At 43.2% G+C, this 265,000-nt stretch overlaps 7 protein-coding genes and 1 pseudogene across 17 annotated transcripts in view; 4 read left to right on the top strand and 4 right to left on the bottom strand.

Moving 5' to 3' along the window:
- The window catches only part of LOC109883810 (nuclear factor of activated T-cells, cytoplasmic 3-like), an 88,068-nt gene extending 72,548 nt beyond the window's left edge, over positions 1-15,520 (top strand). Inside the window, 2 exon segments of the mRNA XM_031815018.1 lie at positions 1-780; positions 14,275-15,520. The exon segment at positions 1-780 is cut by the window's left edge and continues 13 nt beyond it. Of these exon segments, the coding sequence (XP_031670878.1) occupies positions 1-780; positions 14,275-14,333 (839 nt within the window). The 3' untranslated portion in view covers positions 14,334-15,520.
- Positions 15,521-23,151: 7,631 nt separating this feature from the next.
- LOC109878800 (epithelial splicing regulatory protein 2-like) lies at positions 23,152-46,798 on the bottom strand. 7 transcript variants are annotated; one of them, XR_004206954.1, is made up of 18 exons: positions 46,584-46,736; positions 46,259-46,411; positions 45,666-45,794; positions 39,345-39,458; positions 35,960-36,074; positions 35,775-35,876; positions 35,366-35,420; positions 34,711-34,821; positions 34,418-34,550; positions 33,885-33,927; positions 33,024-33,325; positions 31,733-31,963; positions 31,348-31,546; positions 29,950-30,160; positions 29,260-29,455; positions 27,461-27,482; positions 25,182-25,281; positions 23,152-24,690 (listed from the first exon to the last, which is right to left on the bottom strand). XR_004206954.1 is itself a non-coding variant. In XM_031815001.1 (17 exons), the coding sequence occupies exons 1-16, from the start codon at positions 46,689-46,691 to the stop codon at positions 25,192-25,194; spliced, it is 2,292 nt and encodes a 763-aa protein (XP_031670861.1). In that variant the 5' UTR covers positions 46,692-46,798; the 3' UTR covers positions 23,152-24,690; positions 25,182-25,191. The 7 variants fall into 7 exon arrangements, 6 of the variants coding, with proteins under 6 accessions (XP_031670861.1, XP_031670866.1, XP_031670827.1 ...); XM_031815001.1 differs by lacking the exon at positions 27,461-27,482 and having other exon boundaries at positions 46,584-46,798; XM_031815006.1 differs by lacking the exons at positions 27,461-27,482; positions 46,259-46,411 and having other exon boundaries at positions 46,584-46,798.
- Positions 46,799-58,394: 11,596 nt separating this feature from the next.
- Positions 58,395-60,252, bottom strand: LOC109878797 (leukotriene B4 receptor 1). The gene has a single exon (XM_031814956.1). The coding sequence runs from the start codon at positions 60,125-60,127 to the stop codon at positions 59,069-59,071; it is 1,059 nt and encodes a 352-aa protein (XP_031670816.1). The 5' UTR covers positions 60,128-60,252; the 3' UTR covers positions 58,395-59,068.
- A 236-nt stretch (positions 60,253-60,488) lies between these two features.
- LOC109878795 (leukotriene B4 receptor 1-like) lies at positions 60,489-62,007 on the bottom strand (annotated as a pseudogene).
- A 5,899-nt stretch (positions 62,008-67,906) lies between these two features.
- LOC109878792 (E3 ubiquitin-protein ligase AMFR) lies at positions 67,907-80,111 on the top strand. Of its 2 annotated transcripts, none has more exons than XM_020470993.2 (14): positions 67,907-68,246; positions 68,844-69,225; positions 69,334-69,426; positions 69,715-69,879; positions 70,990-71,142; positions 71,847-71,887; positions 74,169-74,301; positions 75,511-75,644; positions 75,891-76,001; positions 76,179-76,381; positions 76,575-76,681; positions 76,926-77,060; positions 77,285-77,475; positions 78,024-80,111. In XM_020470993.2, the coding sequence occupies exons 2-14, from the start codon at positions 68,944-68,946 to the stop codon at positions 78,172-78,174; spliced, it is 1,899 nt and encodes a 632-aa protein (XP_020326582.2). In that variant the 5' UTR covers positions 67,907-68,246; positions 68,844-68,943; the 3' UTR covers positions 78,175-80,111. The 2 variants fall into 2 exon arrangements, with proteins under 2 accessions (XP_020326582.2, XP_031670802.1); XM_031814942.1 differs by having other exon boundaries at positions 68,114-68,385.
- Positions 80,112-81,265: 1,154 nt separating this feature from the next.
- LOC109878804 (dipeptidase 2-like) lies at positions 81,266-103,592 on the top strand. 2 transcript variants are annotated; one of them, XM_031814918.1, is made up of 11 exons: positions 81,266-81,391; positions 87,816-87,961; positions 89,363-89,489; positions 89,690-89,819; positions 91,573-91,714; positions 96,329-96,398; positions 97,589-97,765; positions 100,845-100,929; positions 101,108-101,183; positions 101,378-101,513; positions 101,843-103,587. In XM_031814918.1, the coding sequence occupies exons 2-11, from the start codon at positions 87,819-87,821 to the stop codon at positions 102,065-102,067; spliced, it is 1,311 nt and encodes a 436-aa protein (XP_031670778.1). In that variant the 5' UTR covers positions 81,266-81,391; positions 87,816-87,818; the 3' UTR covers positions 102,068-103,587. The 2 variants fall into 2 exon arrangements, with proteins under 2 accessions (XP_031670778.1, XP_031670785.1); XM_031814925.1 differs by having other exon boundaries at positions 81,296-81,391; positions 87,904-87,961; positions 101,843-103,592.
- On the bottom strand, positions 103,070-194,149 carry LOC109878803 (solute carrier family 12 member 4). 3 transcript variants are annotated; one of them, XM_031814892.1, is made up of 24 exons: positions 193,656-194,145; positions 134,305-134,399; positions 133,659-133,790; positions 133,027-133,173; positions 131,064-131,118; positions 130,733-130,863; positions 126,476-126,717; positions 125,905-126,119; positions 120,108-120,272; positions 119,842-119,940; positions 119,564-119,621; positions 119,183-119,357; positions 117,523-117,641; positions 115,728-115,826; positions 111,741-111,860; positions 111,515-111,619; positions 111,178-111,346; positions 110,726-110,921; positions 109,632-109,801; positions 108,764-108,895; positions 107,752-107,859; positions 106,026-106,213; positions 104,856-104,989; positions 103,070-104,496 (listed from the first exon to the last, which is right to left on the bottom strand). In XM_031814892.1, exons 1-24 carry the CDS (start codon positions 193,792-193,794, stop codon positions 104,405-104,407), a joined length of 3,285 nt encoding a protein of 1,094 aa, XP_031670752.1. In that variant the 5' UTR covers positions 193,795-194,145; the 3' UTR covers positions 103,070-104,404. The 3 variants fall into 3 exon arrangements, with proteins under 3 accessions (XP_031670752.1, XP_031670759.1, XP_031670765.1); XM_031814899.1 differs by lacking the exon at positions 193,656-194,145 and adding an exon at positions 135,541-135,691; XM_031814905.1 differs by having other exon boundaries at positions 104,382-104,496; positions 104,803-104,989; positions 193,656-194,149.
- Positions 194,150-210,457: 16,308 nt separating this feature from the next.
- On the top strand, positions 210,458-260,449 carry LOC109880633 (sodium-dependent noradrenaline transporter). The gene is made up of 15 exons (XM_031814880.1): positions 210,458-210,565; positions 211,055-211,549; positions 213,701-213,832; positions 216,087-216,324; positions 239,901-240,039; positions 241,977-242,111; positions 242,859-242,962; positions 248,184-248,308; positions 249,754-249,866; positions 251,236-251,364; positions 251,670-251,769; positions 253,591-253,691; positions 256,270-256,437; positions 257,547-257,621; positions 258,048-260,449. The coding sequence occupies exons 2-15, from the start codon at positions 211,252-211,254 to the stop codon at positions 258,069-258,071; spliced, it is 1,881 nt and encodes a 626-aa protein (XP_031670740.1). The 5' UTR covers positions 210,458-210,565; positions 211,055-211,251; the 3' UTR covers positions 258,072-260,449.
- Positions 260,450-265,000: the final 4,551 nt, after the last annotated feature.

The following is a 265,000-nucleotide window of genomic DNA, read 5'->3' as shown; positions in this document are numbered from 1 at the left end:
GCAACCTACATCCCAACCTGCCCTACAATGGACAGCCCAGCCTTTCCATGAACATGAACACTGGGGCTCCGCAGAGCTATGAGAGGATGCCTTACCACCAGCAGCAGTCTGACCCCGGGGTCTCCCACCCCCACCCCATGGGGCTGGGTATGGTGTACCACTCCTCCCCATCCACCTCCTCCCAGCAGGCCTCCAGCCCCCACAGCCCCATCTCCACGGCCCCCCACAACCAGCCCATGACCCACTCCTCTCACTCTGCCCCTCACCTGCTCTCCATGGGCTACCACTGCCCCCCCAACCCCAGCCAGGTGCCCTCGCCCACCCGCCCCAACCACCCCATGGGCCAGCCCTCACCCACCCTCACCAACCATCCGATGAATCCCTCCCCCCAGCTGCAGAGAGCTATGGGGGGCTACCACCCCACCAGCCAGAGGTCTGCCTCCTGTCCCACTACCTCCAGTGCACCTCCAGCCCACATGGTTCCCTCGCCCCATTCCGGGCCACCCTCCCCCCAGCTCCACTCCCTACCCTACCAGTTGCCCACCTCCCCCACCGGCAGCCCTCTGGGCCCCCCAGCACACAGTCCCCAGGCCAGCAGCCCTGTCATGTCCAACCTGTCCCCAGGCTCGTGCAGCAGCAACCCCGTGCAGCAGCACCCCCTTGCCCCCCAGCAGAGCCCCTTCCCTACGGAGGGGGAGAGTGTGAACATCAAGCAGGAGCCGGAGGAGAGAGAGCCCACCTTCAGAACCATCGGCCTGCAGGACATCACACTGGACGACGGTAAGACACAGCTCTGTCTGTCAGCCTCTCCATCTCTCTGTGTCTGTACTCACCACACTCTCTCTGTGTCTGTACTCACCACACTCTCTCTGTGTCTGTACTCACTACACTCTCTCTGTGTCTGTACTCACCACACTCTCTCTGTGTCTGTACTCACTACACTCTCTCTGTGTCTGTACTCACCACACTCTCTCTGTGTCTGTACTCACCACACTCTCTCTGTGTCTGTACTCACCACACTCTCTCTGTGTCTGTACTCACCACACTCTCTGTGTCTGTACTCACTACACTCTCTCTGTGTCTGTACTCACTACACTCTCTCTGTGTCTGTACTCACCACACTCTCTCTGTGTCTGTACTCACTACACTCTCTCTGTGTCTGTACTCACTACACTCTCTCTGTGTCTGTACTCACTACACTCTCTCTGTGTCTGTACTCACTACACTCTCTCTGTGTCTGTACTCACTACACTCTCTCTGTGTCTGTACTCACTACACTCTCTCTATGTCTGTACTCATTGCACTCTCTCTGTGTCTGTACTCACTACACTCTCTCTGTGTCTGTACTCACCACACTCTCTCTGTGTCTGTACTCACTGCACTCTCTGTGTGTCTGTACTCACTACACTCTCTCTGTGTCTGTACTCACTACACTCTCTGTGTGTCTGTACTCACTACACTCTCTCTGTGTCTGTACTCACTACACTCTCTCTGTGTCTGTACTCACTACACTCTCTCTGTGTCTGTACTCACTACACTCTCTCTGTGTCTGTACTCACCACACTCTCTGTGTGTCTATACTCACTACACGCTCTGTGTCTGTACTCACTACACTCTCTCTCTGTGTCTGTACTCACTACACTCTCTCTGTGTCTGTACTCACTACACTCTCTGTGTGTCTGTACTCACTACACTCTCTGTGTGTCTGTACTCACTACACTCTCTGTGTGTCTGTACTCACTACACTCTCTCTGTGTCTGTACTCACTACACTCTCTCTGTGTCTGTTTTCACTACACTCTCTCTGTGTCTGTACTCACTACACTCTCTCTGTGTCTGTACTCACCACACTCTCTGTGTGTCTATACTCACTACACGCTCTGTGTCTGTACTCACTACACTCTCTCTCTGTGTCTGTACTCACTACACTCTCTCTGTGTCTGTACTCACCACACTCTCTGTGTGTCTGTACTCACTACACTCTCTGTGTGTCTGTACTCACTACACTCTCTATGTGTCTGTACTCACTGCACTCTCTGTGTGTCTGTACTCACTGCACTCTCTGTGTGTCTGTACTCACTACACTCTCTGTGTGTCTGTACTCACTACACTCTCTCTCTGTGTGTCTGTACTCACTACACTCTCTCTCTGTGTGTCTGTACTCACTACACTCTCTCTCTGTGTGTCTGTACTCACTACACTCTCTCTGTGTCTGTACTCACTACACTCTCTCTGTGTCTGTACTCACTACACTCTCTCTCTGTGTGTCTGTACTCACTACACTCTCTCTCTGTGTGTCTGTACTCACTACACTCTCTCTCTGTGTGTCTGTACTCACTACACTCTCTGTGTGTCTGTACTCACTACACTCTCTCTGTGTCTGTACTCACTACACTCTGTGTCTGTACTCACTACACTCTCTGTGTCTGTACTCACTACACTCTCTCTCTGTGTGTCTGTACTCACTACACTCTCTCTCTGTGTGTCTGTACTCACTACACTCTCTCTGTGTCTGTACTCACTACACTCTCTGTGTCTGTACTCACTACACTCTCTCTCTGTGTGTCTGTACTCTCTACACTCTCTCTGTGTCTGTACTCACTACACTCTCTCTGTGTCTGTACTCACTACACTCTCTCTGTGTCTGTACTCACTACACTCTCTCTGTGTCTCATTCTCTCTTGATTAGAGGGAATTTAAAAGCCCTTCCATTTTCATTATTTTATTATCCTTTTAGAATTTTTAAAAGTTGCATTACATTACATTGTTGCATAGCATCCAGCTAACACGTGTTTTACAAAAATGCTTCTGTTTTACAACACTGTGTAAAAAGATACCTTCCACCAGTTACTGAATTCTCCTGGGTGAAATTATGTCTCGTTGTAGTGATTTGTATTTCATAAATACAGCACTTAAACCGTCAGTTGGGTTTTGTACACAGTAGGGTTGTTATTGAGTGGTCCTGACAGGAGGATTGGACATCATAGCAGCACAATAGACTGATGACTCTCGCACTATTGACCTCGTCACAAATAGCTCATCCCCATCTGACACACACACACAGTAAGGAGATTCATTCTTTGAGTTCAGCTCGTTTGTAATGACTGGATGTTACAAAAGTGGGAATACTAGGAAAATGTTTTATACCACAGAGACCACAGCCGCTGTAATTACTGTGTGTGGAAGGCCCTTTCCATTCTGGAGAGGACTAATGTACCTCTATTTACGGTGGTATAACAAACTGACTGGAGAATGATGAGACTAACTCATTAACATTGCCTCTTCACTTCAAGAACACTACAAATCCTAACTCTGCACTAGTTTGAGAAATCACCATTCCCCATTTAGTTTCTAATCTGCCATGCACAGCCACTTCTGCTTCTCTGCATACTGGTCCCGCTCAGTCACGTATTCAAATAAACAGCAGTCAAATGGCCCATAGTTAATAAACAGCCTGGAGTGGCTGCGATAGAAAGTGTGTGTGCATCAGGAAGTGCTGTATTGTGTGCTAGCAAGGGCCAGGCTAATTACACGGCCCATTATCAATAAGTCATGTATGAAAGGCCATCAGACACAAGTTCACCAGCTGCATAATACACTGCATGTGTATGCCTACACACACTCATACACTCAGATTTAGTCGCACAGTTGTGTGTACGCACGCATAATCATAATCACTATATCCTTAATTACTCACTCTCTATTTCTCTCTCTCTCACACATTGTGCAAGTAAAAGTCTGGCTGCCTCAGTCAATTTCCCTCAGACGGTGTAGCTACAGGTAACTGCCAAAATAAAGGAAACACCACGAGACAGAACAGCTTCAATGCACCTTGGCATAGATTCTACAAGTGTCTGGAACTCTATTGGAGGGATGCAACACCATTTTTCCATGAGACATTTGTTGATGGTGGGGGAAAAACGTTCCAGAATCTCTCAGAAGTGTTCAATTGGGTTGAGATCTGGTGACTGACACGGCCATGGCATATTGTGAAACATCAGCAAGTTGAGCAGTCTTGGTCACCGAAGCTCCTGCCAAATGGGCCTGCCCAGCATTTTTATATATGACCCTAAGCATGATGATGGGATGTTAATTCCACACCAGGGTGGAAGCACTTGCTTTCAATATGCTTTGTATCCCTCATTTACTCAAGTGTTTCCTTTATTTTGGCAGTTACCTGTACATACCAAGAAGAAAAGTGTGAGAAAAGTTGTTGACTGAAAAGACTGACAGGTTCACCCTGGGATTAGTTAGTCCCTGTCTGAGCGAGGCCTAGAAATAGCTTCTGTGCCATGCAGGCTCTGTAGGACGCACAAACAAACAGACACACAAAACACACACGCGCACACACTGGCTCTGTAGGACATCATGAAGCAGTGAATGACTGAGCAGCGCAGTGCAGCAATGGAACGACTGAGTTTTTAGGAGGTCAGAGCAGCACATGAAATATACCACAGAGCAGACCAGGGTTCATGTGTATTTAAGTATTTGTTATTTAAATACATTGTTTTCTGTATTTGACTATTTTCAAATAATGTGGACCGAATTAACTACTTCTATTGGAAGTATTTTAAAGTATTTTCGGTAACACTTTATTTGGATAGTCCATATGTAGATGCTCTACAGACTATCAGTAGCATTTCAACTAACGATCTACTAACCCTAGCTCTAACTTTAACCCTAAACTTAACCTTTACCCTAACCTTATTCTTAACCTAACCCTAACCCTAACCCTGACCTTAGCAAGCAGTTGTTTATCAACAGATAGTTTGTTGATAGTATGACCATCTATAGAGCATCTACAGAGCGAAAATCCGGACTATCCAAATCAAGTCTGACCGTATTTTCAAATACTTATTTCAAATACTATATTAAAATAACTTGGTTAAATACATGGGAGTGTATTTGAGTCAGTGTATTTGAGTGTTTTCAAATACTTTTCAAGTGTATTTCTAAATACATTCCAATATTCAACTACTTTTCTTTTCAAATAAAAAATATCTAAATACTTACATCTAAATGTCTTTGAAAGTGATTGAACTCTGGTCTACTAGACTATCTGTGTGTCTTTCTGTTAATGTCTGTCTATCTGTCTGAGTTCTAGTAGTCTAACTAAGAACAGATTCAGTTAGTTACATGTCAGTCAGTGCTGATATGTACATTTTGATATGATAGTCATTCCCTGGTAGGATTTCAGTATACAGTAGTATCACCAGGGGTGCAACTTTCACTTGTGGAATTGCATTTTTGTCTCCCCCAGTTTTATCATTGGAATTTGATACAAAACGAGGCAACTGTGTGCTTTAGGACCATGCGGACGCCTCCAAGAGGTCGGGTAGGCTGTTTGGAGTGTTTATCCTACTATTTAAAAATATATATAATATTAGTTCAAACCCCCCCCCCCCCCCCCCCCCCACACACACTTCTAAAACCAAAGTTGCACCCCTGAGTATCACTGTAGTATTGCCTGCATAGACTTGTGTCAGCACAAGTCTGTGTGTGTGTACCACCATGTCACAGTGTAAAACTGCTGTGGTGAGCTAACAGATGGCCTTGGTGACTGGTGACGTACACCACGCAGGGGCCATGTAGTAGGGTGTGCGCGTGCGTGCGTGCGTACGTGTGTGTGTGTGTGCGTGCGTGCGTATGTACGTGTGTGTGTTTGCAGGAGTGGCACAGACTTACTGACAGATGGACAGACGAGTTGAGGATCCCACCCAACTGGCAGTATGCACCCAAAAATGCATCCCCACTTCTCATACTCCTAGATGAATTCTCATCTCCAATAAACAGGTTTATAACAAAGAGTATGTATTTATCAGTAAGAGGCAGGAGGAGGCAGTTCTTCTGCTAGAACTAGCAGCTGAAAGGAAACTGCTGTGTACAGGACCTCTGCTTCTTTATTGGTAGGTACAGTAGTCTATATTTAGTGTCCATATTTAGTGTCAATATATTTCCAATCTTCCTGAACAGTGTTAATGAGAGTGCACTATTAACAGGGACAGTAATTGTACAGTAGTGTGTATAGCGTGCTGTAGGTGTGTGCAACCTTGCTCTCCCCCTTCCTCTCGTGTGAATGTGAGTGAACCCTCCTGTGAGGGTGATTACGGCCGTCATGGTGACAGACTGAACCACTTGTGGTGCCGACCCGTGTGTTCATCTAATTAATCAGCTGGCCCTGTGTTTGCACAGACAACACACATACACAGTGCAGACAGGCGGGAGGGTAGCGGAGGCTGTGTGTGTGTGTGACACGGCGTGCCTGCATCTTTTGTTTGCTCTCCTGCCCGGGCCACAGCTGCCTCTCGCCATGAACACGGCATTCTGGGTTAATAATAGGCCGGGCCTGCTGCTCCCGCTCTTCTTGTGAGAGACAACGACATAGAGCAGGCACACACACTTATTTCTAGCGCTGTCATAGTGTACACACACACACACACACACAGAGAGACACAGGCACATAGTACACACAGTAAATGAACCCACCAAAAACAGCCATATTCACGTCAGTACTATGAGTATGGCGCCACACATTGTAAACACTGTGCACACAGTAGTTAATCACATACTTTAGGCAGTTTTCTCAGGCACAACTCTATATACAAATACACGAGCAATGCCGCTCCCAGAGCATGTGCACGGTCCCTGTTGACACAGCATAGCCAACAACACACAGACATAAACACACACACGTCTACATTTAAAACATGGGCTAATCTGGGTCTGTTACTAAGGCTCCTGAAACATAGCTTTCACCAGACTCCAATCCCCTCCATGAGGTAGGCCCTGTCCGTCTCTACTACTACAGACCCAGGGAACCAACCTCTAGTCTACAGGTTGCACTACCACTAGACGGAAGTCACAGAACCCTGGCACCATGCTGCTGGTCAGTTTGGGTCAAGCAGGCCTCAGTCTCCAGAGTCCTGAGTTGTCCCCAACAGTGGAAACTCTCCTCTGGTGCTCTGTGGTTTGGTGGCTTTGTGGCTTGTTCCAAGTCCCAGCCCAGCCAGTGGCTGCTTCTAACTTCTAACTGAGTATGGCAGATAAATAACACAACTCTCTATTCATGTGAGAAAAAAACAACAGTGGTAGGAAAATGCATCAGGCCTGGACCTAACCAAACTCAGCTAGTTAAACACAATCCCAAACACACACCGCCGGCCCTGGAACAAGTGGAAACCCACTTTGTTTGTCATCTTTCCATACAATTAAAGACTTAGGAATGTAATGAAGGCAGAGTTATTGGCAGTGTAGCACCAGCACCGGGTTCTGGGTTCTGGGGTTCAGGTCCTGCCAGTGTGCCTTTCTCTCTCTCTCTGTGTGCGTGTCTGTGTGTGCGTGCTTTTCAGTGTGTTTCTCCGTCAAGATGTTGGCCAGCGGCAGGCAGACGGAGTGCCCAGGCCGGAGATCCTTGGTAATGTTGGAACTTAACATTGATCTTCAGCCAGGAAAACAGAAAGAGAAACCTTTTATTTGTTTACAGAGTCCCATATCAATGTTTTGAATATAATATTGTCTTGTTTGTATGCAAATGGCCTCTTGTACCAGCTCGTGGGTTGTGTTATCAGTTAACTTGTCTATCTTAGATGTCATTGTTGATTTGTGTTTCCTAACAGAGAGCCACTGTTATAGTTGATATCCCTATTAAACCCTGTCGTGTGCTTTGTGTGACTGTAAGGGGAGTGTATATGTCAAGTGTCTCAGAGAACTGTTGAGTCACTCTGCCCTGCTCTAATAAACAGTAAATTGATGTGCATTGCCCCTCCACACACACACACACACACACACACACACACACACACACACACACACACACACACACACACACACACACACACACACACACACACACACACACACACACACCATATCACATCTCCACATGGCAGTCAGGTTACTGCAGTTATCCGCCATTCTAGTTATATGGATGCAGGAATTCTTTTAACTCACTAAACTAGCCTCCAGTCCGGAAAAATCTCTTAAAATGCCATTAAGTGCCATTTGGTGTTTAGTCACTGTGAAATGCAGCAGACACATAGAATGTGTCATTATCTGATCCCTACTGCACATCCTAAGGCCATGGTCTATTGTGGTAGAAGTTTAGATGAATCTTCTGGTTGGCCATTCCGGATCCTATTGTCTTCCATTCCAACATATTAGAATGGCCATTCTGGCTCCTGTTGGCTTCCATTCCCACATATTAGGATGGCCATTCTGGCTCCTGTTGGCTTCCATTCCAACATATTAGGATGGCCATTCTGGCTCCAATCCTATTGGCTTCCATTCCAACATATTAGGATGGCCATTCTGGCTCCAATCCTGTTGGCTTCCATTCCAACATATTAGGATGGCCATTCTGGCTCCAATCCTGTTGGCTTCCATTCCAACATTTTAGGATGGCCATTCTGGCTCCAATCCTGTTGGCTTCCATTCCAACATATTAGGGTGGCCATTCTGGCTCCAATCCTATTGGCTTCCATTCCAACATTTTAGGATGGCCATTCTGGCTCCAATCCCGTTGGCTTCCATTCCAACATATTAGGATGGCCATTCTGGCTCCAATCCTGTTGGCGTCCATTCCAACATATTAGGATGGCCATTCTGGCTCCAATCCTGTTGGCTTCCACCTTGTAACTCACTCTTGTGGTCATCTGATGGCTTCCTGTGAGCAGACATTATAGGGGCCGGATCAAAAGACATGTGTGTTGTGAATCACTTACAAATGGGAAATCCACAGATGATTCACAGAGATGAGTGACTTTGTTAAAACTGCAGCAGTGTTCTAATGAGGATATAGTGTTCTGACTGGAGCTCTACTGTTACTGTGATCTGTCTCTCTGGCAGCGTGTCAGACTAGAGTAACAGACTACAGAGCTACAGTTAAACAGGCAAAAAAGAGATGTTAGCCTAGCAACCCTGGAACGTTTTTAGTAGTCTAGTTTCTGTTACTGAAACTGACCATATATTTCCAATGAAATATGATCATTAAGTGGACTTGTCCATTTGACTTGAACGTCTTATCCCGAGGCTCTCTGAAGATGTGTTCATGTCATTGCAAGTCTTCCTTTTGACCAACTGAATCTTGGCTTGCCTGTCCCGTGCCTTGCACAAGTGTTATCCATCGTCACATGCTTTCTTCATTTGGTAGAGTGGAGAGAACAATCACTCAGTCTTCTTGTTATTTTCTGAAGCTGGTTCTCTGTTGGAGCACCCTACATGCCCTTTTCTGCTTCACACTTCAGTGTTTGTCTGTCAGGGAACATTTCTTTCAATCTGTCAGACGGGAACCAGGGTGATTACCTGTTTTCCATCCTAACTGACGACTTGTTTATCATAGAAAATCCACATCTGTTTGACTGTTTCACTTCTGTTTCTCATTGCAGAGATTATTTTAGCAGATCCCTTTTAGACATGAAATGTATACATCTAGACATGACGTTAAAGATCACTGTGTGATTCGAAACAAAGAAAAGCAAAGAAAAAGAATTGGGGTCAGAAAGGACACACTATGTAGATTTAATAAGGGCAGTCTGTTTCTCCCCTATGTCTGGGTTAGGTAAAGTGATTCATGTGAGTTTCCCCTTTGAGATAATGACATGACACACACTGAAAACCTAGTTTTACCACCAATCAGTACACTGATGGACTTTGATCGAGGAGGGACTCTCTGTCTTTGACTGTAATTAGCCTAAGTCACAGTGATTGAAGGGTTCGTTCCCCACTACAGTACTGTCTGGGAGGTGAATCCGGTCTGATGGGGAGGGAAGTCATGTTCATGGGCTGGTTTAGTCACACATCCAGTAAAGTAGATTAGTCCTAGGACCAGAGAGCTATGCCTTAGAAGCGAAATGACAGTTCACTGTATGAGGAGCAGTTCCCTGGCTTAATAGGGACCCCCCCTCCTAGTCATATAAAGAGGATCTCCTTTCCAGAGGGTTAAAGAGACCTAGGGTTCTCTGTAGTAAGCTGGGCTAAATCATCACATTTCTGATGCAGTCATAAAAACAAGTCAATCTGAGACATTGGTTCAGGTATGAAACTACTGAAGTCAAGCACAATTTTTAAGATTTTTCCCATATCTACATTACTTCAGATTATAGGCCTAATTGATAATATTTTATATAACTGACCATCTTGTTAGAGCCCATTTTGAAACCTTACCAGTAGTTTATTAATAGGATATCTAATGCTCGTGTGAAATGTTGCATCGTTTTGTGTGTTTTGTGTGTGTTCTGTGTGTGTTTTGTGTGTGTTCTGTGTGTGTTTTGTGTGTGTTCTGTGTGTGTTTTGTGTGTGTTCTGTGTGTGTTTTGTGTGTGTTTTGTGTGTGTTCTGTGTGTGTTTTGTGTGTGTTCTGTGTGTGTTCTGTGTGTGTTTTGTGTGTGTTTTGTGTGTGTTTTGTGTGTGTTTTGTGTGTGTTCTGTGTGTGTTTTGTGTGTGTTCTGTGTGTGTTTTATGTGTGTTCTGTGTGTGTTCTGTGTGTGTTTTGTGTGTGTTCTGTGTGTGTTTTGTGTGTGTTCTGTGTGTGTTTTGTGTGTGTTCTGTGTGTGTTTTGTGTGTGTTCTGTGTGTGTTCTGTGGAAAGTTTTCTAAACAGACTGCAGATAGACATTGTGCTTGAGACCTACATTAAACACATAAAATCATTTAGTAGTTGAACATTTCCGCTCGTGTGCTGTGTTTAGAACGTGGATACATTGTTGTAGACTGATGTTTTATGTAAAGCTGTCTGTCGCAGAAATACAGTCTATGTGTGAAGATAGATAGCTGTGTGTGATGGGAGAGGAAGAACCATCCGCCCACGCCAACAGGATAGAGACAGTGGCTAGCCAGCCAAGCACAAAGGCCTGCTCCTCCCTCTGTCACATCAGCAGTAGTAGCAGCTCACAGATCACACAAACAAATACAAATAAACACCTCTATTTCTGTCATGGAACCACCAATAGGTTTTCACTGCTTTTTTTAAAGGTAGTCAACTAGCAAGTACAGTTGACGCTACAGTATTCATTGTCGATACTGTAAAATTGTTTGAAATAGTTGTAATGACTTTTTCTGAGAAATGTATTTTGTACCAGTTTTACAGGAGTGCAATGACTTTGAGACGTTGTAATTGTATTCAGATATATAGCTGATGATTCTTAGGGATGGGGGTAACAGTTGATATATAGCTGATGATTCTTAGGGATGGGGGTAACAGTTGATATATAGCTGATGATTCTTAGGGATGGGGGTAACAGTTGATATATAGCTGATGATTCTTAGGGATGGGGTAACAGTTGATATATAGCTGATGATTCTTAGGGATGGGGGTAACAGTTGATATATAGCTGATGATTCTTAGGGATGGGGTAACAGTTGATATATAGCTGATGATTCTTAGGGATGGGGGTAACAGTTGATATATAGCTGATGATTCTTAGGAATGGGGGTAACAGTTGATATATAGCTGATGATTCTTAGGGATGGGGGTAACAGTTGATATATAGCTGATGATTCTTAGGGATGGGGTAACAGTTGATATATAGCTGATGATTCTTAGGGATGGGGGTAACAGTTGATATATAGCTGATGATTCTTAGGAATGGGGGTAACAGTTGATATATAGCTGATGATTCTTAGGGATGGGGTAACAGTTGATATATAGCTGATGATTCTTAGGGATGGAGGTAACAGTTGATATATAGCTGATGAATCTTAGGGATGGGGGTAACTGTTGATATATAGCTGATGATTCTTAGGGATGGGGGTAACAGTTGATATATAGCTGATGATTCTTAGGGATGGGGGTAACAGTTGATATATAGCTGATGATTCTTAGGGATGGGGTAACAGTTGATATATAGCTGATGATTCTTAGGGATGGGGGTAACAGTTGATATATAGCTGATGATTCTTAGGGATGGAGGTAACAGTTGATATATAGCTGATGAATCTTAGGGATGGGGGTAACTGTTGATATATAGCTGATGATTCTTAGGGATGGGTTAACAGTTGATATATAGCTGATGATTCTTAGGGATGGGGGTAACAGTTTATATATAGCTGATGATTCTTAGGGATGGGGTAACAGTTGATATATAGCTGATGATTCTTAGGGATGGGGTAACAGTTGATATATAGCTGATGATTCTTAGGAATGGGGGTAACAGTTGATATATAGCTGATGATTCTTAGGGATGGGGGTAACAGTTGATATATAGCTGATGATTCTTAGGGATGGAGGTAACAGTTGATATATAGCTGATGATTCTTAGGGATGGGGTAACAGTTGATATATAGCTGATGATTCTTAGGGATGGGGTAACAGTTGATATATAGCTGATGATTCTTAGGGATGGGGTAACAGTTGATATATAGCTGATGATTCTTAGGGATGGGGGTAACAGTTGATATATAGCTGATGATTCTTATTGATGGGGTAACAGTTGATATATAGCTGATGATTCTTATTGATGGGGTAACAACTGGAATACAGAATATCAAGGCTTTTAATTAAATTGATGAAAAAGTATCATTCTTGATTTGTGTTAATGAATACATTATTATTTAACCCCATACACAGCAAAATGTGGTTAAGAAATATAAAGGGAAGATGAATTCATTTGAACGGACTCCCTAATGTCTCGATAATACTCTGAATTTAATCTACACATGATTTGACTGTCAATGTTCCTCTCACTCCTTCTACCAATAATATACCACAAATATAAATACCCATATATAATATGACCCATATAAAGCAGATGCTGACTTGTCCATCAGACACAGTGGGCCATTAAATATATGATTTCACAACAGACAGTTGCACAACAAGTGGCCAGTTGTAGCTAAGAGAAGAGGAATCCCCGAGCAGCAGGGCTGGTACTGATACTGTGGTGTATGGACAGGTCTGGCTGAATACCTGTGTGTCTGTCTTTCTTAATGTGTGTCAAACTGTCAGAGCTCAGAGGACTCACTCGCCATCTCCTCGCTCTAAACCAGATAGTCAAACCCTCTCCTCTCTTTGCCCTCTGTCTCTTTGACCTGCCTTGACTTTTGACACCTATGTGCCACATCAGGAAATGAACGGTGTATGAATGCCGCCACTGCTGCACCAATGCAAAGCTACCAGTCGCTGCTGTGTGGAAAATATCTTCACTTTTTCCACAAATACCAAACCAGGCTACGTATCCTCTCCTTTCACTCTCTCTCTCCTCTTTCTCTCTTTTCTCTCTCCCCTCTCTCTTCTCTCCTTCTCTTTTCTATTTCTTCTCTTTCTCCCTCTCTCTCTTTCTCACCCTCCTTTTCGTTCCACAGGTACTGTAGTTAACCAGATGCAGCTTCAGTTAGCGTGATATCGGGGTTAGAAGTTGATTTACTTTACGGCTGTGGTTTTTACAGGCTCCCCGCTGGTCCTCCCGCTGAGCCACGCTGGACCCGGTGTGAGCTGAAAACAGCTTTGGCACCACTGTAACAGTCAGGTCTCTGTTGGAGGCATCTCCAACATGCCCCACCGCCAGAGACCGAGAGAGAAAATAACGTATTTATTTAATATCAGGCCTAGCTAGCTCTGCCTGGCAGAGTAATTACCTACAGCACTGTGCTTGAGTGCCTCTCTGGGGTCGACAACATGTGTTGTAACAATGGATTAGTTTTATACAGGCCCATTTACTACGCTCGCAAACCCACAATAATAGGCCAGAGGAAATGTACTCAAGCTCCATTAAGAGGTGGAAGAAATTAAGAAACGCGATAGAGAAATGGTGCTCGCTAGGCCATTCAATAAATGGAGGATGATATTTATAGGAGTCCACATGTTGTGGTGGTAAAGACTAAATATCTTGGACGCTGTCAAAGGTCATGTCTGACGGTAATGACACACGGCAGTGAATGGAATAGTTTCTCCTCGCTTTCTGGTTGTTGACGGTGGTTTTGTCATTCCAAAGCTGTGAGTTGAACCTCTGGGTCTTGCCAGTGTATGTATGAGTTTTTCCCTCTATCTCTCCACTGTGATATGCTGAAGCTGAACTTTTCTGTGTTCAGAGTAGTCAGTAAGTGAGCTGGGCAACATCGCCCTCTGCTGGTAAACATTTGTATTTTCTCACAGTCCAAATGCATTCAGGAACACAATTTAGATTTGCTTTCTTGATAATATATGACAATTAATGTGTCCTCAAAAACTTTTGGTCAATTGAAGTTGAAGAAAGCCTTGCTAAGGTTTAGTAGCCTATAATAATAAACCCTCTGGACTGTGTTGTTCAGCTGTAGTGAACCTGTATCCTCTCTTTGTGTTTCCAGTGAATGAGATCATCGGCAGAGACATGTCCCAGTCCCCTGGTGGCGGTGCCCAGTCGTAGCGCTTTCCGTGGCCAGGCCTCCACACACCCAGCTGGGCATAGCAGTGTCCTCACCAGCCCCAACACCACCACCTCCACCACAGGACTTTACCTGCCTCTAGGCAGGACAGACTGGGCTGAGATTCCCCTTTACACTTCATGGCCCTACCAGTCCACAAAAAGACCCTCCAGACACACATGAACAAACCTTTCATATACCCACATGGCAGCAAAAAAGCTCAGATTCACCCACCTACACATGTATACATCAGATTATAAACAGGAGAACACCACAGGGTGGTGACAAACTAGGATTATTGGGGTCAGTGAGTGGCAGAAAGACGAGGAACATGTTCTCTATTCAGTTGACTTTGGGTTCATTTTTAGCATTAGTTCTCAGTCCTGGGCTCAGATACCCAGAGGTGATCACTGGTTTAGATAGTGATCACCTCCTAAACGGTTTCTATGCAGCTAAACTCTCTGTTCAGGGTGTTTGGTTGGAGTATGTAATATACCCTCTCAAGTCACAATGTTGCCCCTAACAGTGTAGTGCTCAGTGAGGAAAATTAGGACCCCTCAGTAGGAATAAAGAAGGGTTGAATACTGTACTCATGATTTTCTCACCAGCATAGACCTCGACAGTACAAACACCCCGGTTGGTTGAGTGATGTCACAACAGCACCCCCTGGGAGTGTAGAGGTAGTACTGCAGCCCCACTGCGACACCCCCATCAACCTTGTCCTTCTTTGTCTCTGGTCTCTGGGTGCCTGGGAGCCCCTTCTCTTCTTCTCTGGTGCTGGACTGGGATCTGTAATATGCAACATTCCACACTTCTAGTGACCTTCCAGCCATTTAGATATAGTGCCTTCAGAAAGTGTTCACACCCCTTGACTTTTTCCACATTTTGTTGTGGTACAGCCTGAATTTCAAATATATTAAATGTAGACGTTTTTGTCGCTGGCCTACACGTAATACCCAATAATGTCTAAGTGGACTTATGTTTTCAGAATTGTTTATAAATTCATAAAAAATAAAAAGCTGAAATGTCTTGAGTGAATAAGTATTCAACCCCTTTGGTATGGAAAGCCTAAATAAGTTCAGGAGTAAAAATGAGCTGAACAAGTCACATAAGTGTGCAGTTGCATGGACTCTCTGTGTGCAATAATAGTGTTCAACATGATTTTTGAATGACTATCTCATCTCTGTACCCCACCCATAAAATGATCTGTCAAGCAGTGAATTTCAAACACAGATTCAACCACAAAGACCAGGGAGTTTTTCCAATGCCTCGCAAAGGGCACCTATTGGTAGATAGGTTTTTAAAAAAGCAGATATTGAGCATATCCCTTTGAGCATGGAGAAGTTATTAATTATATTTTAGATGGTGTATCAATACACCCAGTCACTACAAAGATACAGGCATCCTTCCTAACTCAGTTGCCAGAGAGGAAGGAAACGGCTTAGGGATTTCACCATGAGGCCAATGGTCACTTTAAAACAGTTACAGAATTTAATGGCTGTGATAGGAGAAAACAGGATGAATCAACAACAATGTATTTATTCCACAATACTAACCTAATTGACAGAGTGATAAGAAGGAAGCCTGTACAGAATACAAATATTCCAAAACATGCATCCTGTTTGCAACAAGGCACTAAAGTAATACACAAAAACATTTGGCAAAGCGATTAACTTTTTGTTCTGAGTACAAAGTGTTATGTACTCTCCATATGTTCAAGCATAGTGATGGCTGCATCATGTTATGTGTATGCTTGTAATCGATAAGGACTGGAGATACAGTGCCTTGCGAAAGTATTCGGCCCCCTTGAACTTTGTGACCTTTTGCCACATTTCAGGCTTCAAACATAAAGATATAAAACTGTATTTTTTTGTGAAGAATCAACAACAAGTGGGACACAATCATGAAGTGGAACGACATTTATTGGATATTTCAAACTTTTTTAACAAATCAAAAACTGAAAAATTGGGCGTGCAAAATTATTCAGCCCCTCTACTTTCAGTGCAGCAAACTCTCTCCAGAAGTTCAGTGAGGATCTCTGAATGATCCAATGTTGACCTAAATGACTAATGATGATAAATACAATCCACCTGTGTGTAATCAAGTCTCCGTATAAATGCACCTGCACTGTGATAGTCTCAGAGGTCCGTTAAAAGCGCAGAGAGCATCATGAAGAACAAGGAACACACCAGGCAGGTCCGAGATACTGTTGTGAAGAAGTTTAAAGCCGGATTTGGATACAAAAGGATTTCCCAAGCTTTAAACATCCTAAGGAGCACTGTGCAAGCGATAATATTGAAATGGAAGGAGTATCAGACCACTGCAAATCTACCAAGACCTGGCCGTCCCTCTAAACTTTCAGCTCATACAAGGAGAACACTGATCAGAGATGCAGCCAAGAGGCCCATGATCACTCTGGATGAACTGCAGAGATCTACAGCTGAGGTGGGAGACCTCAGCTGTCGTATATTGCACAAATCTGGCCTTTATGGAAGAGTGGCAAGAAGAAAGCCATTTCTTAAAGATATCCATGAAAAGTGTCATTTAAAGTTTGCCACAAGCCACCTGGGAGACACACCAAACATGTGGAAGAAGGTGCTCTGGTCAGATGAAACCAAAATTGAACTTTTGGCAACAATGCAAAACGTTATGTTTGGCGTAAAAGCAACACAGCCCATCACCCTGAACACACCATCCCCACTGTCATACATGGAGGTGGCAGCATCATGGTTTGGGCCTGCTTTTCTTCAGCAGGGACAGGGAAAATGGTTCAAATTGATGGGAAGATGGATGGAGCCAAATACAGGAACATTCTGGAAGAAAACCTGATGGAGTCTGCAAAAGACCTGAGACTGGGACGGAGATTTGTCTTCCAACAAGACAATGATCCAAAACATAAAGCAAAATCTACAATGGAATGTATGTTCAAAAATAAACATATCCAGGTGTTAGAATGGCCAAGTCAAAGTCCAGACCTGAATCCAATCGAGAATCTGTGGAAAGAACTGAAAACTGCTGTTCACAAATGCTCTCCATCCAACCTCACTGAGCTCGAGCTGTTTTGCAAGGAGGAATGGGAAGAAATTTCAGTCTCTCGATGTGCAAAACTGATAGAGACATACCCCAAGCGACTTACAGCTGTAATCGCAGCAAAAGGTGGCGCTACAAAGTATTAACTTAAGGGGGCTGAATAATTTTGCACGCCCAATTTTTCAGTTTTTGATTTGTTAAAAAAGTTTGAAATATCCAATAAATGTCGTTCCACTTCATGATTGTGTCCCACTTGTTGTTGATTCTTCACAAAAAAATACAGTTATATATCTTTATGTTTGAAGCCTGAAATGTGGAAAAAGGTCGCAAAGTTTAAGGGGGCCGAATACTTTCGCAAGGCACTGTATTTTTAAATGAAATAATAAGCAGAATGGAGCACAGGCAAAATTCTAGAGGGAAATTTGGTTCATTCTGCTTTCCACCAGACACTGGGAGGTGAATTCACTTTTCAGCAGGACAATAACTTAAAACACAAGGCCTAATCTACACTGAAGTTGCTTACCAAGAAGACAGTGGATGTTCCTGAGTGGCCAAATTACAATTTTGACTTAAATCTGCTTGAAAATCTATGGCAAGACCTGAAAATGGTTGTCTACCTATGATCAACATCCAATTTGACAGAGCTTGAAAAATGTAATGGGCAAATGTTGCACAATCCAGGTGTGCAAAGCTCTTAGAGACTTACCCAGAAAGACTCACAGCTCTAATCACTGCTTAAGGTGCTTCTATAAAGTATTGACTCAGGGGTGTGAATACTTATGTAAATGAGATTTCTGTATTTCATTTTCAATAAATTAGCAAACATTTATAAAAACATGTTTTTACTGTCATTATGGGTTATTGTGTGTAGATGGTTGAGATGTAAAAAAATATATATTTCATAAATTTTATATTCAGGCTGTACCACAACAAAAGGTGGAATAAGTCAAAGGGTATGAATACCTTCTGAAGACACTGTATCTGTGTATTATTACTACTCTCCTCCTGACTCCCCAAACCTCCTCTTTAGGTTGAACAAATGCCTTATAAACCTTGTTAAATAGAAGTTTTGAATGATAGGATGGTAAACACTTTTGTTGTTTGTTTGCACAGCTGACTCTTCATGCAGAGTATGACTTAGATTTTTATAGAAATTAGATGGATTTCTGAGTTTGTGATATGGAGAGCTTGATATTCGATGAATATAATGTTTTATGCAATGGATAGATGAACACTGGTTTTCTCCAGACCGAGGTAGCCCGTTAAGACAAGTAAATATATATATATATTTGTAACTGTAAGTAGACTCGTTGGAGTTTAATTAAAGGTGGTGTTTGAATTATCCACAAAGCAAGACGGACCTGTGTTCCTCTGAGCTCTGTCATGCAATAACTAAATTGCGTCTGAAATGGCACCTTATTCCCTGTATAATGCACTACTTTTGGCCAGCATACTGGATGTAAGTGTGGATGCACACTAACTGTCTTGATGCACTGGGCCCAGTTTTTCAAAACCTTTAATCTGGATAAGAATGATCCGGATTCTGTAATCCTTTTTTGCAATCAAGATCAGATTGATCTGGCTGTTTTTGGGCCGGTTTTTCAGAAAATAATCGGACAGGATCATTCTGATCCACGACATGAAAATGACAGAATCCAGATTGTCAGTGCTTTCAACAGGCCTACACCATTCCATCTAGTGGACAGGTTATGGTACTACTACACTGTCATAGGGAAACAGAGATGAGTCAACTGCATGAATAAAGGTAATTATATAACACCTTTCTAAATCCACCCTGAATCCACCCTTCCAGTGGGATCAAGATCATCTGGATTTTAGGCATCAAAACTATCATCATCACTACCTTTTAGGAGTAAAAAAAAAAATGCAAAAACTACATTTAATCCCGATTTAATGGTCAGATTAGATTACCAAATCTGGAGGATCAGAATCATTTTGTTTTCTTTTGAAAAAACCAATTCTATCATGTCATTTTATGCGATTGCAGAAATCCGATCAGGCCCAGAGACTCTTGTGTGCCTTCCACTTTGTAACAACCATACCTTCTGAGGGTAAAGCAGCTTCAATCCACATACTATTGGAAATAATATAACACATTGAAAACTGCAGATGTAAACTGTTGATAAAAGTATTTTATATATAGTCATTTATATATATTGTATTTATGTATAGCCCCCCCCCCTCCATCACCCCTGATGAACAAGGTTAAGTTTGTTTTAAAAAACTATTTCCATTTTTGTATGTTGTTGGTTCTTCCAGGCACTGGAACATCACGACAATCACGACAAATTATAATTTTGTCTTCAGGATGGTACCTTAACAAAAATATGTATTTGTCAATCTTCCTCCTTGGGGAGACATACAGACTGCGAATGTATGGAATATTGATAGCAATAATTTAAAAAAAATCAGTTTGCCTGAGAATTACAACAACAAAAAGTCCAAAGAAAATGACAAAGTTGAGTGTTAAAAAGCAACATATTCCAGTCCAACATCATAAGGATGTTTACAGAATGTGATTCTGAATGCTGGATAGATGTATGTATGTATATGTGTGTGTGTGTGTGTGTGTGTGTGTGTGTGTGTGTGTGTGTGTGTGTGTGTGTGTGTGTGTGTGTGTGTGTGTGTGTGTGTGTGTGTGTGTGTGTGTGTGTGTGTGTGTGTGTATGTATGCCATACATTACTTAGCCATTCTGTAATATAACATGTTGATTGGTCTGGGTAGGAACAACTCCTATTGCCTTAACATGTTCTCTGTGATTGGACAATGATATATGTATATTCTTGCATGTAAAAAAAATTTCTCTGAGAGGATGTTGCTAATGACAACTGTCCAAGTCCAGTGAGAAATAGAAAATAATTCTGCTATACACAAAAAACCTGCCTGATGCCTTTAAAAAAATGTTTAAAAAATGTTTAAAAAAAGAACCTTGATGCCTATAGTTGTAGATGCAGCAGAGATGCTTGGTTCTGTTACTTCAAGGCTCCGTTTACACAGGTAGTCCAATTCTGATATTTTTCTCACTAATCAGATCAGCTCTGATAAAGTTCTGTGATTGGTCTAAGAACCAATTAGTGGACAAATATCAGAATTGGGCTGCCTGTATAAACACAGCCTTCTAGAGTATCAGCACAATACTTATTAGTCCTGCATACCAGAGGGCCAGTCAGTGAATCTGCCTTGTAAAGGACACAGTACAAGCGTCTTAGTAGATTATATTAAGTGTGTGTGTGTGTGTGTGTGTGTGTGTGGATGTGTGCGTTTGTACCCAATAAACTGTAGATAAATGTTTTTTTTTTACAATGAATTTCAGTTCTGTACAATACAAGCACACATATGTATTAGGCTACTATGCAAACCATGACGAAAGCATCATGACAACGTGATATTTGGCATCAAGTACAAAATAACTGGTTTGTTTATAATAATCTCTCGTGGCTTTTGTTTATGTGTAAAACCTTTTCAAATAGTGAGGAGAGAATGTCACTATTTGTTTATTTAAACTATAAGAAGGCCTTAACTCATGTGTTGAATATGAATTACTGTTGTCTATATGCTCTTCTGGGTTAATAATTTACTTGAGAATATACATTTTGGACAGCAGGACGTTAGTTACAAGAGGAAGGGCTGGCTCTGGTGCTGCTTGTGAGACTGTTACCTGATTCACAGTATAGAGCTGATCTGAACCGTACTGTGCTGGCTTGGATGTTTCATTTTCACATGGTCCTTTCCAGCACAGTTCCAGCACTATGTAGATGCGTAAACAGGGCAGCCCAGTACAGCTCGGCTTGGCGCAGCTTGGCTCTATAGTGTGAATGAGGCTTATGAGTCCAGAAACAAGAGCAGCATTAAATTCAGTAACCGTTCGCTCTCTGCCATCCTCTTCTGTAAAACCAAAGATAAACAATATGTTCCCATTTTACATACTGGTAAAAAGCAACACAGACTGACATTAGAACTCTATTTTTGATACTTTGAAATGGATGTCATTCCTAACGGTTGGGTGCATATATCTATAAATATATGTTTTGTAAAAGAAAAGGGAAATACAGGTTTTAGCTGATGTTTACAGGAACCTTGTATTGTCATTTCATGTATATTTTGTATTTTAAAACCATTTTGTAATTTAAGACTGCAGTGCTTTTTGAATGTATTCAAAGGGAATACCTTGCATTTAGGCTCTTACAGTAGTGTATCAATAAAAATACAAATGTCAAACTGTGGCTTTGTGTTTTTCTCTTTCTATACTGAACAAATATATAAACGCAACATGGAACAATTTCTAAAATTTTACTGAGTTACAGTTCATATAAGCAAATCAGTCAATTGAAATGAATTAGGCCCTAATCTATGGATTTCCCATGACTGGGAATACAGATATGTCATCCAGAACTGGGACATTTTCAGCTTCCAGGAATTGTGTACAGATCCTTGCGACATGGGTCCGTGCATTATCATGCTGAAACATGAGGTAATGGGGTGGATGAATGGCACGACAATGAGCCTCAGGATCTCGTCACGGTATCTCTGCATTCAAATTGCCATCAATAAAGTGTTCGTTGTCCGTAGCTTATGCCCATACCATAACCCTTCTGCCACCCATGGGACACTCTGTTCACAACGTTGACATCAGCATACAACATACCATCTGCCCGGTACAGTTGGAACCGGGATTAATCTGTGAAGAGCACACTTCTCCAGCATGCCAGTGGCCATCGATGGTGAGCATTTGCACACTAAAGTTGGTTATGACGGCGAACTGCAGTCAGGTCAAGACCCTGGTGAGGACGAAAAGCACGCAGATGAGTTTCACTGAGACGGTTTCTGATAGTTTATGCAGAAATTCTTCATTTGTGCAAATCCAGTTTATCAGCGGTCTGGGTGGCTGGTCTAAGATGATCCCGTAGGTGAAGAAGCTGGGGGTGGAGGTCCTGGGCTGGCTTGTTACACGTGATCTGCGGTTGTGAGGCCTGTTGGACGTACTACCAAATTCTCTAAAATGACGTTGGTGGCTTATGGTAAAGAAATTAACATTCCTGCAGTCAGCATGTCACTTGCACGCTCCCTCAAAACTTGAGACATCAACGCCATTGTGTCGTGGACATTTTAGTTGCCTTTTGTCCCCAGTACAAGGTGCAACTGTGTAAGGATCATGCTTCTTGATATGCTACACACCAGTCAGGTGGCTGTATTATCTTGGCAAAGGAGAAATGCTCACTAACGAGGATGTAAACATATGTGCACATGGAAAATGTCTGACCTTTTATTTCAGCTCATGAAACATGGGACCAACACTTTACATGTTTATATTTTTGTTCAGTGTAAATAAATTGGTTGTGTGGGAAGAATGATGGTGATGATCCCGAAGAGATCACCTTATCACTGATAGACAAATCACTTTATGCAGGGCGTCATTTCATTGGAGTCATCCAAACCTACACTGGAATGTACATGTGGAATGAACTGGATCAGCCTACTAATAGGGATTACTAGAATACCTTTATGAACGTGTATGTGCCATTAACGAGCAGAGTCATCTTTTGCACCACTAGTTGTCCAATTCAATCCAGTGTAAATATGTTTCATTGGCGCATTATGCCATACACTCGAAAAAGGTTTTCACAGCAAAACAAGGTTACTAGTTGTCAATAAGCACACCATCCACAATGTCACAGACTGTTTATTGGCCTCATCTAAAATGTCGGACTTCTTCAATAGAATTTAATTGATACAGTTCAGAACTAATTAAGGCAATTTAAACACTGGGGCAATAAAGTTGCATGTATTTATTCAAACAGTTATATACACATACAGTAGTTAAATTCATACAAGTCAAGTCTCAAACTTGCTTAAAAAGGAACAAAAAAATATTTTCCATCTGCCACCAGAGGTCAGCCAAGCCACAGAGGGGCCTGCTATTGCACTCTGGGTAATATAGGCACAGCGAAGATGAGAAACCAGACACTAGTGTTCTCAGCAGCCCAGTCACAGGAACAACTCATTTGCCATTTTTTTTAGTAATATGTTTTTTTATATATATATATTTATTTCTACCGTTCGTCGGTCCAAAAACAAGGGTTTTCTATAAAATATAGTCTGGAAGAAAACAGATGGCACAGAGATCTACTCTCTTTAAGGATATCGCTTAAAGATCATGCAGACCAACCGCCAACTCTTTTCACATTTAAATAAATCTAAATTTTAGGAAGAGTTTTTTTGGATTAAACAAAGAATCAATATTGGTCATGCTCGTACACTACAGAACTAAATTAGACTTCAGCTACTTGAGCTTTAGCCTACTCGGATTGTAACAAAGACAACAAAAGAGTGCTTGGACATATTATTCTAAATTGAATTGCATGCCACACAAATGCTTCCACAGCAGAAACAAACACTGTTACACAAGTAGCTGTCATTAAGCTCAGCATCCAGCATGTTACTGTGGCTCTCACTACTGTACATAGTGGCCTGGTCTTTTCTAATTTTAGAAAAGGGAGTAGTGGAATGAGCGTCTGATTTCCCTTCTATCCAGTACAGTAGTAGTTTCAGTCAGTCTATATGGCTCTTATCTAATATTACACTGTACAGCCCAGCATTGGAAGGCACATCATTTACAACTAACATGCATACAGTACATACATAGTTTTTGCAGACATGCACACATACAGTAGTGTTTTCAGACTGACAAACCAGACACAGGGGAATAGGGATTTTGTTTGAAGGTATGAACATCTTATATAGTGGGGCTGTAGTGGTCATTTAGCTAAAACAAGGGGCGAAGTGGTTTCATGCTTTAGGTGAGTGGTACATTTCATTGGCATCGTCGGTGGATGTTATGGAAGTATTCACACAAGGCACTTCGTGCCAGACACACAGGAAGGAGGATGTGCATCAAATATAAATATGTGACCAACCTAGTGCTGTGGGGAGAGGTGTCTGTCGGTCTGTGTATGAATGTTGAGAGGGAGCTTGAGAAGGAGGCTAAGAGGGAGGAGAGTCGGCAGATTGTTTGTGGGGAGGTGTGTGTGTGTGTGTGTGTGTGTTTGTATCAGTAGTGGAGGGAGAGGAAGTGACAAGGGAGAAGGAATCAGCGGTTGCGGTCCTCGACTCCTCCCTCCATGGTAGCGGTCAGCTGGTCAAGGTCAGTCACAGCACACCAGCAGACGGACGGGGAGACCAGACAGGGGGTGGTTGGCGCGCTCGGCGACGGCCCGCCTGGCTGACTCCTCGCTGGGGAAGGTGACCAGGGCCTCGCCGCTACGCTGGCCACTGAAGTTGTACAACAGGAGGACGGCGTCCGGCTGGAGCTGCAGGCAACAAACCACAGGAGATGGAGAGATGAAGAGTCGTGGAGAGAGAGAGAGAGAGAGACAGAAAGAGGGGATAGAAGCCACACCGCTAAGTCATTAGCACCATCCCAACACCAGGGGGCCACAACCCAGAAGAGTTGGAGAGTAGATCCTGCACTGATCAACCCAGGAGAGTTGGATGAGTCAGACGAGAAACCACCGGTCAATGCAATTCCTTCTAATGCATGCTTCCCTTTAGAAGAGCTACAGTCCAAAAGCAATCCCCTGATCAGTCTGTGGGATCATGATAGCAATGTGTTAATCAACTCAGAAAGAACACCACTAGGTTAGCACACTCAGGTCAAGGGCTAGATGAGAGAGATAGAGAGGAAAAGAGGAGAAACAGAAAGAGTCACTCTGGAGCACACTGTTGATTTGACATTAGGCAGGTGGACTGGCAGGCAGGCAGACGGGGGCCATGTGAGGTACAGGGTAGGCTGGTAACTTACCTTAGTCTCCCTACAGACAGAGCCACTCTTTGGGCTGAATCAGACTCCTGGTCTGTCCCTGACTCATCTGAACCATGCTGCTGTAGTCTTCAGGAGAGTACTACAGTGTAATGAGGTTCACAGTCAGACAGGGGGATGCAGTAGAGCATTATACACGCACACCACATAAATACAATCACACTTAAATGTAGATACACCACAAGTCCAACAACCCACCTAAAAACTATTACTGGAACATACATACATACAGTTGAAGTGGGAAGTTTACATACACCTTAGCCAAATACATTTAAACTCAGTTTCACAACTCCTGACATTTAATCCTAGTAATAATTCCGTCTTAGGTCAGTTAGGATCACCACTTTATTTTAAGAATGTGAAATGTCAGAATAAGAGAGAATCATTTATTTCAGCTTTTATTTCTTTCATCACATTCCCAGTGGGTCAGAAGTTCACATACTAATTGAATGTATTTGGTAGCATTGCCTTTAAATTGTTTAACTTGGGTGAAACGCTTCAGGTAGCCTTCCACAAGCTTCCCACAATAAGTTGGGTAAATGTTGGCCCATTCCTCCTGACAGAGCTGGTGTAACTGAGTCTGGTTTGTAGGCCTCCTTGCTCACACACCCTTTTTCAGTTCTGCCCTCAAATGTTCTTGAGGTCAGGGCTTTGTGATTGCCACTCCAATACCTTGACTTTGTTGTCCTTAAGCCATTTTCCACAACTTTGGAAGTATGCTTGGGGTCACTGTCCATTTTGATGACACATTTGCAACCAAGCTTTAACTTCCTGACAGATGTCTTGAGATGTTTCTTCAAAATATCCACCTAATTTTCCTCGCTCATGATGCCATGTATTTTGTGAAACAAACAAAACTATCTTTGTCCCCATGCTCAGTTGCAAACCGTAGTCTGGCTTTTTTATGGCGGTTTTGGAGCAGTGGCTTCTTCCTTGCGGAGTAGCCTTTCAGGTTATGTCGATATAGGACTCATTTGACTGTGGATATAGATATTTTGTACCCGTTTCCTCCAGCATCTTCACAAGGTCCTTTGCTGTTGTTCTGCTATTGATTTGCACTTTACGCACCAAAGTAGGTTCATCTCTAGGAGACAGAAAGCGTCTTCTTACTGAGCGGTATGACGGCTGCGTGGTCCCACAGTGTTTATACTTGCGTACTATTGTTTGTACAGATGAACGTGGTACCTTCAGGCGTTTGGAAATTGCTCCCAAGGATGAACCAGACTTAGAGGTCAACAACTTGTTTTGAGGTCTTGGCTGATTTATTTTGATTTTCCCATGATGTCAAGCAAAGAGGCACTGAGTTTGAAGGTAGGCCTTGAAATACATCCACAGGTACACCTCCAATTGACTAAAATGTCAATTAGCCTATCAGGAGCTTCTAAAGCCATGACATCATAAACTTCCGACTTCAACTGCATGTACAGTGGGGCAAAAAAGTATTGAGTCAGCCACCAATTGTGCAAGTTCTCCCACTTAAAAAGATGAGGCCTGTAATTTTCATCATAGGTACACTTCAACTATGACAGAAGTTTCTAATGCCATGACATTTTCTGGAATTTTCCAAGCGGTTTAAAGGCACAGTCAACTTGGTGTATGTGAACTTCTGACCCACTGGATTTGTGATAGTGAATTATAAGTTAAATAATCTGTCTGTAAACAATGGTAGGAAAAATTACTTGTGTCATGTAAAGTAGATGTCCTAACAGACTTGCCAAAACTACAGTTTGTTAACAAGAAACTTGTGGAGTGGTTGAAAACAAGATTTAATGACTCCAACCTAAGTGTTTGCAAACTTCCGACTTAAACTGTACATGCATACATTACACTTGTAGTGTAAGACACCAATCCACCACTCAGAACAGTTCCTCACCCAAACTGAGTGCTCAGTCAGAAAGCACAACAAGTTTCTAATTGATCCAGATAGCAGAAACCAGGGGATAACCGGTCAGGATGAGATTGAGTGGTTTAGTCAAGAGTCAGGACTGAACTCAGCAACTCTCTCTGTAGCATATACACACAGTGTATAGGACTGTAAAGCCCTACAGTAACTGGTCAGGTGTTCTCACATGCTGGGAGCTTAGAGTTAGCCCCGAGGAAAACACACACACCACATTAAAAACCAGCAGAAACTTTTCTAAACAAACCTTCAAGAGCACAAAGAGACCCAAAACACCTCAGTCCCATCCCTGCATCCTCAGGCTAGAATACCTAATACACCTGCCCAACCAGTCACAGTACTGTGAGAGTTCAGTTCATACCTCCTCTGTAGACTCACTCCGCCTACTCAGCCAGTCAGCCAATGAGGGAGAAGCAAGAAAAGGGGAGAGCACAAGTCCCTTATTGAATATGCTGCAGTGCTGAACCATGGTTTGTGTTGCAGGAAAGCATTCTGGTTGCTAATATATGAGCACACAGACTGTTCAATTCTGAATGATGGGTTTGCCTACAGGCTTGTAGTTAAACATAAAGCTGGTTTTGTCATGAGGTGGGGGAATTATACAAATATGCTATTAATGAATAAGAAGGGTTTGTCCAGGTATTTCTTAATTTGTGTGTATTGTTTTATATTACTGCACTGTTGTAGCTAGAAACATAAGTATTTCACTGTACCCGTGATAACATCTGCAAATTGTGTCCGCGACCAGTAACATTTCATGTACCGACAGTAGAGTCCTACACGGGTCAGTTCTGGAGCCGCACCCGCCCTAAACCAATTCAGAGCCCCATCTGACGAAAGATTGTTCTCCTCAACCTGATCCACCTGCATAGAATTGCCTACAGCTGACAAAACCTTTACGTTCAATATTGTTTAGATAATCAAATAGTTGAATTGAAACTTAAACAATTCCAAGAATTGAATATAGGCTGCAATAATACATGTATAGGCTATAGCCTACTCAAACTTTAAACAGCGCACCGGTTTAAACTTCATATGGCCTGCGTATGGTCCAAATGAACAAAAGCCTGAATTAACTGATATTAAACTGAATTGGCCCACCTTAAACAAATACCTGCTTGCAAGTTTTGCTTTCTGCATAGCCACTCCATCTACCGGGTTAGGCCTACGTTAGCCTTTTTCACGTGAGCTAGGCTAGCCAGGGAAAGTACACTTGGCAACGTATTCACGTGGGGGGATAAAACAAGTTTCAGCACCACACAATGGACAGTTCCCTGATCCACTGCGTGCATGGCTGGTAGCCTACATGTCTGCCTCACCGCTCACAGAATGGAATTCGCAACACATTTTTTTTGTAAAAAAAAAATATTATCTTGATTTAAAATGCTTCCGACCCGCAATATAATTGTTCTGAACCGCGAGCCGACCCGTGGGTTGAAATAACTTTCATTGCACCCACTAGCTGATTTGTTTTGCAGGTCAACCGCAGGGAGCTGACCAGATGCAGGACTCTAACCAACAGCTCCTAAACGCTGTAAAACTAGCAGAACATCCTGCTTTGCTACAGTCTGTCACACAGGCACAAACATATACCCACATCAGACAGAAGATGTATTTTTACAGGTAACATACCACAAGGCAATGTTCATATGAGCCCCATTCAAACAGCCCCTTATTTCCAACTCATTTGCAGGTATACCTTTTATACATGTCAGTGAGTAACTGGCAGGGATGGTGTTAAACCATGGGGGCTGTTTGCATTTCAAATTAGGGAGATGTTAAAACAATGGACGTGATCATGAATTTACCTGAAAAAGCAGAGAACCAATCACACAGACCCAATACCTGTATTTTGGTTACAGCATCTGAACATGCAGGAATCATGACTAGGTCTTAGGTGGCTTTTAATTTGCCATGTTTTTTTTACCCCCACAAAAAAGCTGGCATGGTCAAATTGTGGGATCTTTGTATATGAAAAGGGACAATACACAAAAAAAAAAAAGAGTGGCAAAGAAATCAACCAAGACACATTAAACTGCAATGGAGTTTGAGACGGGGGCTGGGGAGACTGGAACTAAGGAGACTGGGGTAGAGGGAGGGAGGGGATTGTTTTAGGGGACTATGGAGGGAGAAGGAGAGGTTAGTATTGGAGGTTCTGACCTGGTATCCCTGGAAGAAGCTGAGGATGTCTTTGACCCCGGCGTTGTAGGGCAGACCCTGCATCCTAACTAGAGCGCCGTGCTGGGGCATCATGGGAGAGGCAACGTGGCCTTGGGCATGGGGCTGCTGGGCCGCTAACGCTACTGACCCTGGAGGAGACGCAAAGTAGCTCATCGTGGAGGGAGAGACTGGGGGGCTAGAGCGAGAGAGAAACACATTTATTTTTCAGAAGATGTTCCAGTGTCAAAATCAATACCAAACATGGCACTTTGAACTGCATACATACATACAACACACATGACAAAAGAGGATGTACAGTTCATATTGACAAAACCCTAGAGGGAAATGGTTGTGTGGTTTGTACACTAACCTGGGGTAGTGCGCAGTGTAGTTCACACTAACCTGGGGTAGTGCGCAGTGTAGTTCACACTAACCTGGGGTAGTGCGCAGTGTAGTTCACACTAACCTGGGGTAGTGCGCAGTGTAGTTCACACTAACCTGGGGTAGTGCGCAGTGTAGTTCACACTAACCTGGGGTAGTGCGCAGTGTAGTTCACACTAACCTGGGGTAGTGCGCAGTGTAGTTCACACTAACCTGGGGTAGTGCGCAGTGTAGTTCACACTAACCTGGGGTAGTGCGCAGTGTAGTTCACACTAACCTGGGGTAGTGCGCAGTGTAGTTCACACTAACCTGGGGTAGTACGCAGTGTAGTTCATGTTCATGTTCATGTAGAGCTGTGCAGGGTGATGCTGTGGGGGGTAGTAGGCCAGGGTGGGGGTGGGGTGGGGGCTGTGTGGGGGCTGGGGTGTTCTGGGGGTGGCCAGTAGGGGGGGCTGGTACAGAGCAGCCTCAGAGAGCATGGCAGGAGAAGGGAACGCAGCATAGGCCGGAGGAGCCAGACCTGGGGAGAGGACAGAGAGCGAAGTTCAGAATCTCAGATACAACCACACAGGAACATTGGATCCTTATCATAACCTCAATATTACTACACCATCATGCCTAAGCCTGCACATCAAACATCACGCTGAACCATCACACAGCTCCCAGCGGCATACAACATCAATCAAATGTATTTATAAAGCCCTTTTTACATAAGCAGTTGTCACCAAGTGCTTATACAGGAACCCAGCCTAAAACCCCAAAGTGCAAGCAATGCAGAAGCATGGTCACTAGGAAAAACTATAGTTTTTCATATGATTGATAAGACTAGGTTAGTCACATAAAAGCCTCAAGGTAGTATTCTACTCAGTTGCTCCAGTTCTGTCCTTGATGTTACCCTAACCCTACAACATAAACACAGTGATGGATGAAGGGAGGTAGTGTATTTACACACAAACAGGCTGTATGGGTCTGTTGCCACATTGACACAAAACACAGTCAGATGACCTTGTGGGCTGAGGGTGGGTTTGCAGGTACACTCCCCAAACCAATCTGGCAAACCAATCTGGCAACTCAAGTGACCCTGTTGGGCTGAAGGCACCGAGTGACCTTGTGGGGATGACCGTTCCCAGGTACACTCTGCTACCAACCTGGCAACCCGAGTGAGTGACTGTCATAACTCCAGGTCAAGCCAGAGAGATTACAGTTGTCAAACATGAGGTTGAATAAATGGGAAACAAAGTCAACAGCAAACAGAAACAGTCATTTGAGCAACTGCTCTCAAAGTGTGGGCATCAGAATTCACAACAGCCACACCAAGAGTGTGCACTGCCCTTAGTGATATGATAAGCAGGAATCTAATCTCTATAGCAACAGGGCACTAATAGAACAAAGTACACTGGGATAGATAGACACACCCACTTTAACCATGTGTATGCAAACAAACCCTTCAGTGTTTTAATGGGTGTGTTACAACTAATATGGAGGGCATAATTACTACAGCTAACCCTGCCTGTGTAATATCTTCCCTGAACAAACCATTAAAAAAAGGCAGAACCCCGACTGAAACATGTCCGTTTTAATAATAAACAACCATTTCTGAAAGCTACTTGTCCTGTTGTCCTTGCTAGATATTCTCCTGTTTACAAGATATGTTCTGAAACATTAATGGGACATGCAGTAATTCAGCTAGGTGTATTATGGACTTACAGGGTAGTTTGCAGGGTGGAGGGGACAGGCCGCTGCGGTTCAGTGTTCCTCCCATCAGGACGAAGCTCATCTCCTCAGTAGAACACTGGAACACCTCCACATAGCGGTCCTTCATCATCTTCTTGTGGCACTTCTGGGCCACCATGAACGCCCTGTCAGCTGACCTCATCTGAATGAAGGCGTCACCTGAGGGACGACCCTGGAGAGGAGAGGGAGGTTACAGATAAGAATGATGCTCTGATGGAAGGGTTAGGGTGGGAACTTCGGTCACATCTCAATAGTGTAGAGATGCTTCCGAATCCTGGGCTTGTACCCATCACTTCATCTACACTAAGTATTTAATATAAGACGGTGAAAGTACCATGGCGTGTGTGTGTACCAGTACCTGTTGGTTGAGCACCATATGAACTCCATGTGGTTTAATATCAATAGTGTGTTCTCCCATGAACTCCAGTATATCCTCTATAGCAGCGGTGTAGGGTAGACCTCGCAAACGGACACAGTCCCGCGTGCTGCCAGTCGCCAGGTAGGGGGGCGTGGCCAAGACCGGCATGGGGACCATGGAAGAGGAGGGCAGTGTGGAGATCAGAGGGGTGGACATGTAACGGTTCAGGACCTAAGAGGGCAGAGGTCAAAAGGTGGGCACTGACTTCATTATATTGCTGTGTTTCTCTGTGGTGTTGAGTCATTTTGACTGTAATTTACAAGAGGCTTTGATCTAATAGTCAAACAAACAACTCTGGTGTCACGACACAAGCACCCTCCCTCCATCCAACTGACTCATGGGGAACACATTCTATGCTGTGTCACGTATAGTTCAACTTTAGTCATGTCTTACGCTATAAAGACAATAGCCATTGCACAACAAATTAAAATAAGAGAACTGGTTAAATATGGAGAAAGAGGTTCATTGCCGGTTGGACCTTAACTGTCTTTAAAACGCTCTATGCATCTCTACCTCACAGTGACTGTCTACTATAATGTAACTGTTGCACCTTGGCTCCAGTACAAGGGAATAGCTTGATGCATCTCTGATAGTAGGTTAAGTAGTAAATAAACCCCATTGAGTCCCTAGATGCCATACCTGTTGGACCTCCGCTGCAGTGCTTCTGAACAGCTCTACATTCTACTACACCTATAAACAGTGACTGATGTGTTTTACCTGTTGGACCTCTGCTGCAGTGCTTCTGAACAGCTCTACATTCTACTACACTGAACCTGTGTGAACAGCTCTACCTCATAGTGACTGTCTACTACACCTATAAACAGTGACTGATGTGTTTTACCTGTTGGACCTCTGCTGCAGTGCTTCTGAACAGCTCTATATTCTACTACACCTATAAACAGTGACTGATGTGTTTTACCTGTTGGACCTCTGCTGCAGTGCTTCTGAACAGCTCTACATTCTACTACACCTATAAACAGTGACTGATGTGTTTTACCTGTTGGACCTCTGCTGCAGTGCTTCTGAACAGCTCTATATTCTACTACACCTATAAACAGTGACTGATGTGTTTTACCTGTTGGACCTCTGCTGCAGTGCTTCTGAACAGCTCTATATTCTACTACACCTATAAACAGTGACTGATGTGTTTTACCTGTTGGACCTCTGCTGCAGTGCTTCTGAACAGCTCTATATTCTACTACACCTATAAACAGTGACTGATGTGTTTTACCTGTTGGACCTCTGCTGCAGTGCTTCTGAACAGCTCAATGTATCTCTTGCCCAGGATCTGCTTGTGTTTCTTCAGGGCATTCAGAGCGTACTCTTCACAGGAGAACAGGACGAAGGCGTCGCCTGTGGGCCGCCCATCAGGGTACTTTACGAAGAGTAGTCCGTCGCTAGCGTCCGTCACGGGGCTGTCGGCCCCCAGGAAGGTCAACACGTCCTGGGGAGAGGCGGTGAAGGGAAGACCCCTCATCCTGATGATCACCTGGTTCTCCTTGGACAGGAACTGGGCCACCTCGTTGGATGTGCCTACAGTCACAGAGGGAGAGGAAACAGAGTTAGCTATAAGTGAGAAGTAAGACCTTTAGCTAATTACTTGGTCCCTTTAACATGCAAATTATTGTTGCTTATTGTCACTAATAAATAATAAAACGCATTACATCACTTTAAAATACAAGAGTAGTGAGTCAGAGTCTAGGGCAAACAGTATCTGCTGAAAGTCCAATGTCTTGACAGATATTATAGATCTCCAGTCGACTGGCTAGAGTCCACAGACAGACACTAGTCTCTCCCCCTGCTCTCTCTCCTGTATCAGCTCTGCTCTTTGTCTATTCACGCCCCCTTTGTATGGCCCTGAGCTGGGCCTTTCACTGGCCGCCGGGAGGATGAGGTGAGACACTGTCGGCCAGGGGTAAAGTTACCTTCCTCCAACTAGCCTCTGAGGGGAGAGGGTGAGGCTCACAAAGCACCTTTCATTCCCCCAGGATAAGCCAGAGAACCAGAGTGGTACAGGGCGGAGGTACAGGGCGGAGGAACAGGGAGAGTCCCACTAGTAAATGGAAGGGGGGAAAAAAGTCTGAAATCTGACCTCCAGCGATCTTGAGGAATTCCTCTCCTGTGGCTTTGTATACCTGTGAGGATGAGAGGAGACTCTTAGCAACTCCAAATGGCCTTTCATCTGACCAATGCAACTTGCATTGTGCTACAGTTGGAAAGCATGACACTTTTTTCCTCTAACAGTATTGGCTGCATAGCTGATGCTGTAACGGTATTGGATCCATTAGTGAAGCAACAGCATTAGTATGGCTGTGTTCGATGTAGGGGCTGCTGTGTTCGATGTAGGGGCTGCTGTGTTCGATGTAGGGGCTGCTGTGTTCGATGTAGGGGCTGCTGTGTTCGATGTAGGGGCTGCTGTGTTCGATGTAGGGGCTGCTGTGTTCGATGTAGGGGCTGCTGTGTTCGATGTAGGGGCTGCTGTGTTCGATGTAGGGGCTGCTGTGTTCGATGTAGGGGCTGCTGTGTTCGATGTAGGGGCTGCTGTGTTCGATGTAGGGGCTGCTGTGTTCGATGTAGGGGCTGCTGTGTTCGATGTAGGGGCTGCTGTGTTATACGGATGCTGACCTCAATGTATCTGCTGCCCATGTGGTGTTTGTGTCTCTCCAGGGCCAGGTCTCTGTGCTCCTGGTTGATGAACCGAACCAGGGCTTCACCATTCCTCCTGCCCTGGGCATTCAGACAGAGGGCCACACCACCCCTAGAAATACACAGGGAGAGGTTGGAGGAAAGTTCAGAACAATTTGACCCTCTATGGAGACGAAGCAGCATGTACAACATCCTGTGGGTATTAGTCGCCCAATTCTCAGTGGAACCGTGGCTTAAATCACATGACACACAGTCATGGTTTGGTAACATACTTGGCGATGTTGAGGCCCTTGAAGAAGCGGGAGATGTCCTGGTCAGAGGATTGCCATGGCAACCCCCTGGCTCTGATCACGGTCTCACTGTCCACTGGCTCAGTCTTACTGCTGCAGGGGACAAACCAGGGGGGCAAAGTCAACATGGGGAACGGTGTTTAACGGTTACACACTAAACTCAATGCTGCATGAGACAGAGAAAGTAATGTTCAGAAACTCTTGAAGACAATGTAAATGGACTTGAATAGTACTTCTATATTGTTAAAAACCAAAGTGTTTCAGTAAGTTGTCTTCGTCAGAGACATGGTAAAAATTGGGACTTATGCAGTTTAACAGTCTACTTCACAGTACTCTAACACAGAAACACACATGCCAGGGGTTGTCAGGGCAATGGGTATCGGACACCGTAGTGGGATTTGTGTGGTGCTATTGGATAGCCAGTTAAATACTTAATGGCAAAGTTGGAGTGGTTTAATGACACGCTTGTGGTTTCCCTTGTTGCTGTAATCAATGCTACGAGCCTGGCTCTGAACATGGGAGGGACGGTTGGTTAGGCTTCAACTACAGTAAACACTAAACAGGTTTAGTATAGATGTGGCCACACAACCTGGTTGAGTGAGGTTACATAAAGTCGATGCACTGAGAATATACATACCATGCTCCCGATTCAAGCTTGTACTTCACAGCTTCAAAGCATGAGAATTTGTGGTCTGCAAGAGATTCAAACACTAATTTACAATGTGGATCAAACATCTATCCACATTTACCTTCAAAAGGACCATACTGATAAAAAATAACTTCACATTAGGCTTGACATTGGATCCGCCAACAGAAGCCAATCAACTTCACTTATATTCAACAACAAATGTTGTTTTTAAGTGTTGCTCCACGCTGCCAGGTTGTTTCATGCTCAACAGGTCTGGCCTGCCAGCCTGCAACTTCAGCAGCATTCCTGTTAGCCACCTAACGTAGAGAGATTGACAGGGCTGTGGGGTGGCCAGGTGGGACTGGCACAGACAGAGAGCGATATGCGATAGCAAAAGAGGAGAGATGTATAGACTTACTGTATGGCTCAGCCAGGATGTGCAGGGAGAGCTGGACCATACACCTCACCTCCTTCAGACCCATCACCTGCTCTGACAGGGGAAGTTCTGGGATGCACACATCTACGCACATGTAAGGATGTTTGATCAGTCATTTATATAAGTACTAGGAACAGATGATTACATTTCATCCGACTCTGACTTACATTCTAGCATAGAGTGCAGTGTTAGGTCCTGGACCTGTCCAGCATTGGGACAACATTTGTGAAACTCTTTCCTCACATCCACAAAGGAGTAGAAACACTCCGGCAGGACCAGGTTCTGAAACAGACACACAACAGGTAGGTCAGTCATTAGTCCATTCAACATTCGCTGAATAGTAGTGTACTCTGTAGACAGACCTCATGAAAAGTAGGGATAATAGGAGTGATGCAATGAAGGGAGCCAGGAATAGGTGGCATAAAGAGGGGATGAGATAAAGCGGGGAAAACAGATGACATGAAGCCATCTACGGATGATTATGTGGATAGCTAGCCTTCCTGTGCAGATGATGACGTTACTGCTCAACACAAGCACAGGAGACAACTGCTAACTGTGACCCAGGAATTACAACTTACGCACGTGGCTAAAAGGTCAAATGTAAAGAATATATACAAAAAAATACCAAAGACTCATTATCTTGACTGAATTATTGCATTGTGCCTTCCTCACCTGAACAAAGTCCAAGAGACTGATATATGGTATTATGATGTTTCGGGAGATGTTTCGTATTGCGTCAGATAACAACATTGACGAATACGCTGATTCGGTGTGCGAGTTCATTAGAACGTGCGTTGAAGATGTCGTTCCCATAGCAACGATTAAAACATTCCCTAACCAGAAACCGTGGATTGATGGCAGCATTCGTGTGAAACTGAAAGCGCGAACCACTGCTTTTAATCAGGGCAAGGTGTCTGGTAACATGACCGAATACAAACAGTGCAGCTATTCCCTCCGCAAGGCTATCAAACAAGCTAAGCGCCAGTACAGAGACAAAGTAGAATCTCAATTCAACGGCTCAGACACAAGAGGCATGTGGCAGGGTCTACAGTCAATCACGGACTACAGGAAGAAATCCAGCCCAGTCACGGACCAGGATGTCTTGCTCCCAGGCAGACTAAATAACTTTTTTGCCCGCTTTGAGGACAATACAGTGCCACTGACACGGCCTGCAACGAAAACATGCAGTCTCTCCTTCACTGCAGCCGAGGTGAGTAAGACATTTAAACCTTTATTTTATTTTTTATTTTACTAGGCAAGTCAGTTAAGAACAAATTCTTATTTCCAATGACGGCCTAGGAACAGTGGGTTAACTGCCTGTTCAGGGGCAGAACGACAGATTTGTACCTTGTCAGCTCGGGGATTTGAACTTGCAACCATTCGGTTACTAGTCCAACGCTCTAACCACTAGGCTACCCTGCCGCCCCGGCAGTGTTAACCCTCGCAAGGCTGCAGGCCCAGACGGCATCCCCAGCCGCGCCCTCAGAGCATGCGCAGACCAGCTGGCCGGTGTGTTTACGGACATATTCAATCAATCCCTATACCAGTCTGCTGTTCCCACATGCTTCAAGAGGGCCACCATTGTTCCTGTTCCCAAGAAAGCTAAGGTAACTGAGCTAAACGACTACCGCCCCGTAGCACTCACATCAGTCATCATGAAGTGCTTTGAGAGACTAGTCAAGGACCATATCACCTCCACCCTAGACCCACTCCAATTTGCTTACCGCCCAAATAGGTCCACAGACGATGCAATCTCAACCACACTGCACACTGCCCTAACCCATCTGGACAAGAGGAATACCTATGTGAGAATGCTGTTCATCGACTACAGCTCGGCATTCAACACCATAGTACCCTGCAAGCTCGTCATCAAGCTCGAGACCCTGGGTCTCGACCCCGCCCTGTGCAACTGGGTACTGGACTTCCTGACGGGCCGCCCCCAGGTGGTGAGGGTAGGCAACAACATCTCCACCCCTCTGATCCTCAACACTGGGGCCCCACAAGGGTGCGTTCTGAGCCCTCTCCTGTACTCCCTGTTTACCCACGACTGCGTGGCCACGCACGCCTCCAACTCAATCATCAAGTTTGCGGACGACACAACAGTGGTAGGCGTGATTACCAACAACGACGAGACGGCCTACAGGGAGGAGGTGAGGGCCCTCGGAGTGTGGTGTCAGGAAAATAACCTCACACTCAACGTCAACAAAACTAAGGAGATGATTGTGGACTTCAGGAAACAGCAGGGGACAACAGGGAACACCCCCCTATCCACATCGATGGAACAGTAGTGGAGAGGGTAGCAAGTTTTAAGTTCCTCGGCATACACATCACAGACAAACTGAATTGGTCCACTCACACAGACAGCATCGTGAAGTAGGCGCAGCAGCGCCTCTTCAACCTCAGGAGGCTGAAGAAATTTGGCTTGTCACCAAAAGCACTCACAAACTTCTACAGATGCACAATCGAGAGCATCCTGGCGGGCTGTATCACCGATTACTTGTTCGTTATTACTGCATTGTCGGAACTAGAAGCACAAGCATTTCGCTACACTCGCATTAACATCTGCTAACCATGTGTATGTGACAAATAAAATTTGATTTGATTTTATATTGATAGATATAAAAATATACACACACTACCGTTCAAAAGTTTGGGGTCACTTAGAAATGTTCTTGTTTTTGAAAGCACATTTTTTGTCCATTAAAATAACAAATTGATCAGAAATACAGTGTAGACATTGTTAATGTTATAAATGACTATTGTAGCTGGAAATGGCTGTTTTTCAAACTAGACACTAATGTACTTGTCCTCTCACTCAGTTGTGCACCAGGGACTCTCACTCTTTCTATTCTGGTTAGAGCCAATTTGGGCTATTCTGTGAAGGGAGTAGTACACAGTGTTGTACGAGATCTTCAGTATATTCTTGTTCTGAGAAAGGAAGGCTATTCCATGCGAGAAATTGCCAAGAAACTGATGAGTTTCAGAAGAAAGTTATTTGTTTCTGGCCATTTGAGCCTTTCATCGAACCCACAAATGCTGATGCTCCAGATACTCTACTAGTCTAAAGGCCCGTTTTATTGCTTCTTTAAAATCAGAACAGTTTTCAGCTGTGCTAACATAATCTAATGATCAATTATCCTTTTAAAATGATAAACTTGGATTAGCAAACACAACATGCCATTGGAACACAGGAGTGATGGTTACTGATAATGGGCCTCTGTACACCTAAGAAGATATTCCATATATTTTTTACAAAAAAAAAATTAATCTGCCATTTCCAGCTCCAAGTCAAATGACTTGTAAAACTGTATTTCTGATCAATTTGATGTTATTTTAATTAGACCAAAAAAATGTGCTTTTCTTTAAAAAACAATGAAATTTAAGTGACCCCAAACTTTTGAACGGTAGTGTGCATGCAGATATATATCATTTGTTTTTTTATTAGTGGAAATTCCCCTAACTAGGTCAGTAAATATGGGCAATTATATTTTCTATCAAAATGACTAAATTTCCCCTAAATGGTAGGTTAGAAAATCAAGGGCCACTCAATACCTTCTTGGAGGCCTCAGGGTGAAGGGCCTGTCGTATGATGAGGGGCCCGTCGACACACAGTGTGTAGGAGCTTCTGCCCAGAGCCTTCAACTCCGCTGAGACGGACTGCTGGAACTGTAGGGAGAGAATGAAGAAATATACAAGAGGAGAGTTATTGTGAGAACATACAATGAATCACACACACAAAACCAACAAAGTAAAGTCATACTTTAGTTATCAGCCAAGTAGCTCCCTATGGTCTTTTAGAGATTCAGTGTAAACCACTTGTGACCAGCAAACAAACATGGGAGTGCCAATGTCACGTCTGAAAAACAACAGTAACACAGTACTGATTAATTATGCTCTGCTACAGCAAACTGCTAACTACAAAGGTTTTTATGCTTGGTTTGTTTTAGAATAATAGTGCTCAGGGAGTTCTCTCCCATAAGAATTAGCAGAGTGTTTCTAACCATTAACACTTTAAATAGGCCAAGTCTTTAGGCCTACTGGTACGAACAAGTTCCCTGAACAGGTAGGTTTGTGTTTTCTGGGGGAAGAACAGGTAGGGATGCGTCCTGAGATTGACAGATGTGAATATGTTTTTTCAAGTGTTTGCATAGCAAGGAAGCAGACAACAGGGATTGTGGTGCCAATCAGCACCTGGAACAAGGAGGATTTCACTTAGCAGTTAGACCAACAGTCACAACCAGACATTAAAGCTGACAACAACCAACCCCAGCCTGAGAAACCAGCCGGTGCTTCGCTTCCTATAAAACAATGTTCACAAATCCCTAGCCCCTATAAACACTTACCCAAGCCCCACAGCAGGGACTCTCAAATAGGTCTGTGTTTAGTAATAATCATCACATTTAATGTGGCCCATTACCAGTGTTGTGTAAACTTTACTGGTGTCTTTTAAACAGTCAGACATAACATCTCACCATCACCTCAACCAACAAACTGACCTTTCCAATTTGCCAGTTAGTGCTGCCAATTGTATTTCTAGCTAGGCTGGCTTCCTTTGAGGATTTAGTTTTAATATCCTGTCTATTAGGGGAGAGTGGGGTAAGTTGAGCCACCCTTGTTTCTAGGAAACCACACGTGTCATTAAACCACTCCATTTTATGGAGTCTGAAGGAAGAAACCACATGGAAAAAGTGGTAAGCAAGTTATGTCCCAAAAAATATATATATTCAAATTAATGTATTGTGTTAAGAGGTTTCATTATGCATGTGTCTAAACCACAGTAGGTCATTCTACGATTGTTCTATACATCAGTTGGGGTCTCTATAAGATCAATATGAGGTCCTAAACCTAGCACGGAAGCCTCTAACAAATTTGGTTGAGTGTGGTGTACCGCAAGGCAGCTGGCTTAGGCCATTATTGTTTTCACAAATGATATTCCAGTGACCTTTAATAAAGCATGTGTGTCTATGTACACTGACGACGCAACAGTATATACGTCAGCTGCGACAGTAAAATAAATAACTGACACCCTTAACAGAGAGCTCCAGTCTATGGGCTCAAGTGTTTGTTAGGTGTTAAGCCTGTGTTAAAAGACAAAAAAGCTATTTTGATTGAGTTGAATTGTGTTTTGTTTTGGAAAGAAAGATGGGCATGGTTTTTAAAAGGTAGCGGTAATAATTCATTCAGTACAAAAATGTGTAGGTGGCTTAATTAACATACCCTGTTCCATGGCTCAATTTAAGTTGTGCCAAGGAACCACTTTTTAGACAAGTTGTGTTCTCAAAACTAATGTTTTTATGAATTCTGATAAACATTCTGAAATATATGTAGATATCTTTGTTGGAAAGAAAACTAGAGTTCCCTCGACGGACTGATACTGAAAGTAAGAAATGGCTCAATTGAACCCACATCAAATAGGCAACACCTCTCTCGAATATTCTTTCCGTTTCTAATAAACTATTCACCAATTTATGGTTTGTTTAGCTACTACTTATCATGTTATCTGTCCAGAAGATCTAATGGTCGTTAGTGACTAATTGTCAGTCAGTGAGGCTAATTTCACATGGCCACATACGACATCCAGCCTCCAGACAGTAAGAGTGTGTTGCTGCTGGTGCGTGTTAGAGCATTCTTCACACAGAGAGCCAGGAGATATATACATGATCTCTCAACAGCTGGCAACTCAACTGCCCGAGAGAGGAGCCATAGGTGCTGTTCAGTAGGGCACACCGTAGAAAAATGATTTGCAACAGAAAGCTTAAATCTGTGTCCCTATTGGTCTAGTTCAAGTGGTACCTCCCAGTTTCAAAATGTCTTTGCCCTACTAAACATGACCGACCCCCCCCCCCCCCCTCCCCGCCTGGCTTTCAGTAATCTACACGAGGAGATTTATTATAGAACAATTATTATAATATTTTTTACAATGGCGGCCTACCCCGGCCAAACACGGACGACGCTGGGCCAATTATGCGCCGCCGTATGGGACTGCCAATCATGGCCGAATGTGATACAGCCTGGATTCGAACCAGGGACTGTAGTGACACCTCTTGCACTGAGATGGAGTGACTTAGACTGCTGCGCCACTCAGGAGTTCAACTTGAGGGAAATAATTATGTTAATGGGGGGCTCTTATTTCAACACACTTGCCGTTACCCACAAGCACCATCACACTGCACAAAACAACACTAGGCCCCCTATACCATCTTATGCATTGTATTGAGACTACAAAAAAAAGAGAATTTTATTGAACCCTTCATTGCATCTATTGTCTACAGCTATCCTGAACCTATCACACCCTAAAAGGGATGAGATGTTTGAGTCCTCGTGGTGACCGGGACCAGGATGCTGGGTTGTTGGACAGGTCTGTCTTGCCACATGGAGCTGTGGGATCCCATGCCACTTCAGGGCCTGGTACGCTACATTTCACCATAGTGTGATAACATCTGGGTTAGGGAAGGACTGGAACACACAGGAAGCTCATTAGCTGAGGTGGACCGGTCAGATAGGCCCCTAAGACAACTGACTGGCTTTCTCTGAAAAGACTGGCTGCCAAGGATCCAGAGATCAATGAGTCATCATCTGGGAGCCATGACAGATGACACACACTGTATGTCATAGAGGTATCAACAGATACTGTAATGTATCTGGTAACATCTATGGTATAGAACCCAGTCATTTTAGTAGTCCCATAGATAATAGGACAAATATTAGTCAAGGAAAGTCTAGACTGACACAGTTGAGTATGTGACAAAGAGAGGAACAAAACAGCCCAAACAGGTTGAGGCGCTGTGGAATTCAAAATTATTCCTCTGTTTCGGGGGGGGGGGGTAGAGCATCATTCTCAGAAGCCATCGGATATTAAACATTCTTCTGTCACCTCAGACAGTGACATGCAAATATCTATCACATTTGTTTAGTTACCAAGAACCCTCTCCACACACACGTACAAGCAGGAACAGACCAGGATGTGAAGGTAGTTGTGTTCAACCTAATGCATGGTGAGTGAGGTGTGGTGTTTGTTAGCTCACGGCTGTTTTCACATCTATGTAGCCTCACCTTGCACAACCAGCAGCAGGATTAGGAATAGAAACAAATGGTTTCAAGGAACTAAGTGACACACCCTTTACTCTATCCTCTCTGCCAAACCAGCATACTATTAGAGCAAACATGTCCAACAGGACAGGCCTAACAAAGGAAACAGGCATTGATAAATATGCCAACACTAGCAGCAAGGCTGTCAGAATAGGTAATGTCAACATGCAACAAATGAGAACGTGCATAGACGGTCACTGTAATATACCTGACCTGGCCAGCCAAACCATTCATTGATTACCATTGGTTTCATTTTCCCCCAATGGGAGGTTCTCTGCTGCACTGTGCCATGGGTGAGTAGGAGTTTACCCTTGTACCTGGCCCCATCTGTGTTTGCTCTGTGGTATAAGCTATAGCTGGTGTGTTTGCATGGTGTTGAGGCTGCAACCAAGGAGAGAAGTAGATCAGGGGTGGTGATGAGGCTCACGATAAGGGAGTAGAGAGTACCAGGCAGTACTCATGGCTAGGCCTGTTACAGTCACACCACTGTCCCAAACTTTAGTCATTTTATGACTGGACTGTGGAGATTAGATGTTTACAATCCTGGCTCTGTATAGGATCCTCTGGCTTGTTCTCTACAAGGTACAATGCTGTTGGAAAGCAGGAAGGGAGAAGACCGAGGGAGTGTTTTATTGCTGCTGGCACTATCTTTCATTATCTGCTTCTGCTGTGCACCTGCCCCAGTGCCTTCACAACCTGGAACAGGGTGACGCTGCCCCACCTATGAGAGAGACTTAGCAGCACAGAGAGCTGAACACGCTTTGCTCCGGGGTCCCTGGCACAGAGCAAGTCAGAGCCTGTGTACTATCACTGCACTGATCTGACTCAATACTGGCCCTAATAAGCGAGGGCCTAAGACTGACTGGGGTTCAATGAGTCAAAATCCCAAATGTCTTCCAGACAAACCCATTGATCTGAGAACAGTTAGAGAAACTACAACAGGATTCTGACTTTTTATTTTTATAAATTCAATCTTAGGGAAAAAAACTTGTTGATATGTTGAATGGAAGGCAGGCTACAAGCCCACAAGGAACAGTAGGCATTTTAAGTCGTCGTCCCCCAATGGAAAGTGTGCAGCCCAGTTCTAATCTCTATCGCCATTTTTCTCAGACTGAATAAATATTTCACCAAAGAAAACAAATCTGCGTCCTTGGCTTGGCTACTCTGGCCTTATGACATTGACAAGTCCACTGAGATATGGTCTCTGCTAGGTTAGTTAGCTATTCCTACCTACAACCCCAAAGGCAGTCTCTCGTATGACTCACATTAGCTGAATGTAGCTTTATCTCCATTCCGCCACTGACTGCCTGGCTTAAATCAATAGACAAATAAATAAACTAAACCTGACCAATGGCAAGAGAAAGTGACCTAGCAGACAGAGGTAAGCCAGTAAAAATGGATTGTTCTGGTTAATCTTTAAATGGTCCACAGACTCACAAAACGAATGAATTGGGACGGCTTGCTGGTATAGAAACTCAAACTACAGATGACTTCATCAACCAGAAATCAGCAGTGAGAGAGCATCTTGCGGTACGGATCTACTCTAAATCTATATTGTGTCAACAGCAAGAGCACTGTCAAACTCAGGGGCATTATTGCAAAACATTGTTGTTGAGGAAGGACTGGTCACTTCAACAAACCTGCTTGTTGCATGGGAGAGGACCACAGCATTGAGTCAGACAGCGTCTCTAATCGTAACCCTAAATCACAAGGAGAGCCTGGTAATATGGGGTTTTCAATTATTGAAATACTGCTGGGGGCGGGGATGGGATTCGGTGTAACTACCTACCTACAGAGTGGATGGGATTCGGTGTAACTACCTACCTACAGAGTGGATGGGATTCAGTGTAACTACCTACCTACAGAGTGCATACAAATACTCTCAACACTGCAGGCAGACAGAGCGGTTGAGAAACACGTTTGGCAACATAAGCCCTTTTGTCAAAACATACCAGGGGAGGTGGAACCTGAAAACACTTTTACATCCTGGTCATCATAAACAGGAACAGACTGCCTTATCTCACAACTACCTGGCCTGAGAAAACAGGTGCTGGGCTATGGCAAGGGGTCTCTGTCACTCCCACACTTTCTCTCTCTCCGTCCTCTACCCAGCAGGGGTATTTCTTTGCATTCCCAGGTAAACATTCAGTCTTCCAGATGTCAGCAGCTCGCATCAGTCTGGGACAAGACTAGACCTGCTTGCCTCCCCGTCCCTACCTCAACCCCACGGCAGTCACTGCTTAGCCAAGCAAACCTACTCAAACCAGCAACTACACTGAGCCGGTCCCAAATGACACCCTATTCTCATAGAGCTCTGGTCAAAAGTAGTGCACTTTAGGGAATAGGATACCATTTTGGATGCACCTTCTCACGGCCTGTCAAAGAGTTTAATAGGCCAAACAGCAGCCAAACCAAGTGGAATAATTTGTAAAGGTCAGATACCTTTCAGGGGTTTCCATTTGTTGAGAAAAATCGACACACCTTGACATTTACCTAAAGCTTCATCATCAAGCTTGACCGGTTACCTCCCTCCAGGTGGTTGGTGACACAGACCATTTGAATGCTGTCAGTCTTATCATGCATGGTTGTTTTTGCCAGTTAAAGTTCAGCCATTATCATATTATAGATTAAATGCTTTGTTCAACATCTTAAGCTTTTCTTTGGAGTCAGGTTTAAAATATTTAAGTCTGAGAATGCAGGAAAGCAAAGGACAAGATGACAAGATGTCCCAAAATGTTTTAGGGCCTGAACAGGAATCTTCACCAGTAGCCTAATCAGTCTCACCTGTTGCAGAACTTTGTCCAGAGGTTCAGCCTTGTAGAGTTCCTCCACAGACAGCCCAGTCTCCTCTTTACTCTGGTCTGTCAACTCCAAAGAGTCGGGCTTCACAAGACGTCTCTGAAGTTTCCCAACCTGTGAACGGAATCGGTGTTTCACCACGGCATGTGCCACCCATATTAGTTATGAACTACATAGTCCACTTTGGTGAAAACGCAACTAATTTCCCAAGTCAACACTAAACATGACAGGCCAATTTTATGAACTCAGACCATCAAACAAGCAGTTAATTAACAAAGCACAGTTGCCAATGTCAAGGCGTTGACATAACCAAAAGGTATGCCATCTTTCATCCTATATTTAAAACATTTCACTGAAGTTAAATCTGACAGGTGTAGGCTACACACCCATGAGCCTATCGGTTGGATAAATTGAGGCCCATGCGCACTTTTAAAACTGTGACCCACAAATAATTACAGAACGCATACCTTTGTTGATTAATATGTCAGCTGTCAAGTTAAAACATGAATCCACTACTTAGACACAAAAACACTAAAAAGTCAAGAAGAAACCTTTACAACGGGTGAGAAAGTCCGTACCTTTTTCTCATGTAGATCCACAATTTGCCACACCAAGAGAATTATTTCCCTCTCATCCGAACCCAGTTTACCCCCATTTGCACCAGCTGTTGCCCCAAAGAACACCACCAGAGTATCACTGTGCGAAGCCATCAGGGACCACAAGGGTAAAAACTACAATTAAAAGCAAAGATGAAATAAAAATAACACGAGGATCCACCTTTTTCCAGTGATAAGAGAAGCAAACAAAAGGTCTGGAAATTCAATTGAAGTCAAGTAAACGAATAGGGGAAAAGAAAGATTACTTTCAAGAGGACACGAAAGAGATTTCGACCAAAGACTCTACCTGATCAAGTACTTGAGCGTGTTCTATCCAGAGATACTGGTTTAACTGGTAAAGAAAATTGGAAAAAAATCCCTGTTTTCTTTTACGCAAACTCCATGACAAGCCCATAAAAAAAATTCTGCCTCGCTATTTTCTGAGTTACCTGTGTCTGATTCAGCCGCTAACTTTCAGTCAAGCTCCCAGGGGAGTTGGCCTATTGGCCGCTTGGCAAAGGTGAGGGCGGGACATAGCGCACCAATACCTATGTAACATAACCTGATTGGTTTAGCATGTTTGGCGGAAGTAATAGCAAATAAGAATCCGGCTGTTCACACATTTTTGAAGTAGCACAGCGCCTAAAGCCTCGATCACACCAACAGTGATCTTGCGATTTGGCACACCAGAAGAAAGGCTACATTTAAATCAAAATCAAATCAAACGTTATTTGTCACATGCTTGGCAAACAACAGCTAGACTAACATTGAAATGCTTACTTACGCGCCCTTCCCAACAATGTAAAGAAAAACAGAAAAATAATAACAGGAGGAATACATAAACAATGAGTAATGCTATATACATGTTGTACCAGTTCCAAGTCGATGTGCAGGAGCACGAGGTAATTGAGATAGATATGTGCTTATAGGTAGGGATAAAGTGACTAGAAAAATACAATAAACAATAGCAGCAGCATGTGTGATGAGTCAAATGCAGTCTCTCAAAGGGGGTCAAATGCAGATAGTCTGGGTAGTTAACTATTTAGCAGTCTTATGGAATTGGGGTAGAAGCTGTTCAGGGTCCTGTTGGTTCCAGACTTGGTGCTTCAGTACCGCTTGCAGTAGGGTAGATGAGAGAACATTGTTTGCCTTGCAGCATTGCTTTGCACAGGCAGTTGCAATGCATTCTGTGTTCTGTGTGGTGCATAGGTTGGATATATCTACGGTATGCATCAAATTGTATGTGTAGACTTAACAGAAATAGTAGCAAAATGGCAATGTTTAACTTTTGTTGAACACATATCCAGTAAAAATGCTGGATTTACATAATGATCAAGTTTGACTGCAGAATTTATTACCCAGCATTGAAGCAATGCGATGCAATGCGTCTGTCCATGTTTTTCAAAGAATATAGGAATGTTAGCTTCTCTTGTGCCAAGTTTGAAAGTGAAACTCTGTTGCACCACCTAATACAGAAAATACATGTATGTCCCTGGCTGGTAATGACTAACCATCACCAGGTTTGTCAAGCTCCTATCTATTTTTTGCTGGCAGCATAGCACCCTGCATACCACTGCTGGCTTTCTTTTGAAGCTAAGCAGGGATGGTACTGGTCAGTCCCTGGATGGGAGACCAAATGCTGCTGGAAGTGGTGTTGGAGGGCCATTAGGAGGCACTCTTTCCTCTGGTCTAAAAAATATCCCAATTCCCCTGCCAGTGATTTGGGACACTACCCTGTGTAGGGTGCTGTCTTTTGGATGGGACGTTAAACGGTGTCCTGACTCTTTGAGGTCATTAAAGATCCCATGGCACTTATTGTAAGAGTAGGGGTGTTAACCCCGGTGTCCTGGCTAAATTCCCAATCTGACCCTCAAACCTTCACGGTCACCTAATAATCCCCAGTTTACAATTGGCTCATTCATCCGCCTCCTCTCCCCTGTAACTATTCCCCAGGTCATTGCTGTAAATGAGAACGTGTTCTCAGTCAACTTACCTGGTAAAATAATGAATAAATAAAAAAAATTGAATCAAATAACGTATTTGTCACATGCACCAAATACAACGGGTGTAGACTTTACTTTACTTTAGTATTTGGTAGCATTACTTTTAAATTGTTTAACTTGGGTCAAACATTTCGGGTAGCCTTCCACAAGCTTTCCACAATAAGTTGGGTGAATTTTTTACGATTCCTCCTGACAAAGTTGGTGTAACGGAGTCAGGTTTATAGGCATCCTTGCTCGTACACACTTTCAATTCTGCCCACAAATTTTCTATGGGATTGAGGTCAGGACTTTGTGATGGCCACTCCAATACCTTGACTTTGTTGTCCTTAAGCCATTTTGCCACAACTTTGGAAGTATGCTTGGGGTCATTGTCCATTTGGAAGACCCATTTGTGACCAAGCTTTAACTTCCTGACTGACGTCTTGAGATGTTGCTTCAATATATCCACCTAATTTTCCTTCCACATGAAGCCATCTATTTTGTGAAGTGCACCAGTCCCTCCTGCAGCAAAGCACCCCGATAACAGGAGGCTGCCACCCCTGTGCTTCACGGTTGGGATGGTGTTCTTCGGCTTGCAAGCCTCCCCCTTTTTCCTCCAAACATAACCATGGTCATTATGGCCAAACAGTTGTGTTTTTGTTTCATCAGACCAGAGGACATTTCTCCAAAAGTGCGATCTTTCTCCCCATGTGCAGTGGCAAACCGTAGTCTGGCTTTTTTATGGTGGTTTTGGTGCAGTGGCTTTTTCCTTGCTGAGTAGCCTTTCAGGTTATGTCGATATAGGACTCATTTTACTGTGGATATAGATACTTTTGTACCCGTTTCCTCCAGCATCTTCACAAGGTCCTTTGCTGTTGTTCTGGGTTTGATTTGCACTTTTCGCACCAAAGTATGTTCATCTCTAGGAGACAGAACGCGTCTGTTTCCTGAGCGGTATGATGGCTGCGTGGTCCCATGTTGTTTATACTTGCGTACTATTGTTTGTACAGATGAACGTGGTACCTTCAGGCGTTTGGAAATTGCTCCCAAGGATGAACCAAACTTGTGGAGGTCAACAATTTTTTTCTGAGGTCTTAGCTGATTTCTTTTGATTTCCCCTTGATGTCAAGCAAAGAAGCACTGAGTTTGAAAGTAGGTCTTGAAATACATCCACAGGTACACCTCCAATTGCCTCAAATTATGTCAATTAGCCTATCAGAAGCTTCTAAAGCCATTAATTTTCCAAGCTGTTTAAAGGCACAGTCAACTTAGTGCATGTAAAAAATAAAAAATAAAAATAAAAAACGACTCCGAAAGAGAGGGAAACGAGGCGGTCTTCTGGTCAGACTCCGGAGACGGGCACACCGTGCACCACTCCCTAGCATTCTTCTTGCCAATGTCCAGTCTCTTGACAACAAGGTTGATGAAATCCGAGCAAGGGTAGCATTCCAGAGGGACATCAGAGACTGTAACTTTCTTTGCTTCACAGAAACATGGCTCACCGGAGAGACGCTATCCGAAGCGGTGCAGCCAACGGGTTTCTCCACGCATCGCGCCGACAGAAACAAACATCTTTCTGGTAAGAAGATGGGCGGGGGCGTATGCCTTATGGCCAACGTGACATGGTGTGATGAAAGAAACATACAGGAACTCAAATCCTTCTGTTCACCTGATTTAGAATTCCTCAAAATCAAATGAGGACCGCATTATCTACCAAGAGAATTCTCTTCGATTATAATCACAGCCGTATATATCCCCCCCAAGCAGACACATCGATGGCTCTGAACGAACTTTATTTAACTCTCTGCAAACTGGAAACGATTTATCCGGAGGCTGCATTCATTGTAGCTGGGGATTTTAACAAGGCTAATCTGAAAACAAGACTCCCTACATTTTATCAGCATATCAATTGCGCAACCAGGGGTGGAAAGACCTTGGATCATTGTTACTCTAACTTCCGCGACGCATATAAGGCCCTGCCCCGCCCCCCTTTCGGAAAAGCTGACCACGACTCCATTTTGTTGATCCCTGCCTATAGACAGAAACTAAAACAAGAGGCTCCCACGCTGAGGTCTGTCCAACGCTGGTCCGACCAAGCTGACTCCACACTCCAAGACTGCTTCCATCACGTGGACTGGGAGATGTTTCGTATTGCGTCAGATAACAACATTGACGAATACGCTGATTCGGTGTGCGAGTTCATTAGAGCGTGCGTTGAAGATGTCGTTCCCATAGCAACGATTAAAACATTCCCTAACCAGAAACCGTGGATTGATGGCAGCATTCGTGTGAAACTGAAAGCGCGAACCACTGCTTTTAATCAAGGCAAGGTGTCTGGTAACATGACCGAATACAAACAGTGCAGCTATTCCCTCCGCAAGGCTATCAAACAAGCTAAGCGCCAGTACAGAGACAAAGTAGAATCTCAATTCAACGGCTCAGACACAAGAGGCATGTGGCAGGGTCTACAGTCAATCACGGACTACAGGAAGAAATCCAGCCCAGTCACAGACCAGGATGTCTTGCTCCCAGGCAGACTAAATAACTTTTTTGCCCGCTTTGAGGACAATACAGTGCCACTGACACGGCCTGCAACGAAAACATGCGGTCTCTCCTTCACTGCAGCCGAGGTGAGTAAGACATTTAAACGTGTTAACCCTCGCAAGGCTGCAGGCCCAGACGGCATCCCCAGCCGCGCCCTCAGAGCATGCGCAGACCAGCTGGCCGGTGTGTTTACGGACATATTCAATCAATCCCTATACCAGTCTGCTGTTCCCACATGCTTCAAGAGGGCCACCATTGTTCCTGTTCCCAAGAAAGCTAGGTAACTGAGCTAAACGACTACCGCCCCGTAGCACTCACATCCGTCATCATGAAGTGCTTTGAGAGACTAGTCAAGGACCATATCACCACCTATCATTTGCTTACCGCCCAAATAGACGATGCAATCTCAACCACACTGCACACTGCCCTAACCCATCTGGACAAGAGGAATACCTATGTGAGAATGCTGTTCATCGACTACAGCTCGGCATTCAGCACCATAGTACCCTCCAAGCTCGTCATCAAGCTCGAGACCCTGGGTCTCGACCCCGCCCTGTGCAACTGGGTACTGGACTTCCTGACGGGCCGCCCCCAGGTGGTGAGGGTAGGCAACAACATCTCCTCCCCGCTGATCCTCAACACTGGGGCCCCACAAGGGTGCGTTCTGAGCCCTCTCCTGTACTCCCTGTTCACCCACGACTGCATGGCCATGCACGCCTCCAACTCAATCATCAAGTTTGCGGACGACACAACAGTGGTAGGCTTGATTACCAACAACGACGAGAAGGCCTACAGGGAGGAGGTGAGGGTCCTCGGAGTGTGGTGTCAGGAAAATAACCTCACACTCAACGTCAACAAAACTAAGGAGATGATTGTGGACTTCAGGAAACAGCAGAGGGAACACCCCCCTATCCACATCGATGGAACAGTAGTGGAGAGGGTAGCAAGTTTTAAGTTCCTCGGCATACACATCACAGACAAACTGAATTGGTCCACTCACACAGACAGCATCGTGAAGTAGGCGCAGCAGCGCCTCTTCAACCTCAGGAGGCTGAAGAAATTTGGCTTGTCACCAAAAGCACTCACAAACTTCTACAGATGCACAATCGAGAGCATCCTGGCGGGCTGTATCACCGCCTGGTATGGCAACTGCACCGCCCTCAACCGTAAGGCTCTCCAGAGGGTAGTGAGGTCTGCACAACGCATCACCGGGGGCAAACTACCTGCCCTCCAGGACACCTACACCACCCGATGCTACAGGAAGGCCATAAAGATCATCAAGGACATCAACCACCCGAGCCACTGTCTGTTCACCCCGCTGTCATGCAGAAGGCGAGGTCAGTACAGGTGCATCAAAGCTGGGGCCGAGAGACTGAAAAACAGCTTCTATCTCAAGGCCATCAGACTGTTAAACAGCCACCACTAACATTGAGTGGCTGCTGCCAACACACTGTCAATGACACTGACTCAACTCCAGCCACTTTAATAATGGGAATTGATGGGAAATTATGTAAATATATCACTAGCCACTGTAAACAATGCTACCTTATATAATGTTACTTACCCTACATTATTCATCTCATATGCATACGTATATACTGTACTCTATATCATCGACTGCATCCTTATGTAATACATGTATCGCTAGCCACTTTAACTATGCCACTTTGTTTACATACTCATCTCATATGTTATACTGTACTCGATATCATCTACTGTATCTTGCCTATGCTGCTCTGTACCATCACTCATTCATATATCCTTATGTACATATTCTTTATCCCCTTACACTGTGTATAAGACAGTAGTTTTTTGGAATTGTTAGTTAGATTACTTGTTCGTTATTACTGCATTGTCGGAACTAGAAGCACAAGCATTTCGCTACACTCGCATTAACATCTGCTAACCATGTGTATGTGACAAATAAAATTTGATTTGATTTGATGTAAACTTCTGACCCACTGGAATTGTGATACAGTGAATTCTAAGTTAAATAATCGGTCTGTAAACAATTGTTGGGAAAAATACTTAGTAGATGTTCTAACCGACTTGCCAAAACTTTAGTTTGTTAACAAGAATTTTGTGGAGTGGTTGAAAAACGAGTTTTAATGATTCCAACCTAAGTATATGTAAACTTCCGACTTCAACTGTACATGTAGGTAGGGGTAAAAGTGACTAGGTAATCAGGATAGATAATAAACAGAGTAACAGCAGCTTGTGTGAATGTGTGTTTATGTGTGTGTGTGTGTGTGTGTGTGTGTGTGGTGTGTGTGTGTGTGTGTGTGTGTGTGTGTGTGTGTGTGTGTGTGTGTGTGTGTGTGTGTGTGTGTGTGTGTGTGTGTGTGTGTGTGTGTGTGTGTGTGTGTGCGTGTGTGTGTGAGTGCATGTCGTCGTATGTAGTCTATGTGTGTTGGTGTGTCAGTGTAGTATATGTAAGTGTGGGGGTAGAGTCCAGTGAGTGTGTGGGTAGAGTCCAGTGAGTGTGTGGGTAGAGTCCAGTGAGTGTGTGGGTAGAGTCCAGTGAGTGTGTGGGTAGAGTCCAGTGAGTGTGTGGGTAGAGTCCAGTGAGTGTGTGGGTAGAGTCCAGTGAGTGTGTGGGTAGAGTCCAGTGAGTGTGTGGGTAGAGTCCAGTGAGTGTGTGGGTAGAGTCCAGCGAGTGTGTGGGTAGAGTCCAGTGAGTGTGTGGGTAGAGTCCAGTGAGTGTGTGGGTAGAGTCCAGCGAGTGTGTGGGTAGAGTCCAGTGAGTGTGTGGGTAGAGTCCAGTGAGTGTGTGGGTAGAGTCCAGCGAGTGTGTGGGTAGAGTCCAGTGAGTGTGTGGGTAGAGTCCAGCGAGTGTGTGGGTAGAGTCCAGTGAGTGTGTGGGTAGAGTCCAGCGAGTGTGTGGGTAGAGTCCAGTGAGTGTGTGGGTAGAGTCCAGCGAGTGTGTGGGTAGAGTCCAGTGAGTGTGTGGGTAGAGTCCAGCGAGTGTGTGGGTAGAGTCCAGTGAGTGTGTGGGTAGAGTCCAGTGAGTGTGTGGGTAGAGTCCAGTGAGTGTATGGGTAGAGTCCAGTGCAGCAGAGTCCGTGCAAATAAAAAGGGCGTCAATGCAAATAGTCAGGGTAGCCATTTGATTAACTGTTCAACAGTCTTATGGCTTGGTGGTCGGATCTGTTCAGAGAAACTGGTTGTGAGTGACAGCACACCTGTGTGGAAGGACATAAAATAACTCAACAGTAAGTCTTGGGAAAATGTCTCATAAAATGCATTATTTTTCCTAAGGCCTATACATACAACATACCGTATGAGGTGTTGCATGCATTATATTTCCTAAGGCTTATACATACAACATACCAGTGGTGGAAAAAGTACCCAATTGTCATACTTTAGTAAAAGTAACATACCTTAATAGAAAATTACTCAAGTAAAAGAGAAAGTGACCCAGTAAAATACTACTTGAGTAAAAGTCTAAAAGTATTTGGTTTTAAATATACTAAGTATCAAAAGTAAATGTAATTGCTAAAATATACTTAATTATTGAAAGTAAAAGTAAAGTTATAAATATATATTTTTAAATCCTTATATTAAGCAAACCAGATGGCACCATTTACTTGTTTTTTTATTGATGGATAGCCAGGGACACACTCCAACACTCAGACATCATTTACAAACAAAGCATTTGTGTTTAGTGAGTCCACCAGATCAGAGGCAATAACTGTGGATGTTCTCTTGATAAGTGCATGAATTAAGTGTATGAATTTGACAATTTTCCCATCCTGCTAAGCATTCAAAATGTAACGAGTACTTTTGCGTTTCATAGAAAATGTAGGGAGCAAAAATAACATTATTTTCTTTAGGAATGTAGTGAAGTAAAATTAAAAGTTGTCAGAAATAGTAAAGTAATGTACAGTTACCCCCAAAAACGACTTAAGTAGTACTTTCAAGTATTTTTACTTAAGTACTTTACACCACTGCAACATACAGTATGATGTGTTGCATGCAATATTTTTCCTAAGGCCTATACATACCTCATAGCTAGGCTACAAGAAAAAAAACTCCTGTACATTCCTACAGGTACTTGTCCAGGCACATGGCACACGTCTGCTGCCTCTTGGGAGCCCTGTGAATTGTTAATCCATGGCCTGGTTCCCAGGATGGTGTGTTTTGTTGCTCTCTAGGCCTATTCCTTCTGTACTTTAGGTAACTATGGGCTGTACACAATACAAAGGAAAGGACTTTTGTCTCATCACCTCTTTTCACCCGATTGTTTCCCCAAGCCTCAGGAGTGGTGGATCCATTCACATTGAAATTCTTCTGGTGAAGGTCTCTCTCTCTCGGTCTCTCTCTCTCGCTCTCTTTCTCCCTCTCTCTCTCTCTCTCTCTCTCTCTCTCTCTCTGTCTCTCTCTCAGCCTCCCTCGCACTGAGTGTATGAAACTCAGATGAAAGCTTTTAGGCCCTGCTGTGTCAGAGAAAGTGTGTTTAAGACATTTATGTGGTTGGTGGTTTCCTATATTACAGTGACTGTAATGTATGATGGGACTGTGATGTATGATGTGACTGTGATGTATGATGGGACTGGCATGTATAATGGGACTGTGATGTATGATGGGACTGTCGTGTATGATGGGACTGTCGTGTATGATGGGACCGTCATGTATGATGGCACTGTCGTGTATGATGGGACTGTCATGTATGATGGGACTGTGATGTATGATGGGACTGTCGTGTATGATGGGACCGTCATGTATGATGGGACCGTCATGTATGATGGGACTGTGATGTATGATGTCTCATAAAATGCATTATATTTCCTAAGGCCTATACATACAAAATCCCGTATGAGGGTGTTGCATGCATTATTTTTCCTAAGGCCTATGCATACAACATACCAGTGGTGGATGATGGGACTGGGATGTATGATGGTACTGTGATGTATGATGGGACTGTGATGTATGATGTGACTGTGATGTATGATGGGACTGTCATGTATGATGGGACTGTGATGTATGATGGGACTGTGATGTATGATGGGACTGTCGTGTATGATGGTACTGTGATGTATGATGGTACTGTGATGTATGATGGGACTGTGATGTATGATGGGACTGGGATGTATGATGGGACTGGCATGTATGATGGTACTGTGATGTATGATGCGACTGTGATGCATGATGGGACTGGCATGTATTTCCCACTACACATAACGGGAATTGCCAAAAGGTAGTCGGTCTCTATGTTTTGTGTTTCCTTCAGTGAGTGTTAATGGTGAGAAACTTCAATTCTGAATGAACTTGTCCTTTCTCTCAAGACTAGAGAGACAATCCTACTCTGGCAAGCTGTGACTTATGGTTTACATGTGTTTGACACCCTGCTAACTTTTTCTCACACACTGACGGTTGTTTTCTCATTTTGCACCACACGTTCAGAGCTTGGCAGAGTCCTCTTGCTGATATGCTCTGCACATATAACTCACGTCACACCATTTACCCACTGTAATTGTCCATAATTACATTGTCACACCGATAAATGTGACTCACAGAAAGTCAAAGAGGAGATGATAATCAGTGTCAAACCTGTTTACACCTCATTTTCAGTGTGCAGTTGAGTGTAGCCTATTACACTCTATGCAAGAAACATCAGTGAAGCAAGACATGAGCCAAGGGCATTGGTTAGTTGACAGTCATATGATGTAGGTAAGCCTCAGGCTGTTTCGGCCTCTGTCAGTGTGACACCAGTGGATTTTAGTCAGCAGCCCCAGGCCCCAGAGCAGTGATGAAGACCAGAAGTGAAACTGTGAACTCCACAGGAGCCACAGGCTCATCCTCACATAGACTGACCAGGCTGACTGAAACATTCACATTGATTGGTTAGGCTTAGGTTCAGACAAGACAGGAGCACCTGCTGGGGCAGCAGCCAGCACCACCACACCCACAGCTGTGATTACTGGAGACAGTGTCACAGTATAATTTTTCACAAATATACAGAGGGTAAAGGAGATCACCGCACCCCTTACATTAATATTGTACATACTACAGGAGCAGGCGAAAAACAATTTAGGCAGTGTTGTCCTGTAATTGGGTTGTGTTGACACAAGCTGCCCTGCTCAGCCCTGGTGTAGTCTCCTGCAGTAATTCTTCCATTCCGTGTGTGTGCGTGTGTGTGTGCGTGTGTCTGAGTGACAGCGTGACACACTGAATAGAGCCAAGCTTACTTGAGCAGGATGAGACAGAGTCCCGTCTGACTCCCAGCCAAACGCTGCGTGACTCACTCCTTCAGAAGAATACATGCGGAGACACTGTGGAGTCTCTTGACGGTCAACACAGATATAAAGCTAATCACATTTTACCTAATATATAGTGAAATTACACCTTAGCGTACATCTTTTAGGCGGGTTCATTTCCAGTTGATTTAAAAGTTATGTAGAAACTGTGCTATTAAATGGAGAGAGAGGACAATGACTTGTGAATGTGTCAGAATTCCACAGTCATTGGAAAATAGGTACACTGCCACCTATTGGACTATAAGGACTGATGGATCATCATTTACAATCAATAGTATGGTATTGATGAAAATAAAATGTATCCTATTTGAATAAAATGTTTAACTGGATTTAGCTGACATAGGAAACCCCCTAGCCCAACAAAAACAATGTAGTTTTCTCTCCAATATGACTGTGCCAAAGAGTAGTACACAATTCCTCATTTCGTCAATGGTCAAAGGGGACACAAGGCAGGTTTTCATGTTGCAATCTCCGTAGATGAGAGGGAAGTTGAAAGCATGACTCGTGCTGTCGCAGAACAGATGTTTCGTGTAGACCGGAACAACAGAACTAGAGAATTTATACTTTCTGACTGAAAAAACATTTTGTAACACTTATAATTAAGCAATAAGGCACAAGGAGGTGTGGTATATGGTGAATATACCACGGCTAAGCGCTGTTCTTAAGCACGGCGCTTTGTGGAGTGCCTGGACACAGCCCTAAACCGTGGTATATTGGCCATATATCACAAACCCCCGAGGTGCCGTATTGCTATTATAAACTGGTTACCAACGTAATTAGAGCAGTAAAAATAGATGTTTTGTCATACATGTGGTATACGATCTGATATACCATGGCTGTCAGCCAATCAGCAATCAGGGCTTGAATCATCCCAGTTAAAAATGGTCTTTGAAACACTTTCAACACATTTTTTAAAGTGATATTTTTAAAAATAAGTATTATTTAATTTAATAAATGCATAAAGGACTCCCGAGTGGTGCAGCGGTCTAAGGCACTGCATCTCAGTGCAAGAGGTGTCACTACAGTCCCTGGTTTGAATCCAGGCTGTATCACATCCGGCCATGATTGGGAGTCCCATAGGGCGGCGCACAATTGGCCAAGCGTCGTCCGGGGTAGGCCGTCATTATAAATAAGAATTTGTTCTTAACTGACTTACCTAGTCAAATAAAGGTTAAATAAAATATATACACATGTTCATTGACTTCAACTATAACAATGAAATGATCAGTATGAAGACAGTTGGAAAGCTCAGTATGACAGGAAGAGGCTGATATCTGTGGTTGCCATTATCATGAAGGCTAAAGCTGTGGGTGAAATATATTCTATCCAGATCAGGAGGGTCTAAAATAAATGTATTGAAGCAAGGCCTCAAGATAAGCAGCTGAATACATACAGTACACTCAGTCATTATACTCATATCATATAGCTTCAGACAAACATATACAGTGACACTATGTTTTTTTTTTCTATGAAGCTCTTTCTTCTGTGGCACATGGAATATAAAAACATTTGAGCATGAAATGAGCATTATACCACAACTGAAAAATGTGTCTAACACAGTGGGGCCTACATAGAAAAATGTGTCTAACACAGTGTGGCCTACATAGAAAAATGTGTCTAACACAGTGGGACCTACATTGAAAAATGTGTCTAACACAGTGGGACCTACATAGAAAAATGTGTCTAACACAGTGGGACCTACATTGAAAAATGTGTCTAACACAGTGGGACCTACATAGAAAAATGTGTCTAACACAGTGGGGCCTACATAGAAAAATGTGTATATGTTAAAAAGTATTTCAAATGTTAATTCAAATTCACTACAGGTAAAATGATATACAAAACCTATTTTAATGTTTTTATATGCATTATGTTTGACACAGACATTACTAACAATTGCTATTCTACATTTTAAGTTAATTAACATATAGAAACAATGTGACAAATCAAACTTTGTAATTTACACACAAAAATCTTTATCAAAGATGTGATAAACATCATTTTCAATCTCAGGAAGAAACATTTTCACATATATTTACAAGTACATCCATTTGTTCCTTAGGCTCTGTGACACACTGGGAGCTGTGGCTCTGTGTCTGAGAGATGCTTGGTCTCTTGGTCACAAAGAACAGTTCTTTAGTCCCCTCTCCGGGAGCTGTGCTTGAGATGTGCCAGAACAATTTCTGAATGCCTGTCTCCCTCAGGGAACTCCGGAACGTACGCGCCACAAACACATAGAGCAAAGGGTTGACCGAACTACTGATGAACACGAGCGCTCCAGCAATGAAAGTCATGGTGGTTCTGACGCTCTCTATACTCGCTGCGGCCTCTCGGTGGGACCCCTTGATGGTGAGGATGACGAGGGAGAGCACGTTGCCGACGTGGTGAGGGGTCCAGCATAATGCGAACACCACTACCATGCTTGCAATCAACCCCATGGACTTGCGCTTGGACTTAAAGGTAATCTGTGCGATGCGGCTGTAGAGACAGCTGTAGCAGACCACAAGAATGCAAAAGGGGACAGCAAAGCCCACCAGCGTCTCCAGTAGAACACACACAGCCTCCTGGCCGTCTGAGGTGTAGTCCCTGTACAGGCAATGCTCCTCCCCAGGGTCCCCCTCCACCACCTGGGTGGGAAAGACTGGGGTGCTGAATAGGAACGCAGCAACCCACAGAACAAGAAGAACTTTATTCAAGGCCTTCTTCCTTCTCCAGCCGGCTGAGGCAAAGGGGTGTCGCACAGCTACAAAGCGCTCAACGCTCATGAGGGTGATGAGGAAGACGCTGCTGTACATGCAGGTGTTGATGACGTACACCATGGCCTTACAGGATGCCTCCCCGAACACCCAGGAGCGGGCCAGGGAGTAGATCCACAGGGGCAGGGTGATGAGCACCAGCAGGTCTGCAGCAGCCAGGTGGAGGATGAGCACCACGGTGTGGGAGCGCTGCTGGACGTGCCTCAGGATGGTCCAGATCACCAGCAGGTTCCCCGGGACCCCCACCAGGAACGACAGGCCCAGGATCACACAGGCCACCACTGTCCCGCCAGGAAACTCATCAGGAGCCATGGTGGACTCTGAAGCTGAAGACAGCTGATGATCGAACGGTTCTGGTTGATGCTGCCGATCGCCTTGCCTCACCTCGCATTACGTGCCTTCTATCTGGTGTACATACTCAGACAGAAAAAAAGATCTGCACCAGCAAGCTTTCACTTCCCTTTAACTTTGCTGAGGAGAACAGGAAAGAGGTTGGTTTTTCACAGAGCCATCATTCTGTGAGAGACATAGCACTGAGTCATCCAGTGGGTCCTTATTGTGGCACTGTCTGGAAAAATATATCTTCTGAGCTATTTTAAGAGTTCAAACAATTGTATAGACCACAAATTACTTTTATTGAAGTCATATGAACTTGAGATCAGATGATATGTCTTTATTGTGATCAAATAGAGTAAGGCAGTGTGTTATTTTATGTAACATGAATTTCAAGACAAAATAAAGGTTAAATCAAATAAATCAAATAATATTCAAGGAATTGTAACATGACCATGAATAAATGTTATTTAGATTATACCACTTTATGAGCAAATGCAATCTCTTTATTGTGTTGAAATAGTCACAATTGAATTACTTGTGTGAGCTTTTCTCACCGTATTTCACAAGGACCACAACAATATCTACATTTTGTACCATTATCATGAAAATACAACTGTTAATCAAACTTCTAGATTCTAGACATATTTATTTCTCATCAATGCTGACATCTGAATCAATGATCAGGTCACAGTTTTCATTTGACATTTTAGTCATTTAGCAGGCGCTCTTATCCAGAACGACTTATCCAGAATGCTCTTATCCAGTGCGACCATCTCTTTAGTCATACACGGTAGTTATGTCTGTGGTATTGTTGCAGTCTGGCCTTACTGAGGAGATTGGGTTTTCCAATCCTATTGTGTTGCCAGATCCTATTGTGTTGCCAGATCCCCTTAGCTTGGAGGAGGTGTGTGAGGAGAGTTCCTGGAACAGCCTGACCATGCGGGACTCCTGGAGACTACCCTGGAAGTTCCTTGCAGCGAAGGAATAGAACACAGGGTTCACAGAGCTACTAATGAAGGCCAGCGCTCCAGAGATAAACACTATTGCAGTCTGGGCCACTGAAACAGGCACAACATCATCTGGATCCTCTGTCAGGATGCTGACTAGGTCTACAGTGGTGAGGACATGGTGAGGAAGCCAGCAGAGAACGAAGGCTACCACCACACACACTACTGATCAGAACTGTCGACTTCTGTTTGCTGCTGCCGAAATGCATTGTCCTCATGTGTGTTGCTACTAGACAGGAACAGACAGCAAGAGTGGAGAAGGGGACCACAAAGCCCACCAAGGTCTCCAGGCATAAGAACACCACCTCTTGGGCCACTGAGCTGTACTCCCTGAAAAGACACTGCTCAGTCCCATCGATCTCATCGATGGAGCGGGTAAGAATGGATGGGATCCCTAAAAGGAAAGCCAGAACCCAGAGTCCATAATGGCCTTGATCTTCCAACGCAACATCTTGAACGGGTACCGGATGACAAGGAAGCGCTCGACGCTCATGAGGGTGATGAGGAAGAAGCTGCTGTACATGCAGGTGTTGATGATGTACACCATGGCCTTACAGGATGCCTCCCCAAACACCCAGGAGCGGGCCAGGGAGTAGATCCACAGGGGCAGGGTGATGAGCACCAGCAGGTCTGCAGCAGCCAGGTGGAGGATGAGCACCACGGTGTGGGAGCGCTGCTGGACGTGCCTCAGGATGGTCCAGATCACCAGCAAGTTCCCCGGGACCCCCACCAGGAACGACAGGCCCAGGATCACACAGACTACTGATCGCCCTACGGTTGACATTTCATTAAACAATGCATCATCATCGTCTGAGATGGAGGAGCCCGAGCTCTTCATTTTGCACTGCAGTCAACTGCTGTTTCCTAAGAAATAATGATTTTGTATGGGGAGTACTTCCTTATATCACCCTTGGCCTCAAAAGCAGTAACGGTCACTTTACTTCTGTAATAAAACAAACAAGGGTTTCTGTCTGAGTGTGACAGTAATGTGGTTAGCTAGATGTGACAAAGAAAAATGAACAGGTTGTTAAATATTTGATGTATTTTTTATTGTATTTATTTTTTACAGTAGATGATATATGCCTTCCCCATTACAGTTTATACAATCATCATTTTTTGTGCGTGAGTGCATTGTGTTGAGCGCATTTTACATTGATCCCCCCTCCACCCCCCCCTTTTTTTGCACGCATGCATGCATGCACACACACACACACACACATGCATATTGACACCACACACACACACTACATACGCTCACACAAAACACACACATGCATATCGACACCACACACTCACACATAGACACACTTTCACACTTTTTCACTCTTCACATGCACTGTTGCTACTCTGTTTATTATCTTTCCTGATTGCCTAGTCATTTTTACCCCTACCTACATGTACATATTACCTCAACAACCTTGTACCCCTGTACATTGACTCGGTACCGGTACTCCTTGTATATACTGTAGCCTCGTTATTGTTAATTTATTGTGTTACTATTTTTCTTGCAGCAAAAAAAATTCTTACTTTTTAACTCTGCATTGTTGCAAGTGAGCATTTCAAGGTAAAGTCTACACCTGTTGTATTTGGCGCATGTGAAAAATAACATTTTATTTGACATAGGGTTGACTCTTTTCGTTGTTATTATTGATTACTCTACTGCATTGTTGAGGAAGCTAGTGCATAAGCATTTGACTGCACCTTTTATACCTGCTGTAAACAGGGTTTGTCATGAATTAATTCAACAAATGTATTAGATTTTATGGATGGGTAGGTTACGTTCTGAATGCAATCTATTACAAACTAGTCATCAGTAATGTAACTAGGATAACACAAACTCAGTAACATAATCGGATTACTTCCACAGTTACCAGTTACCTGTCCAAAACTGTAATCCTAGTTACATTACTTTTGGATGACTGTTTCCTTAAGAGTCATTAGAAAAAAGATCAAAAGGATCCATCAAACTAATTTGGTGTGTCGTCATACTAGTCTCTGACTTGAACAAACTTAAACTTGCACCTTTTTTTAATGTTGAATTGAAAGCCATTGAGAAAACAGAGACATCAGAATGTATTTTTTGCAAACATCCTTTCTGAATAAAAAATTAACCATATAGTTTTTCAAAAGCATCTGTAATCAGATTGCAATATTTTTAGCTGGTAAAGTAAGTGATTACAGGTAGTTGTTTTTCCTAATTAGACATGTAGTTGATTACGTGTAGTGTACCCCAACCCTGATTTTACTGGTCAACATTGCACTTGATAGACTTTTATTTTGAAGTTGTGATGACGCTCAGAATTTCATGTCCTGGGGCCTGTTGCACAAAACTAGGATAAGGGATTAAGCCAGGATATCTTGGTGATCCTGGCTCAATTGATCCGTAATCCGGTTGCACTAAAGATGGATAGGGGGCAGGAGGATATGTTATGGTATAAATTACCATGGAGATTTATTCTGTGGAGCTAGCCTGCTCCAGACCAGGCTAAATTCCAGGATCTATTTAATCTCATCCCTAATGTCAGTCAGCAGTCACCACAAATGGAAACCAATAATTATTTCACTGCTCACTATACATTGTTATCACATATAACTAGACCCACTGTTATTATTTAAACGTTTGTGATCATTAATTTCAATGATTTTGGATAAAAAATGATTTTTAGATGATGTTGCTATCATTAGATAATTTACAGTTTCCCATAGACTAAGGCTATATATAAAATGATAGAATATTAGGGCCACAGAGGGGAAAAAAAACACAAGTCATAATATTGTAACCAGTTGTTTTAAAGGAGGACAGTTGTTAAAATGACAGATGTGGGGCATTTCGTGAAATTGTACTTCAGTATGGTTTCATAAACAAAGACATGCTGATGTGCCAGAATATTATGTATCACATTGTCATAAGTATCAAAACTGTAAAAACAATATGTAGCTTTTCTGCAGAAAGAACCAGCCTCATAAATTTATGACTTTATCCTTTTTCTTCAGTGTGGCCCTAGTACTCTGTCATATAAACAAATACACATTCCATATGAATATAAAAACACAATGTGTAACATTATGTTCCTTTATTGAATAAGGACAAAACAAAGCAGGTAAACCATCAGCTCCTTTCGAAACTGAAGTCACAGTGACTCTACAAGATGGAAAGCACAGAATCCAAGCATATTATACAAAATGATACATACACATTCAAAGGTCTGTATATAACATACCCTGCATGTCTGCACACTAAAATAAATGCAGGACAAATCCATACACATCAACTGAACAGACAAATGAATGGATGCAGTAGCCTCCCTGCAGCCTTGTATTACACACAGTATACCGCACAAACATCATAAGAGGCCAAATTCGTCAAAAAACAAACCCCAAAAAACCCAAATTCCTCTGCCACCGCAGGACATATTTAACCAAAATTGAAAGCACACATACTAACTAAAATAATTCAACACATATTGGTCCCTCAGCAGCCGACCACTGTCGTCATCAGGGAAGATTGCCGGATTGTCCCAGTCCATGGCTGGTGGCACTCTGGGGGCCCTCTCCTTCCTCAGGCAGGCCACATTGTGGAGGACAGCACAAGCCACAGTAATATCACATGCCCTAACAGGGCTGACCCTTAATTTGTGAAGGCAGTGAAAGCGTGCCTTCAGGAGGCCAAAGGTAATTTCAACTCTGGCCCTGGTCCTGGCATGGGCATGGTTGTAGGCCTGCTGTGCTTCCTGGGGGTCTGTGAAAGGTGTCAGGAGAAAAGGCTGGCAGCCATACCCCCTGTCTCCCAGCAACACACCAGAGAATTCACCTGTCAACACAAAATCTCATCATTACTACCTCATAAACACAGTGATATTCTTGACACAGCCATGATGGTTATAAATAGGGGTTGTGTGGCTTACCTTGTGATAGGCACTGATAGATTTCAGAGGCCCGAAAGATTCTGGAGTCATGGACTGAGCCAGGCCATTTTGCCACAACATTGCCGATCACACAGTCAGCATTGCAGACCATCTGAAATCATAAGATGAGGAATATTACACCAATCAATGCACATCACTGGCAATGCAGAGTGTTCGTCAATGGACAATATCAAAAAGTTATGTTCACCTGAACATTAATGCTGTGAAAGGATTTCCTATTCACAAAATCGGCCTCATGGGCACCTGAGGGGGCTTTTATCCTTATGTGTGTGCAGTCCACTGCACCAATGACATTGGGGAAACCTGTCACACAAAGTAATGAGTATCCTACTATGTGTTAACAGTTGTCCTGTAATTTGTAGATCCTCTTACCTGCAATCCTATTGAACTCCTCTTTGATGTCACAGAGTCTTCTGTGGCCAGGGAAGGAGATGAAGACATCTGCTAATGCTTTGATAGCCAGACACACACTCCTTATTGTGCGGCAAATTGTGGCCTTGTTCAGCATCCCCCACTGAGTACAGGAAGGCTCCACTAGCAAAAAAGCGCAAGGCCACACAAACCATTTGCTCCACACTCAGTGCATGGCTCCGTGCAGTGCGGTGCTTAATCCTGGGACCGAGTAGTCTGCATAGATACCTGATGCCATCTGCAGAAAACCTGTATCTTTCATATAGATGGTCATCAGGGAAGGCCAGTGGGTCCAACCGGTCCCTGAAGACCCTTTCTCGCCTGAAGGCTCTCCTCAGCACAAGTGCTTCTTCATCCACCACATCTCGCACGAATGGGCATGCCATTGTCAGAGCAGAAAGGAACACACAATTTTGGGCCTTCATATAGGCTAGTGGCCACACCTGGTGCTGGGGGGGTGGGCAAAAGAGGGCGATGCCTTATAACGATGACTTGGTTGTACTGATTGCTGGGAAAATAAAAAAAAAAACTTAGAAAGATGCCACCGTCCTGTGTGCTCACAATAAGAGCTCATATGTCATGGCTCACTTGACTTTACGAGAATATACCTCATTTTTATTTTGAGCTGTGTCATCTTCTTGGAGCTGGGGGAGGAAAGAAAAATAATGATTAATACATTTGTGTTACAGTTAGCATACAGTGTACATTGAAGGCATATCTCACCTCCCTCTCAAGTTTTTTTATTTCAAGGTCCAGTTTCCTAATTGTCCTCTTTTTTATTTCGAACTCCAGTGCAAGATTTTCCATCTTTTTCTTCTTGTACTGAATGTCTATGTCTGCCAGTTCTATTTGGCGCCGGAGGTGGTTGCCATACAACTTTCTGATAGCTTGTGAGCTCTGTGAACACAATACAATTAGCGCAGCTGGAATTTGGCAGGATGTGGTGTCCTTTTATTAATACGCACTATGTTGCCAGGCTGGTTTTCCCACTGTATAGCATCTGGGTCCTGTAAAATAAATTAGATTTTTTGATTTTGATGAGGACTCCTCACCATTGTAGAGTAAATAGTACTTTCACAGTCTTAACATGATACCTCATGCCTTCTGGAATCCAGAGAGATGGTCTCCTCCTCATCATCGTCTCCATCATGTGCTGTTGCTGCTGCACTGGGGCCTTCACCCTATCACATTTAAATCGGATTCATATTGAAGCTAGTAGACAAGACATGCCAGGCCTACAGTATGCCTTTGATGGAGTACTCACTGGATCAGCATCGTCTGGTGCTTGTGCTGGTGGCTCTAACAGGAACACAGTGCTGCCAGACACTGCAAGGCAATAGGTAAACCAAAGTCAGACAGTCCAAATTGATTCAATATGAATGTGGTTGTATCCCATGTAGAGATGGAAGGACATACCTTGAATGAAGCGGGTGGCATCTTGGGAGGAACCTATGCCCGTCTCTTTCCCCCCAGGGATCCCCTCTAAGACGGGCCTGCCTTTATTTAGCTCCAAGGCCATGTCCTCTGCTGGGGTAAGGTCAGCCTTTGGTGACCCACCACCCGTGCCTTGTCTGTGGGTATTCTTTTTCACTGCTAAAACAGTACAGACAATGTGTGAGCAGGCACCTTCTGGGTACAATATATGCTTGTGCTTTGTTAAATATTAGTCAGGGACCATACCATTCTGCAGAATGTTCTTGTATTTGATTTTGACCTGCTGCCATGTCCGTTTTGGCCCGTTCATGTTTAATCTACACACACACACACACACACACACACACACACACACACACACATTTAATGGAGTCACACTGCAAAAAATTACTTGGTATTTTTGTCTTGTTTTCAGTAAAAATATCAAAAAATGTATCATAGCTTTATACAGTGTGATGGAGTTACTTTACACAATTTCACTCATATCTGCGGTGCATTTCAATAAAAAATTTAACCGTTTCATAATTACAGTACAACTGCATTTTTGGAGATGTGAATTAAATATTTGAATTGTAATTGTGATGTTTCAGCGGAGCGGTGAGTGTGTAATTGTGCACTACTTACGCATTCAGGCGGTCTGCAATACTTTGCCACGCTTTTTCTCTTTGCTTTATCACTGTGGCGGTGTTGCCTTTCTTCTTAATTATATATTTTACCTCCTCGTATGCCTCCACGAGGATTTGTGCTTCCGACGGGGAAAAGTACGCGGCTCTAGTTGCCATGGTAAATCAGTTAATCTGTGATCTGTGGCGGGGTCTATTTGAGTGAGCCGTGAGCGCGCACCTATCCAGGATTGGTTTCACCTGGCTTAATGAATCCGTGTCTGCTCATCCTGGCTTGGTCTTTGTGCAACCAATTAAGCCTGGACGCACATGCTTTGGCTTCATTGAGCTCAGCTGAGTCATTTATCCCGGATGTCTTAATTCTACTTTTGTGCAACAGGCCCCTGGGATTTCAGCATAGATTGTTTTTCAACAGCCAGTGAGAAATAAACAAGATGTCGTCAACATATGCCGCGTTCATACACTAGACGGAACTAGGAAACTCGGAAATGTCCGACTTGCTAACTGGTATACACGTGCCGCGGTCAACGACTTAGCAAAATGGAAATGACCGAGTTTCCTAGTTCCGCCTAGTGTGTAAACGCAGCAATAACAACGGATCGGGGAATTTTAACGTAGTCTACTGTCAACCTCAACAAGAGGAAATTGGATGTTGGACATGAAGTTAGCTAGTTAACGTCAAATTGATTAATTTGTAAGTTGAGTGAAATGTCTTTTCTCAAATTTGAACCAGACTGTTTCGGTATATTTCATAATCACCAGCTAGCTAACCAGCTAGCACTAGCTAGTTAGCAACCTCTACCGAGTACGGAAACTGATAGACTCTGGGACAGGTAACGTTAGCTACCTAGAGAGTTTGGACTTTTTAACTAGACAGCCAGCAAGCTAAAGTGCTAATTTATAAGCAATATCAGGTCCTCTATATGAGTTTATTGTTTTATTTGAACTATACAACATTGGGTAGCTAACTAGCAGTCTAAACTTGTAGCTAACAGCTAGCTAGCTTCCATGCTAACATTAGTCTAGCACTCACTAGCTAGCTGGACCAAAATGGGCGTTGTTTTGATAGCGGTAGATAGTTAGCTAGCTAATAACAATATGAACTTAACTAGCACGTTTAGCTTCTCAGCTAGCCCTCTACAACTGTCTCTGGCCAGTGAAAAAACACTAGAAACTAGTACTAGACAGAGAGGGCTTGTTGCTCAGGCTTACTACCGTTACACTAACTAGCTTGTTCCATGCATTACCATTACCTACAGTAGCATTACTGATTTGTTTTCCTTCCCTGCAGGTTGTTGACAGAGCTACGGTGTGGTGGAAATCAGTGTCAAGCCTATTAGGCCTAACTTCACAAGTCTTGTGTGTGAGACACCTCCAACATTAACATTCCAATGCCTCTGCTATTCCTGGAGAGGTTTCCCTGGCCCAGTCTGCAGACCTACACAGCGCTGAGTGTGGCTCTGCTGGCTGGAAGCATCTTCAGCGCCTACACTACTGTGACAGAACAGGGGTTCGGGGTTCCAGATATGGACGAGCCTCTACCATCTGCACCCTTAGTAGGGGATAATAGAGGCGGCCTAGAACATGTGACTAGCGATGATGTTGTGGGTGCAGATACAGAATTGGCGACCACTGTTATGTGGTACCTGGTCACTGACAGTCTCTTTGTATGGGTAAGTCTTATTTAAGATAGGCTCAACTCAGCCAAGCAGCCAATATTGTTGTTACGTTACTTAGTTGTTACATGGTTGCTAAGTGGTCTGCTCTTCTCTACTCCTCAGGTGTTGGTGAATACAGCTTTCTGTTCCCTGATGTTAATTGCTAAGATGATCCAGTGCATGGTTTTTGGGCCCCTTCGAGTCAGTGAGAAGCAGGTGAGGCTTGGAGTTGTGGTGGTAACCTAATAACTGATATTTGGGATAATTTGATGTCACCTTATTGAAGGTTAGGCATCTAACTGTGTTTATGTAAACAATAGTACAAATGTCCTTCACAAGTAGTCTGCAAAACAAGATTTTATCATTGAAACCCACACTGGTGTTTTGAGTCTATTAGTGTACTCTGACCACTCCATCCATATTCTAATGTCTTGATCTCTCCTCTCTCCACCCCTCTCTCTTCCCATCTCCTCTCTACTCCACTCCCCTCCTCTCTCTCCTCAGCACCTTAAGGACAAGTTCTGGAACTTCATCTTCTATAAGTTCATCTTTATCTTCGGGGTGCTGAACGTTCAGATGGTGGAGGAGGTGGTCATGTGGTGTCTGTGGTTCTCTGCCCTGGTCTTCCTCCACCTCATGGTCCAGCTGTGCAAGGACCGCTTTGAATACGTATGTCTTATCAACCTCTAACAGTACATTTTAGTCATTTATCCAGAGTGACTTACATTGGTGCATTCATCTTAAGATAGCTTAACACTTTACTGTTGGTGTCTTTATGAATGCATTCATAAACCTTTATAACAGATATATAACAACATTTGTCATAAGTAGTTTTAAATATGAGTAACGGCATGATATAAAGGAAAAAAAGAAAAAAAAAAGATTGTTATATTGGGTAACAAGTGCTATTACACAGTATGCATGACAACTTATTAGAGTACTGAATAAAAAATAAAAAACCGAAATGACAAAATGTAGATGGGCCCACCCACTGTACTGTAGGGAGAGTGACCTTGTTGACTTGTTTACCCTGTAAACATATATACCTATGTTAGATGCCAGTGATATGACACTGTTGGCTATTCAGTCACAGTGAATGCCATAGACCGGGTCTCTTTCCGGTCCAGGCCAGACCTATTAATAAGCCTTGTTCTTGCTGTATCTATGTAGGCCAGGGTCTTAGGTTTAGCTAATGTTTCAGTCACTTCATAGACTCAAACTACAGAGTGGGGGACTACAAAAAAACTAAGATGAACATTTAGGTAGTGTGCTGTAGCTATAGGAAAACAGAACCCCACACCATATTGTGAAGAATGACATCTCTCTGTCTGCAATCAATGGGTGTTAGGTTTGACCCTTATCATATCCGCTGACATGGTACCTGTTGTAATGCTGTACTTTGTTGCTGCTGTCTGCAGTAAAAGTTAGATGAAAGGCTGAATAACAAGCCTGTATGTGTGTCGCTGTACCTGTGTCAATATTGTTGTGTGTCACTAGACATGTTATTTGAGCATGTGTTATTAGTACAGTATGGGGCTGCAGTGACACTGCCCAGATAAAGCTTACCTCTTGACCAAAAACATGCTCAACGGGAAAGTCTAGTACCCATGAAGTCTGCAACCACCCCTAAATTGTTATTCTGTGTGTCGGTCGCTCTTTGTATGAGTACAAGTTATATGTAGGTGTGCGTGTCTGTCTACATCTGTGTGTGTGTTTAGTAATTTCTCTTTCTGAATGAGTGTATACAGTAGGTTAATGTGTACCTGTTCCCCCTTGCAGCTGTCCTTCTCCCCCACTACTTCTATGAACAGCCATGTGCGTGTCCTTACCCTACTGGTGTCCCTGCTGCTGGGCTGCTGTGGTCTGGCTGTGGTCTGTGGTCTGCTGGGCGCTGCCCATGGCATGCACACCCTCTCCTTCATGGCTGCCGAGGTGAGGACCTAACCCTAAAGAGCTCACCAGCATGTAGTCCTAATAAACGGAAATTAGTTACCTCTGGTTCATTCAGAAATTCCTATGGGGAAAGAATAGGGTTTTGGAATAGACACCGAAAATAAGGTCTGAGGTTAACACAGACTTAGGATATGTTATACATTTTGTTCTTGGAGAGAATATCAGTCAGTTAACATGACCTTTATGAATTATGAAGCCTTTGTGCTTTTTCTGATTACATAAATGTTTCAAAATGCACAAAAAGTGACATTAGCTGATGAAGATTCTTATAGAACAAAACGTATCAGATCTCCTAAGCCTGTGTTTACCACAGACCTTATTTTCGGCGTTTATCTAAAAACCCTACGAAAACTATGTTAATTTCCCCATAGACTTTGTCCAACGAACCATGGCAGAGTTAGAGCCTACAAAAAGACCCCCTTGGTATTGCTCTCTATTGAGCGGAGAGTATTTCTATAGGCACACCCATTGGTGTAGACGAGAGCAGGGCTGGCTGAACCTCCTGGGCAGTTGGGACTACCATCCTGCAGGAGTTTGTTCCAGCTGTTGTTTTATTGTAAGTTACAGTAACAAGGAGGTTTACTCAGTCACAAATTAGTATTACGTCATTGTCATCAGTTACATTTGTTTCCCACAAAAAAAGGATGTATAAAATACTTATGTATAATTCCTATGTCTTTCAGTGCCTGCTGGTTACTGTGCGGACTGGACATGTCATCATGAGGTAAGACCCTTCCTTGCAGAATGCAGACCCTCTTGCACTGCAACACAGATGACGTAGCGGATCTAGAATGAACCAGTTCTAATATTAGCGTACTATTAAATGTGTTACCATGAGCACCCGTTGAAAGACTGCTTTGTGCTACAGAAGGTGATCATGATGTATTTATTGGAGCGGGTCATTAATTAGTTATGCTAAATCATACAAAAACCCTGTAAACAGGAGCCAAGTGTATGAGTTGTTGCTTTGTGTTGTCTGGACACCCATAGCATTAAGCGCATATCAGAGTCCAAAACGTGTATGCACAGTGTTCTAGAATGTTGGACTGTTGGCTTTTGTACTTTTTGAATTCTCAACGTGGCTCAATCAATTTCTCCAACTGTCAACACATTAAAATGAATAGAGGAGCGCGTGCGCAGAGCTGCGTTGGTTGGGAATTTTGGGGAGGTTCACGTTCTGCCTGGCCCTGTGAGAGTTACGCTAAGTGATGATCTACAACTACTGATTAGCACAAGCAAAAATAAGTTGATGCTGGTCTGGCCTTAATGACTATGTACTCTTATCTCCATCTGGCACAGTTGAGGACTGGTCACCCTATAGAGGCTGGTTCCTCTCGACAGTGGCAAGAAAGTATGTGTACCCTTTCGAATTACCTGGATTTCTGCATATATTCATCATCAAATTTGATCTGATCTTCATGTAAGTCACAACAATAGACAAACAGTGCGCTTCAACTAATAGCACACAAATGTTTGTATTTTTCTTGTCTATATTGAATACATCATTTAAACATTCACAGTGTAGGTTGGAAATAGTATGTGAATCACAAGGCTAATGACTTCTCCAAAAGCCGATTGGAGTCAGGAGTCAGCTAACCTGTAGTCCAATCAATGAGATGAGATTGGAGATGTTGGTTAGAACTGCCTTGCCCTATTAAAAACACTCACAAAATTTGAGTTTGCTATTTACAAGAAGCATTGCCTGATGTGAACTGTGCCTCAAACAAAAGAGATCTCAGAAGACCTAAGATGAAGAATTGTTGACTTGCATAAAGCTGGGAATGGTTACAAAAGTATCTCTAAAAGCCAGCTCTAAGACGTACAGAAATCTCTGGATAATGCTAACACCTCTGTTGACGAGTCTACGATATGTAAAACAATTAACAAGAATGGTGTTCATGGGAGGACACCACGGAAGAAACCACTGCTGTCCAAAAAAAAACATTGCTGCATATCTGAAGTTTGCAAAAGTGCACCTGGATGTTCCACAGCGCTACTGGCAGAATATTCTGTGGACAGATGAAACTACAGTTCAGTTGTTTGGAAGGAACACTATGTGTGGAGAAAAAAAAGGCACAGCCCACCAACATCAACCTCATCCAAACTGTAAAGTATGTTGGGGGGAGCATCATGGTTTGGGGCTGCTTTGCTGCCTCAGGGCCTGGACAGCTTGCTATCATCGACGGAAAAATGAATTCCCAAGTTTATCAAGACATTTTGGAGGAGAATGTTAGGCTATCTGTCTGCCAATTGAAATGCAACAGAAGTTGGGTGATGCAACAGGACAACGTCCCAAAACACAGAAGTAAATCAACAACGGAATGGCTTCAACAGACGAAAATGCGCCTTCTGGAGTGGCCCAGTCAGAGTCCTGTCCTCAACCAGATTGAGATGCTGTGGCATGACCTCGAGAGCAGTTCACACCAGACATCCCAACAATATTGCTGAACTGAAACAGTTTTGTAGAGAGGAATGGTCCAACATTCCTCCTGACCATTGTGCAGGTCTGATCCGCAACTACAGAAAACATTTGGTTGAGGTTATTGCTGCCAAAGGAGGGTCAAGCAGTTATTAAATCCAAGGGTTCACATACTTGTTCAACCCTGTACTGTGAATGTTTACATGGTGTGTTCAATAAAGACATGAAAACGTGTAATTGTTTGTGTGCTATTACTTTAAGCGGACTGTGTTTGTCTATTGTTGTGACCCATTTCCAAAGGGTTCACATACTTTTCCTTGCCACCAGTAGGTTTCTTCCTAGGTTCCTGCCTTTCTAGGGAGTCTTTCCTAGCCACTGTGCTTCTACACCTGCATTGCTTGCTCTTTGGGGTTTTAGGCTGGGTTTCTGTATAAGCACTTAGTGACAGCTACTTATGTAAAAAGGGCTTTATAAATACATTTGATTTGTGTTGTGTACAATTCAAAAGCATAAGTGCTAAAATGTTCAAATAAAAAAGCATTATTGTGACCAGGGCAGGGTTCTGACTAAGGCTGTTTCTCTGCAGGTACACCATTCACCTGTGGGATCTGAACCACCCAGGCACCTGGGAGAGTAAGGGTTCCTACGTCTACTACACTGACTTCATCATGGAGCTGTCTATGCTGTCCCTGGACCTTATGCACCACATTCACATGCTGGTGAGTGACAGAGCTGGGACCACTACGGGCTGGTATTAGTAAGGGAACTAACTGAATGGGTAAGAGCACTACTGAGAGGCACACAAGATGGCTGACTGAACTAGCCTGAATTTAAAACAAGGGCTTTATCTCAATTTGTCTTTCTTCGATTCTCAATTAGTCTTTCTTCGATTCCTTGCATTCTATCTCCTCGCCTCCTCAACTGAATTGGAGAAGAAGGTCCATAGTGTCTCCTCTCAGATGAGAGTAATCGAGGAAAGATGAATTGAGAGAGAACCACAGTATTCAGTTAGATGAGAGTTGAGTTTGATTGTAGACCTGTTTTAACATTTGACTCCCCTCAGCTCTTTAGTAATATATTAGAGCTGTGTTTAATATTTGACTCCCCTCAGCTCTTTAGTAATATATTAGAGCTGTGTTTAATATTTGACTCCCGTCTCCCCTCAGCTCTTTAGTAATATATTAGAGCTGTGTTTAATATTTGACTCCCCTCAGCTCTTTAGTAATATATTAGAGCTGTGTTTAATATTTGACTCCCGTCTCCCCTCAGCTCTTTAGTAATATATTAGAGCTGTGTTTAATATTTGACTCCCGTCTCCCCTCAGCTCTTTAGTAATATATTAGAGCTGTGTTTAACATTTGACTCCCCTCAGCTCTTTAGTAATATATTAGAGCTGTGTTTAATATTTGACTCCCCTCAGCTCTTTAGTAATATATTAGAGCTGTGTTTAACATTTGACTCCCCTCAGCTCTTTAGTAATATATTAGAGCTGTGTTTAATATTTGACTCCCCTCAGCTCTTTAGTAATATATTAGAGCTGTGTTTAACATTTGACTCCCCTCAGCTCTTTAGTAATATATTAGAGCTGTGTTTAACATTTGACTCCCCTCAGCTCTTTAGTAATATATTAGAGCTGTGTTTAATATTTGACTCCCCTCAGCTCTTTGGTAATATCTTAGAGCTGTGTTTAATATTTGACTCCCCTCAGCTCTTTGGTAATATCTTAGAGCTGTGTTTAATATTTGACTCCCGTCTCCCCTCAGCTCTTTAGTAATATCTTAGAGCTGTGTTTAACATTTGACTCCCGTCTCCCCTCAGCTCTTTGGTAATATCTTAGAGCTGTGTTTAATATTTGACTCCCGTCTCCCTTCAGCTCTTTGGTAATATCTTAGAGTTGTGTTTAATATTTGACTCCCGTCTCCCCTCAGCTCTTTGGTAATATCTGGCTGTCCATGGCCAGTCTGGTGATCTTCATGCAGCTGAGGTATCTGTTCCATGAGGTGCAGCGCCGCATCCGACGCCACAAGAACTACCTCCGTGTCATCAACAACATGGAGGCCAGGTCTGTCTACTGACCAGCCTACTGATGGCTCTCACTGTCTTGTATATAATACATCCCTACTGTTACTTATTAGGTGATGGGTGGTGTTCTTTCACTCTTAGCTGAGACTCAGTGCATGAGGCTGTAGCAGTGTGTGTTGTGTGAATCTAGTCTCTCTGCTTTCTTATGATGGGCTATCTAGCTATTATCTATTCATTAGACTAGTGCAGTTGTTGATCTAGATTTGTTATCCTCTGTACCGCTCAGGTTTGCAGTGGCCACAGCTGAGGAACTGGTAGCCAACAATGATGACTGTGCCATCTGCTGGGACACCATGCAGACAGCACGTAAACTGCCCTGCGGACACCTCTTCCACAAGTAAGAGACTGACCCAGCCACCTTGGCACCTCTAAAATCCCAGGAGTCATTATTTACTCACATTTGATTGAATGTGGCATTATGTTGGTGATGTTTTGATTGACACTAAGAGTGTTGTCTGTACCTGTGTTTGATGCGTATCTGTGTACATTAACGTTCCTGTTTGCTATTCCTCAGTTCCTGCCTGCGGTCGTGGCTGGAGCAGGACACGTCGTGTCCAACATGTAGGATGTCCCTGAACATCAGTGGTGATGGAGGTCCGGCCAGAGGCCAGCAGCAGGGGGCTGGCCTCCCACTGGACAACAACCTGGGCCCTGGGGGCCCCGCTGCAGACGCCAGACCACACCTCAACCAACACAATCACTTCTTCCACTTTGATGGTAAGGCCATACAGACTTGTTTTACAACACAGGTGATCTCACTGAATGGACTACTCTATTGAGTATGGTTGATGATGATGATGAGTTCTGGCATATAACATGTTGATAGTCACATAGACAGACATCACACTGTTAGAAATTTCTTATAGTGTACATTTCAGGTAGTGATTATTGTGGTGATGTCTCCTCCCAGGCTCCCGCATCGCCAGCTGGCTGCCTAGTTTCTCAGTAGAGGTGATGCACACAACTAACATCCTGGCTATCGCTCAGCAGGCCAACAACTCTCAGCTCAACACCATGGTGAGTCACAGCCTTACTCTAATCCCCTCCCGGGACACCAGGGGATTCTCCTTTCAGCATGTTTTTTAGTCCTGGACTAGCTTTAATCCTTCCAAGAGGTCTCGCAAGCATCATCTGAGCTTTGAAGATTGTTTTTACACCTGCTCTTCATCAACAGCTTTGTTTTCAATGTATTCATTGTAGCAATATGACTTGACTAGAATGGAGGTGGCTGCTGGGTAACATAGTGTTCTACTCCCCACAGGCCCATCAGATCCAGGAGATGTTTCCTCAGGTTCCCTACCACTTGGTGCTGCAGGACCTGCAGTTGACCCGCTCTGTGGAGGTCACCACCGACAACATCCTGGAGGGACTCATCGTGGTGCCCTTCCCTGCTCTGGTAGGTCCTCCAGTTCAGTTAATTGGTTATTTTGACCATGGTGGTTCACATATAGACCCCAGAAGGCCTACACTTTCCCCTTGTGTGTGATTGTACTGCCTCTTTCTGAGGGTTAGGTTGAAAAAGAGAGTGAATGATTTCAGGATCTAGTCAAATGTGTTTAAAGGTGTATACTGTGGTTTTAACTGGTGTTGATTAAAGATATCTTGCCTCTCCCCCTCCAGGTGGCTGAGCGTTCCCCCGTGCAGGTGAACCCAGGCCCAGAGGAGGGGGCAGGAGCCAGTGGGGGGGTGGATACTGCTTCCAGAGAGCTGAACAGCCTGGAGGTCAGAGGGAGCCGTTTCTCCAAGTCTGCAGAGGAGAGACAGAAGATGCTGCTACAGAGGAAGGATGAGCTGCTGCAACAGGCACGCAGGTACTGTACTGTCACCACCGGCAATACTAGACCAGTCTGTCAAACGAAACGGGTGTATTCAGTGAGGGGAAACCTTCCCAGCTTTGCACATAGAAATATAGCCTACCCTATTCAACTTCGCAGACAATCATATCTTATTACGCAATCAATTTCTGTCTGAATGTTTTGTAACTGTGACCAGGCATCCTGAACAGGCCTCAGCTGACAATCTTTTCAAAATAAGAGTCTTAGATGAGAGCAAACACCTGTTGCTGTCTTGGTGGTGGTTTCTTGTCTGTTAGGTCAGGGTTCAGTCACTGGCTCTTTTACTGAGTAACTACAGTAGCAGAATAGCTCTATTGTAACTAAATAACTGCGATCACTGTTATGTTTATAAGGACACACCATAGCAAAAGTTTAGCTAAATGAAAGTTTCTTATTGGACTGGTACAGACAGTTTCTCCCTGCCACTCTCTGTTTCTGAGCATTTCCTTCTGTTTCGTGTCTGCTGAACACAACCCACATTGACCTCAAATAAATAAAGGTAAATAAAATTCATTTCCCCACAGGAGATACTTGAGAAAGAGCCCAGAGGACGAGGAGGACCTGCCCACTCTGGAGGAAGACGCCCCTGTCTCAGACGTGACCATGCTGAGACGCAGGACCATGGCAGCAGCTGCAGAGAGACGCATGCAGAGCCAACCAGACCCTGCTCCCTGAGACTATACTGGACTCCCACATGGACAGTCTCGCCTCGAACCCACACCTAATGCCCTTGGAGTGTCCACCAAACTCCTCACGTCCCACCTAAGAGGCACCTCCAACGAAAGAGCTCTTTACATTATATGATCAATGGAATGACCTAAATAAAAACATTACATTACAAAGTGTTACAAGAAGCATGGGCTTTGGCTGCACATGGCACAGGGGCTCTGCTGTTTTAGGCTGCCCTAGTGAGAGATGAGAACTGGGCCTTGGGAATGGTACCAGCCTCCTCTGAACTTTCACCAGGCACCAGAGGCTTAATTGGACATGGATCACCAGCGTTTTAAAGGAGTGGTGGGTGTCTGTCTGAGTTTCTGAAGTGTACACCTGTCATCACATAGCTCTAGCCCCCCCACTAGATTTACCTGCCATTCTCTTTACTGGCCATGATGGGGAAGGAAAGAGCATGGTGTCACAGTCCGAGGATGCTGCTGAGGTTAGTTGGGGTTTGTTAAGGTGCTGTCGCTACATACAGCTCATAGTGTAATGGAGTGGGACATAGTTTGTATTAGTTTTATTCAACAACAAAAATATTTGTGTTGTATTGGGCTGAGTTTGATATATGAGATTGATTCATTTGTTGGGTTGATAACAAACTGATATTTTATAAAAATGGAGTGAACTGTGAAATTAAGAGTAGGTTTAATAGATTAAAACATTGTGAAGCTTTTTTTCTTTTAATTAAGAGAATGTCACTTTAGTATTACAGCCTCTTTGAAATATGAATGTACTTTATCCACGTAATTTTATCTTTATTTAACTAGGCAAGTCAGTTAAGAACGAATTCTTATTTTCAATGACGGCCTAGGAACAGTGGGCCTGTTCAGGGTCAGAACAACAGATTTTGTACCTTGTCAGCTCTGGGGTTTGAACTTGCAACCTTCCGGTTACTAGTCCAACACTAACCACTAGGCTACCCTGCCGCCCCATAATGCTGCAGAGAGAGTAGAAGAGTTTAAATTCTGGCCGTTGTGGAGACCTGGCTGTTAATGTGTTAAATGTCACATATCCACCCAAGAAAGAACACTAACTAAATAGGAAGACGGAATAGTTTTGTCTCCTGACAGACAGTAAAACTCTCACCAGTACAGAGTTATAGAAGAGTGGCTCCCTGACCTCTAGGTCAACCAGAGGTTTCTATCTGCAGTCTGTATACCTCTAAAACTTCCCAAAGCATACCTACACTGTATTAAACATCCATTGATAGAGGTACAGAAGACTGTATGGGCTCAGGAGTTGGGTTGAGGTTGGAATACTGATGAACCTATCTGATTCACTCACTCACACTCCATTCCTATACTCCATGTACTGGTAGGTTCATTCTTGCAGACGATATATAGGCCTATGTGTTGGATGTCTTTGATAACTCTAAAGGCTTTTTAAAGTTGAGTGGGTGTTGTGTGTGAATCATAATGGAATGCTTTAGTTTACTTTTACCCCAAAGAACATTGATCCCATGAACTTCCACATGATGCAGATGTCTTTCTTTGAGATGAGCATATTTTTGTGTGTTTGGTTGATGCAAAATATTTCTCTTTCAGCTTGTTTCATCTGGGATTGTAAGAAGTTTCTACTAACTGTGTTTCAGTGATGCACCTTTTGTCAAAAACAAAATATACTAGTCCGTTGTTCATTGTTTCAAGCTATTTATTGATCAACTCATATTTTCATATCCATGTCACATTTTTATATTCACAAGGGGTTATTTTTGTAACCATTGTATATTTGATCTAACCAAAAACATGAATTAATCTTTTGGACTGAGCTTTCCTCATATTTTGTGCCTAAATCAAGAATAGTTATATGGTTTGATTGTGTAAATAATGTAGTTTTTGTAAGAACTGCTCAAGTAACATGAACAAATTATCAATAATAAACAGAGCTTCTCTACAGCCTTTTAACAAAATAGTTTTTCTTTGCCTCCTGTGGATAGGCCAAGTACCCCTGGGGGTCCTAATACCCCAGGTTGGGAACCACTGCTATAGACATTGAGTAATCTCTTTCTAGACAGATGGGTTGCCTCCCACAATGTTACCACTGAGGGAGCTTGATTCAGCTGAACCGCAGTGCACCGGGCTATGCACTGAGGGAGGAGCACCCTTCTCAAATGGAACAGTAATATGCTCCGCTCGGTGATGTTGTCAACAAGGCAGCATGATCCATCGTTCAGAAACCTACATCCTCTTTAACCATTTTTTCCCCTAACTCTTTCATTGGGAATGCAGATAGCGTTTTTATCAAAAGCAATTTTTGCATGTGAAAACAGAGTCAAACAATTTATTCAACATGCTTAACCTATGGCCACTTTTGTTTTGAGCCGACTCTACTGTCGGCCAAAATGGAGCACCTGATTTACGCCCGGGAGGCAGCCAGTTCCAAAACGAATGCAATCTACGCTAACCCAGTTTAACCAGGGCATTGATCAAATACCCTCAGTGTTCCAGCATACACACCTAGGTCTGGGATTTCTGAGATTAGGCTATGAGTACAATACTTAAAGGGGCAATCCTTAGTTGAAACAATAACAAAGCGGTCGCCCCCCTCTGTTCCGGTAAAAAGCTCAAGGATGGGCCTAGATAAATGTAACCACTCTCAAATGCATAGACATAGCTGTGGATGCAATATATGAACATTATAGTTTTAAGCATGTTTTGAGGCTATACAGTGTTTGTTTACATTTACAATGTTTACAAACATTGGAGTAATGCAAGCTTATATTTTGGCTTCTGATGGGGTATGACAGTTGAATTAAGCTCATGAAGCATAAATGATATATTATTTAAAAAATCTATGGGTACATATTAATTTATATATCCAAAAATGTATGTGGCAACTGCAGACTGTCCCTTTAAAGGGCTGGCTTCCTGGACACAGCTGGACAAAAAAACATGACCAATGGGGATTTCCATTGAAATCATTTTTATTTCTAGGTTTAGGTTTAGGCTAATCTATCTCTGGGAAACTGGCCCATAGTGTTCTTAGTTAGATTGGACAGTAGATGGCAGTAATCCCATCTCTATGACCACACTGTGTAATGTACACGATCTATTCTATGCGTTACAGTACGATGTATTTCAGTTACTCACGTAGCCTACATCTGGGCGGAGGGAGCTAGAAAGTTCGCATTATTGAATTGTGATGTTCGGATTTAGCTGATCGAACAACTTGCACTGTGAGTTTTGTTTTGCTAAAAATACTTTACTGTTTAAATAATTATGTTGCCTAGATTTACTGAATTATTATGTTTTTTTATATATAATTTCCGTAATTTATAGGCCTATTTGCATCATATCTTTAGTTGCGTAATGTTTTTGTTCACTCGTTAAAACTGTTGACCCATTAACTGTAAGTTACTTTAAATGTTATGTTCAACTTTAAACGAACTACAATTTTTAAGGATTAATGAAGCCTTCATAAACCCTTTATAAAGCCAATAGGCCTATAGATGCTTATGAAACCATTCCTAAAGCGAAAGTCAGCAGAATAAATAATAACTAAGCCGTCATCCCGCCTATGTTGCAGTAAAAAACTAAGGGATACAGCTGGAGAAATGTAACCACTCTCTTATTCATAGACAGAGCTATGTATGCAAGGACTGATCATCCATGATATCAACATTATACTTAAACAATAAGGCACGAGGGGTGTGCGGCTAAGGGCTGTTTTTAAGCACAAGGCAATGCAGAGTGCCGTGGTGTATTGGCCATATACCACAAACCCTATTGGCCATATACCACAAACCCTGAGGTGCCTTATTGCTATTATAAACTGGTTATCAACGTAATTAGAGCAGTAAAAATAAGTGTTTTGTCATAGCCGTTTTATCATACCCATATGACAAAAATAAGTTTTTTGTCATAGCCGTTTTATCATACCCATATGACAAAAATAAGTGTTTTGTCATACCCGTGTATGGGCTTGAACCACCCAGTTCATCATGTAGTTTTAATCATGTTTTGAGTGTTTGTTCACATTTACTTTATTTACAAACATTTGGAGTACAAGAGGCTTATATTTTAGATTCTGATGGGGTACGACAGTTGAACTAAACTCATTAGGCATTCTATAAATGATATTCTTCAAGAATCAATCTGTACATATTGTAAAATCTATTGGTCGCTAAATCCGGAGAAAATACAGACCATGTAAAAAACTGTTGGTCACTAAATCCATAATGGGCTCCCGAGTGGCGCAGCGGTCGAAGGCACTGCCTCTCAGTGCTAGAGGCGTCACTACAGACCCTGGTTTGATTCCAGGCCGTATCACAACCGGCCGTGATTGGGAATCCCATAGGGAGCGGCACACAATTGGCCAAGCGTCGGTCGGGTCTGGCCGGGGGAGGCCATCATTGTAAATAAGAATTTGTTCTTAACTGATTTGCCTAGTTGAATAAAGGTTACATAACATTTTAAAATTTGTCTAGACCAAGTAAAAATGGTTGGCTGGTATGCCCTCACCCGTCTGAGCTGTCGGCTGTGAATGCCCTCACCCGTCTGAGCGGTCGGCTGTGAATGCCCTATCTCAACAGATTGTTTTGGTTCTGTCCTCTATAGTGCTGTCCAGTTAGAACCTGATGTTGAGGCCCATCACAGTACTCTTGACAGTCACCCCCATACACACACACGCAGCCACATCTGTTTCTATTTGAAGAGGTGTATATGGATTTGGTAATCTGATTGACGTGGAATCTTATTGTTGTGGTTCTATAAGACAAAGATTTGCACACATGTAAACAGTATTAGTTAAGGATTATAACTATACACTATACCTATATGTACATAAATAAATGGAAATGGCATTACACTTACAACATGTCTATAAAGGGCTATAAACACAGCATCACTATAAACATAAACTTAAACATTCTCCTCTTGGAGAGAGAGAAACCAATTACTTGGCACAACATTCAGACATTCCTGTTGCCGTCGACAATACAAAGCTCTCCAAAACATGCGTCTTCTCCCTTCGGATGATGATAACATTCTGATCTGAGTGGGTGGGTGGGTACGGTGTTCAGAGTCCAGATGTACATTTCCAAGAGCTCTGATTGGTTGGGAAGGGCAGGGCTATGATGGGTGAGGGATAACCAAGGTAGGCTGAGCAGCCAAACTAACGGGACTGAAGGGAAACTGAAGGGACTGTGCAGTGAAGTTAGGTAGAGAGGAGAGGAGCAGGACGGCCTTTTTACACATATCCTTAATTTGTAAAAAGAAAATATATGTAGCCTCTGCTGATTGCCCCTTTAAGCAAATTTCATACTTCATAATTAGTGGCAAAGGATCACATTTGCCAAAGACCTGGATTTATATATAAGCTGTGACCTTTCATATCACACGTTATACAGTATTACTTTGTTTATAAATCATGTCATGCTTATTAAGGCTTATTAAGGCTTTATGAATGCCATATAAGCAGAATTGCGCCGGAGGAAATGGTCGCCATTTTACGGGCTCCGAACCAATTGCGCTATTGTCTGTGTTTTTTTGCGTTATTTGTAACTTATTTTTTACATAATGTTTCTGCCACTGTCTCTTATGACCCCCGAAAAGAGCTTCTGGATATCAGGACAGCGATTACTCACCTCGTACTGGACGAAGATTTTTTCTTTAAGGAGTTGGACACCAGTGATTTACTTCAGACACTGGCCAAGGCCCAAAATCCCCATCATTTGCATGAAGAAGAGACAGAGATATCGGTGACATAAGTCGTGGTGCCTTGTAAGGATTCGACTGCAAGTGGGTAATCCGCCTCTACCATCAGTCCTATTAGCCAACGTGCAATCATAGGATAATAAAATGGATGAGCTCCGATCAAGGCTAACCTACCAATGGGACGTTAAAAACTGTAATATCTTATGTTTCATCGAGTTGTGGCTGAATGATGACATGTATAACATACAGGTGGCTGGGTTTTCCGTGCATCGGCATGATAGAACAGCTGCCTCCAGTAAGACAAGTAGTGACGGTCTGTGTCAATATGTAAATAACAGCTGGTGCACGAAATCTAATATTAAGGAAGTCTTGAGGTTTTGCTCGCCTGAGGTAGAGTATCTCACACTATTTACCAAGAGAGTTTTCATCTATATTTTTCATAGCTGGCTATTTACCACCACAAACTGAAGCTGACACTAAGACCACACTCAACGAGCTGTATAAAGCCATAATAAAACAAGACAATTCTCATCCAGAGGCGGCGCTCCTAGTGGCTGGGGACTTTAATGCAGGGAAACTTAAATCTGTTTTACCTCATTTCTACCAGCATGTTACATGTGCAACCAGAGGGAAAAAAACTCTAGACCACCTTTAGTCCACACACAAGGATGCGTACAAAGCTCTCCCTCGCCCTCCATTTGGCAAATCTGACCATAACTCTATCCTCTAGATTCCTGCTAACAAGCAAAAACTAAAGCAGGAACTACCTGTGACTCGCTCAATACGGGAGTTTTCAGATGACGTAGATGCTAAGCTACAGGACTGTTTTGCTAGGACAGAATGAAATATGTTCTGGGATTCTTCCGATGGCATTGAGGAGTACACAACATCAGTCACTGGATTCATAAATAAGTGCATCGATGATGTCGTCCTAACAGTGACCGTTTGTACATACCCCAACCAGAAGCCATGGATTACAGACAACATCCGCACTGAGTTGCCGCTTTCAAGGAGTGGGACTCTAACCCGGACGCTTATAAGAAATCCCGCTATGCCCTCTGACAAACCATCAAACAGGCAAAGCGTCAATACAGGACTAAGATTGAATTGTCCTACACCGTCTCCGTCACTCGTCGGATGTGGCAGGGCTTGCAAACTATTACAGACTACAAAGGGAAGCACAGACACAAGCTTACCAGATGAGCTAAATGACTTCTATGCTTGCTTCGAGGCAAGCAACACTGAATCATGCATGAGAGCACCAGCTGTTCTGGATGACTGTGGGATCATGGTCTCAGGAGCCGATGTGAGTAAGACCTTTAAACAGGTCAACATTCACAAGGCTGCAGGGCCAGACAGATTACCCGGACGTGTACTCAGAGCATGCACTGACAAACTGGCAAGTGTCTTCACTGATATTTTCAACCTTTCCATGACCAAGTCTGTAATACCATTATGTTTCAAGGAGACCACCATAGTCCCTGTGCCCAAGAACACAAAGGTAACCTTCCTAAATGACTACCGACCCCACTCACGTCTGTAGCCATGAAGTGCTTTGAAAGAATGGTCATGGATCACATCAACACCACTATCCCAGAAACCCTAGACCCACTCCAATTTGCATACCACCCAACAGATCCACAGATGACTCAATTTCTATTGCTATCCACACTGCCCTTTCCCACATGGACAAAAGGAACACCTACGTGAGAATGCTATTCATTGACTACAGCTCAGCATTCAACACCATAGTGCCCTCAAAGCTCATCACTAAGCTATGGACCCTGGGACTAAACACCTTCCTCTGCAACTGGATCCTGGACTTCCTGAGGGTAGGTAACAACACATCTGCCACGCTGATCCTCAACACTGAGCCCCACAAGGGTGTGTGCTCAGTCCCCTCCTGTTCTCCCTGATCATGCATGACTGCATGGCCAAGCACAACTCCAACACCATCATTAAGATTGCCAACGACACAACAGTGGTGGTCACCAACAACGATGAGACATCCTATAAGGAGGAGGTCAGAGACCTGGGAGTGTGGTGCCAGGATAACAACCTCTCCCTCAATGTGATCAAGACAAAGGAGATGGTTGTGGACTACAGGAAAAGGAGGGCTGAGCACACCCCCATTCTCATTGACGTTGCTGTAGTGGAGCAGGTTGACAGATTCAAGTTCCTTGGTGTCCACATCATGGTCCGAACACACCAAGAAAGTCGTGAAGAGGGCACGACAACGCCTTTTCCCCCTCAGGAGAATGAAAATATCCTCAAAAGATTCTACAGCTGCACCATCGAGAGCATCCTGACTGGTTACATCACTGCCTGGTATGGCAACTGTTCTGCCTCCGACCGCAAGGCACTACAGAGGGTAGTGTGTACGGCCCAGACCATCACTGGAGCCAAGCTTCCTGCCATCCATGACCCCTATACCAGGTGGAGTCAGAGTAAGGCCCTAAAAATTGCTAAAGACTCCAGCCACCCAAGTCATAGACTGTTCTCTCTGTACCACGGCAAGCAGTACAGGAGCACCAAGTCTAGGACCAAAAGACTTCTTACAGCTTCCACCCCCAAGCCATAAGACTCCTGAACAGCTAATCAAATGGCTACCCGGACTATTTGCATTTTTACGCTGCTGCTACTCTCTGTTTGTTATCTATGCATAGTTACTTTACCTCTACCTACATGTACAGTACAAGTCAAAAGTTTGGACACACCTACTCATTCCAGGGGTTTTCTTCATTTTTAATATTTTCTACTTTGCACAATAATAGTGCAGACATCAAAACTATGAAATAACACATATGGAATCATGTAGTAACCAAAAAAGTGTTGAACAATTCAAAATATATTTTATATTTGAGATTCTTCAAAGTTGCCACCCTTTGCCTTGATGACAGCTTTGCACACTCTTAGAATGTCTTTGTGAGACGCAGAGTAGGTGAACAGATTACCTTTACATATGTGGTGCCCCCCGTGAAGCATTAAGGAGGAGGTGTGATGGTGTGGGGGTGCTTTGCTGGTGACACTGTCAGTGATTTATTTAGAATTCAAGGCACATTTAACCAGCATGGCTACCAGAGCATTCTGCAGCGATACACCATCCCATCTGGTTTGCGCTTAGTCGGGCTATCATTTGTTTTTCAACAGGACAATGACCCAACACACCTCCAGGCTGTGTAAGGGCTATTTGCCCAAGAAGGAAAGGGGTGAAGTGCTGCATCAGATGACCTGGCCTCCACAATCACCCAATTGAGATGGTTTGGGATGAGTTGGAAAAGCAACAAGTGCTAAGCATATGTGGGAACTCCTTCAAGACTGTTGGAAAAGCATTCCAGGTGAAGCTGGTTGAGAGAATGCCAAGAGTGTGCAAAGCTGTCATAAAGGCAAGGGGTGGTTACTTTGAAGAATCTGAAATCTAAAATAAATTTGGATTTGTTTAACACTTTGGTTACTACATGATTCCATATGTGTTATTTCATAGTTTTCATGTCTTCACTGTTATTCTACAATGTAGAAAATAGTAAAAATAAAGAAAGACCCTTGAATACATAGGTGTGTCCAAACTTTTGACTGGTACTGTATATATTACCTCAATTACCTTGACTAACCTGTGCCCCCCACACATTGACTCTGTACCGGAACCCCTTGTATATAGCCTCACTACTGTTATTTTATTGTTGCTCTTTAATGATTTGTTATTTTTCTATTTTCTAACAACAACAAAAATATTCTTAAACTGCATTGTTGTTTTAGGGCTTGTAAGTAAGCATTTCACTGTAAGGTCTACTACACCTGTTGTATTCGGCACATGTGACTAATACAATTGGATTTGATTTGATTTGATAAAGAGTTTATACATTGTAGTTTGTTTAAAGTGGTACCAAAAGTTAAAAGTACTGGACTAATAGAAGTTACCACGTCTTAAAATAATTTTATTTATAGAATATGATATCGCGGATACTCCATGGAGGTGATTTTCTAAACCTGGGGACGAACTTGATGCTGTGTTTTCTCTGTGGGATGACATCAGGAGATCCTACAACAGGAAGTGCATTTGGCTTGATGACAAAATATCCTTTGATTGATGGGTAAGTAAACAGAGGAAAGTTGTTTTAGTTATTCTGGTTTTCCTAAAATAGAGACAGGTTTATCCTACAGTATCCCTTATTATTGGTTGATGATATATTTGTCTGTGCAGAGATACATAGACATTTTTGGCCATACCATATGCAGCCTAAAATATTAATAGCTCATGGATTTTCAACAGTAAACTTTTGGAACTTCACCACCAAGTATCCAAAACAAGTGTGGTTCCAAATACAAATAATGATCATCCCATACTGAGTAATTCAGTATGTAACTCGCCCACACACACACGGTACTGTATGGAGCTGTCGCTTTAGAAATTTGATATACAAAAATGTCTCCCTCCGCCTCTACCATCAGTCCTATTAGCCAACGTGCAATCATAGGATAATAAAATGGATGAGCTCCGATCAAGACTAACCTACCAATGGGACGTTAAAAACTGTAATATCTTATGTTTCATCGAGTTGTGGCTGAATGATGACATGTATAACATACAGGTGGCTGGGTTTTCCGTGCATCGGCAAGATAGAACAACCGCCTCCGGTAAGACAAGGAGTGACGGTCTGTGTCAATATGTAAATAACAGCTGGTGCACAAAATCTAATATTAAGGAAGTCTTGAGGTTTTGCTCGCCTGAGGTAGAGTATCTCACACTATTTACCAAGAGAGTTTTCATCTATATTTTTCGTAGCTGTCTATTTACCACCACAAACTGAAGCTGACACTAAGACCACACTCAACGAGCTGTATAAAGCCATAATAAAACAAGACAATTCTCATCCAGAGGCGGCGCTCCTAGTGGCTGGGGACTTTAATGCAGGGAAACTTAAATCTGTTTGACCTAATTTCTACCAGCATGTTACATGTGCAACCAGAGGGAGAAAAACTCTAGACCACCTTTACTCCACACACAGGGATGCGTACAAAGCTCTCCCTCGCCCTCCATTTGGCAAATCTGACCATAACTCTATCCTCTAGATTCCTGCTAACAAGCAAAAACTAAAGCAGAAACTACCTGTGACTCGCTCAATACGGGAGTTGTCAGATGACGTAGATGCTAAGCTACAGGACTGTTTTGCTAGGACAGAATGAAATATGTTCTGGGATTCTTCCGATGGCATTGAGGAGTACACAACATCAGTCACTGGATTCATAAATAAGTGCATCGATGATGTCGTCCTAACAGTGACCGTTTGTACATACCCCAACCAGAAGCCATGGATTACAGGCAACATCCGCACTGAGTTGCCGCTACAAAGGGAAGCACAGCTGCGAGCTTCCCAGTGACACAAGCCTACCAGATGAGCTAAATGACTTCTGTGCTTGCTTCGAGGCAAGCAACACTGAATCATGCATGATGCATGAAATCTAAAATAGATCATGATCTCTCTTCCTCCTAGACATAATGACCTAGCTTTGATGCTGAGGATTCTCCACGACAACAGACTGAGTCAGGTTGACCTGCACAACATCAGCAAAGTGGCCACAGACATCAACAGACTCACAACGGGACATGTCGGCGGTCAGGTAGGTTAATATATGGTTAATAGTAGCCTAAGTGTGTGTGTGTGCGTGTGTATGCGTGTGCATGTTTGTGTGAGTGTGTGAGTGTGTATGTGTGTCCGTGTATGTGCACACAGTTGTACTAAAGCCATAATACCCTTCTAACTCAAGTGTTGCTCTCTGACCCCCTGCTTTGTCTCTGCCCCATCCCATGCTCTGATCAGGTGTTTGCAGCCTACGTGTTGTGTGGTGCCCAGGCGAAGGATGCTGTGAGGCTCACACTGGAACAGATAGACGTGATCAACCGTATGTGTACAGAGAACCCAGAACTGGAGCTAGTTACATCTGCTGAAGGTATGATTCAGCTGCGGGCTAATATTTTTGGGTGAGAATGGTCGTTGGCCTGTAACATAATTATAATAATTTGTACACTGCAAATTGACCACAAATAGGCCCAATAAGAGATAGCATTTGGAAATAACAATAGATTCATACTTTGATTACATTGAGACATGATCATGTTTCTTTTTTTATTTGTGAGAATACTTGGGTTAGTTATTATATATTCTTTCTGAATTCCATGGTGATTTTAGTATTTGTTCCCCCTAAAAAAACTAAAAGTGTATGTGAATGTGTGTGGTTTCGTGTGCGAATGTCAGTGTAGTGTGTGTAAGTGAGTGTATGCTGTATATAGTGTATACAGTATATAGTCTAGCGAGTGTGTATAGAGTCAGTGCAAGATAGGGTCAATACAGATAGTCCAGGGTAACCATTTAAGGAACTATTTAGCAGCCTTATGGCTTGGGGGTAGAAGCTGTTCTGTAGCCTGTTGTGCTGAGAGTCGATGCTCCGGTACCGTTTGCAGGGCGGTGGCAGAGAAAACAGTCTATGGCTTGGGTGGCTAAAGTCTTTGGCAATTTCTGGGGCCTTCCTATGACACCGCCTGATATAGAGGTCCTGGATGGCAGGCAGCTCGGGCCAAGTGATGTACTGGGCCGTCCGCACCACCATCTGTGGCGCTTTGCCATACCAAGTGATGATGCAGCCAGTCAAGATGCTCTCAATGGTGCAGCTGTAGAACTTTTTGAGGATCCGAGGGCACATGCCAAATCTTTTCAGCCTCCTGTGTGTGTGTGGACCATGTTAAGTCCATAGTGATGTGGATGCCAAGGAACTTGAAGCTCCCAACCTGCTCCACTACAGCCCCAACGATGTGGATGGGGGAGTGCTCTCCACCTTTTTCCTGTAGTCCACGATAAGTTCCTTACTGACATTGAGGGAGAGGCTGTTGTCTCTGATCTCCTCCCAGTAGGATTTCTCATTGCCGTCGGTAATCAGGCCTACTTCCGTCGTGTTGTCAGCAAACTTGATGAAAGTTTTGGAGTCGTGCGTGGCCACGCAGTCGTGGGTGAACAGGGAGTACAGGAGTGGACTAATCACACAACCCTGAGGGGCCCCTGTGTTGAGGGTCAGCATGGCGGAGGTGTTGTTGCCTACCCTCACCACCTCGGGGGCGGCTTGTCAGGAAGTCCAGGATCCAGTTGCAGAGGGAGGTGTTCAGTCCCAGGGTCACGAGGTTTTTGATGAGCTTGGAGGGGACTATGGTGTTGAACGCTGAGCTGTAGTCTATGAACAGTATTCTCTCATAGTTATTTCCCCTCTTGTCCAGGTGGGAGAGAGCAGTGTGAAGTTTAATTGAGATTGCATCATCTGTTGGAGTGGGTCCAGGATGTCTGGGATGATGGTGTTGATGTGTGTCATGACCAGCCTTTCAATGCACTTCATAAATACAGATGCGAGTGGTACTGGACGATAGTCATTTAGGCAGGTTACCTTGTAGTTCTTAGGAACAGGAACAATGGTGGGCAGCTTCAAACATGTTGGGCTTACAGACTGGGCAAGGAGACACTTGCCAGTTGGTCTTCTGGCCCGTAATTTACGCTCTCTGAAGTAATTTCATGGGTTTTCCAAATGGATCTTTCCACCAGTATATGGAAATGCGTGGATGTGTAAGTGGGTTGATGCTTGGTAAAAACATATTTCTGCCCAATTTACAGCAGTATGATGATGATGATGTGTGTGTGTGTATCGTGTGTGTATTCAACAGGACTAAATGACACTAAGAGGATAGCATGTCTGATCAGCATTGAGGGAGGTCATTCTATAGACAGCAGCCTGCCAACCCTGCGTATGTTTTACCAGCTGGGGGTTCGCTCCATGGCCCTCACACACACCTGCAACACGCCCTGGTGAGCACACGCACACATGCACACATGCACACACACACGCACGCACGCACGCACGCACGCACGCACGCACACACACACACACACACACACACACACACACACACACACACACACACACACACACACACTCACACTCACACACACACACACACACACTTATGACCTCCTCGCAGTCATCAAACGAGCAAAAGGACAATATAGGAATAAGGTGGAATCATATTAAACAGGCTCCGACACCCGCCGCATGTGGCAGGGGCTACAGTCCATTACGGATTACAAAGGAATACCAACCATGATCTTCCAAAAGATGCCTTTCTACCAGACGAACTCAATGCATTTTATGTGCGCTTTGTCAGCAACAACATCGAGCCGGGGGGGAGGGTCGTCACTGACCCAGAGGACTAGGTGATCTCGCTCTCCTAGGCCAACTTGAGAAGAGTCTTTAATCAGGTCAACTCCCGCAAGGCGCCTCCATGCGCCTTGATGGTATTCCAGGGCGCGTTCTCAGAGCATGCGCAGAACAGCTGGCAGGCATATTCACAGTCATTTCCAATCTCTCCTTGTCCCAGTCTGTAATTCCCACGTTTTGAGATGACCACAATCCTCCCTGTTCATAAGAACTCTAAGGCTTCATGCTACAATGATTACCGCCTTGTAGCATTTGCTTTGAGAGACTGTTTATGGCACACATTATCTCTACCATCCCAGCCACCCTAGACCCACTCCGATTTGCATACCGCCCAAACAAATCCATAGACGATGCAATCTCTATTGCTCTCCACACTGCCCTCACCTACCTAGATAAGAGGAATACCTATGTGAGAATGCTGTTCATTGACTACAGCTCAGTGTTCAATCTCACCAATCTCACCACCAAGCATAAGACTCTGGGTCTGAAAACCTCCTTCTGCAACCGGATCCTGGTCTTCCTGACAGGCCGACCCCAGTTGGTGAGGATAGACAACATCACCTCCACCACGCTGACCCTCAACACAGGGGCCCCACAGGGGTGTGTGCTTAGTCCCCTCCTTTGCGTCCTGTTCACCCACAACTGTGTGACCACACACGACTCCAACACAACGGTGGTAGGCCTTCACCCTGGCGGTGATGAGTCAGCCTACAGGGAGGAGGTCAGTGACCTGGCAGTGTGGTGCCGGAGCAACAACCTCTCCCTCAACGCCAGCAAGACCAAGGAGCTGATCAAGGACTGCAGGAAACGGGGGGTGAGCACGCCGCCATCCACATCAACGCTGCGGCAGTGGAGCAGGTAGACAGCTTGAAGTTCCTTAGTGTCCAAATCACTAAAGTCTTAAAATGGTCCAAACACACACGCACAGTCGTGAAGACGGCGTGACAGGCCTTTTCCCCCCCAGGAGGTTGAAAAAGTTTGGCATGGGCCGTCAAATCCTGAAAGATTCTACAGCTCTACCATTGAGAGCATATTGACTAGTTGCATCATTGCTTGGTGTGGCAATAGCACCGCTCTCGATCGCATGGCACTACAGAGGGTTTAGGCAGAAAGCCCAGTACATCACTGGGGCCGAGCTCCCTGCCATCCAGGACCTCTATTTCAGGCAGTATGAAAAGAAGACCCAGAAAATCGTCTAAGACCCCAACCACCCAAGCCATAGACTATTTTCTCTGCTACCGCATGGTAAGAGGTACCGGTGCATCAAGTCTGACACCAACAGGCTCTTGAACAGCTTCTATCCCCAAGCGATACAACTGATAAATAGCTACATGGACTGAGTTTACCTTGTATATTTATTTACCTTTTCTTTCAATATTTGCCCTCTCACAGAGCACTACACACTCACACACACTGTCACTCCAACACACACACAAACACTCACTCCATCATTTGCTCACTAACACATACATACAGTTGAAGTCGGAAGTTTACATACACTTAGGTTGGAGTCATTAAAACTCATTTTTCAACCACTCCACAAATGTCTTGTGTCGTGGCAGAATCAGAATTATTTAGGTAACATTTATAAATAATATGTTTTATTTATTTTATTGCATGCTTATGTGAGATATGTCATCAGAATGTCTATTTTTGGATAATACTGTTGGCCGGTTGCAGTTATCTGTTCTCTGTCAGGGTTCAGTTACTTGGACCGCAGAGAGGGGAGAGGTCAAGCTTGTATTCATATGTAAACATATCTTTTAAACCATGTGAAGGGGTGATTGAGGGGGAACCAATTATCTCTTGGCTCCACAATGTCTGTGTGCCAGTCACTGTGTCTCCATGAGCTTGTCCAGAATGTGAGTGTCAAAAATGACAATTGATATATATCCTAATGTCTTGGTACTATGTTGTACCAAGAACGATAAGTAGAACCTCGTTTTAGGAGAGCAAACTGAACGATAATTTATAGCTAATGCTGTCTTGCTATGGGATACTCCTCTGTCAAGTAAAGTCTTCCTTTGTAATGTTCCTAAGATCTGTTATTCGTCATGTGAGTTGAGATGGGTGTGTCTTGGCTATAAATTATACTAAGAACTGTTTTGTAAGCACTCTCAGAGAATTCATTTATAGACACTGAATTACTCTGAGAGTCACAGGGTTGTGATGGAGCTCATATAATTAAAGATGGACTTTGTGATAACTCTGACTTGTGTGTGGTTTGCTCTCATGATTTGGTAAATACAGGAAATTTCCACTACACTTGTTAACAAACTATAGTTTTGGCAAGTCGGTTAGGACATCTACTTTGTGCATGACACAAGTCATTTTTCCAACAATTGTTTACAGACAGATTATTTCACTGTATCGCAATTCCTGTGGATCAGAAGTTTACATACACTAAGTTGACTGTGCCTTTAAACAACTTGGAAAATTCCAGAATATGATGTCATGGCTTTAGAAGCTTCTGATAGGCTAATTGACATAATTTGAGTCAATTGGAGATGTACCTGTGGATGTATTTCAAGGTCTACCTTCAAACTCAGTGCCTCTTTGCTTGACATCATGGGAAAATCAAAAGAAATCAGCTAAGACCTCAGAAAAAATATTGTAGACCACCACAAGTCTGGTTCATCCTTGGGAGCAATTTCCAAACGCCTGAAGGTACCACGTTCATCTGTACAAACAATAGTACGCAATTATAAACACCATGGGACCACAAAGACGTCATATCACTCAGGAAGGAGACGCGTTCTGTCTCCTAGAGATGAACGTACTTTGGTGAGAAAAGTGCAAATCAATCCCAGAACAACCGCAAAGGACCTTGTGAAGATGCTGGAGAAAACAGGTACAAAAGTATCTATATCCACAGTAAAACGAGTCCTATATCGACATAACCTGAAAGGCCCGCTCAGCAAGGAAGAAGCCATTGCTCTAAAACTGCCATAAAAAAGCCAGACTACGGTTTGCAACTGCACATGGGGACAAAGATCATACTTTTTGGAGAAATGTCCTCTGGTCTGATGAAACAAAAATAGAACTGTTTGGCCATAATGACCATCGTTATGTTTGGAGGAAAAAGGGGGAGGCTTGCAAGCCAAAGCATCATGTTGTGGGGGTGCTTTGCTGCAGGAGGGACTGGTGCACTTCACAAAATGCATGGCATCATGAGGGAGGAAAATTAGGTGGATATATTGAAGCAACATCTCAAGACATCAGTCAGGAAGTTAAAGCTTGGTTGCAAATGGGTCTTCCAAATGGACAATGACAAGCATACTTCCAAAGTTGTGTCAAAATGGCTTAAGGACAACAAAGTCAAGGTATTGGAGTGGCCATCACAAAGCCCTGACCACAATCCTATAGAACATTTGTGGGCAGAACTGAAAAAGTGTGTGTGAGCAAGGAGGCCTACAAACCTGACTCAGTTACACCAGCTCTGTCAGGAGGAATGGGCCAAAATTCACCCAACTTATTGTGGGAAGCGTGTGGAAGGATACCCAAAATGTTTGACCCAAGTTAAACAATTTAAAGGCAATGCTACCAAATACTAAGTGAGTGTATGTAAACTTCTGACCCACTGGGAATGTGATGAAAGAAATAAAAGCTGAAATAAATCATTCTCTCTACTATTATTCTGACATTTCACATTCTTAAAATAAAGTGGTGATCCTAACTGACCCAAGACAGGGAATTTTTACTAGGATTAAATGTCAGGAATTGTAAAAAACTGAGTTTAAATGTATTTTTCTAAGGTGTATGTAAACTTCCAACTTCAACTGTATATACTGACTCTACACACCTGCACACTCACTCACATGAAAGCTGCTGCTACTCTGTTTATCTTATATCCTGTTGCCTAGCTCCCTTATCCCTATACATATCTACCTTCATCACTCCAGTGTCCCTGCACATGGAATATGGTATTGGATATGACTTTTTAAGTGTTTCCTGTACAGTATGCTTACTTATTTACTTTATTGTGTATTTCTTGTTCTTATTTCTTGTGTTTTTGTTGTTGTTGTAATACATTGTTATTGATTATTGCATTGTTGGATTTTGAGTTTGCAAGAAAGGCATTTCACTGTACTTGTGCATGTGATATTAAAACTTACAGACACATGCACAATATTTGTTATATTTTGGTTTGACATCTTAGGTTCTTGCCTCTGGGCTATAACACAGTCGTTTTTTTATTGCTTCAGGGCTGAGTCCTCCTCAACAATTTATGATGTCTATCAAAGAGAAAATGACAGCCTAACAGACTTCGGTAAGGTAAGGTCAACCTTTAACACTAAGTCTGTGTTCAAGCCAATACTTGTAGCCTACGCTGGTCACTTCAGGTGTCATACTGGAGCGTAATGACATTTCGGCACACTTACGTCTTCAGGGACACCTGAAGTCAACAAGCTGGAGAGGTTAGAACGCCGGGGCGGTCCCTTCAGGCCTCCTACATACTGCTACACAGACAGGTTATATTTGCATGATTGACATGATTTATTATTCATCATTGGCTCCTGCATGTGATGGACCAATACCTCACGAGGCTTCCTCTCTCCAAGTTGAGACCTTGAAACTGAAATACCTGAAATAACCAAAACAGCAAGAGTAATGTTCTGGGTGTACTGCCAAGTTGCTTATCAGTGATAGAGAGGATTCCTCCATACACGTTCAGTCAGTAACCCACATGAACCCATCCAAATGGTTATTAGAAAAGCAGCATTGATTTGATACACAAACATAACATTTTCCTTCACAGTCTCTAGGAGTTGTACACAAACATTCTTGATCCTTGACGATTTTTAGGGAGCTGTGTAAGACTGATGTGATCCTCAGTCGCAACTGAGTGTTTTACTGTTTGTAGTGTTTACTGTTTGTAGTGTTTACTGTTTGTAGTGTTTACTGTTTGTAGTGTTTACTGTTTGTAGTGTTTACTGTTTGTAGTGTTTACTGTTTGTAGTGTTTACTGTTTGTAGTGTTTACTGTTTGTAGTGTTTACTGTTTGTAGTGTTTACTGTTTGTAGATAAGTGGCGCAGTGTTGTATGTTTTTCACTATCAGCAGATATGCACAATGACGTACATAGAGCACGTAATATATAATTACTGGGAAACCTCACAGCAAGTGGTAACATGCTTTTCCTGTCCTCTCTCCCCCCCCTCTCTCTCTCTCTCTCTCTCTCTCTCTCTCTCTCTCCCTCTCTCTCTGTCTTTCTCTCTCCCTTTCTCTGTCTCTCTCGCTCTCTCTCTCTCTCTCCCTCTCTCTTTCTCCCTCTCTCTCTGTCTTTCTCTCTCTCTCTCTCCCTCTCTCTCTCTCCCTCTCTCTCTCTCCCTCTCTCTCTGTCTTTCTCTCTCTCTCTCTCCCTCTCTCTCTCTCTCTCGCTCTCTCTCTCTCTCTCTCTCCCTCTCTCTTTCTCCCTCTCTCTCTGTCTTTCTCTCTCTCTCTCTCTGTCTTTCTTTCTCTCAGGATATGGTGAAGGAGATGAACAGATTGGGGATGATAGTAGACCTGTCCCATAGTTCCTGGGCCACAGCCAGGGCAGTACTGCAGATCTCTAAGGCTCCAGTTATTTTCAGCCACTCCTCAGCCCATGCTGTGTGTAACCACAGCCGCAATGTTCCTGATGACCTGCTCCGCGAACTGGTGAGACCCCTGGCAAGAACTCTCTCTCTCTGTCTGTCTCTCTCTTTCTCTCTCTCTCTAAAACTCCTCCACATCACTCCCCCCTTTCAACCACCATCGGCACAGTCACTCATTGTGGGTGGCCTGTGTTTACTCCTTTTCAGGAGAGTCTTTTGGAATTATATTTTGACGATGTCTCCTTTCTGCAATGTTTCTTTAATCCACTTGTCGTTTATGTGCATTTCCTGTTTTACAGTGCCTTCAGAAAGTATTCATACCCCTTGACTTATTCCACATTTTGTTGTGTTACAGCCTGAATTCAAATGGATTAAATATACAGGATGAGTCAAAGGTTTGCACACACCTACTCATTCCAGGGTTTTTCTTCCTTTTTAATATTTTCTACATTATAGAATAATAGTGAATACATCAAAACTATGAAATAACACATATGGAATCATGTAGTAACCAAAAAAGTGTTAAACAAATCAACATATATTTAATATTTGAGATTCTTCAAAGTTGCCAACCTTTGCCTTGATTCAAGTGCAATCGCAAAATCCACCAAGGGCTATGATGAAACTGGCTCTCTTGAGGACCGCCACAGGAAAGGAAGACTCAGAGTTACCTCTGCTGCAGAGGATAAGTTCATTAGAGTTACCAGCCTCAGAAATTGCATCCCAAATAAATGCTTCACAGAGTTCAAGTAACATACAATCTCAACAGCAACTGTTCAGAGGAGACTGCGTGAATCAGGCATTCATGGTCAAATTTCTGCAAAGAAACCACTACTAAAGGACACCAATAAGAAGAAGAGACTTGCTTGTGCCAAGAAACACGATCGATGGACATTAGACCGGTGGAAATCTGTCCTTTGGTCTGATGAGTCCAAATTTGAGATTTTTGGTTCCAACCGCCGTGTCTATGTGAGACGCACAGTAGGTGAACAGATGATCTCTACATGTGTGGTTCCCCCCGTGAAGCATGGAGGAGGAGGTGTGATGGTGTAGGGGTGCTTTTCTGGTGACACTGTCAGTGATTTATTTATAATTCAAGGCACACTTAACCAGCATGGCTATCAAAACATTCTGCAGCGACACGCTATCCCATCTGCTTTGCGCTTAGTAGGACTATCATTTGTTTTTCAACAGGACAATGACCCAACACACTTCCTGGCTGTGTAAGGAGAGTGATGGAATGCAGCATCAGATGACCTGGCCTCCACAATCATCCAACCTCAACCCAATTGAGATGGTATGGGATGAGTTGGACCGCCGAAGGAAGGAAAAGCAGCCAGCAGCCAACAAGTGTTCAGCATATGTGGGAACTCCTTCAAGACTGTTGGAAAAGCATTCCAGGTGAAGCTGTTTCAGAGAATGCCAAGAGTGTGCAAAGCTGTCATCAAGGCAAAGACTGGATTTGTTTAACACTTTTTTGGTTACTATATGATTGTTTCATAGTTTTGACATCTTAACTATTATTCCACAATGTAGAAATAGTAAAAATAAAGAAAAACCCTTGAATGAGTAGGTGTCCAAACTCTTGACTGGTACTGTATATTTTTTCCATCTACACACAATAACCCATTAAGACAAAGTGAAAAACATGTTTTTAGAAATGTTTGCTAATTTATTGAAACTGAACTCCAGAAATATCTAATTTACAAAAGTATTTACACTCCTGAATCAATACATTTTTGAATCACCTTTGGCAGCGATTACAGATGCAAGTCTTTCTCGGTAAGAGCTTTGCACACCTGGATTGTAAAATATTTGCACATTATTATTTAAAAAATTCTTCAAACTCTGTCAAGTTGGTTGTTGATCATTGTTAGACAGCCCTTTTCAAGTTTTGCCATAGATTTTCAGGCCGATTTAAGTCAACACTGTAACCAGACTACTCAGGACCACTCAATGTCGTCTTGGTAAGAAACTCCAGTGTATATTTGGCCTTGAGTTTTAGGTTATTGTCCTGCTGAAAGGTGAATTTGTCTCCCAATGTCTGTTGGAAAGCTGACTGAACCGAGGTTTCCTCTAGGATTTTGCCTGTGCTTAGCTCTATTCCATTTCTTTTTATAAAAAAAACCTCCCTAATCCTTGCCGATGACAAGCATACCTATAACATGATGAGGCTACCACCATGCTTGAAAATATGAAGAGTTGTACTAAGTGATGTGTTGTTTTAGATTTGCCCCAAACATAATGCTTTGTATTCTTTGCCACATTTTTTCTGTTTTACTTCAGTGCCTTACTGCAAACAGGATGCATGTTTTGGAATATTTTTATTCTATACATGCTTCCTTCTTTTCACTCTTTCACATAGGTTAGTATTGTGGAATAACTACAATGTTGTTGATCCATCCTCAGTTTTCTCCTTTCACAACCATTCAACTCTGTAACTGTTTTAAAGTGACAATTGGCCTCATGGTGAAATCCCTGAGTGGTTTCCTTCCTCTCCGGCAACTGAGTTAGGAAGGACGCCTGTATCTTTGTAGTGACTGGGTGTATTGATACACCATCCAACGTGTAATTAATAACTTCAGCATGCTCAAAGGGATATTTAATGTCTGCCATTAAAAATAAACTATTTACCAATAGATGTCCTTCTTTGCGAGGCTTTGTGGTTGAATCTGTGTTTGAAATTCACAGCTCGACTGAGGGACCTTACAATTATCTGTATGTGTTGTACAGAGATGAAATAGTAATTAAAAAATAATGCTAAACACAAGTTTTGCAATCCGAGTGAGTCCATGCAACTTATAATGTGACTTATTAAGCACATGTTTACTCCTGAAATTATTTAGGCTCGCCATAATAAAGGGGTTGAATACTTATTGACTCAAGACATTTCAGCTTGTCATTTTTTATTAATTTGTAAAAATGTCTAAAAACATAATTCACTTTGACATTATGGAGTATTTTATGTAGGCCAGTGAAACAAAATCTCAATTGAATCCATTTTAAATTTGGGCTGTAACACAACAAAATGTGGAAACCGTCAAGGGGTGTGAATACATTCTGAAGGCACTGTATCTACATGGCTGGAAGGTCACTGGAAGTGTGGAATGTTTTTTTAATGTTCTATTCTGGGTGTGTTTCAGAAGGAGAACGGAGGACTCATCATGGTTAATCTGCACAGTGGGTTTGTGGCTTGCCATGGCCAAGCCAATATCTCCATTGTGGCTGGTGAGCAGTTGCCTTTGATTAGTGTTTATTGGCATCAAACAATTAAGCTCAATATTGGCTGCCTTGTTATCAATCAAGACCTGTTTAGAAGACCAGTATCAAGAACATCAATAACATGTGTACACGTGATTTATCTTATGATTGTCTTATCTTCTGATATTCCTCTTACTTTTTGCAGACCATTTTACCCACATTAGGAAGGTGGTTGGATCTGAGTCAATAGGAATAGGAGGGGACTTTGATGGAGCTTCTAAGTAAGAACTTTTACCTCAGAGTAACAGCAGCACATTCAGCGTTAGTTCATTAATACAGCCATGTTATGCTCCAGCTTGAATGCTATCAGAATGACTCACTTTTTTGTAAGCAGACTGGTAACATATAGCAGCTGCATTTTAAGTGGCCTGAGGCTTTGAGTAATACATAGCCTGTTATGTTCTACTGTCTGAAGGTTTCCTCTTGGATTAGAGGATGTGTCCAAGTATCCCGCTCTGATCCAGGAGCTGATGAAGAGACACTGGACAGATTACGAGTTGTCCGGGGTCCTCAGACACAACTTCCTACGTGTGTTCAAGGAGGTCGAGAAAGTGAGTGCTAAATGAACAAAAGCGATGTGTTTTTGCTCGTTATAAAGGCTCAATGCTACAGTGTGAGTATTGTATCAAAGCCATCAAAAACACCTGCAGTAGTAACATCAAAAGAATTAATGGAATGAAAGGCATCTCTGTCTGGGACTGAATGTCCATCTGAGTACTTTGTGGTATGAAGGGAACTGAGAACTGGAAAAAGAGCCTTTTATAGTGCATGGAAAATCCCACTTGTTTTTTCTTGTTCAGTAGAGTCACTGTCACAGCATAATAACACAGTGTAAACTTCTCTCTCTCTCCCTCCCTCCTTCCCTCTATCCCTTCCCCAGGAGCGTGACAGGCAGAAAGCGAAAGGAACTCTCCCCAGTGAAGCTCAGATCGACTTGACTAGGGTTCAGAACCCCTGCAGACTGGTACTCAGGCGACCTGACCACCAGACGACAAAGATGGAACAGATGTACTCCAAGGGCCACAGTGGACTGGTGGTCCCCAGGAGTCTGGTCTGGACCATGGTTATACTAATCTCCTGCCTCTGTGTCCTGATGGACCATTAAGACTATAATATGGCCTGGATTCAATCAGATCCAGCGGTAACCCAGGTTGACCGATATCCTGATAGCGGATGTTTTGGCAGTATTGGAGGTGTAGCTGCAGTGTGAACTGACAAATAAGTGTGTGGCTGCTCTTTTGTGTCACCAACCACTCCCTTCCTTATTATCCCTACGCATTAGATGTTCAAAACGACAATAGAAAGTGCAGACTCTATCGACAATAGATATTATGAAATGCATGTTTTCATTTGAATTTGGATGGCGGGATTTATCAGTCTATGTAGACAATAGACCATTACGCATTAGAGTGTTTGAACTTGTAATGTGGCTACATGGGATTTGTCGGATATAAAGTCGTGGTGGTTTCATTTCATTCAATGACAGTGTCTGCATAATGTAACATAAGTAGTAGCTCTAACGCAGTTCCACCTTCAACACTGGCAAAACAACCGGATGTCGACTAGCACGGATCTGATAGAATTTAGTCCTTAGTGTTACTAAACTAGCAGTGCTTGACTTGCGCAGGAGCCCACTGGAGCTGAGTACCGGCACCTCAAATTCTCTACTGCTTGAGCTCGTTTTATTCTTATGGAATATTAGCTCAAAAGTATAGTGGAGCTCCTGCACCTAAATATAAACAGTCCCTGCACCCAAAATGAGTATCGGAACCTATTTAGTAGTACTACTAGTGTTGTATTACAATACACTATCTACTACAACCATGTTTCTCCGACAGTGACAAGCCTAGCTTTAACGTGTTTACTGTGTCACTTGCTTACATGTGATCTTTCCTACAAAGATCTTTACCTAATTTTTAGTTTTGGTCATTTTGACCTTGAAGGAGTTGTATATTTACACAAAGCTCTGCACACACGTTATATATACTATATTACATTGAGTTTAATGTAAAAATCACTTTTAACTCTTTTGACATATCTCATTCTAAAAATATCTCTGCGTTATGTTTGTTTAATGATACAATCAAGGCCACAAGGTCATACTGAGGCATTTACAAACTATCTTTATTTCTCTGAGGACACAGACCTTGATGTCCATCACACAAACTTGAGTTTCACAATTAAACTATTTCATAGAAAGTGACGATTTCATCTTAAAATTAACATTAATGTAACATTTCCTCACAAGGGTGTACAGTGAAACAGTATGCAACATGTTAACATACTGTAATGCCTCCTACAGTCATCTCAGGAATGTTGTATTCTGTATTCATAGGTTATATCGTATTTATTTTGCCTTTCTCTTAAGTAAATAATGCTTTGAGTTTTCTGTTTTTCTACCATCTTATTTTATGAACACATTGATATATCTGAAGTCAAGATAGTTCAATTCTAGTTGAATAGGGAAATGAATCATGATTTTATTGGTAAGTTCAGATAAATACTCTTTGCCTTTACAGCTCTTGCAGTCTACAGAAAAGGAAAGGAAATGTGTGCACATGCTCCTCTGTTCAGGTGGCCCTGTAAGTAGTCTTCATGCCTATAATAAAGACTTTTGGACAGAAATAGCAGATTAAATGTCATGTATAATTGTCAATGATTTAAAACATCTTCTCTTTCAACAATTACAAATAATAATCCAGTAAAATAATGTTTCGATACAATCTCTGGCATCCACATTTACATTTACAAGCACTCTCTGTGCCATCTGTTTAAATACCCCAACTGGCATTTCATTATCTACAATACGAAAAATCTTATCCTCATCGGGGGAAGGTTGAGAAAATAAATAAGAAAATAAATACAAAAGTTACTATTCCACCAACCATAAAAAGGTTGTGAAAAAAGAACTCAAATTGTCACTCTACACAGAGGCCTTCATAAGGACCACCCAAGACTGTGCTATCTGGCAAGCTAATCCTTGATGAGGGAAAGCCCACCATATTTTATTTTCTGCAAACAACACAAATACTGACTCAGTCGGCATAGTAAATTCATGTTCGATGGATGTATGTGTAAAAGTAGCAGTTGTTAATGGTCTCCTATTGCAGAAATAGGTTTGTGAATGACCCAAGCTTTAGTTGCCTTGGCAATAAGGGATTCATGAGGGAATTATAGCATGTCATCTTTAAAGGCTACTGTCCTCATGGAAGGCAATACATTCTGCAGAAATGCCAGGCAAATTATAATTGCTTTCTGTGGTCCTCAAATTCCACAATAAAAGTCCTCTTAATTCCATCATTAATTGGCACAGTTTGTATGTACTGTATGTTGAGGATCGGCTGGATGCTGCTGCCGGTGCTGCAGTGCCCCCGGTAATCGGGGTGGAATGTCTCCTGTCGAGGCAGTGTCGTGACCTGTGACCAGAGTGGTTTCTGATAGGTCAGGAGTAGATAGTGATGACCTCTCGTCCTCCTCCTCTCACCAGCAGCACTCTCTCCAGACCTTCCGTCAGCACCTCCAGAAACTCCATATCTGGGCCAGAGTTAAGCACTGTTATAACCAGCAACTCTGCATCACTGCACCTGTGATTACATCTGCAAATCTTGTGTACGCAACAGATTTGATGTTCAGCTTAAAAGACAGTAGTCTTTCATCTCGGGTCACATTGCCAAATCTTTCGTGTATGCTGTCTGGCCATCTACTCATACTCATTCTTTCACCTTTTACACAACTCATGCTACACTCAACCCCAAATTACACTCCCCAAATTACACTCCCTAACCCCATAATGAGCCCTAAAACATTGTCCTAAAAAATGAAATATTGTACCACACAGACCTCTAAGACCAGTGTTGTCCAGTACAATGAGAACGGCTGTTAGTGAAGGATACAGTTCTCATCTCCGTCTGTGTTGCGTGGCGGCCCTGGCATGTTGAGCAGCACCAGGCGAGCATCATGGGACTTATTGACAATCACCTCGTTCAGCTTCACTGCTGTGTGCATCCGCCGCACATTGGACTGGTCCCTGGGACACAACCACATACAGATGTTACAAATGCAATCCAGAACATTCAATTATTTAAAGGGATAGTTCACCCAAATTACACATTGGTTTCCTTACCCCGTATGCAGTCTATGGACTACGAATGACAGCAATCCAGTTTCCCTGGCTCTGTTTCCACATGCTCACGTCATGGGACCGATATTATAATTGTTCACTCATCGTGTCCAAATCATCTGAAAGTATCTACAATTGATTTTGAACCTCAAAAAAGTACTTTATAGAAGTTTTGAACATAATGCGCACAAAATGTGAATATTGGTCCCATGATTTTAATGGGATTTGTGCCACAAATGCTAAAATGTTAGTATGTGGAAAAGGTGCCAAGGAAACTATACCAAAGCATGGATTGCTGTCATACCTTGTACATAGACTGCATACAGGGTAAGAAATCCAATATGTAATTTTGTAATTTGGGTGAACTATCCCTTTAACAATGCCTTGGAATAATGTTCAGATATCCAACAGTGGACAGCATGAACCAACTCAGTCATAAAGCAGAAAGACATCAAGTGCAGTTCACATAACAAAGCACACCCCACCCCGCCATCCAATCCATTGCATGGAATTTACAGACTCTGAGTGATCAGAATAACATCTCATTAAAAGGAATTTACAGACAGAGTGATCAGATTAACATATTACTCACAGGAATCTACAGACAGAGTGAGCAGAATAACATATCATTAAAAGAAATTTACAGACAGAGTGATCAGATTAACATATTACTCACAGGAATTTACAGACAGAGTGATCAGAATAACACATCACTCAAAGGATGAACAATTCTCTGTCTGCAAGATGACAGAGGAAGAAAAAAGAGAGAGAGGAGATGAGGAGGAGAGAGTAAAGAAGGAAGACTAGCGAGAGTGGAATACCTCAGATGGGACCGGATGGAGATTTTCCTAACCACGTGAAAGGCCTGGGGGTTTTCCAAGTCAGATCACGTATCTCAAGAAAAACTCCTGGCCTTCCAATAGACCAACAACAAGTGACTCACGGTTTGAGGCTCATGAGTTCTCTGAAGTTCTCTGGTGCATTGTTCCTGTTCCTCCTCTCTGCCTCGTACTTCTCCTTGGTCCAGGTCATCTGTATCTTATCAGCTACAGGCTCCACCACCTCCTCCTCCTCGTCTGAGTACAGGCTGCCCATACGGATCAGAGAGTGTCTGTCCTTTACCAGCTGGGCCTATAGGGGGCAGAGTGCAGGGGATACAATGTCATAAAGTCCATACTAGAGTGACTTGAAATGCATGGCCATACATTGCTTCATTTAATTATAGTGTAGATACACTAAATATACAAAAGTATGTGGACACACCTTCAATGAGTGGATTTGGCTATTTCAGCCACACCCGTTGTGGACAGTTGTATACTTGAGCACACAGCCATGCAATCTCCATAGACAAACCTTTGCAGTAGAATGACCTTACTGAAGAGCTCAGTGACTTTCAACGTGGCACCGTCATAGGATGCCACCTTTCCAACAAGTCAATCCACCCTGCTAGAGCTGCCCCGGTCAACTTTAAGTGGTGTTATTGTGAAGTGGAAACATCTAGGAGAAACAATGACTCAGCTGTGAAGTGGTAGGTCACACAAGTTCACAGAATGGGATCGCCGTCCTCGGTTGCAACTCTCACTACCGAGTTCCAAACTGCTTCTGGAAGCAACGTCAGCACAATAACTGTTTGTCGGGAGCTTCATGAAATGGGTTTCCATGGCCGAGCAGCAGCACACAAGCCTAAGATCACCATGCGCAATGTCGAGCATTGGCTGGAGTGGTGTAAATCTCACCGCCATTGGACTCTGGAGCAGTGGAAATGTGTTCTCTGGAGTGATGAAAACACGCTTCACCATCTGGTAGTCCAATGGACAAATCTGGGTTTGGCGGATGCCAATGAGAATGCTACCTGCCCCAACTGTAAAGTTTGGTGGAGGAGGAATAATGGTCTGGGGTTGTTTTTCATGGTTTGGGCTGGGCCCCTTAGTTCCAGTGAAGGGAAATATTAATGCTACAGCATACAATGACATTCTAGATGATTCTGTGCTTCCAACTTTGTGGCAACAGTTTGGGGAAGGCCCTTTCCTGTTTCAGCATGACAAAGCAAGGTCCTTACAGAAATGGTTTGTTGAGATCAGTGTGGAAGAACTTGACTGGCCTGTATAGAGCCCTGACCTCAACCCCATCAAACACCTTTGGGATGAATTGGAACGCCGATTGTGAGCCAGGCCTAATCGCCCAATGTCAGTGCCCGACCTAACTAATGCTTGTGGCTGAATGGAAGCAAGTCCCTGCAGCAATGTTCCATCATCTAGTGGAAAGCCTTGCCAGAAGACTGGAGGCTGTTACAGTACCAAAGGGGGGACCAACTCCATATTAATGCCCATGATTTTGCAATGAGATGTTCGACGAGCAGGTGTCCACATTCTTTTGGTCATGTAGTGTATTGGTTCCCAGCCCCAGATTAAACCTAAACCAGCTCAGACAGAGTGGTTAGAGCGTGGACTAGTAACCGGAAGGTTGCAAGTTCAAACCCCCGAGCTGACAAGGTACAAATCTGTCGTTCTGCCCCTGAACAGGAAGTTAACCCACTAGGGTCGTCATTGAAAATAAGAATTTGCTCTTAACTGACTTGCCTGGTAAAATAAAAAAAATATCTCCTTCCACAACTATTGTTATGTATGTTTGGTCTGACAGGTGTAATTCTGTTGATGTGTAATAGGTACCTCTCTTTCTCTCTCTGCACTGGACAGCCTCATCTGTCTGAGCATCTGAGACCTCTGCTCCATCATCAGAGTCCTCTCATACGTGTAGGCCGAGATGTCGCTGTCATGCTGAAATTATTAACATGGTAGTATGTAAATACCAGACCTTTGAAAACACTAAGGGGAGAGAAGTGATTTAAAAATGGAAACTCTTAGTTGGATTGCATGTTTGACTCCTGGTATGAGGGACTTCTCTCCCCATCTCCACCATAATTACATAATTAGATTTAAGGAGGTTCATCTCTCCCCATCTCCAACATAATGACATAATTAGATTTAAGGAGGTTCATCTCTCCCCATCTCCACCATAATGACATAATTAGATTTAAGGAGGTTCATCTCTCACCATCTCCACCATAATGACATAATTAGATTTAAGGAGGTTCATCTCTCACCATCTCCACCATAATGACATAATTAGATTTAAGGAGGTTCATCTCTCACCGTCTCCACCATAATGACATAATTAGATTTAAGGAGGTTCATCTCTCCCCATCTCCACCATAATGACATAATTAGATTTAAGGAGGTTCATCTCTCAGCGTCTCCACCATAATGACATAATTAGATTTAAGGAGGTTCATCTCCACCATCATTACATAATTAGATTTAAGGAGGTTAATCTCTCACCGTCTCCACCATAATGACATAATTAGATTTAAGGAGGTTCATCTCTCAACGTCTCCACCATAATTACACAATTAGATTTAAGGAGGTTCATCTCTCAGCGTCTCCACCATCATTACATAATTAGATTTAAGGAGGTTCATCTCTCCCCATCTCCACCATAATGACATAATTAGATTTAAGGAGGTTCATCTCTCACCGTCTCCACCATCATTACATAATTAGATTTAAGGAGGTTCATCTCTCAGTGTCTCCACCATAATGACATAATTAGATTTAAGGAGGTTCATCTCTCACCGTCTCCACCATCATTACATAATTAGCTTTAAGGAAGAACATCTCACACCATTTCCACCACCTCCACCTCTGCCTCTATTCTCAGCTGGTACAGGAACGTAGCCAGGTCCTTCTTCATCTGAATACTGTTGTCATCCATCTGGGCCACAGTAAAGATACGCATCTTACACTTCCTCCAAACCTGAAACACACACCATGGTAAGAATGGAGTAGTCTAGCAGTTAAGAGCATTGGGCCAGTAACTGAAAGGTTTCTGGTTCCAATCCCTGAGCCGACTAGGTGAAAAATCTGCCGATGTGCCCTTGAGCAAGGCACTTAACCCTAATTGCTCCTGTAAGTCACTCTGGATAAGAGAGTCTGCTAAAATGTAAATGTAGATCCTTTTTAAAATTTTGACACCCTTTTCTCCCCAATTGTTAGTAGTTACTATCTTGTCTCATTGCTACAACTCCCATACGGGCTCCTCCGAAACACAACCCAACCAAGCCGCACTGCTTCTTAACACAGCGCGCATCCAACCCGGAGGCGCGCATCCAACCCGGCACCAAAGTGTCAGAGGAAACACCGTGCACCCGGCGACCAGGTTAGCGCGCACTGCACCCGGCCCGCAACAGGTGCGCGATGAGACAAGGATACCCCTACCGGCCAAACCCTCCCTAACCCGGACGACGCTAGGCCAATTGTGCGTTGCCCCACGGACCTCCCGGTCGTAGCCGGCTGCGACAGAGCCTGTGCGCGAACCCAGAGTCTCTGGTGGCACAACTGCAATGCAGTGCCCTAGACCACCGCACCACCCGGGAGGCCCTGTAGATCATTTTCTGACCAACAAATCCATTCTTCTTTAGTCTCTCTCAAGTCATGGTGGCCAAACAGTAAATGCTCTCAGAGTTTCTGCATTGATTTCCGCGGGACTTTACCTTGTGCTGTTTGAGCAGGAAAGGTAGCAGCATGAGCATTCCTCCGTCATGGACGATCCACCACACATCGATGGTGCCTTCTGTGAAGCGTTCGTGGTTGCTGGGGTAGAAGGAAACATTCTTGGGCACCATCAGAGCCAGGTGGGCTGCTGTGGTACAGCGGACTGTGTCTGTGGGGAGGGGCACAGAGAGGTAAATATGTTCACTTTGTGTAATATGTAATGTAATACAATTCAATGCTGGTGCTATCAGTTAACTAAAGAGTCAGCACGTAATGTTTCGTGCTGAAGGACAGTCCACCAAACCAATAGAAACATAGAGATTGCCAATGCTCTCTTGGAGAAACTGGGATGAGGTTATTGTTAGGAATTTTATGAATAATGACTAAACAATATCTACATTTTAAATATAACTATAACTAATTAAACATACTCTGTTTTATTATATCTGATTAATAATATTAATTCATAAGGAAGGGATTGTGGAGCATGAAACAGGGGGTAATTAAATAAAATAAATACCATTCCAGCCAGGTTGGAGGGGACTGGAATTGTGGGTTTTAAGTAAGCAGAAAGGATCGTTAACCTATGGTTGAACCGACTCAACTTAGCTCTGGGATGTTTAGATAAGGCAGAGAGTGTTTTCCTGGGTTTTCCATTCTCTGGAACTGTCTTCTAAATAGTGATGGATGAAGGTGAATTTTCCAGAAGTTAATCTAGATAAGTGTGTGTCTGGAGTGAGCAAGCTAGTGGGATGGAATGAACTTTTCAACTTGTTGGGTCCTGGTTGATAGGAGGAAAAATGTTTTATAACCTATGACGTCATATTTTGTATATAAATTGTTGTTCGTGGTTACATGGCAGCGCGCTCCGAGAATAAATACTATTATCTCATTTTGATAAGACTGGTCTCTGTCTATTTTATGTAAATAGGAATCTTACAAATTCTTATAAAATAGACTGAGTGATTTAATTAATGTATAATTAATAGGAATTATGAAATTCCAGTGACAGTTATGGTTTGGAATATTATTATGGGAATGGGTCAGATTCATGTGTAGGACCAGGCTAGTTTACAGTAAATCAGAATCTTACTAATGAATGTCTTCCATGCGCGGGGGTCTTCACTTTGCCTCCAGCCGTAGGGCCATCCCATCACCACTGTGTTGTGCTTCATGCCCCCCAGGCCACATGACTGGATCAGGTGGGCAATGCCCTCCCTCACCTTGGACGCCACAACCACCTGGCAGAAACCCTTCACCCGCTCGATCTCCATCATGTTCTTTACGGCCTGACGAGGTTGAGCAGACATTGCAGGTAATCATGAAGCTGGCAATAAACTCACTTATTCTTATTGGCACAGAGGAGACAACAGAAATTCGATCTCTTTCTTATAGCTTTATAATGTGGACTGTATGACCTAGCGAGGAAGTTAACAGCCTTCAAACAATCCTGAACTGATTCAATAAAGCTACAGTACGGCAAAATGTATTTTCCTTGTACACACATTAGGCTATCGGAGAAATAAGTTACAGCTCTATCCCTACCTGTTCAGAGGCCTGTGTTTCTCCGTAGCTGTCCAGGAACTGTCCCTGGATGACAGAGCCCACTATGGTCAGGCCCTTCCCTGCCTTCAGCTGGGAGACAAAGGTCAACAGACGGGGATACTTCACATGGAGGTCCTCATCCAGCTTCAACAGCACCAGGACCTGGGGCCTGGAGAGTAGAACATGAGAATCTACCTGGAAGTACTAATAAACAACTACAAAACAACAGTAAAAACTGTAGAGTGTTAGAAAGTACAGAATGTATGAAGAGGAAGAGGTAGTTATGCATATCTGAAGTTAGAGATACCGGATATCTAAGACTATGGACGATGTTTACCTCCAGTTTTTAGTGTGAGGTGGTCCATGCTCCAGCCGTAGCAGAGAGTAGCGTGCAGCACTGAGGGACAAACCTCGTATCCCATCTCCCCACTCCTTCTCCGCTCTGAGAGAGAGACAGAGAGAGTGACAGCATCAGAATAGATACTCTGGCCTAAATAGCTAACTCATACATTGACCCAATGATATCCAATTATGATATGAAATGGATAAGAGTCCAGACATACCCCTGGTACTCAATGTACTTGTAGATCATGCCAGCGATGCACATGGCCACGATGGCATAATACCAGGAGGAGATGAACATCAGAGCCAGACACATACTCATACCCAGAAAAGACAGAGCCCTGTGGGGGAAACACACAGATATACTGTAGTACTCTTTATACTATACTATTGGACGTATGAAAGGAGATCACCAGTTGTGGTTGTTCCAAAAAGCACCCACAGATCTTATAAAGCTCATGAGGCAATTATTAAACAGGCAAAAAGGGCTCATTTGATGTCCGCGAGACTGTTAAGACTATCAGAACATTCTTAACCCTTCAACTCTTCTCCCTGCCACAGATACCGGTGAAGACCATGACTGTGATTTAGCTATTGAAGCTGACTGTAGCCCTAGGTTGGACTTGAGAGACACCCCATTAGACAATCCAGACTTTTAGTTTTTTGTAGATGGGTCTGCCCAGAGAAACGAAAAAGGGAATCAATTAGTTGGTTATGCTGTTGTGACTGTTTTGGAAACTGTGGAAAGTTCTCGACTCCCCTCACACGTATCTTCCCAGGCAGCACAACTATTTGGCTTGACTATAGCTTATATTTTGCTCAGTTAACATTTACACTGATAGTAGATCTGAGTTCGGTGTTGTGCATGATTTTGGAACATTGTAGAGGATTGCACAAAGTAGCGATTGCACAAAGTAGAGATTTCACAAAGTAATCTTGTTTCGTCTCTCTTAGAGGCGGTCCAGCTGCACTCCTCTGTTTCTGTAATCAAGAGTCAGGCGCATTCTTCCTCTAATGACAACATTCCTCTGGGGAACACTAAGGCTGACCGCACAGCTAAATTGGCTGATTCCTCTTCTGTTTCCAGCTCCTTCACATAGCAGCAGTTCCAGCTTCCACTAACCCTTTATCTGTTAATGACTCTGCAGGCAACGGCTGATGCATCAGAGAAGGACGCCTCGGGTGTATGGCCGGATGAGTGGAGCAGACCAGCCATGCCCCGCTGTACTTTCCAATTCCTTGCCAAATTGTCACATGGTCAAAAAGAGGGATGGTGGATCGTGTAAATAAATGAATAAATAAGGGAAAGGGGGATACCTAGTCAGTTGTACAACTGAATGCATTCAACTGAAATGTGTTTTCTGCATTTAACCCAACCCCTCTGAATCAGAGAAGTGCGGGGGGCTAATATTGGTGTACAGTAGGTTTTACTGTGCTTGCAGGACATTTCTCTGGTGGTGGGGTTGTACAATGTTTGATTTGCATGACTAACAATGTTGAACCAAACTCTGAAAACAAAATTGTTTAAACTAATAGGTGAAACAAGCCTGACATGGAGAAAGGTGCTTCCATTGGCACTGAGTATGAGAGGCAGATTCCACACAGTCACTGGTCTCTCTCCACACGAGGTGCTGACTGGCCATCCCACGAGGATGACTAATACAACTTTTCTCAAGAACAGGTTGTCCCTGCAAGAAATGGAGGAAGACATGGTTGAGAATTGTGTCACCCTTAACAGTGTTCTTAAGAGACTTTTCCCCCGGGTGAAGGTGTCTTTGCCGAACTTGGCAGGTGGAGCTGAGCACTATTTCAACCCAGGTGATTTCGTGGTGGTCAAAGACTTCAGGAGAGAGAGTTGGAAGGACCTCTGTTGGAGAGTGCCGTACCAAGCTCTTCTGACCACCTCCACTGTGGAAACCTGACAGAGGGTGAGATGAGTCCTGAGCCAAAATGACCAACATAGGCCTGGAGTAGTGCAGAAGAAGGTGAGATGAGTCCTGAGCCAAAGGGACCAACGCAGGCCTGGAGTAGTGGCCCAGAAGTAGATGGTCGTTGGAGAAGGAGAACCCTGCTGGGCCCTCATAACCAAGAGGACTGATGGCATGGCCACTACCAAGTGTTCTGATGAGTATGACTGTCTAAAGGGTCTGAGAAATAAAGCCTCAGTGTTCTGATAAGTATGACTGTCTAAAGGGTCTGGGAAATAAAGCCTCAGTGTTCTGATAAGTATGACTGTCTAAAGGGTCTGGGAAATAAAGCCTCAGTGTTCTGATGAGTATGACTGTCTAAAGGGTCTGGGAAATAAAGCCTCAGTGTTCTGATGAGTATGACTGTCTAAAGGGTCTGGGAAATAAAGCCTCAGTGTTCTGATGAGTATGACTGTCTAAAGGGTCTGAGAAATGTATTTATAATTTCCGAGCATTACATATTCCTCTCAAAATAATAGACATTTAATGAGCATGAAGCAGAGAGTGAATATCCAACAGAAATGGGTAATAAATATAGAGTAACATTGTTAGGGTAGACTAAAATGCAAACAATGCCTTCCAATAAGGAGAAAGTTATCATGTTTGTTTTGTTTGTTTTTAAACCTTACAAAAGGGGTAAAAGCAGAGCATTGTTTGAGAGTGATCCATGTGTATTAGCAGTAGTGATTGAGAGGGTTTTCCCTATTGGGAAGAGTAGAGGGGTCCTAGTTGAAGGAAACCGATATGGAGACTAGCATAGGTAAATAAAGACAGTCATAAAGGTAGTAAAATGGAAAGATTCATGGTACTCATGGTCTGTCAGTGGATGTCACATTTAATGAGTTTTGACAGTATGCGAATGGTAATATTAGTTGTTTTCAAATAGCACTCTAATAATGCAATATCTTAGTAATTTGAATAAATAAATGTTTCAATACAAGGTCACATGACTGACAGGGGGGTTGAGCATTGGGACTGATATTATATTAGAGGCTGCCATCTGGTGTTAAAGATAAGCTTCCTGTGAACCAATAGATAAGCTGGCAGTAACAGTGAGTGGTACTCACTAAACTCAAACAGATCTTAACCCTAACACAGTGGGACAATTTGGGGCAGAGGTATGAATAATTGAATAATAATAATTATTACTCAATTCGATAGTTTCAATATACCAGTGATTTAAATAAGAAGGTAATGTCATCTAAAACACACTTTTTCCATTACGAGGAACACTCCGGAATTGGAGTAGATCCAAGTAAATGTTTAAGTACCGAATATTGAGCTGATAAGTCATCACCACCTTTTTGAAGGCCCTAGGGGATTTGTTAAACAACAGGTTTTTATATATTCTGGGTCTACAGATCCTTTGTGTACGTGTGTGTATTTCAGATTTTACAACCCAGAGTGAAGGCGTTTGAAAGGATAATGTGTTGATTCCGCTTACTTTAATAGACGTATTTTGATAGAACCTCCTTTGATAGTTTAAGCCATAATCTAATGCTTACCTTAAAATGTAACAATAATTATCAGTGATAAAAGGAGGGAATGTGAGGGAAAATGTTGTTGTCTGAAGAGCTAGCATTGAATTGTAAACAGCATCTCCTCTCACTCTATCTTGGTTCGTGCAGGTGACTGTGACCTCCTCCTCAGACTAATTGGCAGAATGCCCAGAACATTGCTCTGGGAACCAAAAGGAGTATCTCAGTTTCAAGGTCCCAGCTTTGAGAGAAAAAGCCTTTTCAGTCACATGCAGGAACCAATGTTAATAATGAATAATGTAAATCATGCTTATATGACTTGTTTGTATAGCACTATAAAAGGACTGAGAGGGAAATCCCTTTTCAGAGTTTTCATCAAACTTTGATTGAGAATGTGAACCTCTCCGGTCGTGATAATAAAGATTGATGCCTTTACACTGAGTTTGAGTGGTGAATTTCCACGACAGGTGCTATACTTGTTCAGCTACTGAAGCTTATTACAGTGAAGTTCCTTCTTTCTAGGTTACCATCAGAACACCAGAGAACAAAATGCCTCTCTAGCTGGAGTCTGCATAAAGTCCTCCAGTCAGTCAACAAGATATTTTGATAAGCTTCCCAATATGTCACCTGAGAAAGCAAAGTAGATTATTCAAATGGAGTGAAAGTGTACCCAACACCCACGCATATACAAATGAGTGTTACATCGCTCACATACAGTATGCACGGATACACAGCCACGCACATACACCTGTACTGTACTTACCAGTGGTAATATTTAAACCTAGGCCTCCAGTTTGGTGTCCGTAGTAAAGTCTGCACAGCACAGGCTAAGTTCACAAACAGATAGCACATCAAGAAGAACCTGTAGAAAAAAAATCACACACCACAAAATGTAATTCAGTCCAAACCGATTTAGTCATTTAAATATTGATTTGGAATTCCAATATATTAATTTTGCAGTTATGTACTTGTTGCAGGATGTATAGGCCTGGTAGTCTGCTAAAATACATTTCAACTGATGGCAAAACACAGAAGCACAAGAAAGTGCACTAGGTCAGGGGTTCCTAAACTTTTTCACTCAGGCCCCCCTTCCAGCATTGAGGAACATTGAGGAGCATGTGCGCAATGTCTATTTCTATGGGCACAAGCACTGTTCATGACACAAACTTCACACCCCTCTTGTTGGCGTAGAGAATATTTTTCAGCTTATTTCCTACAGTTCTATACATTATGCCATGTCTAATGTGTATTCATGTGATATTTGTGTGACTCGAACATTATTACAAAATGTATGTGCTAAAAAACCTAGCTAAAAAACATTAGCTGAAATGGGCTAGTTGACATGTTATAAATAGAAATGTCCAGATCAACTAGCCCATTTCAGCTAATGACTGACATGACAAGAGGAATACTGATGATGCACTACCCAATTTAAAAATTTGACCTCATGCATTCTACTATTATAACTTTCAACAGTAAGTTAAAAGCCGGACTGAGTTCCTTAATATATATATAAAATAACTGGACCCACAGTTTGTGAACCACTGCACTTGGTGACCTTCCACACAAAGCCACTTGTGCTGATTGTGCACAGAGTGCCTGGCTGGAATGAGGTGTTTCACTTGTGAAGTGGTTGTTAAAATGCAAGTGACTCTTATCCAGAGTGACTTACAGGAGCAATTAGGGTTAAGTGTCTTGCTCAAGGGCACATGAACAGATTATTTACCTAGTCAGCTCAGGGATTTGAACCAGCAACCTTTCAGTTACTGGCCCTGCTAGGCTACCTGTCGCCCAAACTACTCCTCAGAGGACCATAATGTTTTTTAAACATCTGTGAGATGTTTATGGTTTAAAATTGTTTAAGGTTTATTAGCAGTGTTTGAGTTGGGAAGTAGAGTCATCAAGAGTCTGTTTTCTCCCATGTAAACTACATGACTTTGGCTGATGGGAGTAATTTCAGCAATTCATTATTTATTTTATTTTTTACCCCTTTTTCTCCACAATTTTGTGGTACCCAATTGGTAGTTACAGTCTTGTCTCATCGCTGCAACTCCCGTACGTTCTCGGGAGAGGCGAAGGTCCGTGCGTCCTCCGAAACACAACCCAACCAAGCCGCACTGCTTCTTGACACAATGCCCACTTGACCTGGAAGCCAGCCGCACTAATGTGTCGAAAGAAACACCGTACAACTGGCGACCGTGTCAGCGTGCACTGCGTCCGGCCCGCCGCAGGAGTCGCTCGTGCGCAATGGGACAAGGACATCCCTGCCGGCCAAACCCTACCCTAACCCGGACAATGTTGGTCCAATTGTGCGCCGCCCTATGGGTCTCCCGGTCACAGCCGGCTGCGACCTAGAATCTCTAGTGGCGCAGCTAGCACTGCAGTGCCTTAGACTTCTGAGCCACTCGGGAGGCCCCAAGTTCAGCAAGTTCACCCAACATATGATTTGAAATCATCCCTATTTGCCTGCTTTTAAATAATCATGTTTGATGTGTCTGCATGCATATGTGTGTGTTTAGTCTGTTTCGTGCATGTGTATGTGTGTGTGTGTGACTCACATGGAGAGGATGGGGGCCACCATGTCCAGAGAGGCTATGAGGATGCCCAGCTCAGCAATGAGCCCTGTCAGTAACAGTGCCCAGGTTGGCTCCCCATTGGCCTTGCCATGACCAAACACCTGCACCAGAAAATTAAAAAATATACACTTTAGAAATACATTCTTTTTTTTGTGATGGTTTGTTTTTTATTTGTTTTTATTTCAGGCTAATTGTTGTATTGTAGCCAATGGGACCGATCATTTATGGATTGAGTGGCCCAGTGCAGTCAAAATTCAAATTTTCCCTGTGTTACATATCAGATTGTACAACAGCTGATGAAACTAACACTGTAAAGGTGGAATGTGAAAACATTTGATCAGTGTTATTTCCTGATAGTTACTGGTTGAAAATACAATATACACAGGACCTCCTAATCAGCAGGTTTGCATGGGCGGGAGTTTCGGCTTGTCTGGTGACATCACCAACTTTTTGGGTGACCCGACCATATTCACATAGAAATGTGAGTTATAGATCCGTCATTCACATTGAAAGCAAATCTAACAAGCAGTAAATGTGTTCTATGTGCACTATTTCTATGCTTCTAGTTCTTACATTTTGTTTTTGCATCTTTTACTTTCAGTTTTGTACACCAGTTTCAAACAGCTGAAAATACAATATATGTTTGGTTATTGAAAGTATATTTCACAACGGTTTAGATGGTACAATGATTCTCTACACTATACATATGCTTGTTTTATCACATAAACTGAAATTAGGTGAACTACTTGAATTTTTGCAACCAGGAAATTGGCGAAGCGATTTCTGCATAGCGAAACTTTAAAAGACCAATAACAAATAGGGTTCCAACCTCTCTGCCAATAACAGCTAGTTTTCAGTTTTCCCCTCCCCACTTGGACCACTCCCAGAAAGTCCTGTCTAAATTCTTGCTTGAGAAAAATGTTTTTGCAAAAAAAAAAATTATGGAAAACATTATTGCAAGGTACTTAATTGTTACCGAGAAATGATTTGTTATTGATTGAAAAACAGGTGCATTGGGCCTCTAAGTACTGGTCCTAGGCCAGTTTTTTTACAATAATTTTCATGGTCACTTAACCTGATCCTATAACAGGGTTACATAATGCCCTTCTTTTATATAGCTAATCCTCTTCTACCAACAATAATTTACATGTGGGAATGCAAATGAACTTCTATGTTCAGCTTCATTCAAATGAGTAAGCAAAGACAACCACAACTCTATTCTCTTGTTCACTGTAGTTTTTAGTTGTGTATCATATTGTATCTAATAGTAGGGCCACTGTGAGCATACATGGGCATAGAGCCGAGCAATGTATCAAGCAATGTGTACAAACAGTGGTGGCAGCTAGAGAAACCTTGAATTATGGCTGTGTTTTTCAGGCCACTAGATGCTTTGCATTGTATAGGAATTACAGCTCCACCCACAAAGCCATAAGGAAGGGCACTTGATAGCCAGTGTATGATTAAAAAAATTGGAGCAGACACTCTTATCCAGAGCAACTTACAGGAGCAATTAGGATAAGTACCTTGCTCAAGAGAACATGGGCATATTTTTTTACCTAGTCAGCTCTGGGATTTGAACCAGCAACCTTTTGGTTACTGCTCCAATGCTCTTAACCGCTAGGCTACCTGTGGCTGGGCCTACCCTGAGGAAGGGGATGATGTTGTCTTTGGCGATGGCCTGTAGGAGACGAGGAGCGCCGGTCAGGGACTGTAGTCCAGCCCCCACGGTGGAGAAGAAGGAGCCAATCACGATGACCCAGGGGGAAGGCCAGGACAGAGTCCCCACAACCAGGTTCTTACTAACTGCATCCCCAAACCTACAGGACAGGAGAGGACATGGACCTGTTAGCGGGGCCATTATCAATGCCAACAAACACAGCATCTGAAGTGCTTTGCCATACCAACAAATATAATTACAAGCTTGTACTGTATGTTGTTGAGAAGCAGACAGGCTATTGTCTGGACCTGAATGTATCTTGTGATGTCAAAGATGTGGCCTAATGCTACAGACAAGTTCACTTACTTGTCCCTTAGGACCGCTCCTTCAATACAGGCCCCAAACAGAACCACAGAGCTGAAATCTGACGACAGGATGTTAAGGAACACACAGAAACACATGCAGTATGGGAGACGGATGTATCTAGACATTGAACAACTTGGGGAGAACACTGCCTATTGATATGGATGAGGAAGAGCTTGCAAGTAGGCATTTCACTGTACCATTTACACCTGCTGTATCCTGTGCACGTGACAAATACATGTTGTTGATTTGATTTTACTATTGACTCCATGAAAGGATACAGACAAGGGTAGTAGTGGTTATAGCCAAGATGGTTCCAATAGGGATGGACTTCTGAGCATCTTTCAGATCTCCTGATCTGTTGGAGCCTGCCATGATACCTACAGTACAGGGACATGAAGGACACGCATCAGTTACTGACAACTCTCAGAATGTTGACCAATCAGTGAACAAAAATGTCTCTGGGTTGCCAGCTGGGATTATTGGTCTGGTGTTGCCAGTTCATGGTCTGGGTTGCCAGTTATGGATCTGGGTTGCCAGGTCTTACCTGTGGCGGAGGGAAAGAAGATTCCCACCAGGAGGGTGAAGGAGGTAGCGATGTCAGCTGAGACGTACAGGCCGACGCTCTCCACAGCCCTGTGGACGTCTACTGAGGGCAGACCTGCCTTCTCCAAGATCTGACCCTTCTCCAGGTAGTCACCCCACATGTTATCTAAAACATGCATCAGGAACCACGTTTATAGAAATGCTAGCATCCCATCCACAAAGTAAGCAACGTAATGGCATCCACCTAACGGCACGACAACACCCAAAGCTCTACAACATCACAAATGATTGTTATAATAACAGAAAATGTTTTACAAAGTATATATATTCACTTTTTTAGATAGCTAAATCACTACAAACATGTTGTACACAAAGTCTATGTTTTACTGTAATTACATGTCATCACTATTGTAAAATGGCGTAGTCTCACACCCTGACCATAGTTTGCTTTGTATGTTTCTATGTTTTGGTTGGTCAGGGTGTGATCTGGTTGGGCATTCTATGTTTATTGTCTAGTTTGTCTAGTTCTATGTTTGGCCTGATATGGTTCTCAATCAGAGGCAGGTGTTTGTCATTGTCTCTGATTGGGAACCATATTTAGGTAGCCTGTTTGGTGTTGGGTTTTGTGGGTGATTGTTCCTGTCTCTGTGTTTGCACCAGATAGGACTGTTTCAGTTTTCACATGTTCATTATTTTGGTAGTTTATTCATGTATAGTTTTTCCTTTATTAAAATAACATGAATCATCATAACGCTGCATTTTGGTCCGACTCTCCTTCAACTAAAGAGAACCGTTGCACGTAGCAGTCAGACGTCTTTTGTCTTCGTCCTGTCCCGTGTATATATCTTTTTATTTAAAAAAATTATTCGCATATATTTTTAAAATATTTTTCTTAACCCCAACTTCAACATACTCTCCTGCAACCTGCCTCATCCAATGTGGTATGGATCTGCTATTTTCTTTACTTCAGAACCGGAACCCCCAACAGAAGCTTACTAGCTAGTAGTCAGCTAACCACTGCTAGCGGTCATCAGCTAACCTTTAGCCTGGACAACTCCTGCCAGTGATGCACAACGCGATTCAACCCAGAGCGTATCGGACTTCTTATTCTCCATATCTTTGGATTCCTATCGCAAGCTCTGAACCTCTTCACCTGGATCATCGCAGTTATCTTGCGGCTATCTGATTGGCTTCTCCTGGCTAACGTCTCTGTCCCGAAGCAAGCACCAATTAGCCCGGCTAGCTGAAGATGTTCATCATGGTGCTTGCTCCTTGGGCTACAATACCTATTTTGCCAATTGGCCTGGACCCTTCTACTACATGGAGCCCTGCTGATCCATCACGACTGATCTGCCGACGTAACCGCATGAAAGGGCTACAACAGACTTCTTCCGTCACGACGTCCCTCTAAGGCCCTTCTGCTAGGCCCGGCCCGCTGGCTGTCTGAATCACCGTGTCTCTAGCCCGCCCAGCTACTCACTGGACCCAATGATCACTCGGCTACGCATGCATCTCCTTAATGTCAATATGCCCTGTCCATTGCTGTTTTGGTTAGTAATTATAGCCTTATTTCATTGTAGAGCCTCAAGCCCTGCTCAATACACCTTAGCTAACCCTTTAGTTACACCTCCCACACATGCGGTGATGTCACCTGGTTTAAATTATGTTTCTAGAGATTATGTTTCGTCACTCAATGCATAGGTTTACATCCACTGTATTCACATCCTACCATACCTTTGTCTGTACAACCTATTACACGTGCCTAGAAACCTTCTCCTTTTACTCTCTGTTCCGAACGTACCAGATGACCAGTTCTTATACTTATCCTTATCCTACTCCTCCTCTGTTCCTCTGGTGTAGAGGTTAACCCAGGCCCTGCAGTGCCTAGCTCCACTTCCATTCCCCAGGCGCTCATTTGTTGACTTTTGTAATCGTAAAAGCCCTGGTTTCATGCATGTTAAAATTACGTTTGTTTTATTCACTGCTTTAGCACACTCTGGCAACCCGGATGTCCTAGCCGTGTCTGAATCCTGGCTTAGGAAGACCACCAAAAACCCTGAAATTTCCATCCCTAACTATAACATTTTCCGACAAGATAATGACAGACACACACACAACTATTTTCCACAACATTACCTTTGTTATCATTGACATACATGCATGATGTTTGAATACTGTGTACTTGATGTTCTGGGATGAAGTTTCCTCTAGATGCAGACCTAGGATCAGCTTCTCCTTCCCCAACTTTAACCTTTAGTGGGGGGATATGCTAAACTGACCCAAGATCACTGTCTAGGGCCAATTGCCATCTACTCCAACCAACGCATTACTACAAAGAAGTCCTGAATAAAGTTGTCAGGCTGTGAAACGTTCCTTGTTTAGTATTGTGAGAACATGTTAATTGCCCACAGTGCTCTGGGAAATGTTTGGGTCCCACCCTCACAGTCCAGAAGAGGTCGGTGATATGTAGACATGTCAATGGCACCACACACCCTGACTGTGACCCCAGAGAAAGGTAAACACACAACCACAGGAGGTTGGTGGCACCTTAATTGGGGAGGACTGCCAAAGGGGGCGGAGTTGCAATCTACTGCAGAGATAGCCTGCATAGTTTTGTCTTACTATCTAGGTCTGTGCCCAAACAATTTGAGCTTCTACTTTTAAAATCCACCTTTCCAGAAACAAGTCTCTCACTGTCGCCACTTGCTATAGACCACCTTCTGCCCCCAGCTGTGCCCTGGACACCATATGTGAATTGATTGCACCCATCTATCTTCAGAGCTCGTGTTTTTAGGTGACCTAAACTGGGGCATGCTTAACACCCTGGCCATCCTACAATCTAAGCTTGATACCCACAATCTCACACAAATTATCAATGAACCTACCAGGTACAACCCCAAATCCGTAAACACGGGAACCCTCATAAATATCATCCTAACCAACCTGCCCTCCAAATACACCTCTGCTGTCTTCAACCAGGATCTCAGCGATCACTGCCTCATTGCCTGCGTCCATAATGGGTCTGCGTCCAAACGACCACCCCTCATCACTGTCAAACGCTCCCTAAAACACTTCAGTGTGCAGGTCTTTCTAATCAACCTGGCCCGGGTATCCTGGAAGGATATTGACCTCATTACGACAGTAGAGGATGCCTGGATATTCTTTAAAAGTGCTTTCCTCACCATCTTAAATAAGCATGCCCCATTCAAAAAATTTAGAACCAGGAACAGATATAGCCCTTGGTTCACTCCAGACCTGACTGCCCTTGACCAGCACAAAAACATCCCGTGGCGTACTGCATTAGTATTGAATAGCCCCTGCGATATGCAACTTTTCAGGGAAGTTAGGAACCAATATATACAGGCAGTTAGGAAATCAAAGGCTAGCTTTTTCAAACAGAAATTTGCATCCTGTAGCATAACTCCAAAAAGTTCTGGGACACGTAAAGTCCATGGAGAATAAGAGCACCTCCTCCAAACTGCCCACTGCACTGAGGCTAAGAAACACTGTCACCACCGATAAATCCATGATAATTGAGAATTTCAATAAGCATTTTTCTATGGCTGGCCTTGCTTTCCACCTGGCTACCCCTACCCCGGTCAACAGCCCTGCACCCCCCACAGCAACATGCCCAAGCCACCCCCATTTCTCTTTCACCCAAATTGAGATAGCTGATGTTCTGAAAGAGCTGCAAAATCTGAGCCCCTACAAGTCAGCCGGGCTAGACAATCTGGACCCTCTCTAAAATTATCCGCCGAAATTGTTGCAACCCCTATTACTAGCCTGTTCAACCTCTCTTTCGTATCGTCTGAGATCCCCAAAGATTGCAAAGCTGCCGCGGTCATCCCCCTCTTCAAAGGGGGAATCACTCTAGACACAAATTGCTACAGACCTATATCTATCCTACCCTGCCTTTCTAAGGTATTCGAAAGCCAAGTTAACAAACAGTTCATCGACCATTTCGAATCCCACCGTACCTTCTCTGCTATGCAATCTGGTTTCCGAGCTGGTCATGGGTGCACCTCAGCCATGCTCAAGGTCCTAAACGATATCATGATAAGAGACAATACTGTGCAGCTGTATTCATCGACCTGGCCAAGGCTTCGACTCTGTCAATCGCCACATCCTTATCGGCAGACTCAGCCTTGGTTTCTCAAATGACTGCCTCGCCTGGTTCACCAACTACTTCTCAGACAGAGTTCAATGTGTCAAATCGGAGGGCCTGTTGTCCGGACCTCTGGCAGTCTCTATGGGGGTGCCACAGGGTTCAATTCTCGGGCCGACTCTTTTCTATGTATACATTAATGATGTCGCTCTTGCTGCTGGTGATTATCTGATCCACCTCTACGCAGACGACACCATTTTGGATACTTCAGGCCCTTCTTCGGACACTGTGTTAACCAACCTCCAGATGAGCTTCAATGCCATACAACTCTCTTTCCGTGCCCTCCAACTACTCTTAAATGCAAGTAAAACCAAATGCATGCTCTTCAACCGATCGCTGCCCACACCTGCCTGCCCGTCCAGCATCACTACTCTGGTCGGTTCTGAATATGTGGACAACTACAAATACCTAGGTGTCTGGTTAGACTATAAACTATTCTTCCAGACTCATATTAAGCATCTCCAATCCAAAATAAAATCTAGAATTGGCTTCCTATTTCGCAACAAAGCATCCTTCACTCATGCTGCCAAACATACCCTCGAAAAAATGACCATCCTACCGATCCTCGACTTCGGCGATGTCATTTACAAAATAGCCTCCAACACTCTACTCAGCAAATTGGATGCAGTCTATCACAGTGCCTTTAATTTTGTCACCAAAGCCCCATATACTACCCACCACTGCGACCTGTATGCTCTCGTTGGCTGGCCCTCGCTTCATATTCATTGCCAAACCCACTGGCTCCAGGTCATCTATAAGTCTTTGCTAGGTAAAGCCCCGCCTTATCTCAACTCACTGGTCACCATAGCAGCACCCACACATAGCACGCGCTCCAGCAGGTATATCTCACTGGTCACCCCCAGAGCCAATTCCTTATTTGGCCGCCTTTCCTTCCAGTTGTCTGCTACCAATGACTGGAACGAAGTGCAAAAATCACTGAAGCTGGAGACTCATATCTCCCTCACTAACTTTAAGCACCAGCTGTCAGAGCAGTTCACAGATCACAGCACCTGTACATAGCCCTTCTATAAATAGCCCATCCAACTACCTCATCCCAAAACTGTTATTTATTTTGTTCCTTTGCAACCCAGTATCTCTACTTGCACACTCATCTTCTGCACATCTATCACTCCAGTGTTTAATTGCTATAGTGTAATTATTTCACCACTATGGCCTATTTATTGCCTTACCTCCCTTATCCTACCTCATTTGCACACACTGTATATATATACTTTTCTATTGTATTATTGACTGCATGTTTGTTTATTCCATGTGTAACTGTGTTGTTGTTTGTGTCGCACTGCTTTGCTTTATCTTGGCCAGGTCGCAGTTGTAAATGAGAACTGGTTCTCAACTAGCCTACCTGGTTAAATAAAGGTAAAGAAAATAAAAACAAATAAAAGTGGATGTGGCTCGGCTGCCCCCTAGCTGGTTGGCCCCCATTGGCTATAGTAATAGGGTGAAGCTGCCCCTAGATGCTAATCTTGGGTCAGTTATACATTTACCCCCACTAATGGTTAAGGTAAGGACAGTGGGAGGGGGAAGCTGATCGTAGATCTGTATCCTAGACCCAGGAGTGTGGTAATAGCCATATCATTACAAATATGGTCCATCCTCTGACTTTGGTCTTTACCTCTGATGATGCCGCTGGCCAGTCCTGGTATTCCCTGTATCTCTGTAACGTTGTTCTGGTTGAAGTAGTCGTCACATTGAGGACTACTCATGTTGCCAGAGCTACAGAAGTTCCTCCACAGCTGACTAGGTACAGTCACATTGCCCTCTAGAACCGTCTTACTACACACGTCAAACTGATCTCTCACCAGTGTCCTGTTACCCAACATACAGATCCTGGAGAAAGAGGAATATTATTGGTTCTGATTATCAACAGAGCGATGATAACATGTCATGATAATGTGATGATAATATCCGTGTTTTCACTCTACTTTAGATCAGATATTAGCTATATTATAGCTACACTGAAAAACATTTACAGTATGCGTACAGTAGCTAGATCTTTAGGACAAAGTTCAACAATGGAAATACAATTATATCTCCCTTGACCATTCCAGCCAGCGGAACAGAAAGTGTTTTGGCTTCCGTCAGGGGCAAACTGATCATTAACACCAAATTAAATCCACATCAATTATACCATTATCCCCATTTCCTGTTCAGACAAAGAAGTAAAAAAATCCCCAGTGCCTTACGAGAAGTCGGGTGGTTGGAAAACGGACTTAATGGCCCCGGCGTAGATGGAGACGATAGAGATGATGACACAGGCCAGGAAGAGAGAGGCCAGCTTGTTGACGTATTTCACCCCCACAAAGACCACCACGGCCATGAGGCTGAGACAGATGGTGCCGTACACCCTCATGTTGTTGAGGATGGCACTGTCGCCCCCGTGGTGGTCGCTGGCGTGGAAGATGGCCGCCTGAGGAACTAGGTATTTCTGGGAGAGGACAATGACAACATAATTAATTAAGGTACACTTTCTGTGAGGCACACACATTTAATACCTTATATGTGCATTCATAATGCATTTATAATGGCTTCTACAACTCACTATACAGTAAGAGCAGAACAGAAGTCTTTCACTTTAAATGTATTTTGAGTACTCTGAATATACGAATATCAGTCATATACTACAGTCTACAACAGCAACATTATGTGGATCAAATGTATGTTCAGCTAATATTATTGGATCCCATTTTGTTTCAAATATTTTTTATTGAACACACACAAGAATGGTGTACAGGTATAAAAGACAGGTATACAATTCTTATCTAAACATAAAAGAACAGACAGGAACAACAAGACCCAGAGTTCTGGGTGCAAAACAAATAATACAAAACAAGACATACAGAACAAGGACATGTAGAAAGAAAGAGGGTAAATGTAACCCCCCCACTTATTCCCCCCCCCCCCAATGCTAGATTAAAATATTACAATTGAGAGTGCGTTAATAAGTACAAATTGACAGCGCCGACTCGTCCAAGTAGGAGAGGAAAGGCTGCCAGATTTGATCAAATGTTGATAATTTATTGTTCAGAATATATCTAATTATTTCTAAGTGTACAGTGTTTGCCAATTCACTGAGCCATAATTTGGTAGAGGGCACTTATATAGATTATAATATCATGATACCTCACATTACAGGTATAGGGGAGTAGTTTAGCATCAACCAAAAAGTAGTCAATTAGAGTGTAAACATTGTGAACATGAGAGTAAAAGGAATATTCCCTACACGTAGGGTTAACGATCCTCCATACCTGTATATCAAATAAGTTAGAATTTTTTATGTAGGTATTCAAGAATTCGCTTGAATAGGAGGTAGGGGTTCGCCGGGTAGAGGATCTATCCAAATATTGGTCTAGCACACAGTTAAGATCCCCTCCAATGACCAGGTTAGTATGGGAGATATCTGGAATCAGGGCAAGGACTCTTTAAAAAAAAGACGGTTTATCAATGTTTGGCCTATAGATATTTAGTAGAGTTACTGAAGTAGAGTGGAGTTCTCCTATTACGATCACATAACGACCCTCTTTATCCGCAATAGTGGTTTTATGTAGAAAAGGAATTCCTTTCCATACCAGAATCGCTGTGCCTCTCGTTTTGGCAGAGAAGTTAGAGTGATACACTTGCCCCACCCACCTCCAATTAAGTCTGCTATGAGAGTTATTTTTCAGATGGGTTTCTTGCAAAAATATAATATCAGACGAGAGTGCTTTCAAGTGGGCTAGGACCTTGCCTCTCTTAATTGGTTCGTTTAAACCTTTGACATTCCATGAAGTGAATGTACGCCCTGCCCTCCTCTCGTTTGTAGTTCCTATGGTGGCCTGCATAACATGTAACTCGATAAAAAGGTAAGAAAGCGCACCAAACCATCACGATCAGCATATGTAGCACCTACACCCGACCAGTATCCATCCAACCCCTCCCCCCCTGCAAGCACCTTTACTTCCCACCCTGTTCCCCTAATTTTCCCAACACTTACCCCCCCCCCATTCAACCCACATTTAACAGGCATGCACAAATAGGAGATAAAAAAATAATAAACACATTGTCTGGCCGATGCCAAAAAAGCATGGTGCGACCTCGAACAAGAGGTAAAACAAAAATAAAATCCCAACTATACGTTCACCTCTCACTATCCTAGAACTTCTACTAACATATGAACTGAGGAGACTCCCCCGAATAAAGTGTTCAATTAGCATCTAATAAACCTAAACATAATAAGTTGCAATTTAAACATATTGCGCACTTAAGCGTCATCCTGGGTCAATCCCTGATATAAGCAAGATATAGCATCACAAGATTATATTGCTAAGCAATGCCGGTCTAAACATAAACCATCCGCAACTGACATAGACAGCAGTACCTTTACATATTGTGGGTCAGGAGATCGGAACAAGGATTTTGCTAAATTAAACGTACCCCCCAATCAAAAACATACATATACATTTGTTTCCTTTTTAAGATAAAAAAAATAAAAAATACAATATTTTATTAATATATATACATACATACACACACACATATATATATACACATATACACACACACACATATATACACATTTACACACACATACAGTGGGGAGAACAAGTATTTGATACACTGCCGATTTTGCAGGTTTTCCTACCAACCATCAACCCCCAGTCCCCTGCAAGCAATAAATAACTGGTATGGTAATAAGAATAATGTAAGGATTCGAAAAATAAATAACGAAACAAAACAAAAATGGGGGAATATAAGTATATCCATCCGAAAGTGTTAAAAAATATATATATATGTATATACACACATACGTACATCCATCCATATGCACATATACACATACACACATACAAACATTCATACCCCAGAATAACAATATACACTGATTTAAAATATACACATACATAATACTAAAATGCTAAGAGAAAATAATAATAAAGTACAAATAGTAATTATATGTACGCACACCTACACAGACACAAGCACTACAGAGGGCTGCTGGGACTCTAGTCGGGAGAGCGGCCCACGGCTATGACAAAGGCAGAACGGCACAAAACATCAACTTACTAACCAGGTGTCTGCGTCTGCCCCTTCCCAACCATCACCCCCAGTCCCATGCAAGCAATAAATAACTGGTATGGTAATAAGAATAATGTAAGGATTGTAAAATAAATATATCCATCCGAAGGTGTCAATGATCAAACCTGGAAGGCCTCCCAAATACGCATCGCTCTGAGCACAGCCGGGATGAAAGTGAACTTAACGTTAAATGAGAGCTCTGACCGCCATCCATTGGTCGGCTCATCGTCTTACATGTTCCGTAGCCCTTGCTGAGCCCATTTAATACGGTTTCACCCGTTATGGTATAGTATGGATTCGAGTCCATGAGCAGACCCTAACACACAATGACAAGGCACTCTAACCTGTACGGGGGATTGTCGTATATTCCCGGATAAACTTCTCTGTGTCCAAAACCGAGGAGAGCCAAATCTTCTCACCGGAATGCGGGGTAATTCTTAGTCTTGCAGGGAAGAGCAAGGCTGGGCGAAGATGGAGTTTGTAGAGTTTGGCCATAACATCTCTGTAGCCGGCGCGGTGCTTTGCCACAATCCTCATAGACACGGAGTGGGTGCCCTTTATTTGACAGGTTGCCCCTCATTCGGTTGCCCCTTGCATCCTTCAATAGCTTGGCGAAGAAGTCGTAGGTGCGAGAGCCCGCCTCCACCCCCTCTGCCAGACCAACAACACAAAGGTTATTACGTCTGGATCGGCCCTCCAGGTCGACCACTTTCACAGAAAGCCTCTGCACACTATCCTGCAATGACGTGCATAGCTTCTCTAACTCGTCGATCCTACCATCGTTGAATTCAGAAGCTTTCTCAAGGTCCACAATACTCTGGCCATGCGAAGCGACCGTTCGAATGATGCTCTCGATTTTGGTGTCCAGAACAGCAATAGTAGCCTTAAGATCCTCAGCAATAGTAACACGTAGCTCCCCCAAAGCCCGGGTAAGTTCTGTAAGTGTCACGTTGTTGCCTGTGCCTTCCGCCATGTCTGTTTTGTTGTTTAGTGGGGAGTAGGCCTCCGCTGGGGATTTATTGTCCTTTGGTCGCTTATCACTCGGCATTTTCACATAGAAAGTTACAATCTTGTATTAGACAGAAATGTTTGTTGTAAAAAGTGCCATAAAGTAGGTTAAATTAGATTATTTACCAAAAAAAGTTGCAGGAGCCTCTCACACACAACCGTTCACTCCAACATGCTAGCTCCGCCCCTTGGATCCCATTTTTACATGTAAGTTACTCCATCTCAAAATGATTGAGTACATTGACCTATTTTACTGCGGTATATTGGTTGCATCACAAATTGCACCATATTCTTTACATATTGCACTACTTTAGGTCCTGATCAAAAGTAGTGCACTAAATAGGGAATAGGGTGCCATTTGGGAGCAGCTGATAACTCACCAGGAAGATCTCTATAGCTCCCAGTATGTACATGGCAGCAGCGAAGGTTGTTCCCAGGTAGAAACAGATTCCTACAGCCCCCCCAAACTCAGCACCCAGGGAACGAGAGATCATGAAGTATGCCCCTCCGGCTACAACAGAGAGCAGCACAGAGTTAACATGGATGAAACTGGTCAGAATAGACTGACGGTGTGATCATTTGTTAGTCATGTCATAAAAAATGACGTTATCTTGTTATTGTCATGTTTATGTAACTGTTACAACTAAAGTGTTCTAAGTGTAAAATGTAAGTTTGGATTCTCAGTCTTCAAAGCTTGTACTGTACCCTCACCTGGGACAACACCATTTGTAGCTATGGCACTCATGGATATGGCAGTGAGCATTGTCTGTCAAACAGGAGAGAATATGAACACCATCAAATAAGGCCAGTCAGTCTTTATGAGAAAGTTCTGGATGTTTTATGTTGTGCCCTTCAACCAATACACTGTGCTCTTTATCCACATAATAAACACACTTAGCAATAGAGGCACCACTTGTCATTGGACAACTGAACAGAATTCATCAATCATATTGGAAAGGTTGAGACATAAACCACAAATATATTACACAGCAGGGTGTGGAAACTGCTGTGGGTTCTATTCAGCCTGGTAATGTTAACTGGCTGGCCGGGGACCCAGTTTTAACAGGGGGTTTGGCAAGTGGACAAGAACAGTGTGTCAATGGTCTTCTAACATGCCAGACAGTGTGTGTGTGTGTGTGTGTGTATGCATGCATGTGAGTGTGCCTGTGTGTGCATCCACAATGTTTGTACAGTGCTGTCAAAAAGTATTTGCCCCCTTCCTGAGTTCTTATTTTTTTGCACATTTGTCACACATAAATGTTTCAGATCATCAAAATATTTTAATATTACACAAAGATAACCCAAGTAAACACAAAGTTCAGTTTAAGTGATAGCTTTTTCCCTTAATAAATACAATTATCTGAACCTTCGTGGCCCTATGTGACAGAGTAATTGCCTCCCTTGTTAAATCATGAATTTACTGTGGTTAATTACATTTTTTTGGAAAGCTGAGTTTAATTTCACTATCACACCCAGGCCTGATTACTGCCAGACCTGTTGAATCAAGAAATCACTTAAATAGAACCCGTCTGACAAAGTGAAGTAGGCCAAAATATCTCAAAAAGCAAGACATCATGCCGTGATCCAAAGAAATTCAGGAACAGATGAGAAACAAAGTAATTAATATCTATCAGTCTGGAAAGGGTTACAAAGCCATTTCTAAAGCTTTGGGACTCCAGCGAACTACGGTGAGAGCCATTATCCACAAATGGAGAAAATTTGGAACAGTGGTGAACCTTCCCAGGAGTGGCCGGCCTACCAAAATTACCCCATAAGAAAGAGACTGGGCAAAATGGCATCCATGGCAGAGTTCCAAGGTGAAAACCACTGCTGACCAAAAACAACACAAAGGCTCATCTCACTTCTGGCAAAAAACATCTTAATGATCCCCAAGACTTTTGGGGAAATATTCTGTGGACTGATGAGACAATGTGAACTTTTTGGAAGGTGTGCGTCCCGTTACATCTGGCGTAAAAGTAACGCAGCATTTCAGAAAAAGAACATCATACCAACAGTCAAATATGGTAGTATGATGTTCTGGGGCTGCTTTGCTGCTTCAGGACCTGGATGACTTGCTGTGATTGATGGAACCATGAATTCTGCTCTCTAGCAAAAAATCCTGAAGGAGAATGTCCAGCCATCAGTTCGTGACCTCAAGCTGAAGCGCACTTGGGTTCTGCAGCAGGACAATGATCCAAAACACACGAGAAAGTCCACCTCTGAATGGCTTAAAAAAACCAAGATAAAGGTTTTGGAGTGGCCTAGTCAAAGTCCGGACTTGAATCCAATTGAGGTGCTGTGGCGTGACCTTAAAAAGGCAGTTCATTCTCGAAAACCCTTCAATGTGGCTGAATTAAAACAATTCTGCAAAGAAGAGTGGGCCAAAATTCCTCCACAGCGATGTGAAAGACTCATGGCCAGTTATCGCAAACGCGTGAATGTAGTTGTTGCTGCTGAGGTTGGCACAACCAGTTATTAGGTTTAGGGGGCAATTACTTTCCACATAGGTCCGCGAAGGTTCGAATAGATAAATAAAATCATCAATTAAAAACTGCATTTTGTGTTTACTTGGGTTATCTTTGTGTAATATTTAAATTTGTTTGATGATCTGAAACATTTAAGTGTGACAAATGTGCAAAAACTTTTTCACAGCACTGTGTGTGTGTGTACTAACACATGAGCAGCACATGAGGACGATGAGGAATGACTGGACGATGCCGGCTGTGCCCACGATCCACGTTAGACGAAGGAACAGGATGACACCAAAGATGTTCTGTAGACAGGGCAGGTAGACTCCCATCAGGGTACCCATGTTGGGGGACTACAGAGAGAGTGAGAGAGAATGAGAAAGTGAGAGAGAGAGAGAGTGAGAGAGAGAGAGGAAAACAACATTTAAAAAAAGAACCAAACATACATAGTGACAGAAAGAAGACAGGAAACAGATGTGAGTGATTTGGTTGTCAAGATAACTATGACTGTACTACTGTAGTTTTCCATATTTGTGTGAGTAGTGTGTTTCAATGTCTATGTTTTTATGTGTGTTTCTGAATATGGTATGTAGCACAGATAGACCCACAGGAAATAGCTAATTGATCAGAATTATTGATCAGGTAAGATATTGATCAACTCTCACCAGGGGGCCCACAGGGCAGAGCCTGTAACAAACAGGCTCCAACACAACCCAAAGCACACGCATGCAAGCTCAGATCCAAACATGTGTAGAGACAGAGGGGTAGAGAGAGAGAGACTAAAGCCTGTTTAAATCTCAAAAGAAGAGAAAGAGAGGTTGTGTTTGTGACTTCTGACCTTTGGGGCCTTCCTGCGTGACGTCTCTGTGTTCTCGGCCTCCTCGTGCTCCCTGGCCCCCTGGGTAATGTTGGTGTAGTTGACCAGCCGGCTGAGGAGGGACGACACCTTGGGACGGATGTCCAACTCCTCCTGTAGGACAGCAGAACAGGGAACAGTTAGAGCTGGATGGGTACCTGATGTGTCTGTGGGGTGTAATAGCCTACAGTAAAATGGTATTATAGTGCAGTGTAAGGAACTGAATTTGTATAGGTTGAAGTAGGAGTGGTGGTCTATCTAGTGATCGATCAATCTTGGCAGTTGAGATGAGCAAATATTGATGTTGTGTATAATCATGTCATGTATTAGTATCAGAGTCACTGTGAGCCACTTAAAATAACTGTCCAGTGAACATCTCACTTTTAAAAGTCCATATTCTGTTAACTCACACCCAAATAATGTTGTTGACTCATCCTATACTCCTATCTGTAAAGCCAAATCATAATTTGGAGAACAAACACCCACCAACATTCCAACACAAAAAAAGCAGTTAACATATTTAATTACAATATTTTTGGAAGGAAAACTTTTCACTCGAATTGTAATTAATTATAGGTCATATTTCCTAGGAATCTGGAAACACTGGACTGTTACTATAAAGACAGACCTCAAACAAGGCCAGGTTCCTGTCATAGAAATCAGTCTTCCTGTCAGCATCTGCACTGCTAAGGAAAGGACTATCCTCCTTGTGATTTCCATGGCCTGAAAAAAGAGATAGAAGAAGATAAATAAAACATTTATAAAGTAGACACGGATAACATTTTCAACCAGTACCGTGGTAAGATAAACAGGGGTCATTATAAAGTATGAAATGTGATAATGAGAGTCAGTTTGTGAACAGTTCCCATTCATGCATGCTGGTGCTCTATTGTAAAACAGCAGTCTGTTTGTTTTCATCTCAACCAACACGTTGCAATATAAAAACACAAAAAATGACATTTGAGACAAAGTTAGAGGTTACAGGAAAAGGGCCGACTAATAATAACTACAGTACAATAGCCATAAAAACCATGCAACGATGCAACCCTGTCAACCACAGTATGTACGGTCTATGGTGCTAACTGTGACCAATCTCCAAGTTAGTTCTCACTGTCTGTCTCAGTCTCCCACTCCCACGTTCAAAGTCATCAACCCCGGCAGCTGCTATGTGAGGTATACTGTAACCAGAGACCTGTGTCATACACTGTTAATCTGCTTTTAATATCTTTAGAATATCAGGCACAGAGAAAATAGGAAGGAATTCACTCAAACCCTCTATTGCAAAATGTTTCAACCCATCATTGCTGATCAAGATTGTGATGTCATTAAACAAGATTGAGCAATTGAGCGACTTCTCTTGCATCACCAGTAAGCAAAGCTTTCACCCAAAGATACATTCATATCCAAACATCACCCAGGCCAAAGCTAAAATCAATCAATGTTAAATAGAGCAGACGACAAAAAAGTTGCTTAGTAATTTCTCTCTGGTTTAAACTCTGTTCTCTGTTTCCCTTGATACATCAAGCTGAGGCAGGATATGAGCCTGGGGCTACTGGCAGTGCACACAGCATCTGTGTGAATATGATAATACACGACACACAAACCAATCTATTTCTAGAAATTAGGATCCTGACCTTTGGATCATCCGAGAACATGACAAATGGTCGAGTCTCTTCAAACATTATTTGCTTGCGGCACAAATCCAACCGGTTACAGTACTAACATCCTGAGCCACAGACATTTACCCAACTGCCGTACCCTATAAGTAGGGCTGAACACGAGACACAAAATGCTAACTTCTCTCCGGCATCTATTCTAAAACTAGACCCATGCTGGTTCAGTGGTGCCAAGCTTCTCTACTTACCTGTCTCCGGCACCACAGTGTTCAGTACCTCAGTGCTGCTGAGGGTGACCATGCTGCCACAGTGTGTGCAGAGAGCAGTGTACTGTGATCTCTGGCTCGGGACATAGTCAGGCGCCATTCAGAACACACTGTCACACAGGGCAAACTGTCACTCACTGAGGGGCTTGGGCCAGAACACACAGTGTGAGGCTGCATACACACACACACACACACACACACACACACACACACACACACACACACACACACACACACACACATACACATACACACACACACACACACACACACACACACACACACACACACACACACACACACACACACACACAAACACCGGAGGGGGAGTGCACACAGGCACAAATACATATACACTGTGGGTTGTAGAGCAGAGGCCAGAGCAAACACACAGTAAGCATATGAAGATCTAAAAGTATTTCACAACTACGTAAAGCACATTGATATTACAGTTTTTTACAATCACTTTGGCACTAATTTCAGAACCTTGATGTAATCTTTCAAAACTCTAGACACAAAACTCAAAACTAACACTTTTTCCAATTGCTTGGATACAATACACATAAAGCTAAGATCATTTGTTCATTGAACTTAAATCACCTGTTCAAAATGACACAACTTAACATCAAAGTATTACCATTTCAAAATGCAATTCACATGACTGTCTACTCATTTCATTACAATGATCTAACTATCAATTGATACAACTGCTCAAAATGATAAGTGACTGTTGCATTACTCTTAATGCGTAGTTTTATGGAAACTGACAAACGATATTCCATGTTTAGATCATGAAAGTTTCAGGATAACGAGATCCATTGACACCAATTACCGTGGAATATGAACCAATTGGACTACATTATCTATGGATGTGATATTTCATCATCATTCTTTATCAGACACTGTTTCTATGGTCCCATGTACCACTTTTCCAGACCACGTTTTCAGATTTGACATTACTGTACACTCACCGGCCACTTTATTAGGTACACCTTTCTGGTACTGGCTAGGACCCCCTTTTGCCTCCATAACAGCCTGAATTATTCACGGTGTTGTATGTTAAGAGATGCCCTTCTGCACACCACTGTTTTAAACAGCTGTTATTTGAGCATTTGTGGCCTTTCTGTTAGCTTGAATGAGTCTGGACATTCTCCTCTGACCTCTCATTAACAAGGTGGTTTTGCCCACAGAACTGCCGCTAACTGAATGTGTTTTGTTTATTGCACCATTCTCTGTAAACTCTAGAGACTGTAGTGCATAAAAATCCCAGGATGGCAGCTGTTTCTGAGATGCTGGAATCACCATGTGTGGCATCAACAATCATACCACGGTCAAAGTTGCTTAGATTACGCATCTTGCCCGTTCTAATGTTTGGTCGAACAACAACTAAAGCTCTCTACTTTATATACTCTATATATTGAGTTGCAGGCCGCCACATGATTCGCTGTTCAAATGTAACCGTCTTTGATGAGCTAAACCAGGTCTTTAGAGCTGATGGCGTGACCTATGTCATTGTGTGGGATAATGTCAGGTTCCACCATGCTCAAATGGTGCAAGCATGGTTTCAGGCCCATCCACAATTTGCCACCCTGTGCTTACCCCCATACTCTCCTTTCCTTAACCCGATTGAGGAATTTTTCTCCACATGGAGGTGGAAGGTATATGATAGGCGCCCTCACGAACAAGCCACCCTTCTCCAGGCCATGGATGACGCATGCAATGACATCACGGCAGACCAGTGTCAGGCCTAGCATAATGAAACATGTATCACATATTTTGTACTACAATATTTCATGATGTGAAACGATCGGTATCTTGTGTGTGGGTGATCTAAATGAATGTTCCTATGGTATTTCATGATACATGAGTTATTTGAACCAATGATTCTGCAAGTGCAAGGTTTCTTTAAAGATATGAATGCACAATGCAATGTTTTGAACATTGGACAGCCTGTGTTACAAGTGATGACCGTTTTGAGTTTTGTGTCTAGAGTTTTGAAAAAGGACGACAAGGTTCTGAAATTAGTGCCAAAGTGATTGTTAAAAACTGTACTATGGGCCATGATGGGCTTGTCATTGGATGCTAACAACGCATAATGGCAACTCAAAATGATATGCTGTGAAACGTTTAGAAAATATGTCCCACTTAATAATCACTAATGATGAGGGAGTCAACTCCTCGTACCATTTCTGAGATTAGATGGGAATAAGTGTGTAAAGACCTAACACTCACTCACTAGTATGATGTCATTGAAAAGGGGCAGGGAAAGAGACAAGATCAAATCAATTCAAATACTGTCCTCTAGTGTCAGTTTGCTGCTAGTGCCATATGAGAACATTGTAAAACAGGAAGGATGTCACTGTGTTTGTGTTTACATTGCAATGTGCATGCCATCATAGTGTCAGTTTGCTGCTAGTGCCATGTGAGAACATTGTAAAACAGGAAGGATGTCACTGTGTTTGTGTTTACATTGCAATGTGCATGCCATCATAGTGTCAGTTCTAAATAATGACCGAAGGATGCTGAACTTGTAAAACAACATATAATCCTTTATCTCTGTCTGTACTGTTCGCTTATATGTTTCCAAATGTCACTCTCTCTACCACAACACCCTCTTCAAGTCGGTCTTATTAAAAGGATGGAAGGTATGGGGACGGGGTGCCATTTGTAAAGTTGAATGGTCCGGAGGGGGTTCTCCTGACCTGACGTTTGATGTCTAATTAAAACAGATTAAAGATGAACAGAACTGTTATGAACGACTCACAGAGAGCCCTGAGTTCAACTGCGCTGAAAAGACCAGCACACAGGGATTTACAACGACAGGTCCCAACAAGTCAACGAACAAACGGTGCCTCCACAAAAATGCCTCTGAGCCACAAGATCAAACGACTGCCAACAAAGTGAGACAGACAGCCAACCCTGCCGAGCTCCCCGCCTCCTCCTGCTGTACTGAACAGTCACCTCTGTCTGAACGCCTTGTTACTATTAGACAAGTCAGCACATTACTGGCAGCACTCACTTTAGCTTTTTACAGAGAGAAATAACATGACTACCCAAGTTCCCAAAGCTATCCAGACATATAATGAAGTTGTTTCATATGTGCTTGACTGAAGAGGTCTTTGAACTAGGACTATTACTGGAAGTGTCAACATATCACTGGTGTAGTGAAGTTACAGGCCAACTTACATCTGCAGAATGAATTTTGGAAGCTTCTTTCTTTGTCTTTTACATTTAATACATAGCAGAGACTATTAGCCAAGATATGAACAAATACCATATTTGTAGATACATTTTAAGCTTCAAACACACCAGTAAAATTATCACACATTTGGTTGCCATATTTTTAATATGGTCCCGTTCAAACAAAGGAAACAGGAAAAGTCCAATTGGTCTAGACTAGAGTCTGACTGACACAGAACTATACCCTAGACTAGAGTCTGACTGACACAGAACTATACCCTAGACTAGAGTCTGACTGACACAGAACTATACCCTAGACAAGTCTGACTGACAAAGAAACTATACCCTAGACTAGAGTCTGACTGACACAGAACTATACCCTAGACTAGAGTCTGAATGACACAGAACTATACCCTAGACAAGTCTGACTGACACAGAACTATAACGTAGACTAGAGTCTGACTGACACAGAACTATACCCTAGACAAGTCTGACTGACACAGAACTATACCGTAGACTAGAGTCTGACTGACAAAGAACTATACCCTAGACTAGAGTCTGACTGACACAGAACTATACACTAGACAAGTCTGACTGACACAGAACTATACCCTAGACAAGTCTGGCTGACACAGAACTATACCCTAGACTAGAGTCTGAATGACACAGAACTATACCCTAGACTAGTCTGACTGACACAGAACTATACCCTAGACAAGTCTGACTGACACAGAACTATACCCTAGACTAGAGTCTGACTGACACAGAACTATACCCTAGACAAGTCTGACTGACACAGAACTATAACGTAGACTAGAGTCTTACTGACACAGAACTATACCCTAGACAAGTCTGACTGACACAGAACTATACCGTAGACTAGAGTCTGACTGACAAAGAACTATACCCTAGACAAGAGTCTGACTGACGCAGAACTATACCCTAGACTAGAGTCTGACTGACACAGAACTATACCCTAGACAAGTCTGACGGACACAGAACTACACCCTAGACTAGTCTGACTGACACAGAATTATACCCTAGACTAGAGTCTGACTGACACAGAACTATACCCTAGACTAGTCTGACTGACACAGAACTACATCCTAGACTAGTCTGACTGACACAGAACTATACCCTAGACAAGTCTGACATACACAGAATTATACCCTAGACTAGAGTCTGACTGACACAGAACTATACCCTAGACTAGTCTGACGGACACAGAACTACACCCTAGACTAGTCTGACTGACACAGAACTAAACCCTAGACTAGTCTGACGGACACAGAACTACACCCTAGACTAGTCTGACTGACACAGAATTATACCCTAGACTAGAGTCTGACTGACACAGAACTATACCCTAGACTAGTCTGACTGACACAGAACTACATCCTAGACTAGTCTGACTGACACAGAACTATACCCTAGACTAGAGTCTGACTGACACAGAACTATACCCTAGACTAGAGTCTGACTGACACAGAACTATACCCTAGACTAGAGTCTGACTGACACAGAACTATACCCTAGACTAGTCTGACTGACACAGAACTATACCCTAGACTAGAGTCTGACTGACACATAACTATACCCTAGACAAGTCTGACTGACACAGAACTATACCCTAGACAAGTCTGACTGACACAGAACTATAACCTAGACTAGAGTCTGAATGACACAGAACTATACCCTAGACTAGTCTGACTGACACAGAACTATACCCTAGACTAGAGTCTGACTGACACATAACTATACCCTAGACTAGTCTGACATACACAGAATTATACCCTAGACTAGAGTCTGACTGACACAGAACTATACCCTAGACAAGTCTGACATACACAGAATTATACCCTAGACTAGAGTCTGACTGACACAGAACTATACCCTAGACTAGAGTCTGAATGACACAGAACTATACCCTAGACTAGTCTGACTGACACAGAACTATACCCTAGACAAGTCTGACTGACACAGAACTATACCCTAGACTAGAGTCTGACTGACACAGAACTATACCCTAGACAAGTCTGACTGACACAGAACTATAACGTAGACTAGAGTCTTACTGACACAGAACTATACCCTAGACAAGTCTGACTGACACAGAACTATACCCTAGACAAGTCTGACTGACACAGAACTATAACCTAGACTAGAGTCTGAATGACACAGAACTATACCCTAGACTAGTCTGACTGACACAGAACTATACCCTAGACTAGAGTCTGACTGACACATAACTATACCCTAGACTAGTCTGACATACACAGAATTATACCCTAGACTAGAGTCTGACTGACACAGAACTATACCCTAGACAAGTCTGACATACACAGAATTATACCCTAGACTAGAGTCTGACTGACACAGAACTATACCCTAGACTAGAGTCTGAATGACACAGAACTATACCCTAGACTAGTCTGACTGACACAGAACTATACCCTAGACAAGTCTGACTGACACAGAACTATACCCTAGACTAGAGTCTGACTGACACAGAACTATACACTAGACAAGTCTGACTGACACAGAACTATACCCTAGACAAGTCTGGCTGACACAGAACTATACCCTAGACTAGAGTCTGAATGACACAGAACTATACCCTAGACTAGTCTGACTGACACAGAACTATACCCTAGACAAGTCTGACTGACACAGAACTATACCCTAGACTAGAGTCTGACTGACACAGAACTATACCCTAGACAAGTCTGACTGACACAGAACTATAACGTAGACTAGAGTCTTACTGACACAGAACTATACCCTAGACAAGTCTGACTGACACAGAACTATACCGTAGACTAGAGTCTGACTGACAAAGAACTATACCCTAGACAAGAGTCTGACTGACGCAGAACTATACCCTAGACTAGAGTCTGACTGACACAGAACTATACCCTAGACAAGTCTGACGGACACAGAACTACACCCTAGACTAGTCTGACTGACACAGAATTATACCCTAGACTAGAGTCTGACTGACACAGAACTATACCCTAGACTAGTCTGACTGACACAGAACTACATCCTAGACTAGTCTGACTGACACAGAACTATACCCTAGACAAGTCTGACATACACAGAATTATACCCTAGACTAGAGTCTGACTGACACAGAACTATACCCTAGACTAGTCTGACGGACACAGAACTACACCCTAGACTAGTCTGACTGACACAGAACTAAACCCTAGACTAGTCTGACGGACACAGAACTACACCCTAGACTAGTCTGACTGACACAGAATTATACCCTAGACTAGAGTCTGACTGACACAGAACTATACCCTAGACTAGTCTGACTGACACAGAACTACATCCTAGACTAGTCTGACTGACACAGAACTATACCCTAGACTAGAGTCTGACTGACACAGAACTATACCCTAGACTAGAGTCTGACTGACACAGAACTATACCCTAGACTAGAGTCTGACTGACACAGAACTATACCCTAGACTAGTCTGACTGACACAGAACTATACCCTAGACTAGAGTCTGACTGACACATAACTATACCCTAGACAAGTCTGACTGACACAGAACTATACCCTAGACAAGTCTGACTGACACAGAACTATAACCTAGACTAGAGTCTGAATGACACAGAACTATACCCTAGACTAGTCTGACTGACACAGAACTATACCCTAGACTAGAGTCTGACTGACACATAACTATACCCTAGACTAGTCTGACATACACAGAATTATACCCTAGACTAGAGTCTGACTGACACAGAACTATACCCTAGACAAGTCTGACATACACAGAATTATACCCTAGACTAGAGTCTGACTGACACAGAACTATACCCTAGACTAGAGTCTGAATGACACAGAACTATACCCTAGACTAGTCTGACTGACACAGAACTATACCCTAGACAAGTCTGACTGACACAGAACTATACCCTAGACTAGAGTCTGACTGACACAGAACTATACCCTAGACAAGTCTGACTGACACAGAACTATAACGTAGACTAGAGTCTTACTGACACAGAACTATACCCTAGACAAGTCTGACTGACACAGAACTATACCGTAGACTAGAGTCTGACTGACAAAGAACTATACCCTAGACAAGAGTCTGACTGACGCAGAACTATACCCTAGACTAGAGTCTGACTGACACAGAACTATACCCTAGACAAGTCTGACGGACACAGAACTATACCCTAGACTAGAGTCTGACTGACACAGAACTATACCTTAGACTAGTATGACATACACAGAATTATACCCTAGACTAGAGTCTAACTGACACAGAACTATACCCTAGACAAGTCTGACATACACAGAACTATACCCTAGCCTAGAGTCTGACTGACACAGAACAAAAACCTGGACTAGAGTCTGACTTACACAGAACTATACCCTAGACTAGTCTGACTGACACAGAACTATACCCTAGACTAGAGTCTGACTGACACATAACTATACCCTAGACAAGTCTGACTGACACAGAACTATACCCTAGACAAGTCTGACTGACACAGAACTATACCCTAGACTAGAGTCTGAATGACACAGAACTATACCCTAGACTAGTCTGACTGACACAGAACTATACCGTAGACTAGAGTCTGACTGAAACAGAACTATACCCTAGACTAGAGTCTGACTGACACAAAACTATACCCTAGACTAGAGTCTGACTGACACAGAACTATACCGTAGACTAGAGTCTGACTGACACAGAACTATACCCTAGACAAGTCTGACTGACACAGAACTATACCCTAGACTAGAGTCTGAATGACACGGAACTATACCCTAGACTAGTCTGACTGACACAGAACTATACCGTAGACTAGAGTCTGACTGACACAGAACTAAATCCTAGACTAGAGTCTGACTGACACAGAACTATACCCTAGACTAGAGTCTGACTGACACATAACTATAGCCTAGACTAGTCTGACATACACAGAATAATAACCTAGACTAGAGTCTGACTGACACAGAACTATACCCTAGACAAGTGTGACATACACAGAATTATACCCTAGACTAGAGTCTGACTGACACAGAACTATACCCTAGACTAGTCTGACGGACACAGAACTACACCCTAGACTAGTCTGACGGACACAGAACTACATCCTAGACTAGTCTGACTGACACAGAACTATACCCCAGACTAGAGTCTGACTGACACAGAACTATACCCTAGACTAGAGTCTGACTGACACATAACTATACCCTAGACTAGTCTGACATACACAGAATTATACCCTAGACTAGTCTGACATACACAGAACTATACCCTAGCCTAGAGTCTGACTGACACAGAACAAAAACCTGGACTAGAGTCTGACTGACACAGAACTATACCCTAGACTAGAGTCTGACTGACACAGAACTATACCCTAGACTAGAGTCTGACTGACACAGAACTATACCCTAGACTAGTCTGACTGACACAGAACTATACCCTAGACTAGAGTCTGACTGACACAGAACTATACCCTAGACTAGAGTCTGACTGACACAGAACTATACCCTAGACTAGTCTGAAGGACACAGAACTACACCCTAGACTAGTCTGACTGACACAGAACTAAACCCTAGACTAGTCTGACGGACACAGAACTACATCCTAGACTAGTCTGACTGACACAGAACTATACCCTAGACTAGAGTCTGACTGACACAGAACTATACCCTAGACTAGTATGACTGACACAGAACTATACCCTAGACTAGAGTCTGACTGACCCATAAATGTACCCTAGACTAGAGTCTGACTGACACAGAACTATACCCTAGACTAGTCTGACTGACACAGAACTATACCCTGACAAGTCTGACTGACACAGAACTATACCCTAGACTAGTCTGTCTGACACAGAATTATACCCTAGACTAGAGTCTGACTGACACAGAACTATAGCCTAGACTAGAGTCTGACTGACACAGAACTATAGCCTAGACTAGAGAATGACTGACACATAACTATAGCCTAGACTAGAGTCTGACTGACACAGAACTATAGCCTAGACTAGAGTCTGACTGACACAGAACTATAGCCTAGACTAGAGTCTGACTGACACAGAACTATAGCCTAGACTAGAGAATGACTGACACATAACTATACCCTAGACTAGAGTCTGACTGACACAGAACTATAGCCTAGACTAGTCTGAATGACACAGAACTATAGCCTAGACTAGAGTCTGACTGACACAGAAGTATACCGTAGACTAGAATCTGACTGACACAGAACTACATCCTAGACTAGTCTGACTGACACAGAACTACATCCTACACTAGAGTCTGACTGACACAGAACAATACCCTAGACTAGAGTCTGACCGACACAGAACAATACCCTAGACTAGAGTCTGACTGACACAGAACTATATCCTAGACTGGTCTGACGGACACAGAACTACACCCCAGACTAGTTTGACTGACACAGAACTAAATCCTATACTAGTCTGACTGACACAGAACTATACCCTGACAAGTCTGACTGACACAGAACTATACCCTAGACTAGTCTGTCTGACACAGAACTACATCCTAGAATAGTCTGACTGACACATAACTATACCATAGACTAAAGACTCACTGACACAAAACTATACCCTAGACTAGAGTCTGACTGACAAAGAACAAAAACCTGGACTAGAGTCTGACTGACACAGAACTACATCCTAGACTAGAGTCTGACTGACACAGAACTATACCCTAGACTAGTATGACTGACACAGAACTATACCCTTGACTAGAGTCTGACTGACCCATAAATGTACCCTAGACTAGAGTCTGACTGACACAGAACTATACCCTAGACTAGTCTGACTGACACAGAACTATACCCTAGACTAGTCTGACTGACACAGAACTACACCCTAGACTAGCCTGACTGACACAGAACTACATCCTAGACTAGTCTGACCCACACAGAACTACATCCTAGACTAGTCGGACTGACACAGAACTATACCCTAGACTAGAGCCGGACTGACACAGAACTATACCCTAGACTAGAGTCTGACTGACACAGAAATATACCCTAGACAAGTCTGACATACACAGAATTATACCCTAGACTAGAGTCTGACTGACACAGAACTATACCCTAGACATGAGTCTGACTGACACAGAACTATACCCTAGACTAGTCTGACTGACACAGAACTACATCCTAGACTAGTCTGACTGACACAGAATTATACCCTAGACTAGAGTCTGACTGACACAGAACTATACCCTAGACTAGTCTGACATACACAGAATTACACCCTAGACTAGAGTCTGACTGACACAGAACTATACCCTAAACAAGTCTGACATACACAGAATTATACCCTAGACTAGAGTCTGACTGACACAGAACTATACCCTCGACTAGTCTGACTGACACAGAACTAAACCCTAGACTAGTCTGACGACACAGAACTACACCCTAGACTAGTCTGACTGACACAGAATTATACCCTAGACTAGAGTCTGACTGACACAGAACTATACCCTAGACTAGTCTGACTGACACAGAACTACATCCTAGACTAGTCTGACTGACACAGAATTATACCCTAGACTAGAGTCTGACTGACACAGAACGATACCATAGACTAGAGACTCACTGACAAAAACTATACCCTAGACTAGAGTCTCACTGACACAGAACTATACCCTAGACAAGACTGACATACACAGAACTACATCTTAAAGTAGTCGGACTGACACAGAACTATACCCTAGACTAGAGCCGGACTGACACAGAACTATACCCTAGACTAGAGTCTGACTGACACAGAACTATACCCTAGACAAGTCTGACATACACAGAATTATACCCTAGACTAGAGTCTGACTGACACAGAACTATACCCTAGACATGAGTCTGACTGACACAGAACTATACCCTAGACTAGTCTGACTGACACAGAACTACATCCTAGACTAGTCTGACTGACACAGAATTATACCCTAGACTAGAGTCTGACTGACACAGAACGATACCATAGACTAGAGACTCACTGACAAAAACTATACCCTAGACTATAGTCTCACTGACACAGAACTATAACCTAGACAAGTCTGACATACACAGAATTATACCCTAGACTAGAGTCTGACTGACACAGAACTATACACTAGACAAGTCTGACTGACACAGAATTATACCCTAGACTAGAGTCTGACTGACACAGAACTATACCCTAGACTAGTCTGACTGACACAGAACTATTCCATAGACTAGAGTCTGACTGACACAGAACTATACCATAGACTAGAGGCTCACTGACACAAAACTATAGCCTAGACTAGAGTCTGACTGACACAGAACTACACCCTAGACTAGAGTCTGACTGACACAGAACTATACCCTAGACTAGTCTGACTGACACAGAACTACACCCTAGACTAGTCTGACTGACACAGAATTATACCCTAGACTAGAGTCTGACTGACACAGAACTACACCCTAGACTAGAGTCTGACTGACACAGAACTATACCCTAGACTAGTCTGACTGACACAGAACTATACCCTAGACTAGAGACGGACTGACACAGAACTATACCCTAGACTAGAGTCTGACTGACACAGAACTATACCCTAGACAAGTCTGACATACACAGAATTATACCCTAGACTAGAGTCTGACTGACACAGAACTATACCCTAGACTAGAGTCTGACTGACACATAACTATACCCTAGACTAGTCTGACTGACACAGAACTACACCCTAGACTAGCCTGACTGACACAGAACTACATCCTAGACTAGTCTGACCCACACAGAACTACATCTTAGAGTAGTCGGACTGACACAGAACTATACCCTAGACTAGAGCCGGACTGACACAGAACTATACCCTAGACTAGAGTCTGACTGACACAGAACTATACCCTAGACAAGTCTGACATACACAGAATTATACCCTAGACTAGAGTCTGACTGACACAGAACTATACCCTAGACTAGTCTGACTGACACAGAACTACATCCTAGACTAGTCTGACTGACACAGAACTATACCCTAGACTAGAGTCTGACTGACACAGAACTATACCCTGGACTAGAGTCTGACTGACACAGAACTATACCGTAGACTAGAATCTGATTGACACAGAACTACATCCTAGACTAGTCTGACTGACACAGAACTATAGCCTAGACTAGAGTCTGACTGACACAGAACTATACCCTAGACTAGTCTGTCTGAAACAGAATTATACCCTAGACTAGAGTCTGACTGACACAGAACTATACCCTAGACTAGTCTGACTGACACAGAACTAGATCCTAGACTAGTCTGACTGACACAGAACTATACCATAGACTAAAGACTCACTGACACAGAACTATACCCTAGACTAGAGTCTGACTGACGCATAAATGTACCCTAGACTAGAGTCTGACTGACACAGAACTATACCCTAGACTAGTCTGACTGACACAGAACTATACCCTAGACTAGTCTGACTGACACAGAACTACACCCTAGACTAGTCTGACTGACACAGAACTACATCCTAGACTAGTCTGACCCACGCAGAACTACATCTTAGACTAGTCGGACTGACACAGAACTATACCCTAGACTAGAGCCGGACTGACACAGAACTATACCCTAGACTAGAGTCTGACTGACACAGAACTATACCCTAGACAAGTCTGACATACACAGAATTATACCCTAGACTAGAGTCTGACTGACACAGAACTATACCCTAGACATGAGTCTGACTGACACAGAACTATACCCTAGACTAGTCTGACTGACACAGAACTACATCCTAGACTAGTCTGACTGACACAGAATTATACCCTAGACTAGAGTCTGACTGACACAGAACTATACCCTAGACAAGTCTGACATACACAGAATTATACCCTAGACTAGAGTCTGACTGACACATAACTATACCCTAGACTAGTCTGACTGACACAGAACTACACCCTAGACTAGCCTGACTGACACAGAACTACATCCTAGACTAGTCTGACCCACACAGAACTACATCTTAGAGTAGTCGGACTGACACAGAACTATACCCTAGACTAGAGCCGGACTGACACAGAACTATACCCTAGACTAGAGTCTGACTGACACAGAACTATACCCTAGACAAGTCTGACATACACAGAATTATACCCTAGACTAGAGTCTGACTGACACAGAACTATACCCTAGACTAGTCTGACTGACACAGAACTACATCCTAGACTAGTCTGACTGACACAGAACTATACCCTAGACTAGAGTCTGACTGACACAGAACTATACCCTGGACTAGAGTCTGACTGACACAGAACGATACCATAGACTAGAGACTCACTGACAAAAACTATACCCTAGACTAGAGTCTCACTGACACAGAACTATAACCTAGACAAGTCTGACATACACAGAATTATACCCTAGACTAGAGTCTGACTGACACAGAACTATACACTAGACAAGTCTGACTGACACAGAATTATACCATAGACTAGAGTCTGACTGACACAGAACTATACCCTAGACTAGTCTGACTGACACAGAACTATTCCATAGACTAGAGTCTGACTGACACAGAACTATACCATAGACTAGAGGCTCACTGACACAAAACTATAGCCTAGACTAGAGTCTGACTGACACAGAACTACACCCTAGACTAGAGTCTGACTGACACAGAACTATACCCTAGACTAGTCTGACTGACACAGAACTACACCCTAGACTAGTCTGACTGACACAGAATTATACCCTAGACTAGAGTCTGACTGACACAGAACTACACCCTAGACTAGAGTCTGACTGACACAGAACTATACCCTAGACTAGTCTGACTGACACAGAACTATACCCTAGACTAGAGACGGACTGACACAGAACTATACCCTAGACTAGAGTCTGACTGACACAGAACTATACCCTAGACAAGTCTGACATACACAGAATTATACCCTAGACTAGAGTCTGACTGACACAGAACTATACCCTAGACTAGAGTCTGACTGACACATAACTATACCCTAGACTAGTCTGACTGACACAGAACTACACCCTAGACTAGCCTGACTGACACAGAACTACATCCTAGACTAGTCTGACCCACACAGAACTACATCTTAGAGTAGTCGGACTGACACAGAACTATACCCTAGACTAGAGCCGGACTGACACAGAACTATACCCTAGACTAGAGTCTGACTGACACAGAACTATACCCTAGACAAGTCTGACATACACAGAATTATACCCTAGACTAGAGTCTGACTGACACAGAACTATACCCTAGACTAGTCTGACTGACACAGAACTACATCCTAGACTAGTCTGACTGACACAGAACTATACCCTAGACTAGAGTCTGACTGACACAGAACTATACCCTGGACTAGAGTCTGACTGACACAGAACTATACCGTAGACTAGAATCTGATTGACACAGAACTACATCCTAGACTAGTCTGACTGACACAGAACTATAGCCTAGACTAGAGTCTGACTGACACAGAACTATACCCTAGACTAGTCTGTCTGAAACAGAATTATACCCTAGACTAGAGTCTGACTGACACAGAACTATACCCTAGACTAGTCTGACTGACACAGAACTAGATCCTAGACTAGTCTGACTGACACAGAACTATACCATAGACTAAAGACTCACTGACACAGAACTATACCCTAGACTAGAGTCTGACTGACCCATAAATGTACCCTAGACTAGAGTCTGACTGACACAGAACTATACCCTAGACTAGTCTGACTGACACAGAACTATACCCTAGACTAGTCTGACTGACACAGAACTACACCCTAGACTAGTCTGACTGACACAGAACTACATCCTAGACTAGTCTGACCCACGCAGAACTACATCTTAGACTAGTCGGACTGACACAGAACTATACCCTAGACTAGAGCCGGACTGACACAGAACTATACCCTAGACTAGAGTCTGACTGACACAGAACTATACCCTAGACAAGTCTGACATACACAGAATTATACCCTAGACTAGAGTCTGACTGACACAGAACTATACCCTAGACATGAGTCTGACTGACACAGAACTATACCCTAGACTAGTCTGACTGACACAGAACTACATCCTAGACTAGTCTGACTGACACAGAATTATACCCTAGACTAGAGTCTGACTGACACAGAACTATACCCTAGACAAGTCTGACATACACAGAATTATACCCTAGACTAGAGTCTGACTGACACATAACTATACCCTAGACTAGTCTGACTGACACAGAACTACACCCTAGACTAGCCTGACTGACACAGAACTACATCCTAGACTAGTCTGACCCACACAGAACTACATCTTAGAGTAGTCGGACTGACACAGAACTATACCCTAGACTAGAGCCGGACTGACACAGAACTATACCCTAGACTAGAGTCTGACTGACACAGAACTATACCCTAGACAAGTCTGACATACACAGAATTATACCCTAGACTAGAGTCTGACTGACACAGAACTATACCCTAGACTAGTCTGACTGACACAGAACTACATCCTAGACTAGTCTGACTGACACAGAACTATACCCTAGACTAGAGTCTGACTGACACAGAACTATACCCTGGACTAGAGTCTGACTGACACAGAACTATACCGTAGACTAGAATCTGATTGACACAGAACTACATCCTAGACTAGTCTGACTGACACAGAACTATAGCCTAGACTAGAGTCTGACTGACACAGAACTATACCCTAGACTAGTCTGACTGACACAGAACTAGATCCTAGACTAGTCTGACTGACACAGAACTATACCATAGACTAAAGACTCACTGACACAGAACTATACCCTAGACTAGAGTCTGACTGACCCATAAATGTACCCTAGACTAGAGTCTGACTGACACAGAACTATACCCTAGACTAGTCTGACTGACACAGAACTATACCCTAGACTAGTCTGACTGACACAGAACTACACCCTAGACTAGTCTGACTGACACAGAACTACATCCTAGACTAGTCTGACCCACGCAGAACTACATCTTAGACTAGTCGGACTGACACAGAACTATACCCTAGACTAGAGCCGGACTGACACAGAACTATACCCTAGACTAGAGTCTGACTGACACAGAACTATACCCTAGACAAGTCTGACATACACAGAATTATACCCTAGACTAGAGTCTGACTGACACAGAACTATACCCTAGACATGAGTCTGACTGACACAGAACTATACCCTAGACTAGTCTGACTGACACAGAACTACATCCTAGACTAGTCTGACTGACACAGAATTATACCCTAGACTAGAGTCTGACTGACACAGAACTATACCCTAGACAAGTCTGACATACACAGAATTATACCCTAGACTAGAGTCTGACTGACACATAACTATACCCTAGACTAGTCTGACTGACACAGAACTACACCCTAGACTAGAGTCTGACTGACACAGAACTATACCCTAGACAAGTCTGACATACACAGAATTATACCCTAGACTAGAGTCTGACTGACACATAACTATACCCTAGACTAGCCTGACTGACACAGAACTACATCCTAGACTAGTCTGACCCACACAGAACTACATCTTAGAGTAGTCGGACTGACACAGAACTATACCCTAGACTAGAGCCGGACTGACACAGAACTATACCCTAGACTAGAGTCTGACTGACACAGAACTATACCCTAGACAAGTCTGACATACACAGAATTATACCCTAGACTAGAGTCTGACTGACACAGAACTATACCCTAGACTAGTCTGACTGACACAGAACTACATCCTAGACTAGTCTGACTGACACAGAACTATACCCTAGACTAGAGTCTGACTGACACAGAACTATACCCTGGACTAGAGTCTGACTGACACAGAACTATACCGTAGACTAGAATCTGATTGACACAGAACTACATCCTAGACTAGTCTGACTGACACAGAACTATAGCCTAGACTAGAGTCTGACTGACACAGAACTATACCCTAGACTAGTCTGTCTGAAACAGAATTATACCCTAGACTAGAGTCTGACTGACACAGAACTATACCCTAGACTAGTCTGACTGACACAGAACTAGATCCTAGACTAGTCTGACTGACACAGAACTATACCATAGACTAAAGACTCACTGACACAGAACTATACCCTAGACTAGAGTCTGACTGACCCATAAATGTACCCTAGACTAGAGTCTGACTGACACAGAACTATACCCTAGACTAGTCTGACTGACACAGAACTATACCCTAGACTAGTCTGACTGACACAGAACTACACCCTAGACTAGTCTGACTGACACAGAACTACATCCTAGACTAGTCTGACCCACGCAGAACTACATCTTAGACTAGTCGGACTGACACAGAACTATACCCTAGACTAGAGCCGGACTGACACAGAACTATACCCTAGACTAGAGTCTGACTGACACAGAACTATACCCTAGACAAGTCTGACATACACAGAATTATACCCTAGACTAGAGTCTGACTGACACAGAACTATACCCTAGACATGAGTCTGACTGACACAGAACTATACCCTAGACTAGTCTGACTGACACAGAACTACATCCTAGACTAGTCTGACTGACACAGAATTATACCCTAGACTAGAGTCTGACTGACACAGAACTATACCCTAGACAAGTCTGACATACACAGAATTATACCCTAGACTAGAGTCTGACTGACACAGAACTATACACTAGACAAGTCTGACTGACACAGAATTATACCCTAGACTAGAGTCTGACTGACACAGAACTATACCCTAGACTAGTCTGACTGACACAGAACTATTCCATAGACTAGAGTCTGACTGACACAGAACTATACCATAGACTAGAGACTTACTGACACAAAACTATAGCCTAGACTAGAGTCTGACTGACACAGAACTATACCCTAGACTAGTCTGACTGACACAGAACTATACCCTAGACTAGTCTGACTGACACAGAACTACACCCTAGACTAGTCTAACTGACACAGAACTATACCCTAGACTAGTCTGACTGACACAGAACTATACCCTAGACTAGAGCCGGACTGACACAGAACTATACCCTAGACTAGAGTCTGACTGACACAGAACTATACCCTAGACAAGTCTGACATACACAGAATTATACCCTAGACTAGAGTCTGACTGACACAGAACTATACCCTAGACTAGAGTCTGACTGACACAGAACTATACCCTAGACTAGTCTGACTGACACAGAACTATACCCTAGACTAGAGTCTGACTGACACAGAACTATACCCTGGACTAGAGTCTGACTGACACAGAACTATACCGTAGACTAGAATCTGATTGACACAGAACTACATCCTAAACTAGTCTGACTGACACAGAACTATAGCCTAGACTAGAGTCTGACTGACACAGAACTATACCCTGACAAGTCTGACTGACACAGAACTATACCCTAGACTAGTCTGTCTGACACAGAATTATACCCTAGACTAGAGTCTGACTGACACAGAACTATACCCTAGACTAGTCTGACTGACACAGAACTAGATCCTAGACTAGTCTGACTGACACAGAACTATACCATAGACTAAAGACTCACTGACACAAAACTATACCCTAGACTAGAGTCTGACTGACACAGAACTATACCCTAGACAAGTCTGACATACACAGAATTATACCCTAGACTAGAGTCTGACTGACACAGAACTATACCCTAGACATGAGTCTGACTGACACAGAACTATACCCTAGACTAGTCTGACTGACACAGAAATACATCCTAGACTAGTCTGACTGACACAGAATTATACCCTAGACTAGAGTCTGACTGACACAGAACTATACCCTAGACTAGTCTGACATACACAGAATTACACCCTAGACTAGAGTCTGACTGACACAGAACTATACCCTAAACAAGTCTGACATACACAGAACTATACCCTAGACTAGTCTGACTGACACAGAACTAAACCCTAGACTAGTCTGACGACACAGAACTACACCCTAGACTAGTCTGACTGACACAGAATTATACCCTAGACTAGAGTCTGACTGACACAGAACTATACCCTAGACTAGTCTGACTGACACAGAACTACATCCTAGACTAGTCTGACTGACACAGAACTATACCCTAGAGTAGAGTCTGACTGACACAGAACGATACCATAGACTAGAGACTCACTGACAAAAACTATACCCTAGACTAGAGTCTCACTGACACAGAACTATACCCTAGACAAGTCTGACATACACAGAATTATACCCTAGACTAGAGTCTGACTGACACAGAACTATACCCTAGACTAGTCTGACTGACACAGAACTATACCCTAGACTAGAGCCGGACTGACACAGAACTATACCCTAGACTAGAGTCTGACTGACACAGAACTATACACTAGACAAGTCTGACTGACACAGAATTATACCCTAGACTAGAGTCTGACTGACACAGAACTATACCCTAGATTAGAGTCTGACTGACACAGAACTATACCCTAGACTAGTCTGACTGACACAGAACTATTCCATAGACTACAGTCTGACTGACACAGAACTATACCATAGACTAGAGACTCACTGACACAAAACTATAGCCTAGACTAGAGTCTGACTGACACAGAACTATACCCTAGACTAGAGTCTGACTGACACAGAACTATACCCTGGACTAGAGTCTGACTGACACAGAACTATACCGTAGACTAGAATCTGATTGACACAGAACTACATCCTAGACTAGTCTGACTGACACAGAACTATAGCCTAGACTAGAGTCTGACTGACACAGAACTATACCCTGACAAGTCTGACTGACACAGAACTATACCCTAGACTAGTCTGTCTGACACAGAATTATACCCTAGACTAGAGTCTGACTGACACAGAACTATACCCTAGACTAGTCTGACTGACACAGAACTAGATCCTAGACTAGTCTGACTGACACAGAACTATACCATAGACTAAAGACTCACTGACACAAAACTATACCCTAGACTAGAGTCTGACTGACAAAGAACAAAAACCTGGACTAGAGTCTGACTGACACAGAACTACATCCTAGACTAGAGTCTGACTGACACAGAACTATACCCTAGACTAGTATGACTGACACAGAACTATACCCTAGACTAGAGTCTGACTGACCCATAAATGTACCCTAGACTAGAGTCTGACTGACACAGAACTATACCCTAGACTAGTCTGACTGACACAGAACTATAGCCTAGACTAGAGTCTGACTGACACAGAACTATACCCTAGACTAGAGTCTGACTGACACAGAACTATACCCTGGACTAGAGTCTGACTGACACAGAACTATACCGTAGACTAGAATCTGATTGACACAGAACTACATCCTAGACTAGTCTGACTGACACAGAACTATAGCCTAGACTAGAGTCTGACTGACACAGAACTATACCCTGACAAGTCTGACTGACACAGAACTATACCCTAGACTAGTCTGTCTGACACAGAATTATACCCTAGACTAGAGTCTGACTGACACAGAACTATACCCTAGACTAGTCTGACTGACACAGAACTAGATCCTAGACTAGTCTGACTGACACAGAACTATACCATAGACTAAAGACTCACTGACACAAAACTATACCCTAGACTAGAGTCTGACTGACACAGAACTATACCCTAGACAAGTCTGACATACACAGAATTATACCCTAGACTAGAGTCTGACTGACACAGAACTATACCCTAGACATGAGTCTGACTGACACAGAACTATACCCTAGACTAGTCTGACTGACACAGAAATACATCCTAGACTAGTCTGACTGACACAGAATTATACCCTAGACTAGAGTCTGACTGACACAGAACTATACCCTAGACTAGTCTGACATACACAGAATTACACCCTAGACTAGAGTCTGACTGACACAGAACTATACCCTAAACAAGTCTGACATACACAGAACTATACCCTAGACTAGTCTGACTGACACAGAACTAAACCCTAGACTAGTCTGACGACACAGAACTACACCCTAGACTAGTCTGACTGACACAGAATTATACCCTAGACTAGAGTCTGACTGACACAGAACTATACCCTAGACTAGTCTGACTGACACAGAACTACATCCTAGACTAGTCTGACTGACACAGAACTATACCCTAGAGTAGAGTCTGACTGACACAGAACGATACCATAGACTAGAGACTCACTGACAAAAACTATACCCTAGACTAGAGTCTCACTGACACAGAACTATACCCTAGACAAGTCTGACATACACAGAATTATACCCTAGACTAGAGTCTGACTGACACAGAACTATACACTAGACAAGTCTGACTGACACAGAATTATACCCTAGACTAGAGTCTGACTGACACAGAACTATACCCTAGACTAGTCTGACTGACACAGAACTATTCCATAGACTACAGTCTGACTGACACAGAACTATACCATAGACTAGAGACTCACTGACACAAAACTATAGCCTAGACTAGAGTCTGACTGACACAGAACTATACCCTAGACTAGAGTCTGACTGACACAGAACTATACCCTGGACTAGAGTCTGACTGACACAGAACTATCCCGTAGACTAGAATCTGATTGACACAGAACTACATCCTAGACTAGTCTGACTGACACAGAACTATAGCCTAGACTAGAGTCTGACTGACACAGAACTATACCCTGACAAGTCTGACTGACACAGAACTATACCCTAGACTAGTCTGTCTGACACAGAATTATACCCTAGACTAGAGTCTGACTGACACAGAACTATACCCTAGACTAGTCTGACTGACACAGAATTAGATCCTAGACTAGTCTGACTGACACAGAACTATACCATAGACTAAAGACTCACTGACACAAAACTATACCCTAGACTAGAGTCTGACTGACAAAGAACAAAAACCTGGACTAGAGTCTGACTGACACAGAACTACATCCTAGACTAGAGTCTGACTGACACAGAACTATACCCTAGACTAGTCTGACTGACACAGAACTACATCCTAGACTAGAGTCTGACTGACACAGAACTACACCCTAGACTAGTCTGACTGACACAGAACTACATCCTAGACTAGTCTGACCCACACAGAACTACATCTTAGACTAGTCGGACTGACACAGAACTATACCCTAGACTAGAGCCGGACTGACACAGAACTATACCCTAGACTAGAGTCTGACTGACACAGAACTATACCCTAGACAAGTCTGACATACACAGAATTATACCCTAGACTAGAGTCTGACTGACACAGAACTATACCCTAGACATGAGTCTGACTGACACAGAACTATACCCTAGACTAGTCTGACTGACACAGAACTACATCCTAGACTAGTCTGACTGACACAGAATTATACCCTAGACTAGAGTCTGACTGACACAGAACTATACCCTAGACTAGTCTGACATACACAGAATTACACCCTAGACTAGAGTCTGACTGACACAGAACTATACCCTAAACAAGTCTGACATACACAGAATTATACCCTAGACTAGAGTCTGACTGACACAGAACTATACCCTAGACTAGTCTGACGACACAGAACTACACCCTAGACTAGTCTGACTGACACAGAATTATACCCTAGACTAGAGTCTGACTGACACAGAACTATACCCTAGACTAGTCTGACTGACACAGAACTACAACCTAGACTAGTCTGACTGACACAGAACTATACCCTAGAGTAGAGTCTGACTGACACAGAACGATACCATAGACTAGAGACTCACTGACAAAAACTATACCCTAGACTAGAGTCTCACTGACACAGAACTATACCCTAGACAAGTCTGACATACACAGAATTATACCCTAGACTAGAGTCTGACTGACACAGAACTATACCCTAGACTAGTCTGACTGACACAGAACTATACCCTAGACTAGAGCCGGACTGACACAGAACTATACCCTAGACTAGAGTCTGACTGACACAGAACTATACACTAGACAAGTCTGACTGACACAGAATTATACCCTAGACTAGAGTCTGACTGACACAGAACTATACCCTAGACTAGAGTCTGACTGACACAGAACTATACCCTAGACTAGTCTGACTGACACAGAACTATTCCATAGACTACAGTCTGACTGACACAGAACTATACCATAGACTAGAGACTCACTGACACAAAACTATAGCCTAGACTAGAGTCTGACTGACACAGAACTATACCCTAGACTAGAGTCTGACTGACACAGAACTATACCCTGGACTAGAGTCTGACTGACACAGAACTATACCGTAGACTAGAATCTGATTGACACAGAACTACATCCTAGACTAGTCTGACTGACACAGAACTATAGCCTAGACTAGAGTCTGACTGACACAGAACTATACCCTGACAAGTCTGACTGACACAGAACTATACCCTAGACTAGTCTGTCTGACACAGAATTATACCCTAGACTAGAGTCTGACTGACACAGAACTATACCCTAGACTAGTCTGACTGACACAGAACTAGATCCTAGACTAGTCTGACTGACACAGAACTATACCATAGACTAAAGACTCACTGACACAAAACTATACCCTAGACTAGAGTCTGACTGACAAAGAACAAAAACCTGGACTAGAGTCTGACTGACACAGAACTACATCCTAGACTAGAGTCTGACTGACACAGAACTATACCCTAGACTAGTCTGACTGACACAGAACTACATCCTAGACTAGAGTCTGACTGACACAGAACTACACCCTAGACTAGTCTGACTGACACAGAACTACATCCTAGACTAGTCTGACCCACACAGAACTACATCTTAGACTAGTCGGACTGACACAGAACTATACCCTAGACTAGAGCCGGACTGACACAGAACTATACCCTAGACTAGAGTCTGACTGACACAGAACTATACCCTAGACAAGTCTGACATACACAGAATTATACCCTAGACTAGAGTCTGACTGACACAGAACTATACCCTAGACATGAGTCTGACTGACACAGAACTATACCCTAGACTAGTCTGACTGACACAGAACTACATCCTAGACTAGTCTGACTGACACAGAATTATACCCTAGACTAGAGTCTGACTGACACAGAACTATACCCTAGACTAGTCTGACATACACAGAATTACACCCTAGACTAGAGTCTGACTGACACAGAACTATACCCTAAACAAGTCTGACATACACAGAATTATACCCTAGACTAGAGTCTGACTGACACAGAACTAAACCCTAGACTAGTCTGACGACACAGAACTACACCCTAGACTAGTCTGACTGACACAGAATTATACCCTAGACTAGAGTCTGACTGACACAGAACTATACCCTAGACTAGTCTGACTGACACAGAACTACATCCTAGACTAGTCTGACTGACACAGAACTATACCCTAGAGTAGAGTCTGACTGACACAGAACGATACCATAGACTAGAGACTCACTGACAAAAACTATACCCTAGACTAGAGTCTCACTGACACAGAACTATACCCTAGACAAGTCTGACATACACAGAATTATACCCTAGACTAGAGTCTGACTGACACAGAACTATACCCTAGACTAGTCTGACTGACACAGAACTATACCCTAGACTAGAGCCGGACTGACACAGAACTATACCCTAGACTAGAGTCTGACTGACACAGAACTATACACTAGACAAGTCTGACTGACACAGAATTATACCCTAGACTAGAGTCTGACTGACACAGAACTATACCCTAGACTAGAGTCTGACTGACACAGAACTATACCCTAGACTAGTCTGACTGACACAGAACTATTCCATAGACTACAGTCTGACTGACACAGAACTATACCATAGACTAGAGACTCACTGACACAAAACTATAGCCTAGACTAGAGTCTGACTGACACAGAACTATACCCTAGACTAGAGTCTGACTGACACAGAACTATACCCTGGACTAGAGTCTGACTGACACAGAACTATACCGTAGACTAGAATCTGATTGACACAGAACTACATCCTAGACTAGTCTGACTGACACAGAACTATAGCCTAGACTAGAGTCTGACTGACACAGAACTATACCCTGACAAGTCTGACTGACACAGAACTATACCCCAGACTAGTCTGACTGACACAGAACTATACCCTAGACTAGTCTGACTGACACAGAACTAGATCCTAGACTAGTCTGACTGACACAGAACTATACCATAGACTAAAGACTCACTGACACAAAACTATACCCTAGACTAGAGTCTGACTGACAAAGAACAAAAACCTGGACTAGAGTCTGACTGACACAGAACTACATCCTAGACTAGAGTCTGACTGACACAGAACTATACCCTAGACTAGTATGACTGACACAGAACTATACCCTAGACTAGAGTCTGACTGACCCATAAATGTACCCTAGACTAGAGTCTGACTGACACAGAACTATACCCTAGACTAGTCTGACTGACACAGAACTATACCCTAGACTAGTCTGACTGACACAGAACTACACCCTAGACTAGTCTGACTGACACAGAACTACATCCTAGACTAGTCTGACCCACACAGAACTACATCTTAGACTAGTCGGACTGACACGGAACTATACCCTAGACTAGAGCCGGACTGACACAGAACTATACCCTAGACTAGAGTCTGACTGACACAGAACTATACCCTAGACAAGTCTGACATACACAGAATTATACCCTAGACTAGAGTCTGACTGACACGGAACTATACCCTAGACATGAGTCTGACTGACACAGAACTATACCCTAGACTAGTCTGACTGACACAGAACTACATCCTAGACTAGTCTGACTGACACAGAATTATACCCTAGACTAGAGTCTGACTGACACAGAACTATACCCTAGACTAGTCTGACATACACAGAATTACACCCTAGACTAGAGTCTGACTGACACAGAACTATACCCTAAACAAGTCTGACATACACAGAATTATACCCTAGACTAGAGTCTGACTGACACAGAACGATACCATAGACTAGAGACTCACTGACAAAAACTATACCCTAGACTAGAGTCTCACTGACACAGAACTATACCCTAGACAAGTCTGACATACACAGAATTATACCCTAGACTAGAGTCTGACTGACACAGAACTATACCCTAGACTAGTCTGACTGACACAGAACTATACCCTAGACTAGAGCCGGACTGACACAGAACTATACCCTAGACTAGAGTCTGACTGACACAGAACTATACACTAGACAAGTCTGACTGACACAGAATTATACCCTAGACTAGAGTCTGACTGACACAGAACTATACCCTAGACTAGAGTCTGACTGACACAGAACTATACCCTAGACTAGTCTGACTGACACAGAACTATTCCATAGACTACAGTCTGACTGACACAGAACTATACCATAGACTAGAGACTCACTGACACAAAACTATAGCCTAGACTAGAGTCTGACTGACACAGAACTATACCCTAGACTAGAGTCTGACTGACACAGAACTATACCCTGGACTAGAGTCTGACTGACACAGAACTATACCGTAGACTAGAATCTGATTGACACAGAACTACATCCTAGACTAGTCTGACTGACACAGAACTATAGCCTAGACTAGAGTCTGACTGACACAGAACTATACCCTGACAAGTCTGACTGACACAGAACTATACCCTAGACTAGTCTGACTGACACAGAACTATACCCTAGACTAGTCTGACTGACACAGAACTAGATCCTAGACTAGTCTGACTGACACAGAACTATACCATAGACTAAAGACTCACTGACACAAAACTATACCCTAGACTAGAGTCTGACTGACAAAGAACAAAAACCTGGACTAGAGTCTGACTGACACAGAACTACATCCTAGACTAGAGTCTGACTGACACAGAACTATACCCTAGACTAGTATGACTGACACAGAACTATACCCTAGACTAGAGTCTGACTGACCCATAAATGTACCCTAGACTAGAGTCTGACTGACACAGAACTATACCCTAGACTAGTCTGACTGACACAGAACTATACCCTAGACTAGTCTGACTGACACAGAACTACACCCTAGACTAGTCTGACTGACACAGAACTACATCCTAGACTAGTCTGACCCACACAGAACTACATCTTAGACTAGTCGGACTGACACGGAACTATACCCTAGACTAGAGCCGGACTGACACAGAACTATACCCTAGACTAGAGTCTGACTGACACAGAACTATACCCTAGACAAGTCTGACATACACAGAATTATACCCTAGACTAGAGTCTGACTGACACAGAACTATACCCTAGACATGAGTCTGACTGACACAGAACTATACCCTAGACTAGTCTGACTGACACAGAACTACATCCTAGACTAGTCTGACTGACACAGAATTATACCCTAGACTAGAGTCTGACTGACACAGAACTATACCCTAGACTAGTCTGACATACACAGAATTACACCCTAGACTAGAGTCTGACTGACACAGAACTATACCCTAAACAAGTCTGACATACACAGAATTATACCCTAGACTAGAGTCTGACTGACACAGAACTATACCCTAGACTAGTCTGACTGACACAGAACTAAACCCTAGACTAGTCTGACGACACAGAACTACACCCTAGACTAGTCTGACTGACACAGAATTATACCCTAGACTAGAGTCTGACTGACACAGAACTATACCCTAGACTAGTCTGACTGACACAGAACTACATCCTAGACTAGTCTGACTGACACAGAACTATACCCTAGAGTAGAGTCTGACTGACACAGAACGATACCATAGACTAGAGACTCACTGACAAAAACTATACCCTAGACTAGAGTCTCACTGACACAGAACTATACCCTAGACAAGTCTGACATACACAGAATTATACCCTAGACTAGAGTCTGACTGACACAGAACTATACCGTAGACTAGTCTGACTGACACAGAACTATTCCATAGACTACAGTCTGACTGACACAGAACTATACCATAGACTAGACACTCACTGACACAAAACTATAGCCTAGACTAGAGTCTGACTGACACAGAACTACACCCTAGACTAGAGTCTGACTGACACAGAACTACACCCTAGACTAGTCTGACTGACACAGAATTATACCCTAGACTAGAGTCTGACTGACACAGAACTACACCCTAGACTAGAGTCTGACTGACACAGAACTATACCCTAGACTAGTCTGACTGACACAGAACTATACCCTAGACTAGTCTGACATACACAGAATTACACCCTAGACTAGAGTCTGACTGACACAGAACTATACCCTAAACAAGTCTGACATACACAGAATTATACCCTAGACTAGAGTCTGACTGACACAGAACTATACCCTAGACTAGTCTGACTGACACAGAACTAAACCCTAGACTAGTCTGACGACACAGAACTACACCCTAGACTAGTCTGACTGACACAGAATTATACCCTAGACTAGAGTCTGACTGACACAGAACTATACCCTAGACTAGTCTGACTGACACAGAACTACATCCTAGACTAGTCTGACTGACACAGAACTATACCCTAGAGTAGAGTCTGACTGACACAGAACGATACCATAGACTAGAGACTCACTGACAAAAACTATACCCTAGACTAGAGTCTCACTGACACAGAACTATACCCTAGACAAGTCTGACATACACAGAATTATACCCTAGACTAGAGTCTGACTGACACAGAACTATACACTAGACAAGTCTGACTGACACAGAATTATACCCTAGACTACAGTCTGACTGACACAGAACTATACTATAGACTAGAGACTCACTGACACAAAACTATAGCCTAGACTAGAGTCTGACTGACACAGAACTACACCCTAGACTAGAGTCTGACTGACACAGAACTACACCCTAGACTAGTCTGACTGACACAGAATTATACCCTAGACTAGAGTCTGACTGACCCATAAATGTACCCTAGACTAGAGTCTGACTGACACAGAACTATACCCTAGACTAGTCTGACTGACACAGAACTATACCCTGACAAGTCTGACTGACACAGAACTATACCCTAGACTAGTCTGTCTGACACAGAATTATACCCTAGACTAGAGTCTGACTGACACAGAACTATAGCCTAGACTAGAGTCTGACTGACACAGAACTATAGCCTAGACTAGAGAATGACTGACACATAACTATAGCCTAGACTAGAGTCTGACTGACACAGAACTATAGCCTAGACTAGAGTCTGACTGACACAGAACTATAGCCTAGACTAGAGTCTGACTGACACAGAACTATAGCCTAGACTAGAGAATGACTGACACATAACTATACCCTAGACTAGAGTCTGACTGACACAGAACTATAGCCTAGACTAGTCTGAATGACACAGAACTATAGCCTAGACTAGAGTCTGACTGACACAGAAGTATACCGTAGACTAGAATCTGACTGACACAGAACTACATCCTAGACTAGTCTGACTGACACAGAACTACATCCTACACTAGAGTCTGACTGACACATAACTATACCCTAGACTAGAGTCTGACCGACACAGAACAATACCCTAGACTAGAGTCTGACTGACACAGAACTATATCCTAGACTGGTCTGACGGACACAGAACTACACCCCAGACTAGTTTGACTGACACAGAACTAAATCCTATACTAGTCTGACTGACACAGAACTATACCCTGACAAGTCTGACTGACACAGAACTATACCCTAGACTAGTCTGTCTGACACAGAACTACATCCTAGAATAGTCTGACTGACACATAACTATACCATAGACTAAAGACTCACTGACACAAAACTATACCCTAGACTAGAGTCTGACTGACAAAGAACAAAAACCTGGACTAGAGTCTGACTGACACAGAACTACATCCTAGACTAGAGTCTGACTGACACAGAACTATACCCTAGACTAGTATGACTGACACAGAACTATACCCTAGACTAGAGTCTGACTGACCCATAAATGTACCCTAGACTAGAGTCTGACTGACACAGAACTATACCCTAGACTAGTCTGACTGACACAGAACTATACCCTAGACTAGTCTGACTGACACAGAACTACACCCTAGACTAGCCTGACTGACACAGAACTACATCCTAGACTAGTCTGACCCACACAGAACTACATCCTAGACTAGTCGGACTGACACAGAACTATACCCTAGACTAGAGCCGGACTGACACAGAACTATACCCTGGACTAGAGTCTGACTGACACAGAACTATACCGTAGACTAGAATCTGATTGACACAGAACTACATCCTAGACTAGAGTCTGACTGACACAGAACTATACCCTGACAAGTCTGACTGACACAGAACTATACCCTAGACTAGTCTGTCTGACACAGAATTATACCCTAGACTAGAGTCTGACTGACACAGAACTATACCCTAGACTAGTCTGACTGACACAGAACTAGATCCTAGACTAGTCTGACTGACACAGAACTATACCATAGACTAAAGACTCACTGACACAAAACTATACCCTAGACTAGAGTCTGACTGACAAAGAACAAAAACCTGGACTAGAGTCTGACTGACACAGAACTACATCCTAGACTAGAGTCTGACTGACACAGAACTATACCCTAGACTAGTCTGACTGACACAGAACTACATCCTAGACTAGAGTCTGACTGACACAGAACTACACCCTAGACTAGTCTGACTGACACAGAACTACATCCTAGACTAGTCTGACCCACACAGAACTACATCTTAGACTAGTCGGACTGACACAGAACTATACCCTAGACTAGAGCCGGACTGACACAGAACTATACCCTAGACTAGAGTCTGACTGACACAGAACTATACCCTAGACAAGTCTGACATACACAGAATTATACCCTAGACTAGAGTCTGACTGACACAGAACTATACCCTAGACATGAGTCTGACTGACACAGAACTATACCCTAGACTAGTCTGACTGACACAGAACTACATCCTAGACTAGTCTGACTGACACAGAATTATACCCTAGACTAGAGTCTGACTGACACAGAACTATACCCTAGACTAGTCTGACATACACAGAATTACACCCTAGACTAGAGTCTGACTGACACAGAACTATACCCTAAACAAGTCTGACATACACAGAATTATACCCTAGACTAGAGTCTGACTGACACAGAACTAAACCCTAGACTAGTCTGACGACACAGAACTACACCCTAGACTAGTCTGACTGACACAGAATTATACCCTAGACTAGAGTCTGACTGACACAGAACTATACCCTAGACTAGTCTGACTGACACAGAACTACATCCTAGACTAGTCTGACTGACACAGAACTATACACTAGAGTAGAGTCTGACTGACACAGAACGATACCATAGACTAGAGACTCACTGACAAAAACTATACCCTAGACTAGAGTCTCACTGACACAGAACTATACCCTAGACAAGTCTGACATACACAGAATTATACCCTAGACTAGAGTCTGACTGACACAGAACTATACCCTAGACTAGTCTGACTGACACAGAACTATACCCTAGACTAGAGCCGGACTGACACAGAACTATACCCTAGACTAGAGTCTGACTGACACAGAACTATACACTAGACAAGTCTGACTGACACAGAATTATACCCTAGACTAGAGTCTGACTGACACAGAACTATACCCTAGACTAGAGTCTGACTGACACAGAACTATACCCTAGACTAGTCTGACTGACACAGAACTATTCCATAGACTACAGTCTGACTGACACAGAACTATACCCTGGACTAGAGTCTGACTGACACAGAACTATACCGTAGACTAGAATCTGATTGACACAGAACTACATCCTAGACTAGTCTGACTGACACAGAACTATAGCCTAGACTAGAGTCTGACTGACACAGAACTATACCCTGACAAGTCTGACTGACACAGAACTATACCCTAGACTAGTCTGACTGACACAGAACTATACCCTAGACTAGTCTGACTGACACAGAACTAGATCCTAGACTAGTCTGACTGACACAGAACTATACCATAGACTAAAGACTCACTGACACAAAACTATACCCTAGACTAGAGTCTGACTGACAAAGAACAAAAACCTGGACTAGAGTCTGACTGACACAGAACTACATCCTAGACTAGAGTCTGACTGACACAGAACTATACCCTAGACTAGTATGACTGACACAGAACTATACCCTAGACTAGAGTCTGACTGACCCATAAATGTACCCTAGACTAGAGTCTGACTGACACAGAACTATACCCTAGACTAGTCTGACTGACACAGAACTATACCCTAGACTAGTCTGACTGACACAGAACTACACCCTAGACTAGTCTGACTGACACAGAACTACATCCTAGACTAGTCTGACCCACACAGAACTACATCTTAGACTAGTCGGACTGACACGGAACTATACCCTAGACTAGAGCCGGACTGACACAGAACTATACCCTAGACTAGAGTCTGACTGACACAGAACTATACCCTAGACAAGTCTGACATACACAGAATTATACCCTAGACTAGAGTCTGACTGACACAGAACTATACCCTAGACATGAGTCTGACTGACACAGAACTATACCCTAGACTAGTCTGACTGACACAGAACTACATCCTAGACTAGTCTGACTGACACAGAATTATACCCTAGACTAGAGTCTGACTGACACAGAACTATACCCTAGACTAGTCTGACATACACAGAATTACACCCTAGACTAGAGTCTGACTGACACAGAACTATACCCTAAACAAGTCTGACATACACAGAATTATACCCTAGACTAGAGTCTGACTGACACAGAACTATACCCTAGACTAGTCTGACTGACACAGAACTAAACCCTAGACTAGTCTGACGACACAGAACTACACCCTAGACTAGTCTGACTGACACAGAATTATACCCTAGACTAGAGTCTGACTGACACAGAACTATACCCTAGACTAGTCTGACTGACACAGAACTACATCCTAGACTAGTCTGACTGACACAGAACTATACCCTAGAGTAGAGTCTGACTGACACAGAACGATACCATAGACTAGAGACTCACTGACAAAAACTATACCCTAGACTAGAGTCTCACTGACACAGAACTATACCCTAGACAAGTCTGACATACACAGAATTATACCCTAGACTAGAGTCTGACTGACACAGAACTATACCGTAGACTAGTCTGACTGACACAGAACTATTCCATAGACTACAGTCTGACTGACACAGAACTATACCATAGACTAGACACTCACTGACACAAAACTATAGCCTAGACTAGAGTCTGACTGACACAGAACTACACCCTAGACTAGAGTCTGACTGACACAGAACTACACCCTAGACTAGTCTGACTGACACAGAATTATACCCTAGACTAGAGTCTGACTGACACAGAACTACACCCTAGACTAGAGTCTGACTGACACAGAACTATACCCTAGACTAGTCTGACTGACACAGAACTATACCCTAGACTAGTCTGACATACACAGAATTACACCCTAGACTAGAGTCTGACTGACACAGAACTATACCCTAAACAAGTCTGACATACACAGAATTATACCCTAGACTAGAGTCTGACTGACACAGAACTATACCCTAGACTAGTCTGACTGACACAGAACTAAACCCTAGACTAGTCTGACGACACAGAACTACACCCTAGACTAGTCTGACTGACACAGAATTATACCCTAGACTAGAGTCTGACTGACACAGAACTATACCCTAGACTAGTCTGACTGACACAGAACTACATCCTAGACTAGTCTGACTGACACAGAACTATACCCTAGAGTAGAGTCTGACTGACACAGAACGATACCATAGACTAGAGACTCACTGACAAAAACTATACCCTAGACTAGAGTCTCACTGACACAGAACTATACCCTAGACAAGTCTGACATACACAGAATTATACCCTAGACTAGAGTCTGACTGACACAGAACTATACACTAGACAAGTCTGACTGACACAGAATTATACCCTAGACTACAGTCTGACTGACACAGAACTATACTATAGACTAGAGACTCACTGACACAAAACTATAGCCTAGACTAGAGTCTGACTGACACAGAACTACACCCTAGACTAGAGTCTGACTGACACAGAACTACACCCTAGACTAGTCTGACTGACACAGAATTATACCCTAGACTAGAGTCTGACTGACCCATAAATGTACCCTAGACTAGAGTCTGACTGACACAGAACTATACCCTAGACTAGTCTGACTGACACAGAACTATACCCTGACAAGTCTGACTGACACAGACCTATACCCTAGACTAGTCTGTCTGACACAGAATTATACCCTAGACTAGAGTCTGACTGACACAGAACTATAGCCTAGACTAGAGTCTGACTGACACAGAACTATAGCCTAGACTAGAGAATGACTGACACATAACTATAGCCTAGACTAGAGTCTGACTGACACAGAACTATAGCCTAGACTAGAGTCTGACTGACACAGAACTATAGCCTAGACTAGAGTCTGACTGACACAGAACTATAGCCTAGACTAGAGAATGACTGACACATAACTATACCCTAGACTAGAGTCTGACTGACACAGAACTATAGCCTAGACTAGTCTGAATGACACAGAACTATAGCCTAGACTAGAGTCTGACTGACACAGAAGTATACCGTAGACTAGAATCTGACTGACACAGAACTACATCCTAGACTAGTCTGACTGACACAGAACTACATCCTACACTAGAGTCTGACTGACACATAACTATACCCTAGACTAGAGTCTGACCGACACAGAACAATACCCTAGACTAGAGTCTGACTGACACAGAACTATATCCTAGACTGGTCTGACGGACACAGAACTACACCCCAGACTAGTTTGACTGACACAGAACTAAATCCTATACTAGTCTGACTGACACAGAACTATACCCTGACAAGTCTGACTGACACAGAACTATACCCTAGACTAGTCTGTCTGACACAGAACTACATCCTAGAATAGTCTGACTGACACATAACTATACCATAGACTAAAGACTCACTGACACAAAACTATACCCTAGACTAGAGTCTGACTGACAAAGAACAAAAACCTGGACTAGAGTCTGACTGACACAGAACTACATCCTAGACTAGAGTCTGACTGACACAGAACTATACCCTAGACTAGTATGACTGACACAGAACTATACCCTAGACTAGAGTCTGACTGACCCATAAATGTACCCTAGACTAGAGTCTGACTGACACAGAACTATACCCTAGACTAGTCTGACTGACACAGAACTATACCCTAGACTAGTCTGACTGACACAGAACTACACCCTAGACTAGCCTGACTGACACAGAACTACATCCTAGACTAGTCTGACCCACACAGAACTACATCCTAGACTAGTCGGACTGACACAGAACTATACCCTAGACTAGAGCCGGACTGACACAGAACTATACCCTAGACTAGAGTCTGACTGACACAGAACTATACCCTAGACAAGTCTGACATACACAGAATTATACCCTAGACTAGAGTCTGACTGACACAGAACTATACCCTAGACATGAGTCTGACTGACACAGAACTATACCCTAGGCTAGTCTGACTGACACAGAACTACATCCTAGACTAGTCTGACTGACACAGAATTATACCCTAGACTAGAGTCTGACTGACACAGAACTATACCCTAGACTAGTCTGACATACACAGAATTACACCCTAGACTAGAGTCTGACTGACACAGAACTATACCCTAAACAAGTCTGACATACACAGAATTATACCCTAGACTAGAGTCTGACTGACACAGAACTATACCCTCGACTAGTCTGACTGACACAGAACTAAACCCTAGACTAGTCTGACGACACAGAACTACACCCTAGACTAGTCTGACTGACACAGAATTATACCCTAGACTAGAGTCTGACTGACACAGAACTATACCCTAGACTAGTCTGACTGACACAGAACTACATCCTAGACTAGTCTGACTGACACAGAATTATACCCTAGACTAGAGTCTGACTGACACAGAACGATACCATAGACTAGAGACTCACTGACAAAAACTATACCCTAGACTAGAGTCTCACTGACACAGAACTATACCCTAGACAAGACTGACATACACAGAACTACATCTTAAAGTAGTCGGACTGACACAGAACTATACCCTAGACTAGAGCCGGACTGACACAGAACTATACCCTAGACTAGAGTCTGACTGACACAGAACTATACCCTAGACAAGTCTGACATACACAGAATTATACCCTAGACTAGAGTCTGACTGACACAGAACTATACCCTAGACATGAGTCTGACTGACACAGAACTATACCCTAGACTAGTCTGACTGACACAGAACTACATCCTAGACTAGTCTGACTGACACAGAATTATACCCTAGACTAGAGTCTGACTGACACAGAACGATACCATAGACTAGAGACTCACTGACAAAAACTATACCCTAGACTAGAGTCTCACTGACACAGAACTATACCCTAGACAAGTCTGACATACACAGAATTATACCCTAGACTAGAGTCTGACTGACACAGAACTATACACTAGACAAGTCTGACTGACACAGAATTATACCCTAGACTAGAGTCTGACTGACACAGAACTATACCCTAGACTAGTCTGACTGACACAGAACTATTCCATAGACTAGAGTCTGACTGACACAGAACTATACCATAGACTAGAGGCTCACTGACACAAAACTATAGCCTAGACTAGAGTCTGACTGACACAGAACTACACCCTAGACTAGAGTCTGACTGACACAGAACTATACCCTAGACTAGTCTGACTGACACAGAACTACACCCTAGACTAGTCTGACTGACACAGAATTATACCCTAGACTAGAGTCTGACTGACACAGAACTACACCCTAGACTAGAGTCTGACTGACACAGAACTATACCCTAGACTAGTCTGACTGACACAGAACTATACCCTAGACTAGAGACGGACTGACACAGAACTATACCCTAGACTAGAGTCTGACTGACACAGAACTATACCCTAGACAAGTCTGACATACACAGAATTATACCCTAGACTAGAGTCTGACTGACACAGAACTATACCCTAGACTAGAGTCTGACTGACACATAACTATACCCTAGACTAGTCTGACTGACACAGAACTACACCCTAGACTAGCCTGACTGACACAGAACTACATCCTAGACTAGTCTGACCCACACAGAACTACATCTTAGAGTAGTCGGACTGACACAGAACTATACCCTAGACTAGAGCCGGACTGACACAGAACTATACCCTAGACTAGAGTCTGACTGACACAGAACTATACCCTAGACAAGTCTGACATACACAGAATTATACCCTAGACTAGAGTCTGACTGACACAGAACTATACCCTAGACTAGTCTGACTGACACAGAACTACATCCTAGACTAGTCTGACTGACACAGAACTATACCCTAGACTAGAGTCTGACTGACACAGAACTATACCCTGGACTAGAGTCTGACTGACACAGAACTATACCGTAGACTAGAATCTGATTGACACAGAACTACATCCTAGACTAGTCTGACTGACACAGAACTATAGCCTAGACTAGAGTCTGACTGACACAGAACTATACCCTGACAAGTCTGACTGACACAGAACTATACCCTAGACTAGTCTGTCTGAAACAGAATTATACCCTAGACTAGAGTCTGACTGACACAGAACTATACCCTAGACTAGTCTGACTGACACAGAACTAGATCCTAGACTAGTCTGACTGACACAGAACTATACCATAGACTAAAGACTCACTGACACAGAACTATACCCTAGACTAGAGTCTGACTGACCCATAAATGTACCCTAGACTAGAGTCTGACTGACACAGAACTATACCCTAGACTAGTCTGACTGACACAGAACTATACCCTAGACTAGTCTGACTGACACAGAACTACACCCTAGACTAGTCTGACTGACACAGAACTACATCCTAGACTAGAGTCTGACTGACACAGAACTATACCCTAGACTAGTCTGACTGACACAGAACTATACCCTAGACTAGTCTGACTGACACAGAACTATACCCTAGACTAGAGCCGGACTGACACAGAACTATACCCTAGACTAGAGTCTGACTGACACAGAACTATACCCTAGACAAGTCTGACATACACAGAATTATACCCTAGACTAGAGTCTGACTGACACAGAACTATACCCTAGACATGAGTCTGACTGACACAGAACTATACCCTAGACTAGTCTGACTGACACAGAACTACATCCTAGACTAGTCTGACTGACACAGAATTATACCCTAGACTAGAGTCTGACTGACACAGAACTATACCCTAGACAAGTCTGACATACACAGAATTATACCCTAGACTAGAGTCTGACTGACACAGAACTATACACTAGACAAGTCTGACTGACACAGAATTATACCCTAGACTAGAGTCTGACTGACACAGAACTATACCCTAGACTAGTCTGACTGACACAGAACTATTCCATAGACTAGAGTCTGACTGACACAGAACTATACCATAGACTAGAGACTTACTGACACAAAACTACATCCTAGACTAGTCTGACCCACACAGAACTACATCTTAGAGTAGTCGGACTGACACAGAACTATACCCTAGACTAGAGCCGGACTGACACAGAACTATACCCTGGACTAGAGTCTGACTGACACAGAACTATACCCTAGACAAGTCTGACATACACAGAATTATACCCTAGACTAGAGTCTGACTGACACAGAACTATACCCTAGACTAGTCTGACTGACACAGAACTACATCCTAGACTAGTCTGACTGACACAGAACTATACCCTAGACTAGAGTCTGACTGACACAGAACTATACCCTGGACTAGAGTCTGACTGACACAGAACTATACCGTAGACTAGAATCTGATTGACACAGAACTACATCCTAGACTAGTCTGACTGACACAGAACTATAGCCTAGACTAGAGTCTGACTGACACAGAACTATACCCTGACAAGTCTGACTGACACAGAACTATACCCTAGACTAGTCTGTCTGAAACAGAATTATACCCTAGACTAGAGTCTGACTGACACAGAACTATACCCTAGACTAGTCTGACTGACACAGAACTAGATCCTAGACTAGTCTGACTGACACAGAACTATACCCTAGACTAGAATCTGATTGACACAGAACTACATCCTAGACTAGTCTGACTGACACAGAACTATAGCCTAGACTAGAGTCTGACTGACACAGAACTATACCCTGACAAGTCTGACTGACACAGAACTATACCCTAGACTAGTCTGTCTGAAACAGAATTATACCCTAGACTAGAGTCTGACTGACACAGAACTATACCCTAGACTAGTCTGACTGACACAGAACTAGATCCTAGACTAGTCTGACTGACACAGAACTATACCATAGACTAAAGACTCACTGACACAGAACTATACCCTAGACTAGAGTCTGACTGACCCATAAATGTACCCTAGACTAGAGTCTGACTGACACAGAACTATACCCTAGACTAGTCTGACTGACACAGAACTATACCCTAGACTAGTCTGACTGACACAGAACTACACCCTAGACTAGTCTGACTGACACAGAACTACATCCTAGACTAGTCTGACCCACGCAGAACTACATCTTAGACTAGTCGGACTGACACAGAACTATACCCTAGACTAGAGCCGGACTGACACAGAACTATACCCTAGACTAGAGTCTGACTGACACAGAACTATACCCTAGACAAGTCTGACATACACAGAATTATACCCTAGACTAGAGTCTGACTGACACAGAACTATACCCTAGACATGAGTCTGACTGACACAGAACTATACCCTAGACTAGTCTGACTGACACAGAACTACATCCTAGACTAGTCTGACTGACACAGAATTATACCCTAGACTAGAGTCTGACTGACACAGAACTATACCCTAGACAAGTCTGACATACACAGAATTATACCCTAGACTAGAGTCTGACTGACACAGAACTATACACTAGACAAGTCTGACTGACACAGAATTATACCCTAGACTAGAGTCTGACTGACACAGAACTATACCCTAGACTAGTCTGACTGACACAGAACTATTCCATAGACTAGAGTCTGACTGACACAGAACTATACCATAGACTAGAGACTTACTGACACAAAACTACATCCTAGACTAGTCTGACCCACACAGAACTACATCTTAGAGTAGTCGGACTGACACAGAACTATACCCTAGACTAGAGCCGGACTGACACAGAACTATACCCTAGACTAGAGTCTGACTGACACAGAACTATACCCTAGACAAGTCTGACATACACAGAATTATACCCTAGACTAGAGTCTGACTGACACAGAACTATACCCTAGACTAGTCTGACTGACACAGAACTACATCCTAGACTAGTCTGACTGACACAGAACTATACCCTAGACTAGAGTCTGACTGACACAGAACTATACCCTGGACTAGAGTCTGACTGACACAGAACTATACCGTAGACTAGAATCTGATTGACACAGAACTACATCCTAGACTAGTCTGACTGACACAGAACTATAGCCTAGACTAGAGTCTGACTGACACAGAACTATACCCTGACAAGTCTGACTGACACAGAACTATACCCTAGACTAGTCTGTCTGAAACAGAATTATACCCTAGACTAGAGTCTGACTGACACAGAACTATACCCTAGACTAGTCTGACTGACACAGAACTAGATCCTAGACTAGTCTGACTGACACAGAACTATACCATAGACTAAAGACTCACTGACACAGAACTATACCCTAGACTAGAGTCTGACTGACCCATAAATGTACCCTAGACTAGAGTCTGACTGACACAGAACTATACCCTAGACTAGTCTGACTGACACAGAACTATACCCTAGACTAGTCTGACTGACACAGAACTACACCCTAGACTAGTCTGACTGACACAGAACTACATCCTAGACTAGTCTGACCCACGCAGAACTACATCTTAGACTAGTCGGACTGACACAGAACTATACCCTAGACTAGAGCCGGACTGACACAGAACTATACCCTAGACTAGAGTCTGACTGACACAGAACTATACCCTAGACAAGTCTGACATACACAGAATTATACCCTAGACTAGAGTCTGACTGACACAGAACTATACCCTAGACATGAGTCTGACTGACACAGAACTATACCCTAGACTAGTCTGACTGACACAGAACTACATCCTAGACTAGTCTGACTGACACAGAATTATACCCTAGACTAGAGTCTGACTGACACAGAACTATACCCTAGACAAGTCTGACATACACAGAATTATACCCTAGACTAGAGTCTGACTGACACAGAACTATACACTAGACAAGTCTGACTGACACAGAATTATACCCTAGACTAGAGTCTGACTGACACAGAACTATTCCATAGACTAGAGTCTGACTGACACAGAACTATACCATAGACTAGAGACTTACTGACACAAAACTATAGCCTAGACTAGAGTCTGACTGACACAGAACTATACCCTAGACTAGTCTGACTGACACAGAACTATACCCTAGACTAGTCTGACTGACACAGAACTACACCCTAGACTAGTCTAACTGACACAGAACTATACCCTAGACTAGTCTGACTGACACAGAACTATACCCTAGACTAGAGCCGGACTGACACAGAACTATACCCTAGACTAGAGTCTGACTGACACAGAACTATACCCTAGACAAGTCTGACATACACAGAATTATACCCTAGACTAGAGTCTGACTGACACAGAACTATACCCTAGACTAGAGTCTGACTGACACAGAACTATACCCTAGACTAGTCTGACTGACACAGAACTATACCCTAGACTAGAGTCTGACTGACACAGAACTATACCCTGGACTAGAGTCTGACTGACCCATAAATGTACCCTAGACTAGAGTCTGACTGACACAGAACTATACCCTAGACTAGTCTGACTGACACAGAACTATACCCTAGACTAGTCTGACTGACACAGAACTACACCCTAGACTAGTCTGACTGACACAGAACTACATCCTAGACTAGTCTGACCCACGCAGAACTACATCTTAGACTAGTCGGACTGACACAGAACTATACCCTAGACTAGAGCCGGACTGACACAGAACTATACCCTAGACTAGAGTCTGACTGACACAGAACTATACCCTAGACAAGTCTGACATACACAGAATTATACCCTAGACTAGAGTCTGACTGACACAGAACTATACCCTAGACATGAGTCTGACTGACACAGAACTATACCCTAGACTAGTCTGACTGACACAGAACTACATCCTAGACTAGTCTGACTGACACAGAATTATACCCTAGACTAGAGTCTGACTGACACAGAACTATACCCTAGACAAGTCTGACATACACAGAATTATACCCTAGACTAGAGTCTGACTGACACAGAACTATACACTAGACAAGTCTGACTGACACAGAATTATACCCTAGACTAGAGTCTGACTGACACAGAACTATACCCTAGACTAGTCTGACTGACACAGAACTATTCCATAGACTAGAGTCTGACTGACACAGAACTATACCATAGACTAGAGACTTACTGACACAAAACTACATCCTAGACTAGTCTGACCCACACAGAACTACATCTTAGAGTAGTCGGACTGACACAGAACTATACCCTAGACTAGAGCCGGACTGACACAGAACTATACCCTAGACTAGAGTCTGACTGACACAGAACTATACCCTAGACAAGTCTGACATACACAGAATTATACCCTAGACTAGAGTCTGACTGACACAGAACTATACCCTAGACTAGTCTGACTGACACAGAACTACATCCTAGACTAGTCTGACTGACACAGAACTATACCCTAGACTAGAGTCTGACTGACACAGAACTATACCCTGGACTAGAGTCTGACTGACACAGAACTATACCGTAGACTAGAATCTGATTGACACAGAACTACATCCTAGACTAGTCTGACTGACACAGAACTATAGCCTAGACTAGAGTCTGACTGACACAGAACTATACCCTGACAAGTCTGACTGACACAGAACTATACCCTAGACTAGTCTGTCTGAAACAGAATTATACCCTAGACTAGAGTCTGACTGACACAGAACTATACCCTAGACTAGTCTGACTGACACAGAACTAGATCCTAGACTAGTCTGACTGACACAGAACTATACCATAGACTAAAGACTCACTGACACAGAACTATACCCTAGACTAGAGTCTGACTGACCCATAAATGTACCCTAGACTAGAGTCTGACTGACACAGAACTATACCCTAGACTAGTCTGACTGACACAGAACTATACCCTAGACTAGTCTGACTGACACAGAACTACACCCTAGACTAGTCTGACTGACACAGAACTACATCCTAGACTAGTCTGACCCACGCAGAACTACATCTTAGACTAGTCGGACTGACACAGAACTATACCCTAGACTAGAGCCGGACTGACACAGAACTATACCCTAGACTAGAGTCTGACTGACACAGAACTATACCCTAGACAAGTCTGACATACACAGAATTATACCCTAGACTAGAGTCTGACTGACACAGAACTATACCCTAGACATGAGTCTGACTGACACAGAACTATACCCTAGACTAGTCTGACTGACACAGAACTACATCCTAGACTAGTCTGACTGACACAGAATTATACCCTAGACTAGAGTCTGACTGACACAGAACTATACCCTAGACAAGTCTGACATACACAGAATTATACCCTAGACTAGAGTCTGACTGACACAGAACTATACACTAGACAAGTCTGACTGACACAGAATTATACCCTAGACTAGAGTCTGACTGACACAGAACTATTCCATAGACTAGAGTCTGACTGACACAGAACTATACCATAGACTAGAGACTTACTGACACAAAACTATAGCCTAGACTAGAGTCTGACTGACACAGAACTATACCCTAGACTAGTCTGACTGACACAGAACTATACCCTAGACTAGTCTGACTGACACAGAACTACACCCTAGACTAGTCTAACTGACACAGAACTATACCCTAGACTAGTCTGACTGACACAGAACTATACCCTAGACTAGAGCCGGACTGACACAGAACTATACCCTAGACTAGAGTCTGACTGACACAGAACTATACCCTAGACAAGTCTGACATACACAGAATTATACCCTAGACTAGAGTCTGACTGACACAGAACTATACCCTAGACTAGAGTCTGACTGACACAGAACTATACCCTAGACTAGTCTGACTGACACAGAACTATACCCTAGACTAGAGTCTGACTGACACAGAACTATACCCTGGACTAGAGTCTGACTGACACAGAACTATACCGTAGACTAGAATCTGATTGACACAGAACTACATCCTAAACTAGTCTGACTGACACAGAACTATAGCCTAGACTAGAGTCTGACTGACACAGAACTATACCCTGACAAGTCTGACTGACACAGAACTATACCCTAGACTAGTCTGTCTGACACAGAATTATACCCTAGACTAGAGTCTGACTGACACAGAACTATACCCTAGACTAGTCTGACTGACACAGAACTAGATCCTAGACTAGTCTGACTGACACAGAACTATACCATAGACTAAAGACTCACTGACACAAAACTATACCCTAGACTAGAGTCTGACTGACACAGAACTATACCCTAGACAAGTCTGACATACACAGAATTATACCCTAGACTAGAGTCTGACTGACACAGAACTATACCCTAGACATGAGTCTGACTGACACAGAACTATACCCTAGACTAGTCTGACTGACACAGAAATACATCCTAGACTAGTCTGACTGACACAGAATTATACCCTAGACTAGAGTCTGACTGACACAGAACTATACCCTAGACTAGTCTGACATACACAGAATTACACCCTAGACTAGAGTCTGACTGACACAGAACTATACCCTAAACAAGTCTGACATACACAGAACTATACCCTAGACTAGTCTGACTGACACAGAACTAAACCCTAGACTAGTCTGACGACACAGAACTACACCCTAGACTAGTCTGACTGACACAGAATTATACCCTAGACTAGAGTCTGACTGACACAGAACTATACCCTAGACTAGTCTGACTGACACAGAACTACATCCTAGACTAGTCTGACTGACACAGAACTATACCCTAGAGTAGAGTCTGACTGACACAGAACGATACCATAGACTAGAGACTCACTGACAAAAACTATACCCTAGACTAGAGTCTCACTGACACAGAACTATACCCTAGACAAGTCTGACATACACAGAATTATACCCTAGACTAGAGTCTGACTGACACAGAACTATACACTAGACAAGTCTGACTGACACAGAATTATACCCTAGACTAGAGTCTGACTGACACAGAACTATACCCTAGACTAGTCTGACTGACACAGAACTATTCCATAGACTACAGTCTGACTGACACAGAACTATACCATAGACTAGAGACTCACTGACACAAAACTATAGCCTAGACTAGAGTCTGACTGACACAGAACTATACCCTAGACTAGAGTCTGACTGACACAGAACTATACCCTGGACTAGAGTCTGACTGACACAGAACTATCCCGTAGACTAGAATCTGATTGACACAGAACTACATCCTAGACTAGTCTGACTGACACAGAACTATAGCCTAGACTAGAGTCTGACTGACACAGAACTATACCCTGACAAGTCTGACTGACACAGAACTATACCCTAGACTAGTCTGTCTGACACAGAATTATACCCTAGACTAGAGTCTGACTGACACAGAACTATACCCTAGACTAGTCTGACTGACACAGAATTAGATCCTAGACTAGTCTGACTGACACAGAACTATACCATAGACTAAAGACTCACTGACACAAAACTATACCCTAGACTAGAGTCTGACTGACAAAGAATAAAAACCTGGACTAGAGTCTGACTGACACAGAACTACATCCTAGACTAGAGTCTGACTGACACAGAACTATACCCTAGACTAGTCTGACTGACACAGAACTACATCCTAGACTAGAGTCTGACTGACACAGAACTACACCCTAGACTAGTCTGACTGACACAGAACTACATCCTAGACTAGTCTGACCCACACAGAACTACATCTTAGACTAGTCGGACTGACACAGAACTATACCCTAGACTAGAGCCGGACTGACACAGAACTATACCCTAGACTAGAGTCTGACTGACACAGAACTATACCCTAGACAAGTCTGACATACACAGAATTATACCCTAGACTAGAGTCTGACTGACACAGAACTATACCCTAGACATGAGTCTGACTGACACAGAACTATACCCTAGACTAGTCTGACTGACACAGAACTACATCCTAGACTAGTCTGACTGACACAGAACTATACCCTAGACTAGAGTCTGACTGACACAGAACTATACCCTAGACAAGTCTGACATACACAGAATTATACCCTAGACTAGAGTCTGACTGACACAGAACTATACCCTAGACATGAGTCTGACTGACACAGAACTATACCCTAGACTAGTCTGACATACACAGAACTACATCCTAGACTAGAGTCTGACTGACACAGAACTATACCCTAAACAAGTCTGACATACACAGAATTATACCCTAGACTAGAGTCTGACTGACACAGAACTATACCCTAGACTAGTCTGACTGACACAGAACTAAACCCTAGACTAGTCTGACGACACAGAACTACACCCTAGACTAGTCTGACTGACACAGAATTATACCCTAGACTAGAGTCTGACTGACACAGAACTATACCCTAGACTAGTCTGACTGACACAGAACTACATCCTAGACTAGTCTGACTGACACAGAACTATACCCTAGAGTAGAGTCTGACTGACACAGAACGATACCATAGACTAGAGACTCACTGACAAAAACTATACCCTAGACTAGAGTCTCACTGACACAGAACTATACCCTAGACAAGTCTGACATACACAGAATTATACCCTAGACTAGAGTCTGACTGACACAGAACTATACACTAGACAAGTCTGACTGACACAGAATTATACCCTAGACTACAGTCTGACTGACACAGAACTATACTATAGACTAGAGACTCACTGACACAAAACTATAGCCTAGACTAGAGTCTGACTGACACAGAACTACACCCTAGACTAGAGTCTGACTGACACAGAACTACACCCTAGACTAGTCTGACTGACACAGAATTATACCCTAGACTAGAGTCTGACTGACACAGAACTACACCCTAGACTAGAGTCTGACTGACACAGAACTATACCCTAGACTAGTCTGACTGACACAGAACTATACCCTAGACTAGAGCCGGACTGACACAGAACTATACCCTAGACTAGAGTCTGACTGACACAGAACTATACCCTAGACAAGTCTGACATACACATAATTATACCCTAGACTAGAGTCTGACTGACACAGAACTATACCCTAGACTAGAGTCTGACTGACACATAACTATACCCTAGACTAGTCTGACTGACACAGAACTATACCCTAGACTAGAGTCTGACTGACACAGAACTACATCCTAGACTAGTCTGACTGACACAGAACTATAGCCTAGACTAGAGTCTGACTGACACAGAACTATACCCTAGACTAGAGTCTGACTGACACAGAACTATACCCTAGACTAGTCTGACTGACACAGAACTACATCCTAGACTAGTCTGACTGACACAGAACTATACCCTAGAATACTCTGACTGACACAGAACTATACCCTAGACTAGTCTGACTGACACAGAACTATACCCTAGACTAGAGTCTGAATGACACGGAACTGCGGGAGACACCATGTGACCACTTGCTATATATGGTCCCTTACGGCTATTCTTCAATGGAAATGCGTAAAAAGACGTCACAATACTGTAGACACCTTGGGGAATACGTGGAAAATGTAAGCTCATTCGTAGCTCATTCACAGCCATATAAGGAATCATTGGCATGAGGACGTTTTAAAAAATGCGGCACTTCCTGGTTGGATTTTGTAACATCAGTTCTGTTGCACTCACAGACAATATCTTTGCAATATCTTTGCAGTTTTGGAAACGTCAGAGTGTTTTCTATCCAAAGCTGTCAATTATATGCATATTCGAGCATCTTTTCATGACAAAATATCTTGTTTAAAACGGTAACGTTTTTCATCCCAAAAAATGTAATAGCGCCCCCTAATGCTTGAGTTGAGGTATCTTGGAATTTAAAATGTTTCCAAGAAGAAATCCAAGAACATTATTTTCAAGAATCAAATTTCTTCGCAACTTTTTTCTTTGGAAGAAACATAGGAGAACATTTCCCAAAACTTTATTTAGGAATACACATTAAGTATAACTTAAGGAAAGAATTGCACTTAAGAATACATTTCTTCTTAACAAGGTTTTGTGAATCTGGGCTCTAGACTCTGGAGTTGTGACTTTTCAGTGGATAACCATTTATATAACCAATAATGCAAAAGAAAGCAAGAAAACTTCAACATGTCAGCAATCACCAAAGCTGCTTATCCATGAAAAACACTTTGTCACCCTATTAGCTCATTCGGTATGAAAGCCTCTTTGCTAAACTTCTCCTTAAATGAACATTTAAGACTTTATTAAGCAGCATAGAAGTCATGCAGCTTAGACCTCTCTATGGCTCTACCTCGTGTGGTTAGCTGGCAGAGATGCTATTTTGATTAGTGCTGTTCAAAGGCAATGTGTGTGTGTGTGAGAGAAAGTGTTGGCAGGATCACAATGTCCTGACAAGTCACCAGAATGTACTGACAAGGTAGGAAAACAAGATTAAAAAAAATATTGTTCAAATGCTATTTTAGGCTTAAGGGTTAGGTTTAGGGTTTGGGGTTAAGGTTAGGCTTCGGGTTTAAGGTTAGGGTTAGGGTTAGGTTAAGGGTAAGAGTTAGTAGGATTTTGAATGGGAATAAAATAGTCCCTGAAAATTCACAAAAACAAGACTGTGTGCGCATACATGCAAGCACAGATTCAAACGCAAGCGAGATAGAACGCCTAAATGTGAGTGTGTGTATGTGAGTGAGCATTTGGGTGTGTGTAAGAACACTAGTCAGTTAGCTCCAGTAGCTGTCAACACTGGTTAGACTCTCAACGGACACAAGGGTCCACAACAGAGATGCTGCTAGCCTGCTCTTGTACCAAGCAACACTAAGGTGGGTACACAACTATACCAGAGCCTTAGGCAGTTAAGTTACAATTGATTTGATACTGTAATACTGTGTATGGTATAATAACTTGGTGTTAGTTTGTCTAGCTCATTTGAACTGATCCATGATCTGCTTGTATAAAGCCTCGTTATTGTTTTTATTGTGTTACTATTTCCTTTTCTATATAGAAAACATTTGTCTTACTTTTTAACTCTGCATTGTTGGGCATGGCCTCATAAGTAAGCATTTTACTGTAAAGTCTACACCAGCTGTATTGTGACCAATAAACTTTGATTTGACTTGTCCTTACACATTTATAAAGGATGGTGAAGTGCTCAACTAAGTCATTGTGAATATATACTTCATATTTCATAGTTAGAAATGTGTCTACTTAGTCACTGTCTGGACAGTGTTAATATTCATACAAACAACAATGACTGACTGATAAGATGTTAAATTGTGTTTAATGACACTGGGGAAAAGAAGAGGAAGAAGTATTTGTGGATCCAGTTCTGTTTGATATGTTGTTTATCAGATGAACTTAATCAGACTAACTGTTTCCTTACCATGTCACACCCTGACCATAGTTTGCTTTGTATGTTTCTATGTTTTGTTTGGTCAGGGTGTGATCTGAGTGGGCATTCTATGTTGGATGTCTAGTTTGTCTGTTTCTGTGTTTGGGCCTGATATGGTTCTCAATCAGAGGCAGGTGTTAGTCATTGTCTCTGATTGGGAACCATATTTAGGTAGCCTGTTTTGTGTTGGGTTTTGTGGGTCATTGTTTCCTGTCTTTGTGTTTGTTGCACCAGATAGGGCTGTTTCGGTTTTGCCACATTTATTGTTTTGTATTATGTTCATGTTGAGTTTACCTATTAAAAAACATGAACTATAACCACGCTGCATTTTGGTCCGCCTCTCCTTCCCAGGAGGAAAGCCGTTACATACCACTAATGGGGAAATTAAGTTGAGATTCAATTTAAAACTAAAAGTTGCACATGCTTATCAGTGGGTTGGTTATAAATTTCAAAGCACTGCCATCCAGTCTCTGTAGGTCTTTCAAGTATGCTATTGTCCACTCTTTCACTCAAATCACATCAAAACAAACTTTATTTGTCACATGCGCCGACTACAACAAGTGTAGACTTTATCATGAAATGCTAATTGACAAACCCTTAAACCAACAGTGCAGTTGGTTAAAATAAATACTTGGTTAAAATAAATATTTACCAAGTAGACTAAAATAAAAAGTAACACAATAAGAATAACAATGAGGTTATATACAGAGTCAGTGTGCAGGGGTACAGGTTAGTTGAGGTAATTTGCACATGTAGGTGGGGGTGAAGTGACTATGCATAGATAATAAACAGTGAGTAGCATCAGTGTACAAAAGGCGAGGGGGGGTGGGGGGGTCAATGTAAATTGTCCGGTGGCGATTGTATTAATCGCATGATCATATTATGGGCTTTCCTCTGAAGCCGCCTATTGTATAGGTCCTGGATGGCAGGGAGCTTGGTCCCAGTGATGTACTGGATTGTTCGCACTACCCTCTGTTGCGCCTTACAGTCAGATGCTGAGCAGTTGCCATAGCAGGCGGTGATGCAAAGCTTTAGAACCCTTTGAGGAGCTGGGGACCCATGCCAAATCTCTCGTCTCCTGAGAGGGAAAAGGTTTTGTCGTGCCCTCTTCATGACTGTCTTGGTATGTTTGGACCATGATAGTTTGTTGGTGATGTGGACACCAAGGAACTTGAAACTCTCGACTCGCTCCACTACAGCTCCGTCAATGTAATGGGGGCCTGTTCGGCCCGTCTTTTCCTGTAGTCCACGATCAACTCCTTTGTCTTGCTCACATTGCGGTTGAGGTTGTGGTCCTGGGACCACACTGCCAGTTTTCTGACCTCCTCCCTATAGGCCGTCTCATCATTGTCGGTGATCAGGCCTACCACTGTTGTGTTGTCAGCTAATTTAATGATGGTGTTGGAATCGTGTTTGGCCACGCAGTCGTGGGTGAACAGGGAATACAGGAGTGGACTAAGTAGACACCCCCGAGGGGCCCCAGTGTTAAGGATCAGCGTGGCAGACGTGTTGTTGCCTACTCTTACCACCTGGGGGCGGCCTGTCAGGAAGTCCAGGATCCAGTTGCAGAGGGAGGTGTTTCCCCAGAGTCCTTAGCTTAGTGATGAGCTTCGTGGGAACTATGGTGTTGAAAGCTGAGCTGTAGTCAATGAACAGCATTCTCACATACAGTAGGTGTTCCTTTTGTGAGAAAGGGCAGTGTGGAGTACGATTGAGATTGCGTCAACTGTGGATCTGTTGGGGCGGTAAGCAAATTGGAGTGGGTCTAGGGTGTCCGGGAGGATGCTGTTGATGTGAGCCATGACCAGTCTTTCAAAGCACTTCATGGCTACTGACGTGAGTGCCACGGGGCGGTAATAATTTAGGCAGGTTATCTTCACTTCCTTGGGTACAGGGACTATGGTGGTCTGCTTGAAACATGGTGGTATTACAGACTCAGTCAGGGAGAGGTTGAAAATGTCAGTGAAGACACTTAACAGTTGGTCCGCGCATGCTTTGAGTACACGTCCTGGTAATCCCTCTGGCCCAGCGGCTTTGTGAATGTGTACCTGTTTAAAGGTTTTGTTCACATTGGCTACCGAGAGCGTTATCACACAGTCATCCAGAACAGCTGGTGCTCTCATGCATGCTTCAGTGTACTTTGCCTCGAAGCGAGCATAAAAGGCATTTAGCTCGTCTGGTAGGCTCGTGTCACTGGGCAGCTCGCGTCTGGGTTCCCTTTGTAATCTGCTATGGAGAGGAAGATATACTGATTGAGAGGACTGAAGTGGGATTGTGGATATTTTTGATATATATATAAATTGTTCAATTACTGTTATCTAAAAAATAAAGACAATTATATCCAAATTCACAAGTAATATTCTTCAGAAATCTAAATGACTGAAGTATTTTTTATCACAGTTCATTTTTCTTCAAGGTTTTAAGAACATCTTGAGCTACCTAGGAGAAAGTTATTTAAATGGACTGTTCCATTTTGTTGTTATTATCTACCCTCATCCCTTTTTTCCTGGAAAAAAACCTGTGTTTTCTGCGACAACAATAGGCCATCATTAACTATAGTGGTGTTTTTCATGAACAACAGCAGCTGCCCAGTAGAGCAGAGGAATGCTAGCCCGCTGTGCTGAGGCGCTGTGTGCTAGCTTTGATGTGCGCTAACGATGGAGAGCGGAGTAGAAGGAGGGTAGTTATGATTACAGTAGGTTATGGTTATGGTTAGTAGAGGGTGATTACAGCACAACAGTGAGGGGCAGAGGAGCAGATGTACAGTACAGTTGTAGGATCTTCACCAGCTACAGCAGAAAAAGAATCCTGCAGCAACAGGAAATGTGAATTATTATGTGGATTATAATTCATGAACATTCTTGTAGGGGTTTATACGTTTTTCTTTAGGGCAAATTTCAAAGTGGAAATTACAAACTTTAGAGGCCTTTTTAAAACTCAAATACACTATAGGTTTGCTGTGCAGGAAAATTATCAGCAACAAAAGAGAGATCAAATTAAGATCCTACATCTGTACAGAGGAGGGGGGCCACCAATTGGAAAATCAAATTGACACAAAATTGGCACAAAAGGTGGATCCATAAACAGGGCAGACAGAAACAGCAACAGGTGAACATTCTTTGGATACAGGTATAACAAGGCAAAGTGACAAATAGATACAACATAATTGCACATCAGGTCATGACTTTCTTCAGAGAGTTGTGTTAGGTAGGTGTTGTTTTTGTGCATGATGTTAATTCCTCAAGTCAAGCTATTATACAATACAGTGACACTCTCCTGAAGATTTAGGGTTAGTCCCAAAATTGCATCCTATTCCCTGTAAAATGCACTACTTTTGATCAGGGCCCAAAGGGTTCATTCAATAGGGGATAAGGTGCCATTTGGGACAAAATCTTTGAGGACTGTTTGTCTTTCAACAGAAGCTAATACATTGTAGCAGCCCAATCAGGAGAGAGGGGATTCATTGTTACCGGGCAAGCTAGAGGCTGTGGAAAACACACAATCATTCCCTACATAAAGGACTGCCAACTCCCACTTTAAAATAGCCCAGTTTGTTGTTACATGTCTCTCATAGCTCTAACCCCAGGGGCTCTAGTAGAATAATACAGCTAACGCTACCCTACCAGCAGTTCTATGCTATAGCCACTCAGGGAGACAACTGTAGCTGTAGCTAGTGGGGTTGTGTCCTAAAATGGTACCCTATCCCTATAATAGTACACTCCTTTTGACCAGAGCCCTATGGGGAACACAGGGTAATGTGTAAGCCACTTGGGACAGCAGAGCAGAGTACACCCATGAACACTCTATAGGGCATTATTTGGATGTCTTTTTCTCAGTCTAAAATCATATGTTTAACAGTTCTAAATACAGGAGCTTAGTCACCACTTCTATCAAAGGAAGCATTGATGTGATGGGAAGTAAAACATTGCCTACAGATTTACAGAAAGAAACGGTTGTGAGAAAACATTGTCATGTAACATGAATGTATAGAAGAAATGTATAGTGGAAAGTCCCCTCATCAACACAGCCAACTAGCCATCCTTATTCTACTACAAATCAGTAACTGACACCGGTCTGCAAGCCATCCTTTACACTTCAGCTTCCCTTCATGATAAATTCTTCTGACTGACTCATTATCTGTCACTGGTCTCAGGGTTCAAATTAGCAGTCCAGCTGTCCAGAGTCCATCGGTCATCACTCAGTCCACACACACAGAATCAGCTGTCTGCAGAGTGGGTGTTTATCTCTATGAGGTTAAGACTATCTATGAAGCATGTGGGACAGAATGACAGGAATGGACACTGTTCTCCTGAAGACAGGCTGGGAAGACCCAGGAAGGAAAACAATGATACTCCCCTCACGTAATCTACTGTTCTGTTCTGTACTGTACAGTTCAGTATGAGGCTAACTGTTTTCTGTATAGAAGACAAAACTAAAGATTCCTTCAATAGTGGATTAGATTACAGCAAGACAACAATACTGTAGGACATGATGATAATGCTGATGCAGACATTCACTCAGACACACTCTCTCACACACATTCACTCAAACACACTATTTCACACACACAAATTCTCACAACTAATTCGGTCATGCGCAAATGCAGCCTTGCCAGATATTGTACAGTGGATAAACTGACTGGCTGACTGACTAGAACTGACTGACTCCTAGCTAGCTACCACTCTAGTGGAAGGCCTCTCTGGTACAATGGCCACAGTGTGTAGTCCAGTCCAGACCAGCTCTGGAGAGAGCAGGGCGATCAGCCTGGAACAGAGTTAGCACTGTGACTGTGGCTGTCTCCCTCCTCTCCTCCACCCTCTCTACCCAACCATACCAGACCCACACACCTCTTCCCTCCATCACACCATCTATGATAGCCTCCTTTACTTCAACAATCTCCTCCCTCACTTCACCTCACCAACAACTCCTCCTTTTCCTACAAACACATACGCAACACTCCACCCAAGATAATAATATAAATTTTTACTAGTTCCTAGTTATCTGTTTCCATCTCACTTCCTAGATGTTATTCTTCCTGTCAGTGGGAAATGGTGACATAGCTCTCTCTCTCTCTCTCTGGAAACCCCACTGCCTGAGAGAGAAAGACAGAGAGAGAGAGATTAAGAGGAAGAAGAAGGTGATAGTTCACAGTCATCTCAAGACAGGCATGTGCAGAAAGAAAGAGCTCAACAGGCTTGGAGAACCATTCCAGGTCATTTCATGCCATCAGCTGTTTTATTCATTCAGGAGCCCCTCTTATGGACAAAACATGAACTGCCAGTGATAACACATAACAGCTGTGTTTTTGCAAACTGGGTTAAATTGAGGTTGCCTGTGAGCACTAGATTGTAAACACTAGATTGTGAACACTAGATTGTGAACACTAGATTGTGAACACTAGATTGTGAGCACTAGATTGTGAACACTAGATTGTAAACACTAGATTGTGAACACTAGATTGTGGACACTAGATTGTGAGCACTAGATTGTAAACACTAGATTGTGAACACTAGATTGTAAACACTAGATTGTGAACACTAGATTGTAAACACTAGATTGTGAGCACTAGATTGTGAACACTAGATTGTAAACACTAGATTGTGAACACTAGATTGTGAACACTAGATTGTGAACACTAGATTGTGAGCACAAGATTATGAACACTAGATTGTGAGCACTAGATTGTGAACACTAGATTGTAAACACTAGATTGTAAACACTAGATTGTGAACACTAGATTGTAAACACTAGATTGTGAGCACTAGATTGTGAACACTAGATTGTAAACACTAGATTGTGAACACTAGATTATGAACACTAGATTGTGAGCACTAGATTGTAAACACTAGATTGTGAACACTAGATTGTGAACACTAGATTGTGAACACTAGATTGTGAACACTAGATTGTAAACACTAGATTGTAAACACTAGATTGTGAACACTAGATTGTGAACACTAGATTGTGAACACTAGATTGTGAACACTAGATTATGAACACTAGATTGTGAGCACTAGATTATGAACACTAGATTGTGAACACTAGATTGTGAACACTAGATTGTGAACACTAGATTATGAACACTAGATTGTGAGCACTAGATTGTAAACACTATATTGTGAACACTAGATTGTGAACACTAGATTGTGAACACTAGATTGTGAACACTAGATTTGCTTTGTTTCACTTTGTATTTCAGTTTGTTCCCAGGCCAAAATCCAATCCAACAAAACAAGTCATGAATGAATTCCATACATTCCAGGAATATAGAGGAGACTTTAGGCAAAGATGTCCCATAATTCCAGGGTGTTTGAGATTATGATGATGATATCAGTCCTGTGGTCTAGTGGAGAATATCTCTACGGCATAGGTTCCCGCCACATGCAGGGACACAGTCACAAAGATGTGCACCACAAACGTACACACACGCATTCTCCCTGCCCACACTTTCTCCCTGCCCACGCATTCTCCCTGCCCACACTTTCTCCCTGCCCACGCATTCTCCCTGCCCACGCATTCTCCCTGCCCACGCATTCTCCCTGCCCATAAAACTGCTCAACCAATAGTAACTATCTTGGAAACAATAGTAATTCATTCCAGGCCAGAACACTTCCTCTATAACTCAGTACTGTGTACACGCCCTGTGATGGAGGTGTATTCACTACCCTGGCAGTAATGGATGGAAGGCCATGCAGGGGTAGGTCTGTGTGCCCGGCTGGCCAGCCTGTGATGGAGGTGTATTCACTACCCTGGCAGTAATGGATGGAAGGCCATGCAGGGGTAGGTCTGTGTGCCCGGCTGGCCAGCCTGTGATGGAGGTGTATTCACTACCCTGGCAGTAATGGATGGAAGGCCATGCAGGGGTAGGTCTGTGTGCCCGGCTGGCCAGCCTGTGATGGTGGTGTATTCATTACCCTGGCAGTAATGGATGGAAGGCCATGCAGGGGTAGGTCTGTGTGCCCGGCCGGCCAGCCTGTGATGGTGGTGTATTCATTACCCTGGCAGTAATGGATGGAAGGCCATGCAGGGGTAGGTCTGTGTGCCCGGCCGGCCAGCCTGTGATGGTGGTGTATTCATTACCCTGGCAGTAATGGATGGAAGGCCAGGCAGGGGTAGGTCTGTGTGCCCGGCCGGCCAGCCTGTGATCGTGGTGTATTCATTACCCTGGCAGTAATGGATGGAAGGCCAGGCAGGGGTAGGTCTGTGTGCCCGGCCGGCCAGCCTGTGATGGTGGTGTATTCATTACCCTGGCAGTAATGGATGGAAGGCCATGCAGGGGTAGGTCTGTGTGCCCGGCCGGCCAGCCTTTGGTTTTGTGTGGGTGCTTCATTACGAGGCAGCTCCCTTTTATTAAAGCTCTCCTTTCTCTCCCTCATACAGCAGACTCACGCCTGATCGGTTCCCATGTCAGCCCTGCATATCAGCAGTCTCATATAATCCTGCCCCCCGGCTACAAACTCTTCTCCTCTCCACCTAGGAGTGGTTTATCCACTTTCTCGTACTTTATACAGAAGCGAATTAAGAAACTGAAAGAGGGAAAAGAAAGAAAAGGGGAAAAAAAGCTGTTTCTCACTGGTTTAACAGCCTGCTCAACCCCTGTGTGTGAAAAGATATAAACGCTTTGCACAAAGAGTGCTCCATCTTTTGTCAGATGGAACACTTGAGGCCTAAGCAGGGCTGGTCCCCCTGCCTCTCCGCCCCCTCTACCCCCTCCTCCTCACCCCCCACCCTCGCCCTCCAATTATGTTCCCTTTGTCACCACAGACATATTTGGCATGAGGGGGCTCATGATGGGGTAATCTTCCTGAGTCTGTCCTGAATCTCTGAAATCCCACGATAACACCCCACAGAAAATTCCCTGAGCTGTCAAAAATAGGCTGGAAAACTCTCTGCCAGGAAAGGAAATCTGCCAGGTAGGTTGGAGGATTGCCATGGTAAACATACAACCAGCTGTTCTGTCTCAGCCAGCCCCCAGGACAATGTAAAGCATTCCCACAACTTCTCCTCAGGTCACACTCATAACAACACACTATAGAAAACATCTCAGTTGTCTGTCTGTTCTTCCAAGCAGTTCTTAGTTAACAAGACAACTATGTTGTTCTACTTTGTAAAGAGTTGAGAGGAACAGTTGTCTGAGAAAGAGAGCGAGAGAGAGAGAGAGAGAGACTCACCATCAGAGCTGACAGTGTCTAGATGTCCAGGGTGTCCCCCCTGTCCTGTGTCTCTGTAGTCCACCCAGTTAATTCCTTCCAGACTGTCATAGTTGGACGTAGCGCTGTCCTCTACCGGTACCACTGTGAAATGGGGCATGTTTTCATATGCTGGTTAGGCCCTGAAGCTAATAATCCCCAGTATCTCCGGATAGGCTTTCAGCAGCTAGCGGTTAGTGCTGTCCTGCCAGCCTTGATCAGCCAGCTCAACTCCCAGGCAGTCAGTCAGTCCTACTAATCTCAGCAGCATTCCACTACCCTGCGCTCACTTCCTCTGAGCACATTACCATACCATAGCCCTGCCCCCTCTACCAGCCCCGGCCCCGACCAGGCCGGCCTCCTGGGCTGCTTGTGTGAATAAAAGAGGTGCTGCCTGTCATGTAGCCTGGGAAACTCAGTCTGGCAGGGGAGGAGAGGACTCTGAGACACAGTCAGTGTCCCACTGTCGTCAGCACCACTGACTCATGTCATATACTCAGTGGTCATATACTGAGAGAGAGGGAGAAAAGGGGGCACAGCAGGGAGACCCTTTCCATGGATATGTTGTTAATTGACTCTCTCCACACTGAAGACTGTCTCTCTCTCTCTCTCTCTCTCTCTCTCACACACACACACACACACACACACACACACACACACACACACACACACACACACACACACACACACACACACACACACACACACACACACACACACAGTCAGACAGACAGACAGACAAACAGTCCTCTGTGTATGTGGGTCTTTACCAAAACACACACACAACTCTGAGACGTGGCAGTTTGGAAAATAATCAAATAAACCACGTGTTTGTTTGAGAGAGAGAGAGAGAGAGAGAGAGAGAGAGAGAGAGAGAGAGAGAGAGAGAGAGAGAGAGAGAGAGAGAGAGAGAGAGAGAGAGAGAGAAAGAGAGAGAGAGAGAAAGAGAGAGTGCGAGAGAGAGACGAGAGAGAGAGAGAAAAGAGAGAGAGAGATAAAGAGAGTCGAGAGAGGGAGTGAGAGAGAGAGAGCGAGACGGAGAGAGACAAGAGAGAAAGAGAGAGAGAGAGAGATAAAAAGAGAGAAGAGACAGACAGGGAGAGAGAGACAGAGAGGGAGTGAGAGAGAGAGAGAAAGTGTGTAACACAAACCCTGCGTTTGGCATAAGCAGAGGAAAATATGACACAGGGAACTACCCAACTCTCCCCCTCCTATTCTTACAAACAACATAATGCTGATGTCATATCAGCCTTTGACCTGAGGAACAGACAGCAACATACTCTGTATTCCTAAACTGTATAGGCTTACAATATAAATTATTCTGCTTTCCTTTTAGGCCTTATAGCTGTAATACAATACAGTAAAATTTTACAGTACAATTACTGTATACAGTAAAATAAACATGAACGGAATCTTTACAACAGAATCTTTACAGCGTCTTTACCACAACGACCCAACCCAAAGCATCAGTAACAGACTGCAGCTGGAAGAAAAACCTCATGTGCTCTCATGTCTTTGGTACTCCTCCCTAGAGCTGTATGGTTTGTTTTAACTTTCTAATCATTGTTTTTTGTTTGACATAAATTTAAAGTGAAATGTAGGGTACTGTGACATTAAAGTAACAATGTAAATTATAGGTAAGAGAATGTTGGCCTCCTGTAAATATAAATAGCCTACTCATACATTTTTACCCATAATCCAGAACAGGCCATTTTAGTTGTGAGTTTCATGGCATCTATTTAAGATATCAGGGGAACTAACCTTAAATAACGTCATCTCTTTCCTTCCCTCTTTCACTGAGAACCAGAAGTCCCCAGGAAGACAGATCACAGGGCCTACAGCAGCCTGTAATTACAGAGGCCCATTAAACATCCTATTTTAAGTCATTTGAGCTCTACTCTTCTGCTCTCTTTGGACTTCTGGGGCCTCTGTAGAAAACGGTGTCACAGTTGGTAGAGCATGGCACTTACAAGTTGCAATACCAGGGTTATGGGTTCAATTCTCGTTGGGGTCACTCAAGACTCACCCGTACGGATATGTTTGTGCTCACTCAATACTGTAAGTCACTTTGAATAAAAACAACTGCTATATTATCTAGTGGGTGTCATGGGTTTACATATTTACCCTCTTCTATCTTATTGCACAACAGCCAAACTGACTGTTTTCAGTTTATGGTTCACAGTTCAATGACTGTGTTAGGAAATTAAACAGTCTGACTTTCTTGTGTAATCCAGGCAATGCTGGCAATGTCACATATTGTACTTAGGCCTGCCTTGTAACAGTAATAATAATAAGCAGAACAGTTCAATATACAGTACATTGTGTCTTTAAGTTCAATTCAGTAATACAGAATCTGTTTCTATAGACCTTTTTGGGTCCAAATATCAGACCTGGGTCCAAATACTATTTCAAATATCTCAATTACTTTCACATACATTCGAAGTAAGTATTCAGATATATTTGATTTGAAAAGACAATTAGTTGAAAATGTTTATGTATTTGGAAAGACACTTGGAATGTTTTTGAAATACTCAAATACACTGATTCAAATACACTCCCATGTAGGTATTTGATAATAGTATTTGAAATAAGTATTTGAAAATCCTGTCAAATACAATTTGGCAGACTATTTGGTTTTTACAAGTAACTATTAAAATACTCATAGAAAAGTACTTGTTTGGGCTGTGTATTTGAACATATTTTAAATACCAGATACCAGGTCTGCAAAATATACTTTGACAAAAAATGACTCCCAATGTAGAACATTCGGTAACACTTTACTTTACATCCCGGAATAAAGTGATTACATGGTAACAGCGTGGTAACAAGTTAGTTACTCACAGTTCATTCATTCAGTAGTATTACCCAGCCCTCTAAACTAATTGTCACCTCTGTGTCTCCCCAGCTCCCCATCAAACATTTCCCAGTTCTTCACACAGACTCTCTCTCTCTCGTCTTCACTGACAGAAGCCTTTGACGTAGTAGAGGAGAGGTTTTTCCTAACTACTCGCCTACGTTGCACATACCATGCCTGTCCTGGAGTGTAATTGCCACCGGGATGCCAGTGAAAGGCCATATAAGCTTTGGCCGGGACTGCCCAGGCTCAGCCTGCCAAGCCCTAACCCAAGCCACAGTCCCAGCCCCTGCTCCAGCCCCAACCACTGCCCCAGCCACAGTCCCAGCCACTGCTCCAGCCCCAGTCCCAGCCGCTGCTCCAGCCCCAGCCACAGTCCCAGCCCCTGCTCCAGCCCCAACCACTGCTCCAGCCCCAGTCCCAGCCGCTGCTCCAGCCGGCAACCACTGCCCCAGCCACAGTCCCAGCCCCTGCTCCAGCCCCAACCACTGCCCCAGCCACAGTCCCAGCCACTGCTCCAGCCGCTGCTCCAGCCCCAACCACTGCTCCAGCCCCAGTCCCAGCCGCTGCTCCAGCCCCAACCACTGCTCCAGCCCCAGTCCCAGCCGCTGCTCCAGCCCCAACCACTGCTCCAGCCCCAGTCCCAGCCGCTGCTCCAGCCCCAACCACTGCTCCAGCCCCAGTCCCAGCCGCTGCTCCAGCCCCAACCACTGCTCCAGCCCCAGTCCCAGCCGCTGCTCCAGCCCCAGCTCCTAGGCACAACCCCAGCTTCAGCCCACTGCTCACTGTGTACGGCACATTTCAAACTCATTCCACGGCGGGCCGAGTGTCTGCAGGTTTTTCGCTCTTTCCCTGTACTTGATTGATGAGGTCACTAATTAGTAAGGAACTCCCCTCACCTGGTTGTCTAGGACTTAATTGAAAGGAAAAAACAAAACCAGCAGACACAATGAAATGACTTTGACACCCCTGGTGTGCGGTAAGTGCAGCGTCAATGAACACTAGGTTTACTAGGGACAGACGCACTCAGCTCTCCCACTCACAGTGACCCAGTCATGGGGAAACAGCTCCTGTAAACAGGGGTCAGCTTATTCACAGCAGGAAGTGACTTAACTAAAGGAGCTGCTGGACATAGTTCTCCACTGCACAATCTCTTGTATCGACCTAGTGTGGCGTTTCCTCAGGGTAGAGCAGAGCGATGACCGTGTGCTGTGTGATGTGGTGCAGATCAGGGGGTTAGAGCAAGGCCACTGTAAACTTATGGAGTGCAAACAGAAGCGTTGAACAAGCAGCAACGCCATGTGTGGGAGATAATTGATCACACACGAAATTTACTCTCACCTTTACTCACCTTTCTACATTTGATTTGGAAGACCCAAAAGCTCTTGATTAGTTGTCTGTGTCATCTTCTAGCGCCCTCTTTTGGATAAATAACAAAGTACAGTACCTTGACAATCATGAATGAATTCTGTGCTTGACAGATATGTCTAAAGAAAGGCCCATACTAAAACAAACTATTGCTTTTAGACAACAAAGGCTTATTTGATCTTTAACAAGATTAAACAAACTCTGGGAATTATGTCATACAACTGACACTACAACTGACACTACCAACTGACACTTCCAACTGAGAAGTAAACTTCAAGCAACGTTTACCATGAGGTGAGACTATAAACCAAGTGTTCTGAACACACAAGTCTACAAGCCATTGGGCAAATCTATTCAAAGTGGTCAAGAACATTTCCCCCCAATAAGACTTCTACATCATTAACAGTAAGCCTAGAGGTCAACAATAGGACTTCTACATCATTAACAGTAAGCCTAGAGGTCAACAATAGGACTTCTACATCATTAACAGTACACCTAGAGGTCAACAATAGGACTTCTACATCATTAACAGTACACCTAGAGGTCAACAATAGGACTTCTACATCATTAACAGTACACCTAGAGGTCAACAATAGGACTTCTACATCATTAACAGTAAACCTAGAGGTCAACAATAGGACTTCTACATCATTAACAGTACACCTAGAGGTCAACAATAGGACTTCTACATCATTAACAGTAAACCTAGAGGTCAATAATAGGACTTCTACATCAGTAACAGTAAACCTAGAGATCAACAATAGGACTTCTACATCATTAACAGTACACCTAGAGGTCAACAGTAGGACTTCTACATCAGTAACAGTAAACCTAGATGTCAATCGGTGTTTAGTGTAAATCCCATGTCACAACTTTAAGTTAAAGATGCAGTCTGGGATCTTAAGCACAACACATTTGTAACATATTGTACGAATTGGATTCCTAACATAATATACGAATTGCAAAAAAAATTCAACAACATTTCATACGAAATGGATGACGTAATACACAATTGGATGACGTACTGTAGTACCTAAAAATGAGCACCACTTTCAAAGCTACTGTCTGAAACTATACAAAAGTTCTGGAGCACCACTAGAATGTTATGTGAGCTTTACTAACCCATTGATCTAAATGCTGTTCATTGTTGTTCTTGCCATTCTCCACCCCCGACTCCTAATTGGTCAATGGTCACTGCGGGAATAGGAAAGATCGCAATTGCATACTCCTCAAGTCCTCTCTCCTTGCCTCCTTCTCAAAACCCATTGGAGGAGAAGGTCAGAGGGGAGGAACCTCTGGCATCCTCATCCAATGGGTTTTGAGAAGGAGATGAGGAGAGAAGAAAGAAGACGCACAGAGTATGCAATTGAGATATTCCCAGTCTATTGCCAGAACAATAAACAGGTGCGCAGTTCTAAATGAACCACTAGATGGAGGCATTTACATACACGTTATCATGTTAAAACCACACATCTGTTAGAGAAGAAAGGGTTTACTCACTCAACCACCGAGTATCTTTGACTCAACTCAACATGTATAGCAGTTAGATAGTAATATTTAATTGAACTAGAAAATCTGGGACTTTTAAGATGAATTTACCAATATGACCAATAACGCTCCTCGTTGACATTACAGAGCAGTGCAGTCAGGAGCTGACCATGAACAATAGATGGAGATCATAGTGTTATCCAGGATTAATATGTTTCATTCAGTAAAGAGTTATTGATAACATAACACAGCCTGGGGAAATAATTATTCAAAAGATGAAGGATTGGGAATCTAGGAGAGGTCTAAATGTCACTGGATCATATTGGTTCTCATTGTTTTCTTAAATGAAATGGAACCTATACTTCAACATACAATACATAAGAGAGAGTCATGACAAAAGTAACAGCTCTACATCATAGCTGTGATTTGTCAGTTGATAACTGTCAACATGATGTCTGTTGCCCTAGAACGATGCATGAAGAGTGTCTACTACCCAGATGCAATTTCTCTATCTCCATCTCTCTCTCACACACACACACACCTCCAGATGAATGATGGGGACCAGCGTGCTTCATTAAAAGCCTGCTGTTAGACAGACCGTGATTGCCAGCTGTGATTTCCACCTTCAATTGGATTTAACCTTTTAAAATGTAGAGCCCATTTAATTTGAATCACAATTAAAATCAATTACATCACATGGTTGTTGTCTTGTCTGGTGTTGTTTTTCTCCTACTCTCTCTCTCTCTTTCTCAGTCTGTTCTGCATCTCTCTCAATATTACCGTATCCATTCCAACCCTACCTGGGGGTAAACCTGTCTGGTTAGATTGCAGGCGATCAGTGTTTGTAATCGGGTTTGGTCTCCTCTCCTGCAGAGATGTGGCTGGTCATTGGGGCTGTGGCTGGACCGAGCGGTCAGACAGATGAGAGGCCTCAGTGCTGGCCAGCGCCATAAAGAAAAGGTCATCCCTGACAGCAACAACAGGCTAATTGACACGCTGCAATTGAATGGCTTTTATTTATCTCACCAGGAAGGTAGGAGGAGTCAGATGGGCGCGTGTTCTCCTTTGCGCTGACGGCTTAATAATACAGACAACAAACAGTGAAAGATGAACTTATGTATGTTTCACCCTTTTCATGCCTGGAGGTTCCCACTAAGAACATATGTGTCGAGTGTCTCTCAATCAATCTAGATGGGTGCTATACACTGTAAATAGTAGGACACTCCTTTGATTGTAAAGGACAGTGACCTAGTGTCTGAGTGTATACACGTGTTGATTCATGTGTTGATATTTAAGATGAGCCTATGGGTGACATCTACGCCCCCCTACAGAGTCCACCACCCCCCAGTCAGGCATTGCACATAGATGTGTGACATAGAGTCACCTAAAAAATGATTGACACCCTTGATAAAGATGAGCAAACAAGACTGTATAAAATAAATGATATAAATACTGAGCTATATTATACGCTCAACAAACATTTTAATTATGTAATTTTTTACTAATACAATTGCTCAGGAAATTAATTAAAAATATAACAAAATATAATAAATAATTTGGGGAGCATGAAATATTAACTGAGTGTACAAAACATTAAGAACAGCTGCTGTTTCCATGACAGACAGACCAGGTGAATCCAGTTGAAAGTTATGATCCCTTATTGATGTCACTTGTTAAATCCACTTCAATCAGTGTAGATGAAGGGGAAGAGACAGGTTAAAGGAGTATTTTTAAGCCTTGAGACAACTGAGACATGGATTGTGTACGTGTGTCATTCAGAGGGTGAATGGACAAGACAAATCACTTAAGTACCATTGAACAGGGTATGATAGTAGGAGCCAGGTTCACTGGTTTGTGTGAAGAACTGCAATGCTGCTGGGGTTTTCACGCTCAACGGTTACATTTTTTATTTTACCCCTTTTTCTCCACAATTTCATGGTATCCAATTGGTAATTACAGTCTTGTCACATCGCTGCAACTCCCGTACGGATTCGGGAGAGGCGAAGGTCGAGAGCCGTGCGTCCTTGAAACACAACCCAACCAAGCCACACTACTTCTTGCCAATGCCCACTTAACCCGGAAGCCAGCCGCACCAATGTGTCAGAGGAAACACCGTACACCTGGCGACTGTGTCAGCGTGCACTGCACCCGGCCAGCCACAGGAGTCGCTAGTGGCACGATAGGACAAGGACATCCCTGCCGGCCAACCCCTGCCTTAACCCGGACGACGCTGGGCAATTGAGTGCCGCCCCATGGGTCTCCCGATCGCGGCCGGCTGAAACAGAGCATGGACTCGCACCCAGAATCTCTAGCGGCACAGCTAGCACGGCGATGCAGTGCTTTAGACCACCGCACCACTCGGGAGGCCCTCACCAGTGATAGTATTTTTTTTGCCAAATAATTTTGGAGTTGACTGTCAGTAGGGTCTTCTTGCTCTTCCAGCTGACACCCAGTCACCCTTGGCTGTAGCATGGCTGACTCTGGCACAGTTCCCGCAGTTTACCGTTCAGCCCTCTGGGAGTTTCAGGGAGTGCCACAACACCACATTGTTGGCACTTACTAGTTCCTCCAGTTAGCTTAAACTGGCAGATGACATCTTGTTGATTTTCTCTATTCTATTATTTTCTCAAAAAGAAAAAGAAAAATCCTGTTTGACGTTTTTCCAGAATAATAACAAAGTTCTGGGCAAAGAAAAATATTTTTGGAGAAAGTTTTGAACATCAATGGCCAACCAACCGATATTTGGTTGTGCACGTTTGTTTTCCAACTCATTGTATAATTTCACAACCCTGGGATAGAGTTTGTGTGATTTGTTTCCAGACATCTGTTTGGAGCGGGATAGAGTTTTCCTGAGCTCTAGTACAAGTGTAGGTCAGCTTGCTCTTTGGTTGGAAAAGATGATCCTTAATGGGGTGAAAGTAGCCAGAGAAGGTGGGAGACAGCTGGGAGAGATAGGTTTGTTAGGTAGGCCAGTTATTGGTTTGCTACGAAACCAATAACTAGCCTACGGATATTGTTGCACTCGCTTTGTGTAGGGGTCCTAGGCCTAGTTACAGGGTCTGTAACCTGAATGAATGTGTGTATTTACGTGAGAAATCAGCGTATGCGCCTAGGTGTTGAAGATACATTTTCCCAGGGAGACGGCAATCTAAACTTGGTCCAGGACCAGCTCTGTCTATCTTGACCTCTTGGTTGGCCAGTCAAAGCAGATTATTATTTGCTCACATGGTGAGAAAACATAAATATGTACAAAAGGGAAACTACAGGCATGCCCAAACTAAAGACTATACAACCAACAAAAGGCCTCCAGCCCACCAAACCAACCAGAAGCCTCACGGCTCTCCAAGCAGGCACTCTGGCTGATTACTGATTACACGTCTGATTACTGAGCACAGACACAGGTCGCCTTCCCCTGCTCAGATGATGCACCTATCAACCAATGGTTGAGTGCCACGTCATCGACTGTGCCAGTCGGGCACCAGATTGCTACAACATATGATGTGGTTAGATGATACGTAAAATAGCTATGCTGGCGTTGTAAGATCTGGGCAGAGGAAGGTGCCCACACTGTAAACACAAACCCATGTCCCCTTGTCAATCGATCTTATTGTTTGATTGATATAAAATTGAAGTTGATTTATAGGATATTCTGCTTGATTACTAGGGAATTTTTAATGTATTTGTTAGATTTGTACAATTTTACATTTTGGGGAAGTGGTAAATTAGGCTTTACACCGATTTATCAATCACTCTAACCATTTTCTCTGTGATGCCAAATAGCATTCCACACCAACCAATAAACCCCGCTTCAAATTAGTTACACAGCTGATCCTATTGTCACTATGAAAAGCTTTTGTGCATCTCTGATTGGTGATTAATTCTCATATAAGCAGCTGAAACTGGATGAAAAGTCCTATTATTAATTGTCAATTGATCAAATGACAGTTGTAGGGAGTTTTTTTCTCACTATGTGGGTGGGTTCTGACTCAGTAAGACTTAACATTGCTGTGGTACTTAAATCTCTTCACATCTGTAGGTCACACGGAGAGGCTTATAGGCACAAAGGAAATTAACCAAAATACGAACCAGAGGATTTCTAAAAGAAGCTGAAGTGTATAGTAGAGTGTGATGTTTGAGACAGGGTGTTTAGAGTCAACAGACACACCCTAAGGAGCCCCTCAGAAATCTCATTTGACCTGACTGCTAGTGCCATTCTCCTGGTATGATGATTTCCCAGCCAGGTTACATTGATGCACATGGTAAAGTGCTGCCCTACAGAAGGGATGTTCAGGGACACTAACAGGGCTCAAACCTGGTAATGACAGCTTACACTAGGTCTCGTCCAGCACATTGTGTACTTCCATAGATCAAGGCCTAAATTATCAAATGTGCTCAGCGTGGAGTCAGTTCTTCAAAGTGAGGACATACAATTTAGAACATGTGCATACGCATCTATATAAAATGAATCACACATAGACTACAGGTCAAAGGTTTGGACATACCTACTTTTGTACTATTTTCTACATTACATTTAATAGTAGTGAAGACATCAAATCTATGAAATAACACATGGAATCATGTAGTAACCAAAAAAAAGCGTTAAACAAATCAAAATATATTTTATATTTGAGATTCTTCAAATAGCCACTATTTGCCTTGATGACAGCTTTGCACACTCTTGACCGGTAGTGTAAATGAATACATTATAATACATTTTATTTGTAAATTTAATTCAAAATCAAAAGAAAATGCAAATTTCCACATCATGTTCTGTTAATAAATTACAATATTGGTGTGAATTTCACACAATGATCAAATCTATGCATGAGAACATTTTGCAATTTTTTATTCTATAAACAAGATTTTCAAACCCAACCCAACCACCCACTATTATTTTCCCACCCACACCCACATGAAAAAATACTATAGTGTACGGAGAGTTCAGAGCTTCTGCTCTTTTCTATAACATGTATGGAATATACAGTAGAAGTTGGAAGTTTACATACACCTTAGCCAAATATATTTAAACTCAGTTTTTCACAATTCCTGACATTTAATCCAAGTAAATATGCCCTGTCTTGGGTCAGTTAGGATCACCACTTTATTTTAAGAATGTGAAATGTCAGAATGATAGAGAGAATGATTTATTTCAGCTTTTATTTCCTTCATCACATTCCCAGTGGGTCAGAAGTTACATACACTCAATTAGTATTTGGTAGCATTGCCTTTAAATTGTTTATCTTGGGTCAAATGGTTCAGGTAGCCTTCCACAAGCTTCCCACAATACATTGGGTGAATTTTGGCCCATTCCTCCTGACAGAGCTGGTGTAACTGAGACAGGTTTGTAGGATCCTTGCTCGCACAGTTCTGCCCACACATTTTATATAGGTTGAGGTCAGGGCTTTGTGATGGCCACTCCAACACCTTGACTTTGTTGTCCTTAAGCCAATTTGCCACAACTTTGGAAGTATGCTTGGGGTCATTGTCCATTTTGAAGACCCATGTTGCTTCAATATATCCACCTAATTTTCCCGCCTCATGATGCCATCTATTTTGTGAAGCGCACCAGTCCTTCCTGCAGCAAAGCACCCCCACAACATGATGCTGCCACCCCAATGCTTCATGGTTGGGATGGTGTCCTTCGGCTTGCAAGCCTCCCCCTTTTTCCTTTAGCTGCCTACTAACTAAGGAATCCAGTACATTTGACAGTACAGACAATTTTGATATGGGTCGATAGTTGTCAATAGGCAGTACAAAAGCAGATTTCCATAACTTGGGGATTTCCTTAACATCAAGCAGGTTAAAAATACATGTTAAGGGGGAGCAATGATGTCTGCAGCTAGGTGTAGGAGGCAGGGGCCTAGTTCATCAGGGCCAGGGGATTTAAAAAAAATCTATTTCTTTCAGGGCTTTACACACTTCTGAAACAGAGAAGAATGAAGAGGAGAACCTGGTGAAGGAGTGCACAGGGGTGTCAGGTAAATTCATAGGGGGCTCAATTATACCTTTGCGGACTATAGTGTTTTTGCAGACATTTCTGTAGTATTTAATACAATGTTTTTGGGGGATAATACTGCAGTATTTACTATAGTATTCTACAGTATACTGCAAAATTCTATACTAAGTTGTTCACATGATCGAGGGATATTAGTGTGTAGTATAGTATTCTACATTATACTACAGTTTACTACATAATTCTATAGTAAGTACTGTAGTATTCCATAGCAAACTTTAGTATTTTTTAATGTGGGCTAAATCTATAAAGAAACAAGTGCTGAAGCCTAAGTTCATATTACAAGTGCATGGAAATCAACTTGAATGCCATATAACTTTGGCAATGCATTCAGTACAATATGAAACATAAGAACATGGTACTTAAGAAACCGCTCATTTCATTTAATCTCAAAAACATATTGAAAACAGTCTAAAGTGAAGTGACCTACTCATCCTAGCTCAAACAACATTTCTCTACTCTTTTGCCTGAGTCACTTGGACTGAGCCTGAATGGCCAGGCATTGTTGGACCTGCCTCTGCTCTTTCCAGGGTTAAGAGATGGGGTGGTTCTCCGATGGCAGGGCAGGCCTGGAAGATGGAGAGCGGTATGGACAGAGAGCATAGGGGTCCCTGGCTGGCCGTGGTCCTAGAGGAGGCTGCAGCCTTTCTGGACTGTTGTGAGAGACATTTCACGTCTCATCAACCTCATCTGATCTGAGATCAGGATCTAGCTGGCCCATGGAGAGAAGAGGCCCCGGGGCAGAGGGAAGATGGAGGGAAGGAAGAGAGGGAGAGGAAGGGAAGGAGGCAGGCGGGTAGGCAGATGGATGGACGGATGCTGGTACACAGAGACAGGCAGGCAGGCAGGCAGGCAGGCAGGCAGGCAGGCAGGCAGGCAGGCAGGCAGACAGACAGAGACAGACAGAGACAGAAATGCAGAAAAACAGGCATGGAGGCAGGCAGACAGGCATGTAGGAAGGGATGGGGCCTGGTAGGGATGATTGATAGAGGCCAGAAGGGAGGGAAGAGATTGCTTTGCCGTGAGCAGTTAGAATGATTCAGAAATAAGGGTAAGGCAGCAGTAAATGCCGGTCTGGGTGTTGGTAGACCTAGGTCACTAGGATCTGCATCTAAAAGGAAGGGACGCTTCCTTATGACAGAATGATGGTGCTCCATGTCATGTGGGTTGGTGTCAGAGGTTATCAGAACTGCTGTGGTTTTGGAGGACAAATATGCCCCTGTCGAGACAACCAGAGCACCGTAGATCTGATCTAGGCCATCATGGCAATCCATCTCCAGTCACAGGCCATCGTCTAGGATGACAGCCAGGCACAACGCTGGACAGCCTATCCATCGAAGTGGCCGAAAATCTTTCCTGAGACGTCACTCCAACTGTTGCGTAATACTAGCCTGGAAACCAAACAGATATGTTTCACAAGTTTGTATTCCCGGCTATCTTAATATATTGATATCAATGGAAGATGTGTATGGAAATTCACATTATGTATGTTAAGATTCAGTCCTTGGTTAGTGCATGTTTTTCTATTGCCATTTATTCTTTAACATGAATAGGCCTTTAAATGAATCAAAACATGAACTTTAGACAGATTTTGTAGGTATTGTTTGCCATCTGTCCTGGGTTCACCTATTCAAATGTAGCCTACCTTCACAACTCTGTTAAATGGGAGGAAATAAATCCAAGATGCCACAGAGGAAAACACCACTAATAACATATAACCCATCCATATAGGCCTCACCTCGCTCTTTCCTTCTCTATCACTTCAATTATTTCATCTTTACAAACAAAACGCCCCCAAACAGCCCTTTTAAGGTTTTATAAGAGAAGCCTGGAAAGCACTGGAGAGCTTTAAGGGGACATTCATTGACTTTAATGGGATGAACTGATCACCCATATCTAATAGAAATCATTGCCCATGGCAAAAGCTGGTGTGTTATTTAATTACGTATGGAACACAGTGCTTTTACCGCTTCTTAGAAAACTGTAATTCAATATATTTAGTTGGGAGAAGAAACAGATAAATAAAGTCCAAATTAAAACATTTCTGAAATAAGTTTTATTTTCTTGCTTTCGGTAAAAGAAAAAACAATTTTAGAAAATATCAAAATACAACAAAAATAGAACTGTGATTTGTAACTGTTCATACTTTCAAACAATGTAATGGCTTCAATATGCTAAAACAATGAATAACATTAAGTCTGTCAACACTTTTAAATATCCTATTGAAAATGTCCTATAATAAGTCATCCAAATCTACTTGCGTGAGAAGAAGGCCTATTGCATTCTCTGTATCCTATGCTGCATTTACCACGGATTAAATTCAATGTGTATGTACACATGTGTATTCGGAAAGTATTCACACCCCTTCCATTTTTCCACATGTTGTTACGTTACAGCCTTATTCTTAAATATATACAATTATTTTTTCCCTTCATCAATTAACACACAATACACCATAATGAAAAGACGAAAACTGTTTTTTAAAAACATTTTTGCAGAAAAACAATGTAAAAATGACTGAAATACTTTAATTACATAAGTATTCAGACCCTTTGCTATGAGACTCAAATTTGAGCTCAGGTGCATTCTGTTTCCATTGATCATCCTTGAGATGTTTCTACAACTTGATTCGATTCCACCTGTGGTAAATTCAATTGTTTGGACATGATTTGGAAAGGCACACACATGTCTATATAAGGTCCGACAGTTGACAGTGCATATCAGAGCAAAAACCAAGCCATGAGGTCGAAGGAATTGTCCGTAGAGTTCTGAGACAGGATTGTGTCGAGGCACATATCTGGGGAAGGGTACCAAAACAACTCTGAAAACAATTGACGGTCCCCAAGAACACAGTGGCCTACATCAATGTAAGAAGTTTGGACCCACCAAGACTCTCCCTAGAGCTGACCACCTGGCCAAACTGAGCAATCAGGGGAGAAGGGCCTTGGTCAGGGAGGTGACCAAGAACCCGATGGTCACTCTGACAGAGCTCCAGAGTTCCTCTGTGGAGATGGGAGAACCTTCCAGAAGGACAACCATCTCTCCAGCACTCCACCAATCAGGCCAGACGGAAGCCGCTCCACAGTAAAAGGCACATGACAGCCCGCTTGGAGTTTGCCAAAAGACACCTAAATGACTCTCAGACCATGAGAAAGAAGATTCTCTGGTTTGATGAAACCAAGATTGAACTCTTTGGCCTGAATGTCAAGCGTCACGTCTGGAGGAACCCTGGCACCATCCCTATGGTGAAGCGTGGGGGTGGCAGCATCATCATGTGTTGATGTTTTTCAGCGGCAGGGACTGAGAGTCTAGTCAGGATCAAGGGAAAGATGATCGGAACAAAGTACTGAGAGATCCTTGATGAAAACCTTCTCCACAGCGCTCAGGACCTCAGACTGGGGCGATGGTTCACCTTCCAAAAGGACAATGACCCTAAGCACACAGCCTAGACAGCGTAGGACTGGCTTCAGGACAAGTCTCTGAATGTCCTTGAGTGGCACACACAGAACGCAGACTTGAACCCAATCAAAAGTCTCTGGAGAGACCTGAAAATAGCTGTGCAGCGACGCTCCCCATCAAACCTGACAGAGCTTGAGAGGATCTGCAGAGAAGAATGGGTGAAACTCCCCAAATACAGGTGTGCCAAGCTTGTAGCGTCCTACCCAAGGAGACTCAAGGCTGTAATCGCTGCCAAAGGTGCTTCAACAAAAAGGGTAAAGGATCTGAATACTTATGCAAATGTGATATTTCTGTTTTTATTTTACATTTGCAAAAAAAACAATAATCCTGTTTTGTTTTGTCATTCTGGGGTATTGTGTGTAGATTGACGAGGAAAAAAAACAATTTAATAAATTTTAGAATAAGGCTGTAATGTAACAAAATGTGGAATAAGTCAAGGGGTCTGAATACTTTCTGAATGCACTGTATATACAAAAGTAAGTTTGACAATTAGTGGAATTAGTGGATTTGGCTATTTAAGCCACACCCATTGCTGACAGGTGTATAAAATCAAGCACACAGCCTTGCAATTTCCATAGACAAACATTGGCAGTAGAATGGCCTTAATGAACAGCTCAGTGACTTTCAACGTAGCACCGTCATAGGATGCCACCTTTTCAACAAGTCAGTTTGTCAAATGTCTGCCCTGCTAGAGCTGCCCTAGTCAACTGTAAGTGCTGTTATTGTGAAGTCGAAATGGTGTTAAGCTCACCGCCATTGGACTCTGGACCAGTGGAAACGCGTTCTCTGGAGTGATGAATCACACTTCACCATATGCAGTCCAACGGTTGAATCTGGGTTTGGCAGATGCCAGGAGAACGCTACCTACCCCAATGCGTAGTAAAGTTTGGTGGGGAAGGAATAATGGAAAAAGCATGTTTTTCATGGTTCGTAGTAGGCCCCTTAGTTGCATTAAAGGGAAATCTTAACACTACAGCATACAATGACATTCAGATGGTTCTGTGCTTCCAGCTTTGTGGCAACAGTTTGGGGAAAGCCCTTTCCTGTTACAGCATGACAATGCCCCTGTGCACAAAGTGAGGTTCATACAGAAATAGTTTGTCGAGTGTGTGGAAGACCTTGACTGGCCTGCACAGAAGCCCTAAAATGAATTTCATCGAACACCTTTGGGATGAATTGGAACACCGACTGCGAGCCAGGCCTAATCGCCCAACATCAGTGCCTGACCTTACTAATGCTCTTGTGGCTGAATGGAAGCAAGTCCCTGCAGCAATGTCCCAACATTTAGTGGAAAGCCTTCCCAGAAGAGTGGAGGCTGTCATAGCAGCAAAACTGGGACCAACTCCATATTAATGATTTTGGAGTGAGATGTTTGATGAGCAGGTGTCCACATACTTTTGGTCATGTAGTGTATATTCCTTTAGGACGGACCACTGGCGCATGTTGGCACGCACTTCACAACAGTGACAACGGCGTGCCAAGAAAGATCCAACATGAAGTGAGGGAGGGAGGAGCAGAAAGAACATTTTCAATTATAAAACATCACGTGGAGAGAGAGAGAGAGGACCTGATTTAAAAGCTCTGAATGTATATCGTCTATCTCTCATGACAAGGCGAGTCTTAAAGTTCCATCAGAATGGGCAGTCTCTCCTCAGACGCAGCAGGACGACAGCAGCAACGGGACATGGAGAGGTGTCCGTAGCTTCACAAGTACGGACCAACCGTCGCTCCTCTTCTACGTATACGGGCTTTAATGTGCTTTAATAACGATACTATACATCACTGACTATACTATTGTACTTTTAATTTATATTTTATGGTGTATTGCTGCCAGTTTGTATACATTTGATTGATTAACCAATGTTGCTTAGCTCCGTTCAACAAATGCGCACGGGGATTATGAGAAATACGCAGGAGCAATGGAATAGCCTAAACCTATTCTACAACGTTCACCTGCTATTTACGTTTATTTGAACATTTTGAAATATGTTTCCAATAGCATGACTAGTAGTTTATATGATTTAATATAATATAAGACAATGTATTTGTAAAACATGACTGAGGTTTCTGAAACAAGGAAATCCTTTTCTATCACCCATATTTTGGCTATTCCTCTCTGTGCGCCAGTGTAGCTATAAAACTTATCATAACTATTCCACCTCTGCAAACTTATGAATGTATTTTTGTTTACCTCTCTAGCCGAAGAATGCGGTGGAGTCCACTGTAGTTCGTGGAGAAAATAAGCACTTATGCAGAGTTTGCCTTTCCACGCTAGCGGGACTCCCATCGTCGTCACGGTCCACTGCTGCGCGAGCATCACCTCCGCCACGGATACTTCCTCCGTGCGGTGAGAGCACAAGGCCTTCGGCGAGCTGCACACCGACACCGGAGAAAAGATGAACATCCAGGTCCTGCCAGACCACAAGCTGTCATCAGTGGCCCCGCTGAAACCCTGCAATGTGGAGAAGAAGGAGGTGGAACTGATACTGGTGAAGGACCAAAATGGGGTCCAGTATACCAGTTCGACCATCATGCCCACCCCCAGCACGCACGGCACCCCCTGCACCGCTGAGGAGCTGGAGGAGAGGGAAACATGGGGAAAGAAAATAGACTTCCTCCTATCCGTCATAGGCTTCGCAGTGGACTTGGCCAATGTCTGGAGATTCCCTTACCTCTGCTACAAGAATGGAGGTGGTGAGTGAACTGTTATAACTTCTGTAAAGACTTCTGTTAAGACTTTCCCAGGTTCCTTTGGGACTATCCTCGTAGAGATCCAGGCTGGGTATGGCAACGCGAGACTGCTTTGGGACTAATATCACGTTTGTTTTACTGTTGTGTAATAACTTTCTTCGTAAGTTTATGATAAAATGTGCCAATCTGTTAGTTTGTATGCTACCATACGTACCAGTCACTAGTCAGTGATTTTTTTTAAATCCCCAAATAGCTTTGCGCAGGGTTTTTTGAGCCAAGAGGCTTTGCTGGTAAGAGGGAAACGGAAATACCTCACTGCATAAATTCATTCAGGTCAGTGTAGTTTAAGAGGAAAACGGAAATACCTCATTGCATAAATTCATTCAGGTCAGTGTGGTTGACTCAACTGCAAATACACTCACTGTATCTGGGTGCTACTGTATCTTACTGTAAAGATTTGACTCATAACCCATTCACACCAGTTGCTGGCTCATAAGTGCTTTATTGCTGATGGGAAATATTTAAATACTCACAGTTGAACAAATGCAAATATGTTAATAATTAATAACTTAATTTAAATGTGTCAGATCAGCGGTGTCGAACCCATTTTTCCTGCGGGCTGCATTCGGTCTTCACCGGGGTCTGGGGGGCCACACTTAAAATGTATTATATTTCCTCGCAGTCAAAATTGGCTAAACAATTGTCCTTTAACTAGTGGTTTTGGTATTTTGAATGGGCTCGAGGGCCTGATCCAGCCTGCAGGCCTCGACATGTGGTCTAGACCATTAAGAGCCTAGTCTCATAATCTAGACTTAACGTAGTAAAAATGTATCCCTGACACTCAAAATAGTATGACATGTTACTTTGGTATGGTTGGGGTGGGTGGGCGTGAAATGCTAACTTATAGCAATCCAAAGGTTGCGAATTCAAATCTCATGACAGACAACTTTAGCTCATTTGCAACTTTTCAAATACTTGCTACTTTGCAAATACTTAGCATGTTAGCTAACCTTTCCCAAACCTTATTCCTTTTAGCTAACCCTTCCCCTAACCTTTAACCTAACTCCTAACCGTAACCCTAACCCTTAGCCTAGATAACATTTTCCAGATAGCTAACATTAGCCACCTAGCTAGAATTCGTAACATATCATAAGTTCTGCAAATTCGTAACATATTGTACGTTTTGCTAATTTGTAACATATAATACGAATTGTGATTCTTAACATATACAAAATGTAATGCCTCGGATTTACACAGAGACCAGGTTGAGAGCGAATAATAATGACTTAGGCATATTTCAGTGGCTCAGTAGTGGTGGTGGAACAAGTAAGCAAATCACTTGTAATATGTGTGCTGCATTTGTTTGATAAGAAGAGTTTTAGATAACATCTGTTAGACGTGCCAGTCAGGGTTATCACAAATCTGAAGAATGAACAACAAAGCAAAGGCTAACTACAGAGATTATTGATTGCCAACAATGACCAAATCAAATGACCACAACAAGAGAAAACATAAAAACTGCACCTGAATATATCTATAATCGAGCCGAGTGAATGTTAACAAACCAAAGGTCATTGTTAATTACAAAGTGACATTTTGGGTTTGCCACCACAGACCTTCAGTAGCTTGTTGTAATAACAGTGTTTACTAGTGTTTACTAGATTTCCTGTCCCCTTTGGCAGCATTACACTTCACGTGGTGAAAATAGACATGTGTATCTTCATCTGGTGAACTGAGTGTTGCAGTGTTGTGTCCTGTGGTGCCAACTCTTCAGCTGTGGGTCATGTTCTCTTCAGCTGTGGGTCATGTTTATTTGGCGCTCTCTGAAAGGCTGTAATGCAGCCCAATGCTCAGCTTTTTGTTCAAATGTTGCATACAATATATTTTTTATTATACTAGATGAAGGGAATTTTATTCTTCCTCAAATTCACTGGAACATAAAAAGCTACCAAACATGGACAATTCACTGTCTGTGCCTGGAGAGTCCATGTTGATGTCTGTTTCATGTGATTTTTCTTTAGATCTCATCATCAACACACATTGCCAGGGCAAAAACACCCACAAAATGCTAAATATGTTGTCTTGGCTGCAACACAAATGCCAAAAGGTTCACGTTCAAAAACGTTGTTTTGTGGGGTTTTGTGGTGATTTCAGGTGCCTTTCTAATCCCCTACATTCTGTTCCTGGTGATTGCTGGGATGCCTCTGTTCTATATGGAACTAGCCCTGGGACAGTACAATAGGGAAGGAGCTGCTACAGTCTGGAAGATCTGCCCTGTCTTTAAAGGTGAGCTGTCTCTCTCTCTCCCATCTCTGTATTCCATCTCTTCCCTGACCTCTGCCTCATCTCCCACCTCTCACCTTCTCAAGGCTCCTGGCCTCTCTTTTCTTCTCTATCTTTGAACATCTCTCTCTCGTTTCACTCACCTCTTGTCCTTTCCCCTCCTTCCTTTCCCTGCTCTTTTAATGTTCCTTCCCATTGGGCACACCACATCATTTCAATGTGGACAGGACGTTGATGAATGATATTGTAACCTATATTCACCCAGTCAAAAAGACAGCCAAAAGTTTGTTGAATTTCCAATGTGTTATCTATCAGTGACCACGTTTAAAGGTGCACAGTATTCCGGACGGTAGCTCATATCCCGCTACAGGTCTTATTCGGTATAAGCTGTTTACATGCACCTTTCATATTTTGTCAGTATTATGGATCCCCATTAGCTGCTGCCAAGGCAGAAACTACTCTTCCTGGGGTCCAGCAAAAATGACTTCCGTAATATAGATGATATATCCCCCTCATGAGTATCCCTGTATCCATGAATAAAATGAATACTTCTAATTGAAGTTCATTTGGGTTAAATGGAATAGTAACTGAACTATGGACACTGCCTGTAGGCCTATAACCTCTCACATGTAGTGTAATATCATATTAACTCTTGCAGAATTATGCATTTCTTGCAGTGAAATTATACAACAAATGTTCATTTCGTCTCGGGAACAGTAGTTAGGAGGTATTATTTCTTTCTTTCAGCATCTCTTGTGAAAATGCAAATGCTTGTGTAATGTGTTATCTTTCACACTGTTATGCAAGCAGACAGTATTTCAACCACATAAAATATGCACCCAAGACAAACTAAAGTCTTATCTGAAATGTGTTTAGTTGTTTTCTCAGCTTTTAATTTCCTTAAAACAGGTCAAACTGATGATATTTGGACAGACAACTTTACCGGTGTTAACTAGATTACTAAAGCATTCATTTTATCCATGGAAGACATAATTCTGATGAGCACTACTTTATTTAGTCTTCTGGGACAACAAGTCATTTATTTGTATTTTTATATAACCTTTATTTAATTAGGCAGAACATGTAACTAGGCAGAACATGTAACTAGGCAGAACATGTAACTAGGCAGAACATGTAACTAGGCAGAACATGTAACTAGGCAGAACATGTAACTAGGCAGAACATGTAACTAGGCAGAACATGTAACTAGGCAGAACATGTAACTAGGCAGAACATGTAACTAGGCAGAAGTTATGACAGAAGAGAAGCTGCATGTATCAATCTTTAGTTGACAAACAAATGGCAAATGCTGGAAATTATAATTTGGCCTCCCAAATATCGGAAATTATAAGCAGAAACGTAATTTAAATTGTTGTAAATGAATGTGGTCAAAACCACATTCCAATGGAAAAACAATGAATAATTTTGGTTTAGTTGGCACCTAAAAGTGTATCAAAGCACTTTAAGCCATTTAAAAGCACAACAAAGTTGAAATGGGAACACAATGACAGTGATTTAGCTGATTAATACAACAACTTAATGTGTTATCACAGTGCTTCATGTAATAGCACAACCAAATGACCTGGATTACTGTAAAGGATTACATTAAAAGTATATGCATGATGCAAGTGATCAATGCTGTTGGAGATTCCGGGCAGATTATTATAGAAATTGTGAAGATCTCAACAGACCTGCGATCTTCAACACATTACATAAGAAGACATTTATAGTTACAGTGTCACCATTTGAAGGAGATGTATCTTCTGCTTGGAAAGTTTCCTCTGTGCCACTGGGTCTGGCTTTAATTCCATTTTCGCTTGATTTCAAATTGAATTTACAAGTTAATAATGAATATGTTGGATTCAACGGCTCCATCTCAACCAAAAATCTAAGTTATTGAATAGGACATCACATTCTGCTCAAATAATACATTGAATCAGGTGAAACAAGTGGTTGATTCCTCAAATTTCCTCAAGTTCTTAAAAAAAAACATAATACTAGCTGGTATTCCACTGCTGTGCTCGTTTTTTCAGTAGTCTCTGCTGTCCAAGGTCTTGTGGATACATGCTGCATAGTTTGGTTTGTTATTTGTGTTCCCTCACACATACACATTTATGATTGGCATTAGACAGGAGTAGCAGGATTCCACCCTCTGTAACCCTATGTAACCAACAGTATATAACCATCTCTCTCTCTCTCTCTGCTCTCTGTTTCTCTCTCTGTTTCTCTCATCCATATCCCTCCCTCCCTCCCTCAGGTGTGGGCTACACTGTGATCATCATAGCGTTGTATGTGGGTTTCTACTACAACGTCATCATAGCCTGGTCCCTGTACTACCTGTTCTCCTCTATGACCAGTGAGCTGCCCTGGCTCCATTGTGGCAACGCCTGGAACAGTCCGAACTGCACAGACCCCAAGCTACTAAACGGATCCTTCCTGGGCAATGGGACGTCTTATGCCAAGTACAAGATGACGCCTGCTGCAGAGTTCTATGAGTGAGTACAGTGGGTTCTGTCCTGTTCTATGAGTGAGTACAGTGGGTTCTGTCCTGTTCAATGAGTACAGTGGGTTCTGTCCCTGTTCTATGAGTAAGTCCAGTGGGTTCTGTCCCTGTTCTATGAGTACAGTGGGTTCTGTCCTGTTCAATGAGTACAGTGGGTTCTGTCCCTGTTCTATGAGTACAGTGGGTCCTGTCCTGTTCTATGAGTGAGTACAGTGGGTTCTGTCCTGTTCTATGAGTGAGTACAGTGGGTCCTGTCCTGTTCCTGTTCTATGAGTAAGTACAGTGGGTTCTGTCCTGTTCTATGAGTGAGTACAGTGGGTTCTGTCCTGTTCTATGAGTGAGTACAGTGGGTTCTATCCTGTTCTATGAGTGAGTACAGTGGGTTCTGTCCTGTTCTATGAGTGAGTACAGTGGGTTCTGTCCTGTTCTATGAGTGAGTACAGTGGGTTCTATCCTGTTCTATGAGTGAGTACAGTGGGTTCTGTCCTGTTCAATGAGTACAGTGGGTTCTGTCCCTGTTCTATGAGTAAGTCCAGTGGGTTCTGTCCCTGTTCTATGAGTACAGTGGGTTCTGTCCTGTTCAATGAGTACAGTGGGTTCTGTCCCTGTTCTATGAGTACAGTGGGTCCTGTCCTGTTCTATGAGTGAGTACAGTGGGTTCTGTCCTGTTCTATGAGTGAGTACAGTGGGTCCTGTCCTGTTCCTGTTCTATGAGTAAGTACAGTGGGTTCTGTCCTGTTCTATGAGTGAGTACAGTGGGTTCTGTCCTGTTCTATGAGTGAGTACAGTGGGTTCTATCCTGTTCTATGAGTGAGTACAGTGGGTTCTGTCCTGTTCTATGAGTGAGTACAGTGGGTTCTGTCCTGTTCTATGAGTGAGTACAGTGGGTTCTATCCTGTTCTATGAGTGAGTACAGTGGATTCTGTCCTGTTCTATGAGTGAGTACAGTGGGTTCTGTCCTGTTCTATGAGTGAGTACAGTGGGTTCTGTCCTGTTCTATGAGTGAGTACAGTGGGTTCTGTCCCTGTTCTATGAGTGAGTACAGTGGGTCCTGTCCTGTTCTATGAGTGAGTACAGTGGGTTCTGTCCTGTTCCTGTTCTATGAGTGAGTACAGTGGATTCTGTCCTGTTCTATGAGTGAGTACAGTGGGTTCTGTCCTGTTCTATGAGTGAGTACAGTGGGTTCTATCCTGTTCTATGAGTGAGTACAGTGGATTCTGTCCTGTTCTATGAGTGAGTACAGTGGGTTCTGTCCTGTTCTATGAGTGAGTACAGTGGGTTCTGTCCTGTTCTATGAGTGAGTACAGTGGGTTCTGTCCCTGTTCTATGAGTGAGTACAGTGGGTCCTGTCCTGTTCTATGAGTGAGTACAGTGGGTTCTGTCCTGTTCCTGTTCTATGAGTAAGTACAGTGGGTTCTGTCCTGTTCTATGAGTGAGTACAGTTGGTTCTGTCCTGTTCAATGAGTACAGTGGGTTCTGTCCCTGTTCTATGAGTAAGTCCAGTGGGTTCTGTCCCTGTTCTATGAGTACAGTGGGTTCTGTCCTGTTCAATGAGTACAGTGGGTTCTGTCCCTGTTCTATGAGTACAGTGGGTCCTGTCCTGTTCTATGAGTGAGTACAGTGGGTTCTGTCCTGTTCTATGAGTGAGTACAGTGGGTCCTGTCCTGTTCCTGTTCTATGAGTAAGTACAGTGGGTTCTGTCCTGTTCTATGAGTGAGTACAGTGGGTTCTGTCCTGTTCTATGAGTGAGTACAGTGGGTTCTATCCTGTTCTATGAGTGAGTACAGTGGGTTCTGTCCTGTTCTATGAGTGAGTACAGTGGGTTCTGTCCTGTTCTATGAGTGAGTACAGTGGGTTCTATCCTGTTCTATGAGTGAGTACAGTGGATTCTGTCCTGTTCTATGAGTGAGTACAGTGGGTTCTGTCCTGTTCTATGAGTGAGTACAGTGGGTTCTGTCCTGTTCTATGAGTGAGTACAGTGGGTTCTGTCCCTGTTCTATGAGTGAGTACAATGGGTCCTGTCCTGTTCTATGAGTGAGTACAGTGGGTTCTGTCCTGTTCCTGTTCTATGAGTGAGTACAGTGGATTCTGTCCTGTTCTATGAGTGAGTACAGTGGGTTCTGTCCTGTTCTATGAGTGAGTACAGTGGGTTCTATCCTGTTCTATGAGTGAGTACAGTGGATTCTGTCCTGTTCTATGAGTGAGTACAGTGGGTTCTGTCCTGTTCTATGAGTGAGTACAGTGGGTTCTGTCCTGTTCTATGAGTGAGTACAGTGGGTTCTGTCCCTGTTCTATGAGTGAGTACAGTGGGTCCTGTCCTGTTCTATGAGTGAGTACAGTGGGTTCTGTCCTGTTCCTGTTCTATGAGTAAGTACAGTGGGTTCTGTCCTGTTCTATGAGTGAGTACAGTGGGTTCTGTCCCTGTTCTATGAGTGAGTACAGTGGATTCTGTCCTGTTCTATGAGTGAGTACAGTGGGTTCTGTCCTGTTCTATTAGTGAGTACAGTGGGTTCTGTCCCTGTTCTATGAGTAAGTCCAGTGGGTTCTGTCCCTGTTCTATGAGTACAGTGGGTTCTGTCCTGTTCAATGAGTACAGTGGGTTCTGTCCCTGTTCTATGAGTACAGTGGGTCCTGTCCTGTTCTATGAGTGAGTACAGTGGGTTCTGTCCTGTTCTATGAGTGAGTACAGTGGGTCCTGTCCTGTTCCTGTTCTATGAGTAAGTACAGTGGGTTCTGTCCTGTTCTATGAGTGAGTACAGTGGGTTCTGTCCTGTTCTATGAGTGAGTACAGTGGGTTCTGTCCTGTTCTATGAGTGAGTACAGTGGGTCCTGTCCTGTTCCTGTTCTATGAGTAAGTACAGTGGGTTCTGTCCTGTTCTATGAGTGAGTACAGTGGGTTCTGTCCTGTTCTATGAGTGAGTACAGTGGGTTCTATCCTGTTCTATGAGTGAGTACAGTGGGTTCTGTCCTGTTCTATGAGTGAGTACAGTGGGTTCTGTCCTGTTCTATGAGTGAGTACAGTGGGTTCTATCCTGTTCTATGAGTGAGTACAGTGGGTTCTGTCCTGTTCTATGAGTGAGTACAGTGGGTTCTATCCTGTTCTATGAGTGAGTACAGTGGATTCTGTCCTGTTCTATGAGTGAGTACAGTGGGTTCTGTCCTGTTCTATGAGTGAGTACAGTGGGTTCTGTCCCTGTTCTATGAGTGAGTACAGTGGGTCCTGTCCTGTTCTATGAGTGAGTACAGTGGGTTCTGTCCTGTTCCTGTTCTATGAGTAAGTACAGTGGGTTCTGTCCTGTTCTATGAGTGAGTACAGTGGGTTCTGTCCCTGTTCTATGAGTGAGTACAGTGGATTCTGTCCTGTTCTATGAGTGAGTACAGTGGGTTCTGTCCTGTTCTATTAGTGAGTACAGTGGGTTCTGTCCCTGTTCTATGAGTAAGTCCAGTGGGTTCTGTCCCTGTTCTATGAGTACAGTGGGTTCTGTCCTGTTCAATGAGTACAGTGGGTTCTGTCCCTGTTCTATGAGTACAGTGGGTCCTGTCCTGTTCTATGAGTGAGTACAGTGGGTTCTGTCCTGTTCTATGAGTGAGTACAGTGGGTCCTGTCCTGTTCCTGTTCTATGAGTAAGTACAGTGGGTTCTGTCCTGTTCTATGAGTGAGTACAGTGGGTTCTGTCCTGTTCTATGAGTGAGTACAGTGGGTTCTGTCCTGTTCTATGAGTGAGTACAGTGGGTTCTATCCTGTTCTATGAGTGAGTACAGTGGGTTCTGTCCTGTTCAATGAGTACAGTGGGTTCTGTCCCTGTTCTATGAGTAAGTCCAGTGGGTTCTGTCCCTGTTCTATGAGTACAGTGGGTTCTGTCCTGTTCAATGAGTACAGTGGGTTCTGTCCCTGTTCTATGAGTACAGTGGGTCCTGTCCTGTTCTATGAGTGAGTACAGTGGGTTCTGTCCTGTTCTATGAGTGAGTACAGTGGGTCCTGTCCTGTTCCTGTTCTATGAGTAAGTACAGTGGGTTCTGTCCTGTTCTATGAGTGAGTACAGTGGGTTCTGTCCTGTTCTATGAGTGAGTACAGTGGGTTCTATCCTGTTCTATGAGTGAGTACAGTGGGTTCTGTCCTGTTCTATGAGTGAGTACAGTGGGTTCTGTCCTGTTCTATGAGTGAGTACAGTGGGTTCTATCCTGTTCTATGAGTGAGTACAGTGGATTCTGTCCTGTTCTATGAGTGAGTACAGTGGGTTCTGTCCTGTTCTATGAGTGAGTACAGTGGGTTCTGTCCTGTTCTATGAGTGAGTACAGTGGGTTCTGTCCCTGTTCTATGAGTGAGTACAGTGGATTCTGTCCTGTTCTATGAGTGAGTACAGTGGGTTCTGTCCTGTTCTATGAGTGAGTACAGTGGGTTCTATCCTGTTCTATGAGTGAGTACAGTGGATTCTGTCCTGTTCTATGAGTGAGTACAGTGGGTTCTGTCCTGTTCTATGAGTGAGTACAGTGGGTTCTATCCTGTTCTATGAGTGAGTACAGTGGATTCTGTCCTGTTCTATGAGTGAGTACAGTGGGTTCTGTCCTGTTCTATGAGTGAGTACAGTGGGTTCTGTCCCTGTTCTATGAGTGAGTACAGTGGGTCCTGTCCTGTTCTATGAGTGAGTACAGTGGGTTCTGTCCTGTTCCTGTTCTATGAGTAAGTACAGTGGGTTCTGTCCTGTTCTATGAGTGAGTACAGTGGGTTCTGTCCTGTTCTATGAGTGAGTACAGTGGGTCCTGTTCTATGAGTGAGTACTGTGGGTTCTGTCCTGTTCTATGAGTGAGTACAGTGGGTTCTGTCCTGTTCCTGTTCTATGAGTGAGTACAGTGGGTTCTGTCCTGTTCTATGAGTGAGTACAGTGGGTTCTGTCCTGTTCTATGAGTGAGTACAGTGGGTCCTGTCCTGTTCTATGAGTGAGTACAGTGGGTTCCGTCCTGTTCTATGAGTGAGTACAGTGGGTTCTGTCCTGTTCTATGAGTGAGTACAGTGGGTCCTGTCCTGTTCTATGAGTGAGTACAGTGGGTTCTGTCCTGTTCTATGAGTAAGTACAGTGGGTTCTGTCCTGTTCTATGAGTGAGTACAGTGGGTTCTGTTCTGTTCTATGAGTGAGTACAGTGGGTTCTGTCCTGTTCTATGAGTGAGTACAGTGGGTTCTGTCCCTGTTCTATAAGTGAGTACAGTGGGTCCTGTCCTGTTCTATGAGTGAGTACAGTGGGTTCTGTCCTGTTCCTGTTCAATGAGTAAGTACAGTGGGTTCTGTCCTGTTCTAAGAGTGAGTACAGTGGGTCCTGTTCTATGAGTGAGTACAGTGGGTTCTGTCCTGTTCTATGAGTGAGTACAGTGGGTTCTGTCCTGTTCCTGTTCTATGAGTGAGTACAGTGGGTTCTGTCCTGTTCCTGTTCTATGAGTGAGTACAGTGGGTTCTGTCCTGTTCTATGAGTGAGTACAGTGGGTCCTGTTCTATGAGTGAGTACAGTGGGTTCTGTCCTGTTCTATGAGTGAGTACAGTGGGTTCTGTCCTGTTCCTGTTCTATGAGTGAGTACAGTGGGTTCTGTCCTGTTATATGAGTGAGTACAGTGGGTCCTGTCCTGTTCTATGAGTGAGTACAGTGGGTTCTGTCCTGTTCTATGAGTGAGTACAGTGGGTTCTGTCCTGTTCTATGAGTGAGTACAGTGGGTCCTGTCCTGTTCTATGAGTGAGTACAGTGGATTTTGTCCCGATTCTATGAGTGAGTACAGTGGGTTCTGTCCCTGTTCTATGAGTAAGTCCAGTGGGTTCTGTCCCTGTTCTATGAGTACAGTGGGTTCTGTCCTGTTCAATGAGTACAGTGGGTTCTGTCCCTGTTCTATGAGTACAGTGGGTCCTATCCTGTTCTATGAGTGAGTACAGTGGGTTCTGTCCTGTTCTATGAGTGAGTACAGTGGGTTCTGTCCTGTTCTATGAGTGAGTACAGTGGGTTCTATCCTGTTCTATGAGTGAGTACAGTGGGTTCTGTCCTGTTCTATGAGTGAGTACAGTGGATTCTGTCCTGTTCTATGAGTGAGTACAGTGGGTTCTATCCTGTTCTATGAGTGAGTACAGTGGATTCTGTCCTGTTCTATGAGTGAGTACAGTGGGTTCTGTCCTGTTCTATGAGTGAGTACAGTGGGTTCTGTCCTGTTCTATGAGTGAGTACAGTGGGTTCTGTCCCTGTTCTATGAGTGAGTACAGTGGGTCCTGTCCTGTTCTATGAGTGAGTACAGTGGGTTCTGTCCTGTTCCTGTTCTATGAGTGAGTACAGTGGATTCTGTCCTGTTCTATGAGTGAGTACAGTGGGTTCTGTCCTGTTCTATGAGTGAGTACAGTGGGTTCTATCCTGTTCTATGAGTGAGTACAGTGGATTCTGTCCTGTTCTATGAGTGAGTACAGTGGGTTCTGTCCCTGTTCTATGAGTGAGTACAGTGGGTCCTGTCCTGTTCTATGAGTGAGTACAGTGGGTTCTGTCCTGTTCCTGTTCTATGAGTAAGTACAGTGGGTTCTGTCCTGTTCTATGAGTGAGTACAGTGGGTTCTGTCCTGTTCTATGAGTGAGTACAGTGGGTCCTGTTCTATGAGTGAGTACAGTGGGTTCTGTCCTGTTCTATGAGTGAGTACAGTGGGTTCTGTCCTGTTCCTGTTCTATGAGTAAGTACAGTGGGTTCTGTCCTGTTCTATGAGTGAGTACAGTGGGTTCTGTTCTGTTCTATGAGTGAGTACAGTGGGTTCTGTCCTGTTCTATGAGTGAGTACAGTGGGTTCTGTCCCTGTTCTATAAGTGAGTACAGTGGGTCCTGTCCTGTTCTATGAGTGAGTACAGTGGGTTCTGTCCTGTTCCTGTTCAATGAGTAAGTACAGTGGGTTCTGTCCTGTTCTAAGAGTGAGTACAGTGGGTCCTGTTCTATGAGTGAGTACAGTGGGTTCTGTCCTGTTCTATGAGTGAGTACAGTGGGTTCTGTCCTGTTCCTGTTCTATGAGTGAGTACAGTGGGTTCTGTCCTGTTCCTGTTCTATGAGTGAGTACAGTGGGTTCTGTCCTGTTCTATGAGTGAGTACAGTGGGTCCTGTTCTATGCGTGAGTACAGTGGGTTCTGTCCTGTTCTATGAGTGAGTACAGTGGGTTCTGTCCTGTTCCTGTTCTATGAGTGAGTACAGTGGGTTCTGTCCAGTTATATGAGTGAGTACAGTGGGTCCTGTCCTGTTCTATGAGTGAGTACAGTGGGTTCTGTCCTGTTCTATGAGTGAGTACAGTGGGTTCTGTCCTGTTCTATGAGTGAGTACAGTGGGTCCTGTCCTGTTCTATGAGTGAGTACAGTGGATTTTGTCCTGATTCTATGAGTGAGTACAGTGGGTTCTGTCCCTGTTCTATGAGTAAGTCCAGTGGGTTCTGTCCCTGTTCTATGAGTACAGTGGGTTCTGTCCTGTTCAATGAGTACAGTGGGTTCTGTCCCTGTTCTATGAGTACAGTGGGTCCTATCCTGTTCTATGAGTGAGTACAGTGGGTTCTGTCCTGTTCTATGAGTGAGTACCGTGGGTTCTGTCCCTGTTCTATGAGTGAGTACAGTGGGTCCTGTCCTGTTGTATGAGTGAGTACAGTGGGTTCTGTCCCTGTTCTATGAGTGAGTACCGTGGGTCCTGTTCTATGAGTGAGTACAGTGGGTTCTGTCCCTGTTCTATGAGTGAGTACAGTGGGTCCTGTCCTGTTCCTGTTCTATGAGTGAGTACAGTGGACTATGTCCCTGTTCTATGAGTGAATACAGTGGGTTTTGTCCTGTTCCTGTTCTATGAGTGAGTACAGTGGGTTCTGTCCTGTTCTATGAGTGAGTACAGTGGGTTCTGTCCTGTTCTATGAGTGAGTACAGTGGGTTCTATCCTGTTCTATGAGTGAGTACAGTGGGTTCTGTCCTGTTCTATGAGTGAGTACAGTGGGTTCTGTCCCTGTTCTATGAGTTAGCACAGTGGGTTCTGTCCTGTTCTATGAGTGAGTACAGTGGGTTCTGTCCCTGTTCTATGAGTGAGTACAGTGGGTCCTGTCCTGTTCTATGAGTGAGTACAGTGGGTTCTGTCCCTGTTCTATGAGTAAGTCCAGTGGGTTCTGTCCCTGTTCTATGAGTACAGTGGATCCTGTCCTGTTCTATGAGTGAGTAAAGTGGGTTCTGTCTTGTTCTATGAGTGAGTACAGTGGGTTCTGTCCTGTTCTATGAGTGAGTACAGTGGGTTCTGTCCCTGTTCTATGAGTGAGTACCGTGGATCCTGTTCTATGAGTGAGTACAGTGGATTCTGTCCCTGTTCTATGAGTGAGTACAGTGGGTCCTGACCTGTTCCTGTTCTATGAGTGAGTACAGTGGGGTTTGTCCTGTTCTATGAGTGAATACAGTGGGTTCTGTCCCTGTTCTATGAGTGAGTACCGTGGGTTCTGTCCTGTTCTATGAGTGAATACAGTGGATTATGTCCCTGTTCTATGAGTGAGTACAGTGGGTTCTGTCCCTGTTCTATGAGTGAGTACCGTGGGTCCTGTTCTATGAGTGAGTACAGTGGGTTCTGTCCCTGTTCTATGAGTGAGTACCGTGGGTTCTGTCCTGTTCTATGAGTGAATACAGTGGATTATGTCCCTATTCTATGAGTTAGTACAGTGGGTTCTGTCCCTGTTCTATGAGTGAGTACCGTGGGTTCTGTCCTGTTCTATGAGTACAGTGGATCCTGTCCTGTTCTATGAGTAAATCCAGTGGGTTCTGTCCCTGTTCTATGAGTACAGTGGGTTCTGTCCTGTTCAATGAGTACAGTGAGTTCTGTCCCTGTTCTATGAGTACAGTGGGATCCTGTCCTGTTCTATGAGTGAGTACAGTGGGTTCTGTCCTGTTCTATGAGTGAGTACAGTGGGTTCTGTCCTGTTCTATGAGTGAGTACAGTGGGTCCTGTCCTGTTCTATGAGTGTGTACAGTGGGTTCTGTCCCTGTTCTATGAGTGAGTACCGTGGGTCCTGTTCTATGAGTGAGTACAGTGGGTTCTGTCCCTGTTCTATGAGTGAGTGAGTACAGTGGGTCCTGTCCTGTTCCTGTTCTATGAGTGAGTACAGTGGGTTCTGTCCCTGTTCTATGAGTAAATCCAGTGGGTTCTGTCCCTGTTCTATGAGTACAGTGGGTTCTGTCCTGTTCAATGAGTACAGTGGGTTCTGTCCCTGTTCTATGAGTACAGTGGGATCCTGTCCTGTTCTATGAGTGAGTACAGTGGGTTCTGTCCCTATTCTATGAGTGAGTACCGTGGATTCTGTCCTGTTCTATGAGTGAATACAGTGGATTATGTCCCTGTTCTATGAGTGAGTACCGTGGGTCCTGTTCTATGAGTGAGTACAGTGGGTTCTGTCCCTGTTCTATGAGTGAGTACCGTGGGTTCTGTCCTGTTCTATGAGTGAATACAGTGGATTATGTCCCTATTCTATGAGTTAGTACAGTGTGTTCTGTCCCTGTTCTATGAGTGAGTACCGTGGGTTCTGTCCTGTTCTATGAGTGAGTACAGTGGGTCCTGTCCTGTTCTATGAGTGAGTACAGTGGGTTCTGTCCTGTTCCTGTTCTATGAGTGAGTACAGTGGGTTCAGTCCTGTTCTATGAGTGAGTACAGTGGGTCCTGTCCTGTTCAATGAGTGAGTACAGTGGGTTCTTTCCTGTTCTATGAGTGAGTACAGTCGGTTCTGTCCTGTTCTATGAGTGAGTACAGTGGATTTTGTCTACGATTCTATGAGTGAGTACAGTGGGTTCTGTCCTGTTCTATGAGTGAGTACAGTGGGTCCTGTCCTGTTCCTGTTCTATGAGTAAGTACAGTGGGTTCTGTCCTGTTCAATGAGTGAGTACAGTGGGTTCTGTCCTGTTCTATGAGTGAGTACAGTGGGTTCTGTCCCTATTCTATGAGTGAGTACCGTGGATTCTGTCCTGTTCTATGAGTGAATACAGTGGATTATGTCCCTGTTCTATGAGTGAGTACAGTGGGTTCTGTCCCTGTTTTATGAGTGAATACCTTGTGTCCTGTTCTATGAGTGAGTACAGTGGGTTCTGTCCCTGTTCTATGAGTGAGTACAGTGGGTCCTGTCCTGTTCCTGTTCTATCAGTGAGTACAGTGGGTTCTGTCCTGTTCTATGAGTGAGTACAGTGGGTTCTGTCCTGTTCCTGTTCTATGAGTGAGTAGAGTGGGTTCTGTCCTGTTCTATGAGTGAGTACAGTGGGTTCTGTCCTGTTCCTGTTCTATGAGTGAGTACAGTGGGTTCTGTCCTGTTCCTGTTCTATGAGTGAGTACAGTGGGTTCTGTCCTGTTCCTGTTCTGTGAGTGAGTACAGTGTGTCCTGTCCTGTTCTATGAGTGAGTACAGTGGGTCCTGTCCTGTTCTATGAGTGAGTACAGTGGACTATGTCCCTGTTCTATGAGTGAGTACAGTGGGTCCTGTCCTGTTCTATGAGTGAGTACAGTGGACTATGTCCCTGTTCTATGAGTGAGTACAGTGGACTATGTCCCTGTTCTATGAGTGAGTACAGTGGGTCCTGTCCTGTTCTTGACCTGTGCCTCTGATGTGTGTCTTGAGTCTGGCCCTCTGTCGCGGTATCTAAAAGATTAAAGAAACCAGCCTTTTAACATGTTTCTCGTTGGGATAGAGCTGACCTATAGTGACAAATATGAGCTGTGTGAAATTAAGTATTTTCATTAGAGTCTAAAGGTGCTAGAAGTAGGCTTAACCTTTTAGATGCTTGGTTATTTAGTCTGGTCACTTTTTGAAGTGGAAATTGTACACTTAAGCATGTCATAAACAGGAAATAACTGTTTTTAAATGTATTATTAATGATGTGTACAGTATGGCAGGTCTTCATAAATCAATATTTAGTTAGTGTACATCCGTGAGTGGACAGCAAACTGCACACACTCACTCTCATCACCTGCCATGAAACCCCTGCTAACTCACTCTACATCTTACCAAGACTGACCAGTATGAAGTCTAAAGTTCTGGAGTGGCTTGAGGAATAGATAAGCCTTGGACTTCTGCAGAGTCACAGTGTGTCTTTATGCTTCTGGGCCCTTGTCTCATTGAAGAGTGACTTTTACCATTCAGTAGATTCTGATGACGTGGCTCAATCTGCTTACATGCTGAGCAGAACGTGTTCAGGCAACAAAGGCCTTTACTAAGCAGTGAATCTAAATTGAAAGTGTTTTTATTGACTATTATTGCATCTCTGCATGGTACCAGTGTATATGACACTTCATTTTAGGTTAGCAAAATTCCTGGAGCTTTCAATAAATTCCCCGGTTTTCCAGAAATCCTGGTTGGAGGATTTCCTGCTTATTCCCTCCTGATTCCAGGAACCCGCCTTTCCAGAATTTCAGGAAAACCAGAGAATTTATTGAACATTTCAGGAATTTTGCAAACCTACTCATACTGAAACAATTCCACTGTGAAGTGGGCCACTGTCATTAAAGCTTTTGTGCAGTATTCCCAAAATGTCTGAAGCCATCCTCCCATATACCGATTGCTCTACAGAAAGGCATATAAAAAAAGCTTAGATGCTGCGTTTGAAGTTGACACGAAAAGCCCCATCCGTTTGCACTTCAAAGAATTCCTTTCCAGAGCTCTGTGTGAAGATTACTTCTGCAGCCCAAAGGAAGTCGTCTGAAATGACTGGGACATACAGCAGCATCCTTATCCTGCAGCTGATGTGCAGTACAGAGTAGAGCGCCAGGGAGGCACAAACAAAACATTCTAAGCTTGCATTCCAAACTTCACTAGTGCCCTATATAAGGAATAGTGAGCCATTTGGGACGCAGCCTAAGAGTGCGTGACGGGCGGCCAATAAGGGCAGATGAAAGACCCTCTACCAGAATACTGATCTGCATTAATGTCTCGTGTGTTTATGTAATCAACATCTCTGAATTTCCTCCAATCTCTCATCAATCCCTCTAAACTTGAATACAGTCAGTTTCCGTTGCATCATATTTTCTTTCTTCTAGCATAATATCACACTCTCATTCTTTTGACCCAGTGATGTAGAGGTAAAAAAATAGTTGGGAAAACTCAGTTCGCCGTCTGTGGTGGATAAAGTTACTCTCCGTATACTTTCAATGCCTTTTTGTGCAAAAGGTGGGTAAACCGTTGGGGGGGATAAAGTTACTCTCCGTATACTTTCAATGCCTTTTTGTGCAAAAGGTGGGTAAACAGTTGGGGGGGATAAAGTTACTCTCCGTATACTTTCAATGCCTTTTTGTGCAAAAGGTGGGTAAACTTTTGGGGGAAACAAAAGTTAGGTGAACAACGTTTACGTGCGTTTACCCTCCACTTAACCACTGCTTCTACCGTACTGTAAAAATTATTCATAGACCTTCAATTCTTGGTAATTATAGGAAGTCAATGGAGTCAAGTTGGTTCCTTTTACAGCATATCTTCCTGCATTTATTTACCAGAAAATGTCGTTCTTTGTGTATTCTACCATCTTCACAGACCTTGAATACTCATTGGTGTATTGACAACGGCTCTATTAAAGAGCTTTAGGTCCATACTCCCCTGAGAGCCACTATATCCCAGTATACATGTAGTTGATTCTAGACAGGCTGAATGAAAAACACAGAGACCCAGGCAGTGGGAGCTCTAGAATAGACAGTGATTTTTCTCTGACAACACTTCTAATCTCATTATATATTTCAGTCAGGCCTTGTGTGGGGGACATAAACCCCCTGCTCCCACAGAGCTCCAAGAACAGGAACAAGATCATCAGACCACTGCACACTGCCACTGCACACTCTGGGAGAGATCACAGTGACTGAGTCAACATATTTCCCTCTCTCCTTCTTTCCCTCATTTTCTCCCTCTCCTTTTCTCCCTCTTTCTCTTTTTCTCCCTCTCTTTCTCTCTTACATTCTCTCTTTCTCTCTCCTTTTCCCCTTCGTTCTCTCTCTCATTTTCTATCTCTTTCTGTCCTTTTCTTATCTTTTTATTTTTCTCCCTCTCTTACTTTCTCTCTTTCTCTCTCTTAATGTCTCTCTCTCTATCTCTTCCCCTCATCTTTTCCCTCTCTATTCTTTCTCTTTCTTTCCAACGTCAGTTTGCCTCCTTATGTAATGAGCAGTGATCTCTGAGCGTCTGAAGGAGCTGCAGGTGTTCTTAGTTCTTAGATATGGAGATTTGATCCTCCTGTATCCCCTAGAGATGACCTGGGACAGAGGAGACATTTTCTCCAGAGATTTTAGAGATTTGAGGGCATGTGGTGCACGCACGCACGCACGCACACACACACACACACACACACACACACACACACACACACACACACACACACACACACACACACACACACACACACACACACACACACACACACACACACACACACACACACACACACACACACACACACAGCTTACTTTTCCTTTGCTGCTGCATTGCTCTGGTTCTCACACCAGGCCACGTTGATGTGTTGCTGTGTGATGTATTGCTGTCCTCTCCTCAGCTGACTGAGGATGTGCTAGGCCCTCATTTCCTCTCCTATTAGGCCTTTATTATTGGTTTCATTGATCACGGCTGCCCTGCAATCTGTGGTGCTGCAGTGCAAAGGTCCCTGGAGTATAGTCATTAGTGTCATGGCAACGTCCAGGGGCGGACACACAGCAGGTGTCAGTTTCAATGCTATCACAGGGGCTCAACATAGCTATCAACACCTAATGACAGACTAGGATTCTCAGAAACCAAGCTGAGCTACCAAGAGGCTGGGTAAATATATACCTTCTGTGTTGATGGTGCTGATGGGTTGTCTCAGCTTATATCAATAAAGGCCAATCAGTCATGTAAGTTTATACAGTTTGAGTACAGATCCGTTTGTTATATTAATTAGAGAATGCCATCAATAATGTTATGTGCAGTCAATGTAATGAAATATCCTAATATTTTGAGGACACTGCAAAATGTTCAGATATTTCAATACATTGACTTTGTGTAATATTATTGATGGCATTCACTCAACAAATGATCTATATTTTTCTACCTTGAAATAGTGATAGTGAATTTGGATGTTTGAAGCAGGTGTTTATAATTGCAAGCATTGCTTAATTAAATGGCGAGTGCAAATCCAGTCCAAATGAAATCAACACAAATTGAGAGCCATTTTATTCTATTAGCAGCTCAGATTATCCATTAAATAGCTATTAGATTATCAAAAGGTTAGAACTCAGAACACCTCCGTTGGAAGTCTCACACAACCTTTATCGCTCTTAATTGAACAAGTCCACTGCTGGGAGATCAATTGCTCATGTGTTCCAAGTCTAGACATTGTGAACACTCACAGGGGATCTGAAACATATATCATGACCCTCTCAGACTTCTCTTTCTAATGCCTTTTAAATGATACATAAGACCATAAGAAAACAGATTTATTTTGAATCAAACATCAAATCTTGAAACAACCATTGTATTGTTGTCCTCTTTATCAAAGTACCAGAATTGCCATTCACTCAACATTCACTCAAATCAAATATTTTTTTATTCAATATCCTACCAAATACTCCCCCAACTAAATACTCCCCCAACCAAATTCTCCCCCAACCAAATTCTCCCCCATCCAAATACTCCCCATCCAAATTCTCCCTCATCCAAATACTCCCTCCAACAAAATACTGCCCCAACCAAATACTCCTCTCAACCAAATACTCCTCCCCAACCAAATACTGCCCCAACCAAATACTCCCCCCAACCAAATACTCCTCCTAACCAAATACTCTCTCCAAACATACTGTAGACACTTTCTACCCCTCTGCCCCTAACATATTGCTTTTGTCAGTTCCAGGAAGCATTGACCCCATATTAGCCCTACCCTGATTTGGCCCTTTCCCCATACCTCCAAATGATTTCTCATTCACTGAGTAATGAGAATGTGTGTAAACTAGAAATGCTTTTAGGCCATCGTCGCTGTGCTGTGCCAAGTTTTTCTGCCTTGTTTTTTTAAGCACACCCCGTTGTTCACTGAGAGTGTTAGTTAAATTTTTTTTAACACATTTATTTCACCTTTAATTAACCGGGTAGGCTAGTTGAGAACAAGTTCTCATTTGCAACTGCGACCTGGACAAGATAAAGCAAAGCAGTTCAACACATAAAACAACACAGAGTTACACATGGGGAATAAGCAAACATACAATCAATTATATCAGTTGAAAAATCTATATTCAGCATGTGCAAATGAGGTAGGATAAGAGAGGTAAGGCAATAAATAGGCCATGGTGGCGAAGCAATTACAATATAGCAATTAAACACTGGAATGGCAGGGTGTGCAGAAGATGAATGTGCAAGTAGAGATACTGGGGTGCAAAGGAGCAAGATAAATAAATAAATAAATAAATACAGTATGGGGATGAGGTAGATTGGATAGGCTATTTACAGATGAGCTATGTACAGGTGCAGTGATCTGTGAGCTGCGCTGACAGCTGGTGCTTAAAGCTAGTGAGGGAGGTAAGAGTCTTCACCTTCAGAGATTTTTGCAGTTCGTTCCAGTCACTTGCAGCAGAGAACTGGAAGGAGAGGCGGCCAAATGAAGAATTGGCTTTGGGGGTGACCAGTGAGATATACCTGCTGGAGCGCGTGCTACGGGTGGGTTCTGCTATGGTGACCAGTGAGCTGAGTGCCAGTGGGTTTGGCGACGAGTATGAAGCGAGGGACAGCCAACAAGAGCATACAGGTCGCAGTGGTGGGTAGTATATGGGGCTTTGGTGACAAAAATGGATGGCACTGTGATAGACTGCATTCAATTTGTTTAGTAGAGTGTTGGAGGCTATTTTGTAAATTACATTGCCGAAGTCGAGGATCGGTAGGATGGTCAGTTTTATGAGGGTATGTTTGGCAGCATGAGTGAAGGATTCTTTGTTGCGAAATAGATTCAAGATGTAATTTTGGATTGGAGATGTTTGATGTGAGTCTGGAAGGAGAGTTTACAGTCTAACCAGACACCTAGGTTTTTGTAGTTGTCCACATTTTCTAAGTCATAACCGTCCAGAGTAGTGATGCTGGACGGGCGGGCAGGTGTGGGCAGCGATCGGTTGAAGAGCATATATTTCGTTTTACTTGTATTTAAGAGCAGTTGGAGAGTTGTATCGCATTGAAGCTCGTCTGAGGGGAGTTAACACAGTGTCCAAAGAAGGGCCAGAGGTATACAGAATGGTGTTGTCTGCGTAGTGGTGGATCAGATACTCACCAGCAGCAAGAGCGACATCATTGATGTATACAGAGAAGAGAGTCGGCCCAAGAATTGAACCCTGTGGCACCCCCATAGAGACTGCCAGGGGTCCGGACAACAGGCCCTCCGATTTGACACACTGAACTCTATCGGAGAAGTAGTTGGTGAACCAGGCGAGTCAATCATTTGAGAAACCAAGGCTGTTGAGTCTGCTGATAAGGATGTGGTGATTGACAGAGTCGAAAGCCTTAACCAGGTCGATGAATACGGCTGCACAGTATTGTTTCTTATCGATGGCGGTTATGATATCGTTTAGGACCTTGAGTTGTCTCCCTCTAGTTGGCTCCCTGCTTTAGACATGTTTCTATCCCTCTGACTCCAGCTGTCTCCCTGCTTTAGACATGTTTCTCCCCCTCTGACTGTAGCCGTCTCCCTGCTTTAGACATGTTTATATCCCTCTGACTCTAGCTGTCTCCCTGCTTTAGACATGTTTCTCCACCTCTGACTCTAGCTGTCTCCCTGCTTTAGACATGTTTCTCCCCCTCTGACTCTAGCTGTCTCCCTGCTTTAGACATGTTTCTCCACCTCTGACTCTAGCTGTCTCCCTGCTTTAGACATGTTTCTCTCCCTCTGACTCTAGCTGTCTCCCTGCTTTAGACATGTTTCTCCACCTCTGACTCTAGCTGTCTCCCTGCTTTAGACATGTCTCCCCCTCTGACTCTAGCGGTCTCCCTGCTTTAGACATGTTTCTCCCCCTCTGACTCTAGCTGTCTCCCTGCTTTAGACATGTTTCTCTCCCTCTGACTCTAGCTGTCTCCCTGCTTTAGACATGTTTCTCTCCCTCTGACTCCAGCTGTCTCCCTGCTTTAGACATGTTTCTCCCCCTCTGACTCTAGCTGTCTCCCTGCTTTAGACATGTCTCCCCCTCTGACTCCAGCTGTCTCCCTGCTTTAGACATGTCTCCACCTCTGACTCTAGCAGTCTCCCTGCTTTAGACATGTCTCCCCTCTGACTCTAGCTGTCTCCCTGCTTTAGACATGTTTCTCCCCCTCTGACTCTAGCTGTCTCCCTGCTTTAGACATGTTTCTATCCCTCTGACTCCAGCTGTCTCCCTGCTTTAGACATGTCTCCACCTCTGACTCTAGCTGTCTCCCTGCTTTAGACATGTCTCCCCTCTGACTCTAGCCGTCTCCCTGCTTTAGACATGTTTCTCCCCCTCTGACTCTAGCTGTCTCCCTGCTTTAGACATGTCTCCCCTCTGACTGTAGCTGTCTCCCTGCTTTAGACATGTTTCTCCCCCTCTGACTCTAGCTGTCTCCCTGCTTTAGACATGTTTCTCTCCCTCTGACTCCAGCTGTCTCCCTGCTGTAGACATGTTTCTCTCCCTCTGACTCTAGCTGTCTCCCTGCTTTAGACATGTTTCTCCCCCTCTGACTCTAGCTGTCTCCCTGCTTTAGACATGTTTCTCTCCCTCTGACTCCAGCTGTCTCCCTGCTTTAGACATGTTTCTATCCCTCTGACTCCAGCTGGCTCTCTAGCCCACCCTCTATCAGTGGGATATATCCAAGAGCCTTTGCACGTCCACCAGAGGTTAGCTGAACCTTAATGGAATATTTTATTATCATGTTCTCTGGGAAGGTCAGAGGAGACTGTTTATAGACCATTGATTTAAACTCCTTTTGACACAGCATGTATTTGATACACATTGCTATGTGTGTTTATTATTCTTGTTAGATAACCTAGTTAGTTTTATTATGTTAACATGTGTTTGTAAACCATGGCAGTTCAATTAGTGTTAAAGGTGAGTCACGTGGCAGGGTGGCTCACTCGGCGCTCTGCATGGTAGAGGCTAATCGCTAAAAGTCAGGGGTCAGGGCACAGGTCAAAATGAACACTTGTTAGGTTATGACCTGTCTTCCCCACAGGTGCCCATAGTTCTCAAGGTCAAACACTTCAATCTTAAATCCAGCACAAATATGTCTCCATATAGAACATCAACCTAGCTACTGGCCAATCACCTAGACACTGAGAGAATTAATTATCCGCCTTATCTCAGTTCACTGGTCACCATGGCAACACCCACCCGTAGCACGCGCTCCAACAGGTATATCTCACTGGTCATCCCTAAAGCCAACACCTCATTTGGCCGCCTTTCCTTCCAGTTCTCTGCTGCCTGTGACTGGAACAAATTGAGACTTTTATCTCCCTCACCAACTTTAAACATCTGCTATCTGAGCAGCTAACCGATCGCTGCAGCTGTACATAGTCCATCGGTAAATATCCACCCAATTTACCTACCTCATCCCCATACTGTTTTTATTTATTTACTTTTCTGCTCTTTTGCACACCAGTATCTCTACCTGTACATGACCATCTGATCATTTATCACTCCAGTGTTAATCTGCAAAATTGTAATCATTCGCCTACCTCCTCATGCCTTTTGCACACAATGTATATAGACTCTTTTTTTCTTTTTTTCTACTGTGTTATTGACTTGTTTATTGTTTACTCCATGTATAACTCTGTTTTGTCTGTTCACACTGCTATGCTTTATCTTGGCCAGGTCGCAGTTGTAAGTGAGAACTTGTTCTCAACTAGCCTACCTGGTTAAATAAAGGTGAAATAAAAATAAATAAAAATAAATAAAAATAAAAATCTGTCATGTTTGTTGATGTATGTCCAGGGTAAAGGTATGTGATAGAAGCTTGGCACATCTAGTCCAACAGTCCGATATATCCTCAGGCTGGACGTTGGTTTTAGTAGGAATATCCCAGTGGTCCTTGCTTGGTCAGTTCAACAATCATCTGTATTTAAATCAGCAGACATGCTATACACATCCTGTGTGAACGTTGACACATCAGATTATAACACCGTTTCATCAACAACAGATGGTTTATATAGATTCTTTACATCCGTTACATGCTAAAATAGCTGCGTTTGATTTAGTGTCAGGGATAGCTTGACTTGATGGAAAGGGAAAGGAAAGGAAAAGGTGGATACCTAGTCAGTTGTACAACTGAATGCCTTCAACTGAAATGTGTCCTCCGCATTTAACCCAACCCCTCAATCAGAGAGGTGTTGGGGGCTGCCTTTATCGACATACACTTCTTCAGCGCCCGGGGAACAGTGGGTTAACTGCCTTGCTCAGAGGCAGAATGACAGCTTTTTACCTTGTCAGCTCGGGGATTTGATCCAGCAACCTGATACACTCTTAGAAATAAAAGTGCTATCTAGAACCTTAAAGGTTTCTTCGCCTGTCCCCATAAAAAGGGCTATTTGCATTTTTTAGACGATTGACTTCAATGTCACTCGATTGATGAAGTGCTCAATGAAAAAGTTTTTTGAGGAAATTGCTTGAACAATTACATAAGAGATAATTACTTAATCAATCTCACTTTCCATCAGTTCCACTTGCATGGTTTTGAAGGTATTTGTAGTAAGTAGTGATCCTGCTTGGTGTGTCTACTTAAAGTCAAGTCAGACGTTTACCTCATTCTGGAGAACATGCTATACATGTCTGGGAAATGGCCCAAAGAGATTAATACTAGTCAATAATATTTGATAAAGCAAACAGTATTGCTTGAAATTTCCTGGAAGACATTGTTTTCCTTATTTTTTTTATGGCATATTGTTCATATCACTACCATATTAAATGTGTGTTTCTGTTGTGTATATGTGCTTCTTAAAGAACATTTTAGCCCAGAATTTGTAAAAGAGGCCTTAGGGATTGATATACTTTGGCCAAATAGCTTCAGATCACTTTTGTGTTGACCATTTCAGGGAAAGCAGATAAGAGTTTGTTTTTAGAATAACTGGTCCAAAGAACATGCATTGATGTTTGATAACATTTACGGTTAGTGTGATATCAGATGGACTGTACAGCCTGGAAGCACCACAACAACCCTAGACCCCCTGCCTATACATGACTAGTCAGAAATATCAACGTGTCTGTCTCTTGTTCCGTTCTGTCCTTCTTAGACAGCCCCTCTCCTCTCCTCTCCTCTCCTCTCCTCTCCTCTCCTCTCCTCTCCTCTCCTCTCCTCTCCTCTCCTCTCCTCTCCTCTCCTCTCCTCTCCTCTCCTCTCCTCTCCTCTCCTCTCCTCTCCTCTCCTCTCCTCTCCTCTCCTCTCCTCTCCTCTCCTCTCCTCTCCTCTCCTCTCCTCTCCTCTCCTCACCTCTCCTCTCCTCTCCTCTCCTCTCCTCTCCTCTCCTCTCCTCTCCTCTCCTCTCCTCTCCTCTCCTCTCCTCTCCTCTCCTCTGCCCTCTCCTCTCCTCACCTCTCCTCTCCTCTCCTCTATCTCTTGTTCTCTCTTCACCTGGTGAAGTGGAAAATGATTTTGAACATGTGTTCTAACAGCTTTATATGTATTATCATCAGGATATAAATCACGTTGGTTAGACATATTTAGGACTGGGCTGTCTGATCTGACAGTCCCCTTGTCCTTGATGTCTAGTCTGGACAGACAGTTGGCTTGTTCCTGTGTCTTCTCTTCTGGCTTGCCAGGCGGTGGGTTGTGTAACCATCCGGGGGCATCAGATCCACATGTAATTTCGTAGCTACACTTATCAGCATAATCACAGAGAGAGGCTGCCCATCGGATCAAATCGCCTCGCTAGCCCACCGGTCAAACAGACAAAGAGGAGGAATCAGAAACAGAAAAAAGAATGGATTGTTTTGATGTGCAGCCCTAAGACAGCTGTTTCTCTGATGAATAGGATGAGTGTTATTTTGATTTATTTTGATTTAACCTTTATTTAACTAGGCAAGTGAACATATTATTAGGGAAAGGGGATACCTAGTCAGTTAAAAACAAATTCTTATTTACAATGGCGGCCTACCAAAAGGCAGAAGGCCTCCTGCGGGGACAGGGCTGGGTTTACAAATACAAATATAGGACAAAACACACATCACGACAAGAGAGACACCACAACACTACACGAAGAGACCTAAGACAACAACATAGCATGGAAGCAACACAGGACAACAACTTTGAGCGCTCCAGAAAGAGACAGCAGACAAAACATCAGGTCTTAGAGAGACAGAGGAGACCCTAAAGATCATGTTGTCTTGGATATGAGCTTCGTGGTGAGCATAATTCTGGCCTGGCTCTCTGTTGTCGGCTCCACGGAGTCCCACATCTCTCTCCCCAATAGTGGTGAGCCCTCGGCTGGGCTGTAACACTGAGCCTCAGGCCTGTTTCTAAGACTGGAAGATGAAGAAACAAGCAGCCATCAACCCGCTCCTCAGGGAGCTATGGTTACATGGTTTTTAAACGCCATGTTTTCAAAGCAGAAACAAACCATCTGTCATCTCGATGTAAACTTAAATTGTTTTAGGGCACCCTCTGCGATTAGAATGAGATCAGATGTCCCATAATACTGTCCACTTGTGATGACTCACGTTTACTCCTTCCTCCTTACTCAGTTTAGAAGAAGAGGGGAAAAAACACATGGCCGTTCTCATTAGAGGTCAATATTGGTCAATACCGTTGATCATTTAAACACTATGACCTCTGACCCCTGCTTCCCTTTGAGCAAGGCAGTGTCTTTAAATGGCACCCTATTCCCTTATATAGTGCACAGCTTTTGACCAAATCCCTATGGTCCCTGGACAAAAGTAGTGCACTATAAAGGGAATAGGGTGCCACTTGTGATACAGAGCAGGAACGGGATGCTCCCTAATATCACTGAGCTGGAAGTTGATCCAGATCCGCTGTCAGTCCGGTGGGACTCAGGGCAGGTGTGGCTCAGTATGTCTGTCCTGGGAAGAACCGAGGATGATCTGGGAATGAGGAGATGGATAGCAGGAAACAATATTTATGTAGGGAAGGATGAGACACCATTTGTCTCCCCTCTTTTATATATGTTCTGGTAAAGCACTTGAACCTTTGAGCGCCCCTTCAACTGAGAGTAGTAGTCAGAGTGTTATGAGGGGAATGGCTCCCAAGAGGGTTGACAAAGTCTGCTATTAAAACCTCTAGCTGCCAAGGTCTTTGAAGGAGTGTGAGAGAGAGTGTGTGTGTGTGCATGCATGCGTGCTTTTGTGCATGTTAAGAGTAGAACATATTTTCTCAGGTACTCCAAACCCTGAGTCCTTCATTCTTCCCTCGGGATTCTGTTAGCGAGATGATTGAATGGATACAGAACAAATGGTGATCATAATATGTTGAGATAAAAGCTTTGGACTTTGCTTCTCATTCTTAAGTTCTTTGATTTAGTGAGCAGTAACAGTAAGCTTGTGGAATGGTTAGTTCAATGAGAAATGTATAGATGCTATGACTGGGTTTTAACACCTCAGGAACCAAATTGAACCAGGTTGTCTCTGTCGTGACCCAGTATTCACATTGCGAAAAATAATCGTCAAAATACAATCTGGAAAACTATTTTTAATGCTATATTGATATTAAATGTAGCAATTATATGATAAGTGAACAACATTCCCACCTCATTCATTGTCAATAATTACATTTTGCCCATATTCATGTTAATAATCTCACTGGCTTGAGACCACAAAATCAACCAAAATACTGCTGCTGATAGCTCTTTATTGAAAATACTGTGATTGAAGAAAAATGGTTGAGATTATTTTAAAAAGTTGAGTTCATGATCATTTCAACACACTTTCTACCTGATTGAAGTGGTTTAAGTTCAGACTGGAGTAAATGGTGTGTAGATGACTGACTGTTGGGTGTTGTCATAATCCTGTCCTCCCTTAGAGCAGGTGACTCACCTCACTCTTCCCAGGGTCAGACAGGGACTGTTCATGTGTTGAGTCTGTCCTAGCTGAGTCATAGCCTTGGTGGATCCACCATACAAACACAGCATTCTCTGGGGGCTGGCCAGGGAAAAGATAATACTGTGGGTAGCCTGCAATATAGTCTCATACTGTATGTTTCCTAATAAGGCATGTCTATCTTCCTATCTTTTTCTTTGTGTTTTATGAGGTATCTCTGCTGTGGACAGTTTGGTCATAAATCTGGGTTTAAATGAAGTTGGGTGTGTTGTTGGAGTGAGTGTGGTCTGGGTGTGTTACACATGTCATCCTCCGCACCACTTACTGTGTGTGTGTTCGTGTTCTTGCCTGTGTGTATATATGTGTGTGTGTTTGTGTGTGTGTGGTCTGAGTGTGTTACACATGTCATCCTCCACACCACTGTCTTGTTAAGTATGTGGATGCCTCCAGATTCTACACCCTTTTCCAGAAGTACACACTTTCAGACTCCCTGTCATTGATTTAAAAGCATAGGGTTGGTGTAAGCATTGGCCATGTGAAAGTGTGCAAAGGACACTACGGTAGAAGCTTGTAGAATCGGGACTCAGCCTTAGTGTGTGTGTGTTCTCCAGGCGTGGCGTACTCCACCTCCATGAGAGCAGGGGGATCCAGGACCTGGGCATGCCTCGCTGGGAGCTGGTCCTCTGTCTGGTTGCTGTGGTCTTTCTTCTCTACTTCAGTCTCTGGAAGGGCGTCAAGTCCTCCGGCAAGGTACTGTTGACAAACTGTGCTGTACCCTAACGCTTAGGACAGCACACACTCCTACTGTAGTACAACACACTCCTACTGTAATATAACACACACACAACTACTGTAATACAACACACACTCCTACTGTAATACAACACACACTCCTACTGTAATACAACACACACTCCTCCTGTAATATAACACACACTCCTACTGTAGTACAACACACACTCCTACTGTAATATAACACACACTCCTACTGTAGTACAACACACACTCCTACTGTAATACAACACACACTCCTACTGTAGTACAACACACATTCCTACTGTAATATAACACACACTCCTACTGTAGTACAACACACACTCCTACTGTAATATAACACACACACAACTACTGTAATACAGCACACACTCCTACTGTAATACAACACACACTCCTGTAATATAACATACACTCCTACTGTAATACAACACACACTCCTACTGTAATATAACACACACTCCTACTGTAATACAACACACACTCCTACTGTAATATAACACACACTCCTACTGTAATACAACACACACTCCTACTGTAATATAACACACACTTCTACTGTAATATAACACACAATCCTACTGTAATACCACACTGCTACTGTAATATAACACACACTCCTACTGTAATACAACACACACTCCTACTGTAATATAACACACACTCCTACTGTAGTACAACACACACTCCTACAGTAATACAACACAAACTCCTGCTGTCATTCTGCCCTTGAGCAAGGCAGTTAACCCCGAAAAACAACTGCTCCCTGGGTGCCGACGACGTAGATTTTTACATTTTAATTTGACCTTTATTTTACTAGGCAAGTCAGTTAAGAACAAATTCTTATTTTCAATGACGGCCTAGGACCTAGGATTAAAGCAGTCCAAGCAACCTCTCTGATTCAGAGGGGTTGGGTTAAATGCGGAAGACACATTTCGGTATCCCCCTTCCATTTACCTAGTATAGCACTTACTCCTACTGTACACAAAATGACCTGTGGTTGTGCTACACTACAGTACCTTGAGAAATAAGATCTATAAACAGTAACCTGAGTGTGACAATAACCCGTCTCTGAGTTGACAGATCTAAGCCCTGTTTAGTACGGCTTGGTGCGTGAGTCTACACACATCAGAAAAAGAACATCTATATGTTGACCAAAGCTGACAGACCAGGGAGAATACAACAATTCACATGATGTCTGTATGTCATAGGACATGATCTCACAGCAATAATGAGTCATCTGTAATGTTATGTTGTCCAGGTGGTGTTTTGAACTCTACTGTTCACTCTTAGTAATAAAGGTGCTATCTAGAACAATAAGGGGTTCTTCGGCTGTCCACATAGTATAAGCCTTTGAAGAAATGTAGGTAGAACCCTTTTGGTTCCAGGTAGACGCTCTTATCCAGTGCGGCTTACAAATAGTGCCTTCATCTTAAGATAGCTAGGTGAGACAACCACATATCACAGTCGTAGCTTGTACATTTTCCCTCAGTAAAGTAGCTATCAGCAAAATCAGTGATGGTAGGAAAAGACAGGTGCAGGCAGTCATGTATCTAATCTTCTGTGTTGTGTTGTTGTGTTGTGTCCAGGTGGTGTATTGAACACTACTGTTGTCATGTATCTAATGTTCTGTGTTGTGTTGTTGTGTTGTGTCCAGGTGGTGTATTGAACACTACTGTTGTCATGTATCTAATGTTCTGTGTTGTGTTGTTGTGTTGTGTCCAGGTGGTGTATTGAACACTACTGTTGTCATGTATCTAATGTTCTGTGTTGTGTTGTGTCCAGGTGGTGTATTGAACACTACTGTTGTCATGTATCTAATGTTCTGTGTTGTTGTGTTGTGTCCAGGTGGTGTATTGAACACTACTGTTGTCATGTAGCTAATGTTCTGTGTTGTGTTGTGTTGTGTCCAGGTGGTGTATATCACGGCCACCATGCCCTATGTGGTGCTGTTCGTCCTGCTGATCAGAGGCATCACTCTGCCAGGGGCTATGGACGGCATACGGGCCTACCTCCACATCGACTTTAAACAACTCAACGACCCCAAGGTCAGACAGGTCTTTAGAGTATAATACAGTGTGTTACTGAAATTAGGGATGCAATATTTCCAATAACTTACAAAATTCCCAGGATCCCGGAATCAAGAGAGAATTAACTAGAAATCCGGGATCCACCGAACAAGGTTTCTTAAAACCTGGGAATTTTGGAAAAGATACAAGAATTTGTAAACCCATTTACTGAGAGACACAGCCTCAGAGTGCAGGACAGTGTTACTGCTAGAGCTCCCATAGTCACGTCCAATATGGAAATACATGTAATGAACTCATTTAGAAACCACAACATGTGTTAGCTGTTTTAGTAAACAAAGTGGAGGGGAAAAAGATAGGAATAAAATATGCCATATTCAATATAAAACGCAGTAAATGAACGGTAAGGAGCTTTTTTTGAAAACATGGCCAAGGAATCATATCAGAGACGAGATTATTTAGAGCCAATAGTCAGTAGATAGTCAGTACTCAGGAGAGATTCTGTCAAATGTAGTGCTCTTCTCTGTATCGTATTGTAATGCCATGGGCTCTTTGAGGACAAATATTTAATATTTTTTTAAGGAGTGGGGCAGTTTCTTAATTTCTTCGCTTGATTGAAGAGATAGTAAAGTGTTGGAAAGGTGAGGGGAAGGGTGAGTCAAAGGGCAGTGGGCCGGGGTCATAGGCCGTCCCCGCTGGATCACACAGGCCACGAGGACAAATCTTTGAGAGCAACACATAAAGTATCTTTCTATGTTCCTGCTGTAGGTGTGGATTGATGCTGCTACCCAGATCTTCTACTCATTGGGAGCTGGCTTTGGAGTGCTCATTGCATTTGCCAGCTACAATAAATTTGACAACAACTGTTACAGGTAAGACGTATCACTGTGTTGATATCACCGTGCTGTCCTCAGTGCTTCTCTATCATGACCTTACAAGGCTTACATGACCTCCTATAACCCGTAACCAGGCAACGAGATATAACAGATCCTGTGCTCAGTTTAGTTCTCTTTAGGTTTGTCTTTCCTGTTTTAACTGGACAGAAAGGTGATGTGTATCAGGCCAGTGGACCTTCTGGCTTGGAGCTAACAGGATAAGTGCAGGCCATGCTAGGCCAGATGATGGCTATAGCCATAGGCAGTGTTACCTTCCCTGCCATTCTGTCTTCCTCTAAACCCCTCACAGAGAAACAGACATTAGACTGTGGGGTCTGCTGATCCTTGTCATCACTAATAGGTTCCTGTGAAAGTAGAGAGGTGGGTGCCAGTATCAGACCCATTCCGCTTTAAAAAACATGTGTGTAGATATATGGTCTCTTTTGTATTCCAGTTGTGTTTGTGTATGTATAGGTCAGTAGGTGTCTCGCTGGCTGCAGTGGTAACAGGACAGTAATGTTTGTCCATGGACCATTGTCCACCCATTCTATAGACCAATTTCCCGGCAGCATCATGAAAAGTTGCATGCGCAGGTTCGCACCAGATAATGGGCTTGTTTACATTGAAGTGACCACATCCAACTTCAGACGGAGCTCATGTATTCAGATGGTTATCATCTACAACATCACAGATGTCATCAGAGGATTGTTTACGTAGCAAACTATCATGCCAGCAAGACAAGGTAAAATATCACAAATAGAGCTAGATAAAGAGAAGAAGAATATACTTGTTGAACACAGCTAATTAGCTATAGCCATCAGTCATGTGTGTTTTTATGGTCATCACTCACTCACTGCTAAGTTTGTCAAGGTGTATATCTATCTGCTACAAATCTGTAGCAAACGTTATGAATTTCCCACCTAAGAAACATGGTTCTCAGAACAGTATTTGCTAACTGGGTGTCCTGCATCATTCACAGAACATTGTGGGAAGGTTGTATGCAAAATTACTATAGGACAACCATGCTCTCACCAAGCTCTAGGAAACATATGGTTCTCAGAATGTTATGTGTCAGCTGGGTAGTGTTATTATATGTAGTGTGACGCTGTACAGCCAATTGAATTTCCCACTCTTATAGATTACTTGTCCTGATCTAAACACCCCCCCCCCCCCCAACACAGCTGAAGGCCTCGTGTGCTCAGCTGGGCCATATTTGGGAGCTGAGAGGCTGAATGAGGACTTGTGAAAGTTGGCTGTTACATCCGTAAATATTCTCAAATGACATCTGAATGGCTAGCAGCTGGTTGTATTATTCTCCATATTGTACACAGATGGGATGGTTGAGGTCAGACTGTGGTCCATGTTCTCTCTGTCTGTCTGCTGACTGATTGTGAGTTGATGTCTGCTGACTGATCGTGAGTTGATGTCTGCTGACTGAACGTGGGTTGATGTCTGCTGACTGATCGTGAGTTGATGTCTGCTGACTGAATGTGGGTTGATGTCTGCTGACTGATCGTGGGTTACTGTCCACAAACAGTCTTCAGGCTTTCACCTAGTTTGATTTCCAGATGGGCCTCAAAGGCTCTCAAACAACATCCAGTCCCTCTGGCATCAAAATGGCTCATTAAAACCAACACAAAATTAATCTCTTTAAAGGGGCAATCAGCAGTTGATGCATCCATTTTTGGACATATTAATTCATGATATGTACTCATTGATTCTTGAAGAATATAACTTATAAATGCCTCATGAGCTTAGTTCAACTGTCTTACTCCATCAGAACCCAAAATATAAGCTTTGTTTTACTCTAAAGTTTGTAAACAAAGTAAATGTAAACAAACACTATATAGCCTCAAAGCATGGTTTACACTATACATTTGATATCATGGATGGTCAGTCCTTGAATCCATAGCTCTGTCTATGAATTTGAGAGAGGTAAAATTTCTCCAGCCACATCCCACCAGCTTCTTACCGAAACAGTGGTGGATCACAGTACACAAGTCTCAAAATCATACAATAAACAAACGCACATAGTAAAAAATCCAAGCGTCTGCAAAGAAAGAAAACACACCTCTTTTAACAGGGACACACCCGTGAAATAATAAGACACACCTGAGTCCAATAAAAGTCTCTAGGGCGGTCTCTGCTGCCCTCTGGTGCCAGGAGGAACCATGACAGTACCCTCCCTCTAGCAGTGGCTCCATCCGTGGAGCCATGACGACCACCACGTAGTTGTTTGAAGTCTCTAACAAGACCCAGATCCAGGATGTCAAGTCTCAAGTCAAGTCTCAAGTCCTAAACTTTGAGTTTCGAGTCCGAAACAAGTCATAATGTGCTCTTCACCAAATGTAATACCATTTCATATTTTTAACAGGAGTAATAGTTAGTATATTACATTTACGGAAATCATGAATGCTTTTAAAAATATCTATATATTTATTACTTTCTAAATAAACTTGATATTTTCATGTAAATACATGGGTAGACATGAGAAAGACCCCCCAAATAGTGATCGAGGGTCACTATGGGGCGCAATGGGGTGATGTAGGCTTGTACAAAATCGCCCAACCTTAACACACACACACACACACACTCTCTCTCTGTGTGGTTACAGTAGGCTAACGTATGTCAATGGTTTTAGAAACAGCAGTAACATCAGGCAGGATTTAGGCTACCAACTGGCTAACGAGCTGTAGATCAATCTTGGGTGCAATGATCACGTTCCCGCACTGACTGACTGTGTGGAGGCTCATTGATTTAATGTTACGTTAGCCTACATGCTACACTAGTAAAGTTATAAATTATATAGCTGTCGGCTATATTAGCCACGACTTACCGTTCTTTGTGCAGCTTCAAATGTTGAACAAAGTTGGAAGTTGTTGCGCCTCCGTCTGTAATTTTCTTCATGCATGTTTTGCAAGTTGCAATCCGTTTTTTGTTGATACAGGGTCGTCTTTATATCCGAAAATAATGATTTCCAAGGGCTCCATCTGAATTCACCTGCCGATGTTCCTCTGTACTGCCACGCACAACTTTTTCTCAGCTGGGACAATTTGATTGGCTGCTGTCAAATTCAAACTGTAATCCGTTAAATGAAGAGTTGATGCGCTGCACACTTTTTTTAATAACATAATTTTTTATATTTGGAATTGGGGATGGTATCAAGTCAGGTCAAGTCAAAAGGCTAAAGTCCAAGGCAAGTCACGAGTCATCAGTGTTAAAGTCAAAGTCGAGTTCCAAGTCATCACATTTGTGACTCGAGTCTGATATCGACAGAAACATGGCAAACGTTGTTTAGAATCAATCTTCAAGGTGTTTTTCACATATCTATTCGATAATCTATCAGTGGTGGCAGTTGGCTTCTCATCAGAAGCAAACGGAAAAATACTGCAGCTGGAGATTACGCAATAATTGCGACGGAGGACACCAAGCGACCACCTGGTAGATGTAGTCTCTTATCGTCAATCTTCCAATGATATGCCTACAAATACGTCACAATGCTGTCGACACCTTGGGGAAGCGACAGAAAGCCTAAGCTCATTCGTGGCCCATTCACAGCCATATAAGGAGTCATTGGCATGAGGCGGTTTCAAAAAATGCGGCACTTCCTGATTTTCTGTAACATCAGTTCTGTGGCACTCACAGACAATATCTTTGCAGTTTTGGAAACGTCAGAGTGTTTTCTTTCCTAAGCTGTCAATTATATGCATAGTCGAGCATCTTTTCGTGACAAAATATCTTGTTTAAAATGGGAACGTTTTTCATCCAAAAATTCAAATAGCGCCCCCTATATCCAAGAAGTTAAAAGCAGTCTTCCATTCATCTCCCTCCCTGATTCTCACCAGATTGTAAGCGTTGCGGAGGTCTAGTTTGGTGAAGAATTGGGCCCATGACCAACTCCAATGCGGAGGACATCAGGGATAGGGGGTAACAATTCCTGATTGTAATCTGGTTCAGCCCTCTGGTTCAGCCCTCTCGATGCAGTGATGCAGGCCTCCATCCTTCTTACATCCACCAGCAGGGGATGTAGAGGGGCGATTGAAACCTGCCTTCTGCGATTCCCGGATGTAATTGTCCATGACTGCTGCTCCAGGGGTCGAGAGGGAATACAGACAACCCCAGGGAGCCTTCATGCATGCGCCTGTCACACTCCTGTGGGCTCAGACGTGTGCGACCCAGCTGCATGGGATCCTCCATGCTGGGCTCGGTGGCATTGGGGTGCTCAGGAAACTGGAATGGTGGCGTGGTGTCCAAAGGGTGCTGTCTCCCCCGTTCCCGGGTGTCACTCCTGATTGCCAGTGTTTTCAGGGACTCGATGTCCTCTCCCAGTTCCCGAGTGGGAAGCTCATCTTTGATGGAGTTAGACAGACCCTGGTGGAAAGCGGTACCCAGTGCCTCCATATTCCACCCACTCTCGGCGGAGAGGATGAGGAACTCAATGGCCCCTTGGCAGAGGTTGAACAGTTGGCTGGCCACTTCTCGTCCGGCAGACTGGGTGGTTGAAGACTCATTGTAGCTTGGCAGTGAAGGCTACTACGGCTCTGCAAGATGGTAGCTGCTGTTCCCACACCGCCATTGCCCACGCCAGAGCCTTGCCCGAGAGTAGAGTGATGATGTAGGTGATCATGGCCCGATCGGTGTGGAACGAGGAGGACTGTAGCCCAAACACCAGAGTACACTGAGTGAGAAACCCCTTGCATCCTCCCGGGTGACCGTCATACCGCTCAGGGGTGCAGGTTCCCTGGGGGAACCACAATGACGTCTGTAGCACTGGGCGATGAGACCTGGGCATTGGCTCCTCCTGGGATGGGGGCGTGCCATGGTTGGAGGGACTCGTGGATTTGGGAGAGCTGTTCTTGCTGCCATCCTAACAGTGTTCCTTGGTGGGCTTCCACATTCCGGATCTGGGAGATCTCTGCTGGGTCCATGTTGTGGCAGAAGCTTGCTGTGATGTGGTGAGGTTGAACCCAGGGCTTGGTGGTGGGGTGGGGGGTTACGGCCCCTTCGGTATTCTGTCTTCTAATACCTTGACAAGACCCTCAAGACAAGACCCAAGATATGGTTCCAATAAAAATGTTGGTTTAGAAGCAACAGGAAGTCCAATAGTCGAAGTGTTAATATGGTGGGTTTATTATTGTTCTAAAACCTGTCCTGGTACTATCATGGTAGCTTTATTTTTCTAAACATGTTTTATGTGTGTGTGTTCTCTTCCCAACAGGGATGCTATCCTGACCAGTACAGTGAACTGTGTCACCAGCTTCTTTTCAGGTTTCGCCATTTTCTCTGTGCTCGGCTACATGGCCCACAAACACGGAGTCAGGATAGAGGACGTGGCCACTGAAGGTGAAAGGAACCCTACTAGACATGCATGCACGCACACACACACACACACACACACACACACACACACACACACACACACACACACACACACACACACACACACACACACACACACACACACACACACACACACAGGCAAGAACACGAACACACACACAGTAAGTGGTGCGGAGGATGACATACATAACACACCCAGACCACACACTCCACCAACACATCCAACTTCATTTAGACCCAGATTGATGACCAAACTGTCCACAGCAGAGATACCTCATAAAACACAAAGAAAAAGATAGGAAGATAGACATGCCTTATTAGGAAACATAGAGTATGAGACTATATTGCAGGCTACCCACAGTATTATCTTTTCCCTGGCCAGCCCCCAGAGAATGCTGTGTTTGTATGGTGGATCCACCAAGGCTATGACTCAGCTAGGACAGACTCAACACATGAACAGTCCCTGTCTGACCCTGAGAAGAGTGAGGGGAGTCACCTGCTCTAAGGGAGGACATGATTCTAAAAACACCCAACAGTCAGTCATCTACACACCATTTAGAGAGTTTCAAACCCAGTCAAAACATATCAATTCATCATAGAACTAAACATTCCTCAAGATTACTGTTACTGCTCACTAAATCAAACAACCTAAAGAAAATATTCACCCATTTTGAATGTTACATCGTTTTTGTGCATCTATAAGCGATTTCATGTTTTCATGTGTATCTGAGCTACTGCCATTCAAGCAGGCAGATATACAGCCGGTATGACCAGTGATGCTGAAGTCGTCATACCGGCTGTATTTCTGCCTGCTCGTACGTCAATAGCTCAGATACACATGAAAACATGAAATGATCCCAGGAATCGATCAAACATCGCTCACAAAAATGATATAACATTCAAAATGGGTGAATCATCCCTTTAAGAATGAGCAGCAACGTGCAATGCTTTCAATATAATTGATTGCAACAGAAGCTGAAAGGCTATGGGGTTCAGATGGAATTGAAATACCAGAGAACATTTCAAACTGTTTTTTTAAGGGAAACAGTTTCCAAGAAGTCACATAAATACTGGCCTGCTGTGGAGAGGGGTTGGCAGACATACAAAAAGAATGGGATCTGTTAAAAATCTGCTATGCTTTCAAGTTCTTCTGTTTTCTACTTTCCACTGTCTCTAGCTGTCTGTCATTTCTTTGTCATCTTGTGTCCTCACTTCTGTCTTTCTCCATCCGCTCCTCCTTCTTTCACTTTCCTTTCCATTGATAAATCATCTCTTATGGGTCAAGCTCAGGACAAGGAAGTTATATATCAACATCCCACCCAACAATATACTGTTTTATTTCAGCATCCCACCAAACAAGGCACCATTTTATAGACTGATGGTAATCAGTTGGCTCTGGTATGTCCTATCACAAGTGTCTCTATCTGTGTATCTTTGTGTGAGTGCAGGTGCAGGACTGGTGTTCATCATCTATCCTGAGGCCATCTCCACCCTGCCTGGATCTACCTTCTGGGCCATAGTATTCTTCATCATGCTGCTGACTCTGGGCATCGACAGCTCTGTGAGTTACTGGCCCTCCTCAGGGTTGAATGACTGCATGCTATGTCCCACCACAGGGCACTGACCTTTTGTTTCTATCTTATGGTGGGTGTAGTGGCTTCCTTTCCTCTTCACCATAGCCACTGCCCAAGCCTGAAGCAGGGTTGTTTTGTACACATACAGTCCACACAAGGTTTTCAAACGGCCAAACATTCAATGAGATTCAGGGATATGGTGCAATTTTTTGTAAAATTCTTCTTATATCTAACAAACAAATGATTCTCCAATCAACTTAAAGCATAGATTACTTGATATGGAAATACATAATATGATCTGTCTGTATGTCTGTATGGTCAAAAAACTATACCGCTCCCGCATCTAGCGGGTTTATAGTATGTGAAGATTAGAATACTATTTAATCTCCTCCAGTCTATCTATCTATATCTGTCTCTCTATCTCTCTCTCTTCTCTCTCCCTCTTCTGTCTATCTCTGTCTCTGTCTCCCTCTTTCTCTGTCTCTCCCTGTCTCGCTCTCTCTCTGTCTCTCTCTCTCTCTGTTTCTCCCTGTCTCGCTCTCTCTCGGTCTCTGTCTCCCTCTTTCTCTGTCTCTCCCTGTCTCGCTCTCTCTCGGTCTCTGTCTCTCCCTGTCTCGCTCTCTCTCTATCTGTCCCTCTGTCTCTATCTCTCTCTCTTTCTCTCTCTGTCCCTCTCTCTGTCTCTCTCTTTCTCTGTCTCTCTCTGTCCCTCTTGCTGTCCCTCGCTCTGTCTCTCTCTGCATTATTCTACTTTCCCATGGTTGCAGTGAGTGCTCTAGGTATTGTCTAGACTAGCAGCAGTGTGGGAAGGCAGTTGTTTTGACTGTTACCCAATAACCATGAAGCATGAGGTGGAAAATCACATGCACCGCAACCTGAAACACAGGAAAACTTTGTTCACAGAGATTTACATTTTTCCTCATTCAATTTCTCAGTTACACAAGGTTATCATTTACTATAAATGAAGAGAGAAAGGAAATTCCACAGCAGGGGAACATTTTCTTTTACAGTAGTAGTCATGCCCAATGTAGCACTGTACTAAGAAAGCTAGGTCTGATCATTTATATTCTAGGCCAAAGGTATTATGTTTGGGTGCGAAGACTGTGTTATTCTGTTACATTGCTGCTGTAGGCACTACGGTTTATGTGTTTGTGCCACTGAATCACTGTCTGTCTGTCTGTCTGTCTGTCTGTCTGTCTGTCTGTCTGTCTGTCTGTCTGTCTGTCTGTCTGTCTGTCTGTCTGTCTGTCTGTCTGTCTGTCTGTCTGTCTGTCTGTCTGTCTGTCTGTCTGTCTGTCTGTCTGTCTGTCTGTCTGTCTGTCTGTCTGTCTGTCTGTCTGTCTGTCTGTCTTCTAGATGGGCGGTATGGAGGCAGTCATCACAGGACTGTCGGACGACTTCAAGATCCTGAAGAAGAACAGGAAGCTGTTCACCTTCGCCACGGCATTCGGAACCTTCCTTGTCGCGCTCTTCTGCATCACTAATGTGAGGTCACTTCCCATATGATTTCCATAGTTGTCATATGACTGCATAAATCAAACCAAAGAGACACAAGATAGAGTGTGCCTCTATGATTTAGGTAGATCAGTCACAGGAAAGACAGAAAAGGGAAACCCCTGTCCAACCATGTGACGTGTTGTTATTGACTGACTGGATAAGCTCTGTGCTTCATGTTTATCCTTGTCAGCTCACAGTAGTTAACTGCAGCCAGGTTGCCCTCAGTAACATCTGCAACAACCTTTTGTCATTGTGTCTCTGTATCTGTCTCTCTCTCTCTGTCTGTCTGTCAGGGAGGTATATATGTGCTGACTTTGTTGGATAACTACGCGGCAGGGACCTCCATCTTGTTTGGGGTGCTGATTGAGGCCATTGGGGTGTCCTGGTTCTACGGTATGTATAATCGGTTCCCCTTAGCCTAGTACAGAGGCACATACTAATTCTGACTTCTTACTGTGGTGAACCTGCTTATCTACTGTACCTTTCCTCATCCTCTTCTGTTGTTCATTAGAGCCCAGCCCTTTGGTCTGTCCATCCCTCCATTACCCCACCCTCCATCACACCCTGCCCACAGTTGCCCTCTCCTGGCCTGCCCTCTCCTCTGCTAGGCTTTCTCAACCTCCCTAACTCCCTGGCATCTTCACTACCCAGGCCCTGCAGCTACACCTGACATTTACTGGCAGTGTAGAGACACCGTGGTTCCCTTCCTTAGACCTCCACTGTTAACCCCCTTTCTCCATCTCTCCCAGTACTCCTCTTTCCATTTCTCCATACACTCCCTCCCTCCTCTTAACCTCTAGACTGCCTCTCTTCACTAATAGATCTCCATCTCTCCCAATACTCCTCTTTCTATTTCTCCATATACTCCCTCCCTCCTCGTATCTTCTAGACTGCCTCTCTTCACTAATATATTTCCATCTCTCCCAATACTCCTCGTTCCATTTCTCCATACACTCCCTCCCTCCTCTTATCTTCTAGACTGCCTCTCTTCACTAATTGATCTCCATCTCTCCCAATACTCCTCGTTCCATTTCTCCATATACTCCCTCCCTCCTCTTATCTTCTAGACTGCCTCTCTTCACTAATTGATCTCCATCTCTCCCAATACTCCTCGTTCCATTTCTCCATATACTCCCTCCCTCCTCGTATCTTCTAGACTGCCTCTCTTCACTAATATATCTCCATCTCTCCCAATACTCCTCGTTCCATTTCTCCATATACTCCCTCCCTCCTCTTATCTTCTAGACTGCCTCTCTTCACTAATAGATCTCCATCTCTCTGCGTGAGGGAGAGTAGTGAATGATTATATGGTGTGTGAACAGTTGTATGCAGTCTGTTTAGTGTTTTATGTATTGCACAGAGATAATACTGTACGTCGACAAGATGATTTGTGGTTTATCTTTAACCTACAGCCCATCAATGTACACCATGATTTATAGTCAGCATTAACTGTTGAAACTGAACCTCAAGAGGAGGTGAGACAGACAGAGCACGCCAGATGCTGAGCTCTTCTAGGGAGGAGATAAAAGGAGAGGGTCTTCTTGTAGATGTTAACAGGCCTGGGCTGTCCTGATAAAGAAACATTATGCCCAAGCTATAGAAACATCATGTTTGTGTACCGAATGGCACCGTATTCCCTATATAGTGTACTACTTTTGGTCAAAAGTAGTGCACTATATAGTGCCGTTTGGGACACAGTCCATCTCCTTATAGGCGGACTTAACCTTGTGTGAAATTATAATATAACAGACTTGGAAGGCTCAGAGACTTTTATGAAACAGATATCATTGAGCTGCATTTTTACTGCTGTGTGAACTCATAACTATACAAGAGTTGTGTGCCATGAAGCTCTTTCTCAGCCAATGCTCCACCTGTTATGTATGGAAATTGTTGAGAGGAGCATTAGTTCTCCTGTGAACTTGAGACATCAGAAGCAAAGCGGACTGTGGGTCTGACCTGGGTGAAAATAGTATTTGTTTTCTTTCAAGTACGTTGAGTGTTTGATTCAACCTTCCCATAGTACCAGATGGGCAGGGTTTATACTTTCGGGACTATTGGTTGTACTGCACCGGGCAAGCTCAATCAATCAAGCTCAGCTTTAGTGTTTGTAAGGAAACAAGTACTATTTGAACCCAGATCTGCAGTGGGTTTATGGGTCTGGTTCTGTGTGCGTGAGTTCAAGCCCTGGTCTTCTGCCCTGTGTTTCCTCTCCAGGCGTGGACCGCTTCAGTGAGGATATCGAGCGCATGATGGGCTTCAAGCCAGGTCTCTACTGGAGGCTGTGCTGGAAGTTTGTCAGCCCCACCTTCCTACTGGTGAGACCCCCCGGGTGGGGGGGGGGGTCAAGAAAGGGCTGGTTGGGGGACTGGGGTGGGGTGGAAGCCTTTGGCATGGTGCTGGGAGTAGGGATGGGAGGGCAAAGTACCTGACACAAGCCTAAGGTATGAAACAAATTGTAGGAATCATGATCTATGGTATGTCATTGTGCTTGAAGGAAGAAATGAGGAAATTCACAACAGAGGTTTCTTAATTGTTACTGGCTGCTATATACTGTACTATAGTCTTTTTAAACTCCTATTATGTGCCGGCAATTTGGAATTTGCCACAGGAAATATGTTTTCCTGTTATGTTTTTATAAAGGTTGTTCGCCTCCATGTTAGAAGTACTGTATTTCCAAGAATAGATTAGCATCACATGAACTCTGCATGAAAATGGATTAAACTACAATAGAACTACATTTGAACATCTTGGCCATACTGTTATAATCTCAACCAGGCACAGCCAGAAGAGGACTGGGCCCCCTCAGAGCCTGGTTCCTCTGTAGGTTTCTTCCTAGGTTCCTGCCTTTCTAGGGAGTTTTTCCTAGCCACAGTGCTTCTACATCTGCATTGCTTGCTGTTTGGGGTTTTAGGCTGGGTTTCTGTACAGCACTTTGTGACATCGGCTGATGTTAAAAGGGCTTTATAAATACATTTGATTGATTGATTGAACTACAACTTACTGAACATATTGATTTACAGAATGTTCAGTGCTCTAGGAATTAGTTAAGGATGTGTAGGTCTCTATATTTTATAATATTAGAAATATGCTATGTCAATGAAGCACAGATAGTGTATGGGCTTGTATAGATAGGTCAAAAGCTAATTGTCTTGGTAGGAAATGATGCTATTCCCATAATGCTTTTATATTGATTATGATCAGTCATAAGTCAATATTCTTCCTTCCAGATGGGAAGTTTATATGTTTTATATGGCAAACAGGAAATAAAAAGAGCAGAGGAAGATTGAAAGCCAGGACAAGAGGTAGATTAGATTGTAAGCCACTATATCACCGTGATCTTTAAACCTTATGTCTGAGGGGAGCTATCATTGTTTCGTTTTAACGTGTCGTGTATGCTACCATGGTTCTGCTAGCCTTACCTCCAGAAGCAAGGCAGAAACAGCAGATGTCAGGAAGATAGCACGCATCTTTGGCTGTTGCATAGATGGCATTTGTAGAAGAAGGACATAGAAGAATGTTGTTGGCCTTTGATATTCAGTTGGAGACGAGGAAGAGACATTTCCCTGACCTTCCAGTGTTGTATTATAACTACTAGTGATGTTAGCTGCTCTCTGGGGCAACAGTTACAAAGCTACAGAGCTACAGTTCAGTGGTGATGGGCCTACAGTCTCTAGTCTACAGCAGCCTGGTGAACCAGAGTACTTACAGTGAAAGTCTATTACAGTATGTTCAAACCCCAGAGGGAGCGACCATGCCCTAGTCTGTTCTATTCAACTCAATTTCATCTCTGCAATGCTTTAATTTTTTTGTCAAAATGAACAGTGGCAGAGTGGAGGAGGAGTATTCGTTATTTCTACAGAATCTCTGTTTGATGTCTCGTCGGGAATATTATAACCACTCTGTTGTTTTTTCTCCTCTTCATACTTTGTGGAGATAGCCAGCATCAAGGCCAAGCGGATCTGTTGTTCCTCCTGTCCTCTGTTGATATGGTGACCTAGCTAACCATTCTGTTGTTTCTCCTGTCCTCTTTTTATATGGCGACCTAGCTAACCCTTCTGTTGTTTCTCATGTCCTCTGTTGATATGGTGACCTAGCTAACGGTTCTGTTGTTCCTCCTGTCCTCTGTTTATATGGTGACCTAGCTAACCATTCTGTTGTTTCTCCTGTCCTCTGTTTATATGGTGACCTAGCTAACAGTTCTGTTGTTCCTCCTGTCCTCAGTTTATATGGTGACCTAGCTAACCGTTATTTTGTTTCTCCTGTCCTCTGTTGATATGGTGACCTAGCTAACCATTCTGTTGCTTCTCCTGTCCTCTGTTTATATGGTGACCTAGCTAACCGTTCTGTTGTTTCTCCTGTCCTCTGTTTATATGCTGACCTAGCTAACGGTTCTGTTGTTCCTCCTGTCCTCAGTTTATAAGGTGACCTAGCTAACCATTATTTTGTTTCTCCTGTCCTCTGTTTATATGGTGACCTAGCTAACCGTTCTGTTGTTTCTCCTGTCCTCTGTTGATATGGTGACCTAGCTAACCGTTCTGTTGTTTCTCCTGTCCTCAGTTTATATGGTGACCAAGCTAACCGTTCTGTTGTTTTGCCTGTCCCGTTTATATGGTGACCTAGCTAACCGTTCTGTTGTTCCTCCTGTCCTCTGTTGATATGGTGACCTAGCTAACGGTTCTGTTGTTTCTCCTGTCCTTAGTTTGTATGCTGACCTAGCTAACCATTATGCTGTTTCTCCTGTCCTTAGTTTGTATGCTGACCTAGCTAACCATTATGTTGTTTCTCCTGTCCTTAGTTTGTATGCTGACCTAGCTAACCATTATGCTGTTTCTCCTGTCCTTAGTTTGTATGCTGACCTAGCTAACCATTATGTTGTTTCTCTCCTCTCCCCAGGTCGTGGTGATAGCCAGCATCGTGACGTCCACGGGCCTGAGTTATGATGACTATGTCTTTCCTTCATGGTCCAATGTGATTGGCTGGGGGGTAGCTCTGTCCTCCATGATGTTTGTGCCCATCTACGCCATCTACAAGTTCCTCAGTATGCCAGGGACATTCAAACAGGTCAGTGGAAAAACAAATCCCTCTCATCTTCATAGTTGTTGTTTATATAATGTAAAGATAACCTTAGATTGATTTGATTTGATTTATTAGGATACCCATAAGCCAACGCCAACGGCGACAGCTAGTCTTACTGGGGTCCGACATATAACATAAAAGACATTACAGACAAAAGACTTTCAAATTTACATACATGAAAAAAACATTTTAACATGTAGTGTGTTAATGTTGGCAGGTACGGTATGTACTGTAGCTTGAAGTCATGTAGCTTGAATGCTGTGGTAAATAGCAACCTCTTATCTGTATCCCAGCGGTCAAAACTGGTTGAAATGCCATCCTTATAACCAGATTATGACGTAATTTCAACCAGGGTTGCCCCCCTGGGTTAGTATGTGTTTATTTTATGCAAAGATAATCTTAGATCAATGGCAGGCATTTAGCTTGGAGTCTTCACGGCTTGACATTGAACTGACTCATAAACTGACTTTTTCCTTTTCAATGGTTGATGGTTGATGATGTCAGTACTTTTGGGACGCTGGTTAGAGATCTTGAGGGTTCAAAGACTGAACAGTGTACAGTACAATCATAAAAACAACATTCCACAGCTTTGATTATCTTCCTGAGCAGTAAACAGTGTTACCTTGTGTTTTCTTACTCACTCCTCGTGGCATTTCCTTCTGATATCCTGGCAGTGTTTAGACTCCTTCCATGACTATCTCTCATGCTTTTCCTCCAGCTGAGATCACAGTCTATCATACTGTTATCACACCAAGTGCACTCAGTCAGATATGAGGATGGGGGCAATCTGGAAGAGACATCAGAGGTCATGCAGTACACACTGCAGTACAGTGTACATCCAGTCCAGCCTGATCACATCAGAATCAGAATGCTGTTCGACATATTTGAGCTATCTCGAAGTTCCTAATCTATAGAGGAAACGGTGGATCTATAGAATAAACTGTGACCATAGATTAAAGCGCTAGTTTATTCAAGATCATGTCTCTTGTGCTTGGGACAATGTGCATCTACACTCTTTGGATTCTGTTTTATGCAGTGTAAGACTGTGTTTATTGTAAGGTATGAGTTATGTACTGTAATGGTTTATTTTTCAGAGGATCGCCTACTGCATCACACCAGAACACGAACATCATCTGGTGGCGGAGGGAGCTACCATCAGACAGTTCACGGTGAGTACAGATGTTGGATCTTAATTTGAGCCAGTGTGCTAGAGCAGGAAAATAGTCCTGCAGCAACAGGACATTTGAATTATTATGTGTATTATAATGAATGGACATTTTCATAGGGGTTGATATATTTTTCATTATGGCAAATTAAGTCTGACATTTTAAAGTGAAAATGACAAACTTTAGAAACCTTTTTAAAACTCAATTTGATCACTCTTTTGTTGCTGACAATTTTCTTGCACAGCAGGAAATGCAATCTTGTAGTGTGTTTAAGGTTCTACATCTGTAAGGGCTGGAAAACATAGAGGTATAGTGGAGGTAGACAGAGTGATGACCAGAATGGAAAATAATGAATGAATGTGACCTCTAATGATGCTCCATACTGCATTGACAATGAAGCTTTATCAAATTCACCCTTTTCTATTTCAGCTCAAGCACTGGTTGGCTATCTGACAACCTGATGTCACCCAACCTTCCCCACTACTCACAATTCCGGGGTGTTGGAGTCATTGTGTTTCGACGGCAGATGTTCCTGCTGCTGAGCTTCCTGCTACTGGAGGATGGACAGGGATAACGCCATGCTCCTTTCTGCCTCTCTGTGTTCTGTTGGTTCTGACCCAACCTGCGACCTGCCATCGGCCCCTCATCTCCCTCTCTGTCGCGTGACTACAGATTCTCTCATCAACCTCTGCCTACAGAGTCAACTCAGTATCCTCCATGTTTTTGCTTTTGAAGTATCTTTTTATTGAAAACTTTTTACCACGTGACATCGTCATCGTCATCATTTTCTAAACGTATATACAACTCATAAGATGGAGACCTTCCATGCAGAGCATGTACAGGTGTTTTCTGTGTTCATGGACACAGTTATTGTTTTTCATATCATTTGTTTTTTTTACGATGACTGTTCTGTGTTCATTAGTTATACATGGGTTAGACACTTAAACAAGTCCAAAAGTACCAAATGACCACTTCTGTCATCATGTATGCTCTAGGCAGGGGGAGACAAACATGACTCGCATTGCTTTTTATCGTCTTGATTCTTTTCAAAGAGGCCCCTCAAGCTTTTAGGTGAACGAGAAAGGGAAGAAATCTAGTTTCATTGCCCTCTTTGTATGTCTGACTGAGTAGGTCCCCAGTCACTACTCTAGATAACAGCAGCTCAACTGTGTCAGTGCCTTATCAAGCTAGACACTTCAGAACCTGTCAATGTTTTCATTGGTCCATACAGAAAGGTAAATGCTTTCATTGGTCCATACAGAAAGGTTTTGCCCGACGACTCAGGAATCCTCCTGCAGATCAGAGCTCGTGGATGACAGATACACTTTATGGTTACCAACATACGTTATTAATTCAGTTTGAATGACAATGTCCTTTAGATATTCATCTTACAGCAGTAGAGGTTTTTCCCAGTTGCCTTCTCCATCTTTTGAAACCTACCTGAAACAGATCTGAAGCTTTTGTCACCTGCCTCACAGAAAAGGTAACAATTTATGTTGAGACTCAGAAGTGTTTTGTCTTGCAAGTGGTCGTCCTTATGCTTTACACATGGCCTTTACACAGAGTAGAGGTCTACATTGTCCTGCTATGGTTACTAATGGTACTGTGTGTACCAACTTTAATGTGTTGCATAGTACTAGCATCCTCTTCAGAGAGGCTTGTGCCCTTGATCCAATGATTTGCCTTCCGTGCTTGTGGATAAACACTAGTATTAAACAGTGGGGAAGACACAAAGGGAGGCTTTGATTAAATGAAGATGAATCCAGCACTTGAAAGAAGTCTTTAACAGAAGTACTTGTTTCAGTTTTCTATGGAGAGGTATGCACTCTTAGTGTTTTAGGGAACGTTTTCAGGCATGCAAGAAATGCCCTGTTTTATCAAAAGCTTAACTGACTTACAGCACTAACACAGGTAGACTCAACAAAACAAGTGATTTCTTTACTTTTTATATAATGTTCTCTGTGTTATGTTGCATCTTTCCAATGCATTGTTTTGTGGTCCATATGGGTGAGGGAAATCAGGAGCTTCTCCTTCAAAGAGTGTGTGTGTGTGTGTGTGTGTGTGTGTGTGTGTGTGTGTGTGTGTGTGTGTGTGTGTGTGTGTGTGTGTGTGTGTGTGTGTGTGTGTGTGTGTGTGTGTGTGTGTGTGTGTGTGTGGAAGGATAGCTAGTGTATTTTACGTTTGAAATGCCTCATTCATTGTACAATGAATGTTGTGTTAAATCATTTATGGTGTATTTATATGTTACATTGTCATATGTTGAAGCCTATTTTTGTCAAACTCGACTTAAAGAAAATCCACCACCAAGGAAGTGCCAAACTGTTCACCCCTTTTTTAGAGACGTTTTTGTCTTTCGTTCTGTTTCTCTTCTGTTTCTTTATTTATTCAAATGGAGTTGAAATGTAATTACATTTTTCTTATTGTGAAATAACATTAATGGCAGGAAGCAAGCCACACACAAAAATTATATTGTATGTGGAGTATAAGACATGGAAAAATATATAAATATATTCTTTTGTTATATATCTAATCTTGTATTTATCAAATGGTTTATAAACGAAACGTGAATGTAAAGTATTTTAAACGTAACTGTCCACTGTTACTGTTATATCATTGTGTTTGATGTAGGTAAGATGAATCTATTTACAGATGTGTTCTCCAGTGTAACCGGGGTAACTTTGCAACGTGAATGTAGAACCCTGGCATTACCTGAGCTACGTTTACAGAACACTGTGTACAATACAAAAGTCCTGTTGAACGTGAGTGACAACTATCTATGAAGAAGTCAAAATATGCACACTATTATAATAAAGAGTTCTTCTACACACACAGATGGGGTTATAAGCATTGATTTATTGTTGGAATGGGATTATAAGCTTCTGTGAATGGAATTGAATTCCCAGTCCATTGTGTTGTGTTAGAGAGGGTAGACTGTACAGTAGCCAGAGGATGAATGCATGGGGCTTAGATAATAAAGGAACCAGAAAGGGGGATGTTTGGAGCTCTCTGATGAGGTAAAGGGGATTCTTCTTCTGGAAGGGAGCAGATACATACGTTTCTCTCTCTCCCTCTGTCTCTCTCTCCCTCTGTCTCTCACTCTCTCTCCCTCTGTCTCTCACTCTCTCTCCCTCTGTCTCTCTCCCTCTGTCTCTCTCTCCCTCTGTCTCTCACTCTCTCTCCCTCTGTCTCTCACTCTCTCTCCCTCTGTCTCTCTCTCTCGCTCTCTCCCTCTGTCTCTTTCTCTCTCTCTCTCTCCCTATGTCTCTCACTCTCTCCCTCTGTCTCTCTCTCTCTCGCTCTCTCTCCCTCTGTCTCTTTCAATTCAATTCAATTCAAGGGCTTTATTGGCATGGGAAACATGTGTTAACATTGCCAAAGCAAGTGAGGTAGATAATATATAAAGTGAATATATAAAGTGAAATAAACAATACAAATTAACAGTAAACATTATACATACAGAAGTTTCAAAACAATAAAGACATTACAAATGTCATATTATATATATATACAGTTTTTTAACAATGTAAAAATGGTAAAGGACACAAGATAAAATAAATAAGCATAAATATGGGTTGTATTTACAATGGTGTATGTTCTTCACTGGTTGCCCTTTTCTCGTGGCAACAGGTCACAAATCTTGCTGCTGTGATGGCACACTGTGGAATTGTGGGAGTTTATCAAAATTGGATTTGTTTTCGAATTCTTTGTGGATCTGTGTAATCTGAGGGAAATATGTCTCTCTAATATGGTCATACATTGGGCAGGAGGTTAGGAAGTGCAGCTCAGTTTCCACCTCATTTTGTGGACAGTGAGCACATAGGCTGTCTTCTCTTGAGAGCCATGTCTGCCTACGGCGGCCTTTCTCAATAGCAAGGCTATGCTCGCTGAGTCTGTACATAGCTTTCCTTAATTTTGGGTCAGTCACAGTGGTCAGGTATTCTGCCGCTGTGTACTCTCTGTGTAGGGCCAAATAGCATTCTAGTTTGCTCTATTTTTTTGTTAATTCTTTCCAATGTGTCAAGTAATTATCTTTTTGTTTTCTCATGATTTGGTTGGGTCTAATTGTGCTGCTGTCCTGGGGCTCTTTAGGGTGTGTTTGTGTTTGTGAACAGAGCCTCAGGACCAGCTTGCTTAGGGGACTCTTCTCCAGGTTCATCTCTCTGTAGGTGATGGCTTTGTTGCGGAAGGTTTGGGAATCACTTCCTTTTAAGTGGTTATAGAATTTAACGGCTCTTTTCTGGATAATTAGTGGGTATCGGCCTAATTCTGCTCTGCATGCATTATTTGGTGTTCTACGTTGTACACAGAGGATATTTTTGCAGAATTCTTCGTGCAGAGTCTCAATTTGGTGTTTGTCCCATTTTGTGAAGTCTTGGTTGGTGAGCGGACCCCAGACTTCACAACCATAAAGGGCAATGGGCTCTATGACTGATTCAAGTATTTTTAGCCAAATCCTAATTGGTATGTTGAAATTTATGTTCCTTTTGATTTCTCTCTCTCTCTCTCCCTCTGTCTCTTTCTCTCTCTCTCTCTCCCTCTGTCTCTCTCCCTCTCTCTCTCTCTCTCTCTCTCTCTCTCTCTCTCTCTCTCTCTCTCTCTCTCTCTCTCTCCCTCTGTCTCTCTCTCTCTCTCCCTCTGTCTCTCTCTCTCACTCTCTCTCCCTCTGTCTCTCTCTCTGTCTCTCTCCCTCTGTCTCTCTCCCTCTGTCTCTCTCTCTCTCCCTCTGTCTCTCTCTCTCACTCTGTCTCTCTCTCTCTCCCTCTGTCTCTCTCTCTCTGTCTCTCTCCCTCTGTCTCTCTCCCTCTGTCTCTCTCTCTCTCCCTCTGTATCTCTCTCTCACTCTCTCTCCCTCTGTCTCTCTCTCTCCCTCTGTCTCTCTCTCTCTCTCTCTCTCTCTCTCTCTCTCTCTCTCTCTCTCTCTCTCTCTCTCTCTGTCTCTCTCTCTCTCTCTCTCTCTCCCTCTGTCTCTCTCTTTCTCTCTCTTCCTCTGTCTCTCTCTCCCTCTGTCTCTCTCGCTCTCTCTCACTCTCTCTCCCTCTGTCTCTCTCTCTCTCCCTCTGTCTCTCTCTCTCACTCTCTCTCCCTCTGTCTCTCTCTCTCCCTCTGTCTCTCTCTCTCTCTCTCTCTCTCTCTCTCTCTCTCTCTCTCTCTGTCTCTCTCTCTCTCTCTCTCTCTCTCTCTGTCTCTCTCTTTCTCTCTCTTCCTCTGTCTCTCTCTCCCTCTGTCTCTCTCGCTCTCTCTCACTCTCTCTCCCTCTGTCTCTCTCTCTCACTCTCTCTCCCTCTGTCTCTCTCTCTCACTCTCTCTCCCTCTGTCTCTCTCTCTCCCTCTGTCTCTCTCTCTCTCTCTCTCTCTCTCTCTCTCTCCCTCTGTCTCTCTCTTTCTCTCTCTTCCTCTGTCTCTCTCTCCCTCTGTCTCTCTCGCTCTCTCTCACTCTCTCTCCCTCTGTCTCTCTCTCTCCCTCTGTCTCTCTCTCTCTCTCTCTCTCTCTCTCTCTCTCTCTCTCTCTCTCTCTGTCTCTCTCTCTCTCTCTCTCTCTCCCTCTGTCTCTCTCTTTCTCTCTCTTCCTCTGTCTCTCTCTCCCTCTGTCTCTCTCGCTCTCTCTCACTCTCTCTCCCTCTGTCTCTCTCTTTCACTCTCTCTCCCTCTGTCTCTCTCACTCTCACTCTCTCTCCCTCTGTCTCCCTCTGTCTCTCTCTCTCCCTTTGTCTCTCTCTCTCTCTCTCTCCCTCTGTCTCTCTCACTCTCTCTCCCTCTGTCTCTCTCTCTCTCTCCCTCTGTCTCTCTCACTCTCTCTCTCTCCACTGATTCAGCAAGTGTTGCATTATTGTACTTCAACAGAAGAAAAAAAATAAACTTCCATTTTCACTGCTGTAGGCTCCAGCTCCCTGCATCATGCGTTTATTCTCAGAGTTCTTCTTTGAAGTAAAGCTATGTGGGAATTGTATTGTTTATGTTTCGTCGGGATATATAGTCTGCAGCGTTGACTGACACCGATACAGCGAAGCGTCTCTGCCGGTGCAAAAACATAGCATATTCTCAAGAGTAGAGAGGAATGCAGGTTCCTTAAATGTATTTTTCAATTTTTCTCTCAGAAACAAGTGAAGGATATACAGTACAAAGAGAAGCTAATGGCACTAGCTTTATACAGAGGTGAATCATTTATAACAACAACAAAGCCTATTCATTTCTCTCACCTTACACAGACTGATGCAAATCAAATGTCGAATGTGTTGTATACCGTGAAGCTCTTAACTTAACAACAATGCAGACAAAAAAAGAAGGTATGACAACATTTGCTAAATAAACTAAAGGAATAATAGTAATACAATCAAAATAACAATAATAAGTTTGTCAAACAAATCTCACATCTATCAGATCTAGTATCCATGATTCAAAGACATCGGAATCACTGTACACGATACAGAGTTTTAGTACTCTCCACATATAATATGAAGTGAACACGATACAGAGTTTTAGTACTCTCACATATAATATGAAGTTAACACGATACAGAGTTTTAGTACTCTCCACATATAATATGAAGTTAACACGATACAGAGTTTTAGTACTCTCCACATATAATATGAAGTTAACACGATACAGAGTTTTAGTACTCTCCACATATAATATGAAGTTAACACGATACAGAGTTTTAGTACTCTCCCACATATAATATGAAGTTAAGTTAACCACGCTTACAGGAGTTGTTATGTACTCGACCCCATAATCATAGAAGTCTTAACACGATACAGAGTCTTTCGTCCTCTACACCATATCATATGAAGTTCAACAGATGCTTAGTGTGATAATTGAACCCATAACACCGGTTGATTGCTTGCTCTTTGACAGTATTTGGACAGTGTTCTCCTCTGTTTCTGCTGAGCAGGGATTTCTCATTGCAGTACTGTAGCTACTGTGGTGTTCTGCTGTCGTGTCTCTTTTTTCTTTCATGTGCGGCTGCTCTGTGCTCATGTCTATACCCCCACACCACACACCACACAATGACCACAGCTTTTGTGCCACTGTCCCTGAGCTTCGCTCTGCTGTCGGCTGAGTGGCCGGCTATGCTGCTATTGTTTTTAATCAGCAGCAGGTGTGGGATCCAGAACAGTACATAATCCCTATATGTTTCTGCTGATGCTATGCCAAACTGATCTCATGGTTTTAATGCACACATTTCTGGATGGATCCCCCAAAAACTATCACGTGTGACTGTGCAGTGCTTTTTTAAGACTCTCTCTTTCTCTCGCTCTCCCCTCTCTCTTTTATCTCTCTCCCTCCTCTCTATCTCTCTTTCTTTCTCTCTCTCTCTCTCTCTCTCTCTCTCTCTCTTTCTTTCTCTCTCTCTCTCTCTCTCTCTCTCTCTGTACCTGTCCCCC

This window comes from Oncorhynchus kisutch, linkage group LG3 (genome assembly GCF_002021735.2).
Source record: "Oncorhynchus kisutch isolate 150728-3 linkage group LG3, Okis_V2, whole genome shotgun sequence".
NCBI lineage: Eukaryota > Metazoa > Chordata > Actinopteri > Salmoniformes > Salmonidae > Oncorhynchus > Oncorhynchus kisutch.
This window is presented reverse-complemented; position numbering and strand designations above follow the sequence as displayed.

Bases quoted from the DNA above. Each gene is read 5' to 3' on its own strand.
- LOC109878800 (XM_031814967.1), bottom strand. From the start codon at position 46,691: ATGGGCTTGTCATGGAGTTTGCGTAAAAGAAAACAGGGATTTTTTTCC. The intron at 31,964-33,023 runs GTAAAACACATC...CTGCCCTCTTAG, and splicing joins CTGCAGCAGAGGTCCAACAG to GTCCTGAACCGTTACATGTC. The intron at 30,161-31,347 runs GTAAGTCCATAA...TCCTCTCCCCAG, and splicing joins TCCACCCTGCAAACTACCCT to GTCTGGCTCCTCCGGCCTAT.
- LOC109878797 (XM_031814956.1), bottom strand. From the start codon at position 60,127: ATGGCTCCTGATGAGTTTCCTGGCGGGACAGTGGTGGCCTGTGTGATC.
- LOC109878792 (XM_020470993.2), top strand. From the start codon at position 68,944: ATGCCTCTGCTATTCCTGGAGAGGTTTCCCTGGCCCAGTCTGCAGACC. The intron at 71,143-71,846 runs GTGAGGACCTAA...TATGTCTTTCAG, and splicing joins TCTCCTTCATGGCTGCCGAG to TGCCTGCTGGTTACTGTGCG. The intron at 74,302-75,510 runs GTGAGTGACAGA...GTCTCCCCTCAG, and splicing joins TGCACCACATTCACATGCTG to CTCTTTGGTAATATCTGGCT.
- LOC109878804 (XM_031814918.1), top strand. From the start codon at position 87,819: ATGATATCGCGGATACTCCATGGAGGTGATTTTCTAAACCTGGGGACG. The intron at 91,715-96,328 runs GTGAGCACACGC...TTATTGCTTCAG, and splicing joins CACACCTGCAACACGCCCTG to GGCTGAGTCCTCCTCAACAA. The intron at 100,930-101,107 runs GTGAGCAGTTGC...TACTTTTTGCAG, and splicing joins CAATATCTCCATTGTGGCTG to ACCATTTTACCCACATTAGG.
- LOC109878803 (XM_031814892.1), bottom strand. From the start codon at position 193,794: ATGCCCCATTTCACAGTGGTACCGGTAGAGGACAGCGCTACGTCCAAC. The intron at 108,896-109,631 runs GTAAAGTCCCGC...TGTGTGTTTCAG, and splicing joins TCCTGCTCAAACAGCACAAG to GTTTGGAGGAAGTGTAAGAT. The intron at 107,860-108,763 runs GTGTGAGATGTT...TAATAATTTCAG, and splicing joins AGGTGGAGGTGGTGGAAATG to CATGACAGCGACATCTCGGC.
- LOC109880633 (XM_031814880.1), top strand. From the start codon at position 211,252: ATGAACATCCAGGTCCTGCCAGACCACAAGCTGTCATCAGTGGCCCCG. The intron at 242,112-242,858 runs GTCAGACAGGTC...TTCCTGCTGTAG, and splicing joins AACAACTCAACGACCCCAAG to GTGTGGATTGATGCTGCTAC. The intron at 242,963-248,183 runs GTAAGACGTATC...TCTTCCCAACAG, and splicing joins TTTGACAACAACTGTTACAG to GGATGCTATCCTGACCAGTA.